Source organism: Coptis chinensis, chromosome 4, assembly GCF_015680905.1.
Source record: "Coptis chinensis isolate HL-2020 chromosome 4, ASM1568090v1, whole genome shotgun sequence".
NCBI classification, from domain to species: Eukaryota; Viridiplantae; Streptophyta; class Magnoliopsida; order Ranunculales; family Ranunculaceae; genus Coptis; species Coptis chinensis.
Window position 1 is genome coordinate 104,734,603 of NC_141459.1, and position 270,125 is coordinate 105,004,727.

General features: G+C 37.6%; 20 protein-coding genes, 5 long non-coding RNA genes and 3 pseudogenes across 51 annotated transcripts; 11 read left to right on the forward strand and 17 right to left on the reverse strand.

The window, feature by feature from the left end:
- Window positions 1-461: 461 nt before the first annotated feature.
- On the reverse strand, window positions 462-5,202 carry LOC147506553 (putative disease resistance protein RGA1). Its single transcript, XM_086605790.1, has 6 exons — window positions 3,702-5,202; window positions 2,005-3,641; window positions 1,806-1,918; window positions 1,359-1,457; window positions 905-1,273; window positions 462-741 (listed from the first exon to the last, which is right to left on the reverse strand). The coding sequence occupies exons 1-2, from the start codon at window positions 4,997-4,999 to the stop codon at window positions 2,204-2,206; spliced, it is 2,736 nt and encodes a 911-aa protein (XP_086461916.1). The 5' UTR covers window positions 5,000-5,202; the 3' UTR covers window positions 462-741; window positions 905-1,273; window positions 1,359-1,457; window positions 1,806-1,918; window positions 2,005-2,203.
- A 7,907-nt stretch (window positions 5,203-13,109) lies between these two features.
- LOC147506554 (putative glutathione S-transferase) lies at window positions 13,110-42,051 on the forward strand (annotated as a pseudogene).
- Window positions 23,868-39,684, reverse strand: LOC147506555 (uncharacterized). Of its 6 annotated transcripts, XR_015193819.1 has the most exons (7): window positions 39,601-39,684; window positions 38,537-38,594; window positions 37,450-37,541; window positions 26,274-26,406; window positions 25,206-25,304; window positions 24,132-24,275; window positions 23,868-23,934 (listed from the first exon to the last, which is right to left on the reverse strand). It is a non-coding gene; the product is annotated as an uncharacterized LOC147506555 (long non-coding RNA). The 6 variants fall into 6 exon arrangements; XR_015193823.1 differs by lacking the exon at window positions 26,274-26,406 and having other exon boundaries at window positions 39,601-39,683; XR_015193820.1 differs by lacking the exons at window positions 38,537-38,594; window positions 39,601-39,684 and adding an exon at window positions 37,631-38,373.
- Window positions 42,052-47,322: 5,271 nt separating the features above from the next.
- Window positions 47,323-50,816, forward strand: LOC147506556 (glutathione transferase GST 23-like). Its single transcript, XM_086558655.1, has 2 exons — window positions 47,323-49,646; window positions 50,242-50,816. Exons 1-2 carry the CDS (start codon window positions 49,338-49,340, stop codon window positions 50,602-50,604), a joined length of 672 nt encoding a protein of 223 aa, XP_086414781.1. The 5' UTR covers window positions 47,323-49,337; the 3' UTR covers window positions 50,605-50,816.
- On the reverse strand, window positions 49,309-58,570 carry LOC147506557 (uncharacterized). Of its 2 annotated transcripts, XR_015193813.1 has the most exons (3): window positions 58,343-58,570; window positions 51,294-51,375; window positions 49,309-51,213 (listed from the first exon to the last, which is right to left on the reverse strand). It is a non-coding gene; the product is annotated as an uncharacterized LOC147506557 (long non-coding RNA). The 2 variants fall into 2 exon arrangements; XR_015193812.1 differs by lacking the exon at window positions 58,343-58,570 and having other exon boundaries at window positions 51,294-52,348.
- LOC147506558 (putative disease resistance protein RGA3) lies at window positions 52,430-58,293 on the reverse strand. Its single transcript, XM_086603714.1, has 3 exons — window positions 55,045-58,293; window positions 53,267-54,898; window positions 52,430-53,171 (listed from the first exon to the last, which is right to left on the reverse strand). The coding sequence occupies exons 1-2, from the start codon at window positions 56,186-56,188 to the stop codon at window positions 53,379-53,381; spliced, it is 2,664 nt and encodes an 887-aa protein (XP_086459840.1). The 5' UTR covers window positions 56,189-58,293; the 3' UTR covers window positions 52,430-53,171; window positions 53,267-53,378.
- Window positions 58,571-73,837: 15,267 nt separating the features above from the next.
- Window positions 73,838-88,679, reverse strand: LOC147506559 (peptidyl-prolyl cis-trans isomerase FKBP62-like). Of its 6 annotated transcripts, none has more exons than XM_086558650.1 (21): window positions 85,285-88,660; window positions 85,104-85,176; window positions 84,841-85,016; window positions 84,633-84,755; window positions 84,403-84,549; window positions 84,207-84,316; window positions 83,475-83,630; window positions 82,776-82,836; window positions 81,776-81,844; window positions 81,486-81,665; window positions 79,705-79,763; window positions 78,405-78,516; window positions 78,117-78,266; window positions 77,063-77,137; window positions 76,926-76,996; window positions 76,759-76,844; window positions 76,562-76,678; window positions 75,881-75,938; window positions 75,456-75,800; window positions 74,798-75,291; window positions 73,838-74,277 (listed from the first exon to the last, which is right to left on the reverse strand). In XM_086558650.1, exons 2-8 carry the CDS (start codon window positions 85,111-85,113, stop codon window positions 82,821-82,823), a joined length of 738 nt encoding a protein of 245 aa, XP_086414776.1. In that variant the 5' UTR covers window positions 85,114-85,176; window positions 85,285-88,660; the 3' UTR covers window positions 73,838-74,277; window positions 74,798-75,291; window positions 75,456-75,800; window positions 75,881-75,938; window positions 76,562-76,678; window positions 76,759-76,844; window positions 76,926-76,996; window positions 77,063-77,137; window positions 78,117-78,266; window positions 78,405-78,516; window positions 79,705-79,763; window positions 81,486-81,665; window positions 81,776-81,844; window positions 82,776-82,820. The 6 variants fall into 6 exon arrangements, with proteins under 6 accessions (XP_086414776.1, XP_086414778.1, XP_086414780.1 ...); XM_086558652.1 differs by having other exon boundaries at window positions 73,838-74,295; XM_086558654.1 differs by lacking the exons at window positions 73,838-74,277; window positions 74,798-75,291; window positions 75,456-75,800; ... (3 more) ...; window positions 76,926-76,996; window positions 77,063-77,137 and having other exon boundaries at window positions 77,927-78,266; window positions 79,714-79,763; window positions 83,490-83,630; window positions 85,285-88,667.
- LOC147506560 (uncharacterized) lies at window positions 88,345-90,844 on the forward strand. 4 transcript variants are annotated; one of them, XR_015193816.1, is made up of 3 exons: window positions 88,345-88,483; window positions 89,340-89,461; window positions 90,207-90,844. It is a non-coding gene; the product is annotated as an uncharacterized LOC147506560 (long non-coding RNA). The 4 variants fall into 4 exon arrangements; XR_015193815.1 differs by having other exon boundaries at window positions 89,375-89,461; XR_015193817.1 differs by having other exon boundaries at window positions 88,364-88,483; window positions 89,162-89,461.
- Window positions 90,845-92,088: 1,244 nt separating this feature from the next.
- Window positions 92,089-94,305, forward strand: LOC147506561 (putative glutathione S-transferase; annotated as a pseudogene). Its single transcript, XR_015193811.1, has 2 exons — window positions 92,089-92,472; window positions 93,082-94,305. The product of XR_015193811.1 is annotated as a putative glutathione S-transferase (transcript).
- Window positions 94,306-97,539: 3,234 nt separating this feature from the next.
- Window positions 97,540-101,374, reverse strand: LOC147506562 (uncharacterized). Its single transcript, XM_086605791.1, has 9 exons — window positions 101,348-101,374; window positions 100,906-101,015; window positions 100,445-100,514; window positions 100,094-100,300; window positions 99,728-99,939; window positions 99,562-99,635; window positions 99,357-99,431; window positions 98,406-98,432; window positions 97,540-97,805 (listed from the first exon to the last, which is right to left on the reverse strand). Exons 1-9 carry the CDS (start codon window positions 101,372-101,374, stop codon window positions 97,729-97,731), a joined length of 879 nt encoding a protein of 292 aa, XP_086461917.1. The 3' UTR covers window positions 97,540-97,728.
- Window positions 101,375-106,252: 4,878 nt separating this feature from the next.
- On the reverse strand, window positions 106,253-110,029 carry LOC147506563 (putative disease resistance protein RGA3). The gene is made up of 7 exons (XM_086605792.1): window positions 109,778-110,029; window positions 107,137-109,746; window positions 106,970-107,043; window positions 106,823-106,893; window positions 106,651-106,736; window positions 106,480-106,569; window positions 106,253-106,392 (listed from the first exon to the last, which is right to left on the reverse strand). The coding sequence occupies exons 1-2, from the start codon at window positions 110,024-110,026 to the stop codon at window positions 107,248-107,250; spliced, it is 2,748 nt and encodes a 915-aa protein (XP_086461918.1). The 5' UTR covers window positions 110,027-110,029; the 3' UTR covers window positions 106,253-106,392; window positions 106,480-106,569; window positions 106,651-106,736; window positions 106,823-106,893; window positions 106,970-107,043; window positions 107,137-107,247.
- Window positions 110,030-110,265: 236 nt separating this feature from the next.
- On the forward strand, window positions 110,266-127,546 carry LOC147506564 (glutathione reductase, cytosolic-like). Of its 4 annotated transcripts, XM_086558659.1 has the most exons (10): window positions 110,266-110,406; window positions 110,587-110,653; window positions 110,821-110,902; window positions 122,994-123,067; window positions 123,268-123,375; window positions 123,473-123,537; window positions 124,369-124,482; window positions 125,180-125,279; window positions 126,362-126,415; window positions 127,144-127,546. In XM_086558659.1, the coding sequence occupies exons 5-10, from the start codon at window positions 123,355-123,357 to the stop codon at window positions 127,237-127,239; spliced, it is 450 nt and encodes a 149-aa protein (XP_086414785.1). In that variant the 5' UTR covers window positions 110,266-110,406; window positions 110,587-110,653; window positions 110,821-110,902; window positions 122,994-123,067; window positions 123,268-123,354; the 3' UTR covers window positions 127,240-127,546. The 4 variants fall into 4 exon arrangements, with proteins under 4 accessions (XP_086414785.1, XP_086414787.1, XP_086414784.1 ...); XM_086558661.1 differs by lacking the exon at window positions 110,266-110,406 and having other exon boundaries at window positions 110,518-110,653; window positions 123,272-123,375; XM_086558658.1 differs by lacking the exon at window positions 110,266-110,406 and having other exon boundaries at window positions 110,519-110,653.
- Window positions 113,375-113,837, forward strand: LOC147506565 (uncharacterized). The gene is made up of 3 exons (XR_015220829.1): window positions 113,375-113,475; window positions 113,547-113,670; window positions 113,769-113,837. It is a non-coding gene; the product is annotated as an uncharacterized LOC147506565 (long non-coding RNA).
- On the reverse strand, window positions 116,992-122,164 carry LOC147506566 (uncharacterized). The gene is made up of 9 exons (XR_015220831.1): window positions 122,011-122,164; window positions 121,867-121,931; window positions 121,514-121,721; window positions 121,288-121,426; window positions 120,177-121,182; window positions 119,967-120,022; window positions 119,328-119,508; window positions 118,157-118,302; window positions 116,992-117,398 (listed from the first exon to the last, which is right to left on the reverse strand). It is a non-coding gene; the product is annotated as an uncharacterized LOC147506566 (long non-coding RNA).
- Window positions 127,547-143,508: 15,962 nt separating the features above from the next.
- On the reverse strand, window positions 143,509-148,596 carry LOC147506567 (peptidyl-prolyl cis-trans isomerase FKBP65-like). The gene is made up of 15 exons (XM_086558648.1): window positions 148,436-148,596; window positions 147,848-147,900; window positions 147,674-147,729; window positions 145,994-146,041; window positions 145,819-145,866; window positions 145,587-145,667; window positions 145,427-145,496; window positions 145,192-145,346; window positions 144,960-145,049; window positions 144,697-144,872; window positions 144,491-144,613; window positions 144,261-144,407; window positions 144,048-144,175; window positions 143,827-143,952; window positions 143,509-143,735 (listed from the first exon to the last, which is right to left on the reverse strand). The coding sequence occupies exons 1-12, from the start codon at window positions 148,502-148,504 to the stop codon at window positions 144,354-144,356; spliced, it is 1,023 nt and encodes a 340-aa protein (XP_086414774.1). The 5' UTR covers window positions 148,505-148,596; the 3' UTR covers window positions 143,509-143,735; window positions 143,827-143,952; window positions 144,048-144,175; window positions 144,261-144,353.
- Window positions 148,597-153,990: 5,394 nt separating this feature from the next.
- On the forward strand, window positions 153,991-155,305 carry LOC147506568 (putative glutathione S-transferase; annotated as a pseudogene). Its single transcript, XR_015193825.1, has 2 exons — window positions 153,991-154,424; window positions 154,796-155,305. The product of XR_015193825.1 is annotated as a putative glutathione S-transferase (transcript).
- A 3,935-nt stretch (window positions 155,306-159,240) lies between these two features.
- LOC147506569 (monothiol glutaredoxin-S10-like) lies at window positions 159,241-162,375 on the reverse strand. Its single transcript, XM_086558663.1, has 5 exons — window positions 161,379-162,375; window positions 161,211-161,284; window positions 161,050-161,124; window positions 160,105-160,131; window positions 159,241-159,505 (listed from the first exon to the last, which is right to left on the reverse strand). The coding sequence occupies exons 1-5, from the start codon at window positions 161,660-161,662 to the stop codon at window positions 159,429-159,431; spliced, it is 537 nt and encodes a 178-aa protein (XP_086414789.1). The 5' UTR covers window positions 161,663-162,375; the 3' UTR covers window positions 159,241-159,428.
- Window positions 162,376-162,836: 461 nt separating this feature from the next.
- On the forward strand, window positions 162,837-164,862 carry LOC147506570 (protein FAR1-RELATED SEQUENCE 5-like). Its single transcript, XM_086558662.1, has 2 exons — window positions 162,837-163,012; window positions 163,205-164,862. The coding sequence occupies exon 2, from the start codon at window positions 163,207-163,209 to the stop codon at window positions 164,839-164,841; it is 1,635 nt and encodes a 544-aa protein (XP_086414788.1). The 5' UTR covers window positions 162,837-163,012; window positions 163,205-163,206; the 3' UTR covers window positions 164,842-164,862.
- A 2,065-nt stretch (window positions 164,863-166,927) lies between these two features.
- Window positions 166,928-169,689, reverse strand: LOC147506571 (frataxin, mitochondrial-like). The gene is made up of 5 exons (XM_086604270.1): window positions 169,330-169,689; window positions 169,177-169,249; window positions 168,722-168,769; window positions 168,539-168,633; window positions 166,928-167,206 (listed from the first exon to the last, which is right to left on the reverse strand). Exons 1-5 carry the CDS (start codon window positions 169,548-169,550, stop codon window positions 167,077-167,079), a joined length of 567 nt encoding a protein of 188 aa, XP_086460396.1. The 5' UTR covers window positions 169,551-169,689; the 3' UTR covers window positions 166,928-167,076.
- A 3,635-nt stretch (window positions 169,690-173,324) lies between these two features.
- Window positions 173,325-175,244, reverse strand: LOC147506572 (photosystem I reaction center subunit IV A, chloroplastic-like). The gene is made up of 3 exons (XM_086558664.1): window positions 174,761-175,244; window positions 174,033-174,098; window positions 173,325-173,543 (listed from the first exon to the last, which is right to left on the reverse strand). The coding sequence occupies exons 1-3, from the start codon at window positions 175,001-175,003 to the stop codon at window positions 173,439-173,441; spliced, it is 414 nt and encodes a 137-aa protein (XP_086414790.1). The 5' UTR covers window positions 175,004-175,244; the 3' UTR covers window positions 173,325-173,438.
- Window positions 175,245-175,634: 390 nt separating this feature from the next.
- Window positions 175,635-177,109, forward strand: LOC147506573 (uncharacterized). Its single transcript, XM_086604271.1, has 3 exons — window positions 175,635-175,917; window positions 176,202-176,327; window positions 176,694-177,109. The coding sequence occupies exons 1-3, from the start codon at window positions 175,807-175,809 to the stop codon at window positions 176,907-176,909; spliced, it is 453 nt and encodes a 150-aa protein (XP_086460397.1). The 5' UTR covers window positions 175,635-175,806; the 3' UTR covers window positions 176,910-177,109.
- Window positions 177,110-178,257: 1,148 nt separating this feature from the next.
- Window positions 178,258-185,641, reverse strand: LOC147506574 (26S proteasome non-ATPase regulatory subunit 1 homolog A-like). The gene is made up of 14 exons (XM_086558665.1): window positions 185,425-185,641; window positions 184,740-184,803; window positions 183,847-183,952; window positions 183,648-183,747; window positions 183,396-183,564; window positions 182,553-182,690; window positions 182,126-182,478; window positions 181,873-182,008; window positions 181,513-181,761; window positions 181,174-181,394; window positions 180,820-181,078; window positions 180,159-180,391; window positions 179,530-180,052; window positions 178,258-178,996 (listed from the first exon to the last, which is right to left on the reverse strand). Exons 1-14 carry the CDS (start codon window positions 185,568-185,570, stop codon window positions 178,673-178,675), a joined length of 3,021 nt encoding a protein of 1,006 aa, XP_086414791.1. The 5' UTR covers window positions 185,571-185,641; the 3' UTR covers window positions 178,258-178,672.
- A 5,656-nt stretch (window positions 185,642-191,297) lies between these two features.
- LOC147506575 (uncharacterized) lies at window positions 191,298-202,918 on the reverse strand. 8 transcript variants are annotated; one of them, XR_015193830.1, is made up of 4 exons: window positions 201,742-202,918; window positions 201,326-201,419; window positions 192,591-193,797; window positions 191,739-191,785 (listed from the first exon to the last, which is right to left on the reverse strand). XR_015193830.1 is itself a non-coding variant. In XM_086558668.1 (3 exons), the coding sequence occupies exons 1-2, from the start codon at window positions 202,781-202,783 to the stop codon at window positions 201,361-201,363; spliced, it is 1,101 nt and encodes a 366-aa protein (XP_086414794.1). In that variant the 5' UTR covers window positions 202,784-202,918; the 3' UTR covers window positions 192,591-192,692; window positions 201,326-201,360. The 8 variants fall into 8 exon arrangements, 3 of the variants coding, with proteins under 3 accessions (XP_086414794.1, XP_086414792.1, XP_086414793.1); XR_015193831.1 differs by lacking the exons at window positions 192,591-193,797; window positions 201,326-201,419; window positions 201,742-202,918 and adding exons at window positions 191,298-191,447; window positions 191,900-192,384 and having other exon boundaries at window positions 191,717-191,785; XR_015193827.1 differs by having other exon boundaries at window positions 201,326-202,918.
- LOC147506576 (uncharacterized) lies at window positions 198,725-201,608 on the forward strand (the record flags this gene model as incomplete). Its single annotated transcript, XM_086558669.1, has 3 exons — window positions 198,725-198,889; window positions 200,378-200,429; window positions 200,557-201,608. Coding segments are annotated over 3 exons (417 nt in total), but the record flags the coding sequence as incomplete, so codon positions are not given.
- A 2,428-nt stretch (window positions 202,919-205,346) lies between the features above and the next one.
- Window positions 205,347-208,388, reverse strand: LOC147506577 (uncharacterized). Its single transcript, XM_086558671.1, has 4 exons — window positions 208,357-208,388; window positions 208,212-208,246; window positions 207,344-207,488; window positions 205,347-205,938 (listed from the first exon to the last, which is right to left on the reverse strand). Exons 3-4 carry the CDS (start codon window positions 207,461-207,463, stop codon window positions 205,624-205,626), a joined length of 435 nt encoding a protein of 144 aa, XP_086414797.1. The 5' UTR covers window positions 207,464-207,488; window positions 208,212-208,246; window positions 208,357-208,388; the 3' UTR covers window positions 205,347-205,623.
- A 493-nt stretch (window positions 208,389-208,881) lies between these two features.
- Window positions 208,882-210,472, forward strand: LOC147506578 (protein STRICTOSIDINE SYNTHASE-LIKE 10-like). Its single transcript, XM_086558670.1, has 3 exons — window positions 208,882-208,948; window positions 209,019-209,337; window positions 209,687-210,472. Exons 2-3 carry the CDS (start codon window positions 209,078-209,080, stop codon window positions 210,423-210,425), a joined length of 999 nt encoding a protein of 332 aa, XP_086414796.1. The 5' UTR covers window positions 208,882-208,948; window positions 209,019-209,077; the 3' UTR covers window positions 210,426-210,472.
- Window positions 209,737-212,494, reverse strand: LOC147506579 (Pentatricopeptide repeat (PPR) superfamily protein). The gene is given in 3 exon segments (XM_086605793.1): window positions 209,737-211,682; window positions 211,685-212,243; window positions 212,376-212,494. Coding segments are annotated over 3 exon segments (1,128 nt in total). The 3' UTR covers window positions 209,737-211,232.
- A 157-nt stretch (window positions 212,495-212,651) lies between these two features.
- On the reverse strand, window positions 212,652-219,001 carry LOC147506580 (RNI-like superfamily protein). Its single transcript, XM_086558672.1, has 5 exons — window positions 218,647-219,001; window positions 218,404-218,573; window positions 218,176-218,253; window positions 214,220-214,364; window positions 212,652-213,246 (listed from the first exon to the last, which is right to left on the reverse strand). Exons 1-5 carry the CDS (start codon window positions 218,884-218,886, stop codon window positions 212,827-212,829), a joined length of 1,053 nt encoding a protein of 350 aa, XP_086414798.1. The 5' UTR covers window positions 218,887-219,001; the 3' UTR covers window positions 212,652-212,826.
- Window positions 219,002-270,125: the final 51,124 nt, after the last annotated feature.

A 270,125-nucleotide genomic window follows, 5' to 3' on the forward strand; every position in this document is an offset into this window, starting at 1 on the left:
ACAACATGCGAGTCAATCAAGATCATATCTCAAAGACAAAGCAGATGCTTTAAGATATAAAAAACCATTAATTAAGGTCGAAAAAAATCCATATAACACCTAAATAATATATAACATTAAATATCAAAAAATTGAAAATACGAAAGCTCAACTAGAGTCGACCCCAATACAATCCTACACTGATAACTAACAGAGGTAGATTGCTTTTTATATCTTAATACAACATGCAAGTCACTGAAGATTATATCTCAAAGAGTGAAAGAGGCTACAAATGACTTTGGATATCAAACACACTTCCAAACCACTAATCAAATTAGACAAAATCCATCCAACGTCTAGATGGTATAATCACATTTATAATCACTCATTCTAATATCACATTATCTAACATCAAAACTTATACAATATTTTTTCCCATAAATAAATCACACTTAAACAAACAAAGGGGTATAACCGTATAACTTATTATACACTGTTAGGAGAACCTTTTCTCCCTTCTTCATTGTCTTTACAGCTTTCGATAGTGTTGGGCAGAAATAACCTGGTTGCAAAGGCAGAACATGCAGATTCTGTTAGAGAAGTCGCAACAAAGATGAGCAACTAGTATTAACCCACTGCTCTGACTACTACCTCTAGAAATATTGGAGGCAGTTGAATCTGCCAACACTGAATCCATGAGATGACTTGAAGAAGGAACAGCAAGCGGAAATGGTGGATCACGAGCTGATGGAGTGTCAACTCCTGCACTAGGGGAACAGTGATTAAAGCTTAGACATTAAAGAAATGGTTAATAAATCCATAATGCAGTAAATTGTTAAAATAAAGTTCTGTATGGATAAACTTATTCAGAATGAATAATTACAGTGTAATATTAAGTATGTACTTGAGCTGAAACATTCCGTACCATGGTCCAAGCTAGTCGATCGCAAAGGCTTGTCAGATATATCCAAACCTCTCAGCATGCTTTCAATAGCACTAACTTCTTGTTTACTTGCATGCAGCCCACTTTCAAGACCTCTCTCAGTACCTTTTCCTAAAGATTTTGCTTGCGATAAAACAAGACCAGAAGAGAGAGGGCAGAGTTGCACTCCTGTCTTCTTTTTTTTCGATAATAAGTTGCACTCCTGTCTATTGCAACAATTGCAGAAGTTCTGTACCCAGGTACATTAGAAGTAGGTGTTTGGGATGGAGTACGCAATGATTGCACCCTTCTATCATGAAGTGAAGGAGAAGCATATCTCCTGTGGACACCACCTTCTTCTTCATTTATAACCTATACGGAAATGCATCACATCAATGCAAGCACTAAGTTTTCATATCATCACTAAGGGATCCCATGAATAGATGGAAACAAATACCCTTTGAATGACAGGATCAAAAGATGAGAATAGACGCCTGGAACGTTCTGGCCAAGTTTTTGTACACATCCGATAACAAGTTCTCGCAGTTGATCGCACCTGCAAAGTTTCATTTCCCACTAGGTTTATATTAACTGACAAACTAAAATATCTACTTTCCCTAGTAAGTAATTGCCACAAATAAATTATTCATCGGCATCTTTTCTACTGTAATTCAAAATTTTAAATGTGTAATTAAGTCAATAGCTAAATGCAAAGGAAGCAAAAAACAAACTATAAACCGAAAACACTTGTCTTTACTTATTTTACGAACGTGTTAAAAAAACAATCATCAGGATCTTTATTTCTAACTAGCTTATACGGAGAAAACGTGTTAAAAAATGACCCACATGCAAAAGTAAAAAAAAAATGAATGAAAAGCTTTATGACGACAAACTTGTAAAGAACCTGAAATCAAGAATTTGTCCAAGAAAAGGTGAAGTTACTGGAATGAACATCTGAGCACATGCCTAAAAATCTCCCAGAAGCTCTTTCGATAATAAGCACAACAGATGGCAAGCCTACAGAGATAAAAGATAAAAAAGTTTATTATTAATTGAAAAAGTAAATAATTAATGAATACTGAAATGAAGAAAAAGGGAAGGACCTCTTCTTCTCGTTCAATTGGGCTTCTGTAAAACACCAAATCTTCTTCATGTTTTCGTTCAATTGTGTAATGAAAAATGAAAAATTTAATTTTCTGCCAGAAGAACTAACTCAGTTTCTGCTTCTTTTAATATCTTTGCGGTTAATGAGGATGAATGTGGGTTAATATGCTCCGGTCCTCCTCTCTGCTAAGTTCTCTCCTAGTAATAATAAGGCAGCCCTGGATGGTTAATGAGGATCTTGGGAATGTGGGTTAATATGCTCCAGTCCTCCTCTCTGCTAATTCCTCTCCTAGTAAAAATAGGGCAGCCCTGGATGTACAATTCGCGTAGCATGGTGAGTGGTTTCAACTCCTCTGGCTTGAAATCAAGGAAATCGCATCCAAAAAAAGTCAATTTTTGAAGTGACGTGAGTTGGTTTAATCCTTGGGGGAGAGAGGAATGCGGAAGAGAATCGATAAAAAGAGACTTGAGGTTGTTGTTGTGGGTGAGGGACATTAACGATTTTGAAAGAACACCTACATCTTCCCGTAACACCAGAGTTTCAAGACGAGGAGGAAAAAGGTAGTGCGGTTCCACCTTCAAATTTGGGCAATTACGAAGGTACAAGCATGTAATATTGGACATCATCCTCATCCAAGTAGGGAGCGTGGAGCCAACATAGTTTCGTATTTCCAATCGTTCCAAGCTTTCTTTATGTGGTTCCAGATTTTCAAGAACACCTTCCATCCTTGGTATCTCCTCTTCGCTGCTGACGTGTCCAATATCTGGCTCTGAATCTTCAAAATTCAACACCAAGTCTGAAATATTTTCCTTTTTATGCAATTGTGCCTCTTTAACCTCATTCCCACTTTTTACGTTCCTTAACCCCGTAATAGATAGGCTTCCTTTTAGAAAATTGAGATTTCCTAGTTCTCCAATCACAGACCCTTTGCTGCTTCCATCACTCACAACAAACTTACTTAATGTTCGAAGCTGACTCAATCTCTCAATGCCTCCTCTAGGATAACACTTTAAATAGTAAGTGTATTTAACTTCCAAATGTCTTAGGTTAGAAAGCTCTCCAATTCCTTCTGGCAGTTTGCAAAGACTTCTACAACGGTTAAGCTTAAGTGTTTGCAAATTAACTAGACTTCTCACTGTCTCAGGCAATTCCTTCAGTCTTGTATTGCTAGACAAATCAAGGTACCGAAGATGTAATAATCTATTCACTTCACTTGGAAGTCCTTCAAGGGCAGATTCCCCCAGTGTATAGTATGCATGACTCAAGTCTAAGGTCCTAAGACATGTCAACTTGTGTAATGCAAAAGGTACCGACTTGGATGTTTTTCCTACCAATAGCGTGCGTAACTTCTTCGCTTCATAGATAGATGGATTCTCTTCATCATCAACTGCCAAATGACGAATCTTGTGACTGCTAATTTTCTCATTATTCACCAAAACAGAGAAATCAGTTTTTGTGAGGAACTCGGCAAAGTCATGTATGAGATCATGCATCTTGCATTCAACAATGTTTCCATCATCGTCTTTCTTAAAATCTTGGAAGAATGAACGCATCGCCAGAGCATCAAAATACTCGACACCAACCCTCTCTAGCTCTCTTGCTCCAAGAGCCGAGATAACCTTGAGCCATCCATAGCTTCACCAACCCGATCCTTCTCCATGTTGTGGTCTTTTTCGGAAAGATTGCCGCGATTACATAAAGCATCGTTTCAAAACTGACGGCAAAGCGTGATAGCTCAATAGAAGAGCAGGTAAAAAACCTTTCTCTTGTGTTTCCCAAACGTCACTTTTTAATACATCTGTCCAATCTTCTTTTGCTCGTTTACATTGCATTAGACTTGCTAATGTCTTGACAGCTAGTGGAACACCTTTGCATTTCTTTGTGATTTCTTGTCCAATTCCCTTCAATCTTTCCTGCTCTTGTTGTGTTCTTCCCCAAAAAGCTATATGTCTAAATAAGTCCAAACAGCCATCGTCGGATAACTGTGCAAGCCTGTGTATATAAATTGAACCGATCGTTGTCGCAACTGCCTCGTTACGTGTGGTGATGATGATTTTGCTTCCTCGCTCACCACCATTGAGAGATAGCTTCAATGACTCCCAAAGACCGGAATCTCCAGTCCAAACATCATCTAGCACGAGCAAAAACCGCTTTCCCTTTACTGAGTTGCACAAATGCTGATGTAAAAGTTCCCACCCAACCACATCTTCTGGTAGCTTCTCTCTAGTAGCTTGTGCAATGATTTCTCTAGCAACCCTTTCACGATCAAAAGGATCAGAACCACAAACCCATATTTTTGGCTTAAAGGTGGTCGTGATAGTTTCTTCGTTATACACTAGCTGCGCAAGAGTTGTCTTACCGAACCCGCCAGTTCCAACTATTGACAAGATAGGGATACGGACCTGAGTTTCTTGTTGACTAGTCTCACATAGCAGCATGCTAAGTATCTCTTGTTTGTCAAGATTCCGACCGAATACCTCTGATACATCCACAATAGAGCTAGTGAATTGTGGAGGTTGTTGAGGTTCTGCGTGACTATGACTCGGAAGGAGGTGTAGTTGGTCCTTGTTGGTGAGAGCAACCTCAGCAAGTCTTTCTCTTATAATCCTATGAGCAATATCATAGCGTGCACCACCATGTTTAAAGCAAGCACACGGAGATAACAAGTAGGAACACATCTTGTTAGCAACGTGAGAGCCATCAGCAGTAAATCCCTCTATTCGTGAGATGAGAATCCGTGTGTTCCATTCGTCCAATACATCATCTGCATCATACATCACATCTTTGAGATCTTCCAACCAAATCTTTACTGCATTTTCATGTATTTCCTTCTTTTCAGCATCTTCAAGTACCGCTCTGATCAGAGTGAGTTTAGTCTCCAATTTTTTTACTTCTTTACGAACGCCAACCACTAACCGCACCTCATGTTCAAGTTCTTTTCCAATGACTGAGGCCAACTGGTCTATGACAGTAGAAACTATTGCTTCAGCCATTTTTGTTTTTCTTTTTTGAATCAAGGAGATACAAAATGCTTAGGGAAGGAAGACGAAATCAAGGAGAGATATAATGGAGCTCGAATGAAATATTGATGTTAGGTTGTGGAAAAGTGGATATTTTTTGTTGTGGAGGAACCGAATATTTAAAGCCAAATGAATTATTCATTTCCCTCTTCACAAGCACTAATGACTTCAACTTCACTTCAACTTATAAATAACTAACACCTCTTAAACCCACCACAACCTCAACTTTTCTCTTCTCATGATCCGAAACTTAGATCCTTTTGACCGACGTTTCCTTCAAAAAGGTACTTCAAAGTATATATTCCATTCATTTCCTCAATTTTGCATAACCCCTTTTGATAAATGACTAAAAATGTATTCTTTTCTTGTTAATAGAGAAAATAGATGATTCCCACACTTGAAAGTCACATGCGAATTCATGGAGGATAAACTTTGGTTATTGAACACCATGTCTATTCATTTGAAGAAATGGAACGTTTATTGATGTGCATGGTAACCAATTTCAAGTTGTTGGGGAGCACTTTGCAATTTGCTAATCATAGGTCTTGTAAGGTGAGAGACATAGATGAATCTTCTTGTTTGTTGTGTGGATCCTTGCCTCCATTAATAGGATCCACGCGATTGTCAAAGTAGGATTCGTGTCATTAACTCCAATACTCTACCATATGATGAGATGGCACAAATAGGACTCACCGTGTAGAGGTTTTTTTGTCATCCAGATGAAGATAGATTTCTTCCTTGTACGGATTGGGCACTTTGCACATATATACTAATGCTTGTTCTTTCATGTCTATCAAAAGTATATTTGTTATCATCAACCGAAACTGTTAAAATTAATGCACTTAGCATCTAGAATTCTCCATATTGTTCTACATATAGTAAGAACATATGAGAAATATCTAGTACTTGTAAATACTAGAAATATCTACTTGACTAAAGTAAGAAATATCTAGTGGACAACTCTAGAAACAAGTAGATAAGACTCAAGCAAGAAGTTACTAGACTCTTGCTAAAGTCGGTGGTGTGAGCCTATAAATAGTCATGCCCACTCTCACTTTTGTAATCAAGCCAATTAGCTTCAAGTATTCAATAAAACTCTACTTTGTTAAAATTCTCCTCTCTACCCATTCTTTTTCACATACTAACATTGGTATGAGCCATAGTTGGTCGTTGGATTCACTATCAACCACTCATTTTTCAACTTCCAAAACACTATTTTTAAAAGATCCATAATGTCAACCTTCGGTCCTAACCAATCATCTATTCAAGTTCCAATTTTCAATGGTGAAAACTATGATTTTTGGAACATCAAAATAAAAACTCTATTCTTGTCTCAAGACTTGTGGGACATGGTCGATAGCGGTTTTACTATTCCACAAGATGTTGCCGCATTGACTGTTGACTGAACAACAAACTCAATTAAAAAGAAAATAAGCAAAAGGATGCAAAGGCTCTTTACATCATCCAACAAGCAGTTAGGGGATACTATATTTCCGCTTGAATTATGGGTCTTTGCTTGGGAACGCGAAGGAGGCATGGAACACTTTGAAGGAGGAGTTCCAAGGCAATGCTAAGGTGAGAACAGTCAAACTTCAAACTTTAAGAAGAGATTTAGAAAATATAAAGATGAAAGATTAAGACCATTAAAGATTACTACTCCAAACCGAAGGAGATAGTAAATCAAATGCGAGCATATGGTGAAAATATAACCCCACAAGGTCGTTAAGTAGAAAATATTAATCGGGCTTCTTTCGATAAATATGATCCCATAGTGACTGCCATAGAAGAGTCAAAAGATATAACGACTGCAATGCGTGATTAAGAACTTATGGGTTCTCTAGAAGTCTATGAACAAAGATTGAGTAAAGGCGTGAAGAAAGCTCGGTTGAAAGCGCAATCAAAGCTCAATTTAAGGTCTCGAGATCTAAAGAAGAGCATAAAAATCGTGGAGAAAAAAATAAATAAAAGGAGATTTAAAGGAGAAGAGAAATTACTCACCTTGTGGCATCCGCAACAAGAGAAGCCACCTAGAAAAGATTGTTGGTATCGTGGCAAACCACAAACCTGCAAAAAAAAGTAAAAAGTTTGGCCATGTTGAAGAAGATTGTCGCCCAAGAAAAAGATTATTCGCGTGAATTATTCGAGGAGATGTTGAGAAGGACGAGCAACTCTTTTATGCTTGCCAAGCTGCTATGGAAGAAAAGAATGACACATGGTATGTCGACAGTTTGCAATTGCAAAGAATCATATGATTTGGGAACAAGACCATCTTCCCCAAAGCATAGACACGTCAATAAAATCTCAAGTCAAATTGGGAAATGGGCACACTCGTGCGGGCTAAAGGAAAAAGGTACGATCTCTATCCAAACTAAAAAGGGAACTAAATATATAAGTGACGCCTTACTAGTTCCCGGCTTGGAGCATAATTTGCTAAGTGTCGGTCAAATGATCGAAAATGGTTATGCTCTAAATTTTGATAGAGATTCATCGTTATTTATGATAAGAAAGACAAAAATCAGGTAATTGCCAAAGTAAAGATGGAAAATAGAAATTTTCCCTTGCGATGGCAATACATCAACACTGACCATGAAAGCGTCCCGAAGATTCATGGCTATGGCATAAAAGGTTTGGCCACTTCAACTTTCATGCCTTAAAGATTCTCCATCGGAAAAAATATGATGAGAGATCCGCCTAGCATAAAAAGAGATCAATGGTGTATGTGAAGGTCGTTCTACGAAAAACAACATCGGCAACCCTTCCAATCTGAAAGGCATGGAGAAAAAAAGGAGTCTTGGGAGCTCGTACATACAGATGTCTGCATGTACCGATGAGGACTCCATCCTTCCGACCAATGCGGTATTTCATCCTCTTTATTGATGACTATACAAGAATGACATGGGTGTATTTTCTACACCAAAAGTCGGTATTTGATGTATTTAAGAAATTCAAAAACTATGTAGAAAAACAAAGTGGCCACTATATCAAGGTGCTTTCGTTCCTTATAGAGGTAAGGAATATACCTCTAAAGAATTTGACAAATTCTGTCAAGAAGAAGGAGTTGAGCATCAACTGACGGTAGGCTATGCTCCAGAACAAAATGGAGTTTCCGAAAGGAAGAACAGAACCATCATGGAGATGGCCAGAACAATGCTATATGAAAAGGGTCTGCCAAAAACATTACAAAGCTGAAGCGTTACAACTGCGTGTTTTACTTAACTGAGACAGGGTGCCCAACAAAGGCACTTCAAGACAAGACCCCCGGAAGCACGGAATAAGAAGAAACCTTCCCGACATCTCGAGTTTTGGATGCATATGGATGCATATTCTATATTCCACATATTCAAAAGCCGCATAAGCTAGAAGAAAAGACAACAAGGGGTATCTTTATGGGATATAGTACTTTCGGTCCTAAAGGCTATCGAAGTCTACAATCTTAAGACTAAGAAGATCATCATTAGTCGAGATGTCGAAGTTTCACGAGGCATTTATGGAACTTTTGATGAAGACAAGGTGGAAAAAGGGACTATTGTAGTTCCTGAAGTACATCAAAAGACTCCAGGACAAATACAAGTAGAAGATACTGAGGAAAGCACGCCACCTACATCATCAGAAGAAGACTCTTCATCAAGTGAAGATGATTCTTCTCCAGAAAAACAGCCAAGGAAGAAGTTAAAGTTAATTAAAGATATATATGAGACATGTAACTTCACTGCTTTACCAGAAAGCTTTGAAGTTGCTTCAAGACAAAAGGCTTGGAAGGTAGCTATGCAAGAAGAAATAAACACAATTGAGAAGAATAAGACATGGGAACTTGTAGAGCGTCCCCAAAATAGAGATGTGATTGGTGTTAAATGGGTCTACAAGACCAAATTTAATACCGACGGCTCAATTCAGAAACACAAAGCTAGGCTTGTGGCTAAAGGCTACTCTCAACAGCCAGGCATCGACTACAATGAAACTTTTGCACCAAAGGCAAGGCTCGACACAATAAGAAAACCATTGTAGCAATAGGCGCTCAAAAAAGTTGGAAAAAATCTATCAACTCGGCGTCAAGCTTTCCGCTTTTTCTAAATGGAGAACTACAAGAAGAAATCTTTGTGGAGCAACCACAAGGATTCATCGAGCGAGGTCATGAAGATAAAGTTCTAAGATTAAGAAAAGCCTTGTACGGGCTTAAACAAGCACCTCGGCAATGGTATAGTCGCATAGACAAGTACTTCATGGATTCTGGATTCAGGAGGAGTAAGAGTGAGCCAACACTCTACATCAAGACTCAAGGTAACTCTCACACTCTCATTGTTTCTCTATATGTAGATGATCTTATCTACACTGGGAATGATGAGAAAATACTTCAAGATTTCAAAATAGATATGATGAAGACATTTGAGATGACCGACCTTGGGTTAATGCACTATTTTCTTGGCCTTGAAGTAAGTCAAGAAGAAGAAGGAATATTCATATGCCAGAAGAAGTACACTGAGGATCTCTTAAAGAGGTTCAACATGTACGGGTGCAAGACTGTCGCTACTCCGCTTGTCACCAATGAGAAATTCAGAAAAGAAGATGGGTCCAAAGAAGATGGGTCCAAAAGGTAGTCTACTCTATCTTCTAACCAAATCTTTCTCATCATGTATGTCTACAAGTTCTTTATCAAGTTTTATCTTCAAGGAACCGACATCATGTATGCTACACCTTCTATCAAGGTTTAAAAACCCGTCTAAATACACAAGGGGGCGATTGATTCAATACTATATGGTTCAAAGGAACGCATACCCAAAGCTATATGGGTTCTTTTTGAATCCTCGCTCATACCCAAAGCTTGATGATATGAAAAGAACAAGGAGAGGCTATGCATTCTCTTTTCTCGAATGATTCTCATGGGCTTCTAAGAAACAAGATCATTCTTTTGTTCATCCGGCATATTCATATATAAAGCTAAAAAACAAGATATTCAAGCAATTTGGCTAAAGAAGAATTTTCAAGGACATGTCGCTTAAAAGAAGCTAAAGAAAAACCCCATAACAAGAATCTCTTCAAGGACATAACAAAAATCGCGGCATCCCTCACGTAACACGGTACTATAGCAATAGCAAAAATCCATTCATTCTCATCAATGCTGCAAGACACATTGCTATCAAGTATCACTTCATTTCGTGAAGCATCGACCAAAAGGAAAGATCGAGCTCAAGTATTGCAAGACATGAGCAAATTGCGGATATCTTCACGCAAGGCATTAGCAAGACCAAAATTTGAGATAACTCGTTTCTACTTGAGTAACACCAAAGTGCATTAAGGAGGAGTGTTAAAATTAATGCACTTAGCATCTAGAATTCTCCATATTGTTCTACATATAGTAAGAACATATGAGAAATATCTAGTACTTGTAAATACTAGAAATATCTACTTGACTAAAGTAAGAAATATCTAGTGGACAACTCTAGAAACAAGTAGATAAGACTCAAGCAAGAAGTTACTAGACTCTTGCTAAAGTCGGATGTGTGAGCTATAAATAGCCATGCCCTCCCACTCACTTTTGTAATCAAGCCAATTAGCTTCAAGTATTCAATAAAACTCTACTTTGTTAAAATTCTCCTCTCTACCCATTCTCTTTCACATACTAACAGAAACCCTCCCTTTACCATCCCGACTGCAATGCATCGTTTTATCATCATTTAGTTTTGGGTTATTACCAAATGTTTTACGACATTAATACTTCTGAAGAGGCCCTCTAGTTCATCTGAATTCTAATAGAAAGAGCAAATGCACCTTCCTTCAGTTACTTGTGTTAACCAAAAGTTACCGATCTATTTTAATTTTTCTTGTTCTTCAAAGTTAGAACATCTTTAAATCACCAATCTATTTTAATGTTTTTTTTAGGGAGATAGCATCCTAATAAAGAAACTATACCTGTCACTTGTGTTACGGAAGAGTATGATGGAAAGTATACCAGTCACTTGACCAGAATTTACCAAAAATTGACCATTTTGACCAGGTTTTATGGGCTTGAATATGATCTTTTTAAGCTCCAAATGGGTTTCTTTTAGATTTGATAGAAATGTCTTGTTTTCAATTAGCATATTCATCTTGTTTTCATGCTAAAATGCAGATTTTTCTGAAATGCCGATTTTGGTTAATTTCTAGTTCTCATATATTGTTGGACTCTTTTTAACAACTGGTGAGAAACGAGACAAAGCGACAAAAGATTGTCTAGAGATGCTGAGAGCCATAGAAGAACACGGTGGCCTTGGAGAGAAGAAATTTTTGGGAGGTGATGAGATTGGCCTAGTAGACTTGGTCATGAGATTTTTAGCTCAATGGTTTGGAGTGATAGAGGAAGTAGTAGGGGTAAAGGTTATGAACCCCAAGAGTTTCCATGTTTGAAGACCTGGATAAAGAATTTCAAGGAAGTTCCAGTCATCACAGAAAACCTACCAGATCATGAGGAAATGGTACCCATGTTCAAATGGCGAAGAGAGGTGCTGATGGCAAAGGCATCCGCATGATATACTTGTGTCCTTTATGTGCACCAATCCTTATTAGCGTCCCACGATATACTTGTGTCCAATGTGTGTGCCATGTTGATTGTGTACCACTAATAACCACAGTTCATTGAAGTTTGCTCAAGTTTTAATAAAGTTGAGCTTGTCTTTGAAATGAACTTTGCTCAAGTTTTAATAAAGTTGAGCTTGTCTTCAAAATTGAAGTTTGCTCAAATTTTAATAAAGTTGAGCTTGTCTTTGAAATGAACTTTGCTTAAGTTTTAATAAAGTTGAGCTTGTCTTTGAAGTCGGAACATCTTTAAATCACTAATCCATTTTAAACATTTTTTAGGGAGAGCATCCTAAAGAAATTATACCTTTTTTTTTATATATAGTTAAAGAAAATTATACCAGTCGCTTGTGTTCTCTGTCTATTGAATTCTTTGTTTTTGTTGGTAAAACTAAAAGTACACTAGTGAATTGATCACTCAAATCTCCCTAATTCAACTTTTAAGGATAGGCAACTACTACTATTGGAACAGTTACACATTTGCTTAACGGTAGGAATCAGGATTCAGGACAAGGGCCACCGACTGCTGCATTGGGGAAGAAGGGAGTCTTTCTTTATAGCACCCTTTTGTTGTAATCAAGCCTACTCCAAAGACAATTCTCCATTTTCATTGGGAATCCACAAGGATAACCCCACAATATTTGGGAGTAAAACTATCGAAATGAGTCTCACATGGCTTTAAAATAACGAATTGGCATGATGCAATTTCGTAGGATAGCCTAGTAGCATCAAGCTCTCTTATTAAAAGAATTTCTCTAGCTATATAGTCTCATCGTCCTAAATTTCTAATGGAAATTAAATGTGCAAGACTGAAATTGCTGTGAGAAACAAATCCCTTTCGGTGTTGCATTCTCCAACCTTGGTTTAGGACATCCCTGGCGGCACGCATTTTTAGCAACTTGATCACACACGTTCAGGAAAATTAAAAATCAAATTATTCGTACTTTATCTCTGTCCATAAAAATGTTTCATAAAAAGGCTGGTTTAGAACTTTAGATGCAAGAAAGAAAGTTAAAAGGTACCAAATTATATATTATCGCAGCACATTTTGTTTTGGAAGCATATATCCACAAGGGAAGCCATATACTTGCAACATAAATTGTTGAAATGAATCGACAAGGCCTTTTAAATCACTGTTTACACTGTACAATTTTATAAAAAAGAATTTCTTTGTGAGATCTCTTTCTTTGTAGCATCTCTCCAATTGAATACTTGTGTAGAATCTTTTATTGATGACATCACGCCTTGCATATTTGCAAGGTTTGCATCAAGAATAGTTTAGACGCAGGGGAGATGTACCTAATTCAACTTCTTTGAAAATGGTTTGTTGATGGCTTGATGCAGATACCAGGGATACTTGGTGCCCAAGCTAAAAACATTTGTTTTTATCACCAATTGAAAAAAGGACATTCGCACAGACAGTGGTTCCATAACCATTGACTATGGAGTCTTAATGCCTAAGGCTGAAACTTTATCGGGATCAATCACCATAACCAGCATAAATGGACATCTGCACTGAGACCATCTCATCAACATGGAAGAAGTTAAGCTATTCGGAACATGGCCTAGTCCTTTTAGTTACACAGTGAAGTGGGCATTAACTAAAGAGTACAGATTACACATACATAAATGAGGATGTTACCAACAAGAGTGCCTTGCTCTTGAAGTATAACCCAGTTTATCAGAAAGTTCCAATTCTTGTTCATGGTGGAAAAGCAATTGCAGAGTCTGTTGTTATACTTGAATACATTCATGAGACATGACCAGAAAATCCACTGCTGCAAAAAGATCCCTGTGAGAGATCTGTAGCTCGGTTTTGGGTGAAGTACTTCGAGGATAAGGTAGTGCTATTTGTTGGGGTTTATATCAATACCAATCGATTTCCCCACTACACAGTTAACTTGTATTTGAACACAATTCCACTCCAGACAAATTCTAAATATCAACTACAACTTATGCTAATATGCCCAACTCGCTAAACAACTATTAACAACATATAATAATGTAAAGCAGAATTAAACGCATACCACAACACAAAGATATACCGTGGTTTGGCCAATGGTGCCTACTTCCACAAGAGCTAGCCTTTATAAAGTGGTAAAGAAGATTACAATCTCTCATTTCAGTCTCTCACCTTATTAGATCATTCTTATCTCTTTACAGGGTTGTCTCTCTAAATGTTATCTCTCAATCTTGATAGCTTTCAAGATTGGGTTTTCTCTGACTTTTGTACTGCCTCTCGTGTGTTTGGTTTTGCCAAAAAACCCAAACATATAGTGTAAAACTTCAGCGTTCATAAAAAATAGAATCCCCGCCAAAATAGGCATGGGGCGGGCCTGGGCCTTGGCCCAAGTCGAAGCGGCTGTCGCTACTGAGAGTTCCCGAAGTCGACCAGGCATGGGCACGGGGAGCACCTTGGGCAAGACCAAGTCGAGCGCGCGCGCGCTCAGGCTTCTCCATGCAGGCCGAAATCCTTTTCTCCTCATGTGAGGGATAACTCCAACAATCTCCCCTTCCCAAACAGTGAGGGGGGCTACCTCCATGAAATTTCCAAATCAACAGGAGGAGTGTGCTGCCATTCTGGTAATAGCACAACAAACATCAAACTTACCTTTCGGTAAGACTTTGGTTATCATATCCGACCCATTTTTGTTGGTATGGATCTTCTCGATATACAAATGCTTGTCTTTGAGTACTTCTCTAATCCAATGATAATGCACATGTATGTGCTTGAATCTAGAATGAAAACTCGGATTCTTGCTCAAATGGATGGCTCGATCCGTCACATAGAACTACAAATTGTTTTACGCTTTATCCCTAGTTAGTGAAAAACCTCTTCATCCATAGCAACTCTTTGCAACACTTTCGATGGGCTGCAATATACTTTCGAACTACGTGGTGGAGAGGGCAACACACTTTTGCAACTTTGATTTCCAAGAAACTGCTCCCCCTGCAAAAGTAACCAGATAACCGTAGGTGGACTTCATCGAGTTAACATTACATGCCATGTCTGCATCAGTGTAGCCTTCAAGTAAGGGCTTACTTCCACCAAAGCACAAACACGATTTGGAAGTGCTCTTGAGATATCTCAATATGCACTTAACACCTTCCCAATGATTTTTCCCCAGATTTGACAGAAAACAGCTTACAACGCCCACGGTGAAAGCAATATCCGATCTTGGACACACCATTGCATACATTAAACTGCCCACTGTGGATGCATAAAGAATCTTTTCCATCTGACTCTGCTCATGCTCACCCTTTGGACACATCTCTTTGGTCATGCGGAACTGGCGACCAAGCGGAACAACCGGATCGGGTTTCCCGGCTTGATCCATGTTGAATCTCTTCAACACCTTCTCAATGTAGCTTTTTTGAGAAAGTCACAACTTCCCACTCTTTCTATCACGATCGATCCGCATCCCAAGTATCTGCTTTGCTTAACCCAAATCTTTCATCACAAAGGACTTACTCAAGTCTTTCTTCAGCTTGGATATCTTGTTGATGTTTGGGCCAACTATCAACATATCATCCACATACAGCAATAACACTATGAAATCCCCATCTGGAAATCTCTTAACAAATACACAATGATCGGAAGTAGACTTCTTGTATCCTTACTTCACCATAAAGGAATCAAACTTTATGTACCACTGCCTCGGTGCCTGCTTCAACCCATACAAGCTCTTTATCAGCTTGCATATTAGGTGCTCATTGTCTTTTACCTCAAACCCCTCTGGCTGGTCCATGTAGACATCTTCTTCAAGGTCTCCATGAAGAAAAGTTGTCTTAACATCTAGCTGCTCAACCTCTAGGTTCATACTTGCGGTCATACCCAATACCACCCGGATAGAAGTTATCTTCACTACAGGAGAGAAAATCTCATCAAAGTCAATCCCTTTTCTTTGACCGATTCCCTTCACAACAAGGCGAGCTTTGTGCCTTGGGTGAGGATTATTCTCCTCATGCTTGATTTTCTATATCTACTTATTCTTGAGAATTTTTCGTCCTTGCAGTTTCTCAACTAACTCATAAGTGTGATTCTTATGCAAAGAATCCATCTCATCATGAATGGCTTTCAACCACTTTTCTTTGTTTGTACATTCAAGTGCCTCTTGATAGTATATAGGTTCTCCACCATCAAATAGTAAAACATATATATTTGGTGGATACCTGGTTGAAGCTTGTCTCTCTCTGTTTGACCTCCTTGCCCCATCTACTGGCGCCTCAGGAGGATGCACTTTTGCTTGCTCTGGTGGTAGTTCATGCATGCATCTCATTTGCATCTTCTATACCAATAGGTTCTATCATATCATGAGTAATGAGATTCTCATCATGAGCTTTAAACTCATGGTTCTCTGCATTCTCAATGCTTTATGCACATTCCACAGTAGGAACTTCTGGTTCTGAATCAACAAGATCATTGGTAAAAGTCTGTAGCTTTTCACCCTCCGCAAAGTCTGATATGGTTTGGTCTTTCAGGAACCCAACATCTCGACTTCGGATTACCTTCTTGTTAATCGGATCATAAAGTTTGTAACCAAACTTTTCATCTCCATAACCCAGAAAAATGCACTGCTTGGCTTTGTCATCAAGCTTGGATCTCTCATCATCCGAAATATGCACAAATGCCCTGCACCCAAATACTCTCAAGTATCCATAATCAACATCTCTGCCTGACCATACTCTCTATGGATAATCACTATTCAGAGGCTTTGACGGTGATAGGTTGATCACATGCATGGCTGTACGCATTGCTTCTACCCAGTAGGTTCTAGGTAGCTTAGAGTGAGATAACATGCATCTCATCCGATCCTCTCTACAATGGTACGGTTCATTCTCTCTGCTATTCCATTATGTTGCGGTGTCTTGGGAACGGTCTGCTCATGACGAATCCAATGACTCTGGCAATACTCTTCAAATGGTCCAATGTACTCACCCCCATTATCTAAGCGAATACACTTCAACAACTCTCCAGTCTCTCTTTCCACCATGTTGTGGAATTTCTCAAACACGCCAAGTACTTCATCCTTGGTCTTCAAACTATAGGCCCATATCTTTCTTGACGCATCATCAATGAAGGTCATGAAGTATGAAGCTCTCCCATGGGACTTCACTTTTATAGGACCACATAAGTATGTGTGCACTAGTTCAAGGACATTGTCCTTTCTGTGAGACGGGAATCTTTGGAAAGACACCCTGTGTTGCTTTCATACCAAACAGTGAGTACATCTATTTAAATGTGTACATTTAATGTCTGGCAAGGCCTTTTGCTTAGCAAGAACTTTCACCCCTTTTATGCCCATGTTCCACAGTCTCTTGTTCCACAGTTCGAAAGAAGCTTCTTCTTCTACCGCATTCACTTCTACTTTACACAAACTAGCCTGTGTTTTGTAAAGAAAGCAAGTTTTCTTTCCTCTGGCTGCTACAATGGAACCTCTGCTCAGTTTCCATACCCCATTACCAAACAAGTTTACAAAGCCATCGTCATCTAACTTCCCAGCCGAAATTAGGCTTAGCCGAATGTCAGGGACATGTCTTATATCCTTGAGTGTCAAGGTGTAGTCGACATTGGTTTCTACATGAACATCACCAATGCCTATAATCTTCAAGACGCCACTGTTATCCATCTTCACTTCACCATTTTCACCACCACTGTAGGTAGTGAAGAATTCCCTGTGCGGTGTGACGTGATAGGATGCTCATGTATCTATCACCCACTCTGTATCCTGACATGAGGTACTAAGACAGCACACACCACAATCTGACACGATTCCCACTAGGTCGTCGACTAGTGCGATAGTATCTTTGCCCGTGTTTCCGTTCCTCTGCACCATGTCTTCATGTACACAGTTATTCTTCTCATCCCTCTTCAGTGTTCTGCACTTATATCTGAAGTGGCCCTTGGTGGCACAATAGTAACATTACTTCTCTGCCTTAGGAGTTCTAGCTTCACCCCTAGATTTACTTCTGTCATCACCTCTAGAACGAGATGGTTTTCTATATCTACCTCTCCCCCATTTCTCTGTGACAAGGATCTCTAAGCAAGGGGAGATTTCTTTTGAACTCCTTCTAGTCTTCTCATTCAACAAAGACGTGGTAGCCATCTCCATGGTAACAATTCCATGCTTGGCTGCTCCATGTAGAGAGACTGCTAATGTCTCCCAACTTTCGAGTATAGAGCCTAATAGAAACAAAGCCTCAACTTCGTCTCCCAAACTAATCTTCATCAAATGCATCTGATTGATGATATTCTGTACTTCGTTAAGATGCTCAGACATTGAAGAACCTTCTTGGTACTTTGTGTCGGCAAACTTCTTAACAACCAGCACTTTGTTTCCACCTGACTTCCTCTCATAAAGGTCTTCGAGTTTCTTCCACAAGCCAAAAGTTGTAGTCTCTTGGGATACATATATGGTGAAAGACATTGTCGTCAATCCACTATCGAATGTACCCAATTGTTTTTCTGTCAAGCTTGTTCCATTCAGTCGCAGCAACCGCTTCTGGTTTTTCTCCTCCATTCTCAATGGGTTGTGCCAAGTCCTTGCAGTAAAGCAAACCTTCCATCTTAGCTTTCCAAATTGTGTAGTTCTTCCTATTCAGACTTGTCATGTGAGTGTTCATGGAATGGTTCATTTCTACAAGTTATTTAAACTCGAATCTTCTCTCAGAAATTTTGTCAAACACCTTCCGACCAAGATTTGGATAACCGTACCCTAGACTAATCTAACAAAGGCTCTGATACCACTTGTTGGGATTTATACCAATACCAATCAATTCCCCCACTACACAGATAACTTGTATTTGAAAACAATTCCACTCCAGACAAATTTTAAATATCAACTACAACTTATGCTAACATGCCCAACACAAAGATATACCGTGGTTCGGCCAATGGTGCCTACTTCCACAAGAGCTAATCCTTTATAAAGTGGTAAGGAAGATTACAATCTCTCTTTTCAATCTCTCACCTTACTAGATCACTCTTATCTCTTTACAGGGTTGTCTCTCTGTAAAGGTTATCTCTCAATCTTGATAGCTTTCAAGATTGGGTTTTCTCTGACTTTTGTGCTGCCTCTCGTGTGTTTGGTTTTGCCAAAAAACCCAAACATATAGTGCAAAACTCGTGGTTCATAAAAATAGGCATGGCGCTGGTCGCTACCAGAGTTCCGAAGTCGACCAAGGCATGGGGGAGGGCGCTAGCAGGCAAGACTAAGTCGAAGCGCTTCGAGGGCTTCTCCATGCAGGCCAAAATCCTTTTCTCCTCATGTGAGGGATAACTCTAACACTATTTGTTGTTCAGACTTGTTTTTTTTTTTTTGGCAAATTACACAACCTATCTGCTTTTATAATTGGTCTTCAAGATAGCTTATATTGTTTCTAACTATCAGATCATAAATTTAATTACTAAGAGCATCTTTAGGAGTGATACTTTTCTAGCATCAAACACTAAATTTCCAACAATTTGGTGTTTTTTCATCTTTAGGAGAGTCACATGTTGATGAAAACACAAAAAACAACACCAAACCAAACACCAAATCGGCCAAAATTTGGTTCCAACTTTGGTGATGTATCAAATCTCTCACGCGGTTTTGGAAACACCGCATGGGCTTAAGCTGTTAAGTGGCCTTCTATGGCGCTGTTTTACCAACACCGCCTGGGCTTGGGCTTCTATTGGCGCGGTTTTGCCAACACCACGTGCGTTTTTTCTAAAAATTAGGAATTGTGCATAGAAGTTAAGAAATTAAGAATTGTGCAATTGAAGAAATTAAGAATTGTGATCCAAAATCTAAGAAATTAAATAAATTAAGAATTGTGCAATCCAAAATCTATGATTATGATCCAATATCCAAAATGATCCAAAACCTATCATATTACATAAAATTTATTTAGCTGTCTTCTTACGCCCCTTACCACTCGATACCTCTCCTCTCTCTATTTGGATGTTCCGAAATTGCTCCTCTAAGTTCCTAACCTGAGAACCAAGATCTTCTCTGTCTGCACGAAGGTTAACTACATCAGCCTGAAGTTTCTCATATCCCTGATGTTGTTGTGTGTACACCTGCTGAATATCCTCATACGCTTTTCATGTCTCGTCATACGCACGTTGGGATTGCTGATATGTTTGAGAATATGCCTCCTCTCTTTCTTGGCTATAATGATACACGGTAGTCCTCATCCCATCAAACATACAAATCTGGTTCTCATATCTTTCCCGAACCTCAGCCTAAAAATCCAAGAAAATACATTGTGGGTACATATTATATATATAATGAATAAGAAAAATAAAATAATTAAACTCACCGTGGTATACTGATCAATCTGCGGCTCTAACTCATGGCAACGGGCACGAGGTACCTAAGGAATAGAAATGAAAGTAGCATCCCCATCAAGTCCACACACGGCAAACATCTGAGGATTACTGGCAGACACATGAGTTGGATGATATGCATTCAGAGGTTGTGGGTTGTAAACAGGCTGTGGCGGATGAGGAATACGTAGCTCACGTCTCATCCCTTCTTGGCTCAAAAACTCGAAGTTGCTAGCCCGACCAACAGGGGGCAACAACGGACCCATGGAGACACGGTTCCACCATTTATAATACCAATTAGCAGTCTGCTCAACAACAAAAGAAGACGCATCTAGCCAAGGACCACAACTAGCATGAACTTCATGAACTTGAGTTCTACTCCACGACTTAGCATCACTAACATCTGGTATGGGAGTACATGAAACTCCATAACGTCCAGTCATCTGTCTCCAACATTTGTTGCCACGGTACCAAACCTTATAGTCACGTGCGGCAAAAACAACTCTGTGACGTGACAATACACAAGCATGCTGCACAACTGGATCGTCAAAGGCAGTAGACAAATGCCAAGGTCTCCACTCAATAGATGATAGTGATCTAATATCAATCTGAGCATGAGCCATACATACATTATTTCTAATCTGCCCCCTGTTATGAGTCAAATGAGGCCCTGACCAACTAGCAAATCTAGGGCGAGTATCAGCAATCATGTCTATGTTAGGACAAAGACAACGAAAGTACTCATAAAACCAAATCTCTAAAGTCCTGTGAATCCTGCAATCTGAGGACTTCTACTTCCGAATGTTTGTGAAGATTTATCTAACGCCGATATCAATGTGGCATATACTGAGCTACCAAGGTCATAATCACTCATATTATGCAAATCAGAAACATAAGCAATATCAAAGTTGTACAATAGAATGACCATTTGGAAACAAAACATGCCCAATAAAAAACATCAAAAAAGCCCTAACATACACATCAGCACCCTCACTACCAGGTAGAATAGTCAAAGCTAACTCCGCTCGTGTATCAGGATCCAAGAAGGGTTCCATATATGCAGTCTTAATATAAGATATCTTAATACTAGAAGAATCATAAGCATCCGCATCCAAGCGAGAAAAACTCATAAGCATACTACCAATATTCTCATAATTTGTATTAAAAGGTATCGATTGGCCTATACCGATACTCAACCTAGAAATCATAGGGAAATCTAGTGGTGTGAACCCTAACTCCGCACAAGAAAAATGAAATGTATGAGTTGTATTCCACCATCTTTCTACTAAAGCTATGACCACTGCCCAATCAACCTTCTCATAATCTACATCAACCAAAAGGCCCAAAGGTGTACACAGAATACTATCTCTAATATGTATAAACTTATTCAAACTCTTAATAACCTTCCACCACTCGATAGTCAATAATTTGCTGATATTATGAAAAAAAAATAATGCATATAAGATAAATAATTAATTGGTCTAACTCAACTAATTAATACATAATATTCAAAATATTTAATCAAAACTAATTAATTACCTGAAAATTAGCCACAACACTCGACACGTGTTTTGTATCACGTGTAGAAGACACAACTTGCATATCAAGTGCTTCATCGGGATTAAATTGCCAATCGAAATCGTTCATTTGATACTCAAGTACATAGGGATGTCTATCAGTCGACGCGACATCCTCGGTTTCTTCTCCCCCACCGTCTTGTACTTCCTCGGGTTCTTGTACCTCTCCCCCATCGCCAATGTCGTTTGTGTACTGCCAATACACATCGTCATCATCGTCATCACCGTCGAAAGGTTGAAAATGATCCATATAAAATTTCAAGAGTTTAGGTAGGTTGTTGTTTTTTTACTAAGGAGAGGGTTTATAATTGAAAGAAAAGTTAAAAGTGATTGAACTGCGCGGTTTTGGTCATCTTTATATAGATATAGCACGCAGTGTTGAGAACACCGCGCGGTTTTTGGAAAACCGCGTGGGCTTGGGCCTATCACATGGGCTTTAGTGGCGCGGTGTTGGGAAAACTATGTAGGCTATATGGCGCGGTTTATCCAAAACCGCATCATTTGATGTCGAAAATTTGATGTTGTTCCTAAAGATGGTTGGGGTTTTTGGTTTGGTGTTTGGTTTGGTTAAAAAATTTGGTGTTTTTTTTTGTTTCACTCCTAAAGATGCTCTAAGCAATGGTTTGACGTAAAGTTGCAAAAAGTAAAATTCGGATGACTTCTCCAAATTGTGGAGAGTTTCATTTAGTCTTGTTAAATCCAGTAAACAGATATTACCATATACTGGTTAATAATGGATGACTTCATAAGATTTAGGGTTAACTAGTTAGGGGTGGAACTCGGGCGGATTGAGTCGGGTTGAGGCATAGCCTGAACTCAAATCGAGTTTCAAATGCTTCAACCCGAGCCCGGGACCAAGCCCTAGTCGGTCCTTAAATTTTCAGCCTAAGCCCTAGCCCGACCAATTTGGGTTGGGTCAGGTTAGGTCGGGTTGGTCAAACTTCTCTGGTTTCTTTTGGAATTATGAGATAAAAAACACTAAAATTAAAATCTTCTAATAAAATCAAAGAGCTTTGATTGTTTGAAAGAGAAACTAACCTTGTTGATTATATTATTCTCTCTAAAATAGAGATTCTCAACCTTATTTTTTACAAAAATAGAATGATTGAAAGAGAAAATAGTCCAGAGGACCACACTACACCAAAAGAGGCGTTTACCAACAGTTATAACTGTTACTTATATTTTTACTAACGCTTATATTCGTTAGCTCTGGGGTGTTACAGTCACTTAAGCAAAAATTACTAACGGATATATCCGTTACTAAAATTAATTTTACTAACGAATATATCCGTTACTATAAATATTTGTAACAGATAAATGTCAATCAAATTGGTCATTTATAACGGATATAAATGTGAGTAAAGTTTGGCGGGCTGTAGTTACTAACGGATGCATTTGTTACATTTCTAATAATTAGCGGGAAAAATGATTTGGTATGTCACGGATATATCCATTACTAAATTGTAAACCTGGAAAAAAAAATTAATTTTTGGGATCAAATTGTTTCCACCCCCGCACTTATAGTTCTAGCCCCGTGATCCGATTATTCCATCTTACATAATATATCACACTCCACAACAACAAAAAGAATAACAAGAAAAACCAACCAATTAAACTTTATAGAAACAAATCCACCAATCCAAATCCCAATTTACATAGAAACAAAGCCCCAATCCACCCAAATCCCAATTTACATAAACATAAAAACTAAAGCTAAAGAAGTTTTCCTACTTCCTTCCTTGATTCATTTCAACGACATATATAAACAAACATAAACGAAAGCAAAGTCACGTTTCATAATCTAGCCTTTCAACATTCCTCCATATTATCTTCAAGTAAAGAGAATGATTTGTTTAAGTAGGAAATGAAGCGAGAGCACATTTAAAAGGCTCCACAGGTTCGCAAAAAAACAACAACCTCTGCACAAAGGATAGCTTTTGGCCTCAAAAAGCATTTAAGAGAGAAATCGAAAAAATGGCAACAAGCAACAACCTCTCAATAGGCAATACAATTTGGGTAAATGCCAAAGCAAAAACTGTTTTAAGACCACTTACCTACCCTTGAGCAATCATTTTTGTAAGAGTAAGAAAACTTCTGCATCATATCTAAAAGCCTCGCATATTGTCACCATTATACTCCAACTTAACCCATGAGTACTTGCATTGTAGTTTCTGAAAAGAACCCAACACAAAACCAACCCCTAACAATCACAACACAACCAAAATACTAGTCCGTTACAACATAATAGGCATATAGGTTCTAGTTGTATAGTTTCAATACATAATGGTATTCTTGCTAATCTCAAACATGTAGAAGGAGCTAGGTGAATAAATAGCAACAAAAGGAGGGATTAGTAATAAGATGGCAGGAGAGAATATAACAAATACCTTCCCCTACTACAGGTGCATGCTCTCTCTAGACGGACATCACAAACATCACTTCACAGGAGGTAAAGGATTGCAACCCACACTCTGCATAGACCAGTCCAACAAAATCTTTAAATCAGAAAACTTCAAATTTCTATCGGGTTTTATGCTTATAGTTCAAGGTGTATTTTGTGTGTGCCCATTCGAAAAAACTTCGGTACAAATAAATACAGACCAATTTTTAAGCCACTTTTTAGCGGACATATCTATATCGAAGGTAAATGTGAAAGTCTGTGAAATACCTTGCTATATTAACCACATTCAAGAGAGGAAAGGAAGGATTATTTGACGGTGCAAATGTCAGTATGTCTGAACTAGAACTGGGTGAGAGCAACGGTTCAAGCCAATGGCGTCCTCATATCCTTGCAACATCAAGCGGAAGCCACCTAAGTACACAAATTTCATTAGTTATCAGAAAAGAAAAAGGGGAATAGCCGTTATGAAAACGGCATACGAAGCTCTTGGATGCATTTGCTAGTCACTTCTGGTGAATATAAAAGAAATGACAGAGTTAACTAATGTGAAGATGGTCCAAAGAAGCAAGAACAAGATACTATGTACAAGAAGTTGCATGCAACAGTATACAATATCTGCATAAGCTAAGAAAATATATTAAACAAACCCCAAGAGCAAGTTCAGTAGGGTATCGATTTCTAACGAACCCAAGAACTACACATTTGTCTTTTGCAAACCAAAACATATTTAAGGCTATCTGACCACTTAATTAAGAAACCTAAATACCCTTGAGTAATCATTCTGTAAGTGTAAGGAAATTTATGTGTCATATCTAAAGCCTTGGCATATTGTCCCTATTGTACTCCAACCCATGAGTACTATCATTATATTAGCACCAAAGATTAATTCAATATTAAAATATCCAATTCAGCTCCAACAAGAGAATCCTTTTTCTACAACAAACTACCCACTTCCATTCAGGAACCCCATATTTAATATAACTAAGCTTGCAAATGATAAGATATTAAGTAGAGAACTTCCAAATACCTCTATCAAGTTTTAACTTCCAAAGAAGAAGGCATGTACAACCAATATAACTTGAGTGAAAATAAACAACCAACCTCACACTAGAATTCACGAGATCTCTAATTTCTAATTCGACTTACTAAGTAATTTACTTTGAAGGTGCATTAATACACTACGAGGGAAATCCACACTAGCTCCTTTGTGACTCACCACTTACTAAGAAACGAAACACTAAGATGCAAAAGAAAGATGGGCGCATTTAAATGCATAAGAAATACACATACACAAGGTTGACTCTACAATGACATTAAGCTATATGGAAACATATATGTTACCTTAATAGAATATGTGAGATATGAAACCTCCATTACTATGAGAAAGATGGCAGAAATTATGTCTTGTGACCAATCTTGTCCATTTTCTTCGACCAAACTCTGTAGAGCAAACGAAACATTCATGGAGTAAGGATTTCAAACACTAACAACTGACACAATAACATGCAAATAAATCGAACCGAAAGCCGATGAATTAGTACATGCCTAAACTCAACACTAAGGCTCAACAAAGTGGAGGATAGTCGGTTAGTCACCCTTGAAGTCTAAAATTTGCGCCCAACTAACCACTCACTCAAAAGGGAAAGGGAAATAATTTAAAGGCTGTGATTGTATCTTTACCATGGAGACGTCGGGAAATTGAAAAAACATCGGTAATTTAATTAGTGTCTATATGGCAAGAAGTGATCCAATATGGGAAGAAAATAAAATGAAGCCATATATGATGGAGGTATATAGAGTAGGCAATTGTTAGAGGCATAGAATAACAAAGAGGTTCTATTCACAGGGAAGATAAAGACATCTTTCAATAAAAAAAAAAGATAAAAATAGAACAAAATAACGGGACAAACCTGTCATTCTAATAATTTTTGAGGTTATTCATATTCCCAAATTCTATATATGTATGTCCTAAACTATGCTCAAACCAAGCCTCCGATCATAAAATTTTACTCTTAATGCAATTTTAAAAGGAATTGCCGATTAAAACATACTTTGAATACAATAATATACACCAATATATAGATCATAAAAATTATCAACTCGGATATTACTCTTTGAAACAAGTGTTACTCTGCCTATGATCTGGTTGAGTTATCGAGTCAATGTCACATCTAATCCCCATTTTAGTTGCTACTAATCCAGGCAATGAAGGACCATAACTTGCATCGAGGATTTCCACGAAACCGATTTTCTTGAACCTTTGTTTTATGACACCTCACAAAAACCTTATTTGAGAGTTCCCAAATCTCTTGGGAAACTTTTGAGATGCAACTACCAAGTTAAAATTAGAAGAAATTGGATTATGAAGTTTCAAGACTATCAAGTGTACCATGTCAATATAGACATTACCTACTATGTCCTAACTCACACCACCTAGTAACCTCCTTCAAACTTGGAGTCACTATATCAGCCATTGAGAGATGGCGAAAAGCTCCTCCTTGCAATACAGGTCTACAATGTTAGACTGTGAGCCCTGCACAACCTGAAAATGCACAAAAATGCTACTCATGTAGTTAATTTCTTGAAACAACACCTCTAGTTGTATTAAATGGATGGGTAAAGCAGTGGATCAGCTCTTTGCAGTCATGTTGACCCACTGGAAAGTAGAAAATAAAGCCACTTAATTGTTTAATAAGGGGTATATTCATTAGGATATTCATGGTGCCTTAGAGTCTTAGGTGCATATATAACATATAAACTGTCCAACATGGGGAAGACCAGCCAACACATGTTCAATTTATAGCCACAAAAGTATAAAATAAAATCAACCATCAAATGTTTATTAAGGGCGTATTCCTTGAGACTCTCATAACCTCGTAACATATAAACAGATTATCTTTGTCATGATTATAATGTTCTAATAATTCTCTTCACTGTTTTTATCTTTGTCATGATTATAATGTTCTAATAATTCTCTTCATTGTTTTTCCCTAACCGGAATATCACAAAAAAACCTCATTCATTTTGTTAAGGAAACAAAGTCATTAAAGTCTAATATACACATGATACATCAAAATAGCACAAAGAAGCTCTAACCCCAGCTGTTAAACCAATAAAGATTTAACTTTTTACGTCAAAGTTAGACTTAGTCGCAACAGGGAAACTATTGCAAAACCAGTAGACAAACACCCTTCAATAAGTAAACACTACAAATATGAGATAAAGGAAAAAGGAAAGGAATTTATAATCGAAAACACATGATAGTTTACTAAAAGTCTTCTCTCAATAATTTAAAAATCACTTGGAGAAAAATCACTCTTTAAAAAACCTTGGAACAAAAAATAAGAAATTAAACCACCGTATTACCAAATTTGAAGAACACGGATAGAAAAGAGAAACGAGAGGGAGCTTACCTAATCTATGCTTTGCAAATTGGGAATAGCCTTTAAGAATGCTTCTCCATGCCTAACAAGATGCGCCAACCTCCTGCTGAACTAGTTGCTCGATCGAGATCCGATTCTAATTCTGTGAAATCGAGATCGACGGATTTCCATTTCGGTCAATTAAGAGAGAGTTTACCAGGGAGCGATGAAATTCATTGTTCTAACTGTTAGCTAGGGTTTACAATGAGAGAGAGAGAATCAAAAGGGGGAGATGGGTGCCTACCCAAAAATTGCCCGCTTCTTTCTTGTAACTCCCGTATTTTTAAATACGTATTTTTTTGTATTTATTAATTATTTATTTATTTATTTTCAAAATTCGTCGGATTGGACTCGGGATACGTGGGCCTGGTTTTGGGCCCGAGTCGGTGTTGGGCTTGGGTTTCGGACCCAAGTATATAAACACATTTTTCTAGAGAATAGGGTTCATAAAGAATAAAATATATTAAAAATGGAGGTAGAGATGAAAAGCTGGATTTCTGGAGGGTGGAGCGCGACGGCTCGGACTCGGAGAAATTCATAGGAGCTGTTCATGCAGGTGAGTAGCTATTTTGCTATTTCACCGGGTTTTTCGTGTATCGGAGTATACCGACTAAGGTTTCAGCCTATTAATACTGTTCATTATACTGTTGTGTTGGACTTCGTGACATTTGTATTATTAAACTTTGTTATATTTCGGATTTTGTCATTTAAGTGTCGAAACTGTGTTAAAATTGGGTAAACTGTCGAAGCTTGGACAGAGCATCAATGGCGTCGCCCAAAACAGTATCGAAATCGTGTTTTTGACTTGTTGAACTTTCTGTATTTGTTGTTGGAGTTTGGTGGTGGACTGATGAGGGTCGAGTGGGGGCAGTGGAGCTTGGAGGCGTTAATGGCGCCAGTGTTTAGGTTGTGTTTTTGGTTTAAATTTGGTTGTTGTGTTTTGTGGTGATGTGGTGTGAGAATGGATGAGTGGGGGTTTGAGGGAGTACGGTGGTTGGGCTGTTGGGAGCCTTGAACAGCGCCAATGGCTTAACGTCCCATTACCGTGGTTCTTGGAGGTTTTGTTTTGATCGTTGTTTAAAATTGTTTAAACCGCTTTTTGTTGTAGGTGGGTTGGTTGAGTGATGTTTGGTGGTAGTGGGGATGGTTGGGGGTTGTCGATTGAAGCTCGAAGCTCCATCAATGGCGGCGACTAGATCCGCATCTAGTTTTGGCGATGTTGGATCTAAGGATTTGTGATTTTCGGTTTCATTAAAGTTGTATGGGTTGTTGAAATGAGTAAAACCGCGGGGTCAAAATGGGTGGTTGTGTAGAAGGTGTGGTGGCCGGATTTTTGGTGGTGGTGGAGGAGAAGAACTGCTGGAGGAAGGAGATGACCGGCTGGGCTTGGGCCTGGGTCGGTCTCTCTTGGGCTTAGTTAGTTTAAGTGGTTGGGCCGAAATGTTTTAGTGGCTTGGCCGAAATTTCGATGGAGGAACTCCGAAATTTCAGTTTTAGTTTTATGTGGGCCGAAATCTAATTTAAGTGGTTGGGCCCTTTTCTATTTGTTTTGAAATCTTTGGGCCGGAACTTGGTTATTTTGTTTGGGCCCTTTTTCCTATTAGTTGTTTAGGGGCCGGAACTTGGTTATTTTGTTTGGGCCCGATCTTATTTTGTTTTGCTTGGGCCGGTCCATATTAGTTTAAACTGTTTTGGACCCGTTTAATTAAGTTTTGTTTGGGCCTTCTCCCATTTGTTTTGGGGCCGGTTTAAGTTTAAGTTTTTGGACCGAACCACTTAACTGTTTTGGGCCAGTTTCTAATATTGCTTGGGGCAAGTCCATTGGACTCAAAATAGATCTATATGGGTCTTCCAATGTTTAGACTTTCGGGTTCTAAGGTTTGGGCTTGGCCAGTTGGGTCCGAACCGTTACCTTGGTCATGAGCCCATGAGCCATGCACCATTGACCTTAGCCATGAACCATGGCTATGACCATGAACCTGTCGAACATGGAAACGACAGTTTGACTTTGACGATGACAGTTTGACTTTGACCATGACCTGTTGACTTTGACCATGGCATGTTGACTTTGACCAGGCCATATTGACGTTGACTTTGACCATGACCTTTTGACTTTGACCGTTGACCTTTGACTGTGGAATGTTGATTTTTCCAGTTTTTCACATATTTGATTTATATGGACAAATATAGTAATAAAATATTTTCGATATTGTATAACTTGGTTTGTCATTATCTAATTTAGATTTCACCCACGATTTCTACAAACAAAGAGACTAGTATTTGGAAGATAAAACATATTATATTTTGGATTCGGATCTAGGGGATCCGAACCGTTTGATTGAATGGATAATCTTTTTCTTATTCGGACTCATTATCCCCGTTGAAATGGGTTTGGATCGATCGGTCGATTTTCAAACGCTTTATTTCATATATTATATGGACATATGTAGTAATAAAATGGACATATGTAGTAATAAAATGCTTTGTGGAAGCTTGTATATATTTGGTTGTCATTATCTAAGAAAGATTTGACATTGATGTTGTGTATTTTTGACACGTGACGATATTGAGAGGTTAGGAGACATTATATTCCTAATACGCTATAATAAAGATGTATGCGATACGTGGAAGCATTGTGACATGATATAATATGCTGGGATAGTTATATTAATGCAATATCTTAGAGAAATGTATATACACTCCATTATTTTATATGTGAGATGCTAATATAGTATTGGTAATATTTGCCCACGGAGTGTGGTGTAGTCTGAATAATATATTGGCACGTGAAAGAATGAAAGTGGTTATGAGATATAATTGAGATGTTTCTAAATATTATGGCTTAGTGCAATAAGGTAATTGACCTGCACGTGATATAGTGGAATGTTTATGAGTCATCAACGTATGACACCTGAATAAATTACATAACGAAAATCCTAGAACCTGACTACCACAACTCATGTGATTGGCCCCTTCCGGGCGTTTCATTAATCTGAATGGCCTTCGGGCGGTGACCCCTCCGCGTAATTCTAATAGTGGTTTGATTATTCCGTAAGAAATATTGAACGAGACACGCGATATTTTATGCCGAATAGTGGCATTACTTATATAATGGCTTCCGTGTGAGGATTTACACGGTGTCGCGGCATCCCGCCATTTCGTGGTGGTTACGCACGGAGTGGTACATTATATAAGGGGAGGCATGTGGATGTACATGTTCGGCGTTGGGTAGCGATTGTGGTAGCCAGGGAAACTAGGTAAGACATAGATACGACGTGATTTTAGGGACACACAAAGAAAGCTTTAATAATCTAATTATGGTAATATGTTGGTTAGTAGTTTAGTTAGAACCTAAGGCGCCTCGCGGAGGAACTAAATGCCTTATTTCTTATGCGTATGGTTTGTTGTGTGGTTAGTTGTTGGAAGTTAAGGCGCCTCAGTGGAGGAACTACCTGCCTTAATTATTATACTTAAAGATATTGTATTAGTCGTTGAAAGTCAAGGCACCTCGGTAGAGGAACTAACTGCCGTATGGATTGTGTATATATATGTATAATTATATGTTGTATTTTAGGGCTACTCACACCAAGATTTTTATAATCTCCGACCCGATTTGCATGTTTGCTTATCGGTGTGTTCATTGAACATAGTTGATAAGTTTTGATAGGTTTAGTGTTGAAGAAGAGTGGTTCTTTACTTGTGTTTTCGCGTTAGCGTTGCATCTCGTGATTTGTTTTGTTTTCCCTTGAGGTGATATAGAATTTCGGTATACAATGTTTTTGGTATTTTCATTTGTAAATTTTATTAAAGAGTTATTGAAAGGAGAGTTGTAACCTAATCTTATTTGTGAATCTTTGTCATGAAGAAGAATTTTGTTTAAGTTAAAATTTTTATTGGTTTTTATTATCTGCATATTTAAACTGTTTATGGGTTTTTGAGAGTTGAGAGTGCGTCACACCTCGGAGATCGAAGAGTCGGGGACAAATAATGTTTTTCCGACTCATTCGAAATTCAGTGTGTGTGATTTGGGTATCGAGCATTTGGTTAGCTTAGACTAGAGTGAGTCTAGGTGATTCTCGGATCGTGGTTTATGGGTAGTGTTTAAGAAGTTTTATTTTCAAAACTATTTCCGCTAGTTGTTTTATTTTTACAAAATGAAATGAGATATAAAAAAAAAAGAGAGTCAATATTTTTTTCTTGATTTGTTTGTACGTGTAATGTGTATATTTATATTAGTTACTCTTGTGGAGTGCATATGAAATGCTTTTATTTTTTCCTTATCATTTGAGGAGTGGGTATTTGTGTAATATGTTAATTATTAATGGATTTGATCAAAATGATGTGTGTTGTTATAATATTGTTTGATTGTTGGTGTTCATTTTCACATGGATTATGGATTAAGTACGACAATATGTCTGTGAACTTTGTATTTGAGTATTATGATAATTCAAGAAACAATAAGATATTTTGATCTATATTGAATGAGTTGTATTATCTGATGGCTTTGTGACGTACTGAGTAAAGAACTAATTGCCTCGGTGTGGGAGGAACTATCTCACTTCACTTTCATTAATTTTTAATGGATGAATAGTATTTTAAAGTATAAGAGATTAATCTGTTAGATGTGATTAATTATAAATAGAGGAAAATATATATATATATATATATATATATATATATATATATATATATATATATATATATATATATATATATAATAATAATAATAATAATAAAATATACATGTATTCGTTTTTGAGATGTGTATACTTGCATATACACGCGTATATTCTTTTTGAGATGTGTATACTTGCGTATACACATTTTTTATATTATTATATATAGGTGAACTATTACCATGCGTATATGATTGATTAATATGGTTAAATTAGTTTCACATGATTTTAGCATATTCAAGTATTTATTCTTACTTGTTTTGTTTCAGTCTATATGATTTTGATACATGAATATGAAAAAAAAAAAAAATTTATTTTTTTTGAATACGTGCTATATTTGATCCAGTTGCAAGCATGAATTAGGATTCAAGGGTGGTTTTAAAATTTAAATTTTCTGAGAGCATGACTAAAATAAATATAAAGTTTTATTATAGTATCAATGACATGAGATATGATATATTTATCTGGTATTTAAGTGACAGTAATAATTTGTTTTAATATAGACAGTTAAACTGTAATAGGTTTTGTAATGACATGAGGACCTATAGTATAGAATTAATTAAAATAATTAATACCAATGTTATCTTGTTTAAGTTTAATCAACGTGCATTCTTGTATAGGTTCTAAGTTAATAATCAACGTTTTTCCGTATAGCTTTACTTCCGAATCTCGGGACGAGATTCTTTTGAGATGTGTATAGTCAGATCAGTAACCTCCGTATTTTTTAAATAATGTATTTTTTTATTTATTAATTAATTATTTATTTATTTTCAAAATTCATTCGATTGGACTCGGGGATACGTGGGCCCGGTTTTGGGCCGAAGTCGGTGTTGGGCTTGGGTTTTGGACCAAGTATATAAACACATTTTTCTAGAGAATATGGTTCATAAAGAATAAAATATATTAAAAATGGAGGTAGAGATGAAAAGCCGGATTTCCGGAGGGTGGAGCCCACGGCTCTGGACCGGACGAGAAATTAGAGGAGTCGCCATCATGCAGGTGAGTAGCTATTTTGCTATTTCACCGGGTTTTTCGATGTATCGAGAAGTATACCGACTAAGGTTTCAACCTATTAATAATACCGCTCATTATAATCGTTTGTGTTGGACTTCGTGACATTTGTATTATTAAACTTTGTTATTTTTCGGATTTTGTCATTTAACCTGTCAAACCGTGTTAAAATTGGGTAAACCGTCGAAGCTTGACAAAGCATCAATGGCGTCGCCAAAACAATATCGAAATTGTGTTTTTGACTTGTTGAACTTTCGTATTTGTTGTTGGAGTTTGGTGGTGGACCCATGAGGGTCGAAAGAGGCGATGGAGCTTGGAGGCGTTAATGGCCGGTGTTTGAAATGTGTTTTTGGTTTAAATTTGGTTGTTGTGTTTTGTGGTGATGTGGTGTGAGAATGGATGAGTGGGGTTTGAGGAGTACGGTGGTTGGGCTGTTGGGAGCCTTGAACAAAGGCCAATGCCCGAACGTCCATTACCGTATTCGGAGGTTTTGTTTTGATGCGTTGTTTAAAATTGTTTAAACTGTTTTGTTGCGGTGGGTTGGTTGAGTGATGTTTGGTGGTAGTGGGGATGGTTGGGGGGTTGTCGATTGAAGCTCGAAGCTCCATCAATGGCGGCGGTACTAGATCCAGATCTAGTTTTGGCGATGTTGGATCTAAGGATTTGTGATTTTCGGTTTCATTAAAGTTGTATGGGTTGTTGAAATGAGTAAAACCGCGGGGTCAAAATGGGTGGTTGTGTAGAAGGTGTGGTGGCCGGATGTTTGGTGGTGGTGGAGGAGGAGAACTGCTGGAGGAAGGAGATGACCGGCTGGGCTTGGGCCTGGGTCGGTCTCTCTTGGGCTTAGTTAGTTTAAGTGGTTGGGCCGAAATGTTTTAGTGGCTTGGCCGAAATTTCGATGGAGGAACTCCGAAATTTCAGTTTTAGTTTTATGTGGGCCGAAATCTAATTTAAGTGGTTGGGCCCTTTTCTATTTGTTTTGAAATCTTTGGGCCGGAACTTGGTTATTTTGTTTGGGCCCGATCTTATTTTGTTTTGCTTGGGCCGGTCCATATTAATTGAAACTGTTTTGGACCCGTTTAATTAAGTTTTGTTTGGGCCTTCTCCCATTTGTTTTGGGGCCGGTTTCAGTTTAAGTTTTTGGACCGAACCACTTAACTGTTTTGGGCCAGTTTCTAATATTGCTTGGGGCAAGTCCATTGGACTCAAAATAGATCTATATGGGTCTTCCAATGTTTAGACTTTCAGGTTCTAAGGTTTGGGCTTGGCCAGTTGGGTCCGAACCGTTACCTTGGTCATGAGCCCATGAGCCATGCACCATTGACCTTAGCCATGAACCATGGCTATGACCATGAACCTGTCGAACATGGAAACGACAGTTTGACTTTGACGATGACAGTTTGACTTTGACCATGACCTGTTGACTTTGACCATGGCATGTTGACTTTGACTTTGACCAGGCCATATTGACGTTGACTTTGACCATGACCTTTTGACTTTGACCGTTGACCTTTGACTGTGGAATGTTGATTTTTCCAGTTTTTCACATATTTGATTTATATGGACAAATATAGTAATAAAATATTGTCGATATTGTATAACTTGGTTTGTCATTATCTAATTTAGATTTGACGTGAGTAGTGTGTAAAGCATATATATATTGGGCTTTGATTGTGGATATATAGGGCTGGAAATGGAGTGGGTTCGGGTCGGATCAGACTATATCTATGCCCAGATCCATTTTTTCAATACAAAACCAGATCCGGATCCATGACCCGAATGGATCCAAAATGGCATACCATATCCGAACCATTTATGTAAATGGGTTAATCGGATCCGAATTCGACCGACCAATTGCAAACCACAAGTTCTCAATCACCCACGTGTCTACAAACAAGAGAGACCTATTATTATTTGGAAGATATATTAACAAAATTTTATATTTTGGATTCGGATCTAGGAGGATCCGAACCGTTTAGAGTAAAACCATATTTGAATCCGAATTAAAAATGGATAATCCATATCCGACCCATTTGCTTATTCGGACTCATTATTAAGGTCCAAACCCGTTGAAATGGGTTTGGATCAGGTCAGATTCGGGTCAAAACCCGCACCATTTCCAGCCCTAATTGTGGACTTTTGACTGTCTAACTTTGCTACGTTTTATGTTGTATATTATATGGACATATGTAGTAATAAAATGCTGTGGAAGCTTGTATATATTTGGTTGTCATTATCTAAGAAAGATTTGACATTGATGTTGTGTATTTTTTGACACGTGACGATATTGAGAGGTTAGGAGACATTATATTCCTAATACGCTATAATAAAGATGTATGCGATACGTGGAAGCATTGTGACATGATATAATATGCTGGGATAGTTATATTAATGCAATATCTTGGAGAAATGTATATACACTCCATTATTTTATATGTGAGATGCTAATATAGTATTGGTGAATATTTGCCCACGGGAGTGTGGTGTAGTGCAATAATATATTGGCACGTGAAAGAATGAAAGTGGTTATGAGATATAATTGAGATGTTTCTAAATATTATGGCTTAGTGCAATAAGGTAATTGACCTGCACGTAATATAGTGGAATGTTTATGAGTCATCAACGTATGACACCTGAATAAATTACATAACGAAAATCCTAGAACCTGACTACCACAACTCATGTGATTGGCCCTTCTAGCGTTTCAGTTAATTTGAATGGCCTTCGGGCGGCCCTTCTGGCGTTTCAGTTAATCTGAATGGCCTTCGGGCGGCCCTCCTGGCGTAGCCGAATAGTGGCTTGATTATTCCGTTCGCAAATATTGGAACGAGACACGCGATATTTTATGCCGAATAGTGGCATTACTTATATAATGGCTTCCGTGTGAGGATTTACCTGGTGTGCGGCATCCCGCTCAGGGTGGTTCGTTACGCACGGAGTGGTACATTATATAAGGGGAGGCATGTGGATGTACATGTTCGGCGTTGGGTAGCGATTGTGGTAGCCAGGGAAACTAGGTAAGACATAAATACGACGTGATTTTAGGGACACACAAAGAAAGCCTTAATAATCTAATTATGGTAATATGTTGGTTAGTAGTTTAGTTAGAACCTAAGGCGCCTCGCGGAGGAACTAAATGCCTTATTTCTTATGCGTATGGTTTGTTGTGTGGTTAGTTGTTGGAAGTTAAGGCGCCTCAGTGGAAGAACTACCTGCCTTAATTATTATACTTAAAGATATTGTATTAGTCGTTGAAAGTCAAGGCGCCTCGGTAGAGGAACTAACTGCCGTATGGATTGTGTATATATATGTATAATTATATGTTGTATTTTAGGGCTACTCACACCAGCATTTTTTATAATACTGACCCGATTTGCATGTTTGCTTATCGGGTGTGTTCATTCAATGAACATAGTTGATAAGTTTTGATAGGTTTAGTGTTGAAGAAGAGTGGTTGCTGCTTGTGGTTTGCGTTAGCGTTGCATCTCAGGATTTGTTTTGTTTTCCCTTGAGGTGATATAGAATTTCAGTCTATACAATGTTTTTGGTATTTTCATTTGTAAATTTTATTAAAGAGTTACTAAAAGGAGAGTTGTAACCTAATCTTATTTGTGAATCTTTGTCATGAAGAAGAATTTTGTTTAAGTTAAAATTTTTATTGGTTTTTATTATCCGCATATTTAAACTGTTTATGGGTTTTTGAGAGTTGAGAGTGCGTCACACCTCGGAGATCGAAGAGTCGGGGACAAATAATGTTTTTTCCGAATTCTGTCGAAATTCGGGGTGTGACATTTCTTTTCTTTCCTTTTCGCTATTTCTTTAATTGGTTTATTACTTTACTCACGGATACAAACGTTATACAATACCGCACTAACCGTGACCAAGTTAATCAAAATTATTAAAATTATTATTTGCGATATTTTCTAACGATTGTTTTATTTACTAACGGATATTTCCGTGATAAAGCTGGTAACATATATAACCGTTACTGATGTAAAATTAGCACTGTTAGAAAATGGTAGTTTTGGTGTAGTGTACTCAAGGAAACTTGAAACTAAACCTTGCAACCAAATTAAGTAATGGTAGCAATACCTTGCTAAGAATGGTAGCAATATCATAAAGCTGACTACTCACTTAAAGTTATCTTCCCATTATATTTGTAATCTCACCATACAAGATACATGCCCACCTCTAAACAACATGCTACATCTAAACACTACTACAAAACCATGTTGTTAAGCACAAAAATTTCAAGAAAATGGTTAGAATGCTAAGAATTACACGCTAGTCCAACTAAAGGTGACAAAACATCGAAAAAAAAAAAAAAAAAAAAAAAAAAAAAAAAAGGATCCCTAATGGTTCTATCATGGACTTTACATTAGGTAAAGCTCACATTCTAATATCTATAAATTATGAAATACAGACACAATTGGTTATTAATATAGACAAACGAAAAAATGAAGGGAAGAAATTTACCTTAACAGAACATAAGATATAAATCTCTATGATTTGACAAAGATGGGCAGAAACTATTTTCTTGTCACTACTTTCTCAAATTTCTTCAAAACCTATCCAAAAGAGAGAACATTCAAACACGGTCAATGTAAAAATGCAACTAAGTCGAAACAAAATGGAACACATGAAACCAAAAACTAACAATATATAGTAAGGCCAACGAGAAGTGTGGTAAGATCTGCTGGTAAAAGGAAAAGAGCAACATGTATTAGATATAAGTACTAAAAGCCTTTTATATAAAAGGACTAAACGTATCCAATTGCCCCTTCCCTATAATTTATCCTTAATTAATGAAAGGGGAACCAAGTGTCATATCAGTGACATCTGAAATTGGTAAAAGATGCTAACAAGACCTATTCTTGTGTCCAACTCTAACAACCAGTTGTTTAGATTCATCCAGAAGCCCACAAACATATAAGATAGTTGCTTTAGAAAATATTATTCATTATTTATTTAAGTTTACTCCACGGTGCCCTTCCCTATAATTTATCCTTAATTAATGAAAGAGGAACCAAGTGTCATATCAGTGACATCTGAAATTAGTAAAAGATACTAACAATACCTATTCTTGTGTCCAAATCTAACAACCAGTTGTTGCCCCTATGTTTAGATTCATCCAGAAGCTCACAAACATATAAGATAGTTGCTTTAGAAAATATTATTCATTATTTATTCAAGTTTACTCCATGGTGAACTTAAATATAGCAAGCACGACACAAATGAAGGAATAAACAGCATATATCCACAATGATAAACCTAAATATAACAGTAATAACTTAAGTCAAAACTAAGTTGCAAGAGAGGCAAACTTCGGCTTAGGTCATTTCACTTGTTAAGGTTAGCCTTTTCAAATATATAAGTGAAGGAGAATGCTCAGTGACTAAGATTAAAGATCTCCACTTCATCAGATATAAGATTTATCCATAGGTATCACATCCCCCTCGGTAACATAAGTTTCCGGCTAAGTAAGAACTTTTCTTAATTTGCCAACCATATAAAAAAAAAGCAACAACAACCCTAACAAATCCATATAGAAATAGACACACACCTGGCAGCCGAGAACCCCAAAAAACTTGGATAGTCTTCTCATGATATTTTTACAATACCTGCAGGATCACAATGATTCTCTCACAATTGGTTCATAAATTGTGTATTTGAACAAAGACAACAATATATAAGAAACGTAAAATGACTACTTAACAATTAAATATACTTCTCCTTCAATCAAAATCGAAGACACCTTTAACTAGCTAACTGAATTTTAATTATCTACCAATATAAATGTCCCCATCAGGGCCATCACAACTAATTGGGTTTCCAATAAAACTACAAGAAAAACAAAATGAAGGAAAACTAGAATTGATACCGCAGGGCACAAACGGTTTCTTGACAATATAAGCAACTCTTTAAATGCACTCTTAACCTCCACAATTTAACAAGTCGACAACGATTATCCCTAGAAGAATCAAATAAATAGTCCTCATTTATACTACAACCTCAATCAGTAAAACATGAAGAAACATTCTTTTAGAACACAATAACAACTCCTGTTGTAAGCAACTCACTATTTCCTCCATTCATCTAAGGCACAAGGAAATTAAGGAGGGAAAAAAGTAGAAGATAAATCTACAATGGGTGAAATTAAATTATCAATACAGGCTATAACCAAAGTACTGGTTAATCAGAATGGCAACTCTGAGAGAAATAGCTAAAAGCGAAGCAACCCAAGTCAGTATCTCAGTTATCCCATGTACCCTTTCTTTAAATGGGTGACTACAAGAACCCATAATTAAAACTGTATAAGTTCCCATGGAAAACACGGAGTAAGAACATACCTAGAAAGACAACTCTAGCCAATCGAGAAAGCAAAGCAAGGGCAGGAATTTTCCATCAACCATTATCTTTTAAATCACTAAATTCCAAGCATAAAATACATATAGTTCCTTAAACCAGAGTAAACACAGGTACAAGCAAACATAAATTTTTCAAACACAGATATCCTTGATTTACAATTTTGAATAGCTATAACCATAATGGACAGCATACAAAAGGATGAAAGATACAAACAGAGACAGCTAGGTACTGAACGGTTAAACGACATGAACATTGTACCTTTGGAGGTTGCATCTCAAGGGATAAAGCACCACCACAATATTGCAGTACAGGTGAGTTACTAGAATTAATTGCTCAAGCTTGCTTTGCAGCTCTATGATCCATCCACACAATGATATTTCTCCGCATCATCACCACTCCAAGAAACTCAGAATGAGAGCCATCAAAGATCCACAAAATGATTGCAACCAAACGAAGTTGAACAATTTGAAGTGAAAAGAAACCGTAGATATTACGAAAAATAAATTTGTATTGAGTTGAGTTGAGAGAGAGACAGAGAGAGAGAAAGGAGCGAGAACGGTCGGGCTTTACCAGGTTTGTCTCCATCTTTTGAGTTCTCCCGAACCCTAACAACAGGAGAAGGAGAAAGAGAGCTACTGAACTTTTTTTTTTTCTGGGCCGACCGAATCGAAAGTTTGAAACACGATATTCCATTATCTTTTATATTTCGATATTTCATTGTTAGTGTTAGTTACGGAAGTAATTGTCACTTAAGGCCCTAAACAATTGTTAGCAAATAATTTAAGTTTTTTGTCCGATATTTAGTAACAAATATAGTAATAGGTTACAGATACAACCGTTAGTAAGCTTGTAACAGAAATATCCGTTACTGTTGTAAAATTCTGGATGTTACAAAATGCCTGTTATGGTGTAGTGCCAATTTGGGGAAAAAGTAACTCTAGAGGACACTATTTTTTGTGAGTAACTCACAAGGACAAATTTTGGGGAAAAGTAACTCACGAACCCACTATTTCAAAATTAGGAACCTTCAAGGACAAAATAAGTTGGCCCGGCCCTTTTACTTTTTTTTAAATGCCAGTTATATCCTTCCGTGAAAATAACCCTCAAGGACAAATGTCCCGGATTTAAAATAAATATTTTCCAATTTTACTCTTTCTGTCATTTTACTATGAACAATGAGTGTTCATACCTTCTGCTGGTGTGTATGAACAATGATTGTTCATATCCAAATAGGTGAATGTACCTTATACAATATATTGATGTATGAACATTGAATGTTCATACCAAAAGGACTATGAACATTCAATGTTCATACCCAAGGGACTATGAACATCGAATGTTCATACCCAAAGGACTATGAACATTCAAAGTTCATACCCAATCAATGTTCATACCCAAGGGACTATGAACATCGAATGTTCATACCCAAAGGACTGTAAATATTCAATGTTCATACCCAATCAATGTTCATACCCAAGGGACTATGAACATCGAATGTTCATACCCAAAGGACTATGAACATTCAATGTTCATACCCAATCAATGTTCATACCCAAAGAACTATGAACATCGAATGTTCATACCCAATCAATGTTCATACCCAAAGACTATGGACATTGAATGTTCATGTATGGACATTGAATGTTCATACCCAAAGGATTATGAACATTGAATGTTCATACCCAATCAATGTTCATACCCAAGGACTATGAACATTCAATGTTCATACTAAATACACCGGGTCGTTTCGTCTGGGGCGGGCCATTAATTATTTCACGTCAGGGGTATACTTGACATTTCATCTACCCGATCCGTTTTTTATTTCGCATCAAGAGTATACTTGACCTTTCATCTACCCGGTCCTTGTGAGTTACGAAAAAAAAAGGTGTCCTTGAGAGTTACTTTTTCGGCAGTTTTGTCCTTGAGAGTCACTCCCTGTTGAAAGATATACGTACATATGCACACGAGCTCGGGTTTTCAGTTTTTGATATTCTAACCCGAGCCCAACCCAAAATCGAGTCGGATTTTGATTTTACAAAACCAAGCCCGGACCACGGATCTGACATGTTAGCCAAAGACCAACAAAAGTCGAGTTTTAATCCATCAGGGGCTTGGGCTAACACGACCCAAGTTCCACTACTACTTAAGATTTATATAGTAAACTAGTAGCAATTATGATAATAGTAATATAATTAACTAGATCAACTTCATATTCATCTTATTTTGGTTTTTATAACTCTTCCATTGCAGAATTATTTGTCACGACTGAAGAGAAACGAGATAAAGCAGCATAAGATTGTCTGGAGATATTGAGAACCATAGAAGAACACGGTGGTCTTGGAGAGAAGAAATTTTTCGGAGGCGATGAGATTGGCCTAGCAGACTTGGTCTTGGGATTTTTAGCACAATGGGTTGGAGTGATAGAGGAAGTAGTAACAGTAAAGATTATGGAACCCCAACAGTTTCCACATTTGCAGGCATGGATAAAGAATTTCAAGGAAGTTCCAGTCATAAAAGAAAATCACTCATGAGGACATGCTACCCGTGTTCAAATGGCAAAGGGAGGCGATGATGGCAATGGTATCCGCATGATATATACTTGTGTCCTCTATGTGCACCAATCCCCAGGGAGATGCTATTAGCATCCCACGACACTTGTGTCCAATGTGTGCTTTCGTTGTTCTTCGTATGTTTGTTGTGTTCACTATTCACTGCTATATATTGCGCTAAATGTAACCACAAATAACAACTGTTCTCTATAGAAGTTGCGCTACATGTAACCATAAAATTGAGCTTGCCTTTCGAACACCTTTAAACCACTAATCCATTTTAGTAAATCATTTGTGGGAGACAGGCAGATAGTATCCTAAAGAAGCTATATTATTAGGTGTCTAATTGTCTATGCCAGCCATGACCTCCTGCCATGACTGGAGAAGCAATAAAAGATTGTTTGGAGATGCTAAGATTGTGGGCATTGAACAGAAGAAATTGTTCGGAGGTGATGAGATTGGGCTAGTGGACTTGGACTTGGACTTGGGAGTTTTAGCTCATTAGATTGGAGTGATAGAGGAGTGAAAGATTATGGAACCGCTTACTTCAAATGCGAAGGGAGAAAATCATACAAATGGCATCCGCATGAATGCATGATACTTGTTTTCTAATTCATATACGTGCACATAGGGAGATGCTACTAGCATCCTTATGAATCATATTGTCCTATGAGTTGCTCCTATTGTCAGTTTACTTGTTACTCTCCACATAATTGCTACTGCACTTCATAGTCACAAAAATCTCCGATTTTTTTAAAAAAACGTAAAAAGTTTCCAAATTGACTGGTTACCAAATTTCTAAATGAATAAACATTAAAAACGGTAAAAGTCTCCTAATTCTCGATGTTTACCAATTTTTAGCAATTTTTTCCGATTTTTAGCAAATTTCTAATATTTTTCCGCTTTCTATTCATTTATTTTAATATTTTATTTTCTGAAATGCAAATATTTGTAGGATATAACAAGACTTTACATATATATTTGCAAATTTTGAATTTGACATGCTCGAAGTAACCCTGATATGATGTACAATCACACACTGCATGCTATTTTATATTTTAATTATTTATAACTTTTCCGATTTTTTAAATGAATTTATACGAATTAACGATTTCATCCTTGCCGAATTAACAATGAATTATGAATTTGTGACTATGCTGCACTTCATGCAGTGGGCAAGATGTGTTTCGACAATTAGTACTATGAATAAGTGAATAAGCACGGAGTCCACGATTCATTGTGAAGTTGTTAATCATTTATAAGAACCGAATGTGTACTATCTATTGTGGCTAGTACAAACTCTGATCTCATTAGTAAAGTTGATTCTAGAAAAATCCCTATAAATCATTACTCCCTTTGGGTCGAATCATTTGTGTGGTTTAGTCAACCCGCAACCACCAGACAATCATCCCAATGTAAGTAGACATGTAATGCTTTCGATAAATACCTAAAGGAGGTAAACTAGCTAGTCACTAAACTCTCCCTAATTGAACTTTAAACATGTACAACTGCTACAATTATGGAGATCGATTGAGGGCCAGAAATGTCACAGATAAGTGATTGAAAATATATAAACTAAGTTACAAGGTCACAATGTGGAATCAGGACGAAGCCTTCAACTCCATGCCCTCTTCAAATGATGGGTGTTAAGCATTCACTCTAACTAAGGTAAGATGTAAGAACTTACGTACTGCTGCACTAAGGGACGTACATATGCGCCCCTTCTTGTAAAGTCTTGAATTATTATTAAGGGTATTTTTGTAAATTTCATATTAAATCTAGGGTCGTTTATGTAAATTGGTCATCGGGTTTATATTTCAAATGTACGTAACTTAAGGAAACTTAACTCCGACTCCTAAGCCCCGTTAGATAAGCAAATCTTATACGAAAATTTGACCAAAAATGTCGGTTAGCGGTTTTCTGCGTTCGAAGCTGGCACGAGTTAACAGCTTACACGCATGAGTGAGTTATTGTTATAGCCGGTGGTGAGATAGAATATAGAAGATTAAATGTAGCGGGATGGGCCGGAAAAATAATTACGACGCGACATCAAATGAGTTAGTGGTTAGGAGGAGTATTAGGACCTTAAGCTCAATTGGAATATATTGGGCTTGGGCCTAAATATATCGGCCCAAATATAACGAAAATCGCGAAACAGGAAAAACCAAAAAAATCGGCCCAAACCAAAATCGCCCAATTTCTTTTCTTCTTCCCCCAATTTCGCCAATACTGAAAACCTAAGAGAGAGAAAACTCCCTTCTCCCAAATTCAACCGATTCAACCCAAAATTCAAACACCCAATCCTTAGTAGCACTCAAATCAAGTGTGAAGCTTCGAAAATTCTTGGAGTTGCGTCGGGTTTTTCGCGAAAGGTTAGTGAATTTCGCCTACAGTAAATAGTTTGAACTCGATTTCATTCTATTTGGTTGTATTGATGAAGGATATTGAACGGGGTGTGTGATAATTCGACAGTAGCTATTTGGAGAGGTGATGGCTTAACGAAATCAACCGAGAAGAAAGCTAAATGAAGCATTCTTACTGATTTGGTAAGAGATTTTGATATTCTCTAGTTCTATACTCTGTTTGATGAAGTTATTATGGTTGGAGTGTTGAAATTTGGATGGGATTGTGATGTATTGGAAAAAAAAATAATAATAATTGAAATTGGTTGTTGAATGTCGGCAGTAGTTTGTTTGGAGAAGATTGAGTTGAGCGATATCGGTGGAGCAGCTAGCTAGGGAGCTGTTCTTACTGACTCGGTAAGAATTATCTATATTCACTTTATTTTAGAGAAGTTATGTTAGTTTAAACTTGTTTAGGATTTGATTGAGTAATGCACGATTGATAAAGAACACGACAGTAATCGTTGTTAGATTTAATATGAATCGAAGGGCGTAGGATTGGTTGTAGTTGAAATTTGGACTTGGAATTGGGATGTGATAGGATTGGCGTCGATATGAGGGCCTGCCATGGCCCGAAATAGCCGTAGAGACCGTCAGAGTAACAGTGCCAGAAATGGCATGTAGCTCTGTTAACGGTAGTTAGATGAAAATTTATCCGAAACCCAATTCTTAACGTCGAGATTTCTTCTCGGCTTACACTAGTTAAGAATTCCTCATTGTTCGATCAATTCTAACAACCGACGTATATGTATATGCTGTTATAGGAGTGAATTCGAGTTGATTCGGTTAAGCGGGCTCGATTTGGTTAAGTGGGCTTGAGGAGAAGGAGCTTGCTAAGGTAGGAACCTACATACCAATATATGGTCTGCTTATTTTCATGCATGATTTGAATTGTTTAAATTGGAAATAGATAGTTGCGTATCAACCATGCATGTATATATGATATTCATGTTTTGCACTGTATTTCCTCGCTATAAACTATATTTATAGATAGCTTTAAATGTGAAATGGGTTTTGTAAAATCGGGGGCGGGGATTTGTTTTCTTGGTTAAAAGAGTAAAACCGGTTTTGGGAAGGGTTCTCGTCTCTTGTTTCAGAATGAGGCGAGAGATAGATTTTATAATCTTGGGTAAGGATTACCCGGTTGTTTGTAAATATGTATGAGGTTCGGATTGTCCCCTGATAGAGTTTACGTTGTTATTTACGATGATTAGCGTTTAGGAATCATCGGTTGTCATTTACTATGACTGGTCCGTTTGGGAGTCATAGGTTGTATGTGATCGATGGGGGAAATCTAGGAACTCACACATACAGGACCAACAGTTTTAAAAGAAAAATTAAATATGTATCTATAGTATTTGGAAAACAATCGGTAATACGAGTATATATATAGATATTACTATGCTTATCACGAGGGGATTTAGAAAAGGAATTGTGAATTCCTATAAAGAAGGAACTGTTGTCGCAATTCCGGAGACGGCAGTTCGCTCTAGGATTCCAACTGTGGTGTACACCTTTCGAGGTGGTGGGCCACCTTTAAAGGGATGCATCACTGGATGTAGTCCGGGAATTCCTTTTCTACTTTTCTAGATAACCATGCTTGTACGTGTCACGCTGTATGGTGATTAGCTTGTGTGGGGTTACATGCTAACTCGATAAGGTTTAGACGCGAGGAGTGAGAGTTTAGTCCACTCCTGGATGTGTGTCAGGATCCTGAGCAGCCTGCAGTCGTCGAACGGTTGACCACCGTAAGTTAGGTGACAACCCGTATGGGAGTCGTGGGTCCACGGGGGCCCACCGAGCCCTAAAAGCTTTGGGGATTTTGTGTGTGCAACACAACAACGACATTTCAGCTCCTCGCCGGTAAAATCGGGGAAAACAACGGTGCATGGTTCACACCGGAAAGTATTGAACCGAGATTGCCTGGTGGATCATTTGAGTACCCGTCGTTACCCTCACCATTCTAATAGGATCGTGCCCCAATAGTTGTATGATGATTGTGAAAAACTATATTTTGTATATCAATGAAGCATGTTGAGATGATTTCTGCTAGTTAGTGATGTATATATATAGTCACGATATTTGAATACTTTTATGAAAACCCTGCATGTTTTAAATGTTTTCTATAAGTAACTATTTATTGGCTATGTGTGTTTCTACTGGGCATAGTTGTTTGCTCATCCTACTTACCATTTCAGACGAGCCAGTTGCGGAGGAGGTTTTTCCTAACCCTAGTGATGACGGTTATGGTGATTTGGGAGGATTTTCTTATGCTTGACGAGGACAGAGTCAAGTTCATACTTTTGGTTATATAGAGATAGTCTAGTCATTTTGGTTGTATATATATAGAGCTCCGCTCATTTTGATGTATTTATTTGATGTATTGAAGTGTAGTTCATCATAAACATTTTGGGATATGTATATGGGCATCACAGTGGTGTATAGGGTGAAGATTTTGTATATATATGGTTGTTGGAAGGGTATTATGAAATGTCCAGGTTTATGACAGGTTTTAGGGTTTACGAATGTCGATTAAACAAAGGAAACTCTGCCGAAATTTCGGTAAAATTGGGATGGGTGTCAGCCTCGAGATTCACTCCTAGCCCTCGGGATGTGTGTTGGGTCTCGGGGCGTGACACTTCTCTTGTAATCTAGCCTAAAAGAAGTGAAGAAATAAACAATTGTTCTTACGGACTTGATAACAGGAATCGCTGGTTAGGAAAAGTGCAGTTCAATACAAAAGATAGAATATTCAGGGACAGACTTACAGGTAGGGTTGGTCATCAAGCTACCCGAGTCGGGTTTTACTATACTCGAGCTCAACTCACATGTAGAAGCTCGACTCGAACTCGCCTTCGAGCTTAATATTGAAGCTCAAGCTCAACTCGTCTAGTTCTACTAATAGCTCGAGCTTGACTCATTTTACACTTCAAACTCAAGCTCAGGTTCGAACTCGGGTTTAGTTATGCTCGTTTGAACTCGAACTCGGAAAAAATGTATATATATAAAATATTAAAACTAGTATAAAATGTAAATTATAGTTGGATATAAAGTATAAAATGGCGTATAAATTATAAATTATATACTACGTATGGGCTTTTAAAACGACTAGCTCGCGAGTAGCTCGAACTACTCGCTATCTATAATGAGCTTTAAATTAAGCTCAAGCTCAACTCATACTTTTGTGCGGACGAATTTGAGTCGAGCCGAGCTCAAGTTACTCATGAACAGCTCGACTCGATGACCAGCCATACTTACAGGCAGACCCCTACCTGTAGCATCAAACTGCAAAGACTTACAGGCCTCCAATCCCTAAGAGTATCATCATGAAAGAAGGTTCCTGACTACAAAGCAACAAGGTTTGTAGTCACCCACAAAGCAATCATGTAATAAACCCACTGGGGTCCACGCAACAAAGATAAAAGCACCACATAAACAACTATCACTCTCCAAGCAAAAGTCGATCCCTTAGGAAATGCAGGATGGTCTTTTCTTTGGTGCTTCTATGCTTTTTCGAAGTCAGAGAAGAAACTCCAACCCATAACAAGCATATGAGAATCCAATAATGTCATCGAAAATCTCCTTACAGTATCTATCAACGGGTTTTTTATTATATTTGGCCTTGGAACTTGCTTCATTATACCTACGCAGGGCTTATTTGACCAGGTGACCGCTCCCTAACCATTGAAGAGAGCATTCAAAGATGCTCTCTTCGGACTTACTTCACCAAATCGCTCTCTAACATTGGAGAGTGCTATTTAGAGCTAGCTGCTCTCTTCGGCTTACTCACTGTAGTAAAATCCCCAGTAGCCGGGGACTTCTCTCCCGAGAGGGGTCTTTCTCGTTCTCAAGTAAAACCTCTATTCGGCCTCACAAAGTTGTGGGCTGTTGGCAGCAGGGATTATTAGCACTATGCATATTAACATCTTGCTGAATCAAATCCATACCTACATCCTATTGTTGTAAAGATCAAGGTACAATCTCTATCTCAGGCCTCTGGTGTGCCACACATCTTCTAGGAAAACTCCTCCTATTGCTCTTTGTCAGAAATCTAAAAGGCCTCCTCACCTCATCCATAATATAGCTGGCTCTCCAATTCCACCAACTGTGGTATTTCAAGAATCTGTTTGCTTTCTTTGGGCACCCATCTTTCTCTGTTGGGCACTTTGCTTCAAACTGAGTGCCCAAATGTGCTACTATTCTTGCAAGAACTTGCAATGCAAGGGCATTCAATCCCCACCTGCCTCTATCCAAATTCACTTTCACAGAAGTATGAAATATATACTCGAAGTCCACTTCCATGCAAGCATTTGCGAAAGAAAGTCTCCCTTTCATAGCTGTGGCTTCATCTAGGCAGGTTGGATTACCCAGTAAGCTAGTAACATGGCTAATCCCCTTCTCTGCCCAAAGCTACTTTGAAAAATCAAGCTTCATCCATATTGGTATCCATTTAATCTTTTCTCTTATGCTGTTCAACCACTTCAGACCACGGACGTATTACAAAAAGTCAAAAACTCTTGCAGCAATAGGTTCGACCATTTTCCAAAACCATTTGTATATCCTCATCGTTGATAAACATGACGTAGAAAGATCCTTATCTGCACTTCCCTTGGTTTTCCATTGCTTTTGGAGCACATTTATCACAAAAGGGTAAGGTAATATTCATTCGACGAAAAATATGACCAATTTTATAAAGGAATTGCTTTGTACTTTTGTAGCAATGTAGCATCTCTCCAATTGAATACTTTTGTTAATTTTTGGAGAATCTTTTATTGATGTCAGCAATGACATCGTACAAGAAGGTTCGCATCACAAATAGTAGTTTATACGCAGGGGAGATGCACCTAGTTCAACTTCTTTGAAAATGGTTTCTTGATGCAGATGCCAATTAATAAATGGACATTTGCACAGAGAGTGGTTCCATAACCATTGACTATGGAGTCTTAATGCCTAAGGCAGAGACTTCATCTGATTACTATAACTTTTATGAATGGACATCTGCACTGAGACTACACTTTCGTAAGACCATAACCATCTCTTCAAAATGGAAGAAGTGACGCTATTCGGAAGAGAGCCTAGTCCTTTTACTTACAGAGTGATATGGGCATTAAAATTGAAGGGTATAGATTACACATACATAAATGAGGATTTTACAAACAAGAGTGCCTTGCTTTTGAAGTATAACCCAGTTTATCAGAAAGTTCCAGTTCTTGTTCATGGTGGAAAAGCAATTGCAGAGTCTGTTGTTATACTTGAATACATTGATGAGACATGGCCAGAAAATCCACTGCTGCCAAAAGATTCCTATGAGAGATCTGTCGCTCGATTTTGGGCCAAGTACTTCGAGGATAAGGTAATACTGTTGATCGTTGATTTTTTTTTTTTTTTTTTTTTTTGAAAATTACAACCATTCTACTAATCAAATTGGTCTTCTAAATATTTAGATCATCCATTTAATTACTAGTACTAGTAAGTAATAGCTTGACGTCCAACGTCCAAGGCAGTTAATTAAATACACCCAACAAGATAGCCTGACTGGTAAGGAAGGGTGTTGGTGTGTCCCCGACTGGCCTGGGTGGTGGCCTCTAGGCTGGGACTGGTTCCAACCACTCCATAACACACACATCCCCTCAGTGGTCAGCGACGCTGCTGCCATGAACCCAAACAAAAAAAACAAACAAACAAACAGTTAATTAAATTGTGAAAAATCCAAATCTTATAAAGATTTATCGAAATTATGGAAAGTTTAGTCAACTGATTAAATCCAGTTAATAGTTGATGCAATATGCAGATACACGAGTTCACTTAACGACTTTTTAATTTACGTCGATACAATAAATTAGTAGCAATGATCGTACAACTAGACTGTCATTTGTGAGAGGGAGAATGTAAAGAACTACTCCCTTCTGCAACTTCTTACTCATCTTATTAATTATTTTGGTTTTTAGAACTCTTCCATTGCTGAATTATTTGTCACGACTGGAGAGAATCGAGATAAAGCAGCAAAAGATTGTTTGGAGATGCTGAAAACTATAGAAGAACACGGTGGTCTTGGAGAGAAGATATTTTTCGGAGGTGATAAGATTGGCCTAGCAGACTTAGTCTTCGGATTTTTAGCACAATGGTTTGGAGTGATAGAGGAAGTAGTAGGAGTAAAGATTATGGAACCCCAAGAGTTTCCACGTTTGCAGGCATGGATAAAGAATTTCAAGGAAGTTCCAGTCATCAAAGAAAACCTACCTGATCATGAAACAATAGTACCCATGTTCAAATGGCGAAGAGAGATGCTGATGGCAATGACATCCGCATGAGATATACTTGGGGTCCTTCATGTGCACCAATTCGGAGGGAGATGCTATTAACCTCCCACGATAATTGTGTCCAATGTGTGCTTTCATTTTTACTTTTTCCGTTATGCTCCAGTTTACTGCTATATAATGCGTGTTATAGCCTACATTGTACAGTGAGCAGGACACCATGTTGATTTTTATTGTATTGCTAATAATTACAATAGTTTTTTAGATTTCCACTCCCAGCAACTTTGTCAATTAGACTTCCACCCCTAATTATTTTATTATTAGACTTCCACCCCCAATTTCACAGCATGACCAAATCAGCCCGCTTTGACGTGATGTCATCCGATTAGTGCATGTGCAATGTCAATTCTACCCCTATAGTTTTTTAGATTTCCACCCCTAGCAACTTTGCCAATTAGACTTCCACCCTCAGTTCTTCCATTATTAGACTTCCACCCCCAACAACTTTGCCAATTAGACTTCCACCCTCAGTTCTTCCATTATTAGACTTCCACCCCCAATTTCACAGTCACAGTCTTCCATGAAACCAATTCAAGAGTTATAAGAAGTGTGACAGTTGGTGGCACAGCGCCTTCAGCACTCGACCCATCTCCCCAAAGCCATCTAAAAGTACAAAAATGCAATGTAAGTGACAGGTTCCACAATCTGTACAAGTCAGTGATTTCCATTTCAAGCAAACTTACACTGTGGCTTTCACTGTCAGGAGAACCTTTTCTCCCTTCTTCATTGTCTTTACAGCTTTCAAGAGTGCTGGGCAGAAATAACCTGGTTACAAAGGCAAAACATGCAGATCCTGTTAGAGAAGTTGCAACAAAGATAACCAACTAGTATTCACCCTAAAGTAAGGTACAAAACTCCCACCATCACCAATGGTAAACTCCATCCAATGGCAGAGCCGGGGGCCTAGGGTACACCATGGCGTACCCTCACTTTTTAGAAAAAAAATATATATACTTTCCTCAATACCCAAAAAACTTATGCGAAACTTGCAAGTTTTAACTTAAACTTTCTTCTGTACAACATTCCATCAATTTTTATGTATAAATGTATGTTAGAAAATCTAGATAAACAATTACCCATTTATATTTGTTCCATAACCCATAACTCATTAGATTCATCTCTACCCAAAAACACATCATCTCAAACCCAAATTTCACAGTAGATTACCTCATAAATTCATGTGGTTTATCCATAGAATCAGCTATCAAAACTTCCAAAAAAAACGTACTAAAAAAAATCACAACTAAACCTGACGCAGCCTCTCTCTCTCTCTCAAACCTATGGTCTCACTAATGTCCACATCTTAAAGACCATTGACAATCACCTCTTAGTATTCTTTTCTAATCATGATAAAATTCTAGAATCCAAGCTGAAGTTTTTCAGCAACCTCAGCATTACTGGACTCAATCTTGGAAAATTTATCTCGTCCAACGAATTGTCTTGTCAAGGAGTTTAGAGAAACAAATTATTCCTTTGGTCAATTTTCCTTAGGAGTCTACTTCACACAAATGAAAGCATTGCCTACATGCTCAAGAAGGGGAGTTGGCTGCTCCATGAGGCAGAAGCGAGAATGGGACAGAACATAGCAAGCCTAAGAAAACACCATGGTGTACCGGCCAGAATCAAATATATTATAGTTCACAATGATTAGATTCTTTATTTCTTTTTTAATACACTTATTTATTACTACCTTTTTATATGATTTTATATTATTAGTTAAAAAAAATGAGTTTTTTTTTTTTTTTGTATGCTTGCTGTCGGGGTTGGCTCACCCTCACTCAATTTCCTGGCTCCACCACTGACTCCATAGTCCATCCCTTTAGATTTAAAACCACTGTACCATCCTCAAGCTGAGCTTCATATTTAATTGCAAAATGGACAAAAGAGAAGCAGGAAACATAACCAAGCACTTCCATCTCACGAAAATCAACTAAATGATGCAATATGCAGGTCAATAACAAACCAAACAAATACCCTTTGAATGACGAGTTTTTGTAAACATCCCATAACAAGTTCTTGCAGTTGATCGCACCTGCAAAGTTTCATTTCCCACTAGGTTTATATTAACTGACAAACTACAACATCTACTTTTCCCAGTAAATAATTGCCACAAATAAATTATTCATCAACATCTTTTCTACCGTAAACGTAAAAGAAGATGTAATAGTAATTTTTAAATACATAATTAAGTCAATAGCTAAACACCAAGGAAGCAAAAAACAACCAACTATAGACAAAAACACTTGTCTTTACTTATTTTACGTAGGTAAAGCTTCACTAACTGATGAATTCACCTTAAATTATCAGGATCTTTATTTCTAACTAACTTCTACTAAGAAAACGTGTTAAAAAATGACCCACATGCAAAAGTAAAAAAATAAATGAATGAAAGGCTTTATGACGACAAACTTGAAAAGAACTTGAAAGCAAGATGACAATGTCAGCAGAAATAGTAGCAGAATTTGTCCAAGAAAAGGTGAAGTTACTAGAATGAACATTTGAGCACATGCCTAAAAATCTCCCAGAAGCTCCTTCGATAATAAGCACAACAGATGGCAAGCCTACAGAGAGAAACCCAACCAAAGATAAAAAGGTTTATTATTAATTGAAAAAATAAATAATTAATGAATACTAAAATGAAGAAAAAGGGAAGGACCTCTTCTTCTCGTTCAATTGGACTTCTGTAAAACACGAAATCTTCTTCATGTTTTCATTCAATTGTGTAATGAAAAATGAAAAATGAATTTTCCGCCAGATGAACTAATAAGTCAGTTTCTGCTTTTAATATCTTCACCATCAATGAGGATGTTGGGAATGTGGGTTAAGATGCTCCAGTCCTCCTCTCGATAATAATAGGGTAGTTGTCTCCAGTTGTAGATTTGCAATTCGCGAGGGCAGTTGTAGATTTGCAATTCGCGAAGCATGGTGAGTGGTTTCAACTCCTCTGGCTTGAAATCAAGGTATTTGCATGAATAAAAACTCAATTGTTGAAGTGATGTGAGTTGGTTTAATCCTTGGGGGAGAGAGAAATGCGGAAGAGAATAGATAAAAAGAGACTTGAGGTTGTTGTTGTGGGTGAGGGACATTAACGATTTTGAAAGAACACCTACATCGTACAATAATACCAGACTTTCAAGCCGAGGAGGAAAAAGGTAGTGCGGTTCCACCTTCAAATTTGGGCAATAATAAAGGCGCAAGTATGTAATATTGGACATCATCCAAGTAGAAGGGAGCGTGGAGCCAACATAGTGTTCTATTTCCAATCGTTCCAAGGTTTCTTTATCTGGTTCCAGATTTTCAAGAACACCTTCCATCCTTCGTATGTACTCTTCACTGCTGACGTGTCTAATATCTCGTGGATATACCTCATCTCCGAAATTCAACAGTAATGCTGAAATGTTTTTCTTTTTCTGCAATTCTGCCTGCTTGGCCTCATTCACACTTTTTACATGTCTTAACCCCGTAATAGATAGGCTTCCTTTTAGAAAATTGAGATTTCCTAGTTCCCCAATCACAGACCCTTTGCTGCTTCCATCACTCACAACAAACTTACTTAATGTTCGAAGCTGCCTCAATCTCTCAATGCCTCCTCGCGGATAATACTTTAGAGAAGAAGTGAGTTCAACTTCCAGATGTCTTAGGTTAGAAAGTTCCACAAATCCTTCTGGCAGTTTGCAAAGATTAAGACAACGGTTAAGCTTCAATGTTTGCAAATTAACTAGACTTCTTAGTGTCTCAGGCAATTCCTTCAATCTTGTATTTGACAAATCAAGGTACCGAAGATGTAATAATCTACTCACTTCACTTGGAAGTACTTCCAGGACAGAAGTTCGTGCACTCAAGTCTAAGGTCCTAAGACATGTCAACTGGTGTAATGCAGAAGGTACCGACCTGGGTGGTATTCCTACCAATAGCGTGCGTAACTTCTTCGCTTCATAGATAGATGGATTCTCTACATCACCAACTGTCAAATGACGAATCTTGTGACTGCTAATTTTCTCATTATTCACCAAAACAGAGCAATCAGTTTTTGTGAGGAACCCGGCAAAGTCATGTACGAGATCATGCATCTTGCATTCAACAATGTTTCCATCATCGTCTTTCTTAAAATCTTGGAAGAATGAACGCATCGTCAGAGCATCAAAATACTCTACACCAACCCTCTCTAGCTCTCTTGCTCCATCAGAGCCGAGATAACCTTGAGCCATCCATAGCTTCACCAACTGGTCCTTCTTCATGTTGTGGTCTTTCGGAAAGATTGCATTAAGATAAAAGCATTGTTTCAAAACTGGACGGCAAAGCGTGATAGCTCAACAAAAGAGCGGTAAAAACCCTTTTTCTTGTGTTTTCCAAACGCCACTTTTTAATACATCCGTCCAATCTTCTTTTGCTGCTCGTTTGAATCGCATTAGACTTGCTAATGTCTTGACAAACTAGTGGAACACCTTTGCATTTCTTTGCAATTTCTTGTCCAATTCCCTTCAATCTTTCCCCGCTCTTGTTGTGTTCTTCCCCAAAAGCTATATGTCCGAATAAGTCCCAACAGCCATCGTCGGACAACCGCAAGCCCTTGTGTATATAAATTGAACCGATCATTGTTGCAATCGCCTTCGTTACGTGTGGTGACGATGATTTTGCTTCCTCGCTCACCACCATTGAGAGATAGCTTCAATGGCTCCCAAAGACCGGAATCTTCAGTCCAAACATCATCTAGCACGAGCAAAAACCGCTTTCCCTTTACTGAGTTGCACAAATGCTGATGTAAAAGATCCCACCCAACTACATTTTCTGGTAGCTTCTCTCTAGTAGCGTGTGCAATGATTTCTCTGGCAATCCTTTCACGATCAAAAGGTTCAGAAACGCAAACCCATATTTTCAGCTCAAAAGTGGTTGCTATAGTTCCTTCGTTATACACTAGCTGCGCAAGAGTTGTCTTACCGAACCCGCCAGTTCCAACTATTGACAAGATAGGGATATGGACCTGAGTTTCTTGTTGACTAGTCTCACATAGCAGCATGCTAAGTATCTGTTGTTTGTCAAGATCCCGACCGAATACCTCTGATACATCCACAACAGAGCTAGTGAATTGTGGAGGTTGTTGAGGTTCCGCGTGACTATGACTCGGAAGGAGGTGTAGTTGGTCCTTGTTGGTGAGAGCAACCTCAGCAAGTCTTTCTCTTATGTCCTTAATCCTATGAGCAATATCATAGCGTGCACCACCATGTTTCAAGCAAGCACACGGAGATAACAAGTAGGAACACATCTTGTTGGCAACGTGAGAGCCGTCAGCAATAAATCCCTCTATTCGTGAGATGAGAATCCGTGTGTTCCATTCGTCCAATACATCATCTGCATCATACATCACATCTTTGAGATCTTCCAACCAAATCTTTACTGCATTTTCATGTATTTCCTTCTTTTCAGCATCTTCAAGCACCGCTTTGATCAGAGTGAGCTTAGGCTCCAGTTTTTTTACTTCTTTACGAACGCCAACCACTAACCGCACCTCCTGTTCAAGTTCTTTTCCAATGACTGAGGCCAACTGGTCTATGACAGCAGAAACTATTGCTTCAGCCATATTTCTTTTTCTTTTTTGAATCAAGGAGATACAAAAAGCTTAGGGAAGGAAGACGAAATCAAGGAGAGATACAATGGGGCTCGAATGAATTATTGATGTTAGGTTGTGGAAAAGTGGATATTTTTTGTTGTGGAGGAACCGAATGTTTAAAGCCAAATGAATTATTCATTTCTCTCTTCACAAGCAATAATGACTTCAACTCCACTTGAACTTATAAACAACTAACACCTCTTAAACCCCACAACCTCAACTTTTCACAAGAACAGAATCTCATTCCCTTCTTCTCATGATCCGAAACTTCGCAGTATCCCTTGCACTGACGTTTCCTTCGCTAAAAGGTACTTCAAAGTATATATTCCATTCCTTTCCTCAATTTTGCATAACCCCTTTTGATAAATGATTAAAAATGTATTCTTTTCTTGTTAATAGAGAAAATAGATGAATCCCACACTTAAAAGTCACATGCGAATTCATGGAGGACAAACTTTGTCTTACTTACTGTTTTCTGTTTGCTTAAAGTGTTAATAGTAGTTAGATAATGCCCGTAGTATTGTCTTTTTTATACATGGTTCCTAATGCTAATAAGAAATTAAATATGATGCTACAAAGAATCTAAGAGAATAAAACCGATCTCTTAAAACATGGAGGTGTCGCCTTGAGGCAGTCTAATATTCACTACTAATTCTCCATCTATTATTAAGAATGCAATAAAGGGTAGTAATCTTAAAAAATATGTCGGCTGTATGTCTGTAATAGTTTTCTATATTGTTTATCAAGAATGCAATATAGACTGATGCCTCCAACTTTTAATAGGCCTACATTACAGCATGTGAGCACGCGATTGAGTAATGAACTATGAACTTACAAATCAAGAGTAAGAACATGTTTCTAAATTACATATCATGTAACTTAATTGGCACAAGTTTACTTGGCAGAAATGTATACACCCAAAAATTCAGCACTTGCATGGAAATTGATGAATGACTTGTGCAGCCACTGTAAGAGAAGGTTCAGAGAAGAGGAATTGCTCTAGTTTCTAGGTGTTGCGTGCAAAAAGAAATCTGAAAGCCTACATCATATACTCTGGTCATGTCCTTTTGCTAAACAGCTATGGAGGTGGACAACAAGTAGGTTCAAGAAGAGATACAACATTCAGAACTTTCAGAGTGCCATGGGGGCAATACAAAATAGGAGTACAATACTGAAGAAGTTATGGCAGGCTACTATTATTGGAGGCATGGTGAGCTTATGGCTGCATAGGAACAAGGTGCACTTTGAAGACTGTAACAACATCCTAAATTTCTGTCAGAGCTATGTGAGAAGGCAACTAATATGTGCAGGACATCTGTCAAAAGACTACATGAGGATACAAGACATTGAGGTACTAAAATCTGGGGTGTGAAAGCTTGTTTTAGATTCATTACCTTCCTATTGACAGCCATCATCAAAAGTTGAGAATCAGGTTCAATAACAACCTGGAAGTGCAATTGGTGGACAATATTTAAACCTCCAAGTAACAGAGTTGTACAAGAACATGGCAGAGAAAATTGATCAGAAACAAGGTGGCGTGCAGCGTGCTTGTGCAATATAAGCAGTGAAAGAAAAGAGACATAAAAAGACATGAGGGATGAGAAGAGATCCTAATAAATGTGCTTCTTAAGGGGTTGTGCAGGCTTAGGAGGGATGATAAGGCCAAACAGTAAGGTACTCTGATCCTTGCGTCGTTCTTGCCGAAGACCTTGGGAGGCTATTCAGGGCCCGTAGGGATGATAAAACCAAGAAGTAACTGGCGCTGTGATCCTCATAACACGTTTGATTCAATCACAGTAACTAAGCATAAAACCTAAGATTGTGGATCAAGATGTACAGAAATAAAGAGGGAAACGATATAAATACCACAATTTCCCAGGATGCATTTGAGCCATGTATGCACCAGTATCAACAATGCACAGTTTTAGTTTAAACTTTAAATTGCGTGTACATCACAGTACATTTGTACTGCTCATAGCATATTTATGATCAAAGTATCAAAAAATAAGGGATTATGATGAGAAGATCAATGTACAATTTTTGATAATGACAAAAATAAAAACAAAAATACACTTAAGTAAACATGAGTACGTGAGTTGAACAAGATGTTTCAAAACAACTTACCTTCCTCACTCCAATCATCTTCATTTTGATCTTTCTATCTGAGACACTAAGTGACCGCAAGCACACTTGATAATTCCGGAGCAATTTCAAGCAAAAATGGATTAACCAATTAAATCGGGAAGAAAAAGGATAGGATATACACAGCAGTATCGGTTCAAAGGTTGTTGTACCTTCAAGCTGGTATGCCTTGTTTATAGGAATGTTGCCGTAAAAACGATAGCACACACTATCAGGTAGGTCGTCTGCAATTATTCTATTAGCAAGAAATTTACTATAAGTATAGGAAAGCTTGTATTATTATTAGGAAGCGCCAGTCTGAGCAGATGGAGAGAATTATAATCTTTCCCAACCAACATTGTAACCTTTCCTGATAGTTGATATGCTTTTACTTGACCAGGAAACAAAAATAAATTAAAAAGAGAGGATATTTCCTAGGGCGAAAAGCAGTACATCAACCATAGAAACCTTGCCTAGTAAAAGCCATAATCATCCGTTTTCTTGCTTCTTCCTCATCAGCATAAACTTGTTGGGAAGGTAGATGCAATCAAAGGCAAAGATAATTAATCAGTAAGTAAAATTATTCATTTCTTCGTAATTAGAACAATTCCATTTAGAAATAAATGAATGATTATAATCATAACATAATTATTAACCTTCCGTGACATAATATTCAAGGATTTCATCTTCTGTAGGATCGCTTTCAAGTGGTTTCATACGATTACCTCAATTTCGTTCTGGAAGTGGACTACACTTCCATTTTGGCTTGTTGGACTAGTTGTTGTTGTTGAAGAAGATCTAGGAAACTCATCAGTGGGGGGAAGAAAAAATAGCGAAACCAGACTTGGTAGACTTGAAAAACTAAGAGATCATTGTTAAGGTTCAGGTCGCCATCGCCATGTTTGTAAAAAATGATTAGAGAAAGGGAGAGAAAAAAAAAAGAAAAAGAAAAACGCAAACCTTATCTTTAAAACTACGCTGGTGTCCTTACTTGATGTGTTTGGTATAGACCGTTTTGTTATCTTAAACGGGGTAAATTTGGAAAGAAAAAAAGGACCGAAAATAAAGGATGCTCGATCCATTCCATATATTTTAGCGATGAGAAAAAAAGAATCAGTGGAAAAAGAGAAAAACACGGGATGATGAAGCCCAAGTAGTAACAGAGCTTCCATAATCCTTACATCATTTTTATCACGGACCTTGGGGATGAAAAGTTTAAGTAGTAATAATAATAATAGAGCTAGCCTCATAGCATTGGATCAATCAACATCGGGAAGAGGGATGGAGAAGAGAAAGATACAGTGGCAACTCGTGTTTGGGTCTCAAATGAAATAACCTTAGTTTGCATATTACGATCTTTGTATGTCTTAGTGCACTTGTGATTCATATAGTCCACTGAATTCAGTATACCAAAGAAATAAATCAAATATAGAATAGACATGGCAAATGGTGTAGTGTAGTTCTTAATGCATGCCAAATTGGTTTTTGCTCATTTGTATCTCTTTTATAGTAATACACCTTGGTAAAATGCATCAGCTGACCGATCAGTTACTTTTTTTTTTTTTTTTTTTTTTTTTTTTTTTGGTAAACACACTCCATATATATATATATATATATATATATATATATATATATATATATATATATATATATATATATATATATATATATTTAGATCATCCTGCAATATCAAGCTGCAATAACCTGAATATTACATGTAGTTAGATCATCCTACAAATGCCTTTGTAACAAAATGGGTACAATATTTTTTCCCATAAATAAATCACACTTAAACAAACAAAGGGGTATAACTTATTATACACTGTTAGGAGAACCTTTTCTCCCTTCTTCATTGTCTTTACAGCTTTCGATAGTGCTGGGCAGAAATAACCTAGTTGCAAAGGCAGAACATGCAGATTCTGTTAAAGAAGTCACAACAAAGATGAGCAACTAGTATTAACCCTAAAGTAAGGTACAAAACTCCCACCATCACCAACGGTAAATCATACCCCTTCAGATTTGGAACTGTAAAGGGGCGTTTTGGTATTTTCTTTACATACAAAGTGAGAAATGAAGAACGGATTAGAATATGGTTAAGACCAAGTTCGTCGAGGAGCGAACTGCCTACGTATCTTCTCTGGATTCTGGGGGAAGAGAAGAATCAGGTCTGGCGTAGTTCATATGGAGAGTATTTATAGGTGATCCAAGTGAATCCTCACCTAACATGTATAAAGAACAACATAAATGTAGGGTCAAGATTGTGGAGGCTCGTGAGAACTGTGTTTATAGGTCTGCTGTAATGATGGGGATTAGTAGCCTGGCTTAGTAGCTTGCGGCAGTGGTCAGTAGCTGGCGGCAATGATCTGCGTACATGTAGATTCCCTCATGATTGCTTCTAGAAGATAAGATGAGTCACACTGTAGATCAGTTTGTATGATGACACGAACTGTTTTAGAGCGATCTCCTAGCATGTTGATGCGAGCTGGTGACATAGGTTGGCAAGGTGTATCAGAGATCGGTGCAGTATTTCCACCATGCTAAGCACGTGCCTGATATTCCTAAAGGAGAATATCACTCCCTTTACAGCCCCTCTGGAGGTCGCTACCTCATTGAAGCGAAGTTCTTTGAGAGAACACATTAGCGCGTGTGGAGCATGGCAGAAGAGAGAAGCTGGTGGAAGTGGAAATACCCAGCGAACTGTGGGGATCGCTTCGTGTTATCTGGTGATCTGATGGGCGAAACATCTGACACGTGGACAACACGTGAGCGGATCTGAGCAGTTGCAGAGAAAACGTGGCCTCCCCATTTTTTGGGATTTGAAAAGACAAGATCGACAACTTGTTGGAAGTCGTGTGCGGCTAGGGCTAGAGTGCCATCATAACGCCTTGGGAACTGGAGGGGCGGTTATACAAAAATGACGTTGGCTCTCTGAAACACCATGTTGTTGCTTCGCTTTGCAGAAAACCTCACTACACCCAGTTTTTTCAGGTTAGTTTTCTGCCATTGTTGATCTTCTGCTCTTTGCTACGTTCTTGCTCTTAGATATTAAGTTGTTAGGTCGTTCGTTTAGCTGCTTGTGGCTAAAATTGTGAGAGACAAAAGAGAAATGTCTGACTCAGACGATACACGATCTAATGAAGTTTGCGAAGTTTCTCTTTGTTGGGATGACACGGAGGAAGAGTCGGTTTGTGGGGTGAGCGAGGGTGGTGATGAAGATGATGAAGTTGAGGAGGCTGAAAGTGGGGAAGATGAGGCCCGATCTGCGTCTGTGGTTGCTGAAGTTAGCACTTCAGGTCGCAGTGAGAGGTCGTTGTCTAGCGGGCTGCCTCCTAGGGCTGTAGACAGCAGACACGTTTTGAGGGCGTTCCCCTATTTGAGGGAAACATATAGGATAACTGTAAACGGTCTGGAGATCCATGAGCCCGACCAGGATGCTTGGGTCTATAGTGATAGGTACACCCCACCGAACTATGGGATTATAATCTGTGAGCGGCAGCTGAGGGCGTACATGACGATACCGTTCTCTAAGCTGGTTTGTGAGTTCTTGAACCGCTGTGGCAAAGCACCTGTTCAGTTTGTGGGTAACACGTGGCGGTTGTTCAAGGTGTTCGACCTGTTGAACGCTAGCGGTGAATATCGGATAGAGGTCGCTGATATTATTGAGCATTTCTCAGTAAAGCGATCTCGGGCACTTAACTTTAGCTTGCAAACTCGAGCTAAGCTGTCGAGCGTTCTAGATGGTGTGAGTAACGAGTCTTGGGATAAAAGACCATTGCTGCTTGTTGGAAACTACTGTGCGAGGGGGTTTAGTGTGGAAAATAAAATATGCAACTTTACTGGTGGGTACCAGTACACTATCTGAGAATTATGATCTTGCGTTGGTTGATTTTGTACTGATATTACTATTTCGTTGTCTGTGCAGATATTGCTCTAGAAAGGGAGACGAGCCGAGAGGTGATTGAGAAGTTCTCTAGGTTGACACGAGCTGAGAAACAGGCGACGCTTCCGGAAGTTGTGCATTTCTTTAGGGAACGGGGAGGACCCGCGATTAGAGAGAAGAGGGAAGTGCAAAAGAAAAAGGGTGTGGGGTAAGGTGAGTGGAAAATCATCGAGGAAGCCTATGATGGAAAAGCGTAAGAGTGATTTGGTGATGAGGGAAGATAAGAACCGAGGCCGCGGCTTTGTGGGTGAGCGACCGTTGAGGTGTGCCGCGTCTGGGTTTGAGTTAGGAAGGGTCAAGAGGACGCCCGCTCGACTTGGATGACGCCTCTTTTGAAATCCCCGAGCGAAAGTAAACACCAACGAGGAAGGGTAGCAATCCGGAGTCTCGACCTGCCAAGGTTGTGAGGGTAGTTGAGACCGCGCTGGGGGGCGGTGCTGGAGTTGGTGGTGAAGGGAGAACCGGGGGGAGGGTTGATCATAGTTCGAGGGAGAGGTCGATGCCCGACTTCAGCGTGCTGGGTGAGGAGACCACGGAGGTCGCTCTGACCAAGGTTGCTAGAGATACTTTCGGAAAGATGAAGGGGAAGGCTGTTATGAAAGAGACTGGCAAAGGTCACTCCAGTGGTGGGAAAGACGAGCTAGAGCACAATCTGATGTATGTGGATGACGTGTCTAGCAAAAAACGCTATGTGAAGAGGTCGGACTATAGCTACAAATCCGCACCTATCGCTGCTTGTTTGCTGGAGGGAATGACGCTAGATGGTGATAGGAAGAACTTGGATTCGAAGGAGCTTGAGTCAAATCTGAGGGGGATGGATAAGGTGTTGTGCCTGGTGAGTAGCTCTTGTGCTATGAATTGTCTGCTTTATTGTGCTTTATGTTATTGCTTGATGCTAACGTGATATAATCGTCGGCGAAGTTGTCGCACCTGATTCTTTGGTACCGTAAATTGAAGACGGACGCCTGCCCGGATGAAGCTAGAAAAGGCTGAGGTCGAAGTTCTTTGAGGGACGAGCTCCGACTCTTCGGAAGTGGCGCTGATCCCGAGAAGAAAAGAGCTGGATGCTTTGAGGATCGAATCGACGACGCCGACGCCGAGAAGACGTCACCGCCAATGAGTCGGTCGAATGAGGCATGAAGTGGACAACCTGAAGAACAAGGTAGCTACCGCGAACGCTTATGCTGAAAGGTGTAAAACTACCGCATTGCTAGTGAAAGACGTCTATCTTACTATCCGTGCTGAGATAGAGGAGCTGGAGAAAAAATATTATGATCTGCAAGAGGAACAAGAACGTGGGGATCTGGGCGATCGTGGGGGCGAGCCACTCGAAGATGCTAGTACTGTTCCCGAAGTCGCGGCTTCCTTCGCTTCATCAAAAAGGTGGTTGAGCAACCTCCGGTTTCGAAATACCCTAGACAGACCGCGGATCGATGCAAATGCGTAGCGACTTTCGTGACCCGAGCTCTTCTCAAGTTTTGGATGTTATATTCACTGAAAGCTTTGACCACGTTGTTTAAAGATGGTCTTTTGAATTTGTGTTTGTATGTGGCCTTTGGCCTTGAAACAATAGAGCTGGTTTCCCGGGGTAACCTGGGCAGTTCGTTTTTCTTTATGTTTGTGACAATGATGAACTACTTGGCTTCCGTGAATGTCCCCAAGTAGTGATGACTGGTGGCTAACTGAGCTGGATTTCCTGAGTAGACTCAGCAGCTCGGTTAGTCGGCGAATTGTGGCTTAACTGTGGTCATCAGTTCACTCATTTGCTTGTATGGAAAGCATGATGCTTACTTCGTTCAATTAGTTGTGCGTATTATATGTCTGATTGCATTTTGTAAACGTGTGACTGTTGTTACGACTTGTTGTGAGAGTGATACAGTCTAAACGACCTGGGAATTTGTTAACCTGTCTTGCTTGTTGTTCGGTTTAAGCGTTGTAGGTTGCACATATTTTGAGGACGTATGGAGCATTCTATAATCTGTAGTTACTTGAGTTACAGTGCGTGCTTAGCACGTGTAGAAATATGAGCGGTCGGGAGATATGAAATGATGGCTGCCAGGTGGCCTGCCGTTTGGCGTCTTAATGCCATTATAACTTGCCTTGGGAAGAGACGTTACTTGGGCATAAAAAGAACTATTTCGAGAATCTGAAGAGTATTTGCTCGTCTCTTTCTTCACGTTGCTCTGCTTTCTTAGACAGCCGTTGGCTTCGCCTCTTCCCCATCATCTCGTGCACGCGTGTTTTTGTTGCTTGGCTCTTTGTTTGTCCTAGTAAACTTTGTTTGTGTAGCAGCTTGCTAATGATTGGCTGTGTTTGTAGATTTTAAAATGGCTAGACGTCGTGAAAAGACTGCTAGTGGTAGTGAGGGGGCGAGGGAAACTTCTCCCCTAGTGATGGAGGAGATGGAATTCCGACCTCATTGAACCATGGTAAGCGTAAAGCTGATGATTCTGATGCTAGGAAAGGCAAGCGTGCGAAGGTGGAGGGAGGTGGGCGACCTGGGGGGGTCGCGTTCAGGTCTCCGAGTCGTGGAGGAGGCGACGATCTGTGGCAAGATCGCCATGCTATGTCTGGCAGCTCGTCCCCACGTCGTGGTGATGTGGGGCGTGACTTCTTCTACCTCGGGAAGACAGGGAAGAAGCGCATGGTGAAGCGTTCTGATTGTAGTTTCCATTCAACTCTATAGCGAAATTTGCCTTTTGGAGGGGATAATGTTAGACGATGATAAAGACGAGCTGGATAGTGAAAGTATGGAAACGACCCTGAAGACCTCCGACGCAACCTGTTGTTTGGTGAGTTTTCTAGTTGTATCTTTTTGTTGCGACATGAATGAGGACTGTTAATAGTAACGTTCTCTGTGCAGTTTTTGGCGGGGTACGATAGGTTGAAGCGAACTGTTCAGCGTTCTGGTAGTAGCGATGGTGGCATGGCTGAGCTGGCTAGGATGGGTGCTGCTTGGGAAGTCGATAAGAAGAAGTTGACATCCCTAAGGAACAAGCATCATGAGACACCGAAGAGAAGATCTTTGAGTGAACTTCGATCTTTGGACTCGCGAAGCGGTAGCATCCGTGGATCGAGTATGTCAAGCGTCAAAGAAGAGGTGGCTCGCGAAAAGCGCAAAAGAGTATGATCGAACTTGTGAAGATCATGATGTCTTTGCGGAGGAGTTGTACATGGAGCTACTGGAGAAGCAGGACCAGGAAGCTGAAGAAACCGCCGCCCTTGTTGTTGCCCGTCATGCAAGTCATCTCCCCTCTACCAGTGTCGCTCCAAGGGATAAGCATGTTGTTGCGGATGAAGGACGATGATTTTCTGGACTTCTCTCTGTAAGCGTTGAAAAAGATTGTTTTGTTTGAATGTGTTGTTATTTTGCCTCTCTGTAAGAGAGTTAACAATAGAGCTGGTTTCTCAGGCTTGCTTGAGCAGTTCGCCTTTTGGTACAGATACTTAACGAGCTGGTTTCCATGAAAGTGGCAGCTCGATGTTTTGCAACACTTGTAAGAACTACCGATCTGGATTTCCTGGGTAAACCCAGCAGATCGGTGAATGCGCGAACTAGTTTTCGGGCTTTGGGCCGGCAGTTCTATTGATGAATATGTATGGAATGCATTTTTCTGCTTATGCTTGATTGCTTGTAGCTAGTGTTTCGTTTATGATGCTTGTGGTGTATAGTGACTATGGAGCCTGAGATTTAGTTTAAGAAAACATTTTGCTCGCTAAGTATTGCTCAAGAGAGCAATCTCACTGAGCTAATCCTAAAAGTATAGGTCCTCAACTAGTGATAATTAGGGAGGCTATGAAGCCTGTTAGCTCAATAGAGCGTCTTGCTCGCGGAGAGCGTATTTAGCTTACGAAAGCGTATAGCTCACTGAGAGTGTTTTTAGCCTCTGAAGGCGTACTGCTCACTGAGAGCGTATTTAGCCTCTGAAGGCGTACTGCTCACTGAGAGCGTATTTAGCCTCTGAAGGTGTATTGCTCACTGAGAGCGTTTTACTCGTGGAGAGCGTATCTAGCCTCTGAAGGTGTACTGCTCACTAAGAGCATTCTTACGGAGTTGATCCTAGAAGTATAGGTCCTCAACTTAGTGAGATTTGGAGAGGCTATGAGCCTATAAGCTCCTGAGAACGATTCGCTTTCGCGTAGATTTATGTTTAGCCTCGAAGAGCTTGCTGAGAGCGTGTTTAGCCTCTGAAGGCGCATCGCTCATCGAGAACGTTCTCACAGAGTTGATCCTAGAAGTATAGGTCCTCAACTTAGTGAGATTTGGAGAGGCTATGAGCCAGTAAGCTCATGAGAGCGTTCTGCTTGCGGAAAGCGTATTTAGCCTCTGAAGGCGTGCACGGCCACCGAGAGCATATTTAGCCTCCTCGGCGCATCGCTTCATCGAGAGCATTCTCACAGAGTTGATCCTAGAAGTATAGGTCCTCAACTTAGTGAGATTTGGAGAAGTTATGAGCCTATAAGCTCATGAAAGCGTTCTGCTCGCGAAGAGCGTATTTAGCCTCTGAAGGCGTACTGCTCGCTGAGAGCGTATTTAGCCTCTGAAGGCGTACTACTCACTGAGAACGTTCTCACGGAGCTGATCCTAGAAGTATAGGTCCTCAACTTAGTGAGATTTGGAGAGGCTATGAGCCTGTAAGCTCATGAGATCGTTCTGCTCGCGGAGAGCATATTTAGCCTTTGTTGGCGTACTGCTTACTGAGAGCGTTGGATGCTATGGGAGTGCTGGAAGTGCGCCTGTACTGGTGGTGCACTTGGTGCAAGTGCGGTTTATTCGTAGATGCAATTAAACAGAGTGTTTGACAATACAAATATAATTAAACTACCTTAATTGACAAGGACTAAAAAACATGAATTGTACAAGACTGCATCTTTATTGATAAAATCTCTTTAACAAATAAGTGTTCCAGGGGCATGGTAGTGGTTTCCCTTCTTGCGTCTTGATCCAGTAAGCCCCGTTGCCAACAACTCAGTCTACTATGTATGGTCCTTCCCATGTTGGTGCTAGTTTGGAGTCATCCTGAGTCTTTTTTAGAACTAGATCACTAGGTTGAAAGGATCGAGGATGTACTCGTTTGTTGTAGGACCTCTTTAGAATATGTTGATACGATGCCACTCGATAGGCTGCCGGTCGCGGGCTCCCTCCAAAGAAATCGACTTCACGAGGCGATCGGAGTCGTTAAGTTCGTCCGATTCGACGAGTTCTGATCGAGTCATAGTGACTGTCAGCTCGGTGGGAATGACAACTTCGGTGCCATAGCATAGGGAGAATGGTGACTCGCCAGTACTGGAGCGAGTTGTGGTGCGATGAGCCCACAGAATGTTCTCTAGCTGGTTTGGCCATTGGCTTTTGTTCTTTTCAATCTTTTTCTTCAAGTTTTCTAAGATTGCTTTGTTGCTGGCCTCTGCTTGGCCATTGCTCTGAGCGTACTGGGGAGTGGAGAATGCATGAACTATCTTCCACTTGGCTAGAAAATCTTTGACTGTTTTGCCCTTGAACTGGGAACCATTGTTCATCACCAGGGTGTGTGGCAAACCAAATCTAGTGATAATGTGAGTCCAGATAAAGTTTCTGACATATGACTCTTTGACATGTGCTAACGGAATTGTTTCGACCCACTTAGTGAAATAATCGGTTGTAGCTAAGACGAAGCGGAAACCGGTACTTTTCTGTGGGATGAATGGTCCCATGATGTCCATTCCCCACATTTGAAATGGCCAAGGGCTCGCAATGCTAATCAACTCGCGAGCTGGTTGGATGATGTTATTGCCGAAGGTTTGGCATTTAATGCACTTAAGGACATATGTTTTGGCGTCGATCTGCATGCGAGGCCAAAAGTATCCTTGGGAGATCGCTTTGTGGGCTAAAGAGCACCCTCCAGCGTGGTTGCCACACTCTCCTTCATAAATTTCTGCAAAAATTAACTGACCCTATTCTGGGCTTATGCACCTCAAAAGAGGTCCGCCCGCGGATTTGCGGAATAACTTGTTATTAACCAGGCAATAATGGCGAGCCAGATATGGGACTTGTCTGGCTTTGGCACGCTCTTCTAGGAGTGCATCATGCTGGATGTACTCTATGATGGGTTGCATCCACGTCTGACTCATCTGAGCCTCAGAGAGTGGGCATAGGTTGCTGATTTCTAAAACGTAGTCCCTTTGGTAAGCAGGTCGGTCAACTACTTCAATCAGTAGTTATCTCAGGGCGCAGTTCGGTGTTTGAGTAGCTAGGTAAGCTAAATTGTCTGCATGACGGTTCTTATCACGCAGAAAGTGGTGTATGGTGGCTCTCTTAAAAGACGGAAGTAACTAATTAACAACTTGAAGGTATCTAGAGAGGTTACCTTCATGGGTAGTGTACTCTTTAGCAATCTGGCGAACGACCAGTTGCAAGTCACTAAAGACCTGCAAATCTTGTACACCAAGTTGTAACGCCATTCTGAGTCCCATGATTAATGCCTCGTACTCCTCCTCATTGTTTGAGGTCGCAAAGTCGATGCGAACTGATTTCTCCACCATTACTCCATCTGGCGACACTAAGACAACTCCTATTCCACTCCCTCCGGGGTTGCTAGAGCCATCCACAAAGAGAGACCAGACTGTCTTGTCATTTTTCTTTGAGGGTAAGATGTCGGCTTCAGGTTCCCAATGTAGGTCGTCGATTGGGAAGTCGGCGAGGAAATCGGCGACGACCTGTCCTTTCTGCGAGGTGCATGGGACGAACTCGATGTGGTGTTCCCCGAGTTCTTCAGCCCATACTGCCATGCGAGTTGTCTTGTTCTCTTTATGAAGTATTTTCTTCAATGAGAGGTCGGTGAGTACTTTGATTGGGTGCGCTTGGAAATAAGGCCTAAACTTCCTTGCAGAGTATAATAAGGCGAGTCTACTCTTTCGATGTAAGAGTAGTTCTTTTCGGCTGGAGTCAGCGTCTTACTTGTGAAGTAGATAGGTTTCTCTGAGTTGTTATCATCTTTGAAGAGAACCGAACTAATAGCGAAGTCTAATATTGCGAGATAAAGCCCCAACGTTTCTCCATCTGTTGGTTTAGCTAGGATAGGAGGGGTTGTGAGATACTCTTTGGGGGTGGAGAACGCTTGGTGACATTGATCGTTCCATGAGAACTGCTCGCCTTTTTTAAGAAGTTGTAAGAACGGTCGGCACTTGTCTGATGCTCTGGATATGAATTGGTTGAGTGCAGCGACCATGCCTGACAGTTTCTATATCTGCTTCTTTGTCTGCGGGTCGAGCATATCCAAGAACGCCCTGATTTGGTTTCGGTTAGCTTTGATTCCACGCTGTGAGACTTGATAGCCCAGAAATTTCGCAGAGGACGCTCCAAAAAGGCATTTTTCTGGATTCATTCGATTCAGTCGCGGTAACTTGAGAACGCTTGTTCAAGGTGAGTGAGATGGTCACCTGCTTTCTTGCTCTTAATGACCATGTCATCAATATAGACTTCCATGGTATCCCCTAACATGTCCTGGAACATGTTAGTTACCAGTCGTTGATACGTCACTCCGGCGTTCTTGAGGCCGAACGGGATGACGTTGTAGCAATAAATGCCCTACTCTGTAATAAAGGACGTTTTCTCTTGATCTTCCTCAGCAAGTGGTATTTGGTTGTACCCACTGTATGCATCCATGAAGGAGAGGAGCTTGTGGCCACAGGCCTGGTCCACAAGTCGGTCGATTCTAGGTAAGGGAAAATTGTCTTTGGGTGTTTCTTGGTTGACATTGGTGAAGTCAACACAAAGGCGAACCATGCCATTCTTCTTTGGAATTGTCACTATGTTAGCGATCCAATCGGGGGTAGTCGACCTTTCGGATGAAACCGACTTGCTTGAGCTTGTTAACCTCGTCATTGATTGTTTTTTGAAACCGTAATGATAGTCTCCTAGGTCGCTGTCGAACTAGTCGAGCATTAAGATTAATATTTAATCTATGGCATGCAATGCTAGGATCTATACTTGGCACATCAATATACGACCAAGCGAAAACATCTTTATTCATGGATAAAAAGTTTACAAACTGGGCTTTGAGTGTGGGGTCGAGGTTAGCCCCTACATAGACGAACTTATGATCATCGTCTGTTCCTAAGTTCACTTTCTGCCTTTCTTCGGCTTGGATTGTGGCAAGTGGTGGGTGAACGTCCTGTGGGGGACTGCTCTCTGTAGTAGTTTTGTCGGTCTGATGAGTAATGGGAGTTGCTGCAGGAACCGGAGCTTCTTCTGTGGTTACGACAACAGGGTTGGAAATGACTTCTGTGGTCATAACAACAGAGGCTGGAGTGTTTGTCTGAAGCTGTATTGGTTGTATGGGATCTGGTAGGGCGACCTCTGGGGTCTGAATAGTTGGAGCACTTATTGCGGGAGCAACCTCGGGGGTCCTGACAAGTGAAGCAATAACTGCTTTAGCGACCTTTGGAGTCTGAACAGATGGATAGACCTTCTTGCTGGAGCCCCCAGCGTTCTGATTTGGTGCGTTGCCTCTAACCTCAGTGACCAGGTCTTTGGCCATCGTGTAGTTGATGGGCTCGTTTCTTATGCTAACAGGAGACTCGGCAGTTTTATTCGCTGAGAGGATCTGATTACAATGATAGGCCTCGAGTTGGTTGCTTTGAAGCTCCATCATGCCCCTAAGGCCTAGGAAACGAAGGACTTGGTGCAGTGTAGACGGTATGACCTGCATTTCATGGATCCAACGCTGTCCTAGGATGGTGTTGTAAGACGACTTGATATCTAAGACGCTGAAATACGTATTGAAGCTGACTTTATCCTCGCGTGATCTCACTGAAACTGGGAGTATAATATCACCGATTGGGTCGGCTCTGGAGCCATTTAACCCATAAAGAGGAGCAATTGGATCTATGAAGACTGACTTGGGGAAGTTCATCTCCTGTACTGTGTGGTAGAACAAAATGTCACATGAGCTACCAGGGAGACAAACTTTGTTAAGGTCGGTCTTTACCGCGAAAGTGATGTCTCCGGTCTTTACGCGAAAAATTGAACCCGGCGGGCGCCGCTTTGCTGAGGAGAAATGGTAAACTTCTTGAAGGGCACCCACGCCTTCTTTTTCTCTCTAACTAAACTAACCGAATCGTCAAGGAAAGTGATCATATGAATAGTTCTTTCACCGTCGCGATCGATGAGTGCGCGGCCGCGTGGCGAACGGTCTCGATGATGTCCTCCTCTGCGAGATCAAGTCCGATCGTTGTGGCGATCAAAGGCGGGTGGAGTTTAGCGCGCGACCGCGAGCCATCGGTTTATGGCACGATCGCCATCGCATATGTTGGTGTAACGCTTGATGTGTCCAAATTGATGAGGTCTTGAAGGTAATGCTTTATCCCCCAAAGATGCATCGGTCTCATGACATTTTGCTTTCGGTGAAAGGCTTAATACGGCTTGTCGTCGATTTGCTTTGTTGCCGCATTATCGTCGGTAGTATGCAACTTGCTTTGATCTTTTCCAAAGATGTAACGGGAGATCGTGTGAGGACAAATAACTCCGCGATCATTGTTCATCCGGTTTTCTCGATTTCCGTTCGAAATTGCGCTACTTCTTCTTCGGTAGGCCACGGCCCTCGGTCCTTCTTGTAGCTTAATGTACTTTGTCCACACGAGCATTATAGCCTGGATAGCCGCCTCGGGGTGAGTCGCGGTTGTTATGACGCCGACAAAGCGCTGGAGAATGCCAAGGTGGCAAATGATTCTTTCAGGCTAGCTTCCATGCATAGTAGTTTTGCTTTGAATCGGCCTAGAAACTCCCGAATGGTTTCGTCTTCGCCCAGTGAGAGTTGGAACAGCGAATCGAGATCAGCTTTCTTACGTCGGTTGTGGACGTACTGACTAGCGAACAAGTCGGTGAGTTGCTCGAAGGTCTTTATTGAGTCAGACTCAAGTGAAAAGAACCAATCGAGTGCGCCATCTTTGAGACTAGCGGGAAACAAACGACAGTGAAGATGGTCAAACTCAGGCGCGCTGTAAAGTGCCAAGCTTTGAATGTAGCAGGCTACGTGCTGCCCAGGACATGCGCTGCCATCATACATCAGAAAACGTGGTTGTATGAAATCTGGAAGAGAAGCTCGCCTTTCAAGATGCCGGCAAAACCGAGACGCGTGATATGTCTTTAGCATTTTTTAGACGATCTGGGTGGCGTATTTCTTGACAGCGCTTTGATCGATTCGTTGTGACAATTCGTTAATCTGTTGATTAACCTCATTGATGTCGTCTTCTGCTAGGAGAGGAGGTGGAGTCTGAGTGTCGACTTGCGTGCGAAGTAAAACGTTCTCCTGCCTGAGCAGGGTGATTTCTCATTCATCGTTCCTAGCTGACCAGCTAAACTCTGGATTTGAGCTTCGAGGCTTGCCATGCTTCGTGGGCTTGAGAATTTTGGTTTCTGGATTTAGGATTTGTTAGGTGGTTTCTCAAGAAATCGATACCACAGACGGCGCCAATGGGGCGTTTTGGTATTTCCTTTACATACAAAGTGAGAGATGAAGAACGGATTAGAATATGGTTAAGACTGAGTTCGTCGAGGAGCGAACTACCTACGTATCTTCTCTGGATTCTGAGGGGAGAGAAGAATCAGGTCTGGCGTAGTTCATATGGAGAGTATTTATAGGTGATCCAAGTGAATCCTCACCCAACACGTGTAAAGAACAACACAAATGTAGGGTCAAGATTGTGGAGGCGTGTGAGAACTGTGTTTATAGGTCTACTGTAATGATGGGGATTAGTAGCCTGGCTTAGTAGCTTGCGGCAGTGGTCAATAGCTGGCGGTAGTGATTTGTGTACGTGTAGATTCCCTCATGATTGCTTCTAGAAGATAAGATGAGTCACGCTGTAGATCGGTCTGTATGATGACACGAACTGTTCTAGAGCAATCTAAGTAAAAGCGTGTTGATCGAAATGCGACATAGGTCGGCGAGGTGTATCAGAGATCGGTGCGGTATTTCCACCATGCTGAGCACGTGCCTGATATTCCTAAAGGAGAATATCACTCCCTTACAGAAACCACTGTACCATCCTCAAGCTTAGCTTCATATTTAAGTGCAAAATGGACAAAAGAGAAGCAGGAAACATAACCAAGCAATTCCATCTCACCAAAATCAGCTAAATGATGTAATATGCTGGTCAATAACATACCAAACACTTCATCGAGATAAAACTGATAGCATTAGCATATGGAGTATATAAAATAAAACTGATAGCATTAGCATTAGCATAAGAGTAAACTAAATTTTGTCTTCGGAACAAATGAACAATGATTAAACCGATAGCATTAGCATATGGAGTATATAAAATTATAAATGGATCGGTTTGGCCAAAAGCATTGCTGGACCATGGGGGAATGGGGGCATGCTAGTAGTAGTCCAAGTCCCAACCACCAAAAGGGCATACAGTTTAGACTTTAAAACAATTCTGGATATAGATATAGTAAGAACCAAAGAATCAGAATTAGTGCTATAACTAATTGATTCAGGAGCACATATATCTTACAACATCATTTTGTGGCACCGAATTTTGTGCAACTACAAAAGCGCCTTTGCAAAACAATGAGAAAGATCAATCAGATATTTCATACCTTGAGCCATATAATTGGATCGAACAAATAAAGTGAAAGCTTAAGTACACAGAAATTGTATGTATCCATTTCATACCAAGATACTCTAGGCTGTCAGCCACGAGTTATAACTTCTAAAACTACACTGAAGGATAAATGCTAACAAACTACACTTTGCACTGTGCTTAGTCACGAGAATCGTCCAAAATTAAACGAATCCATACATATTCAGCTACAAATACAAAAAAAAAAAAAAAAAAACATCAATCAAATTGATAAATGAACGTAAAAAATGAGGTGCCTTTTTCTCCATGGCCAAATGAGAGGCAAGAAAATATTCACCACTCCATTATAAACATTGGTTTCTAGGAAGAAAAATGAAGGCACTTTCATTAGATCCCCTGCAACCAGGCCGCGCCTATGGTGGTGATGTCTGACCTGCATTATAAATATTGGCTGTCAAATTTTTCATTAGTTCCAAATCAAAGTTCTAAGTTGCAGGCAAAAATTATAGGGTGGATTGAACAACTAAATTTTATGACAATACCAACATTTATTTTCAAAAATATACCAACTCTATATGTGAATCTTGTCCTATGAAGACTAAAGAGCTACAAAATGTCAGAAGTAACTCCTATAGTAAGAGCTCGAAAATCACGCAAGATGAAAGTAACTCCTATAGTAAGAGCATCAAATTTCATTAAACAAAATGCAAGCTCCAAATATAGAACGACAAATTGGTAATAAAAAATACGACCACAAGTGAATGAATCTTTCCTGTTATCCCCTCGTCATCGCATATGAAGATCCAAATCACAGTAAAGAAAATGCACCAAACTAAAAGAAATCGAAACATAAACCTCTGTAAAGAAGTGAATATTTACGAACAAAGAGCAAACTTTAGAGCATTATGAAATGGCTAAGAGTTCAAAAGTTGATATTTGGGATTGTTTGTCACCTGTCTTCGAGAGATGAAGTCATCGTACAAGAACTAAGCAGTTTCTGCTTTTAATATCTTTGTAATCAATGACAATGTTGGGAATGTGGGTTAAGATGCTCCAGTCCTCTCTGCTATGTTCCCTGATAATATGGCAATGGTAGAATTCCAATGAGCGAAGCATGGCGAAATTGAGGATAAATTTGTTTTGTGAGTCCCTGAGACAAGGATCTTTATAAGGTGTCTAGATACTGCCTATCCATGTGTGTTCAAATAATGGCTGTTGATCCTCATATCAGTATTTTCTTCAATGTGACTCCCATCATGCAGTCTCTCAAAAGTTCTCTTGGCAGTATAAGATGAAAAAGGCTCAGTTGATATTAACCCACTGCTCTGACTACTACCTCTAGAAATATTGGAGGCAGTTGAATCTGCCAACACTGAATCCATGAGATGACTTGAAGAAGGAACAGCAAGCGGAAATGGTGGATCACGAGCTGATGGAGTGTCAACTCCTGCACTAGGGGAACAGTGATTAAAGCTTAGACATTAAGGAAATGGTTCATAAATCCATAATGCAGTAAATTGTTAAAAAAAAAGTTCTATATGGATAAACTTAATCTGAGTGAATAATTACAGTGTAATATTAAATATGTAGTTGAGCTGAAACATTCCGTACCAAGGTCCAAGCTAGTCGATCGCAAAGGTTTGTCAGATTTATCCAAACCTCTCGGCATGCTTTCAATAGCACTAATTTTTTGTTTACTTGCATGCAGCACACTTCCAAGACTTCTCTCAGTACTTTTTCCTAAAGATTTTGCTTGCGATAAAACAAGACCAGAAGAGAGAGGTGTTCCTGAGGGCATAGTTGCACTCCTGTCATTGCAACAATTGCAGAAGTTCCATACCCAGGTACATTAGAACTAGGTGTTTGGGATGGAGTACGCAATGATTGCACCCCTTTATCACGAAGTGAAGGAGAAGCATATCTCCTGTGGACACCACCTTCTTCTTCATTTATAACCTATACGGAAATGCATCACATCAAACACTGAGTTTTCTTATCATTAACAAGGGATCCCATGAATAGATGGAAACAAATACCCTTTGAATGACGGATTTTTGTAAACATCCGATAACAAGTTCACGCAGTTGATCGCACCTGCAAAGTTTCATTTCCCCACTAGGTTTATATTAACTGACAAACTACAACATCCACTTTCCCCAGTAAGTAATTGCCACAAATAAATTATTCATCAGCATCTTTTCTACCGTAAACGTAAAAGATGTAATGGTAATTTTTAAATACATAATTAAGTCAATAGCTAAACACCAAGGAAGCAAAAAACAACCAACTATAAACCAAAAACACTTGTCTTTACTTATTTTACGTAGGTAAAGCTTCACGAACTGATGAATTCACCTTAAATCATCAGGATCTTTATTTCTAACTAACTTCTCCAGAGAAAACGTGTTAAAAAAAACCCACGTGCAAAAGTAAAAAAAAAATGAATGAAAAGCTTTAAGACCAAAATTTAAAGGTGTTAACAAACTTGGTTCTCTTAACCAAAGTCGTGTACATAAATGTGTGAACACTCATTTCCGTAAAACGTGGATTTAGGACATAGAAGGATATATAAAATCCTATTCAACTGCATGTACATTCATCTCCCCCAAAAACTTTACATAAGATTTTACTAGACCCGACACCATGATAGTCTTAGTTAGAATTCACAATTTTGATATAAAATTGTAGTCACAACCCATCAACCAAAAAAATAATACCTCACTAATTGCGCTGCTACACAACACTTTATTAGATCTTCATAAAGATCTGCCGCTCATTGTATTTCTGATGCATCTGCCCAGTACTCAAGTATCAGAAGTGCATAGTCACAACACCTGCAGCATAAAATGTAATTATTTATTAATTAAAAAAAAATAAAACCTTCCACCTTAAACAAGAAGCACGATAAATATACCTAGCACGGAGTACTGCATTGCGGTCATTTTCAGCAGAATCAGCAATTCGAGGGAGCACACGCGCAACTTTGCAGTTACGCAACATCTGAAATATGAATATTATTTTATCAAAAATAGCATATAGATTAAAAGAAAATAGAAAATTATAGAAGCAGTTTAGTAGTACCGTCTTTATGCAGTTGTCTCTGCAGATTCAGCAATCACAAGTACAGTTATGACGACAAACTTGAAAAGAACCTAAAAGCAAGATGACAATGTCAGCAGAAATAGTAGCAGAACTTGTCCAAGAAAAGGTGAACTTACTGGAATGAACATCTGAGCACATGCCTCAAAATCTCCCAGAAGCTCCTTCGATAATAAGCACAACAGATGGAAAGCCTACAGAGAGAATCCCAACCAAAGATAAAAAGGTTTATTAATTGAAAAAAATAATAATTAATGAATACTGAAATGAAGAAAAAGGGAAGGACCTCTTCTTCTCGTTCAATTGGGGTTCTGTAAAACACGAAATCTTCTTCTTGAGATTGTGTAATGAAAAATGAAGATGTTGGGAATGAATTTTCCGCCAGAAGAATGTGGGTTAAGATGTCAGTCAATTTCAATGTTGGGACTGCGATGTTCGAAAATCAGTGTGGGAAGAAAGGAGACATTACCACTTCAGAAATCTGGTGTTAAATTGGCATAATATTATTATGAACGTTGATGGGGGTAATGTTAAAGGGGTGTGAGTTTCTCTTCTTTGCTTTTGTTTCTCTGTATTTGTATCTGTCATACTGTGACAAACTCACTCACTGTATGTATCTCTTTGTGCCTTTGCACTACTTTTTAATAAAGATTACTTATCCACAAATAAAGACTTGGTGGTTTGAGCATACAGTACATGGATTCAGATGAGAATTCGTTGATTTGCTGTCAGACCAGTATGTGCTCTTAGTCATTCGGCAAACACCTTGGTATAAGGCATCAGCTGACCGATCAATTAAGAGCTAAACACTTTATGCTGGAGACAATCAATTTATACATCCAGTCGTATATATTAGAAAAAATGCTAAAACTCAAGCAAATATAGATGTCTAGTGAACTTTACCGCCAACTCACACCATCATCTTCTTGTTAGCTACGTTAGTTTAGTAGAATTGTGCTGGTATATACTAGGTGCTCAATGCAGAAGTAATTGCCATTTAATTTGTGGTACATAGATTCAAGAATAGCTATTAGATGTGCACTATACAAAACCCACAAAAAGAAGTAGAGAACCCTGCTGACTTAATTGAATTGAATAACTTTAATTTTTCAGAAACGAACTGAAGTGCAATGAATCTTCATCAGTATACTAGTACAACAGATTGTTCAATACCTTTGCTTCATAAACGGTAGTTACTCATCATGAGTTACTGCACTCTTTTTGTCACACGCACAAGATATTGGATCGTAGAGACAGATGTGTAGATCTCCCTGGACCTTTAGGTGGTGAAAATGGCTTTTATACAAGTCCCAAAACTCTTCACTGCCAAAGGAAACAACAATAAAGTCTATCAGTGAGGATTTTAATACAAAAAGTTTTGATGGATGTCAAGCAGAATTAATAACACAAAAAAACCAAGGCTCGGAATTTTTTTAAATCTATAGAGTTCCATAGCTATACCTGACTTGCGGAAGAGTAAGCAATGAATAGCCTTTTGCATCTGTGCATGTCCATCACAATCACTGATAGCCTCGAAAGCCCCAAAGCATCCACGTCAATTAACTTTTTAATCCTGGCCATAAGATTTAACACTAAGTCACATATTACAAGATGGAGGTGTACTCTAGAAGAACCAAAATTTGGAGTCGATTTTGTTGACATATAAATCACTCATTCACTTGCTCAATCACTCATTCACTTGTCATAGCCAATCTGAGACCCCTACTTATGGTTTCCTTAATCTATTTAAAACAATTAGATAATTAACTTAATTTATTTCGCTAATTTGTACTTTGATTAAGATCTTTTCACTGATTACTTCGGTACCATCAGTTAGCCTACACCAAACAACAGAAACAAATGTGACATTACTGAATTTTATCACTTCTAATGGAAAGCCCTATTGCCATCAAGATCTGATAATAGATTGATCTAGGAAAGATTTCCTTTTGTAAGTAAAATTTATTAATTAGGATGTAACAAGGATACAAATGTGAGAGAGAATCTCACTAACATGGTGCAAACCGACATCCCAAGTCCTAGTGCCCGTTCTAAAGAACTCCTTAATTAAGGCTACGCCCCTATGACAACCCATGTACAGCTCCCAACCAACTACATTCCGAATGTTAGACAAGATATTCCAATTTTCAAGCCCATCACTAGCAAATAAGTCATCACTAGCGAATAGGCTTTGGCAGTTTTGGTGATGTCATCTAGATAGTATTGTTAAGATGAAAGGTCACACAACTTTCTTAAAGTTGAAATAGTCATGCTACTTATCACAACTAATCACAACTAGCCAAAAAGTACACTCCAAAAGGGTTCAAGTTTTTCCCCGTACGTTTTCTTTATTTATCAAGTCCAAATTTTCCAATACACAAGTTGGTTTTTAATTAAAGAGTGCATGCACAACTAGCAACAAGATCACTCCTCAAGCATTGAAGTTTCCCTTTTCTATCAAAGTCTACAATTCTCAATATGTAAGTTGGTTCTAAAAATAAAAGCATTGACAAAGGGCCACCTCATACTTACGCACGTGTTTATTAGTAAATAACTTTCTATCCAACTCTACAATCATCAATATGTAAGTTGGTTCTTGAAAAAAAAAAGTGTTGTAAAAGAGCCACATCGTACTTACAATGATGTTTATTAATTAATTGTCTTCTCAACACTATCCTGCTAAAAATTTAGTGCTTAAGGGAAATGTTCCTTTTAAGGTTTGAGCCAAGGGCTACAATTGCAGAAATAGTCAAAAGCTTACATTCCTTACCTGCTTGGCGTACCACTAGCAATATTTACACGGCTCTTAAGCATGGAGACCTACATCAACCAAAAAAAGAATAAGGTTTCATAAATATTACTGATCCAAGATAAGTACATTTTGCACCAAAAGAAAAAAGGCAAGGAGGGTGATCTGGTATCTAAGTTGCAGAATTAGACGTTAACAAAGATAACAACATAGTACAGGAGTTTTCCATTCAATTACATGCTTCAAGTACATACACTAAACGAATATGTTATTCAGTGAGATGCATGACCTATGTACCAGAATATACAAGGGATGGTAGACAATGCCACCTGGAGCAAACAATTTTCAACATACAGATAAAAGTATTACAACTTGCGAACTTATTCAATGTGCCTGAATTTTCGGTCCACCGTACATGAGAGAAAACATGAAATGACAAACTGACCGTTAAGCCTCCATAGCAAAAGGACATTCTGGATCCTTCTGCTACAAGGTGGAGCTTATTTGTGGAGATAAAGCAGCTTGTTAAGTTATGTTGAGTTCTTTCCAACTTAAAAGTTATCAAAGATAAAAAGTAGCATAGCTGATTAATAATAGACACGAGGTCATGCATTTCTTCCTGAGAATGTGAAGGCGCGAGTTCGTATAACCAAAATATTACAAAGAGTCAACATTGATGTAATAAATACTATAGTAGTGAATGATGAGATACGGCTGAAATGTCTTCTGATAAATGACTACAAATAGCATAAAGGAAAATAAGTGATAGTAAAAATGCAAGAAATGCTGACTTAACTTCCCTTGAAATGGTTTTCAGTTGAATGGTGTGATACACTGATATCACGGGAATGTGTTTTAATTACAAATGCAAATCATCTATACCAAAGTGTATGGATCCGAAACCTCGTCATTTGACAATATGTTTTCCATATTTTCTAAAACTGAGCGATTTCCCATGTATCTGGGATGCACCAACTGTCATCTGCTTATGCAGCCTGTATTTCGTTGGAATAGGAAGGTTTCAAGTCCTCCACTCTGGTATAGACGAATGCTCTTTTTGAGTATTGACTACAAATTATCTTTGATAAACTAAAAGGATGTAAATGAAATACAATTTATCGAAAAATATTAATATATTTAGTTATTAACATACAATGACTACATTAGACAATTATTGTGATAAAAAGAATAAATCAAAATCGATTTTTTGTAACCAATTTAATTTGACAAAAAAAACAAAAAAGGTAACAAATATGCTCTTTCTCATAGATAAAGTACCTAAAGTATGTAAAAGATTAGGGGTAAAGTTGAAAAGTTAAAAGTGAGATGACTTATATTCCAGTTTGTCTTTTCTTGAAGTGAATGTCAAAAGTACCCTTCATTAAGTGGCTTTCACTTTAAGTTTAAGGGTAAAGTTGTCACTTCAGTTTTTTGATCTTAGGTTATTTAGTTTCTAGCTAAAATGACAGAGGAGCCAAAAATACACTTCACTAAAACTCGTCTACATTTTAAAGATACTCCTGAATAGGATACCATCCACCTCAAGTTTGTGGGAGTTCTTACGACAGAACCAACTGAGCATGTGTGAGTGTGTCTGTAAGCGTGTATATTTTGTACGTACTGTCTGGAACCAAAGTCCCACCACAAAAACATGATATGCTAATAGCAAGGGCAGAACCACCTAGCAGATTTTATAAATAGATAAATGACACAGCAAAATAATGTCTGAAAGCAAAGCAACAAACGAAGAAGAGGGAACAAAGAAACTAATAGTAAAGTTGCAACAAATTTACCTCCAGTGAGAGAGATTTCACGTGTAAGGTTTTTATTCTTCGGACTGCTCTTTTTGTGGCTAAGACTTGCAAACTTCATCTCCCCTGGCAAAAACTGACCTGCAGCCCCATTTGAAGATCGAATCTTCGGTTCAATTTTTTCCAATCTAGCATTGATATCTTTGACTTGAAGTTCAAAATCTGAACAGAATTAATAACACCACAGGCAGGGTATAATAAAGTTTATTCTCATATGAAAGGACAATCCTATTCTTATAACCAGCAGAAGCAAGTTAAACAGTGATAATCACCATCGATGAGGGAAGATGGTGACGCTGCAACTCTTCTCGAAATTGAGATCCAACTTGTGCATACATTTCCTGAAGAGCAAAAAAAAACAAATGGTCAAATAAAATATGCCCACAAACCCAGTTTTATAGTATTTAGAACATGCAACCTTTCAATCAATAAGAGATGTTAAGTCCATACACATCTAGAGAACTTAGAGAACAACTTTGTAACTTTACTTATGTAAATTTAAACTTAATTAAAAGACAAAGAAAGGACACAAAGGCTGTCTGGCGTCATCTTATAATGAGATAGTCAAACACATAAAGGGTAGGACGCAGGAAAAAACAAAATGTAAGTTACTCTACGCTCATTGCACTTTGCTGGCGAATCCACAAACCAACTGCTTGAACGTAATTGAAATTAGTAGGTACAAGATTCCCTTGGTTGCCAAGGGCCATGCTCAGGCTTGAGTAACATTCCGGATCAAATAACTTTTATCCTATTAGAAATACAGTAGTTTTTTTTATTCTTGGGTTGAACATAAGTAGTTTGTTCTTAATATTCTTGTCATGCACTGGATGTAAGTCATAACTAATAACTTCAGAGTTGAAAGTATTGGAGATTGCCGACATGACTCTCATATGTAGGATGCTTTGTCCTGCTTTGTCCTGCTTTGTATCTTCTACATTGTATCTCCTGCTTTGTATCTCCCTCTCTCTATAATTTTATAAGATACACAACGAATGTCAAGGGAACCTACGGATAAAACATAAAAAAAAGAGGTATAGAAAACAATACAATCAAGCAAAGTCCTCATCAGATTACTACCTCGCCTAGGATTTACTAGTAATTTGATAGTTTTAGTCTTTTAGATCAAAATTAAAAAAATATACATAATGAGAAAAATGGGCACGAGATACTTCAACTCAACAGGGATGAGTAGATCTTATTAGTACAGTTCAAAATAACTAATCACTACAGTAATCTAGTTCTTCAAACAACCGTTTCCTCATCACTCACCTCGATAAAAAGTACTGCTGCTTCTCTTACACTGATTTGAGTCATTCAGCATCTGCAAAATCTGATAATACAAAAAAACTATATAAACATAGATACACAAATGTAATAAGCATTTAAAATTCATTTTTGCAGACAATATGAATGAGCTTCATGCCTCTCCTCATCGGTATTTTACGCGACATTGATTCAAGAAGCAAAAATTACTAAGGGATCAGTTGTTGGTTGGGTCGAGACAAATCTTCGTGACCAATTCCCTTCCAACTTGTCAATCTGGGATGGTGTGTTCATTTCATGTACGAAAAGAAAAACACTTTATTTGCAGGGTTATTTTACTATTTTCATTCATTTGAAACAGGTTTTAACAGTGGTAGAGAATCCAGGGAGAATCTTTAAAACGGCCATCAGATTTAATCACCTATTTCCTCCACCGTCACAGATGATAATACTGTTTCTGATAATACCATAGAAAAATATATCATAGTCCAGAGATTCACCTACTATTCCCCATTCTAAAACCCACTCCTTTGGAAATAATATACAAGCCCACCAATCCATATTGTCCTACATCGGTGAGTGAGAAAAAATGTATATCTAGTAACTTTATAAAGCCACTAATTATAATGATGCCCATGATAACCTCGAGCAGACAGGTGACAGTAGTTTATCAAAAGTTTGATACAAAATCGAGAAGTTAATTACAGGAGGAAGTATAACTCCCTGAAGGGGAAGCTCTGTAGAAGCAAATAGACCGATTGCCGACGTGACAATCCGTGCAAACTCTTCGCGGACTCTCCAACTTTTGTGCATCCAGGCATAATATCCGGCTCTTTCATCAACAATTGTTGGTGAAGAAACCTATATCATAAAATGTACTTTAGTCCCAACTTTAACATTTCCATTTCAAGTTTTCAACGTATACAAATGCATCACAATTTTATCATCTAAGGATAAACAAAAGTAAAGATACTATATTCATTTTCCTCTCTTGAACTCTCAAACAAACTGTGCTTGACAATCAACACCATAAATCATTTCCCCCCTTTTCCAAGTGATTTCACAATAAATAAGACTGAAAGCACATGTTCAAAACAACAACATTATTTCCACAACGTCTAGTGAGTGAGTAAACAAAATCATCAGATTACACACAAAATGGACATGGCACTTCTAGTGAGTGAGTAAACAAGAATGAAACAATTCCATGGTCAACTATTCTATTTAAACATTTAAACAGATTGGCATCCGACCCACAGTCGCAATGATTTGAGGACAATAATGATTTTGAAAGAACACCTACATCGTAGAATAATTCCAGACTTTCAAGGCTGAGGAGGAAACAGGTAGTGTGGTTGGGCATCTAAATTGTTAAGTGATAGAAAGACATTGGACATCAATGAGTTAGCCGGTACAATAAAAAGGCACAATACATACCTGTTGTTGGGATCAATTTCCAACGCAGTAAGGTCCAAATCGGCCAGCTGAATGTAACCTTGGGCTCGTCTATAGAGTGCCTTAACATTCGTACTCTCAAGTTCTAGCACCTACAAAATTATTATTGCAACATTAATCCTCAGGCCCCTTGGTTTGATGTGATTTGAGTTGTAGGTATAAGTTAATCCGCAGTTACCTTTGAGCAAAGCTTCTCTGCTTGTTTGTAGTCCTTTAGCTTCAGCTTGCAAGCTGCATTATTCAGATTGCAGCTTACCTTCAGAACCTTGGACTGTTTCTTTTCCTCTTCACTGAAGTTGGTGTCATATTCAATAAATTTTCCAGCCTGATTACAAGGAGATTTTCATGCAGTTGCAATAAAATGAAATCATCTCTAAAATTATTCGATCCTACTAAAAACTTTCTTACCTTTTCATATATTTTTGAAGCCTTAGCATATTTTCCAGCTTTGAATGCTACATTTCCTTCCTTTTTCTTCTTACCAGCAGCTTCAATTTTTTCAGGTGTGTTCATGTCCCACGATTCTCTCTCCTAATGATAGAAAAGGAAAATTGTAAACTCACTCGTACCAAGCAAAATGCAAGATCCATACAAAGAGAAATCACACTGAAGATACCTTGACAAAGGATTCAAGCTCAACTTCATAGTATAATGTGGAATTTGGGGGAACAACAGCCATTTCTTGCTTGGATTCAGATGAACCGAAACCATATTCTGGAGCAATAGTCGACTCTGCAACCTCCCCTTTCTTCATTGTCATGACAGCTCTATCAAGTCCATCAATAACTTGCTCTGCAAAATGTAAAGACTACACTTCAGTATCAAGTTTAATCATGATAACAAAGAAAGCATGCCAAATCCAGCGACGTGAAAAATTACCTTCATCCATCTTGAACTCAAATGGCCCCTCAGCAATCACAGGTACAGTTATGACGACAAGCTTGAAAAGAACCTGAAAGCAAGATGACAATGTCAGCAGAAATAGAGAGAGAAAAAGGTTTATTATTAATTGAAAAAATAAATAATTAATGAATACTGAAATGAAGAAAAAGGGAAGGACCTCTTCTTCTCGTTCAATTGGGCTTCTGTAAAACACCAAATCTTCTTCATGTTTTCGTTCAATTGTGTAATCAAAAATGAAAAATGAACTTTCCGCCAGAAGAACTAACTCAATTTCTGCCCCTTTTAATACCTATCCCTTCAATTTCAATGGTGGGATAGATGCTCCAGTCCTCCTCTCTGGTACGATCAGAGCAACCGCGGATGTACAATTTGCGAAGCATAGTGAGTGGTTTCAACTCCTCTGGCTTGAAATCAAAGAATTCGCAGTAATAAAATCTCAATTTTTGAAGTGACGTGAGTTGGTTTAATCCTTGGGGGAGAGAAGAATGCCAAGAACCCCAGATTGTAAGAGATTTAAGGTTGTTGTTGTGGGTGAGGGACATTAACGATTTTGAAAGAACGCCTAAATCGTACCTTAATTTCAGAGTTTCAAGCCGAGGAGGAAAAAGGTAGTGCGGTTCCACCTTCAAATTTGGGCAATTATAAAGGCGCAAGTATGACATCATCATCATCTAAGTAGGGAGTGTGGAACCAACATAGTTCCAGATTTGCAATCGTTCCAAGCTTTCTTTATGTGGTTCCAGATTTTCAAGAACACCTTCCATCTTTCGTATCTCCTCTTCGCTGCTGACGTTGCTGACGTGTCCAAAATTCAATTCCAAGTGTGAAATGTTGTTCTTTTTATGTAATTCTGCCAGTTTGGCCTCATTCACACTTTTTACCTGCCCTAACCCCGATATATATAGCTCTCCTTTTAGAAAATTGAGATTTCCTAAATCCCCAATCATTGACCCTTTGCTACTTACATCACTCACAACAAACTTACTTAATGTTCGAAGCTCACTCAATCTCTCAATACCTCCTCGCGGATAATAAATTAGATTAGGAGTGCCTTGAACTTCCAGATGTCTTAGGTTAGAAAGTTCTCCAATTCTTTCTGGAAGTCTGCAAAGACTTCTACAGGAGTTAAGCTTCAGTGTTTGCAAATTAACTAGACTTCTCACTGTCTCAGGCAATTCCTTCAGATATGACTTAGAGAAATCAAGGTACCGAAGATGTAATAATCTATTCACTTCAATTGGAAGTACTTCAAGGCCAGATTTCCATGTATAGTATTTATGACTCAAGTCTAAGGTTCTAAGACATGTCAACTGGTGTAATGCAGAAGGTACCTACTTGGGCGATTTGGCTACCAGCGTGCGTAACTTTTTCGCTTCATAGATAGATGGATTCTCTACATCATTAACTGTCAAATGACGAATCTTACAACTGCTAATTTTCTCATTATTCACCAAAACAGAGCAATCAGTTTTTGTGAGGAACTCGGCAAAGTCATGTACGAGATCATGCATCTTGCATTCAACAATGTTTCCATCATCGTCTTTCTTAAAATCTTGGAAGAATGAACGCATCGCCAGAGCATCAAAATACTCTACACCAACCCTCTCTAGCTCTCTTGCTCCATCAGAACCGAGATAACCTTGAGCCATCCATAGCTTCACCAACTGATCCTTCTCCATCCATGTTGTGGTCTTTTCGGAAAGATTGCCGCGATTACATAAAGCATCGTTTCAAAACGACGACAAAGCGTGATAGCTCAACGAAGAGCGGTAAAAACCTTTTTCTTGTGTTTCCCAAACGTCACTTTTAATACATCCGTCCAATCTTCTTTTGCTCGTTTGAATCGCATTAGACTTGCTAATGTCTTGACAAACTAGTGGAACACCTTTGCATTTCTTTGCGATTTCTTGTCCAATTCCTTCAATCTTTCCCCGCTTTTGTTGTGTTCTTTCCCAAAAGCTATATGTCCGAATAAGTCCCAACAGCCATCGTCGACAAACCGTGCAAGCCTGTGTATATAAATTGAACCGATCATTGTCGCAGAATCGGCCTCGTTACGTGTGGTGACGATGATTTTGTTTCCTCGCTCACAACCATTGAGAGATAGCTTCAATGGCTCCCAAAGACCGGAATCTTCAAATCCAAACATCATCTAGCACAAGCAAAACCGCTTTCCCTTTATTGAGTTGCACCAATACCGATGTAAAAGTTCCCACCCGACCACATTTGGTGGCTTGCCTCGATAGCTTGTTCAATGATTTCTCTTGCAACCCTTTCAAGATCAAAAGGTTCGTGAGACACAAACTCATATTTTCAGCTCGTAGGTGGATGCTATAGTTCCTTCATTATACACTAGTTTTGCGCCAAGAGTTGTCTTACCGAACCCGCCCGAGTTCAACTATCGACAAGATAGTTGTTGAGCTGAGTTTCTTGTTGACTAGTCTCACATAGCACCGCTTAGTATACTTTGTTTGTCAAGATCCTCGACCGAATACCTCGATACATCCACAACGAGAGCTAGTGAATTGTAGAGGTTGTTGAGGTTCTCATGTGACTATGACTCGGAAGGAGGTGTAGTTGGTCCTTGTTGGTGAGAGCAACCTCGGCAAGTCTTTCTCTTATGTCCTTAATCCTATGAGCAATATCATAGCGTGCACCACCATGTTTCAAGCAAGCACACGGAGATAACAAGTAGGAGCACATCTTGTTGGCAACATGAGAGTCGCCAGATAAATCCCTCTATTAGGTGAGATGAGAATATGTGTGTTCCATTAAGTCCAATACATCATCTGCATCATACATCACATCTTTGAGATCTTCCAACCAAATCTTTACTGCATTTTCATGTATTTCCTTCTTTTCAGCATCTTCAAGCACCGCTTTGATCAGAGTGAGCTTAGTCTCCAGTTTTTTTACTTCTTTACGAACGCCAACCACTAACCGCACCTCTTGTTCAAGTTCTTTTCGAATGATTGAGGCCAACTGGTCTACGACAGCAGAAACTATTGCTTCAACCATTTTTCTTTTTCTTTTTTGAATCAAGGAGATACAAAAAGCTAAGGGAAGGAATACGAAATCAAGGAGAGATACGATGGAGCTCGAATGAATTATTGATGTTAGGTTGTGGAAAAGTGGATATTTTTTGTTGTGGAGGAACCGAATATTTAAAGCCAAATGAATTATTCATTTCTCTCTTGACAAGCAATAATGACTTCAACTTCACTTCAACTTATAAACAACTAACACCTCTTAAACCCCACAACCTCAACTTTTCACAAGAACAAAATCTCATTCCCTTCTTCTCATGATCCGAAACTTCCCAGTATCCCTTGCACTGACGTTTCCTTCGCTGAAAGGTACTTCAAAGTATATATTCCATTCCTTTCCTAAATTTTGCATAACCCCTTTTGATAAATGACTAAAAATGTATTCTTTTCTTGTTAATAGAGAAAATAGATGAATCCCACACTTAAAAAGTCACATGCGAATTCATGGAGGATAAACTTTGGTTTTATATATAATTTTTGGGATATATATATCCTTTGACTGCCATGACCTGCACATTGTCACATAACATATTGTCATTTATACAATTATACATGGTTCCTCGTGCTAATAAGAAATTATATATGATGCTACAAAGATGTCGCCTTGACGCAGTCTAATATTCACTAGTAATTCTCCATCTATTATTGGGAACGCAATAAATGGTCGTCTTCAATGTGAATAGAAGCAATCTTAGAATAGTGTTAGAAATCCTACACCATGCGTGTACTTAGATAGAGCTATGTTATAACGGACACCATAGTTGGCTTAAGTGCTGGATTTGGTGTTTCGCTGCTGAGTCACATGGATAGAGATATCAAATTGCCTGCAGTTTTTGCCGATCCGGTTAATTGTTGTAGTAAATTGTCTGTTAAGGCCATTCTCTTACCTTTGTCTATATTTCCATACATATCTGATATTGTTGCGCAAGTTCTTAGTTCATGCCAAGTATTTTGCCTAAATCCTGGTTATCTGTTTATGAATGTTAGGCGTTAACGCTAGTCACAGCAATCATTGTTCCCAAAGTCGGTTACATTTTGTTGGACAGGACTTACACATATACACTTTTGAGCTACGGCTTACCCTGGCCCTCTAAGGATTTGAATCTCGTTCTTTGATTTCATTTGTCCTACTGAATGCTTTATCACCTTACTAATCTGTCTTTAGTTTGGTTATTGAACACCATGTCTATTCATGTGAAGAAATGGAACGTTTATTGATGTGCATGGTAACCAATTTCAAGTTGTTGGGGAGCACTTTGCAATTTGCTAATCATAGGTCTTGTAAAGGTGAGAGACATAGATGAATCTTCTTGTTTGTTGTGTGGATCCTTGCCTCAATAGGATCCACAGTGTCAAAGTAGGATTCGTGTCATTAACTCCAATACTCTGTTACCATATGATGAGATGGCACAAATAGGACTCACCGTGAGGTTTTTGCTGTCATCCAAGATGAAGATAGATTTCTTCCTTGTACGGATTGAGCACTTTGCACATATATACTAAATGCTTGTTCTTTATGTCTACCAAAAGTATATTTGTTATCATCAACCGAAACCCTCCCTTTACCATCCCGACTGCAATGCATCATTTTATCATCATTTAGTTTTGGGTTATTACCAAATGTTTTACGACATTAATACTTCTGAAGAGGCCCTCTAGTTCATCTGAATTCTAATAGAAAGAGCAAATGCACCTTGCTTCAGTTACTTGTGTTAACCAAAACTTACCAATCTATTTTAATTTTTCTTGTTCTTCGAAGTTAGAACATCTTTAAATCACCAATCTATTTTAATATTTTTTTTAGGGAGATAGCATCCTAATAAAGAAACTATACCAGTCACTTGTGTTACAGAAGGGTATGATGGAAAGTATACCAGTCACTTGACCAGAATTGACCAAAAATTGACCATTTTGACCAGGTTTTATGGGCTTGAATATGATCTTTTTAAGCTTCAAATGGGTTTCTTTTAGACTTGATAGAAATGTCTTGTTTTCAATAGCATATTCATCTTGTTTTCATGCTAAAATGCAGATTTTTCTGAAATGCCGATTTTGGTTAATTTCTAGTTCTCATACATTGTTGGACTCTTTTTAACAACTAGTGAGAAACGAGACAAAGTGACAAAAGATTGTCTAGAGATGCTGAGAGCCATAGAAGAACACGGTGGCCTTGGAGAGAATTTTTTTTTCGGAGGTGATGAGATTGGCCTAGTAGACTTGGTCATGAGATTTTTAGCTCAATGGTTTGGAGTGATAGAGGAAGTAGTATGGGTAAAGGTTATGGAACCCCAAGAGTTTCCATGTTTGAAGACATGGATAAAGAATTTCAAGGAAGTTCCAGTCATCACAGAAAACCTACCAGATCATGAGGAAATGGTACCCATGTTCAAATGGCGAAGAGAGGTGCTGATGGCAAAGGCATCCGCATGATATACTTGTGTCCTTTATGTGCACCAATCCTTATTAGCGTCCCACGATATACTTGTGTCCAATGTGTGTGCCATGTTGATTTTGTACCACTAACAACCACAGTTCATTGAAGTTTGCTCAAGTTTTAATAAAGTTGAGCTTGTCTTTGAAATGAACTTTGGTCAAGTTTTAATAAAGTTGAGCTTGTCTTCAAAATTGAAGTTTGCTCAAATTTTAATAAAGTTGAGCTTGTCTTTGAAATGAACTTTGCTTAAGTTTTAATAAAGTTGAGCTTGTCTTCGAAGGCGGAACAACTTTAAATCACTAATCCATTTTAAACATTTTTTAGGGATAGCATCCTAAAGAAATTATACTTAAAATTATACCAGTCGCTTGTGTTCTCTGTCTATTTAATTCTTTGTTTTTGTTGGTAAAACTAAAAGTACCTAGTGAATTGATCACTCAAATCTCCCTAATTCAACTTTTAAGGATAGGCAACTACTACTATTGGAACAGTTATACATTTGCTTAGCGGTAGGAATCAGGATTCAGGACAAGGGCCACCGACTGCTGCATTGGGGAAGAAGGGAGTCTTTCTTTATAACACCCTTTTGTTATAACCAAGCCTACAAGCAAATAACAAACTCCAAAGACAATTCTCCATTTTCATTGGGAATCCACAAGGATAACCCCACAATATTTGGGAGTAAACTATCGAAATGAGTCTCACATGGCTTTAAAATAACGAATTGACATGATGCAATTTCGTAGGATAGCCTAGTAGCATCACGCTCTCTTATTAAAAGAATTTCTCTAGCTATATGGTCTCATCGTCCTAAATTCCTAATGGAAATTAAATGTGCAAGACTGAAATTGCTGTGAGAACTGAGAAACAAATCCCTTTTGGTGTTGCATTCTCCAACCTTGGTTTAAGACATCCCTCGCGGCAAGCATTTTTAGCAACTTGATCACACACGTTCAGGAAAACTAAAAATCAAATTATTCGTTAACCTGACACTACTTTACCTCTGTCCATAAAAATGTTTCAGAAAAAGGCTGGTTTAGATGCAAGAAAGAAAGTTAAAAGGTACCAAATCACATATCGCAGAACATTTTGTTTTGGAAGCCATATACTTGCAACATAAATTGTTGAAATGAATCGACAAGGCCTTTTAAATCACTGTTTACACTGTACAATTTTATAAAAAAAGAATTTCTTTGTAAGATCTCTTTCTTTGTAGCATCTCTCCAATTGAATACTTGTGTAGAATCTTTTATTGATGACATCACGCCTTGCATATTTGCAAGGTTTGCATCAAGAATAGTTTAGACGCAGGGGAGATGTACCTAATTCAACTTCTTTGAAAATGGTTTGTTGATGGCTTGATGCAGATACCAGGGATACTTGGTGCCCAAGCTAAAAACATTTGTTTTTATCACCAGTTGAAAAAAGGACATTCGCACAGACAGTGGTTCCATAACCATTGACTATGGAGTCCTAATGCCTAAGGCTGAAACTTTATCGGGATCGATCACCATAACCAGCATAAATGGACATCTGCACTGAGACCATCTCATCAACATGGAAGAAGTTAAGCTATTCGGAACATGGCCTAGTCCTTTTAGTTACACAGTGAAGTGGGCATTAACTAAAGAGTACAGATTACACATACATAAATGAGGATGTTACCAACAAGAGTGCCTTGCTCTTGAAGTATAACCCAGTTTATCAGAAAGTTCCAATTCTTGTTCATGGTAGAAAAGCAATAGCAGAGTCTGTTGTTATACTTGAATACATTAATGAGACATGACCAGAAAATCCACTGCTGCAAAAAGATCCCTATGAGAGATCTGTAGCTCGGTTTTGGGCGAAGTACTTCGAGGATAAGGTAGTGCTATTCGTTGTTCAAACCTTTTATTTTTTGGCAAATTACCCAACCAATCTGCTTTTACAATTGGTCTTCAAGATAGCTTGTATCGTTTCTAACTATCAGATCATAAATTAAATTACTAAGCAATAGCTTGACGTCAAGTTGCAAAAAGTAAAATTCTGATGACTTCTCCAAATTGTGGAGAGTTTCATTTAGTCTTGTTAAATCCAGTAAACAGCTATTACCATATACTGGTTAATACTGGGTGACTTCATAAGATTTAGGGTTAACTAGTATTAAACCCCCGCCCCGTGACTATTGTTTTGTGTGTATTTGGGGGGGGGGGGTCCTAATTGGCTCATATAGTGGGGGGTAGTACTAGTTAATCCTAAGATTTATATAGTAAACTAGTAGCAATTATGATAATAGTAATATAATTGACTAGATTCTCTCCAGTCGGGGGGGGGTGGGGCCTAATTTCCCATCTTGGGGGGAACCTAATTGGCTCATCTAGTGGGAGGTAGTACTAGTTAATCCTAAGATTTATATAGTAAACTAGTAGCAATTATGATAATAGTAATATAATTGACTAGATCAACCTCATATTCATCTTATTTTGGTTTTTAGAACTCTTCCATTGCTGAATTATTTGTCACGACTGGAGAGAATCGAGATAAAGCAGCAAAAGATTGTCTGGAGATGCTGAGAACCATAGAAGAACACAGTGGTCTTGGAGAGAAGAAATTTTTCGGAGGCGATGAGATTGGCCTAGCAGACTTGGTCTTGGGATTTTTAGCACAATGGTTTGGAGTGATAGAGGAAGTAGTAGCAGTAAAGATTATGGAACCCCAACAGTTTCCACGTTTGCAGGCATGGATAAAGAATTTCAAGGAAGTTCCCATCATAAAAGAAAATCTACTCATGAGGACATGCTACCCGTGTTCAAATGGCGAAGGGAGCCGATGATGGCAATGGCATCCGCATGATATATACTTGTGTCCTCTATGTGCACCAATCCCCAGGGAGATGCGATTAGCATCCCATGACACTTGTGTCCAATGTGTGCTTTCGTTGTTCGTCGTACGTTTGTTGCGTTCACTCTTCACTGCTATATATTGCACTAAATGTAACCGCAAATAACAACTGTTCTCTATAGAAGTTGCGCTACATGTAACCATAAAATTGAGCTTGCCTTTCGAACACCTTTAAACCACTAATCCATTTTAGTAAATCATTTGTGGGAGACAGGCAGATAGCATCCTAAAGAAACTATATTATTAGGTGTCTAATTGTCTATGCCAGCCATGACCTCCTGCCATGACTGGAGAGGCAATAAAAGATTGTTTGGAGATGCTGAGATTGTGGGCATTGAACAGAAGAAATTGTTCGGAGGTGATGAGATTGGGCTAGTGGACTTGGTCTTGGGAGTTTTAGCTCATTGGAATGGAGTGATAGAGGAGTGAAAGATTATGGAACCCCAACAGTTTCCACTTTTGCATGCATGGATAAAGAATTTCAAGGAAGTTCCGGTCATCAAAGAAAATCTACCCGATCTTGATAAAATGCTACCCTGCTACCCGCTTACTTCAAATGTGAAGGGAGAAAATCATACAAATGGCATCCGCATGATACTTATTTTCTAATTCCTATACGTGCACATAGGGAGATGCTACTAGCATCCTTATGAATCATATTGTCCTATGAGTTGCTCCTATTGTCAGTTTACTTGTTACTCTCCACTTAACTGTTACTGCACTTCATGCAGTGGGCAAGACGTATTTTGACAATTAGTACTATGAATAAGTGAATAAGCATGGAGTCCACGATTCATTGTGAAGTTGTTAATCATTTATAAGAACCGAATGTGTGCTATCTATTGCAGCTAGTACAAACTCTGATCTCATTAGTAAGTTGTTTCTGGAAAAATCCCTATAAATCATTACTCCCTTTGGGTCGAATCATTTGTGTGGCTTAGTCAACCCGCAACCACCAGACAATCATCCCATTGTAAGTAGACATGTAATGCTTTCAATAAATACCTAATGGAGGCAGACTAGCCAATCACTGAACTGTCCCTAATTGAACTTTAAACGTGTACAACTGCTACAATTACAGAGATCGATTGGGGGCCAGAAATGTCACAGATAAGTGATCGAAAATATATAAACTAAGTTACAAGGTCACAATGTGGAATCAGGACGAAGCCTTCGACTCCATGCCCTCTAAAAATGATGGGTGTTAAGCATTCACTCTGACTAAGGTAAGATGTAAGAACTTACTGCTGCACTAAGGGACATATGCGCCTCTTCTCTTGTAATCTAGCCTAAAAGAAGTGAAGAAATAAACAACTGTTCTTACAAACTTGATAACAGGAATAGCTGGTTAGGAAAAGTACAGTTCAGTACAAAAGATAGAATATTCAGGGACAGACTTACAGGCAGACCCCTACCTGTAGCATCAAACTGCAAAGACTTACAGGCCTCCAATCTCTAAGAGTATCATCATGAAAGAAGGTTCCTGACTACAAAGCAACAAGGTTTGTAGTTACCCACAAAGCAATCATGTAATAAACCCACTCGGGTCCACGCAACAAAGAGAAACGCACCACATAAACAACTATCACTCGCCAAGCAAAAGTCGATCCCTTAGGAAATGCAGGATGGTCTTTCCTTAGGTGCTTCTGTGCTTTTTCAAAGTCATAGAAGAAACTCCAACATACACAACATACATATGAGAATCCAATAATGTCATCGAAAATCTCCTTACAGTATCTATCAATATATTTTGCCTTGGAACTTGCTTCATTATACCCACGCAGGGCTTATTTGACCAAGTGACCGCTCCCTAACCATTGAAGAGAGCACTTTCAAAGATGCTCTCTTCGAACTTACTTCACCAGGTAAGCGCTCTCTAACATTGGAGAATGCTATTTAGAGCTAGCTGCTCTCTTCGGCTTACTCACTGTAGCAAAATCCTCAGTAGCCAGGCAATATATAACCATAGAGGGGGACTTCTCTCCCGAGAGGGGTCTTTCTCATTCTCAAGTAAAACCTCTATTCGGCCTCACAAAGTTGTAGGCTGTTGGCAGCTGGGATTATTAGCACTATGCATATTAACATCTTGCTGAATCAAATCCATACCTACATCCTATTGTTGTAAAGAGCAAGGTACAATCTCTATCTCAGGTCTCTGGTGTGCCACACATCTTCTAGGAAAACTCCTCCTATTGCTCTTTGTCAGAAATCTAAAAGGCCTCCTCACCTCATCCCTAATATAGCTGGCTCTCCAATTCCACCAACTGTGGTATTTCAAGAATCTGTTTGCTTTCTTTGGGGACCCATCTTTCTCTGTTGGGCACTTTGCTTCAAACTGAGTGCCCAAATGTGCTACTATTCTTGCAAGAACTTGCAATGCAAGGGCATTCAATCCCCACCTGCCTCTATCCAAATTCACTTACACAGAAGTATGAAATATATACTCGGAGTCCACTTCAATGCAAGCATTTGCAAAAGAAAGTCTCCCTTTCATAGCTGTGGCTTCATCTAGGCAGGTTGGATTACCCAGTAAGCTAGTAACATGGCTAATCCCCTTCTCTGCCCAAAGCTACTTTGAAAAATCAAGCTTCATCCATATTGGTATCCATTTAATCTTTTCTCTTATGCTGTTCAACCTCTTCAGACCACGGACATATCACAAAAAGTCAAAAACTCTTGCAGCAATAAAGGTTCGACCATTTTCCAAAACCATTTGTATATCCTCATCGTTGATAAACATGACGTAGAACGATCCTTATCTGCACTTCCCTTGGTTTTCCATTGCTTTTGGAGCACATTTATCACAAAAGGGTAAGGTAATATTCATTCGGCGAAAAATACGACCAACTAATATCTCCAGTCGATAACTCCTTGTTCTATTATATCCAAGGGGATATCAGCATTCAGCAACACCACCAACTATGATAAGCTTAAGTTTTGACAGAGTAAGGCACAAGGTAGCAATTTTTTTCAATTGAAGCCAGGAACAAGAAGTTTATTTGAATCACTTTAAGTAGGGTCGGAGAAAACTAATGGCACGTTCTCTTGCTATACGAAAACTAGGGTTCAAATCATTTCTTCCTTCCAAAATCTCTACCATCTTATCCAATATCCCTATGTCAGGTGGATCTGTATTCCCTCCTACCTCCATCATCTCGCCACCGGAGAGTCAACAACAGATACTCGTCGACAGTGGCGGTCAAACCTTGCTGAAGATGGGAGAGTTCCATCCTCTCATATCGCCTCCTAAAGATAGTTATTCCCAGCAATTTATGTCTGGGCAACCTCCTCCAGATTCTAAGCATGCAATACCAATGGGAAGGATTCGAAGGAAAAGTTACACACGGAAAAAGTTCAAGAACATCAATCTTCTCAATGAGAGAAAAATCAAGGTTTCAAGATATAATGAAGCTGCGACAGTCTTCATGGAAGGGTAGCTCAGTCTAGAAGATCTCTATTTCATAATTTAAAAATACTACTCTAACTCCTACTTATCTAATTTCTGAGCACATTTGTTTTCCAATTTTAACTTACTGATACGTTCACAATGCACTGGTGTCTACTTCGATAATGTGGGCTTGAATTTGCTACATGCAGCACTATGAACCACCATTTAGGGTGAAGTTGCTAAGCATTATGATTAGCTTTGATGTCTCTCTACTGAAATTGGTACAATTTTCAGTGTCATTATTAGCAAAATTGAGCTTCTTCCTCGGCAAAATCCATAAATCACTAATCTATAAGGATTATATAACAATTATTTCCTATAAACAATTGTCCCACAAGAACGGTAAACTACAGTTTTCTATAAAAACATAAAGAATGTAGTTGGTGTCTAGTGGCCGTGGCTAAAATTCGAGACCTTGGTGTCAATTTACTCCAAGGTTTTGTTGTCGATTTCCACCTTTCTTCTAAGGGTATAGGGGTTAAATCAATTGAAGATGTCCTAAACCAAAATAATATACAAAAATGTAGGTCATTTGATCAAGGAAGTCTCCTAAACCAATTTTTGGCACAAGGTCAGGTACTTAACTATTTATGATGAGACAAATGATGAAACACCAACTTCAATTAGAATTTGTATAGTATAAAATTTTGTCCCTCAAAACTAATTGCACAATATCATTGTAACATATACACAAGCATTAAAATGCAACTTGAATATTGTAAATGGAATTAATGGAATTTGTTGCCAAGATTATGTAAAACTGACATTTTTATAGCTATATCTCCATGGTGGCTAGCTCTGGGTACTTTTGTCGCTCACATCAGATAGTAAAGATTCAAGCTCTCCTTTTCGATGTAACTTCACTGTATCTGTTTCAAAACAATCTATGTCAGAATGTAACCCCACATTCTACTAACTGAAACTAGGTGCTTCAATAAGAGTTGCTATAATGTACATTTTCATGAGTCGAACTGCTAAGATTATATAATAAGTTGTTTTCATTTTGACGATTATAAACTGGATTTCTTTTGGATCTCCAACACGGAGCATAGGCATATGCAGATTGCAGTCTTGAAAATGATTGTAGAAGCAGCAGAAAGCCAGCTTCTGATCGTACACAAGGACTGCAATTTATACATGTCTGTTGTCTACACTTGTGAAGAGGAATGTGTAACGTGCCATAAGATGAAACTCCAAAAATAAATAAACAAGTAAATAAATAAAATAAATAATAACACTATATAGTTTCAGAATAGCTAAGGGGACCATTGCTAGCGACCATTTTTAATAACCAATTTCGAAGTAAGTGGCTTCTAAACTGCATATTGAAAGATTGAATTAACTCATGTACATTGCAAGTTAAGTTTACCAGTTATAAAACTATTGTCTGTCCAAACTAAAGGTTTGAGTGTTTCATATGTAAACCATACCACTAATTAAAAAGAAGAAGAGATTTATAGATGAAGTACCTGTGCAGCCACCTACGTGCTTTCCTCCTGGACAAGAAGAAAATAAAAAGTCTGAAAACAAAACGTAAGTCAAAGGTAAAGAAACACAATTAATTTAAATGTCATATTATATGCTATTATCTGATTTTCCTAGTTTGTATAACAATGTAAATATATTTTCACAAGTATAATCTATAAAAGGTTTTCTTCTATAAACTTCGTACTATGATAATAAGTCCCAAAACACTGGGGAATCTTATTGAATTGTATACTTGTATATTAGTAATGGAGAGCCATGTTAGGAGAAAAATAGAAAGTCAGAGAGGAGTAATCCAAATTAGGATTTGCAAAATTAGTCATTTACAACAAAGTAAACTTATTTTCGATAAGGATCACAAAGTAAACTTGAATAAAAGCAGAAACTGTTTCATAATAGTTAAGATGGAACTTGTTTAACAACAAAGGAGATAGTTCCTAGCAACAAAAAAATGTTTCATTTAGTTCTTCTCTCATAAGAATAGAGAAACAAATCTCCTTTATCAATAAGCATGTTCTCTAGACGCATGTGCCCCTTTAAGAAGGTATCTACTATTTAGTCACATTCGTTTGCATCTCGTCTGAGGCACAAACCTGGCCTCACAGTGATAACTGTTCAAAATAAATTATGTAATTCAACAAGTCGATACAAATAAAACAGAAAAGTTAATCTCTTTACTCAAAAGCACCTTCGAGTTGGATGCAGATATTACAGTGGAGACAGGTTTTTAACACTGTCACCCAATTTTACTCTTACAACCGTACACTTCATTGGACACGAGTTTTAAACCGAGTTCATGACTTACTAATAAAAAGGGGTTGATTACAAACTTATCTCACCACCACTTTTAAATCCCAAATGATAAGGATATTTCATAGCATAATTATAAACGACTTGGCAGATCTATAAAACATCTTAAAAATCTAAAAACTCACCAATGAAGACATTTGGTACAGTATGTTGCCCTGTAAGTCTCTCCAGCACCTTCTGAAGTTGTGGTCCTTGGGGACCTAAAAAACAAACAAAAGACTCATTATTAATTTATCCATCACAAGTACATTTCTCTTTCAACAAAAAAAAAATGACAGTATAAAAACATGCTAATTAGAATATGCATAAAAAGAGAAGAAAAAGTTTTACCCATTTGATCCAATTCAACAACATGAGGCTGCACACCAAGTCTCTTAAACAAAGACTTCACTTCAGATGAATACCTACAACAACAACAACAACAACAAAGATTCAAACTTCACCAAAAAAAAAAACTATAGAATAAAACAAAGCAATTAAAAAAAGAAAAACTTACGAACACCAAGTCTTGGAGTAAATAACAACATGATTATCAGATAAAGTCTCCTTCACATTCTCTTCTAAACGTGACCCAAATGAAGAAGAAGAAGAAGAAGAAGAAGAAGAAGAAGGGTTTTGACTGGATTGTGTTTTAGAGCGAGAGAAAAGAGAAATCACACTAAAGATACCTTGAGTGAGTTTAAAATATATCCTAGTCCAGAGATTCACCTACTATTCCCCATTCTAAAACCCACTCCTTTGGAAATAATATACAAGGCCACCAATCCATATTGTCCTACATCGGTGAGTGAGAAAAAATGTATATCTTGTAACTTTATAAAGCCACTAATTATAATGATGCCCATGATAACCTCGAGCTGACAGGTGACAGTAGTTTATCAAAAGTTTGATACAAAATCGAGAAGTTACTTATAGGAGGAAGTATAACTCCCTGAAGGGGAAGCTCTGTAGAAGCAAATAGACCGATTGCCGACGTGACAATCCGTGCAAACTCTTCACACACTCTCCAACTTTTGTGCATCCAGGCATAAGATCCGGCTCTTTCAACAATAATTGTTGGTGAAGAAACCTATATCATAAAATGTACTTTAGTCCCAACTTTAACATTTCCATTTCAAGTTTTCAATGTATACAAATGCATCACAATTTTATCATCTAAGGATAAACAAAAGTAAAGATACTATATTCATTTTCCTCTCTTGAACTCTCAAACAAACTGTGCTTGGCAATCATCACCATAAATCATTTCCCCCCTTTTCCAGGTGATTTCACAATAAATAAGACTGAAAGCACATGTTCAAAACAACAACATTATTTCCACAACGTCTAGTGAGTGAGTAAACAAAATCATCAGATTACACACAAAATGGACATGGCATTTCTAGTGAGTGAGTAAACAAGATTGAAACAATTCCATGGTCAACTATTCTATTTAAACATTTAAACAGATTGGCATCCAATCCACAGTCGCAATGACTTGAAGAGACTTGAGGTTGTTGTTGTGGGTGAGGGACAATAATGATTTTGAAAGAACACCTACATCGTAGAATAATTCCAGACTTTCAAGGCTGAGGAGGAAACAGGTAGTGTGGTTGGGCATCTAAATTGTTAAGTGATAGAGAGACATTGGACATCAATGAGTTAGCCGGTACAATAAAAAGGCACAATACATACCTGTTGTTGGGATCAATTTCCAACGCAACAAGGTCCAAATCGGCCAGCTGAATGTAACCTTGGGCTCGTCTATAGAGTGCCTTAACATTCGTACTCTCAAGTTCTAGCACCTACAAAATTATTATCGCAACATTAATCCTCAGGCCCCTTGGTTTGATGTGATTTGAGTTGTAGGTGTCAAAGACTCAAGAATATTGTGAATCGGTATTCTCCTTGAGATACCTATGTCCCTTTTTATAGAATAGCAAATGATATTTACAAGATATTACAATATATCTTCTAGGATATTTACAAGATATTCTCTAGGTTATTTTGGAATGGAATACAAACAAATCTAGAGAATCTAGGGATATGCTGGCCGGTGTGCTATATTAAGAAGAACCCCCTTTGATACCCTCCCTCAAATTGATGTTGGTGAGTCAACAAGCATCAATTTGCTAACAAGGAACTGATGTCGTTGTCTTGTCATTGCCTTAGTAAAAATATCAGCGACCTGATGTTCGGTAGGAATGTGAGGCAGAGTAATAACCTTTGCTTCATAGGCATCGCGGATATAATGACAATCAACCTCTATATGTTTTGTTCTCTCATGAAACACTGGATTTGCAGCAATCTGTATAGCACTAGTATTATCGCCATGGAGGGGAGTTGGGTTGGTTTGAGGAAAACCTAACTCAGAGAGAATCCCACGAAGCCAGACCACTTCTGAGCAGAGGACTGACATGGCCCGATATTCAGCTTCAGTAGATGATTTTGACACACAATCTTGCTTCTTACATTTCCATGAAATAAGCGAATCACCAAAAAAACGCACCATCCAGTTGTAGATCGCCGAGAATCTGGACATCCTGCCCAATCAGCATCACTGTATGATACTAGATTGAGTGCTTTGCCATGTGGAAAAAATAATCCCCGATGGGGAGTCCCCAAAAGATACCGTACAATCCGACGAACAGCTACCATGTGAAGATGTCGTGGTGAAGCCATAAACCTGCTAACAGTATGAACTGCATAAGAAATGTCAGGTCTAGTAATAGTGAGATAAATTAGACTCCCTACTAATTGTCGATATAAGGTAGGATCATCAAGAAGGTCACCCTCATCCTTTCTTAATTTTACATTCACTTCAAGAGGAATATCAACTGAAGTGGTGTCTTCCAGCCGTGCAAGGTGGACCAGATCTTGTGTATACTTGTGTTGATTAAGAAACAACCCATGTGGTTGAGAGCGAATCTCTAAACCAAGAAAATAAGTGAGTGCTCCAAGATCTTTCATCTGAAATACTGTATGTAAATGTTGTTGCAGCTTCGTAATAAGTGTCACATTTGAACCCGAGATGATAATATCATCCACATACACCAATAGAAAGACCATGCCATCTTTACTCTTGTGAAAAAATAAGGATGCATCATATTGACTTTGGGTAAATGAAAACCCGAGTAGTGTGCTGCGAAACTTTTCAAACCATGCCCTGGGAGCCTGCTTAAGACCATACAAAGAACGTTTCAGCTTACAAACGGAGTTAGGGGTAGGAAGTGTCATACCAGAAGGAAGTTTCATGTAAATCTCTTCCTTAAGATCCCCATGCAAGAAAGCATTCTTAACATCCATTTGGTGTAACTGCCAAGAATGTGAGGCAGCCAAGGCAAGAAGAACCCGAATTGTAGTCATCTTGGCAACAGGGGCAAATGTCTCATCATAATCTATGCCATACTCTTGTCGGTTGCCCAGGGCTACTAATCGAGCTTTGTAATGTTCCAAAGAACCATCAAAGCGAAGCTTAACAGAAAACACCCACTTACTACCAATAGGATTCACCAAGGAAGGACAAGGTACTATATCCCACGTTTGATTTTGCTCAAGTGCATCGAGTTCAGCCTGCATGGCCTGTTGCCAACATTCATGTGCCCGCGGCTGTTTATAAGAATTAGGAATGGAAATAGAGGAGAGAGTGGCAGTCATGGAAATATGTGAGGAAAAACCATACCAATCAGGAGAATGAGAAACTCGGGTAGATCGTCTAGGAACAACTGCCAGAGAGGGTGCCGGATCAATCGTCACAGGAGAATCAGGAGGGTCCAGAGAAAGAGTAACCAAGGGGCGAGAGCGTCTAGTATAAACTAGACCTGGCTGAAATCGATTTGTAAGTTTAGCAGGGGTGGAAAAATCAGGAAGAATAGAATATATAGAAGGCGCAGGATCCGCATGAGAGAGAAAAAAACTTTTGATTTTCAAAGAAAACATGTCGTGAAATGCGTAAACGATGAGCGTCAGGATCATAACATAAAAAACCTTTCTGATGAGAACTATAACCAAGAAATGCACATTTCACAGATTGAGCAGAAAGCTTAGTTCTTTCATGCGGGGGAAGATGAACAAAACAAACACAACCAAATGTATGCAGATTAGAATAACAAGGATGATTCCCAAATAAACGAAAATATGGTGAAACATTATCAAGCACGAGAGTAGGCCCCTATTTATGAGATAAAAAAGAATAGATAAAGTTTCACACCAAAAACGAGGAGGAACAGAGGATTCTAGAAGTAAAACCGAACCATGTCAAGAAGATGTCTGTTTACGTTCACCCACTCCATTTTGTTGTGGGAGTAGCTGACAAGACCGTTGAAAAGAATGCCTCGTTCTTGAAGAAAGTGTTGAAACTCATTTGACGATATTAGCCTCTGAATCGGATCGAAGACTCTTGATAGAGGAATTGAATTGATTGTTAATGAGTGCAAGATAATTTTTAAAGATTGAAAAACCTCGCTTTTAGCACGCAAGAAATAAATCCAAGTAAACCTACTATAGTCATCAATGAAGGTTACAAAATATTTGTATTGTGCATAAGAGATGACAGGAAATATCCCCCATACATCACTATGCACAATATCAAAGGGCTAAGAAGCATGTGAACCCAGATTGAGAAAAGGTAGACTTTTGCTCTTAGCTAGTTTACAAGAAGAATAATCAAAAGACAACGAATCAAGGGAAACAGAGTTTTTATTGTATAGAAAACCGTTTGAAACAATGTATGAAGAAGTACAGGATTAGGATGGCCTAGGCGCCGATGCCAATCCTCAGGACGCAAATTAGAACTAGTACAAAAAGAAGACCATGCAGAAATGAAAGAACTAGATTGGGGATGTATGACCAATGGAAACAGTCGCCCCTCCTTAGGACCCTTCACAATTGTCTTCTGTGACATTTGATCCTGCACCACACAACCAGACGAAGAAAAAATCACATTACAATTATTATCAACAAAGTCGACCAACGAAATCAGATTAAGTAGATAATTTGGGAGAAACCAAGACATTTTTTATAATGGGAGAAATGTCACCCACAGCAGTAATAGGTAGAGAGCTACCATTTGCCGTGTGAATTTTAAGAGGACCAACATAGGATTTGAGATTCTGAAGAGAAGTTGAATTATTTGTCATATGATTGGAAGCCCCGAAATCGAGATACCAAGGTTGAGAGGATGATTTTTGTTACCCGAGAGAAGCCTAAAGCCGAGAGTGCGAAACAATTTGGTGTAACATATCCCGAGAGAGGTGAGGATGTGGCGGCATGAGCATGAACAATAGGAGCGGGGAACGAGAATTAGCAACCGCCCTTGAATAAGCGAGACCCTTCCTTCTTGGTGGCCGGATCCGACACTCACTGATGATGTGACCAGACTCCTTACAATAGTTGCAAAACTTCTTAGTGCAATTTTTGGCTATGTGGCCAAAATCCTTACAGCTGAAGCATTGAGTAGTGGCTGGATCCCATCTCTTGGATCGATGTTGAGCACTATAGGCGACCTGAGGAGTGACAGCAGCCTGCTGTTCCATAGAGGCCCGAGTGAGTAGTCTCTGTTCTTCACGAAATAAATCCCCCAAACACACAACCAAAGAAGGAACGGGATCTCTGTTCATTAACTGAGACCTCACAGGTTCAAATTCTGACCTAAGTTTCATAAGAAACTGATCCCTTTTGCTAATCTCATGTACTTGTTGAACAATATCCAACCCATTAGTAGGAAGAGTCGCAGAAATAATATCTGAATATTCTGCCCACAAATTGGAAAAACCAGAATAAAATTCTTCAATGGACAACGCACCTTGAGAGTAGTTACCCATTTCAAATTCAAAATTTGAAACCGGTAGGCGTATTAGGCCCGATGGTAGATGGTCTTCAAGTAAGTCCACATTGCATGAGCCGCCTTTGTAGAGCGCGAGGTTCGGGGAGAATCACGGGTTCCACAGATCCAAGGATCCAAGACATAATTTTGGCATCTTTGGTATCCCAAGAAGTGAATTTGGCCGGTTCTTTCACAGCATCAGGGGCAGCAGTAGTGCCATCCAGATGGCCAAGGAGCTCCTTTCCCTTTACAAATAACGCGAATTGAAAGGTCCAGGCAGAATAGTTCTTCCCAGTGAGCCAAATGCAAATAAAATCATTTTTCTCACAAGACATATTGAGAAAATACAATAACGCCAAGAAAACAAAACCCCTAGACTGTCGTGAAAGGCTCAACCACAATGCCAAGAAAACGAAACCACGCAACGCTAAGAAAACGAAAACAAGAAAAAATGCCTTTTTTTTTTTTTTTTTTTTTAAAAACAAGGGCTCCGATACCATGTCAAAGACTCGAGAATATTGTGAATCGGTATTCTCCTTGAGATACCTATGTCCCTTTTTATAGAATAGCAAATGATATTTACAAGATATTACAATATATCTTCTAAGATATTTACAAGATATTCTCTAGGTTATTTTGGAATGGAATACAAACAAATCTAGAGAATCTAGGGATATGTTGGCCGGTGTGCTATATTAAGAAGAACCCCCTTTGATAGTAGGTATAAGTTAATCCGCAGTTACCTTTGAGCAAAGCTTCTCTGCTTGTTTGTAGTCCTTTAGCTTCAGCTTGCAAGCTGCATTATTCAGATTGCAGCTTACCTTCAGAACCTTGGACTGTTTCTTTTCCTCTTCACTGAAGTTGGTGTCATATTCAAATAAATTTTCCAGCCAGATTACAAGGAGATTTTCATGCAGTTGCAATAAAATGAAATCATCACTAAAATTATTCGATCCTACTAAAAACTTTCTTACCTTTTCATATCTTTTTGAAGCCTTAGCATATTTTCCAGCTTTCAATGCTACATTTCCTTCCTTTTTCTTCTTACCGGCGGCTTCAATTTTTTCAGGTGTGTTCATGTCCCACGATTCTCTCTCCTAATGATAGAAAAGGAAAATTTTAAACTCACTCGTACCAAGCAAAATGCAAGATCCATACAAAGAGAAATCACACTGAAGATACCTTGACAAAGGATTCAAGCTCAACTTCATAGTATAATGTGGAATTTGGGGGAACAACAACCATTTCTTGCTTGGATTCAGATGAACCGAAACCATATTCTGGAGCAATAGTCGACTCTGCAACCTCCCTTTTCTTCATTGTCATGACAGCTCTATCAAGTCCATCAATAACTTGCTCTGCAAAATGTAAAGACTACACTTCAGTATCAAGTTTAATCATGATAACAAAGAAAGCATGCCAAATCCAGCGACATGAAAAATTACCTCCATCCGTCTTGAACTCAAATATCTCATCATCGTCATGACCCTTCTTCAGAAACACAGTTCCATCTTGCAACTTCTAAATAAGTTTCACTGTCAGACAAATGAGATAATATTATGCACACTACAACGCATCCCATTCCACTAAAAACTCTAATACGATGATAAATATACCTAGCACAGAGTACTGCATTGCAGTCATTTTTAGCACAATCAGCAATTCGAGGGAGCACACGCACAACTTTGCAGTTACGCAACATCTGAAATATGAATATTATTTTTATCAAAAGTAGCATATATATAGATTAAAAGAAAATAGAAAATTATAGAAGCAGTTTAGTAGTACCGTCTTTATGCAGTTGTCTCTGCAGATTCAGCAATCACAAGTACAGTTATGACAACAAACTTGAAAAGAACCTGAAAGCAAGATGACAATGTCAGCAGAAATAGTAGCAGATAGAGAGAGAATTTGTCCAAGAAAAGGTAAACTTACTGGAATGAACATCTCAACACATGCCTAAAAATCTCCCAGAAGCTCCTTCGATAATAAGCACAACAGATGGCAACCTACAGAGAGAAACCCAACCAAAGATAAAAAGGTTTATTAATTGAAAAAAATAAATAATTAATGAATACTGAAATGAAGAAAAAGGGAAGGACCTCTCTTCTTCTCGTTCAATTGGGCTTCTGTAAAACACCAAATCTTCTTCATGTTTTCGTTCAATTGTGTAATGAAAAATGAAAAATGAATTTTCCGCCAGAAGAACTAACTCAGTTTCTGCTTTTAATATCTTTGTCATCAATTTCAATGTTGGGAATGTCGGTTAAGATGCTCCAGTCCTCCTCTCTGCTACGTTCAGTCATAATAGGGCAGTGGAAGATGTCCAATTTGCGAAGCATGATGAGTGGTTTCAACTCCTCTGGCTTGAAATCAAGGTATTTGCAGGAATTAAAAATCAATTGTTGAAGTGATGTGAGTTGGTTTAATCCTTGGGGGAGAGAGGAATGCGGAAAAGACGAGATTGAAAGAGACTTGAGGCTGTTGTTGTTGTGGGTGAGGGACATTAACGATTTTGAAAGAACACCTACATCTTCCAATAATTCCAGACTTTCAAGCCGAGGAGGAAAAAGGTATTGCGGTTCCACCTTCAAATTTGGGCAACACATAAGGAGCAAATATGTAATATTGGACATCATCCAAGTAGGGAGCGTAGAGCCAACATAGTTTTGTATTTCCAATCGTTCCAAGCTTTCTTTATGTGGTTCCAGATTTTCAAGAACACCTTCCATCCTTCGTATCTCCTCTTCGCTGCTGACATGTCCAATATCTGGCTCATATTCTTTATATCCAAAATTCAACAGCAAGGCTGAAATGTTTTTCTTTTTCTGCAATTCTGCCTGCTTGGCCTCATTCACACTTTTTACATGCCTTAACCCCCTAATATCTAGCCTTCCTTGTAGAAAATTGAGATTTCCTAGTTCCCCAATCACTGACCACTCATCATTCACAACAAACTTACTTAATGTTCGAAGCTGACTCAATCGCTTAATGCCTCCTCTAGAATAATACTTTAGAGAGCGAGTGTTTTCAACTTCCAGATGTCTTAGGTTAGAAAGTTCTCCAATTACTTCTGGCAGTTTGCAAAGATAATAACAACGGTTAAGCTTCAATGTTTGCAAATTAACTAGACTTCTCACTGTCTCAGGCAATTCCTTCAGTCTTGTATTCGACAAATCAAGGTACCGAAGATGTAATAATCTATTCACTTCACTTGGAAGTCCTTCAAGGGCAGACCCCAGTGTATAGTATGGATGACTCAAGTCTAAGGTCCTAAGACATGTCAACTGGTGTAATGCAGAAGGTACCGACTTGGATGCTTTTCCTACCAATGTGCGTAACTTTTTCGCCTCATAAATAGATGGATTCTCTATATCATCAACTGTCAAATGACAAATCTTGTGACTGCTAATTTTCTCATTATTCACCAAAACAGAGCAATCAGCTTTTGTGAGGAACTCAGCAAAGTCATGTACGAGATCATGCATCTTGCATTCAACAATGTTTCCATCATCGTCTTTCTTAAAATCTTGGAAGAATGAACGCATCGCCAGAGCATCAAAATACTCTATACCAACCCTCTCTAGCTCTCTTGCTCCATCAGAGCCGAGATAACCTTGAGCCATCCATAGCTTCACCAACTTGTCCTTCTCTATGTTATAGTCTTTCGGAAAGATTGCACAGTACATAAAACATCGTTTCAAAACTGATGGCAAAACGTGATAGCTCAATAAAAGAGCAGGTAAGAAACTATTTTCTTGTGTTATCCAAATGTCACTTTCTAATACACCCATCCAATCTTCTTTTGCTTGTTTGAATCGCAATAGACTTGCTAATGTCTTGACAGCTAGTGGAACACCTTTGCATTTCTTCGAGAGTTCTTGTCCAATTCCCTTCAACCTTTCCTGCTCTTGTTGTGTTTTTCCCCAAAAAGCTATTTGCCTAAATATGTGCCAACAGTCATCATCTGACAATTGTCCAAGCCTGTATATATATGAGCCAATCATCTTCGCAACTCCCTCGTTACGTGTGGTGACGATGATTTTGCTTCGTCGCTCACCACCATCCAGAGATAGCTTCAATAGCTCCCAAAGATTGGAATCTTCAGTCCAAACATCATCTAGCACGAGCAAAAACCGCTTTCCCTTTATTGAGTTGCACAAAAATTGATGCAGACGTTCCCACCCAACTACATTTTCTAGTAGCTTCTCTCTAGTAGCTTGTGCAATGATTTCTCTGGCAATTCTTTCAAGATCAAAAAGTTGAGAAACACAAACCCATATTTTCAGCTCAAAAGTGGTCGCTATAGTTCCTTCGTTATACACTAGCTTCGCAAGAGTTGTCTTACCGGACCCGCCAGTTCCAACTATTGACAAGATAGGTGTTGGAACCTGAGTTTCTTGTTGACTAGTCTCACATAGCAGCCTGCTTAGTATACTTTGTTTGTCAAGATCCCGACCGAATATCTCTGGTTCATCCACAACAGAGCTAGTGAATTGTGGAGGTTGTTGAGGTTCCGCGTGACTATGACTGGGAAGGAGGTGTAGTTGGTCCTTGTTGGTGAGAGCAACCTCAGCAAGTCTTTCTCTTATGTCCTTAATCCTATGAGCAATATCATAAATAAGTGCACCACCATGTTTCAAGCAAGCACACGGAGATAACAAGTAGGAACACATCTTGTTGGCAACGTGAGAGCGTCGTGATAAATCCCTCTATTCGGTGAGATGAGAATCCGTGTGTTTCCATTAAGTCCAATACATCATCAGCATCATACATCACATCTTTGAGATCTTCCAACCAAATCTTTACTGCATTTTCATGTATTTCCTTCTTTTCAGCATCTTCAAGCACCGCTTTGATCAGAGTGAGCTTAGTGTAGAGTTTTTTTACTTCTTTACGAACCCCCACAACCAACCGCACCTCCTGTTCAACTTCATTTAGAATGACTGAGGCCAACTGGTCCATGACAGCAGAAACTATTGCTTCAGCCATGTTTCTTCTTTTTTTGCAATCAACAAAGAAGAGAAGAATTATCCCGTAGATTTTAGAGTGTGAAGACTAATGGGAAAAGGAAGACTAATCAAGGAGAGTTTTTTAAGTCAATTCCACAACCAAATGAATTATGGACAGCAAAAGTTGGTTTTATCTCTCTTTTTCGTTACGTCCTGCTCTGCTCTGCTCCAGATGTTAAGCCAAATGAATTATTGATGGTTAGGTTGCAAGTTGCAACATGCATGTGGGGACTTCGAATGCTTTTTGTTGTGGAGGAATCCAATGGCTTTTGTTTTGGAGGAATCAAATGTTTTCGCCAATATCTCATTCCCTTCTTCTCATAAGCCAAAATTTCGCCAATATCCTACGCGTAATTCGAAGTATATTACTTTCTCTCTTCAATTTGGCATAACCCCTTTTGATAAATTACTAAAAATGTATTTTTTTTTTCTTGTTAATAGAGAAAATAGATGATTCCCACACTTAAAAGTCACATGCGAATTCATTATATATAATTTTTGGGATATATATATCTTATTTACTGTTTTCTGTTTGCTTAGATAATGCCCGTAGTTGCCAAAAAAGTGCAGAGGTATCAAGTTGCACCCTGGGGCTACTTTGAAGGAGGTATTTATATTTGGTTGTTAATGACATATGGTCATTGCTTATTACTTTGTTGTTTTCTTTCTAGCTCCTGCTTTACTTATCAAAATGCTCCTGTCAATAATTGCTTAGACCTTTTTTTATTTTCGTGAAACTTGTCTTTTGATGCTAATATTTAATTATTTTTTTAGTTAACTAAAACAGAAGAAGGTATCAAAGTAATTACGGATCAAGGGCAAGAACTGATGGCTGATGTTGTACTGTTTGCCACAGGTAATTTTCTGCTCAATTGTAAACGTATTGAATTTTATCTAATGAATATTCATCTGACCTAGTTCTGTGAACTTTTTATGTATTTGTTTGGGTAACAATATCCTTTATCAAAGTGTATTAAAAATATGTTATCAATATGCATCTTTTAAGAAGGTATACTTACCATAGTACAAAATATCGCGATATATCGCGATATATCGTGATATATATCGAGAAATTAGATATGGGCATCGGAATATCGCGATATGTAATTGGATAAATACAAATGCAAATATCGACGATATATGTGGATCTATCGCGAAATTTCGACGATACAGTGGGTATATCGTGATTTGAAAGAAAGGGTTGAGTTGATTGCAAACTGACGGCGAGAACAGTATCTTCCTACCCTCTCCCACGCCCTACTCCTACCCTCTCCCACGCGCTTGCCAAAATAATTGCAAACGAATTCAGCACCATCACTAGCTGCTCTTGTTTTTTCATTTTTCCGTTCATGGGAGTGGAGAGTAGACTCTTTATGAAAATTATTTTTCATCATGAAAGAAATTGATCATAACCCATCTCAGATTCACAGGTTTGCTATCTCAATTCCAATTTATTCTGTTTGTATGTATATCTATGCTTCACAAACTATTTGGAATTCTTGGGATCCAACTTGTATAGTTGTGTACTTTTAAAGTGCATAAAATGTAGTACCCCATCGTCCAGACAAGACTGTTCATTTGTTTACTAGATCGGAATATGCACTAGCTTAGCAAAGTCAGCCAACTAGAGCATAAGTACTTTTGGGTTTATTTTCAGAAGTGTGGAAACGATCTCAATCTTTTCTTCTTCTATTTTTTCTGTTTTAAGTTTTTTGTGGTGTGAAAACTCTGTTTACATTGATGAGAAGTATATGTAATTAGATATTTGTAATTGAGTATATGGGGTACCTTTTCCCAGAAGGACTTGGAAGCGATGTATAGTTGAGAACAGTGACACCACAAATGTGCTGTTAATGCGGTTGTGGATATTGTTCACAGTGAAGTTTCATAACTCTTTTGTGATATTTATTTCACTTTTTCTCATCAAGCACGGGCCAACTAGGCTTGTGGATTCCATTAATTCAGTTCAGCCAAATGGTAATTTGTTTGTTACCATTCTTGAGACTTTCTGGATACCTACTCTTAGGCTGAGTTGAAGTTGACTTCGGTTGCTTCAACCAAACTTATTTGTGAGTCCCACTTCTCTTGGATGCTTCAGCTGCAACTATTTGTGGCCGAATGCTGGATAGTATTGTCACACTTCTTTCCAGACGAGAACAAGAAAGAGTTGTTGAGGAGCCAGAAATGCCGGATATAGGGGAGGCTGTGGGGTATACTGCCACTTTTGTCCCGCTTCACAATGCTGGAAAAAAAAAAGATGAGGATCCTGTTAAGGAAATTAAAGATCCAAAAGAGTTCTTGGTGAAATCATCGCAAGACTTGCATGCACATCTCTGGGAGGTATCCGACAATCATCCAAGAGTATCTTGACCCGACTAATCAAGCGGGCGTTGATCCAAATTTTTCCAAGTACAATTGCTCCATTGTTTAAGTAAGAGACTCTATCCCGACATTTATTCTTTGTTATGACTATGCGTAGTATTTCACTGGCTTACGGTTCACTCATTGAATATTTCAGTACTTTTGTTTTGCTACTTTTACTACACTCAAACTATTACAATGGATTAGGTCCGTTTTAGGTTCATTCAATGCATTTAACGCGTCCTCTGTTTCTTTACTAGATGGGTCTGTCCTCTTCCTAGGCTTGGAAGTTATCCATATGAATCAGAAGAAATATGCAACTTTCTTTGACAAGTCATCTTTAGTTAGCAGTAGTAGTAAGGGTGTAGGGGTGAGCCTAGAGCTTGAGAAAAGGCTAAAGGCATTTTTGGACCTGCTTAGTTTACTTTAGGTGTGTCAATCACGCCATCTACTATCCGAAAGCGGACTTACGAGAGCGATTAGATGCAAGGAGGGAGCGACCTAAGGTATGTGACATACACTTAGTCTAGAATAGATACACTTAGTCTAGAATGGTGTAATGCCAAATTTGTGAATCTGAAAAATATTTTAATTTCTTTATGTTGGGTAATATTAGATGCCCCTATGGTGCACCAACCAAAGATCACATGAAATATAACGTTGTTTTGGTAGTAGGTATGGGAATTGGTGCTACCCCAAAGATCACCATTGTGAAGAAGACACATGAAGGGGGCTAATACAACTACCAATTTACGGTTTACGTAAGTCTTCAATATTTCAACTCCTATCAAAGCTCTTATGCTTATTGGATATTTTAGAAGTGTGATTTGATAATACTAATAACTGAGAAGCAATCAAGTTCTACAATAATCTGGCCGATTCTGTAAATCTTGATGGAAGTCCCTTGTATTGCTAAACAGTGTTCAATGTGAACTTAAAACAAGCCGCTGTTCGATTGCCATCCCGTGGGGATGATGGCCATTTTGGGTTACATTGCGTGGTGTTGCCTCGGTTGCCTTGATCAAGAAAGGTCATCAACCGATCACTTTTGTGCGGACAATCATGCAGGTAACTTCCTATGCAAGTATTTATTTACTTTAGCAAACAAACATGTCTAGATCAGTTCCTTCCAACTGTAGGTTACTAGGCGTATTGAAGTCTGGGTCTATGAAGGAAGTTAAACTTGAAGTCTCAATAATCGATAACTGATAAAAAGCGAGTCTACTGGAACTAAATACTTATAAGCAATGAGTTTAAAGTCAGGTACAACACAACGATGTTTTTTGCTTCACCTTGTGTTTCATGACTTTCACCCCTATATTTAACATAATTACACTCAACAAACTTTCTATATTTGGCAGTCAATTGGTTTCATTGGACCTGGACTGACACTGCTTTGCTTAAATTATGTGAAGACACCTGCCTAGGCAAAACGTGCTTTTATACCGACCACGAAGTTTTAGCTCATTCAACCAGCCGTTTTTCTCCTCAAAGATGCAAGTAAGTTATCATCTTCATCTACTTAGTTTTGTACAACACGGTATTCGACCGTGTAATGTGTTCTTGACCACGCCCACTTTCGACTTCCTTGATACACCTTGCATTTTACTTAATTATCATAAAGTTGGTGTGTTTTTTTTGAGACAAATGGCTTGAAGTCCCATTACTAGCTACTATTATATGTTGGCTTTCTTATTATCGGGATATAGCTCCTCGGTGTGTTGGATTTCTTCATTGTCACGCATTTATTTAAACATTCCACCAAACTTTATACTTTAGAACATGCATGCTTACAATTGTAGGATAATATACTAAAACAAATTTTGCAATTCTTGGGTCGTTCTCATGGCAAATGAATCACAAATATCTGGTTGGTACATTTGTTGCAATATGGTTAGATTCAATTAATGCCTTCTTTGCTATGTTGCTTGTTAGCCTTTTGTTTTGTCATTATGTCTTTTGATTCATTGTTTAAACTTTAATTTGGCTTGGCATTTTGACCCTTGCAATATATATATAAATATCTTTGGAAGCATTGATGTTAAAAGAGTATCTTGATTTAAGGAAGAACAAAAAGAAAGGAGTTGACGTTAAAGAGTGGTGAGTATGAAGGAAATAAAGTTGTCGGTTTTTATTTGTTACTTTGATTGAATTAGTACTATTTTTTTTTTGGTTTTCCCATTCTTGACACTCCTCGGTTCATTAAAAGAGGTTGTCTGAGTGAATTTATGATCACTTGCTTTGTTTACCACCTACCAACTCGGCTTTCAAGGGAATTCTTGTCATCAATCAATATCTCTTACTTTGTTTTATAGATCTTATGGGAAAAACTCCTCCATCTCGAACTGAATTGAAAAGAGAAAAAAATAAGTAACAAGAGAGCTTAAAAGCCTATCATAAGAGAGAGGATGAGAGACTAAGAGAGAGGGTGAGAGCTTAAAATAAGTAACAAGAGAGCTTAAGTTGTTTTGTAAGAATTTATTATTTCTTTATTGTCTTTAATAATAAATCCACATTAGAATGCATCTATTTGTTAGAAATGATGATGTTGATTAGCGTTCAGGGGTGAAATACCGATCTTGGGTAAGAGATCGGTTTTGGGGAGCTACAACCTATTACGCGTATTTTATAGTTTCTTAACGTTTTGTTTTTATGAATCTAACTTACACAAATTTTACTTACTATTGATTCTCTCTATTTTCTTAATTTCGTTTTGGTGCCATTAGTCTGGTTGCAGGTGTCGATGACTTTTATGATTGCTAGAGGAAGGACAATATGAGAGATCAAAATGTTTCGTTTTAGAGCTATTAGGACTTATTCTATCTATGTATTTTGTTTACAAAAGACTTAATGAGTTTACTGATTGTTATTGTATTTTTGGTTATTATCTCATTGTTGAATACAATGTAATCAAAGTTAAGACTTGCGACTTACGAATGAATTATGGAGTATGTTTGGTTTAAGTGTTTTCTTTCTCGCTATTGTACTCAAGTGTATGTTTAAGTTTTTAGTGGGATGGATAGGTTGTGTATAATATGTGGGATATATGTATGCTAGAAGCAGGTGGCAGGAACGATTGGAGCTAGAATATTTAATTATTTTTTTTTCCAGATGTTTCCAAATTTAGCAACGGTTGAGTATCCGTTACTAATGGAATCATAAGTAACAGTTACGTATCCGTTAGAAATGAAAATTGCTAACACTTTTATTTGTTGGAAATGAATTAAGAACGAAATTAATAACCGTTACTAATAATTTACTAACGGTTGATAAGTGTTGTTGAAATTAATTTTAGTAACATTTGTTAACCGTTGGTAAATTTGCTAATACTTTATAACCGTTACTAATATTTGTCACGCTTTTGTGTCGACGGAAAATAACCGTTACTAATATTTTTAGTAACGGATATACATCTGTTACAAATAAGCTGTTATGGTGTAGTGTTTATGGCAGTGATGGGGAGAATACTAGTGGGAGCATGGTTTTGGCAGGTGATGTAATTGAACACGTCTTATTGACAACTGATGAAGTGGATTGGAGTTGTGTTGGTCGTCTCCTGAAGACGTTAGAGTGTTGGATAGACTCTATAGGCGAAGCATCTATGGACATTAGGGTTGCAGGTCTTCACGCTCTCATCATGGATTCAATCACAACAGAAGATCTAATAGATTCGCTATATGATTGAACGCTCAGTGCAAGTGCAACAAGTATTGTAATATGTAAAAAAAAAATTCAAGATTCATTGTTAAAGAATGAAAAGTCAATGTAATATGTAGGAATTAAGGTGTATTTTTAGTATTAGAGAGTAATTTATATTAAAAGTATGATCGTGAGGGAATAATATATTTATATATATTATGCACGCGTCCAACACGAATCGAAAAAACTCATGGAAGATCGTTATAACATAACACCTTGCCTAGAACGCGGGTGATAACCTCCGGGACTCATGATAGATCGTTACAACATAACACCTCGTCGAGCGAGGTGACAACTGCACATGCACGCAACGGGCGAGAACGCTCAACGTAGCTGTGTTAGTTAAAGTCGAAGCATCAGTCGCGCTTATAAATACACTGTCTAAAAGCTCATTTATTCTCATCAAGACAAGGACTTGAGCTGACAGAGGAAAGGGGGGGAATAATGTCTGACTTGATTCAAGTTCATCACAAAATCTTGATATGTAGGCAGCTCGTCCCAAAGCGAGCTCAGTCAAAACTCGACCCATCACAATCTTCTCCATTATTTACACTTGTAAGGACGGATCAAATTCAACCTTTATAACTAGCCATTGAGCCGGCCCATGGCCGGGATTGTTGCATAGTATGTTTTAAAGGTTCGGCTTTACTTGTGTTTTGGGCTTATGGTTACGCTTAGTAATTTAGATGTTTTTGGTTTTGGACTTTTGCTTATTTTCGTGTCCTTATCTTTGCTGGTGGGTTTGCTACATGAAATTTGGATTTTTCACTACTCATAAACTTGCCAAGATATTTAGGTCAATACCAACTCAACTTGCAACTTAAGAATTAGTAATAACAATGCACTTGCAACATGGAAATTAGATGGTATTTGCATGATATTGAATTCAATCGGGAATAGAAAATGAAGGTCGTAGAAATCAAGCGTAAATATCCATGTGAAAAAGTGAAAGGCAAACTTTTCCAAAACATACAAATCTTGTAACCCATCCACTAACTGAAAACTATGTCATAGTCATAACCATCACCAGAACTGACCACGAAGTTTTGCTATATATTTTTTGTAATTTGTACATTCCTTGAATATATATTCATGTGTTGTACCAAAATTGTCATCTAGCAACTACACATCGTGGCTTCCAAAGATTCTCGATAACCATGAGGATGCATTTGTAGACACGATTTATTGTTCTATACAAGATAGCCATCCTTGAATGAACCCGATGTACATTGTTTGACTTTTTGTATGATCGATGTAGTAATCCCAAATTACGTTATACTCATCTTGTAATCCTGCAAATAAATTCTAATTGAAATGAGACATTGGCACAACTTCTACTGCACTTATAGGATATACCTCATGATTTGTGAAGATTACACGATTATGATGTGTAACATTATATATAGTTTTTAATAGCAAAGTATTGAACAAAATATTAGCAAAATTCACAAAAAGAATGAGATCAAACCAAAGCACATGTAGGTAAATTAGCAATATTTTAGCTCTCAATCAATTAGACACGAATCATGATGATGGTGTTCCAAAAGAAATAATAAAGAAGTATGTACATATTGTAGATTCTATACATACGGCTATAGTAAAGTTGCATGATGTCATGTTTCCCGGAAAAAGACCACTTTCGGTACTTTGGAAAAATAGATCTGAGTAAATCTTAACGATAAACATGTAACCTAAAGAGGATTCAAAATGTGCAAGAACACATCTATGTGATGATATACTTCTATTATCCTCCCTCATTTGCTTATTTTAAGACATTATCTAGTAAATGTTGTTGTTGTATTTACACAAATACATAACGTTGGCAGTAATTGATCCCAAAAACAAATACATAATTCTAGATTCTAGAATTATTTTGAAATATGGCTTCGTAAAGGTTTTAATCTTCCACCACCAAATTTAGTAAATCCTGTTAACAACATTAGAGCACCTAATGTGATGAAGTTGGTTAACAGGGGCAAACAACATAAACATTTTAACAACTAATCTAAGTAAAGAGAGAACACCTATCTTCAACAACAACGAAGGATACCCGAACGATGTTATTAGAATCTGAATCGTGTCTAAGCTAGATTGTAGCACTCCCGCGACATAAACTTTGCAGCTATCGGATGATACACCCATTAGAGAATGCACGACCTATAAATTGGGCACACAACTGAACTCAAGGTACGTAGCCTGAAAAGCGGACATCACATCGAAGATATAAGTTAAGTGGTGAAAATAGAAACATAATTATGCTTATTGCAGGCTGAATGACATGGCACATGTTAGGCATATATCATTACGTGTTAATCTGACCTTGAGAATATGTTTAATAAGCCTATTGTATCACCATGACTACTCTATTGATCTTGAAAAATCTAAAAACCGTCTCATGTAGCTTAGTGTAGCTCGATATTACTGATGCAGTAAGAATTTATTGTACCCATCCAAATGCAAGCACACACGGGTTAAATATAATAATAACATAATTCTTATTAAAAGTATTGTATGGTAACAATAATAAAATGCATTAGCATAAAATCACATATTCATGGTCATGTTTAATTCTTTAGAATAGTATCATTGTATGCACCATCTCAATACTTGACATTCTATTAGAACTTGCAATGCTATCGCCATCTCATAGTAAACAACCCTGTAGTAATTATAAATTTGAAATCGGGCTTAGCAAATGTACCTTTCTAGAACATGATCGTATCGTTTAAGAAGCGCAATTTATGATCATCTTTGTTCTTAAGTATAGCTCGGCATTGCCAAAAATAAGAGGCTTGGTATCTTCTTTTCTCTTTTATTTTTTGGTATTCTTTTTGTAACCAAACCTATGCTAACCACAGGGTAAAAGTATCTGAAAAAATCCATTCAATGTGCCTCACCTTAAATTACTAAAGGATTTTTCCCCTAATAGACCCACTTTTTCCCCATAGACCCATTTTCAAAGAGAATTTTGACATAGGTAGGGCATTTGTGTGTGTGTGTGTGTGTGGAGGGGGAATATTTTCCTTTATAATTTCATTTCTTGAAGAGCCTCTATAAGAAGTGCTTTACTTACCTTTGACATATTCCTTCTTAAAATCAAACACATCCTCAAGTTGAAGCCCAACAGCCTCACATCTCCATTGTTCAAAGTTTACAGATAAAAGATTGACAACAAAACCTAAAAGCATATTATGGGGTAAATAATCAATAAACTATATTACCTTAACAACTTTGCATGCTCGTCAGCCAGCTTTTTGTCTCAAAGGTTTCTTTTGCTTCGAAAAAGAGATCCCGAGCCTTCTCAATAAGTTTAATGCGTGGGCCATGAAGTGGAGATCCCTTACTTGCCATGGGATTTTTTCCTAGCTCCCACGATTCTCTCCACAAGAGAAAAGCCACATCCTATAAAAGCATATACTCTTCAGATTGTAATTATCAATTTTCTCGAGAGAAACAAATTTTATAACAATAATATTGATAAAAGTTATCCCAAAGTATCTCATCCTACTGCTTTGTATTCTCTGTTGTATAATATATATCTATATTTACCGTGAAAAAAACGTTACTCCCAAAGTATCAAAGCAATATCACCTAAAACTTTCAACAAATGCACATCTTGTTGTTCTGGATAAGTTATGCATCTTGGTAGAATCATAAATTGATACTGGTTCAGATAATGAGAAGTTCATGGAGTACAAAATGGAAAGAAATCAGGAACAAAGTCAGGTTATGTGTTTCGTATGATACCTCCAACCTACTAACTTTATGCATAACTACTTGGCTTTGCAAATGTGTATTTGAGACAATTACTCAAGGCAAAACTGATTTTTACACATTACATACTACACAACTAAACTTACTTGAAGCATACTGTTGTGAAAAATAATCTTTGAGAAAATTCGTTAGCTTATAACACCTGAAAAGATTCAAGATAAATGATATTAGAATAAAAAAAAAAACTCACGTTATCGCCACGCGCATTCGGAAGCTAATGCATATCTCCAAAGAACTGCAACATCAAAAGAAAATCGGGGCCAATACAACTAAAATTCAAAAGGAAAGCAAAGTACCTTGCATATTCTATCTTCTTCCATGAGTTTGCCCTCTAAAAGGAGAAGGTAGACCTTGCCAAAGTGAGTTTTTCTGTGGTCAAAGCTTTTCTGTTTTGGGTAGATGTTACATGTGTCATTGGTTTGCTTACTATGATTTGCGGGATGAGGATGGCTTGGTTCTCAAATCTTGCTTGGATGGATCTCATTGTGAAACAGAGAGGCTCTATTTATGCACCGGTTTGTGATATCTTCCTTGTTTGGGAGCCATGTACAATGTAAACTCCTATACTCCATCTCTCTCTAAAGCACGAGCTCATTTTGTAATGATGACGTTTATACCATAAATGGAAAACCAAATGTCGGTGACCTGACTTTAATGTGCATGTTGTCACGTGTTCCCCTAATTGCTAGTATCTCCTCTATTAAATGTTTGATCTCAGATGTTTATTTTCCCTTCTGAAAGTGCCTTCATTTTGGTCAAAGAAAGTGCCTTGATTAGGTACTTAGGTGTCAAGTTTGATACTTGGTTACAACTTAAACTTCTTTGATATATAATATTTTGTTCATATCCCTGTAAAAATTATTGTCATCACTGAAAATGTTATATGCACAATTGTTTCATATATTTTATCCTACCATTTACCTTTTGTATCTACCTTTTTATAACACACACTAAAAGTAAAATAGTAACATCAAGAGCTCGAGGTGAGCTAAAAGCAAAAGGAGAAAGTAAAAATCCATTTAAGGTGACGACATAGGACTGATTTACCACAAAGGCTATTGCCAACTTCACTTAACCATGATGACGACCGTGGAGAAGCGGGAGGTGTTGGGGCTATTAGGCGTACTCCCCTTCCATTGAGTTCTCAACATGAATCCACAACTTGTCTTCCACCATGCACTTCTCTATCCAAATTTTAACACCAAAGAAACCTCTCACCGTCCTTCTAAATAAGCTATCATGCCTTTTGAGACAATCCAACTCCTTATTACTGCCAACAATATTATAGAGCAACAACACGTGCTACAGCCGCCAACAATATTATAGAGGCGACAACACGTGTTACGGCTACTCAATAGGCCAATGCATTAAATGCATCATATAACGGATAATAAATAACTCATTCACTTACCCATCCCGGGAACAATAAGCTGGGTGCCCTTTAGGCCTTGTAGTAGGCTGCGAGACCTTCGGACTCTTTGTTCAAAAGACAATTTGTGTCCACCACCATGTACCACATCCTATTTCTCTCTCTAAATGACTGGTTCTGCATAACGTAAGCAAACAATTCAAGCTTTGTATATAGCATAATAAACATAAAGACATACCAACTCATGTATGGAAATTGACTTACAAAGATTATATGGAGCGATGATCTCAACCTGTTTGGTCATTATTGATGAGATGTTTGCTTCTAGTAGCCTTAAGACACGAAGCTTCCGATATGCTCGCTCATGGTGTTGACAAACGAGGTTGAAATGGTACCCTTCCTCCTCTCTTCTTTTGCTCAAAATTACATCTGCTTCTGTCGTAATCGACTTCCGGATAGAGGTTTCTTCAATCTAGAATCACTTTCGGGAGTATCGGTTAATCGATTCTCCTTTGTCGAAAATGCCGACATGCCGTTCTCTTCTTGAAGCTTAAGTTTAAGTGTTAAACTCACCCAAGTCGTGAACTAAAGATGAATCAAAATGAATCCCATGTTACCTTAGTCTCCTCGGCATCTATATGACATTTAATTGTTTTCACATTCCCACTTCCAAAGTATGTGCCTAGAACAAACATTAAAATGACATTATATATATTAAAAAAATAAAATTTATTTACTTTTAAAGTAAATATGAGAAGAACTTGAATTAATTGATCTAGCAACTGGATTTTGAACAATGACAGAGGCCCGGTACTTTCCTTTTCACTAATATCTCCAACAAAGAATCCATCTCATTTGCTCTTGAGAGAGTTGGCGAGGTTTAAAGCTTTCAAGCTTAGTTTTTAAAGCGACATCCGAGCGAAGGCGAGGTTGAACTACAAATAGTTTGGGAGGTTTTTCCGGGTCTTTGTTGTAGATAAAATTTGGGTTGTGGGTCGATTAAACCGCTTCTTTCTTAAAATCAACGGTGAGTTCTTCAATCTTGGTGGTTGAGAACTTCGTGGGATTTTAGTCTTTCGGTGTTTTTATTTTGGGGACTATTAGAAGGGTTTTGTTGTTTTAGGATTCAAAGCTTAAACTTTGAAGGGTCGAAGGGTTTTTGTTTTAGAATCAATTTTTTGTGGTTTTATGACTCGTAGTTCTATCACGAATCGTTTTTAAAGTGGCGTCTAATTGTTTTATGTATTTTGAAAGCATCTGTACAATCTCGAGAAAATCTTACGGCTGAATTACCTGGGATTGAGGACTTAAATGTAATAATCGATGAATATGTCCTAGATAGTAATTAAAATGCGTCCTTAAGTGAAAATATTGCTGATGTGGCCTCCTGAAATCACATATGAGCATTTTCGCCCACTGTGCAATAATGGTTTTAGATGACCACATTCAAAGAAAATATAGATATTTGTCGATATTTGTAGATATTTATCGATATTTGTTGATATATCGCGATATATCCACGATATTTGCAGTCAGAAATACCCACACATAGTCTGTGGATATTTGTCGATATTTGTCGATATATCTCGATATATCCACGATATTTACAGATGCCCAAATGTAATATATCCCCACACAGGGGGATATATCCACGATACATATCCATAAATCAGAGGTCGATATTTTGCCATATCCCGATATTTTGTACTATGATACTTACAGTGTCTTATTTCTCTGGTTGCAGGTCGCGCACCTAATACATAGAGGCTGAACCTGCAATCTGCTGGTGTGGAGCTTGATAGAAGTGGAGCAATAAAGGTTTGTACTTTTTCATCATTTCTGCTGTATATTTGCCAAAATCTTCTATCTGTACCTATGCAAAAGGATTTTTTGTAAATGGTTCCTGCATTTACTCTGTTCCATAGGTAACATGTGGAATTTGTAGATTATTACTTTGAGTGGTGGTTACTTCAGCACGTGGGTATACAGTGTTTTTTTATGTGGTTTTGTTCTTTCAGGTAGATGAGTTTTCTCGTACCAATATTCCGAGCATATGGGCAGTTGGTGATGTTACTAATAGGATAAACCTTAGTCCTGTAGCCCTAATGGAGGGGTCCTGTTTCTCGGTATGGATCCTATAAAGGTTCTGTTTTACCTTCAGAAGGAATAAAGAATGTCATATCATATCAATCCAAATTTCTGATTCTTTTGTATTGCCTACAGAAAACTGTCTTTGGTGGCCAACCTAGTAAACCGGACTACCGTGATGTACCTTGTGCTGTGTTCTGGTAATGGTTTTATCTGTAAGATGTGTAACAGCTTTCTACTTGTAGGTTGTTTTTAGATAATTACATTTCTTGTTTCAACTTTCAACTTCTATATTCGTCATCATCATAATATGTGTTACTTCCATTATGGCTTTACAAGCATAAATTCTTTTCCGCAGATAAACTCTATTGAGCTGTATCTTGGGTTAAGGCTTGTGTCTTCACACTTTATCATTCTACTTCCACTTATGCATACTCAGCACTTGGCTCTAATGTAACCATATCACTTGGTAGATATAGAATAGTTGGTCCGTTATACATAGATAAGAGTGTTGGATCCACAATATGTTGTGATGTGGGAGGAAGTTATAACTTTTTGGAGAGAGAATGAACAGAAAAAATGCGCATGGTCTATACAATAAGATAATAGACCAAATAGGTATTGTTATGTTGACGACACTTTAGATCAAATTTCACTCGGCAGAAAGAAACCATTCCAGAACTTGATATATAGTTTCAACTATACCAAGCAAAAATATAAAAATCAAAATACAATTGGAATATTGATACTGCTTCAGTGTCTGTAGAGACATTGATACATCCTGGCAGAAACATGATCCGAGAAATGGTGCTGTTACACTGGCCATTTCTACGTAGAGATTACGTTTTCTTTTGGACTGGCTCCCAACAATTCTGATTAGTTTCAAATTTCTTTGGTCTCTATTATTATTTACCACTTGGATAGCATTATGATTGTTCATTGTTTAGGGTAGCATCCATTGTTTTGCTGTATCCATTTGTTATTAGAATTTAGCTATGATACTAATTCTTCATACTTCTATTACTTGGCAGCATCCCACCTCTTTCTGTCGTGGGCCTCATTGAAGAACAAGCTGTGGAGCAAGCGAAGGGTGACATTTTGATATTTACTTCAACATTCAATCCAATGAAGAATACTATCTCGGGGTAAGTATTTAGCTACAAAACACATCTTTCACTAGGTAGTCAAGACAATTGAAAAATTAAAATTACTTGGATACAAATAAGTTGCTCTGACTGATCCATGTGTTTATTCAGATTTCAAAACGAATGTGAGTGTAGATGTTGGTTTAATAAATGTATATTAGCAGGTATGCTTGATGTGCACATGGCATACCATCTGGTAATAATGCAAAGTCAACATAAGTGGTGGTTTACTATTGATAGTGCAAAGCCATCACGCCATAATATGCAAAGTGTTATATAATGATATATAACAGAATTCGTTTTATTACCCGAGCTTTGAGGATAAAGTTGGCCCTTGCAAAAAGAACTATCAACCTTCAACCCTTTGAGCGAAATGCAGCAAAAGAAAGAAAATTAATGGGCAGTCTCTAGTCTCTACCCCATAGGAAGTTAAAAATCACAGGACATATTTGTCACGTTCCCCAAACAGATGACTTCTCCTGACAGATACCTAATATCATCACAGCTCATTGCTTATTCACTACTAAGTTTTTACTAACAGTACTAGTGTACTATTCACTTTTTTTCTTTGGGCTTTTGACTTGTTTCTTGCTGACAATGTTAGACTTCATCTGCATTACTCCTAACAAAACATACAATGCCTTTGATGTCCAAATCAATGTTAATTTAGCATTTGTTTCTCATCGTGTGCTTCCAGACGACAAGAGAAGACAATGATGAAACTTATTGTTAATGCGGAGACAGACAAAGTTCTGGGCGCATCCATGTGTGGGGAGGACGCAGCTGAAATTAAGCAGGTATATGCCTATACGTTAAAACAAAGTTGTTTCATTGTTAGTTACCATGCATCCTGCTGATTTTTTGTGACTAACTATTCTTTATTGGATTTATAGACTTGTCATGACTCATGAGTTAGTATTGTTTCTTTAAACTGGGATGTTGAACTGTTAAATCTTTATGTGATTTTAACTGTTCCATAAATTTTTTGACATAACCACTCTCAAAAAAGAGAATTGTACATTATAGAACCACCTCACAAATGAAATAAAGAGAGATCATGTGTGAGTGACTGCATGAAACACTTCTAACCCCTGATGACCCACTGACGGCATTTAGAGAAATCATATAACAAATCAATACAATTTTGTTACGCTCTTATAGAAAATACTTAGATGAACAGTTTTGCTGTCTGTGTGATGTTGTCCTGTTGTAGTTTCTGATTGTTCTCTTATTACTTATTAATTTATGAAACACTGCCATTTTAACTGTAAAGGAATCATATGCTGGTAAGTTTAATCAGGGTATCCGACTGATAAACGTATTATTTTTTTTTTGGAAAAATCTTACCAAGATCTTTGTAACTTTCATTCGACTGGGCCCTGAGGTCTTGAGATCAACTTCCACTTTCACCTGGGAGCGAGTTTAAGGCTTACGGGTTAAGGGTATGTAAATTGTAAATGACTAAACTCAGAGAACTTCTATCAATTAGAAAAAGACATCTACTATCAATTAGAAAAAGACATCTACAAAGTGGCCAGTATTACATAGTAACTTATTCATTTACTTTAATATATCTTAAATGTCCCTTTTTTTAATCGACGCGAGTTTAACCTAACAATCAAACTTCATAAACAAGAGTTGTGCATGTGCACCCCACTAGTGATTTTAGCAGTTATAATTAGTCTGCAGTTGAGGAGGAAGCTTGCTACAAAAGTATTTTGTCGCTTTGACGATTGACAATTTTGAACTAGACAGGAAACTAACGCTGGTTAGAGTATTATGTAACTATTTAAAGCCTTTGTGAAGTCTAAATTAATACTCTCTTACTTTCTCAGTCTCTCTTTCTGAACTTGAAAATTTTGTTGTGGCGATCTCTCAGGGCATAGCTATTGCTCTGAAATGTGGAGCCACCAAAGCTCAATTTGACAGCACGGTAAGCTCAAATTTTCTCTTCATCTTTTAGGTTGACTTGGAACATCTCAGATGCAATTTACCTGCCATAGTTTTCTTTGCCATCTCAAGGGACCTATATACTGTTTTTCATTAGTAGTACTTCCAATCATTGTTAAATTAGTTTAGGGGTGGTATTCACTCACTTAATAGCATTGTATTCAAATATAAAGTATGTGGAGATGAGCAAAATAAAGTGTGTTCTATGGCACATTTATAGGTCATAGGTGTACATTATGTTGTCACATTATATGTTAATTCTGTTAGGATCCCCCTAGTTAGCAATCTGCTTTGCAAATAGTGGTAAATTATTTGATTTCGTGCTATCTTAACAGGTACTGTTCTTGAATTTTTTGTTAAAAGAACACTTTTATGCTACGACAATGATAATTTAATTTTTCATTTTCTGTATTTGGTTCAAGGCACTGGGATCGGCTGGTCCGGCTGCACATAACTTCATACACTTGGACTGTTTTACGCCAAACTTTTCGAATTTGATAGAAAATATCAACACCTCTGGCACTTTGTAGAGTGTGTGGTGTGCAGTAGGAACACATTAATTTTGTGCCTACCAAGGAGCTATGACACTGAATTCCTTTCGTCCTATATAACTGCCTTTTCTGTTTGTGCGAAGGACAAAAGTACTATTGCAGTCCAGTTTGAATACAAAATTTTCGTACTCTTTTGATTGAATGTGTTTTATGTCTGCAGGTTGGTATCCACCCTTCTGCAGCTGAAGAGTTTGTCACGATGCAAACAGTGACAAGATGCATCCCTGCTGGTAGTAAGCCAAAAACGAATCTTTGAAATAGCAGGGAAGAAACAGTCTTCAGTTGTATCTGTCTCGAATACAGGAAAATAAATTGCCTTTTAAAGAAAAATCACCTCTGAATGCAGATTTTGGTCATTACAGAAACATGAAGGGAATGATCTGATTGAAATTCACTAATATTGTATATTTTCCCGTTTCTTGTAACTATTTCCTGTTTGACACACTGAATATTCAAACTGTTCATTGTTTCTTATATTCTGCTATGAAGTGGATCTTATATCAAATAGAATATGATTTTGGGTTCCAGATTATGAATTGGAATGTATTTTCGTCTTTAACAAATTTTGTAATTGAAATCCCAAATTTACTAACGAATAGTGGTAATTAGTAATTACAACTATTAACTGATTGACTACCAGAAGTCCAGAATGCTGTGAGACAAGGCCATAAGGCTCGTTGTAACACGCAATTAAAACATTGATGTGAGTTCAGAATTGCAGAGTTTGTTGTTCTTCACTTCTTCATGATCTGCTTGAACTAAACAGACCTCAAAATGTAGCACCCATGACCCATGTTACTTACTTTCTTAGACAAGACAACTGCAATATCCCTCCCTCTATGACAAACTGTACATTGAATACTTTTAGAGTGCTGTATTGGGCGCCACTGAGATTAGATCGGGCAGCCTCCAGCCCAGCCCAAACAACAAAGTCCAAACAAGAAAGCCCAGTACACCCCCCACCAAATCGCAAACCGGAAAAACCTGTTTTTTCGGTCATCTCTCTCGGTCATCTCTCTGCCAAAACCCTTCGGCAAATTATCGCCAAACCTAACCAAAAAAAATCAAAATCCGAATTGAAGCAATCCAATTGAACCTTCGACTATGAGGAAGGGTTTGTTCTAGTAGCAAGAAAGCCGTGTTTATCGCCAACAGCTTCCCCTTCATCAAACTCAAGTTTATCGCCAACAGCTTGCCCTTGATTTGCGTTTCAATCTTCTTCATCCTGATTCAGGTATCTTGTTCTCTGATTTAGCATGATATTAAAGATACAAATCAAATATTGTGTTTTTTTTGTTTTGGTAAAGGATCGAATATTGTGTTTTTACTTTTAACGAATGCGCAGAAGGCCATAATCCTCGATAGTAGTTGATCGACTTGCTCTGATGATATCTTTCTTATGGTATAATAACCAAATAACGGAAATAATGGAGTTGTTTCTCACAATTCTGATCAGTAGTCCATGATGTATGAATTCGTAACAATGGTAAACACCCCGATCGTCTGTTTACAAAAGAGCTGTCTCTGTGAATCTATTAGCAGCCATGGATGATCTTTGTATACATTTTTATCGTTTACTAAGTATGTTTCAACTTTCATGGCATTGGTGGAAGATGGATGGAAATCACTTTTCTTTCTCTCATAATTAGAACATGGTTATAAGAGTGACTTCAATTATCTTGTAATTGTGATTGGAAGGCAGTAGCCATTGCCTTTGGCTCTGCTTTCCTTTTCTCATCGGGAATAGCTTTATGTACATAAGCATCCGGTCGAAAGGCAGTTCAATTCTGAATATATATGCATTATCTTACATACAATTGATCGGTCTTGTTTCTTATTGATAACCTGCTTGTCAGTCGCGTAATGATATTTAAACTTCTTGTATGGTGTGTGTTTCAATCGTGTTAGCCATTCAAAGAAAAGATTTGAGTATTTGAGTCACCGATGATGGTAGAGATTTGGCCCCTCCGCGATGTAGTTCACAACTAGTCTCTACCAAGATAGGAACATTGTGGAAGGGTGTCATCATCCCAGTAATCAGATTCCGCCGTAAGGTTGATCAATTCACTATACACCGTGTTTTTATGTGTAAATATTAGGCTACCGTTCGTAGTAGACAATGGCTAGCATCCGCCCATCTGTTGTGGTGCCGCTTTGAAATCTATCGGACGATATTAGAAACCGAAATCAATTGCATAGTCTATACATTCTCGTTAAAAGTAAAGAGTTGAGTCGCCATTCCGCATACGAATTTAACCTTGTACCATAACTCAATCCCTAATTCCACGCCAAAATCATGCACTGTGGTTTATAGATAATGGTACAAACTATTCCTAAAGTCAATAGAGATCATAGGTTTTATGTTTTCGAAAGTATCTATAGTAGTTGATCCAGTTTTTCCTCTTGGTCGAGATAAAGTTTGAGTTGGAGAAGACATTCCACTTCCACTATCTATTGAAGACGTTGGGGAAAGAAAAACGGAGTCGACTTCGCGATTCTTCGATCGTCTAGATTTTGGTGAGTAATCAAAAAAACCGAGTACTAGTGTCTTTCTTCATGTTTAGTACTTTTGTTCAAAACTATTAAGAATCGCGTTTTGTTTGGGTTTTGAGGAGAAGAGAGAAAGACTTTGTTGGGTTTAACAGCTTAGAAATAGTGAGAAAAATAAGGAGATGAAACTAACTTATTCAAAATGAAGAAATAGTTTGTTATGTTTGGAGATTTTGTGGATATTTTGTTTTGTTGGAAGGTGTTGTGATGAATAACAACACTTGTAATTTAGCGGCAAATTAAACACTTGACCGGCCGCCGTACAAGAGTGTTTTTGTGAGTTTGTTATGATAGAGGTTAAAACCTTTGCGGCATTTTCTCAAGGCAAAATGTCTAAGCATAAGCGTAGTATAATATGGTATGTACCAAACTTTCAAGATGTCAATTGAGAAAATAAACACTTATTACATATATTGATTATTTAATAAGAACTTCAATCAATCACCTATCAAAGAATTAGATAGAAAACAACTCCACTCGTGATTTAGTGTTAAGCACGTAGACAAATGGCAATAGTAAGTGAATCTGATACGTATCTTTGGCCATGTCAATATTTTCTTTTTTAAACTTTCTAAGCCGGCAATCGCAAGATGACGCGAGGTCCATAAGGCTGTAGAGAAAGTTGTGTACAAAGATCGACTTGGTCAACTTCACTAATTATTCAAAATCAAAACCTTAGAAACATAATTATTCAATTTAAGAGGTCCGAGATTGTTGTGGTTCACTTGAGTATCGCTTGTAGAGATTAATGGTAAAAGAAAATAGTAAGTGTATTATGAAGTGTTCAAGCTTGGTGGAAAGTGTGTAATAGCTTCGCGTTTTGGTTGTTAATATAATTATTATGATAGCTTCACTATTTGAAGAAATAACTATTTGTAAATTTGTACAAACAACCAATAAGATAAATTAAAAGGCTTGCCTTCATATCGAGATGATGTAAGCCGTTGAAGGGCATTTCCTTGAAGCCTTAATGGAGATTCATAAGCTTTGCCTTCATGAAGTCATGGTGTAAGCCTCCACCGCCTTCTAAATAGTTGTGCATTCAATTAAATTTCGATGATACTTGATGGTACTTTCGGTTTTCGAGAGGTATTAACTATTAACTCACCTATTAAGGAACGGTTTTACAACCGCAATTATGTAACTGGTTCTCTGGTTATGCATCCTTGTACACGGACACGCACCTTAGTTTCAATTCTTGATTGTGTGACATCTAAACTCTCCGCAACCGGTTTCTACTTTCGGCGGATCGCTTTGCGTGAAAGACAGTTTGCACAGGGGTTGAGACTTAGGAGTTTGGGACATGGGGTTGGCAATGCTAGGCTTCGAATGCAAGTCTCGCTCAAATGTGAGGTCCTAGCCCGCCCCAAACAAAGAATAACAACTTTGTATGGATTCAAATCCTTTTACCAACCTTAATAGTTGAAATGGAAAACTACCCTCAAAACCACAAATGAAGTAAAAACAAAGAAAGGTTATATTCATCCGATTTGCGATTTCGGATGTCCGATTTGTTTTCCTAAATCACGGTGTTGGACATCGAACTTGATTTTGTTACAATTCTTGGAAAATGACTTGTTTTTTTCTTTTTGAGTTTTCTTTTTCCGGTAATCAAGGATCACAATAAACTCGTTTGTTAAAAATACAAATTCATTCAATTGTAAATTAGTTTTCTCAAGCAATGTAAATTCGGATCTCATTGGAATCTAATTTTTGGTGCATTCTCGATTTAAGATTGGCCCCAAGCTAAATATTTTTTGTGGTATGGTTAGAACTTAGAAGAGGGTGACAATGTGTCATAGCATCAAGGTGCAATCACTTTGTTATTATCTGAGGGCTTTCTCTTTTGAGGATCAATACATTAGGGTTATGTATCATAGATCAAAGACTACTTTTCGGATAGATGATTTGTAATTTCCGAAAATACAAATTGATTCTTTCTTTTTTTCCCGGTTATTTTGTCGAAGATGATTTAGTGGTTGGTAATGTTTTTAAATGTATCGTTTTTTCTATGTAAAGAAACCTTTTCTTTGATCATGAATGATGAATATGAAGTTACTACTTGGGAAAGCTACTTTGATCATGAATGATGAATGATGTTATAAGAGAAGATACTTTTACCATTTTATGATTAGTGTTTTAAGTACATTCATTTACTCACCCTTTCATAATGCTTATGTTCTTGAGTCTTGGCTAAATGAGTAATGACCTTGATCACATGCGGCTTTTTACTTAGTACTTGCTTAAGTGCGGATACTGAGGGAACAAAACCGGCGGTAAAGCATTATAGGTGAGAAGCTTTCTTTGGTTTTCAAACTTACCCAATGTATGTTATCAAGGTGGTTTTGGGTGGTTTCCCCCATGCTGCTTGTGGGGCGAGTCAAGTTCATTTTGTTAATAGAGAGTCCAGTTATTTTGTTGTAATACTTGATGTACATAAATGGCCGGTTCATCTAAAAACAAATTTGTATATATATACATTTTGCAATCGCCGTGTAAAAGTTAGGTTATATGTACATATGGTTGTTGGAAGGATGTTATTATTGATTTCCGTGTTATGGCGAGGTTAAGTATACTCTAAAATGTTGACCAAACAAAGGAAACTCGCCCAAAATTCGATAGAATTTGGATAAGCGTAACACCTCATTCTATTTCTTCATATATACTTGGAGTTATCATAGCAAGCTTATAAGTCTATTAGTTTTACGACTGAGATGATCTCTTTTTTTCTAGTGGTTTTCTTTGTACATTGTTTATTTAAATATGGTTTACTAATACTTGTTTTATTTTTCTTTGTAGCGATGGGTCCTCGATCAAAGAATGTGAAGAATGTAGCGAAAACTACATTAAAGGGTGTTAAGAAATTGTTTGGTGGCGGCGTTCCTCTAGCGGTGATGCAATTGGAAGAAAAAAGACATGGCAGACGGCTTAATCGGCATCGGTAGCGAGGGACCATTTGGAAAAAGAGGTTCTTGAGGTTCCTGAGGTTGATTCGTTTAGTGAAGATAGTGTAGATAGTGATACTAATGTAGGTTTAGATGTAGGTTTAGACAAAGGGAAGAGTATAGTAGAAGAGGAGAGTGAGGAGGAGAGAGCGAGGAGGAGGATGATGGCGGGATGATGATGTTGAAGAATATGTGGTAGAAGGCGTTACCACCGGAAGAAGCACCTCCCGGTATTGGATTTCGTAAGAAAATCCAATGATGATTTGGAGTTTCAAAGAGGTGTGTATGGGGAGGCCCGTATGAGTCGAGTTGTTGTATGACTATCGGTGCATAATAATTTCGCGATGTTTGGGAGAGAAGAGGGTAATATTTTGTTTTTCTTGTGTACTTTGATTTTTCTTTTTATAAAATCTTTTGTTTTACGCTCATATATATCTAATGCACCTTTCGGTTGTTTGAAGGATCGCGAAATTGAAGTGTGTTTCACACTTAGCGAAGTTATCCCAATGGAATTTCAAAATGAATGTGAAAGGTCTCCGAGATTTGCCGCGGCGGTTGAGAAGGATCGGGTTGTTTGATCTCGTGGAAGGTTATCACGAGCATATGGATCCACCATTGATCTCGGCGTTTGTGGAGAGATGGCATCCTTACCAACACCTTCCATATGCCAGTTAGGGAGATGATTTGTGACTTTGGACGATGTTGTCCAAATCAGTGGAGTCACATTTTAGGGAAGAGCGGTCTGAGGGACAGATGAAATTGAACTTACAACAATCGATAAATCTCTTTACATCTTGATGCAGGGCTCCTATTGATTTGATTAGTATGAGATGGAAGCTAGCGAGGTTCACTTCAAAAAGTAAGGCTAGAATTCATCCGAAAGCATTTTGCGAACAAGATTCATGATAGCCCTATATGTAATGACTCTGAATGTGGTAGAAAGGCCTCGAGTTTCCGGGATGTTCAACGGACCGTTAGAGCTTTTATTACGTTTTTCTTTGGGTTACGTTTTTCTTGACAAGTCCGGACCGGAGTGCCTATATGTTATCCGAGGCCGTTGTTGAAATTCAAATGAGATAGAAGAGTATGCATGGGGTGCAGCAATTTTGGCGTTTTTTATATAGAGGTCTCGGCCGCCACCACGTATGTCGAATGTGAAAGGAGTTACGGTTATATGACTCTTCTTCTACGTAAAACTTGAGTATTTTAGAGTTTATTTTTTTAATGTTAATTTTATTACTCTATCAATATGTTAACTATTTGTGTATATCTAGGCATGGATCTATGAAGTATTTTCCTAAGATTCGTGATGTTCCAAACTTCAACTATATCTCGTCTCGGTACCGTGCTCATAGACATCCCATCCGCGCTCCACACTATTACGACACAACGTGCATTCGCGATTTTATCGGCGATAATTGATGATTTGAATGAGTTCAATGTAAGTATTAAATTCAATGACAATTTGGTATTTAAGTTTGTTTATATTTATTTTTAGTAATTGATCATTAGAGTTGTTAATGACACATTTGATTTTGTTTCAGGTTGTTTGGCATCCCTACAAAATATCGAGATACAAACCCGATCGATGACATTGCATTTTTTGAGGATTTGCTATGTTTTTTCAACATTGTCGAGCTTTTCTGTCCGCAGAGGGTGGTCGTCGGTTAGGTCACTTGCAACTTGTACCTAAAGATCCTCCAATGCCAAATTGGAGAACAAGAACTAATGGCGGGGCCGCGGTATGAGGTGATTTGGACCAATATTGGGCCACTTTACTTGAGTCGTGGCGGGAATCCGTGATTCAACTCGCAAACCGAGGACCTATTTCGCCTTATCCATGGGAGTGTCATCAAAACTACATGACTTGGTATCGCGAGGAATTCTCATGTAGTTTTGGTGAACCCCGAGCTTCTTCCGATTCATTCCTCCCGGAGACAACGCTTAACCGTTCACCGATTGTAAAGTATTGTGATTTTTAATTGAGTTTTCTCTAACCGTGATTTTTTGCATTCGATTGGTAATTTATCTTGATTTTTCTTTTTTTCGGCGAGCGGCGTCATCGATGAAACCGGTCGTTTGCTAGAGAGGTCTGCAATTGGTCGGAATGATATGCCGAGGAAGCAAGGTCCTCCTTCAACAGCGCATAACTTGACTAGGTGCAATTACATTGGTGGGCTTATAGTTGATTTGTTTCGGTTTAGGGTTTGTAGAATGTGTTTGTAACTTTGTAGTTTAGTTTGATGGATGTAATTCATACATTGATGGATATGATGTTTGCATGAATGTTTGAATGGAATTTAATGTTTAGGGTTTAGGGTTTAATGTTTGAATGTAATTTGTTTTTTTTAGGGTTTAATGTATGAATGGAATTTTATGTATGGATGAATGTTTGATATCCGATGAATATGGAATTTGATATATGGAATTTTATGTATTGATGTATGGTTTAATGTTTGAATGTTTGATATCGATGAAAAGTGGAATTTGATGAATATGAAAGTGTTGTAAAACAAAACCGAATTTTGAAATTTTTTCTTCCAAACGACCCGCCCACATCGTTTGGCATAAAGGCCAAACGACCTCGCGGATCGTTTTCCTTTATACCAAAAAATACCACGCGGCGATCGGGTCGCTTTAAATCTCAAACGACCCATGCACATCGTTTGGTCTAAAGGCCAAACGACATGACCACATCGTTTGGTCTAAAGGCCAAACGAAATGACCACATCGTTTGGTCTAAAGACCAAACGATCCGGGCCGGGTCGTTTTTGTATTAAAGCCAAACGACTTCACCGTAATAGTTTCGGTCATTATTGACAACATCTTAACGTTATTTCAAATCATTCGATTAGGTTCGAATCAACTAGTCGATCACTTTCGATTGCCATCCTAATCAACTTAGTCGATCATTCGATTTCAAAATCACTTTCGATTGACGTCCGAATCAACTTAGTCGATCGCTCTATTTCCAAATCACTTTCGATTGCCGTCCGAATCAACTTAATCGATCACTTTGATTTCCAAATCAAATCAAATAAAACCCCTAACATTATTTCCAAATAACAATAAAATAAAATAAAATTACATTTGTTTTCCAAATTACATCAAAATATCAAATTACATCAATATATCACTTAGTCGATAAATTTCGATTTCAAAATTTGCCGTCCGAATCAACTTAGTCGATTACTCGATTTCCAAATCAAATCAAATAAAAGCCCTAACATTGATAACATAAAAATCAAATCAAATTACACTTGTTCCAAATTACATCAAAATATCATATCGACAACATACAAACAACTTAGTCGATAACATGTAATGTTGGGTCTTCAACGAGCTCATTTTCCCATATTAAATTGGGAATGTTCAATGCCATAAATTGCAATTGCCTTACTGTCAATGCCAAATTCCAACTTTCAAAGAATATCATATCGAAACTCTAAGCCATTGGCGATTCTTCGAGGAACCGACAATCTTCAACAAGTTCAACATTGACAAAATGATTTCCACCAACATGTCGCTACCCAACACTTGGGTCACTCTCTCGGATTTGCTTGGGTTCTCAAATGGCATGAGAAGGAAGCACTGACGAGCTCCTAAATGCATAAGGACAACATTAAATCTTGAAGCAAATAAGTATCCAAAGAAAAGGCATGCTCATCCACTTATTTAAGGGTGCGTAACCTTCTTCATGTAGGATTTCCTTCATCGAATAAAAACCTCACTTTGATTGTACAAAGTACATAAAGGGGAGGTTGTCGATAAGCTCTTCGTCTGACTCCTTCTCATCTGTGGCCATTCTTCTTGACTTCTTCCTAATGCAATCTGAGAAAGCTCTATAACCGCTTGTTGCCATCGCCAAATGGGGTCATGGACTCTAACAATGTATTTATGCATTTCTTGGGGAATATCCAACCCGTAATCCTTAGGACCCCCTCGTCTTTCCAAAGTCTAAGCCATCTCACATTTTAGGTGGTGTGACCGTTTTGAAGAAGCTTATTTCGTGGTGTGGTTGTTTTTGGTGTTTTGGGAGAAGGTTTATTTCTTGGTGTGGTTGTTTTTGGTGTTTTTGGAGAAGGCTTATTTGTTGGTGTGGTGTGGATGTTTTGGGTTGGTAGTTTTGGAGAAGACTTCTTTCTTGGTGTAGTGTGGGTGTTTTGGGTGGGCGTAGTGTTTGGTTGTGACGAGACCCACTCTTCATGGTCACGTTGAGAATGTTCAAAATGAGATGGATCTCGCTTTGAAGAGTTATCATCTCCAGTTTGAAGCTTTTACTGGCTGCGGCTACCTTCGGCCGACCTTTGGTTTTGCTTCCCAAGGCGGTACTAGCCATGTACTTTCGGTGCGGCAATCTCCATAAGCTTCCTAATCATAACCTCTCATCTTCTTCAAAACCATTGCAAACCTATTCATGAACAAGTCCATCGAAGGTGCAACATCGGGACCAACACCCACCGACACATTGGGAGAAGCGGATAAATGTTTTCCAAAAGGGGTCGATAGCGGACAAAGGGGATGGACCGCTCTTGCTCTTCAAACTCAATTAATTAATGAGCACATGGCGGGTCCATGACTTCGTCGCGCAAATAGCACCAACACCTTATCTCTCCATCTTTAACACGCTTTTACGCGGGTATCTATTTCTTCAAATAACAAGTCTAAACACTTTCGTGAGACAAGGCCTCGAAGTTCCGCGAAACAAAGGAATCCGGTGGTGGTCTTTGAAGTTACAATCATACTTCTCCGAAGGTAGCTCTAATCTCGGACATCCGGATCTCTAGAATCGGGTGGATTAAGCTAAACATACTCAAAAATCATGACGGTTTGCATTTCCTAGTACACGCTTCACGAAAGCATGAGACCGCTTCAACTCTATTGGTCGTTGTACTCCCAAAGTGAATGTGTTGGTCGGTCCAACAACATACTGAATCGATCCCCGTGAGGAAACCAAGTCTCTCGCAAAATAACAAACAAAATTAGATTACTCAACCCCGTAATATTTTTCCAAAGCATCCCATCTACTGAAAATAACCTGCGCTTCGATTTGACTACGGTGTTCCACTTAAAAACCGGCCTTCTACAAGTTCTGTAGTTGGAAAAATATCGTAACATTTTGAAAGGACGACGTAGCGATATGCCATCTACATAGATGCTTGTGTAATTAGGAAAAAACTCATCGGCACTCATCGGGGCTAAGTCCCCGCCGGATTAACGATTACATGATGGGCTTATGTCACCAAGCAAACCACTAAAATGATGCGGGGCCCACTCATAGTCATTTGTTGTCTCGGATCCGAGCGACACGACACACGATGAAAGATTTCCACGCGTTGAAGTCACCCCTACAAACCGGCGAAAAGGCCACCGATACGGTTAGTTTTGTAGGTAGCGTCTAACATGAAAAACCGTTGGAAAAGTCCGAGCCAACTTAACACCTTCCGGATGGGCCCATAACAATCCGTTATCTCCTCGGTATTCTCATCCCGTCTCCGACTCCTCAAAATAATGTTCTTTTGCTAACAACTCACGCAATCTACGTAATTGTGTGAGACCGTTCATATCCATTTCCTCACCTTACGCCTTGCGGTGTAGACTTAGGATATACTAGAGATGTTATCATGATACCTATTCTTGATGGAATCCAATATTTGTTTAGGTTTTATTCCACACTTACTCATCTCGACAAATACTTTCGAACTCGAACGGTTAGTCGAGTAGCAAATGCATGTCCTTCAAGGGGTCTTCGCCAATGGATGGTTGTGAACACCATTAAGAATCGACAATTTTCCAACTATCGGCAAAGATCGCCGCGTTGGAAAATACCTTTTAACTTAAATGGACATCCCGATTTCTTGGTTCCCGACCTTCTCTTATTAGCCTTCTCTTAGCCTTCCTTCTTGTGTGACCGATACACACCGACTTTCGCAGAAGCCAAATTCAATCTTGCTACTTTCGGTTTCCTTTGGCACACTCCGACTTTTCAATGACCACAACAACATTAACTTGTCTTCCTCTAGCGGTTGCTTAATCGATTGCCTCGCCACGTGTATGAAAGACCTAAACACATAAAACAACAACTATTATTAATACACTAATAAAAATATATTTAGAAAATTTAAAAAAAATGAAATCAATGCCTACTCAATCATACCTCTTACGTAGTAAAAAATTACATTTGTATCACTTAAAATCGGTTGACAATCCACATCATTCGAGTTTGCGAAGATCGGTTCCCGGATAGCGGCAAAAAGAATTCTACATATAGAAGAATAAAACAAGAGTCTCAAACAATGCATTTAGTTTCAAACGACCCACCATGTAGTTTCATCAAGAGTCCAACGACGGCCATGTAGTTCCGTAGTAGTGTAATGAAACGACACGGCTATGTAGTTCTATAGTGTAATGAAACGACCCGACCATGTCGTTCAGAGTGTTCTCAAACTACACCACCATGTCGTTCAGTAGTGTTCTCAAACTACACCGCCATGTCGTTCGTAGTGTTCTCAAACTACACAGGCCCATGTCGTTTGATAGTGTTCTCAAACGACCGACCATGTCGTTTGGGCTCGGGTTTGCATTCATTCATTTTGCATCCATTCATTCATTCATTCAATCAATCAAGTGTTTTGTATTCATTTTAATCAAGTGTTACCTCATTATTTAGGTTTTGCATTTTGTCGTCGACGATTTCCGAATTTCATTTGCTCGACTTGTCGATCTTCAAATTCTTCACCTTGACCTTCAACATTTTGTTCCACTTCTTCACTTTCAACATATCTTCTATTTTCTCCTTCTCTAATTTGTTGTTCTCTAATTTGTTGTTGTACATCAAACATTACCTCAAATACTTCTTCTTCATCTTCATGTTCCATTTAGAGAAAGTTGAGTGTGTAGAGAAACTTGAGTATGTAGAGAAACTTGAGTATGTAGAGAAACTTGAGTATTCTATGTAAACCCTAAACTCTAAACTGAGTGAATGAGTATTCTATATATATTTGAAATTTTGATATATTTCGAATAATTGAGTGAAATATATTTGTAAACCCCCCAAACTAGTTTATTATTTACAATTGAATAAAAAAAATGGAAAATAACAAGTTTAGATATAAAACAGATTATTATTTTAGATTTGGATAATTTAGTGAAATATGTTTGAAATTAAATTTTTTTTTATGTCGGTACGAAATTTGTAAACCCTAAACCCTAAACCCAAACCCCAAACCCCAAACCCCCAAACTAGATTATGATTCAAAATTTGAAAAAGAAAATAAAAAATAATAAGTTTATAAATAAAACAAATTATTATTTTGAATAATTAAGTAAAATTTGTTAGCACGAAATTTGTAAACAACTCTAAACCCTAAACCCTAAATCTCAACCTAGTGTATGATTCACAATTTTAAAAATAAAATAAAAAATAACAAATTTAGATATAAAACAAATTATTATTTCAAATAATTAAGTGAAATATGTTGGTACGAAATTTCTAAACCTTGAACTCTGAACTCTAAACCCCAAACTAGTTTATGATTCACAATTGAAAAAATAATAATAATAACAAGTTTAGATATAAAACAAATTATTATTTTAGATTTTATAGCATGTTTGATTACATGTTTTAACTTGGTTATAAAGATACTATGTCATAACAGATAAAGAGTGTAGAGTGCATGTAGTTTTATTGATGTAATTGTGTTGTTTCTAACCCAATTTTTAAATCGGTTCAATTTTTCTAATTCAATTGAAATCGTTTGAGTGCATTTGGAATCGTTTGAGTCGTGTCCACGTCGTTTGAGTGTACACTCAAACACGCGACCAAGTCGTTGAGTGTAAACTCAAATTACATGTCCAAGTCGTTTGAGTGTACACTTTCGGGCGACATGACCATGTCGTTTGAGTGTTACTTTGAGTTTGAGTTACACTCAAACTAGATGGCCAAGTCGTTTGAGTGTATACTCAAGCGATATGAACAAGTCGTTTGAGTGTTACTCACACTAACACTTGAAACTACTGCTGGCCATGTGGTTTGAGTGTACACTCAAACTACGCGATCATGTAGTTTGAGTGTACACTCAAACGACATGACCGTGTAGTTTTGAGTGTTAGTGTGAGTAACACTGAAACTACGCCGCCATGTAGTTTGAGTGTACTCAAACGACTTGGTCATGTAGTTTGAGTGCACACTCAAACGACATGGCCGCGTAGTTCAGTGTACACTCAAACTACATGGCCGCGTAGTTTGAGTGTACACTCAAACGACATGGCCGCGTAGTTTCAGTGTACACTCAAACTACATGGCGGCGTAGTTTCGGTGTTAGTGTAACACTTCAAACGACTTCGTCATGTCGATGCGAGTGTATACACTCAAACGACTTGGCGAAGTCGTTTCGTTTTCACTTAAACGACATGGTCATGTCGCGTTTTATTTACACTCAAACGACACGCACCATGCCGTTTGTGTAAACGAAAATGACTTCGCCAAGTCGTTTGAGTGTCTGCATCATGGTCGGCGTGATGCTTGTCGTTTGAAACGTAAATCGAACCGACGGGAGGTTCGTTTTGGCAATACCGGTTTGAATTGGTTCTTTGGGCTTGGGCTTTATGGCAAATTTGTAATATGGCAAATTTGTAAAATTTCTTTTTTTTTTAGGGGTTGCCCAATCCAATTTGATGAGTGCCCAATGGAATCACCTACTTTTATCATCTTTTGACCGTCTATTAATTAGTTTTAATGAGACAAACTTGTAGCACATTTCCCTTCCATTCCCTAAGATGAGAGTGACTCCCGTACGTGATACTCCCCCAGGTTTCCTACCCTTTTGGTTGCACCAGTGGAGATGACCAAATAAAACTAACCCATTTATGCCAACGCAAACGTATAAATCCAAGGTGCAAGGAAATTGACCAAATTATTTTCGAGTACATTTGTCACCACTCACCGCTCAATTTGCTATCCTTATATAAGCACATTTCATTGAGCCAGCGTTTTTCTTAAAACAATAACTAGGATAAAATGACGAGGTCCTAAACCCTGGCTTTAATGGGACTAACTTTTTCCGTAACCAGGGTTAACCCATTGAGGCCCGCTTCTACCTAAACTCTATATATGTAGTATGTCGCCTAACACAATCTTCATGGTTTGCATGTTGAAAAGTTCAGTTTTACATTTGATGATCTGAACCACCACCAATATTTCTGGTAAAACTTTGATTTGTTTTTTCGTCTTTTTGGAGCTTGAGTTTCCATGTCTATGGTCTTTGCGTCAGATAGTAGTCGGTGTTTTCACCACCACAACAATTTCCAATCAAAGTTGGAATGCATGGTTGGGTTGGGTCATCTGTGCACAGGGAGTATATTTTGCCCTTGTTCCTCCTGTCCAGCATATGTTTTGGTTTCTATTGCTCGACATTATACCATGGACTGTGAAGCTTATGAAGTTATTATGTGCAGTTTACACGGAGATTTTATTCAACGCCCAATGTAAACATACCACACTACCATCTTCGGGGCTTTGGTAATCCATCAACAGAAAGAATCAAAGGAAAATGAAGTAAGATGGAAACACCACGGAAAAGAAAGAAAAATAAGAGTGGTCTACTTTTTCCATAGTTTTTAAGGCGTTTGTTTATCTATGGAAAAGAAATAGGCTTTTCCATATGAAAACAAAATCATAGCAATGGAAAAGGTTTTGTGTCCTTAGCTAACTCCTGAAAATTTTGTGAAAAGGAAAAGAAATAGATAGCTGGGACTTACTACTAAAGACACCCAACAATACAATTATTCCTTTCCATAAAAACTGCAAAACAAATATGATTATTCATTTCCCCCAGTTTTACTTTTCTTTATCCAGGTTTTACCAAACACATACTATTTAAAATTATTTTCTTTCCATTCCATTCCATAATGGACCACCCGTTTTATTTCTTTTTCTTTCCCTAAGTTAAAATTTAACAAACACACCCTAAGTGACACATACTATTTAAAATTATTTTCTTTCCATTCCATTCCATAATGGACCACCCGTTTTATTTCTTTTCCTTTCCATGAGTTAAAATTTAACAAACACACCCTAAGTGACACAATCAATCCCATATCTACCAAAAAAACGGGGAATTAGTCCCTACCGCTCTGATTACTCACGAGTGTCCATACATTCGGTATGCACATTAGTTTCAATGCCAACCAAGGCCCAAAATATCGATATCGATCAATATATCGGTGTACCCAAAAACCGATATATATCGGAAATATCGGATATATCGGACATATAATATCGGAAATATATCGAAAATATATTAGAAATATTGGATTTATATTAAAAAATAGTCAAAAAGTCAACCGATATATATCGTAAATATCGGATATATCAATTATATCGGCGATATAAAGTTTTATATCGGAAATTCCGATATATATCGGAAAAAAAGAGGTTCTATATTCGGTGGATATATGTCGGAAATATCGATGTCGGTGTACCAAAATACCGATATATATCGGCGATATATCGGATATATCGGCGATATTTTGGTCCATGATGCCAACTACGCAACCTGCCCTGGACTGGAAGTCACAAGCATTCTGACTGTAACTGTGATCCCTCAAAAATCTTGGCGACTTATTAGAAAATGTTCCACATCAGGCAGCTGTCTTATGAAGTTATGATTTGTGCCTTTCAGACTAATTACTTGAGCACTGAAAGAGAATCTGAGAATGCAAACCATTTTTGAGCAGTTCAAATTCTGAGGTATCACCCGGTCATTCATACTTCCTCAAGAATCATCTAACGGGCTTCACCATGGCACAAATTTCACATCGGTTGCAATACGTATAAACCTAGCAAATGAAATCTGGTTTCAAAGGGAAAAAACCAAGCAGAAAACACACTAAATTTCAAGACACCGCCCCTAGAACAGAGGGGAGCTAATAAAGCTAAGAAAATACGTAGTATCCTTTCATCAATAATTAGAAATACGTATCAGAAATATGTAACGAGAAAATATCCTTTTCATCAATAATCATAAATACGTAACGAAAATATCCTTTTATCAATAATCAGAAGAGTTTTACAAAGACTCTAGACTTAAGACCGTAACCCTACCACTACAAAGATTAAGAAATGTTGCAGCTCTAACTACTAAGACGTCAACCAGACACACAACCCAGCAAACCGAAGACATCAATTGAACTGAACACAGTCGTCCATCACACCTCACTGTCAATGCTTGAGCTCTGCAGCCTACGCTGCTGCTTTCTGCAAATAGATAATATTCGTCAGGAGAACAGTCAACTTAAACCAAAGAAAAGTGGCCCTCACAATTTTTTTTTAAAGGTCAGCAACTTACATTAGTATCAAGTGTTTCTAATTTGCTCATCTTGGCAAATATGTTGCCATAAAACTGAGTGCCTTCTTATTGAACTCCTTCATTTTTCCTTCAAGACTTTATAGTTTATACTCCAGCTTTACGTCCCTGATTCCACAAAGATTCCACTCCAACATACCTTTAGTTAAGAGACATTGGACATCAATGAATTAGCCGATACAATAAAAAGGCACAATACATACCTGTTGTTGGGATCAATTTCCAACGCCTTCTTAATATCGATCTCAGCAAGGTCCAAATCAGCCTGCCGAATGTAAGCTTGGGCTCGTCTATAGAGGGCCTAAACAATCGTACTCTCAAGTTCTAGCACCTACAAATTATTATCGCAACACTAATCCTCAGGCCCCTTGGCTTGATGTGATTTCAGTTGTATGTAGAAATTAATCCACAGTTACCTTTGTGCAAAGCTTCTCTGCTTGTTTGTAGTCTTTTAGCTTCAGCTTGCATGCTGCATTATTCAGATTGCAGCTTACCTTCAGAACCTTGGACTATTTCTTTTCCTCATCACTGAAGTTGGTGTCATATTCAATAAATTTTCCAGCCTGATTACAAGGAGATTTTCCGTCAGTTGCAATAAAATGAAATCATCTCTAAAATTATTCGATCCTACTAAAAACTCTCTTACCTCTTCATATCTTTTTGAAGCCTTAGCATATTTTCCAGCTTTGAATGCTACACTTCCTTCCTCTTTCTTCTTACCAGCGGCTTCAATTATCTCAGGTGTGTTCATGTCCCACGATTTTCTCTCCTAATGATAGAAAAGGAAAATTCTAAACTCACTCATACCAAGCACAATGCAAGAGACTTACAAAGAGAAATCACTGAAGATACCTTGACAAAGGATTCAAACTCAACTTCATAGTACAATGTTGAATTCGGGGGAACAACAGCCAATTCTTGCTTGGATTCAGATGAACCAAAACCATATTCTGGAGCACTAGTCAACTCTGCAACCTCCCCTTTCTTCATTGTCATGACAGCTCTATCAAGTCCATCAGTAACTTGCTCTGTAAATTGTACAGACTACACTTCAGTATCAAGTTTATTCATGATAACAAAGAAAGCATGCCAAATCCACCGACATGAAAACTTACCGTCATCCATCTTGAACTCAAATAGCTCAACATCGTCATGACCCGTCTTCAGAAACACAGTTCCATCTTGCAACTTCCCAATAAGTTTCACTGTCAGACAAATGAGATAATATTATGCACACTACCACGAATCCCATTCCACTAAGAACTCTTATAATTTATTACTATAACATAAAACAAATCAATACTCTTTATTATCCACTGTTACTTCATTTGGACGCTCATAATTCACCTTTAGCCATTGTTCCTTTATTTGGACGCTCATAACCTTCTCCATCTTTGATGATCTTCTTTATAACCTTCCTGTCATTAGTTATTTCAGTCGCAGTCTTCCACGAAACCAATTCAAGAGTTATAAGGCTGGCCGACCCATCTCCCCAAAGCCATCTGAATGTACAGAAATGCAATGTAAGTGACAGGTTCCACAATCTGTACAAATCAGTGATTTCCGTTTCAAGCAAACTTACACTGTTAGGAGAACCTTTTCTCCCTTCTTCATTGTCTTTACAACTTTCGATAGTACTGGGCAGAAATAACCTGGTTGCAAAGGCAGAACATGCATATCCTCTTAGAGAAGTTGCAACAAAGATAACCAACTACTATTCACCCTAAAGTAAGGTACCAAACTCCCATCAACACCAACGGTAAATTCCACCCCTTTAGATTCAGAAACCATTGTACCATCCTCAAGCTGAGCTTCATATTTAACTGCAAAATGGACAAAAGAGAAGCAGGAAACATAACCAAGCAATTTCATCTCACTAAAATCAACTAAATGATGCAATATGCAGGTCAATAACATACAAAACACTTCATCAAGGTCCTTTGGATTCTTCCACTTCTCTCCTGCAGTAAGTACCTTCTTGAAAATTTCTCCATCCCTGCAAATGTCCTTGAGACCTTGACACTAGACCAGGAAAGCAAACATCAAACTGAAGTGTCACATTGGGAGGAATTGTTGTAGAGGAGCCAGTTTCACCATAAGCCAACTGGGGGGGGGGGGGGGGGTTGTATTGTAAATAAAGAGTTTTCACCCTTCTTCATGGTCTTGATACCCTGGTCCCATCCCTTGATCACTTGCCCTGCCATGGGTACCACAAGAATCCACAATTATAGTGGAATTACAGCTAGGCTTCTGATACTCGGAATGCTCGAAATCATAATTGCAATCAACAAAATTCATAATACGATACCATAACAAAGTCTAGAAAGTAACAAAATATCAACCTTCCACTATACTTTCAAAATGAAACACAAGCACAACGCGCATCTTTACTTAGGTAGAAACTTTAAATCCATTTCAAAATCAACAATTTTCTTCCATAGGCACGAAATGCTAGAAAGGAATATCACAGACCAGTACCAGATATACGTTTGTTCGCACGATAAACAATCGTCCTCAAACATATTTATTTACAGTTGCCATAGAAAATATAACGCAAATGACCACTATGGTTATCTTATAATATTCGGACGATTTGGGCACCAGAGCGTCTCACATTTGCAAGACTGGATGTCTAAACCAGTAAGTGACGAGCAATTAAACCGTTCTATGAAGATGGACAGTAATACAGCCACACACCTCCCACGCCCAAAATAGAACTGGTTAAAGAGTCCAGCTATTCAATGATTTCAATCTTGGCTCATTCTTGGTGTGTTCAAATTCAGCACATGTTAAAATATGAGCCGATTCTACACATATTTTAAGGCTCCTTAGAAAATTAACCGAGCTTGAACACAATGAAGCTCAACTAGGTTCTAATTCATTACCATCCTACAGTGGATCAAGTCAAGTTCGGCTCGCTCGAGCTCGTACATATTGCAAGATGAGTACGTCAAGCCTGACCACATCTTCGGGCTTATTTAGAAAGAAATAAACGAGCCGAGCGTGACCATGTTGAAGCTCAACTTGTTTGACTGTAAGACGAGCCTGTCCCTAGGCAAAAGAGTGACAGACTATACCAAAATAGTGAAGTAGTCTCCATTTTCTAAGAAAAAGCTTCTTACAAAAAAATGAGGGCAATCAAAGTGTTTACATTTCTAAAAATGAACAAGGAATGTCCCAGTCCTAAGATCAGAGTACACATGTGGAGAGATACGGAACGCAATCTAGTGATTAGCATAAAAATGCACAACATTCAATTAATTCCACTGACTTGTTAAAAGGAATATAAACAGCGGCAGCAACGGCATAACAGAAGAGGTATTAAACCTTCTAACAACACTTTATTAGTTTATTAATAACAACATGCGAGTCAATCAAGATCATATCTCAAAGACAAAGCAGATGCTTTAAGATATAAAAAACCATTAATTAAGTTCGAAAAAAATCCTTATAACACCTAAATAATATATAACATTAAATATCAAAAAATTGAAAATACGAAAGCTCGACTAGAGTCGACCCCAATACAATCCTACAGTGATAACTAACAGAGGTAGATTGCTTTTTATATCTTAATACAACATGCAAGTCACTGAAGATTATATCTCAAAAAGACTACAAATGACTTCGGATATCAAACACACTTCCAAACCACTAATCAAATTAGACAAAATCCATCCAACATCTAGATGGTATATAATCACATTTATAATCACTCATTCTAATATCACATTATCTAACATCAAAACTTATACAATATTTTTTCCCATAAATAAATCACACTTAAACAAACAAAGGGGTATAACTTATTATACACTGTGAGGAGAACCTTTTCTCCCTTCTTCATTGTCTTTACAGCTTTCGATAGTGCTGGGCAGAAATAATCTGGTTGCAAAGGCAGAACATGCAGATTCTGTTAGAGAAGTCACAACAAAGATGAGCAACTAGTATTAACCCTAAAGTAAGGTACAAAACTCCCACCATCACCAACGGTAAACCACACCCCTTCAGATTTGGAAACCACTGTACCATCCTCAAGCTGAGCTTCATATTTAACTGCAAAATGGACAAAAGAGAAACAGGAAACATAACCAAGCAATTCCATCTCACCAAAATCAGCTAAATGATGTAATATGCTGGTCAATAACATACCAAACACTTCATCGAGATAAAACTGATAACATTAGCATATGGAGTATATAAAATAAAATTGATAGCATTAGCATTAGCATAAGAGTAAACTAAATTTTGTCTTTGGAACAAATGAACAATGATTAAACCGATAGCATTAGCATATGGAGTATATAAAATTATAAATGGATCGGTTTGGCCAAAAGCCTTGCTGGACCATGGGGGAATGGGGCATGCTAGTAGTAGTCCCAAGTCCCAACCACCAAAAGGGCATACAGTTTAGACTTTAAAACAATTCTGGATATAGATATAGTAAGAACCAAAGAATCAGAATTAGTGCTATAACTAATTGATTCAGGAGCACATATATCTTACAACATCATTTTGTGGCACCGAATTTTGTGCAACTACACAAGCGCCTTTGTAAAACAATGAGAAAGATCAATCAGATAATTCAAACCTTGAGCCATATAATTGGATCGAACAAATAAAGTGAAAGCTTAAGTACACAGAAATTGTATGTAACCATTTCAAACCAAGATACAGAGATAAAAGATAAAAAGGTTTATTATTTATTGAAAAAATAAATATAATTAATGAATACTGAAATGAAGAAAAAGGGAAGGACCTCTTCTTCTCGTTCAATTGGGCTTCTGTAAAACACCAAATCTTCTTCATGTTTTCGTTCAATTGTGTAATCAAAAATGAAAAATTAATTTTCCGCCAGAAGAACTAACTCAGTTTCTGGCCCTTTTAATATCTTCGCCATCAATTTCAATGTTGGGAATGTGGGTTAAGATGCTCCAGTCCTCCTCTCTGGTACGATCAGAGCAGCCGTAGATTTCCAATTTGCGAAGCATGGTGATAATGAAACTATAAAAGAACAAAGGAAAAAATGAATTGAGTTGCTTGAACATTTACTTGCCCTTTATTTTTATTTTATGCATTTGTTAACCACACGTGTGATTGGGAAAAAAGTAAAAAAAGTAAACTAATCATAAAATAAGTAATAGTATACACCCAAAACAAATAAAATTGTATTATATGCACTATATATATGGGCCTAACAAATAAAGTTGGATCAATTTGAGGTGTCATCCAATGTGGGATTTAGACATTTAGTCATAGTTAAGTATTTCAAAAACCATAGGCCACAATAATTACGACATATTCTAATTAAATTTATAAATTTTATAATTTCTAATTTTAACGGAATAATGAGATTCAGTTAAAACAAACGTTGGCTTAAATAAGTTATATAACTATTGATTTAGTTAAAGTGGACATTGGGATTAAATAAATTATATACCAAACCAAACCAAAATAAATTACATGTGGAAAATTAAATTATACAAAAAATAACATCACAAAATATATAATAACAAATGAAAAAAAAATAACGAATATTTTAAAATATATATAATACTGCATGAAACTAACGTCAAAGAACAATTAACGAGAAACAGAAAACTAGATGCAAATGCATCGAACTAACCTCAAATAATATTTAACGGGAAATCGAAAATTAGATGTACATGCAAGCATTAAACTAATCTTGAAAATTAATTAATGGACAATCGAAATATTGATACAACTGCATTAAACTAACCTCAAAGAATAATTAACAGGAAATCAAAACTTTGATGTAAATACATCGAACTAACACAAAAAAATAATTGTCGGAAAATCGGAAACTGAATGCAAATGCATTGAACTAACCCTCAAAGATTAAATTACGGGAAATCAGAAACTGGATGAAATTGTATTGAACTAACAAAAAAAACTATAAATTGGAAACAAGATGCAAATGCGTGAAACTAATCTTTAAAAATAATTAACGGGAAATCGAAAACTGGATGCAAATTCATTGAACTAACCTCAAACAATAATTAACGAGAAATAATAAACTATATGTAAATACAACCTCATCGAATAATAAACGAGAAATCGAAAAGTGGATGCAAATGTATTAAACTAATCTAAAAAAATGATTAACGGAAAATCAGAAACTGGATGCAAATGCATTTAACTAAACTTGAAGAATAATTAGTAGGAAATTGAAATTGATGCAAAATGCATTAAACTAACTCAAAAGAATAATTAACAAGAAATCGAAAACTGATGAATCAGATTGAACTAACCTCAAAAAATAAATAACAGAAAATCAGAAACTGGATGCAAATGCATTAAACTAACCTCAAAATATAGTTGTGTTATATGTTGTGGGAATGTCTCGATAAGTATAGTTTTGCATTTAAAACGGTATTTATCTTATTTTTTTTAGTATAATTGGGAACACCTTGCTATTCAAGTAACTTCAATATGAACTTCGTCTTATTAGACAATCTCACAAAACTTCAATCAAACTTCTATTATTAAATAACAAATGAAGTTGAAGGGTTTTATCAATGAGTTATTTTTTTTTAATAGAGAGTACGTGGGGTTTTCATATTATAAGAAATTTGGATGAGTTTAATATAATATTTGTATATAATAGTTATGCATATATAGTTGCATATATTTTTTAGAATAATTAATATAACAGGACCCGTTCGTAGATAATCTTTGAAGATCCCACATAGTGAGTCAGGTATATAATTTAAAGAATAATTAACGGGAAAACGGAAACTGGATAATTTTTGATGATCCCATATAACAAATCAAGCATAATTTATTTTTATGTCATGTTTGCAAGGACACTACAGATGAATAAGTAGAAAGTTGGTATTACACACCACATTGGATAATTAAAACGAAATCAAAAACTGGATTCAAATACATTGAATTGAGCTAAAAGAGTAATTAACGGGAAATCAGAAATTTTATGCAAATGCAATACATTAAACTCAAAAAGTAATTAACTAGAAATCGGAAACTGGATGCAACTCCATTAAACTAACATAAAAGAATAACTAATAATAGGAAACTATAAATTGGATACAAATTCTTGAAAAATATTTAACGAGAAATCGGAAACGGTATGCAAAAATACATTAAACAAACCTCAAATAATAATTAACGGTGAATCAGAAACTGGATGCAAATGCATTGAACTAACCTAAAAATATAATTAGCAGAAAATCAAAAACCAAATGCAACTACATTGAACTAACCTCATATAATAATTAACGGGAAATCAGAAATTAGATGCAAATGCATTGAAATAATCTCAAAGAATAGTTAACGGGAAATTAGAAACCGGATGAAATTGCATCAAACGCATAAATAATCAAAAATTATAAACTAGATGCAGATATATTGAACTAACTTCAAAGAGTTATTAATGAGAAATCGAAAACTGAATACAAATGCAATTAACTAATCTAAATACTAATTAACGAATATAAAAACATCAAAAAATATATACAAATGCACTGAACTAACCTCAATAAATAATTAACGGAAAATCATAAATTTGATGCAACTGCACTAAACAAACCTTAAAAAATAATTAACAGAAAATCAAAAACTTGCTGCAAATGCATCAAACTAACTTAAAAAAACAATTAACGGGAAATCGAAAATTGAACCTCAAAGAATAATTAACGGAAAATCGAAAACTAGATGCAACTTCATTAAACTAAAATAATATATTAACTAATAGGCCGAGAAATTAGAAATTGGATGCAATATCCTTGATGAATATTTAACAGAAAATCAGAAATTATATGCAAATGCATTGAAATAACCTCAAAAAATAGTTAACTAAAAATCAGAAACCAGGTGTAACTGCATTGAACTACCCTCAAAGCATAAATAACCGGAAATTGGATGCTAGATGCGAACTAAATTCAAAAAATAATTAACGGGAAATTAGAACTGGATGCAGATGTATTAAACTAACCTCAAATAGTAATTAACGGAAAATTGAAACCTTGATGCAAATGCAGTTAACTAATCTCAAAGAGTAATTAACGAAACATTGAAAACTAGATGGAACTGCACTGAATTAACCTTAATGACTAACGGAAAATCGTAAACTTGGTGCAACTGCACTGAACTAACCTCAAAAAATAATTAACGGAAAATTAGAAACTTGATACAATTACATTGAATTAACCTCAAAGAATAATTAATGGGAAATTGGAAACTAGATCCAACTACGTTGAACTAGCCTTAAAGAATAATTAACGTAAAATTGGAAACTTGATGCAAATGCATTGAACTAACCTCGAAACATAATTGTATTATATATAGGGAGAATATAATATCTTGACAAGTATAAATTTGCATTTTAAGTAGTGTTTATTATAATTATTTTATTATGATTGGGAATGCCTTGCTATTTAAGTAGTTTCAATATCATCTTCGCCACATTGGGCATTCTCACAAAATTTCAATCAAACTTCTATTAATAAACATAACAACAAAAATAGATTGATGGGTTTCACCAAGGTTTGGTGCTTTCTTTTGATAGAGAGTAGTGCAAGAAATTTGAATAAGTGATTAATATAATTTTCATATCTCATAGCTATAAATAGTTGCTAATATTTTTTAGAATAATTTAATATAACGACACCCATTCGTAGGACGGATTCGAAAGCTAGTGATATACTTGTGTTCTTTATCTGTACCAATCCTTATTAGCGTCCCACGATATACTTGTGTCCAATGTGTGTGCCATGTTGATTTTGTACCACTAATAACCACAGTTCATTGAAGTTTGCTCAAGTTTTAATAAAGTTGAGCTTGTCTTTGAAATGAACTTTGCTCAAGTTTTAATAAAGTTGAGCTTGTCTTCAAAATTGAAGTTTGCTCAAATTTTAATAAAGTTGAGCTTGTCTTTGAAATGAACTTTGCTTAAGTTTTAATAAAGTTGAGCTTGTCTTTGAAGGCGGAACAACTTTAAATCACTAATCCATTTTAAACATTTTTAAGGGAGAGCATCCTAAAGAAATTATACTTTTTTTTTTTTATATAGTTAAAGAAAATTATACCAGTCGCTTGTGTTCTCTGTCTATTTAATTCTTTGTTTTTGTTGGTAAAACTAAAAGTACACTAGTGAATTGATCACTCAAATCTCCCTAATTCAACATTTAAGGATAGGCAACTGCTACTGTTGGAACAGTTATACATTTGCTTAACGGTAGGAATCAGGATTCAGGATAAGGCCCACCGACTGCTGCATTGGGGAAGAAGGGAGTCTTTCTTTATAACACCCTTTTGTTGTAATCAAGCCTAGAAGCAAATAACAAACTCCAAAGACAATTCTCCATTTTCATTGGGAATCCACAAGAATAACCCCACAATATTTGGGAGTAAACTATCGAAATGAGTCTCACATGGCTTTAAAATAACGAATTGACATGATGCAATTTCGTAGGATAGCCTAGTAGCATCACGCTCTCTTATTAAAAGAATTTCTCTAGCTATATGGTCTCATCGTCCTAAATTCCTAATGGAAATTAAATGTGCAAGACTGAAATTGCTGTGAGAACTGAGAAACAAATCCCTTTTGGTGTTGCATTCTCCAACCTTGGTTTAAGACATCCCTCGCGGCACGCATTTTTAGCAACTTGATCACACACGTTCAGGAAAACTAAAAATCAAATTATTCGTTAACCTGACACTACTTTACCTCTGTCCATAAAAATGTTTCAGAAAAAGGCTGGTTTAGATGCAAGGTACCAAATCACATATCGCAGTACATTTTGTTTTGGAAGCCATATACTTGCAACATAAATTGTTGAAATGAATCGACAAGGCCTTTTAAATCACTGTTTACACTACAATTTTATAAAAAGGAATTTCTTTGTGAGATCTCTTTCTTTGTAGCATCTCTCCAATTGAATACTTTTATAGAATCTTTTATTGATGTCAGCAATGACATCACGCCTTGCATATTTGCAAGAATGTTTGCATCAAGAATAGTTTAGACGCAGGGGAAATGTACCTAGTTCAACTTCTTTGAAAATGGTTTGTTGATGGCTTGATGCAGATACCAGGGATACTTGGTGTCCAAGCCGAAAACATTTGTTTTTATCACCATTTAAAAAAAGGACATTCGCACAGACAGTGGTTCCATAACCATTGACTATGGAGACTTAATGCCTAAGGCTGGAACTTTATCTGATCACCATAACCAGCATAAATGGACATCTGCGCTGAGACTACTTTCATAAGACCATAACCATCTCATCAACATGGAAGAAGTTAAGCTATTCGGAACATGGCCTAGTCCTTTAGTTACAGAGTGAAGTGGGCATTAACTAAAGGGTACAGATTACACATAAATAAATGAGGATGTTACCAACAAGAGTGCCTTGCTCTTGAAGTATAACCCAGTTTATCAGAAAGTTCCAATTCTTGTTCATGGTAGAAAAGCAATAGCAGAGTCTGTTGTTATACTTGAATACATTGATGAGACATGACCAGAAAATCCACTGCTGCAAAAAGATCCCTATGAGAGATCTGTAGCTCGGTTTTGGGCAAAGTACTTCGAGGATAAGGTAGTGCTATTCGTTGTTCAAACCTTCTATTTTTTGGCAAATTACCCAACCAATCTGCTTTTACAATTGGTCTTCAAGATAGCTTGTATCGTTTCTAACTATCAGATCATAAATTAAATTACTAAGCAATAGCTTGACGTCAAGTTGCAAAAAGTAAAATTCTGATGACTTCTCCAAATTGTGGAGAGTTTCATTTAGTCTTGTTAAATCCAGTAAACAGCTATTACCATATACTGGTTAATACTGGGTGACTTCATAAGATTTAGGGTACTAGTTAACCCTAAGATTTATATAGTAAACTAGTAGCAATTATGATAATAGTAATATAATTAACTAGATCAACCTCATATTCATCTTATTTTGGTTTTTAGAACTCTTCCATTGCTGAATTATTTGTCACGACTGGAGAGAATCGAGATAAAGCAGCAAAAGATTGTCTGGAGATGCTGAGAACCATAGAAGAACACGGTGGTCTTGGAGAGAAGAAATTTTTCGGAGGCGATGAGATTGGCCTAGCAGACTTGGTCTTGGGATTTTTAGCACAATGGTTTGGAGTGATAGAGGAAGTAGTAGCAGTAAAGATTATGGAACCCCAACAGTTTCCACGTTTGCAGGCATGGATAAAGAATTTCAAGGAAGTTCCCATCATAAAAGAAAATCTACTCATGAGGACATGCTACCCGTGTTCAAATGGCGAAGGGAGCCGATGATGGCAATGGCATCCGCCTGATATATACTTGTGTCCTCTATGTGCACCAATCCCCAGGGAGATGCGATTAGCATCCCATGACACTTGTGTCCAATGTGTGCTTTCGTTGTTCGTCATACGTTTGTTGCGTTCACTCTTCACTGCTATATATTGCACTAAATGTAACCGCAAATAACAACTGTTCTCTATAGAAGTTGCGCTACATGTAACCATAAAATTGAGCTTGCCTTTCGAACACCTTTAAACAACTAATCCATTTTAGTAAATCATTTGTGGGAGACAGGCAGATAGCATCCTAAAGAAACTATATTATTAGGTGTCTAATTGTCTATGCCAGCCATGACCTCCTGCCATGACTGGAGAGGCAATAAAAGATTGTTTGGAGATGCTGAGATTGTGGACATTGAACAGAAGAAATTGTTCGGAGGTGATGAGATTGGGCAAGTGGACTTGGTCTTGGGAGTTTTAGCTCATTGGAATGGAGTGATAGAGGAGTGAAAGATTATGGAACCCCAACAGTTTCCACTTTTGCATGCATGGATAAAGAATTTCAAGGAAGTTCCGGTCATCAAAGAAAATCTACCCGATCTTGATAAAATGCTACCCTGCTACCCGCTTACTTCAAATGCGAATGGAGAAAATCATACAAATGGCATCCGCATGATACTTGTTTTCTAATTCCTATACGTGCACATAGGGAGATGCTACTAGCATCCTTATGAATCATATTGTCCTGAGTTGCTCCTATTGTCAGTTTACTTGTTACTCTCCACTTAACTGTTACTGCACTTCATGCAGTGGGCAAGACGTGTTTTGACAATTAGTACTATGAATAAGTGAATAAGCATGGAGTCCACGATTCATTGTGAAGTTGTTAATCATTTATAAGAACCGAATGTGTACTATCTATTGTAGCTAGTACAAACTCTGATCTCATTAGTAAGTTGTTTCTGGAAAAATCCCTATAAATCATTACTCCCTTTGGGTCGAATCATTTGTGTGGTTTAGTCAACCCGCAAGTTCCGCAACCACCAGACAATCATCCCAATGTAAGTAGACATGTAATGCTTTCGATAAATACCTAAAGGAGGTAGACTATTTAATCACTGAACTCTCCCTAATTGAACTTTAAACGTGTACAACTGCTACAATTACGGAGATCGATTGAGGTCCAGAAATGTCACAGATAAGTGATTGAATATATATAAACTAAGTTACAAGGTCACTACGTGGAATCAGGACGAAGCCTTCGACTCCATGCCCTCTAAAAATGATGGGTGTTAAGCATTCACTCTGACTAAGGTAAGATGTAAGAACTTACTGCTGCACTAAGGGACATATGCGCCCCCTTCTCTTGTAATCTAGCCTAAAAGAAGTAAAGAAATAAACAACTGTTCTTACAGACTTGATAACAGGAATCGCTGGTTAGGAAAAGTACAGTTCAGTACAAAAGATAGAATATTCAGGGACAGACTTACAGGCAGACCCCTACCTGTAGCATCAAACTGCAAAGACTTACAGGCCTCCAATCCCTAAGAGTATCATCATGAAAGAAGGTTCCCGACTACAAAGCAACAAGGTTTGTAGTTACCCACAAAGCAATCATGTAATAAACCCACTCGGGTCCACGCAACAAAGAGAAAAGCACCACATAAACAACTATCACTCGCCAAGCAAAAGTCGATCCCTTAGGAAATGCAGGATGGTCTTTCCTTTGGTGCTTCTGTGCTTTTTCAAAGTCATAGAAGAAACTCCAACATACACAACAAACATATGAGAATCCAATAATGTCATCGAAACTCTCCTTACAGTATCTATCAATATATTTGGCCTTGCAACTTGCTTCATTATACCTACGCAGGGCTTATTTGACCAGGTGACCGCTCCCTAGCACTTTCAAAGATGCTCTCTTCAGATTTACTTCACCAGGTAAGCGCTCTCTAACATTGCAGAGTGCTATTTAGAGCTAGCTGCTCTCTTTGGCTTACTCACTGTAGTAAAATCCTCAGTAGCCGGGCAATATATAACCATAGAGGGGGACTTCTCACCCGAGAGGGGTCTTTCTCATTCTCAAGTAAAACCTCTATTCGGCCTCACAAAGTTGTAGGCTGTTGGCAGCAGGGATTATTAGCACTATGCATATTAACATCTTGCTGAATCAAATCCATACCTACATCCTATTGTTGTAAAGAGCAAGGTACAATCTCTATCTCAGGCCTCTGGTGTGCCACAAATCTTCTAGGAAAACTCCTCCTATTGCTCTTTCTCAGAAATCTAAAAGGCCTCCTCACCTCATCCCTAATATAGCTGGCTCTCCAACTCCACCAACTGTGGTATTTCAAGAATCTGTTTGCTTTCTTTGGGCACCCATCTTTCTTTGTTGGGCACTTTGCTTCAAACTGAGTGCCCAAATGTTCTACTATTCTTGCAAGAACTTGCAATGCAAGGGCATTCAATCCCCACCTGCCTCTATCCAAATGCACTTTCACAAAAGTATGAAATATATACTCGATGTCCACTTCAATGCAAGCATTCGCGAAAGAAAGTCTCCCTTTCATAGTTGTGGCTTCATCTAGGCAGGTTGGATTACCCAGTAAGCTAGTAATATGGCTAATCCCCTTCTCTGCCCAAAGCTACCTTGAAAAATCAAGCTTAATCCATATTGGTATCCATTTAATCTTTTCTCTTATGCTGTTCAACCTCTTCAGACCACGGATGTATCACAAAAAGTCAAAAACTCTTGCAGCAATAAAGGTTCGACCATTTTCCAAAACCATTTGTATATCCTCATCGTTGATAAACATGACGTAGAACGATCCTTATCTGCACTTCCCTTGGTTTTCCATTGCTTTTGGAGCACATTTATCACAAAAGGGTAAGGTAATTTTCATTCGACGAAAAATACAACCAACTAATATCTCCAGTCGATTACTCCTTGTTCCATGATATCCAAGGGGATATCAGCATTCAGCAACACCACCAACTATGATAAGCTCAAGTTTTGACAGAGTAAGGCACAAGGTAGCAATTTTTTTCATTTGAAGCCAGGAACAAGAAGTTTATTTGAATCAATTTAAGTAGGGTCGGAGAAAACTAGTGGGCACGTTCTCTTGCTATACGAAAACTAGGGTTCAAATCATTTCTTCCTTCCACTTGATCTCTACCATCTTATCCAATATCCCTATGTCAGGTGGATCTGTATTCCCTCCTACCTCCATCATCTCGCCACCGGAGAGTCAACAACAGATTCTCGTCGACAGTGGCGGTCAAACCTTGCTGAATATGGGAGAGTTCCATCCTCTCATATCGCCTCCTAAAGATAGTTATTCCCAGCAATTTATGTCTCGGCAACCTCCAGATTCTAAGCATGCAATACCAATGGGAAGGATTCGAAGGAAAAGTTACACACAGAAAAAGTTCAAGAACATCAATCTTCTCAATGAGAGAAAAATCAAGGTTTCAAGATATAATGAAGCTGCAACAGTCTTCATGGAAGGGTAGTTCAGTCTAGAAGACCTCTATTTCGTAATTTAAAAATACTACTCTAACTCCTACTTATCTTATTTCTGAGCACATTTGTTTTCCAATTTTAACTTACTGATACATTCACAATGCACTGGTGTCTACTTCGATAATGTGGGCTGGAATTTGCTACATGCAGCACTATGAACCACATTTAGGGTGAAGTTGCTAAGCATTATGATTAGCTTTGATGTCTCTCTACTGAAATTGGTACAATTTTCAGTGTCATTATTAGCAAAATTGAGCTTCTTCCTTGGCAAAATCCACAAATCACTAATCTATATTATATAACAATTCTTTCCTATAGACAATTGTCCCACAAGAAAGGGAAACTACGGTTTTCTTTAAAAACATAAAGAATGTAGTTGGTGTCTAGTGGTCCACTGGCTAAAATTCAAGACCTTGGTGTCAACTTACTCCAAGGTCTTGTTGTCGATTTCCACCTTTCTTTTAAGGCTAAAATCAATTGAAGTTGTCCTAAACCAAAATGATATACAAAAATGTAGGCCATTTGATCAAGGAAGTCTCCTAAACCAAATTTTGGCACAAGGTCAGGTACTTAACTATTTATGATGAGACAAATGATGAAAAACCAACTTCAATTAGAATTTGTATGGTATAAAATTTTGTCCCTCAAAACTAATTGCACAATATCATTGTAACATATACACAAGCATTAATAATGCAACTTGAATATTGTAAATGGAATTAATGGAATTTGTTGCCAAGATTATGAAAAACTGACATTTTTTATAGTTATATCTCCATGGTAGCTAGCTCTGGGTACTTCTGTCGCTCACATCAGATAGTAAAGATTCAAGCTCTCCTTTTCGATGTAACTTCACCGTATCTGTTTCAAAACAATCTATGTCAGAATGTAACCCCACATTCTACTAACTGAAACTAGGTGCTTCAGTAAGAGTTGCTATAATGTACATTTTCATGAGTCAAACTGCTAAGATTATATAATAAGTTGTTTTCATTTTGATGATTATAAACTGGATTTCTTTTGGATCTCCAACACAGAGCATAGACATATGCAGATTGCAGTCTTGAAAATGATTATAGAAGCAGCAGAAAGCCAGCTTCTGATCGTACACAAGGACTGCAATTTATACATGTCTGTTGTCTACACTTGTAAAGAGGAATGTGTAACGTGCCATACGATGATACTCCAAAAATAAATAAACAAGTAAATAAAAAAAAATAATAATAACACTATATAGTTTCAGAATAGCTAAGGGGACCATTGCAAGCGACCATTTTTAATAACCAATTTCAAAGTAAGTGACTTCTAAACTGCATATTGAAAGATTGAATTAACTCAGTACATTGCAAGTTAAGTTTACCAGTTATAAAACTATTGTCTGTCCAAACTAAAGGTTTGAGTGTTTCATATGTAAACCATACCACAAATCAAAAAGAAGAAGAGACTTATAGATGAAGTACCTGTGCAGCCACCTATGTGCTTTCCTCCTGGACAAGAAGAAAATAAAAAGTCTGAGCAAAATGTAAGTCAAAGGTAAAGAAACACAATTAATTTAAATGTCATATTATATGCTATTATCTGATTTTCCTAGTTTGTATAACAATGTAAATATATTTTCACAAATATAATCAATAAAAGGTTTTCTTCTATAAACTTCGTACTATGATAATAAGTCCCAAAACACTGGAGAATCTTATTGAATTGTATACTTGTATATTAGTAATGGAGAGCCATGTTAGGAGAAAAATAGTTAGAGAGGAGTAATCCAAATTAGGAATTGCAAAATTAATCATTTACAACAAAGTAAACTTATTTTTGATAAGGATAACAAAGTAAACTTGGATAAAAGCAGAAACTGTTTCATAATAGTTAAGATGGAACTTGTTTAACAACAAAGGAGATAGTTCCTAGCAACAAAAAAATGTTTCATTTAGTTCTTCTCTCATAAGAATAGAGAAACAAATCTCCTTTATCAATAAGCATGTTCTCTAGACACATGTGCCCCTTTAAGAAGGTATCTACTATTTAGGGTCACATTCGTTTGCACCTCGTCTGAGGCACAAACCTGGCCTCACGGTGATAACTGTTCAAAATAAATTATGTAATTCAACAAGTCGATACAAACAACAGAAAAGTTAATCTCTTTACTCAAAGGCACCTTCGAGTTGGATGCGGATATTACAGTGGAGACAGGTTTTTAACACTGTCACCCAATTTTACTCTTACAACCGTACACTTCATTGGATACGAGTTTTAAACCGAGTTCGTGACTTACTAATAAAGAAGGGTTGATTACAAACTTATCTCACCACCACTTTTAAATCCCAAATGATAAGGATATTTCATAGCATAATTATAAACGACTCGGCAAATCTATAAAACATCTTAAAAATCTAAAAACTCACCAATGAAGACATTTGGTACAGTATGCTGGCCTGTAAGTCTCTCCAGCACCTTCTGAAGTTGTGGTCCTTGGGGACCTAAAAAACAAACAAAATACTCATTATCAATTTATCCATCACAAGTACATTTCTCTTTCAACAACATGAGGCTGAACAAGTTTTACCCATTTGATCCAATTCAACAACATGAGGCTGAACACCAAGTTTCTTAAACAAAGACTTCACTTCAGATGAATACCTACAACAACAACAACAACAACAAAGATTCAATCTTTACCAAAAAAAAAAACTATAGAATAAAACAAAGCAATTAAAAAAAAAAAAAAACTTACGAACACCAAGTCTTGGAGTAAATAACAACATGATTATCAGATAAAGTCTTCTTCACATTCTCTTCTAAACGTGACCCAAATGAAGAAGAGGAAGTAGTCATTGACCGAATTGAAGTAACTCTGTTATTTCTTCCTACATTATTCATCAAGGTTTTGGGTTTAAGGGAAGTGAAAGTGTGGAAGTGAATGAAAGAAAATGAAGAAGAAGAAGAATGGGTTTTGACTGGATTGTGTTTTAGAGTGAGAGAAGTTAATTTAGTGAAATGAAGTGATGCTTCTGCCATTGATTCTGCAAAGTTTTGGAACGTCCTGTTTTTTCAGCTTCTGCTCTACGTGAGAAGAATTGGGTTTACATTTCGGCGTATCGGCTGGAATTGTGAAATTTCGCGATAGTTTGGAGATTTTTAAAGAATCATGAGGCTTTTGAGGGACCACGTAACTCCCTAATCGAATGCCGGTCGTTTCGGCATTAAAAATATACAGTTGTGTATCTCGTATACAAGTTAGTGACATCTGGTTAGAATGAATGATTCCCAGACGTTAAGCATTCCTTGCCACCTTCTTGGCCTCCTTTGAAGAAATTGCAAATCTTCTTTTAGATTTCCCCTGTTGACTTTCTTATTCTTTTTAGCTTTATCTTATCTTCTTTTCCTTCTCTTTCTCGTTTGCAACCTTGATCTCAGAGCGAGTCCAATGGAGAGCTGCCAAAATGAGCTGTTAAAGGGCGCCACATAAACTAAATAGCAAGATAATCAAATTTGAAAATCGTTTCAATGGAGGGATGAAGATGAGGTGCTAAAAGAATGCCATCCTTCCATTAGTTGCCCAAACTTAAGTTGAATATTTTTTGAATTTACGGACGACAGAAATTGTGACATCCGTCTTCCGAAACTTGTTATAGCCACTGCTAAAGAAAAAGTTTTAATTTTGGCTGGATTTATGGCTATTTCCAAATTTAAGAGTCTTTTAACAGTGCTATTGAAAACACATTTTGGTGTTGGGGTGTTATATTTGTCTTTAACAGCACATATAGCCTCCGAACTTGCTCTCACATCACTTGTCATTAGTACAGAAGTCCAAATGTAAAAACTTAGATCCACACTTCTTACAATTATAGTTTTGAGACTTTTTGTCGTTAAGTTATCTTTGCGGGTCTTATCGGTTTGATATTATGCTTCCCCATTTGGACTGTGTAAGAACAGTCATTAACATGTTGAACACGGTTTCTAACAATTTTGATGAAATTGACAATCCTATGCTGACTTTCAACTTTAGTGGGGCATCTCATCAAATGACTTTATATATTCGATCCAATAATTCTAGGGAGACAGGGAATGAAGCCCGTTTTAGTGAGTGGATGATGTGGCTATACTCTCTCACCCGAATACTTACAACAATAGTAACAAAGGCTACAAATGCTAAAAAGAGAGGGAAAGTTGGAAACTAAAGAAGAAGTGGGAAAAAGTGGAAACTTAAACGTCTCTTCTTCTATTCTCTGTACTTTCGTCCATGCTCAAATTTCTCATCTTTTCTCTTTTTCTAAGCGATTCATCACTGGGATTTCAAACTTTCAGAGATTCCAGACACTGATAAATCAAAACTAGTTAATTTCAACCATATCAATCATAATTTAGGTATTTGATTGTATTCTTAACTAAGTTTTTATTTTGCATGTATACTTATAATTCATTGAGGCTTACAAACTCATTTTGATCTGTTAAATCCTTCGTATATACATGTATTAAACCATATTTTCAAAATGTTATAAATCAAATTGATATTGTATCACTTGACACATTTAGTAATCATTCAATTTCATCTTGCAGAAATGGAAAATGAGTTACCTGGTATTACTGACGAGTACGGTGTCGAAAAGGATATGGCGGATGTAGCTGAATTTCAAGAGTGTGTGGAAAATGAAAAAGTTGATGAAGTTGAAGAAGTTCTAGGAGATCCAGAACTAGGAATGGAGTTCGGCACTATTGATGAGTATATGGAACATTTTACTAGATATGGTAATCAAAAGGGATTTCCAGTGAAAATAAGATCTACAGAAAAGGGACAAGATGGGGCGGTTAAGTTTGTGATTTTTGCATGCGCTCGGTCGGGAATTTCAAAATGCAAGTCAAGGAATTCTTTCAAATTACATCCTGTTAGCAAAACTAGATGTAAGGCTAAGATTAGAGCTGCTATATGTTCAGATGGAAAGTTGCGGGTAACGACTCTAACGTTGGATCATAATCATGAATTGAGTCCTGGAAAATCGAGATTTTACAAGAGGAATCGGAAGATGAGCAATTATGTGAAAAGGAAACTTATATATAATGATAAGGCGAGCATCAATACAAGCAAAATCTTTGGTTCTTTTTTGTATGAAGCTGGTGAGAATGAGAACCTGGAATTTATCAAAAAAGATTCCTATAATTATGTCGACCAATATAGGCGCCTAACACTTGGTGGTGGGGATGCTATGGCACTTCAACACTACTTCCAGAAAATGCAAGCTAATAATGCAATTTTTTTTTATTTGATAGATATGGATGATGATGGGAGGTTAAGAAATGTTTTTTGGGTAGATGCAAGGAGCAGGGCAACTTATGAGGAGTTTGGGGATGCCGTTACCTTTGACACAACTTACTTGACTAACAAGTATGATATGCCTTTTGCTCCGTTTGTTGGTGTTAATCATCACGGCCGGTCAACACTTTTCGGGTGTGGGTTGATATCGAATGAAAATGAGAAGACATTTATTTGGCTTTTTGAGACTTGGCTTGCATGTGTGAATGGTCACACTCCCACTGCTATAATCACTGACCAAGACAAAGCAATGAAGAAAGCTATTGAAATCGTCTTTCCCAACACACGTCACAGGTGGTGCTTATGGCACATTATGAAGAAGTTACCCATGAAATTAAGTGGTTGCACTCAGTATGAGTCTATCAAGTATGCAATGCAAAAAGCAGTTTATGACTCTTTGACTTGTGAAGAATTTGATGGACGGTGGAATAGTTTCATCAAAGAATTTAACCTTGAAGAGAATAAGTGGTTGAGTGGGTTGTATAGTGGAAAAAGTCATTGGGTTCCGATATTTTTACGAAATACCTTTTGGGCGGGAATGTCCTTGACTCAAAGAAGTGAAAGTATGAATACCTTTTTTGATGGTTATGTTAATTCAAAGACAAGCTTAAAGAAATTTGTTGAACAATATGAGAACGCACTACGGAGTAAGGTGCAAAAGGAGAATGAAGAGGATTTCAATTCTTTTGATCGTTGGATTCCATGCATTACTGATTATCCATTCGAGAAACAAGTTCAAGATGCTTACACTACAGCAAAATTCAAGGAGTTTCAAGATGAGGTGAAAGGTCAACTTTACTGTGTTATTTCTTCCGTTAAAGAGGAATGTGGCTTTCAGGTATACGATGTTGCGCAAAACATGTTTGTAGGGACAAAGACTCATTGAGCCACTTTTAGAGTTTGTTTCAGAGAGAATGATTCTGACATTAAGTGCAATTGTCAATTATTTGAGTTTAGGGGAATCTTATGTAAGCATGTCATTACTGTCTTGGTCCATAAACAAATTTATACTTTACCAGATAAATATATATATTATCCGTAGGTGGAGGAAGGATGTGAAGAGGTATCATAAAAAGATTAAAATTATATATTCTGATTGGGAGCTAAACCCTGAAAACGGGCGCTTTGATAGAATGTGTAATGCCTTTTTTGAAGCGGCAGACTTGGCAGCTGAAAATGAAGGTAAGACAGAAATGGTTTTCCGTTGGATTAAGGGGTTGCTTAACGAACTAAAGATAAGTGATGAAATTGATGAAGGCAGTCATGCTAGTACACCTGAAATTCGTACACAAGTACATAGTGGTGGTAGAAATCCTTTGGCAGTAGAAAGCAACAAAATTCTTAGTCCTTTAGTTGTCCATCGTAAGGGTCGTCCATGCAGTAAACGGTTTGAATCTATGATTGAAAAAGTTGTTAGAAAGGAAAAAGAGAAATAGAAGAAGGCAGAAAAGAGATTAGAAGAGAAGGGTACAAAAAAGAAAGAGCTGGGGATGAAGAGGGATACTGGAACGAACATGGATACCATTAATTTGGAAAATGTTAGTTTTTTTAATTTAAAGAAATGTCAATGTTTAGTTTGTATTGGTCATACCTAGTGTCACTTTCTGTTTTCATTGTGTAGGCTTCTCAAAGTAGCTACGCCATACACGGTTCAAAAAAATACAGGACACATGATTCGTTCAATCTCAATATGCCGGTTTGTGTGATTTACTTCATTTTATCCTTTTAGTTGGTAGTGCATGTTAGGCTACATGTTATTTTTGTTTTCTAATCTACTTTTTAGAATTTTGTATGGCCTGCACTTTTCTCTGCCTGAGCACACTTCCAACCAATTCCCATGCCTTTCTAACATTTTAATTTGGAAAGATTTCTTGTTATGAAGTTATCTACAGGGTGTAACTCTTCTTTATCTTTGTGTTATGACTGTTATCATACCCCTTGACTTCTTTCTACTGTTTCAAAAAATAGTTTATCAATCTCAAAAACCTTGGAGTATCTCTTTTTGATATTGTAAACTATTTTAAGGTATATTTTCTTGGATTTAACATATAACAACCTTCGACATTGCCTTGTTTGTAGGTACCAAATGTTCTAGGCAGTGTTTCGCAGGAACCAAATGTACTAGGCATCCCTAATGGCACCAATTTTATGGGACTCGACGCTAGTAGAAGCTTCTCTTCAATGGCACAAATGGCATGGGCTTCCTAAATGTACCGAACACCCCAGGTAGCTCCAATTCCCAGAGACTCGATGCTAGACTAAACTTCTCCAATGGCACAAATGGCATGGGCTTCCTAAATGTACCAGGCACCCCGAGTAGTTCCAATTACCAGGGACTCGATACTAGAAGAAGCTTCTCCAATGGCAGAAATGGCATGGGCTTCTCAAATGCCGTCAGCTTTGAGTGGGCAGATTACTACCCATTTTTGAGAGGCTAAGGATTTAATCCCGAAAAATAAGCAATTAGACATGTTGTAGCTTATGTTTTGACGCTTTGTCCTTTTTTGTTCCAGTGTCAGCCATTTTTCTAGACTGCTAGTATTATAAAAAAAATTATGGGCTGCAAGATATGTATCAGATGAACAAGTTGTGTTACAATGTTATATTTGAACAGGCTCTGTTATCTTTCTCCTATATTAGATGCTTTAGTCCAAATTATAGGTGGAATGCTGTCAAATTTTTATAATAGTCTTCTTCCTTAAATTATATCACACAGCAAAAACCAGTATGAGTAGGCTATAGAGAAAATAGTTGGCATAACAATTCCGTCAATTCGACAAATTTACTCGAACTCTTTGCGTCTTTGCACACTTTTTTTGGAATCAAAAAATCAAATGTGAAGTAATTCGATGGAGTTTGCAACAACAGGAGGCATAGCTTGAAAGTGTGCAACAAGGGACACATGGCTGATTACGGTATCATCTGAGAATTGTTTTGAGCTAATTAATAAAGTAAAAAAAATCACTGACAAATCGCACCAACATGATGATTATTATTAGGATACAATGTGAAAGTTGTTCCATTTATACATCCAAAACTATTAAGGACTGCTTAAAATATATATTCCAAGAAAAACACATCATCCATGCCAATACATTTATGTTTTAGTTTCTACAACAATTTAAGAAAGACTGATGGGTTCACCACACAACTGCTCCACTTCACTCTCTAAAAACCACAATAAATTTGCTTTAGTATGCCTATATACCCAAGCTCGACTACTTTTATCCCAATCGAACCTTGACGGACCACTGCAAGAAGAATAATGATCAAGAAACTTACTATAATGAAAAAAAAGAAAAATAACTAGAAACGATTCAGTTCATAGCTAGAGATGGAGGGCATAGTATATAATGAAAGAGTTATCAACCATTCAACCTTTTTGGCTTATTCCCTATTGCAATGCATTTGATTTAAAAGAATAGCATAAAACTAAATATTTGCTACAAGTTGAACTAAACAATCATTCTGAAGGCTTGATCATATCTTATTAGCTATATTGCATGGACACACCATATTTAAAAATAATCCATGTCGGATATATATCCACGTGTCTGTGTCAGACACATACGACACAATGTACGTGTCTCTAGTTTGTGAAAATTTTGTCAAAACCTCCTTAATCCCCTTCGAGAATGATTTCTATTTTACTGACATGGAGCTACACCTCAACTAAACAGAAGAAAACTTTAGATGAGGCGTCATACAGTGACAGAAAAAAAGGTCCAAATATGTCAGTAGGCATGTTTCCTTTAGTGATTCGAATTACCAAAACCAATGTATTGTATACTCACGGTAAATTACTGATAAAAGACGAGAAGATTATATCCATGAAAAGCAGTCAATTCTAAAAGTTCTAGTGTCTCAGCAATCATGAGTTGGTTTGGCTAAATTTCTATATGGCCCTAGAAACCATTCTTTAAGATATTTAGTACAATGTTGAGCACCATTGTCTCCGTGTCATTGATGCATAGCAAAATCACAAATTGACTTAATGCCTTCTACAAGATGGAAGACATAATTTGACAGATGTGTAAGATCTCATGGGATTTTAGAACGTGAAATGAAGTATACCCCCAAACGACAATGAAATATAACCATGACTAACAATTTAGTTAAGACAAACAATCAATCCTAGCACTTAACTTGTAACGGAAGTAAAGACGAGTAAAATCTTCACGGGGATCATACACTTGCTAGGAGAGAAGTGCATCTGTCTTTGGGCTTTAAGGAAGGCATGCTTCCTGAAACTTATTTTGGTTGACCCTTTGTTTTAACTTTTAAGGTAGAGTAAGTACTAGAGCTACATGGCCTTTGGTGGAAAAAATAAAAAGGCCGTTGAGTGGTGGAGACACAAGCTTCTTTCCTTTTCAAGGTAGGATTATCCCCTCCCCGACCCCTTCAATCAAATACTAATAGAATTCTTTAAAGCAATATGGCATCTACAAAAGGCCTCATAAACGTCTTAAGGAGGTTGAACTGTGAAGCTTCCATAAGGAATTTTCTCTAGGTCTAGAAAAGGAAAAATGAAAAATTTCCAGTGTGTAAAGCATTCTGTAACACATAAATTGCATATTTAATACCTCACAGGGGACGATAACCAGAGCTGTCTATTTGGCGTTTGCTTGTTCAACACAAAGGTGCCCAAGTTCCCAAGCTTGAGAGTTAAGACTTGGTTCTGGCAACAAACACACAAAGTTAGCTTAAAATCAATGCTTTATATTTACACTTTAAAGCAATTGCAATCCAAAAACAATTGTCCTCACTCCATAATCTATGTCGAAACTATCAACTTGACTGCAATCACCATATTCCTGAACAAAATTTCAACAAAACAACAAAGAAAAAATAAATAAATGAACAAAAAAGCACAAAGTTGTATATCACAATATTAAGGGGATTGATACAGATGAAAATTTTGTAAATTTCCTTATATGAACTATGAATAATTCAATCTAACAACAACCCCCAGAGTATGTTGATATAAATTTCACACAAAGCGGTGTCCTTACAGAATCTAGTTTTATTTTACAAACAACAATTGGTGATTTCGATTAGTCTGCAAAGTTAATTTTCTCTTTCAGAGAAATATGTTTAGTAGGCGAAAAATTGATAAATTTCACAAACTCTGTTTTCAAGATAAATAAATACAAGTTAAAAACATACTTTATGTTTTATTAAGCAATTAATAAAGAGACCATAAATTTCGTAAAATATCTACCTCAAATTTTTCTTGAAGATCATGGATTGTAGAATCAGCTAACTTATGGTACTCATCCTCCTCCAAAAGAGACCTACAATTCCACCATAAACCCTTTTAGAGTCATAACAAATTCAAAGAAAATAAACACTGATTGAGATAAGTATTACGCACTGATAATCAATTGATGCAGATACTTGAGCTTCATCAAGATTTAGAGGATGAGAACAAAAAGACACTCTAAAAGTGATTGTAGGAGAAAAGAAAGAATGTTGAGACGCTTTGAGTGGTTTTAGAAGAGATTGTGAAGAAGAAGATATCAAATAAGATAGTACGGATGTAGATTTCAGTATTGTTATCTTGCTCAACAGACATCTTGAAGAAGATAAAAACATCTTGCTCAACAGACACTTTGAGTGTTTGTTTTTCGTTGAATTTCTCTATTATATTTGAGTTTCTGCTTTTGTAAGTACTCACGTGAGAGAGTATAGCCACGTCAGCCAGTCACTAAAACGGGCTTCATTCCCTGTCTCCCTAGAATTATTGTATTTGATCTAGTTCACATCTTCATCTTGCTTTGTTTGGAACTTGGAAGAAATGATGACTAGTAGCCTTTTTGAGTATGTCAACAATATTTACATCTAGACCGACGTGACCACTTAAACTAAACCCTAATATTAATGACCAATACTTCTTTATACATATATACTCTCTAAGGGCATCTCCAATGGAGAGTGTAAACAGTATAAAGTATAAATTTTACACTCTAAGTGCCAAAAAACTCATTCCAATGGGAATTGTATATAGTAGGTAATAAGTTATTAGTTAATAGATGGGGTGGGGAATTCCTTATCCGGCTATTAGTTAATAAAAAATCCCGGACGTCACTTATAATAACGTATGTGTAACTTAAAAACTTGGACGTTTGAAGTTTTATTTTTCTGTTTGCAACAGTCTAAGTCCGTCGTTAGTGAATTATAACTATTGCAAAACACAAACGTTGTTTTGAATCACATATGAAAAAAAGATGTCATTGTTTGTTTTAAGCCTTTGCGACAGGCCAATCCTGTCATGTTTCATTATTTTGAATGGGCTGTGACAGTTTAAGTCCATTGTTATCTCTTTTTACACATTTGCCTCCGCCTACCATTGGAAAAGCCACAAGTAGTAAATATATATTTTATGTATTTGGGAGTTAGATAAAATGTATAATCTTAATGGGGCCTATGTGGAGGTAGATTTTTACACTCTCCATTAGAGATGTCCTAACAAAAATAACTAATTTTTTTCTCTATTAATTGACATCAATACGACGAGCAATGGTCGAAGATAATATTTTCGTTCAACTTAACGAGTATGTTCAATGTGGATGACGCAGATCCGAGATTAATTACTGGAGACATTATCACAAAATGTGTTTGTGCAAAGATACTCTTTCGAAATATGGACATATATTTAAAGGGGAGGGATACAGCCACAGGCACTGTAGCCACATTCTAGCAACAGTCTATCCCAGCTCTCCATCTGTTTTAATCTAATGGTCATGATGAAAAGTGTAATCGCCAGTTTTCACTTAGAAATAAAAGGAGGGTATTTTCGGAAAGCAAAATTTACCAAAGCCCAAAACCCATTTTCTCTCCAAATCAGTTCGACCTTCTTCTCTCCAAAATTTGGTTCGATCAATTTCTCTAAACCCTTCTTTCACCAAAACGTCGATCAATTTCTCTAAATGCATCTTGTTTTCCGTAAATGTTAATGTTCAAGCACTCAATCTCCAAGTAATCGCACTTTGAAGAAAGCTCCAATCTTGATGGAATTCATGTCACGGAAACACAGAAACATCCAAATTGCTAACAAAGATGTAATTGGTATGCAGTATACTAAATTACTAATGATTGAAAATGTACCCAATACTATGTAATTCATATATGCAGTATTCAAGAGAACTGTTTGCATGGCCCTTTGAAACATTGAGTTTTGACCTTGCCTTTATGGAAAACAGTATTATGGTGCAATGTCACAAATTCCCAAACGTTGAATTGAAATATCTAGATGGCTTCTCCAAATATTTAGTGGATACTTCTCTTTGTTCTTGGAAAAATTCTTAGTATTCTGATGCGGCGCAAAAATTTGAGGCTCTGTAGAGTTTTAGGCTGTGCACATTCATGGAGTGACAAATATTTGCATAGTACCAACTACCAACCAGTGCCTTAAGTTTTTGTTTACCACATCATGCATGATTTTGATTCAGTGAATGTTTTATGATGTTAAGGTGACGATTGTATCTCTATAGAGAGAGGAGTCGACGTTTCAGTGAAGAAGGGTTTAGAGAAATTGATCGAACCAAATTTTGGAGAGAAGAAGGTCGAACTGATTTGGAGAGAAAATGGGTTTTGGGCTTTGGTAAATTTTGCTTTCCGAAAATACCCTCCTTTTATTTCTAAGTGAAAACTGGCGATTACACTTTTCATCATGACCATTAGATTAAAACAGATGGAGAGCTGGGATAGACTGTTGCTAGAATGTGGCTACAGTGCCTGTGGCTGTATCCCTCCCCATATTTAAATATTAAAATCTATACAATTCAACTTCTCTAACTAACAAAAAATAAATAAGTGCCTTGAATGTGGTTTTGACTAGTTAATTTGGAGATTGAAAAATTGTCAAATGTAAATGGTAAATAAATAAATAAAGTAAAATAATCTTTTTTTCTTCTCTCGTTCATTTTTTTTATGGCAGCATGTCATTAAGCAAACAACCATCATACTATAGAGCAAACATTTAACATTTTTTTTTAATCTTTAAAGTTTTTTTTTTTTTTTTTTTTTTTTTTCACGTCTTCTAGATTATTTGGATGTGTTCAAAAATAATTGCATAGAAATCAATTTGATGTATTTGGTCTGTTCTTGAAATCAAAAATGTTTTTTGTCTTATTATATTAGGATTCATTTTCTCACATTATCATGAAAGCAATTTTATTATTAGTGAACTTTTATTCTTTTTTTTTTGTTGAAATTGAATGGAATGTGAGATATGATCATAACATAAAACATAATATTTATTGTTAAGTTGACTTTTGATTAAGTAAGACAAATGAGTTACAATGTCCAATTGGGCCATCTTTTTGTGACAAGTATACCAACCGTGCTTCACATCGGTTAAGTCTTTAAACCTGACCCTGACCCTCAAGATGGATAAGCATCCAGACTTATTTGGATTCTAATTTGCAATAAGTGGTATAAAAACGTTGGAGGACTAATTATATAACTTCAGAGATATAAAAGATATATAACTTCAGTGATATAAAAGAGGCTCTTCTAAGTATTATTATTTTTAAATGGAGAATAATTATAAAATTTCAGTGATCGAAGGGGTTCTTTTCTAAATCTTTAACTAATTTAAAAATCATGATCCTGAGCTACAGTCCTGTAACAGTACTATAATATTTTGTGATTTGTGACTTTTGGTCACACTTTTTAGGACTGTTTTGCCATATTATTTTTCTATATTTATGATATTGCCCTCATTGTCTTAATCATTTGATTTGTAGATAAAAACAACATGTGCGTCATCACATGCATCATACTAGTCAATAATAAAGGGGGAGCTTGTTCACATTTCAGTGAGAGGGTGCTTCTAAATTGGATAAATAGGGAATTCAAAAATTGCCTATTCGAGCGGGAGGCAGGACGTATAGTGTAGCTGTGTAGGGAAGTATATTGGATGATATTGATTTTTGGGCCTCCATGGTGACATGTGTAGATGGAACCCGAAGGCTCGAGTCCTTGATGGTTTGAGGGCCCATCTGGCGACACTCCCTTATAGTTGTGACTTGTGACTACGTTCTCATTCTAGCCTTCTGTACGTCCATAATAAAAATTCCATATCCCCAGCATCTTCGTCATTGGAAAAGTGTGTTGTTCTAAACTTCTCATGCATTTTGTTGTATGTCCATATGATTCGAAGCCACTTGACTACTAGATAGCATGAATAAGTTAGTTGAAGAAAATTCATTCAACACTACCCAGTCTCAGAACACGCACATTGCACACACATTTAGTAGCAGTTCCATTCTTTCTTTGGCTGGAAGCAATCTCTTTTTATATTAACCACATTGTTCCACTTCCAAGTAGATAGTTGATGTTGACAAGTACGTGTGCTTGGCGCAATTAAGATAAAATACAAATAGGATAGATTAGAAGAAATCATACAGAAAAGTATAATACATAATCCAGAAATAATACACTACAACTGAAAATGGGATTCATGAGCATCCCTCCAAATCAGTTCACTTCTTGAATCTCGTCCAATGCGTAGTTGTTAGTAGATACATTTGCGTAATTCACTTTGTTGAACCTAACAACAACTGGATAGCGTGAACTTGGATCCTGTTCAAAGTAGTTTAATTAACATCATTCACAATAGAATATAGCTAAAAGTTCAAGATCAACAAGTGAAGCCCATCTTAGATATATGCTATTTGGGCGGTTGAATAAGAGCAAGATTTGAGACTTGAGAAAGAGTGATCTAATTCCTAGGTTTGCCCTAGGAATCAAGGGTGGAAACGGGCAGCTGGCGACCAGACCTTGATAATTTACACTAAGTAATTGGCTAGATGTCTAGATCCTATGAAGAATGTCAGAAACTATAAAAACAATTGCACCAAAAATATAACCACTGCTCCCTAAATTAACTTAAATTCCTGATTCTGTTCCTGATAGGAATGTGTATAACTTGAACCTGGTTTCACATTTCAAGTTTATAGGAACAATTTACACAGACTTCACTAAGAATTTGCCTAGACATCCTCAATAAGTACAGAACACTTTTTGTGTGTAGTCAAGAATGTAACTTGCAATTCATAAATGAGAACTAACCTGATCAACTACAACAACAGATCCTATGCCATTGAACCAGTAGGATTCCTTCCTAAGGATCTTCACCTGTGAATAAAAGAAGTTCCCAAAATTCACCATAACAAACAATGATATAATCACAAACATTTTTTTCTTCTTTTCTTTACTGGCATGAAGCTATGTTCAAATTGAGCTTGAAAAGACTAGTGAAGTAACAAATAATGTCTGAACATTCTTCTCATCCTTTTTCGATCAATTGTCAAGTTATCAAAGTCTTCATTTGTGATCCTCCTAATGTCAGTCACTCACTCACTGTATAATTTATTTGGTCCAGTTGATTCGATTCAGTGAGATTTTGATTGAGTTGAACAATCCTAGGAGGCTAGGATTTTGTTTTTAAATTTTCACAGCATCAACTAAGCATGTCTAAACCTGGCCGAGCTCATAAACCTAGCTAGAATGCATTGCCCATTTGCCCATAGATCCGACCAGGTCTATGTCTATTATATTATCATACAGATACATTAGTAATAACATATATGCTGTTCAAGGAGATTGGCCACATTAAAATTATTTTGTGCGTGCTCGTAACGAAACGACCATGTAATGCATCCATCCGCAAAAGGAGTTGAACATTTGATATTATTGAATAGTTTGTTTTTAAGAAGTTAATCTCTGTTTAAATATGTGTTATGCACTTATACTAACTCTTAAGTAATATGGTTGTAAGTGGTTGAGTGTGTGGATACCTTGGCGCCTCTCTTGGGACCAACTGGAGGAGGCTTTGCGGCTTTAGCATCCTTGGGAGCAACTGAGGCTGCTGGTGCCGCTGCCGCTGCCTCCTCTGATGCACGTACAACTAGCCTTGAATTGTTGAACTTAGTAGGAGAAAAGACTAAGTTTATCCTGGATGAAGAGGTGGTAGTGTTCGTGTTGAGATTGGATGTCATAACAAATCCTGAGGCTGCAGAGGCCATGTTACAGGTAGCCATGGCTACTTCTTTCTTTCTATTTCTCTGTCCAAATAAACCAACTGAAAAGTTTGTCTTAGATCGAATAGGAAAAAATTCAATTCTTGTACTTCGATTTAGAGGCCATGGACATATGAAATCTTTATCTTAATTTTAGTTGAATTATCTACACCTCACACCATCTATCAAGGTGGCAATAATCATTTTGCACCACTAAGATGTTGCCACATGAGCATCTTATCCAACTTCCTTGGATAACCTCATCCCTGGCGTAAAGTAAAATGTGTTTTATTAGATTGATAACATGGTTGGGACTTGGGAAATACCCCTGCATAATTGAGAAAATGATGTATTTGCCAATTGCCATTGGTACAGTACTTCCTGTCTGAGATATTTTTATTACTGCAGCTCACATTTCAAAGATGATTAGGATCAAAGACATGCGAGAATTACAAGTCCATTACTCACTAGTTTTCGATGCGTAAATAATGCTCCGACTCTCCCTTCATTTTATTGAAAACTTTATCCAATTCCAACAAATGCTTAAATGGCATATGTCACTTTGTGCAAAAAGTTCTGGTTTGAAATTGGATTACTATAAGACCGGATCATCACTAAATAAACTAAACTGCTACAAAACAACTATGAAACTGGTTCACTCATATCTTTAAGACATTTTACATCCACAACGTTGGAGAGATAGTTGCCTAAGAACGTGCATTTGATGAGTTCCAAACCTTCACTATATATACAGAATACAACCTTCATTGTATACACATTCATAGTGCAACAGAGAAATTTTGAATTTCAATAGAGAGAAAAATATGGCAAGCTTGACACTAAAAATGACCACCATAACCAACTTCCGTCAATTTGGAGCAAGAAATGCTTGGATGCCTAAGTCTTTTGTCACTGCTGCACCAAGACCACTGCAAGTGCGTATTATAGAGTCAAAGTTTTGTTCATTAAGTATCTGATAGTGAAGTTTGTAAGTTTTGTTTTAGGAAATGGAAATAAAAAGTTGTAGTCTTCTAAAAGAATGTCATGGTGCAACTCTTTAAGGGATGCTCCGTTGCACTGGACTAATTTAAATGATAAATATGGGCGCAAGCTGCTTTAGAGAAAATTGAATTGCTGTGTGTTAGTTACACATGGTTATATGTTCATACCTTGAACATTTTTTGTATCTGCATTTTTAACTTTTTGGATTCTTTTACAGGTAAATGCACAACAGGAGGCATCTTCAGCATGCAACAATGCCGCTCAGTCAGTGAAACAAGGTGCCAAAGAAATAGGGAACAAAGCTGACCAAGTGAAAAATAAGGCAGCCTCTGGTGCCGAAGAGGTAACTAGCTACCAGATAATTAAATTGGTCTTTTACAATAAACTGAAAACTTCAAAACTTTTGATCCCAACTTCTTGTAGTATTTGAACAGACATGATTCACTAAGGATACTTAATTCTTATCAAAATTATAATGACTATATAATCGCACAATCAGATATCTTAAGTCAATCCTCAGCTCACCGCGTGGAACCATTGGCCTAGTCTTACTTCTCAGAAGTCCTTGGTTTAACTCTTCCTGGGGTTACCCGATGCACGTGATTTGGAGGCTATCGCGTGCATTCATGGTAATTAGGAAAGACATTGTACTAGGAACAATACAATTTATCTTAGGATGGACTAATCCTTTTCATTCATGATTGTCCAGATGGCCGAAAAGACTAAGGAAGCAGCAAAAAAAGTACCTGAGGATACACAAGAAATAGGTGAGAAAGCAATGAAAACAGCACAAGATGCATGGGGCTCCGCCAAAGAGACTACTCAAAAAATCAAGGATACAGTGGTTGGGAAAGCAGAACAAACTGCTGAAACAATCAAAAAAAGCGCAGATACCGTTAAGCGCAGCATGAACACCAAGAACTAAGTGATCCCATGGATAAACAGGACAATGTCATGCTCTTCCGCTGACCTCGATCCAGTTTTTGCACCTATAAAAATATGTACTTAAATCATTTTTTCCCTCTATTCACGACATTTTTTATTTGTCAAATGTAAATAAGAGGGATCTGTAAGTAATTAGTATTCCCTCTTCTTAATTTCAATAAAATGCTTATTAGTTTAAAATGTCTTGTGGTTGTGTATTACTAGTGAACATTAATAAGGTCGAGACACCAACATTTTTGTATACCCCAAAACCAGTACACTTCAGTGGGTGATATATATTAGTTATTTAACGCCATGATTGCAGATGATCTTTCTTTAGAATGTTACAATTATGTTCATATATCCTAACATGATATACTTCTACCAATGTGACATTGTACATTATCGTATAACTTCTCGTCTTCTACCATTCTTATACACTCAGTTGTTTAGTTGTTGAGCTGAAGCATTGCAACATCCGAGTACACAACCCAAAACTTCAGACCCAAACCCCTCTCTGCCTTTGGTGATTTTCACTTCGATTCCTCCACGAGTCCACCACTAAAAAAAGGTTACACTTTTTAATTTGGTGGATATTTCTTGGCTGTACTAAAAAAACATTCCGCTTGAAACTTTCGTGATTGCAAATTGCAATGAACATGCAACAGGTGAATTTACTGGTGCTTTTTATGCAACGTCATTTCTTAGCTATACTCTGGGATGGGTAGTTAAACTCGGGGTGCTGGAATCGCCACATATAGACCGAATGCTAAGCACCCACACCATAATCCGGACACCGAAAGTTTAGCACCCATGCCTGTCTGGTCAAATTAGGAAAGGAGGGAGTTACATTTTTCGAAAAATCTTTGGAGGATATAGTTTCAAGATTTTTAGACGCTTGTATTACGTTTGTGGTTGTCCCCATCCGTGCCCCCTTCCCGAGTCTCCATCTTTGTTCCTCAATCCTCATTATGGCATACAAGACCGACCACCGTAAAAAACTAGCACTGAAGTTTGTGGGCTGGGCCAAACCAGTTTAGCTTCGGTTCAAAACTTATGCCCGTTCTACATTTTTTAATAAAAATTTTTCAGTAGTTTTAACTTAATATGTTAAACCAGCTTAGCTTCGGTTCAAGTTCTACATTTTGCAGTATTAACATTGCCTAATTCCCTACTTTGATGTTTTGTGTGAAAATTCATTTTGGACTGACAATTTTGCTTTTAAACGTTGACAGTCTCATTACAGTTTTGGATTAACTTCATACATAAGCTCCTTCCCAAGGAACCATATGGGCATTAGGACAGTTAAAACTCAAGAAGCATACCACTTTAAAGAAAACGAAAAAGAGTAAGACTAAGAAGAGCCATGTTAATACTGCAACAACAATCTCAGTATCCAAAAAAGGTAAACAAACAAATGCAAGTTTTCTTTAGAAGCAATAACACATCACTTACAGAAGCTTTCTCCATCCATCCTCGTTTTTCTACCCGAGTTAAAGGTAAGACAAAGACCAGATGTTCATAATTTACCCCCTCGCTTCTCTTACACATTCGTAAGCTACCCCACACCTCTTTGAAAGAGGACATACAAGAAGGCCGTAGCAATGCCACAGAATTTTTGTTACTGCCAGGGAAGTCTGGATAAGAAGGGCCAACCACTTCTGACATCAAACAGTATTTGGAGCACTTGGATGAACACCTTCAAACAAAGGAAAAACCGAAATTGTCTTTTGCACCCAACATCAGGACTTTGATAAAATTAAATTATGCGGCATATTCAAATGGTTGAGGAGGCTGTGGCTCTTCGTCAACAGTCATGGCAGATGCTTGCCCTTGTTGACCAGTTGTTGAAGCTGTTGCAGGCGATGCCATTGACGAGGGTGTGTCTGTCAGAGAGAGCACCTCTGGTTCATTGGGTCGCAAATCCTTTAAAAGAACGAATCCAGATGGTGCTAACTTCACCGGCGTGTATCTACTGTCCTCGAGAAACTTGATGAATTTTTCTTGAGCTGGTACCACTCTGGCTGGGTTAATTAATATCTCAAATGAAGGTTCAGACTCAGGCTTCTTTTCAGCTGGGTTATCAACCTGAAAATATAATTAAAAAGTCAGCTCAACAACATGCTTGAAGATTCATTCGCCGCTAAAAAGGTACCATCAATGACTTGAAACATCTACACAAGTTGCACAATTAAGACTCAAGGAGAATGGTCATTTGCTGCAAGCACAAGTATGATGCATGCAAAAGAGAACATCGGCACAACTTCAGAGTGGATATTCATTTCCTTATATCGGTACTATAATCTCTCACCAATGATCTCGTACATAGGGACGCAATAATACTACTTGTAACTAAAACACAGACCGTTAAATTGAGAAACATGGAAAGTGCTGAATCAATGCTTCGATTTTTTTTGTAATACTAAAACAACCAAGATTACACGCTAAACCTAAACAAGGGTAAGAACACTGAAGAATAATTGAGAGGGATGACAGATGTATATCACTAAATCATGCAATTCTTAAGACACTGTAAAGGGAATGATGGTCGCCTGTGATATGCCTAAGTTTTCACATCTCAAAACTGTCGTATAGCAAAGAAAGGAAGATGTATTCAATACCTGCATTGCGTCCCCATCCTTTTCAGCAATTGATTTCCCTTTTCCAGAATTTTGAGCAACAGAAGGAGATTCCTCGTTGGAGAGCTTCTCAGCAGCTGCCTTCTGGTCTGCCTCTTTCTTATTAGCTCGTGCTTTGGCTTTAGCCGAGGTAGATAATACGGCACTTTGAATTCTTGCTGCAGATATCGCTTGTGGTGGTGTGATTGGACGAGGGTACTCAAAGAGAGAGGGTTTGGCATGCGACAAGAACTCAAACCGAGGGACTTTCAGGTCATAGTTGAGACCAATCAAAGCAGTGGGTGAGAATGCCAGACTACTAAAATAGATCAGAGGATACCAATACCAGAATTGGGTAAATACTGCCAACCCGACCACTGCAGTGACCTTATCATGCTTTGTCTTAGATAGCAGCTTAATAGTCACATTCCTTCCACCAGCATCAAGTATCCCAGTAGCTAATATTGCTCCCATCTTGCTCATGGTATCCTCATGCTTATCAAGTATTATTTTCTCCAGTTGCCGCCTAAAATGAGATATGGAAAAATAAGATAGGAAAATGGTGACGGAAGATGTCAAAATGAGATATGGAAATAATGCTGAGGTCCAAGACTCCAAGGCCAAAAAAGTACCTGAAATTTCCAACTCGAGGATCAGCAGCTTCACTGGTCTGAACCATTACCATAGCCATTGCCATAAGAGCCCCTTGACGAACAAAATCAACGACATCTGATGTCAGAGGCTCTAGCAATGATATTGCTTCACTAAGACCCGTACCAGCACAAGAGATGCCAACTGCGAAGGCAGCCCCATATCGTACATGTGGATTATAAGACTCAGAGAGAAGGGACACAATGCGAGGAGTCTGTACACCAAAGAAACGGTTAGATATTGCCAGTTGTGTTCATGAACATGCTAACTTCCACAATCGTTGTACAAATGATGATTGTTTCAATACAACCTTGAATGGGTAAAAAGCATGCTGGTTATTGCTCACTCCACTCAACCTACACTTATTTTGCTCACTTTTTTACTCTTTATTCTATCATTTTAACCCAAATTAAGTTTGTTGGTTACTAGATAATGAAGTATAATTTGCACACTGGTTGTACACATGATGACTGATTCTACACATATATAGAACACGGGACCAAACAAGCATGCTGGTTATTTCTCACTGCAGCGAACCTACTCTTGTGTTTCTTTATTCCCCAAAAGAGAAAGAGGGAAGCATCAAATACTAATCGTTCAAAGGCATATAACTGAAAATGACAAGGAAAAACAAGTACCAACCTGCTCAGGATTGGAATACAAGACAAACCCCAGGGCTAGCACAGCAGTCCTCCTGACATCATCACTTACATCAGATACAGCAAAATGCAGTAACTGGCGTATGGCCTTGTTGTTTGCAGTTCCCCGATATGCCAAAGCAATTGCATACATACCACCATATCGTAGGATAGGATCTTGATCACGGGTCATTTGCTCAATCAATGTGTCTGCCTCTTCTTCCCTACCGTATACAGTAAGGGCAATGCCAAGTGCTAATCCCCTGCAGTAGCATACAATAACAAGGTAAAACGTGGTGGTCAGGCAGGTGGGAAACGTGAAACCTAGCACTCTAAACTATGAATGCTCTAACTTTACCTGATAATCTTTTCATGCTGAGTTTCGTGTGCATAAGCAAGCATCTCATTTGCTCTCTCACTAGCACTACCCACCATCAGCAAGCCCATACTAATGCCTGCAGCTTCACCAGCTACAGCACTATCAGTATAAAGCACCGTTTTCACATCATCATAAATCTCTTCATCTGCTGTTCCTAAGGCGGCCAAACCAAGTCCTAAGCATGCACCATGCTGGATAACCTACATACACAGCACAGCATATCAGCTTTTAAGAATGGCATGGCTAAGATATCCATGAAAATTGCAAGAGACTATATAAACTGTAAAAGGAAGTATGTAATAAAACTTCAGAAAATACCTCAACATTTGTACTGCGCAAGCTGTCACGTAAAAACTGTTTGATGCCCTCACCATGATTAGCGTGAATCAAACCTAGAGCATAAAGGGCACCACCTTCTGAATATGGGCTTCCACCGCCAGCAGCGCCACTCTGGGGAAGGTAAGGTGCCATCAATGACCTCCCTTGCTGCAGATGACCTCTATGAATAACACCTAACCCAGCAGTGGCGCTGAACTTAGCCCAATTGGTAGCCCTGCTTAACCAATCCTGAGAACCAACACAGCATAATGGAACAAGTAAATAAGCAATGAACATGAATTGTTTACATTAAACTGAAAAAAACCAATTAAGAAGACAATGAGCAGGAAATTTAGTCACCAGATTTTCCCTCAAAAACGTATCAACCGTTGTTCCAGCATGCATCATTGCATTGGCATAAATAGTTGCACTATGGCATACACTATTTCTCATCTCCACTGACTGCTTTATTGTCTTCAATATGAGCAGATCCGATCTAAGGGGGAAAAAAAATCAAAATCAACATTCAAGGAAATCCTTCAAGACTCCAAGAGAATCTCAACTCATTATTTTATGATTTGACATCATAGCAGTATACAATTTATTTCTTCACCTGTTATGGCTATATAGGAACTGTAAAGTCAACTGAATTGATGTTTCTCCAGACAAGATCCCTTTAACTTTTGCTAACTTTTCGGAATATGTAATTTCAGCAGGGTCCAGCACATTGCCAACAGGAGTTTGAGCTTCATCAGTCATGCTAACATCTTCAGATGGAGGTGTAACATCACTTCCTACATTTTCATCCTGATTTTGTGTGGCATCTGGTTCACTAGATCCATGTTGTGTGACCTCTGAAGGTTGGGGTTTGGGATCAGGAAGCAGATCTCTCACACTTAAAAGGAATGCTTGGCGTTCATTTTCCCCCAAATCAAACGCTATCTGGAAAGCTAGTAATGCATCATCCTACATCAACAAAAACCACCGTAAGTATTGCAATCAACTCAAAAACATGGGAGTGGTGGATGAGAGAGAAAAACCTTATTTGCAGAACGCAAAAGTTTTTGCAGAATGCTTGCGACACCTTCGGCATCATCAAGGTCCATTAGACACTGGCAAATGCTCAGGTAATCTGGAGATGCCAACTTATTATATATTTTTACTAGAAGAAGTACAACCTGTACATAGGAAGGCAATGGAACATATTGACTATTAGTATCAGCTCCTTGAAAAAATAAACTCTGAAGAGATTACCCTAATTGTATTTAACTATTTATTGAAGAGAAGAAAAAAATGCAAATGCAACTAGAATAAGTGACTAACAAGATAAATTAAGTGGTTCGCAAACTAAGTTTCTCATTGTACAGGACCCACATCCCAGGCTTTCCTTTAACTGTAGAAAATGGCTTACCCAAAAGCTACAGCTACAGTTCGACTCCCAACAACTTTCTCATAGAATTATCAAGATCAGGGATATCAAGTAACAATACATCGACTACTCTGACAACATCTCACTAACTATGAATATGTCTACATGTTGTGAAAGATGCATTGTGGAACTAATTATGATTATTTCCAGCATATACAGTTTACCTATTGACCATCACTTCAAAAGGATAAGAAACTAAAAATCTGCATTTGAGATCACAATTAAGAGATAAGATGTAGCCATATAAATGTGAAAATGTAGTCCATTTAAGCACCTGGATAATGTCCAACAAGTTCTCTAAGTAGTATGTACAAGTTTATGGAGGGATTATTCACCATTGTATTAAAGCACTGGACTATACATGCAATTGGTCAAAACATTAGCCAGGGCATTTATGCATAAATTCCAAGTTTGATATAGCTGATCGAGAAGATTGGTGATTGGAAGACCTTACCTCACGCCGATATTCCCTAAGACTAACATAGGAATGAGATGTGGCGAGGCAGTAAGAAAGTGTTGCTTGAATGTTATCACTTTTCATGACAGCTTCCTCCAACTTGTCCAATCTCCGGCAATCGAGAGAAGTTCCTATTGCTTGTTGAAATTTACCATCCAAAATACACCTAAACAGACAATTTTAAAACTGAGCTCGAGAATGTCTAATTTGATAGATTTAATACATATACAAAAAAGTAGGAAAACATACTTATCCAGCAATCTTTCTACAATTGCCTCCAATCTTGGATCCACCTCTCTTTTTAGCTCCTTGTTGGACTTTATAGCAGCATACTCATCGATGGCTTTCGCTGAAAGTTTCATGAAAGTTACATAAGAAATTAGCAAAAAGCCAAAAACGAAGAATGCTGAGACTTGAGAACATAGTCTAGAGAAATTACAAGACTTACCCAAGAGAGAAGTAACATATTCAGAGTCTTCTGAAACATCAAAAAGCGGTCCCGCACCCAATGCATATGACAATGAATCGTTTAGCTCACAAAGGTAGTAGAAAACCTGCAAAAACATGAGCAAAATCAATAATAAGCAAAGATAAATATCAACCCAAGGATACATATCTCAAGCCCCTCCAAAAATGTTAAAAACTACTTACTAGCTCTACATATTTTGCCTCACATATGGGTTCAGAAAGCTACTAACTAAAGCTACAAGAATAAAGGTGCCAGTGATTCTTAAAACTAGTCCAGTTTCTAGCTTAGGTCTCGTGGACAAAAAAAAAATTAGCAAATTTTTAACACGCATCATATAAAAACAACTATTAAAAACATGTAGAGGCCTATTAAAAAAATTATTCCCATAAAAACAACTATTAAACAGATTAAATAAAACAGATAAAATACTGATTTCTCATTTAACTTGTTTCCACGAGGCCTACTTACAAGTTCTACATATTTTTCCTCGCATATAGGTTCAGAAAGCTACTAACTAAAGGTATGAGAATAAAGGTACCAGTGATTTCTAAAACTAGTCCAGTTTCTAGCTTAGGTCTCGTGGACAGCAAAAAAATTAGCAAATTTTTAACTCATCATAAGAAAAATTCTTCACACAGAAACAACTATTAAACAGATTAAATAAAACAAATAAAATACTGATTTCTCATTTAACTTATTTCCACGAGGCCTTAAATCTAAATTGTGTATAAGCATACATGATGTCTCAAGCAGTTGTGTTGACTGTATACTAAAGTTTTGAGGCTATCATAAATCAAAATTTGACAAACCTACAAGAGATCTTCATTAAACAACGAACAAGAATTTAAGGGAGGAAAACAAAAGAGGCAAACCTTGGATACAACCAGTGCAGCCAGCTGCCTTTTTTCAAACAATTCATCCTCATACAAACTTTCTCTGCAAAATATAAACAAATGTAGAAAACATAAACTTTCACTTCCATATAACAAAATCCCAGCACAGAGTGAACTATAGGATACTATCTACCGATCTCTTCACAAAATAAAAGAACATTACATCTGCATAAACAGCAACTACTCACTATATCTTTTCAGTAAAGGACTAAAATGACTATATTCAGTTTCATCAATTCATCTAAAGGAAAATCCGCAAATACATTAAACAATTACTTCTGCACAAACCAAGGGAACTGGACATTCACAAGATGGAACCACATCAGAAGATTTCTAGCTCCATTAAGTTAAAAATTTAACAAGTTCTTAAGTTTGCACAACCTTAAGTAAAAGTACAAACAACAATACAATTCAAGTTGTTGAATTGCATTACTGTTTATATCAATCGAGCATGCTCAACCTATATCGCCCCATACTCTAAGCTGTACATCAAACACAACCCACCCATCCATACATAATAAAGTTGCCCTATTGCCCCACACACACACATCTCCCTTAGCTGAATAAACTAATATAATAACAACTAGATCTCAATTAATAATAAAACACTGAAAAGATACAAAATTTAAGTTGGAAAATAGAAGAATGATAATATAAAACTTACATTACTGGTACGCTTGTGGAGATCTCGTGCCAGAAATTAGCAACACGGTCATTGAGACAAGTAAGTGCATGAGACTTTAAAACTGGGTGTTCTTCATTAAGCATAGCTAATAAACTACTTGCTGAACTGACCATTGCAGTCGCCATGATTGAAAACTGTGTGTGATAGGGTTTTGAGGTTGGGACTAGAAATTTTATAAAATAGAGGAAGAGGAATTTGATCTGGTTTATAACTTTGGTTTTCTTGCTGGAAAAGGGACTATTTTTTCTTATTGGGCTTTTTTTTATTAGAACACGAAATTGGAAAGTCCATGGGCCTTTTTATTGTTTGGAAGCCCAGAGTTAACACTTATTCAGTGCCCCGTAACAGTCTTTGGGCCTGTAAACTTTTTCCATGCGTGTTTTTTTGTAGTCTTTACACTTGTCGCCCAATATATTGCCTCGAGATATGGACTCCAAAATATAATAAATTGTGGGAGTTTAAATAAAAACACATTCATAATTAATGACCCTAAGTTACAACTATTAAGAAAACTAGCCTCTTTGTACGTGTCTCCGCCACGTTAACAATCTCCGATTTTATTTTATTTTTCATTAAGTTATGGACGTGAAACTACCATTTCACTCCTGTAAAAAGACAAAATAAAAAAAATAAAACAAAAAATGGCATGAACTGTAATATTTGTGTTTGGCAAGGGGTAAAATCGGAAAAAAAAAATTAATGGCGTGATGAATTTTCTTTATAGGAGTTAGATAAAGTCCATAATTTAAATCATTTCCTTTAAGACACTAATTAAATAGATTTAATTTAGAAAACAAATAAGGTCAACCATAAGAGCATCTCTAGGTGGTGGTAGCATACTCTTCAAATTTGAAGAATGCTACCACATAATTTGCTATCAAATTTCGACCAACTCTAGGTGGTCGCAAATTCGTGGTCGCAAAATTCATTGGGGACCCACTCAACAAAATTTGGCGCCCGCCAGCACCATTGTCGCCGTGACGTTGATATCTTGGCGCCAGCAAGACTAATGTCAAGCGTCTTTGCGTTTTATTTAATATGTCGTACGACAAATGGACTTTTGTCATTTTACAAATTTTTTCAACTCACCACTCTAGTTAGTAGGAAAAAATGAGTTCAAATTTAATCCGCCTATAATAACCAAACACGATCACGATGGAGTGTGATAAAAAAACTAATGTCGCGTCTTTGGCTTTTATTTAATATGTCGCTACGAACTTTTTGTCATTTTACAAATTTTTTTCAACTCGGTCACTCTAGTTAGTAGGAAAAAAATGAGTTCCGCGACGATTTAATCCGTCTATAATAACCAAACACGATGGAGTGGTGGAGATGAGGAAGAAGAAAATAGTGCATACGCTTGGGATAATCCCAAAAAGATGATGATGAACCAACCACTTTCGAGTTGGAAATCAAGGAGCCGAGGTCGACGATCCATTCTTTGCTTCAATATCGCCAAAGTCGATTTTGAATTTTTTAGAAGGCTATTGATTTCAGCCATCTTAGGCAAGAGATTTCATGATAGGCATGTCTCAAGAGTTGTTCTTGAACAACGTATGTATTTTAATTTCATAAATTAGTAGTAATAGTAGTTAATTTTAGTAGTTCAATACGATATTTTTATTTTTTTTTTTTAATTTTAGTTTCATTTTGCATAATCGAGATGTGTTATGTATCGGTTCGTGCACTCCACGCGCTTTTAGGACGGGTGGGATGATATTAAGAAAGTCGGTGCACTTGACCATGTTAGAGATGCAATTTTAGCTTAATTCCTTTGCTCATCTAGTTGACATCCCTTATAATAAGACCGACATTCTCGGGGAGTTATTAATGGTTTAGTTGAGAGATGGTGGGATAGTACACATACTTTTCACTTCCCTCGTGGAGAGTTAGGTTTCACTCCATTAGATTTTTGCATGATATCGGGTTTGAGTATAGGATTAGGTAATCCGTTGAGATGTAGCACTGAATTCCAAAGTTGTGCCCAAATGATGACTTTCTTCCCTTGTCTGACCGAGGAGTCATATGACAAGGACAGAATTTCTGGTATCAAGGTGCATACATTACACCGTTGACTACTGATTCAGATTGCGCTTTTGATAGATTATTTGTCACTTGATTCCGATGATGGTCAAACACATGTTGATGAGTATGTAAGAGCTTTCTGTATGTATTTGATGGGTGTCTTCTTTTTTCCTTCTGGTCATTCCACGATTAATTTGGGATATCTAGCTAACTTTGAGCACTTGCATGAGTTGAAGCGATATTGATTTTGGTGGAGCCATATCATTTGTTGCATGTTGTTTAGATAGGCAGCCCTCGACATACCGGTGTTGTCAATAGTCCCCGTGATGGGAGGGTTTGTCATTCTCTTTAGAGGTATGGTTTTATGAGTATTTTCGTTGCCAAATCCTATCCTCACCCCACCGATGAGAGGCCTAGGGCTCGGGGCTTGGCACGGACCTTGTCGGCCAGCGTCGACTAGTGAGATCACTCATAACATAACTAACCCGTGAAGCTTAGCACACGTGCTTCTATTGTTTGGAGGCCTTGAGGACATCCAGGTACATCGGGCGAATGAAGATATGCATTGTTCATTTCTTATAGGAGGATGGTATTCACTTGTGGGAGGATATGGAGTGGTATTTAGGGGATAGATGTTACGCATGATACTTTGGTATCCCTCCCGATCCGCCTACCCATGTATCGAGGCTAAGGACATGACCTTAGAGCAAGTCATCGAGTAACATGCATTGGACTTGGCTACGAGCTTCCTACTAGTTACATTGCAGACTTATGAGCAAAGATACTACCGTTATTGGTTCATGGTGTCTATTGGTCATTTGCTCCCACCGTAGGGTCGGCAACATTCATACGTTAGCAATTTGGGTGTCGGGCGGAATTCCAGATTGGCCACCCGTCATAAAGGACCTGTGCACACATTTGTTCCAAAGACTAGATCCCCTCAAGTGGCCTTGGGTTTTCAGTTTGAGCGTCCGAGTGGCGACGATTTACCGTTCCATTTCTTCTATTGATGCCACTCAATTAATGTTTAGAGCCCCGACCTTGGACATCTATCTCTCGTAATTATTTTTATTGGTTTTGTTTTATTATTTTGGTTTATTATGAAAATGTCAAAAATTATTAATGAATAATTATTTCGTTGACTCTACGCATGAGATATGAGACAAGCATTGTGTAAATGATGGCTTTGCGCCCCTCGGTATTCGATGTTGAAGAGAGACTTCTTTCCCAGGCTCATGTGGATTATGACGATTTGCAACGCCATATTGATGAGTTACTGTGCCCGATTGATCGCACAAGGGTGAGTTCATCACAGCATGGACAGACGGAGAGTTCAGCACAAGGACAGTCGAGGAGGAGTTCACGGCAGAGGAGGCGTATGTAGGATAGTCTAGGAGGTTGTTGTATAACGATTATTATTATGTTGTGTGATATGTTGTGTGGTTATTATTATGTTGTGTGATTTAGAATTTACTTCATTTGATTTAGCAAATGAATTACAATTTTTATTAATAGAACGACAACTAATACATGATTGCAAACACATAAAATAAAAATAAATAAATAAAAGATAACTATTACATATCACCCTTATTACATACTACTAGAGTTACTCTAATTATATAATAAATAAATAAAAGATTACAACAATCAATGTCGGTCACCCATAATGCTCCATAGATGCTCGACAAGGTCGCTTTTAAGTCTATCATGCATAGTCTTTGATTGAACTCGTAGAGTCCCTTCAATGTAGTGTTCCCTTAGGGTGGAATCTGTGGTTGTCATTCGGATCGTGAATGTACCTCCTCATTTCATAATTTTTATTCTTAGCTCCGATTACCATATTGTGCAATATGATACATGCTCTCATAACAGCATCCATTGTCTCCACATGCCATAATTTGCAAGCTTTTGCCAAAATACTAAATTTAGCTTGCAAAACCCCAAAAGCTCTTTCATATCTTTTCTTGCAAACTTCTTGCATCGTTCGCGAACCACTTTCGCCTTAAGAGCATTAGGGTTTGAAATTGTTTGTATAAATGCCGCGATAGTCGGGATAGATACCATCACCTAAATAATAACCCATATTATAGTTATGCTTTGATTTACATCAAAAGAAATAGGTGGAGAAGTACCATTGATCACGTCGCTCAAATACCGGGCGAAGTTGTCCAACACGCTTGATGTCATTGTGTGATCCCGCATCCCAAAGAAAGAATGCCATATCCACAGTCTTCGGTTGCAAAACCGAGAATAACGGATGGTTTTCCGAATCGACCAAAGCACCTTGCCATCCAAATTGGACAATTATGCCATTCCCAATGCATACAATCAATGCTTCCCAACATACCCGCCATCCACATGTGGCGTAATGTGCAAGCAAGCGCTCAGATCTGCAATATTTGGCCTTCGCAAGTAGATCAACCGCAAATTTGATAATTGCATCACGTAAATGCCTCAACGCCGGTTTCCACTTTGCTCGAAATGTATAATTGATCGTCAAGTTGATCGGACAATCGCGCCATAACCAAGAATACGCGAAAGTAAACCGGAGGATCTATACCAGTTTACCAAAGATTGTTAACTTTAAGGCTGAAAAACTTAAAATGAAGTCCTAATATCGTTGAAGATGTGAATAAATAAAGATTTTTCATACTATTAAGCGCCGCTTTGAAATCCTCTTCGGAAAGACAGACGATCGACGGCGTAATTGTTCTTCAAGATTTCCAAAGTCGAGCATATTTTCTATGTTTAATTTTTTCGACCTTTCTTTGAACCACCATGTGGTGCCTTCGAGCATGTACTTGTGCTTGTGCAAGTTGTTCATATAAGGGGCATGAAACAAATTCTTCATCAAGACTATCTACCGAAAAGTTCTTGGAGGAGATGAAGAAGAAGAAGACGAAAATGAAGAAGATGAAGATGAAGACCCGTATCTCATATACTTTATGATCCATTTTTTCAAATGTGTTTTGTTTGTTAAGGATTGATGTAAAATAGTTGAGTTGTTTGAATACAAATGTTTGAGTTGAGTGTGTGTAAAATGAAGAAAGAGATGAGTGTAGATATAGAAGGTAGAAATCAGCCGTTTTTGCCCGTTGAGCACGCGACATTAGGAGTGGCGCGCCACTACTACAATCGCGACAGCTTATAATGGCGGCCGCTGGTTGTGGTCAAAATCAATAAAGAGTTATCATTAGTAATGGCCACATTACTATTGTCGTCGCATCCGCATCCAAATTGCCAAATTTGATGCACCAAATTACAACCTAGAGTTGGAATTCCGAGAAATTCCGACGCATTTCTTCAAATTTGAAGAATGCGACCACGGATACGTCCACCTAGAGATGCTCTAACCATGCATGGGACAGAAACTATACAATTTTTCCTTAATAGTTTGCAAATAGATCTTAATAGCTAACATATTCACTTGTTATCTGGATCTGTTAAGATAAGGGGACACTTTACATCTTGAAGAATTGATCGAGCTTTGGGAAAATGAGGACAGTTTATCAATTGCCTATATTCATTCTGTGCTTGCTTGGCTTGGCTAACTAGAATGAAGAATTCTGCACTAAAATTCAAGCACGAGTAAATGAGTAAGGTAGCACGCAAGAGTAACTAAGATAAAATATGTTTAAGAAAGTATGCACTGGCTAGCAACTTTCATGCATTGTAAATTATCATCATTTTTATGGAGAATTTAAGGTTGCCCTAGCTATGGAAAACACAAACTAGCATCTCATAGAATCTTGATCTGAATACGAGAAAATTTCGTCAAAATTAGTAGCCGATATAATTAAAACTAGTTCCACTAAACAAAAGAAGCACAACAACGGTTGCTTAAACAACAAAACGGGGAAGTCTCTAAAAAGTATTCATCATAACCGAACTCGGTAGGAAGACAGGACCACCAAACATATCAACAACATTTGCTCAGTGGTCACCAGGCAGTGTTTTGATGATATCAGAATCACCTGTTAAGGAAAATACATAGTGAGTATACATTAATTTTTTTTTATTGGCAGAGTATACAATATTGAAGGTATGATACTGATATTAAAAGCGTTCACAGAAATGATAGAATCAACAATTTCAACATGAATAGAACATGATAACAAACCTGGATCAATAATTTTTTTTATTGGCAGAGTATACAATATTGAAGGTATGATACTGATATTAAAAGCATCCACAGAAATGATAGAATCAAGAATTTCAACATGAATAGAACATGATAACAAACCTGGATCAATAATGCTACGGCATGAAACTCGGAAATATTTCCCGCATGCTGTCCCCAAATCAACGTTGTCTGAAACAAAGGAAATGATAATTACTTCTCCAGGAAAAGAAAAAAGAAAGTTAAGAGAAAACACATTCTTCAACACAGAAAAGTTTTTGTGGATAAAACTTCTACTGCAACGACCTTTGTTATGCCAACAAGCTGTGATATCTTCTAACAAGAAATGATTCCAGAATGATAAAAATTTGTGAAAAACCAATCCCAATTACTTCCATTTTATCAATGAAAATCAAGTCATCCCCATAAATTTTAGAATTACATCTTTTACAAGTACTGCACCGCAGTAGCAAAATGGAACAAGTCCATTAAACCCACACACTTAGGCTACACGTGGAAAATTCAATCCTAAATATGCAACAAAATACATCAATGCCACCCCTCAAATATTTCACTTCTGAAAGTGTAAACAAACACAGAACCACATCAGAGTTTACAAGGAACCTTTTACTAGAGGAAAATACATTGGAAAAGAAACAGATATGGTTAATCAATACAGTTGGACAGATATACTCTCATCTTTTACTTTTATTTATATGGTCTGTAATACACCCTATTAGACATCCTCTCGCACAACCACACATCAAAAAATCACATCTTAGACACCTCTAACTAACCTATAGCTTATGTGGCGTGTGCACTGGCGGAGCCAGGAATCCCTTCCACATTGGGCACTGGGCATCTAGGGCTAAATCCATTTTGTTTTCCGCAACCCATGAAATAGAATTAGAAAAATACCGCCTCACTAGGAGTTAATAGAAATCGATCACAGGGTCAATAAATAATATTTCAACCTTGAGAAGAAGTATACACTTACTTCCATTGAAATGATGAACGCCAACCTTAGCGAGCATAGCATAGTACTCGATCCCAGATTTCCTCAAAGGTGGGCAATTGTTTGAAATAATAATAAGCTTACCTACATGAAAAGCAGCTTTAAAAAATGAACACTTGGAAATAAATAAAAGAGTAGCAAATATACCTTTGGAGCTTCTGAGTGAATCTAAAACAGTTTTGTAACCATGAGTGTATTTCCCACTCTTCATAACAAGAGCAAGCCTGTTATTGATACTCTCATGAGTCTTCTCTATTCATAAATAATAATCTGAACTAAAATAATTCTCTATAAGGTCGTATACGAGAAGTGATCGTATTTGGATAATGGATGGCAATATCCTCTGGATTTTAAAACCATTTAGGCAGTCATTATTCAGAAGAACAAATGATGGTACCTTGAATCACAATGCCTCTTGCTATGTGTTCTTCCAAGGGGTTGTCATTGAGTGGATAGAAGTATAGAACCCTTGCCTGCGCCGAGTTAAGTAGAAAGCACATAAGCAAGCGACATCAGCTTTGAAATACAAAACGGTGCACATTCTGAAGCAAGCCCGTCAATTTCAGCAGATATGGCACGGGGTTCATTTACTACATGAAGGCAGGCTGCCCCTTTAAAATAGTATTCTTATCCATTCTTATAAACATGAGGAGCACACCTCAGCTAGTGAGACTCATGCCCAGACAATCCTTTGGGCGAGCTGTTAATGGTCTAAAAATATAATCTAATATAGTCTAGTCTGGGTTCTGGTGTTATACATACAGTCAAATAATAATAGAACACGCACACATCAAATCAAAATAATTTTGTGAATTTATCATCATTTGATTCATTTCTCCAGCCTAGCACTCACCTAATTCACCCGCTGTGATTCTCTGAACAATATTCGTTATAATTTATCATCTATACAACTCTGGAAGTAGAGATCATAGAGACTGGCAAGTGGCTACCATGTCAGAAATGCAGAACTCCAAGCTTTGGTTCTTATTCCAAGTGCAGAACCCAGCTTTTGTTTAACATGTTCAGCATCTACAGGTTGTGCTAGACAGCCTTCTTTGAGAGTTTGAGTCAATCCACCAGAAAGATGGTAAGGAAAGGATCACACACGCGTATCACCGGTCCAAAACTCTGTGCGGAACTTAATTCTGCCCATTTCCAAGGTTGCACATAACGCCATTTTGAACATATACTAAAGAAGAAAAAAAATGAAATTATGGGAGCTGACTTGTAGAACAAAATCTAGAGAAACAACAAGTGCATCAGAAAACCAATTTGGCTTGTAGCCAAAAAAATCAAACATCAAGTTGACAAGAGGAGACAAGGTGCTCCTGACACGGACAACAATTCCTCCCTCTGAGTGGTGGCTTTTCCACTCTTTTAACTTCTTCATAAGCAATACCAAAATTGAATTAACCTCAACATGTCAAATTTCTTGATTAGAGTATGGTTGATTTGAATGTAGGGTCTAAAGGGTAAGCTTGATTAGAGTAATTCTTGTTTCACTATGAAAATCTAAAAAACAGGAAGGAAAATCTCCTTACACTCAATCTAGTCAGGTAGCTTCACTACACAGACACAGCACAAAAGCAAACACATTCACAGAGTCACTTCATGTTTCACTTACGTACAAAATGACACGCTCAAGAATCTCTCATTAACCATCATGTATATCTAAACCAGTAAACCCAGAGATCATGTTATTTCTAAATCATCAAATAAAACTAAATTTGAAAGAAAAACATGATAACTGATATTGATAGCTTATAAGCTACTGTGAAATAACAGTCTCAGAACAATAGCCAGACAATTCCATTCAGAAATAGCGGAGGAAGGTTACTCACACACATGGGCAGAGCTACATTGGGCCCAGGATATTTAGGACATCAAACATGCATGTGTTACCTCAAATAAGCTTTTGGAAGCAACAACATAACGGTCACTGCATACGGTGGGGTAGATCCAAAGTTCTTTCTTTTTCGATAACTAAAACTTTATTCAAAGGTAGATCCAAAGTTAGAGATAACTATGTTATATTTTGTTTCTTTTTTCAAAATCTACCATCAGCCCATGGATCAAAATCCCAAAGAGAAAATTCACTATCTGGGATACCCAAATTCAGATTGGGATTTTGACAATTTTTTTAGTAGTTTTTAGCAAATTTACATGGACCGTTCAATATAATTAGCACATTTGGAAATACAGTTCAACTGGTAAAATCCAAAAACTTTGTTGCATTCTTGAACTTTCAATTGAAATTTTGATCCATTCTCAGATCACCTCAACTTCCCCTGGATCAGAATCTTGGCTCCGCCCCTGCTCACACACTCATTTTCGTTAACATGGAGGATAGAGAAAAGAATGGTTTAGCTGTATTGGTTCCAGTCATTTTTTCTATGTTGCATGGACATGCCATATTTCGAAAATAATCCGTGTTGGATAAGTATCCACATGTCCGTGTCGGACACATATAAGACACATTTTATGTGATATGCCATAATTTTTTATATGCCGCCATGTCAGACACTTCGTATCCGACAGTGTCAATGTAACTTAGCATTTTTTGCTTCTCTTCTTTCTAGGCTTCTAGCTTGCGCTTATCCATTTACATCTAAGTGGTGTGATTGCAGGACTATGCAAGATTAATGGTTTAAAGCTTCAGACAGTGCGCCAGCTCAGCTTTTCAGATACCACTGCCTTTTACTTCTGCACAGAAGTTTAATCTCACCGAATTGCGCTATAGACTATAGTAGTGATTTCATAACCTTATCAATAATGAGAAATTTTACTCGTAAAAGAAGAAACTAAAATGCAAAATGTAGGTTAAAGAAAGCTACTCACATAGAGTATAATAAAAATAAGGCACTTTACCTGCTTGAACACGGGAACCACAATAGATATTTCTAAATGGACATAAAAGGTGGCAGTTTCATTTGTCTTTCAAACTGGGTGAAGCGTTATAAGTATGGATAGAAGAAGGAAGATGAAGACAGCTGAACTTTGATTCTTGTATTAAAGCCTGCATCAAGAAGCAAAGCCATATTAAAATACCTCAATAATTGAATGATCACATTAGAAAAACTGAAGCGACTCGAATAATTTGTCACAGTGATTTACCTATCTCATGTTTCTCTTCCTGTCAATAGCCATTGTACTCGCCATCTACGGCTCCCAAAGAACAGTCACTGAATCCAACTACTTTAACGTGTTCAACCATTTTATATACTGCCATTCCCACAATATTGGGCGGCATTATACGTTAATCATAAATAGTAGTAGGAGGGATCCAAAGCTTCAACTCTTCTAGTAGTGAGCCTGCTTTTGAAGGTCTCAAAGTTCATCCAAACTTTGGGATCAATTTCACATTGGATAACAACAAATTTATGGCAACAAGAATTCTTGGCTCACAATTTGCCTTCTAGCATGTACTAACATATCTGAACCACCAGAGAATTATACTCAGACTGAGGGAAACAAGGATCCTTACTCTTTTTCAGTAACTTGGAGTTTACAGAAAAAGAGCGGTTTCCCCTGTCTTCTATTCTTGACAATTTGTTTCTCTTCCTTCTACCTTGTTCTTAATCCTTTACATCCCAGAATTGAAGGACAATGGCATTCTGGGCTTTCTGGTTATGACTAATGGATTGGAGCTTCAGACATCACATTTGTTCAGGTACTGCATTTTAACTTCTACCTCTGATGTACAATCTCACTAAATTGCCCTATACTACTGATTTCATGACCTTATCTTACCAGCAATGAGAGATTTCACAAATAGAAGAGGAAACTAGATACAAAATATAGGTCAAGAATAGCTTCGCACATAAATGTGAACTGAGATCAAATTCACGTTGATTCCATCAGTGGTAGAAACTGATAAAACTGAATTCAAAGTTCATTCTCTATCTGATTCCTCTGACGTATCAACATTTGCCAAACCACCCTTGTAAGCTATCAACAACTCCTCAGCATTGTCTCTATACTTAGAAATATACTTATCCAAGAACTCATCTTCAGACAACTGTATAACATTTACGAAACTTGTATTCCTCTTTAATAGTTTCTTCGACTTGAGAATTTCAAGAACAAAGTATCGAGGTATTACTCTCTTCTCCATACTATACATCAACAATCTCGGCATACGAAGTAACACATCTCTTTCAAACCCAATACCCTTCAAGAAGAATTCAAGTCCAAGTCTCAACTTCTCTACCGAAACTCTGGGCATACCCAGCGCTTTCCTAAACATCCCCACATATTCCTCTTTGAAACACCTCAAGTTTATTTCTAATAGTTTCAGAACTCATACAACTAAGTGTGAAAAGACCATGAACAAACATCCTTGACTTGAAGAAAATCCCATTCTCTCCACCTCGCGAAAAAGATCACAAAGCTTCGATTCTTCCAAAACTAACAAAATAGGCCTAGACTTACAATCATGGAGAGTTGAGAACCAACTATACCATATTTCTCTAATAAACCTATATTAACCAACAAACTAGACTTTGGATATTTATAAAGAATCCACTTACACTTACCTATGATCCAAATCAACGCTTTCCGATCACCTGACAGTATTTTCAATAAAATCTCAGTATTGGGTATCAATTTCCTCTCCAAACTCTGTGTAAAAAGTGTGGCATTCTTCGAAAGAAAGAGACCCAAGTCAGAATCTCTAAGACCCAAGTTTTCTTGGAAAAATTTAAGTTTGGGTATAAGTGTTTTGTTGATTTTAGCAAAGAGAATTTGAGGTGTGGTTTTAACAGTGTTTTCAATATGGGCATCTGAGAAGCCATGTTGTTCAAGTAGAGTAACTACGGTTTCGATCTTGTCGGGGTTTTTTGCCCACCAGAAACGTTTTGATGCTGAAAGAGCACGTGGTTCGGAGAAGTTGAAGTTTTTTATTAAGTAATTTGCTAGAAAGTGGGAGGTTCTGGTAGGAGAAGAAGAAGAGGAAGTGGAGAATGTGGAAATGAGGAGTTTAGTGAAGTTCATTGAAGGGAAGAAGAAGGAAGAAGATTGAGGTTTACAGGGTTTTGCAGGTGCCGTGTCCTAATTTCTAAAGTTTGAGCCAGACATAAACGAGTTGAGCCCTAGGTCAAGCCTCAATAGCTCGGCTGCCCAAAACTGCTCGACACATTCAAACATAATGTCTATAACCAAGACGGATGGAAGCACCAACTCACCAAGAATCACAGGGGTTCATTTTGGTTACATATTTATCAAACAAAAATATCTAGCCCAAATGTTCAACCTAACTTTTATGGAAGGTCAAATTTGATAAGGTATATATATATATATATATATATATATATATAAACAAGGCAACTTCCTAGTATATTCATGAGACCAATTAACCAAAACCAAAACCAAAATTGAGGTTTTTTCCTCTGCAACAATGTATTGTATCACCCAATGGTTGCCTCGTTCTTATCATATTTTGTTATGGTGATCTATCCTCATCAATTGATTAATTAAAAAAAACACAGTGGAATTTTTCCTATCAAGATGAAAATTACCTAGGGTTTTGAATGTCTTTCTTTGAGAAAGCATTAAACCTTATCCAACTGTCTTGATATCCGGATGTACTCACTATACACCAAGGATAATCAGTGTCTACAGTCGCTCCAACACAAAACAAATTGAAGAGACTAGTTGAGAAATGATATCGTCTTATGGAGGAAGCTTATGATGTAACACTGCCAATAGTCCTTGTAGTTTAGCTTTACATGCCCAGTAAACCTTTTGGATTATGTTACTAGACAACACAGCATTCAATTCATTACAACTTAGCAAAATTGCCAGATTTATTCCATTGACCAAGAAGGAACAATAAACAAAATGGCCTTTTATAGAAAATGTTTTATTTTACTAATTTTCTTGGAAAATATAGTAAAAGCCCAAATCTTGAATAGAAATTATTTGGAACGTAGCCTAAATGGTCCTTCACTTACCAAAAGAAGCGGACACTACAAAGAGAGTGAGCTCTCTGGTCAAAATTTGAGCACTACGGAAATGTTACCTGCAATCAATATGCAGCTTCAAACCCAACTTCAAAATCTTCACTTCAAACCAATACCAATATCACCAACTTCAAATTCAAACTATAAAATCTCCACTCTCAACAACGACCGTCCAATCTCAAACACCTTCATTTCTCATCTCTTTCAATTCAATCCAACGGTCCTCTTCTCACCACGTCCGGTGGATCTCCACCGCCTTCTCTCTCTCAATGGAACCTCACTAATCGTCATATTACATTGTTGAATGCCGTTGCTTGCATGGTAACTCTCTCTCTTGAGTCTCTTCTTCTTTTCATTTCATTGGTTTAATGAGAATTTTGAAGATATTTTATTCAATTTGAATAAAAGCCCATTTTTTTATGTGTAATGTAACAAATGACATAACAATTGATCACAATTGGTACTTTAGGGTATACACTAGGTATATGTGCTTGTGTTTTTTTGTCTGAATAAGTTGAAAATGTAAAACAAAAGTAATTGTACAACGAGGTGACGCTTTAGCCTAAGTATTAGCATACAAAAGCCTAGGAAACTCTTGTGTACGTTTGGTGAGGCTCCTACCATTTATTAATCCACAAGGGATTGCCAGCCACCCGGTTCTCTTCCCTCTGAATGTGAGAGATATGGATGCATTGAGCTTTGTTAAATCATTCAGTCCATCGGGTTTTCAGTTACCAAGTCGTGGCATTTTATCTGAATGCTGTCACAACAGCAGTAGCATCCGATTCAATCCCGATATAGTGAATTCACTATTTATAGCAGTTTCAGCACTTTCCAAAACAGCTACATATTCGGTCCAAGAGTTTGTAGCAATTCCTAAACTTTTTCCCATAACTAGCTTAAAGTTAACGATCTCCTTCCTCCATAGGTATGCAGACTTCATAACAGCTCACTATTGTTCTCTTCATTTCTCCATTATTGCCAGACCAGAGAAAATTCCTTATGGATCCTTCTGCTTCTTCAATTAGACTTTGTGGCCATTTGTAATCAGCAAGATTGTGAACAGGTATACTAACTAAGACAACTTTGTTTAGTATATTTCTCCACAAAGGTAGAGCAGGCTACATACCCTTCCAAGATGACATATTCTATCTAATATTGTCAAGAAGACCGCCAACACCAGCCCTGGTAACCTTGCCTTCAAAGAGAAGTACACCTAGGTACTTTAGAGAGAGGTACCCTCTTTTAACACCCAACTCAAGTGATATTGCTCTTCTTCAACCCGTAGTTATGCCACCCATAAGTAGCTTGCCTTTTGTTTATGAGTTGACCAGCACCTTCTTGGTAGTTTTGCAAGAGTTTGGTTAACTGTTTCAGTTCTCTTATGTGGCCATTTGTGAAGATAAGGATATCGTCAGAACTTAGAAAATAACAAGAGGGACTAGCAATACCTTTAGTGATCAGCATAGGCTTTATAAGGTTTCTGATTGCAAGTGACTGATACCTCCACTAAGGACTTCTTCTGCAAGAGCAAAGAGTAGCGGAGAGATGGGATCACCTTGTTATATAGGTGCTTCTAGTTGTTGTTGTTGTTGTTGTTGTTGTTGTTGTTTTAAGTTTATAAATTCTCACAAACAAATGGAGATTGTGTATTATTGGTATCGCTAATAACGTATATGGAGATTGTATATTATTGCTAATGCTAATAACGTATAATGCAAAGTACTTGAGAATAAAGCTATGCCGTATGTAATTGAAGGGAACTGATTTCCTAATGACAATTTACAGTTTATGATTATTTGTGTATAGGCAGCGATTTCAACTTCGTGGTTATTTTTCTCGGCTATTCCAGCTCTTCTGGTTAGGAATCTTGGATGACGTCTTCTGCAGTGTTTTGAAAACCTGTTTATGAGGTACTACCTTATATACGTTCTATTACGTTGTTTACTTCTACTCATTATGTGCATCTTCGTTTGTTCATATGTAAACTTTTAGAAAAGCAGCCCTTTCACTAGAAAAACTAATGGATGTTATGAGAGAAGAGCTTCCCAACACAATGGCTGCAGTTCGGTTATCTGAAATGGAGATCAGTGACCTAACAATGGAGCTTAGTGATCTGGGGTTAGTTCAGGAATCAATAGTTGAAATCTTTTTTAAACTATATCTGATGCAAACTATTCAATATTAGGTAAGGATTCAGTACTCTCATTTCCTTAAAGTTGTTTCATAAATGAATCCATAGAGAACTTAAATGTGTCAGCTTAAAACGAAGATATATACGCCCATAGATGAATAAAAAATAAATAAGTAAAGAAAAAATGAAGCAGGCATTAAAAACAGATGTCTTTATCAATTTCATCAACACTGGTCATCTTGTTAAACAAACATTACATTAGAAGTTCCAGTTGTACTTACACAAGATATGAAATCAACATATCATACATGTCTGAGTTTTCCTAATCTTAAAACGGGTAGAATTCTTTAGTTCAGGTTTAGAACATGGCACAAGATCAATTCCACCCACCATTAAGTAATAAAGTGCTTCTCATTCCTTAAATTACTAAAATAGTAGCTACTCTCATATTATCAAATCTCACGACTCATAATAACAATAGATTTTGATTCCGTAATGAACTACAAGAATATTTATTGATTAGATTTCATCAGGCAAACAAAATGTTACATCCATATACATAATTCTCAGGCTTAAGAGGTAAAAAGTAACTAATCTGAACAAAATATACTAGAAAAACTAACCGTTAACTGAGGCCAGACGTGTACAAAGCCAGTAACTAGAAGCATTGAGCGGCATACCATCTTTGTCCAAGACGAAAATGTGTCACCATATCACCTTCAAAGATCATATGATGAGTCTTTGGCAAATCTTAAGATAAAGGAGATTTATTTTTGCACACTTTGCTGCTCTATCATAAACTGTTTAAATTTCTTAGCTTGTTCTCTCATGCTTGCATAAATCTTTTCGTTGTCCTCACGTATTTGCTTGGGCAAAAACACCTCTAAATAGTCAAAATATTCACCCAAAGTCATTTTCTCCAGGTCTAATTTTGGCATCAATTTCCTATTGACATCAGGAATACTTTTTAATTCATCAAAAGTTTTACCCTTCTTCTGAGCCTCAGATTCAAAAGCTGGAGCACATTGAGAAGACTCACCTTGTAAATCCTTGGGACTTTTCGACTCCTTGTCATCACCAAGTATCTGCATACCCAAAACAGCAACTGAATCAGACTTCAAACCTTCATTTTTTGATACAATAACCTTTCTTGGACGCCCTCGCCGACCTCTATTCTCAACAACAGAACCCACATTGTCTGACTCATCAATCTTTGACTTCCCACGAACCTTCTGATTTTTAGAAAGAGAAACTAAACTAGATTCGGGAACACATTGTTCCTTTGCCGCTCGACGCGTATGATATCTCCTTAAAACCCCTCTTTCAACCGCAATTTCCTCCCCAACTACACTAGAATCTCGAATCTTTTCCTTCTCATCTACTCTAGCACTTGCACCCGCCGCCCCAGGTTTTGTACCTTGCTTCGACTGCCCAACCCCTCCTTCCAAATCAACTTTCTCTACATCCCCAACATCACCAACACTAGAATCGGGTTTCTGAGCTTCTTTACCACTCGTACCAGCCACCCCTCGTCGAGTATTTTGCTTAAAATGACCAACCCCACTTTCCAAATCAACATTCGCAACATCAGCAACACTAGAATCCGGTTTCTGAGCTTTTTTACCACCCGCCCCACGTCTAGTATTTCTCTTAACATCATTTACCAAATCAATTTTCTCTACACCCCCAACAACAACAGCAACACTAGAATCCAGCTTCTGGGCCGCCCCACGTCTTGTATTTTTCTTCACTCCCCCATCAATAGAAACCTTAATAGAAGTACACTCCCCAATTTTAATGAAATCCCCATTTGTAATACCAAATTCTTTACCCCCTTCAATCTGATTACCATTTACCAAAGTGCCATTTGAAGTATGAAGATCACGTATAACCCAAATACCACTCTTAAACTCGATTACAAGGTGTTTTGAGGATATACCTGCGTCTTTAATAGTAAAGTTGTTACCTTTAACTACTCTACCGATTCGAATTGTGGACCCGGGTTTTCTTTCTAGGGTTTCTCCTTGTTTTGGTCCTTTTTCTACTAATAATCTCAATATTGTTTGTTGTTGATGCTCCATTAAGCTAGATTTTTTAAGAAATGAGATGAATCATAAAATGAAATGAAGAAGAAGAAGAAAAATTTTTTTTTTTGTGGTAATATTTAACGGAAATATTTTTTGAATTTGTTCACGCGCGTTTTCTTTTGCCAATTTTTATTTCTTTCTTTCTTCCTTTTTTAAACAAGTTGAAGAAATGCCGAAATTGAGCGGGTTGGGTCGGGTTGAGTTCTAACTAGAGCCCAACCCATCTTTCAATAACTTCAACCCGTGCGTCGGATTTTGGATTACCAACCTAAGTCCAAGCCCAAGTGGATACATATCAACCCAAGCCCTACTTGGGGCGTTTTTTTATAATTCAGTAAAATGTTGTTAGCATGGAGTTTACAAGAAATTTGTCTATATCTTTCTCAAAATCAATGATATTCATAGGGGTGTGCATAAAACTGCTAGACCCGACAGAACCGACCGACCCGACCCGTTACTACACAGTTCGGTTATCCATTTAAAACAGTTCGGATCGGTTTGAAATATTGCAAAACCGACAAAATCGGTTCGGTGCTCGGTTTAAATCTGTAATAACCGGTTAACCGATTCAACCCGCTAACCAGCTATATATTAATAGATTAGATTGGTAAATGTAAAAGCCATATCAAATATGATAATGAAGTTATTTTGTCTCTCCATATCTATGTTTCTCTCCTTCTCTGTTTCAATTTCTTTCTTCAAATTCGAGTAGATCCCTTTAGGGGTTGTTTGTTTTTGAATTCAAAAAACAATTATTCGAGCTCTTAAACTTAAGTTTTAAGCATTTAGGCTAATTGTTTGGGTTCAAAACTTGTTTGTTTTTTTTATAAAGTAGTTTAAGCATTCGTGGTTTTTAGTATTGAAAGATTCAAAGACCAAAAATTTCTTTCGTGAATTAAAATTCTTTCTAATACTTGAAACAAGAAAGTCCTTTATTGCCTTTTCTTAAGAACCCAATCTTAAGAACCCATCTACTTTCCTACCTTGACTTTTATGGCTTCAAAATAAGTTTCTTCAAAATTTGATGTTTGGCGGCCACGGGTTTTTCATTTTTGGGTGAATGATATCCACTTTGTTAAAAATAAAATTACATATATATATTCTTGAAAATAAACAATATATGAAAATAAACCGCATCAAAAGTAGCCTTGATTAAAATATATTTGTGAAAGCATATTTTAAATAAATTTATTTATCATTTATTTTTTCGATAATCCATCTCTTCTCCTCAAATATAATATATATTTTGTTTAACAAGAAATCAAGTTAGTGTTTAAAATAGATAGCATGAGTAAAATTGTCCTAATGATTTATATTCTTGAATGAATCTTGGAGTTGAGCTGTTATTCTAACGTAAAAACAAACATGTTTTTAGAATTCAAAGAATCAAGATTTAGCATTCGGAGGATGAGCCATTCAAAGATTCAAAGATTCAAAGATTCATAGGCTCGGAAAAACAAACGACCCTTAATCGCCTCTCATTAAAATCGTATGGATATCAATCTCTTCTCCAACCCGATAATAACTTGGTCTTCTCCAACTTAATCTCTATTCCATTCTTTAGATCTATTTCAATCGTGACTTCTTATTCAAAATATTGTCTTAGATTCACATGTCTATATTGATAAGTTTTGTTTTGATACTTGTTTCTTTTTGGTTACCAGATTTCAAATGGAGTTTGTAAATTTAATTCGTTGTTTTTTCAATTGTCAAGAAGAAGGCTTAATCATTTTACTGAATCACTTTCAATTCATTGATTTTGCTTCAATTAGATTTTCAGATTCAGTTTCTTAATTGGTTAGATTTGCCAATTGTTTTTTTCTTGTTGAGCTCAATATCTGGTTTTGGTTTTGGTAATTGAAGGAGTGATGATTGTATGAAGGAGACATTATTGGTTTGATTATTCTGATTATATCTTCAAGTTCAAACAGATCTCAAAATCACTTTCAGTTCGAAAATTTATTGGAAGTGTTTTGATTATTGAAATCAAGTGGGTCCATTTCTCATTGACAAATTAACTCAATATAATTAGTATTTTATTTCGATTTGGGCTACCACGAGGATATCCCTATAGGGATGAGTGTTTCAAGACCGTTGGATCTCGCGAAAATCAAAAACAAAAAAGAAGAGAGAGAATATGGGTTTGTTTTTTATTTTCGGACCGTTAGATCTCGGATCCAACGGTCTCGGCTGGCGTTCCTATAGGGATATCCTCGTGGTAGACGAACTCATTTATTTCTTTATGAAATCATGTGGTGGCCCTTTCCCAACTAAATACAAATGAATGCACGTGGGGCGTAAAGTAAACACACTTTGTATTCTCGAAAAAAAAAGGGTACTTGTTACTGGTTACTGACGACCCCAATTTGTGTTGGGCGGACTCCCACCAAAAAAACGATTATTACAAGTTTGCCATTAGTTTCAAAAAATCTAAAAAAAAAACAATTATTACAAATATGTCATTGGTCCAAAAAAAAAATGAATTCGAAACTCCAAACTTAAACGACCCGGCTAGGTTGTTTGGACTAAGTCCCAAACGGCTACTTAACGTCGAATCTCAGTCTAAAGAACTGCAGTTTCTTCTTTTCATTACACACCAAATTGACTTAAGGTTTATAATACAACACTACTGAAAATATGAGACAAAAAGAGAGCTAGATCGTGGCTTAAGGTTTATAATACAACACATATGAAGTAATTATTGAATGATTAATGTACAGACAAATCCCATGATCAGGTCCGACCTTGTAAAAGCTTGTCTTGTCTTGAGGCAAGAGCGATCGCTTTGCTTCAGACGCTTCATCAATTCTTTCTCCGCCGACGATGATGTTGCCTCACATTTTTTTGCTCTTTTTTTGCAGCCTCTCATCTCTCTCTACAAATGCAAGCCTCCTGAATCTCTCGGCCTTCGGCAATTCAGTAGGACTTGAAACAGGTAAAGGTACAACCCTCGGGACAAACCCCGAAACCGCCCATGTCTTGGGGTCAATGTCCTTGACAAAAGGGTCATCCAATGCTATATCAGCTATTGCTTCAGTAGGAATTTGGACTTGTACCCCTCTGAAGCTGAATGGTGATGGATTTGGATTCAGTACTATGCGGGGACTATCAGCTACCAAGCTCAGCCACGAATTACCATCTATATTTGGCTGAAAAAAAGGCAAAAAGAGGAGGAAAAGATGAATTCTTTCGAAAGATACTTTAAATGGGAAGAACGGGAGAAAACTGTTAGCTGTAAACTGTATAGGGCGCAAATGCTGCTATTACCCGAAAAATCATTCAGAATAGAAATGGCAGATATATAGGATGAAAAGCTACAGATCAATCTCATTTACACATTACAGGACACCTACCCAATAAAAAAAAATGGTTATGTTTAGTATCTATGCAGTCAAAGGCTTGCCTAGGCCCATCACTAGGTCTAGGCTCGTTCCTAGTGCCGCTAGTCCTTGAGGCTCGCCTCCAGTGCCTACTCTGTTAACTGCACACTTACGAAGGATTACAAACTAAATAGAACAGCAATTATAGCTGCTCCTCGAGATGAATAAGGGGGCTATGGAATTTGGGATGGGTTCAGTTTTGTAAACGTTTACTTGCTTCCGCAGATATGGGGACGATCGGTTGTATAATGGTTTACTTGCTGCCATGGACTCTCTCTCTTTAAAAAAAACAAAATATATTAACGTCATCAAAATGAAAGACGCAAACTGAAACCCCTCTTTTAAGGCACTATGGGAGTTAACCCCAATACACTAACATTAATTAAGAAGAAGATCTTCCAACCAATATGCAAGATGCTTAAATCTCAACCATCTCTAGTATTGCATGAATGCATGACGCCCAGACCCACACGTAAAATTTAGTGCTACAAATAGTTTGCTCTAGGCTTCAACAGACATGGGCTCACAGGTTGTACTAGGTATATCTAGGGTGTGTTTGTTATGATGGAAAGGAAAGGAAATACTATGGAAATGAAAGGAAAATAAGAGTGGTCCACCTTTTCCATAGTTTTTAAGGCGTTTGTTTACCAATGGAAAGGAAATAGGCTTTTCCATATGGAAACAAATGGAAAAGGTTTTGTGTCTTTAGCTAACCCCTGAAATTTTTGTGGAAAGGAAAGGAAATAGATAAATAGAAACTTACTACTAATACACTCCACTCAACAATACAATTATTCCTTTCCATAGCTTTTGCAAACAAACATGATTATTCCTTTCCCTAGTTTTTACTTTCCTTTCCCTAGTTTACCAAACACATACCATTTAAAATTATTTCCATTCCATTCCATTTCATTCCATTCCATAGTGGACCACCCATTTTATTTCATTTCCTTTCCATGAGTTAAAATTTAACAAACACACACACAATATTTGTTTTATCTTGGAGAGGTCCTCCCTCACTAAAATAGGAACAGCTACCCTAATTTCCTCCCTTTGATGTACTTGCATCCTTTAATTACAACAACAACAGCAGCAACAACAACTACAACATCAACAATAACAACAACAACAACAAAAAAAAAAAATTGTTTCACAGTTCATACAAGAGCAATACCCATAAAAGCCAACGCAGGGACACTGCACCTTTCGCTATCTCCTTGCTATCAAGTTCCTCCCAAGATTCTCTTGTCACATTCACAAATTTTGGCTTCAAGATACCCAAGCATCTTCGCATTGCAGTACCACTCCTTTGGCACCCTCTACAAAATGTTACTACACTCTTAGTCTGTTATCAAGTTTTTGTCAACAAGAAATTAAGAAAGTGCAAAAGAATAGTACTAGTAGGACGAGATGGCCTACCATTGCCATCTCTCAGTAGAACTTCACCACTCTTGGCAAAACATAATGGCCTCGGATTTCGTTTATTGTAAAGCAAATGAGATGAGCAGGAATCACTGACGGACATCTTAATTGTTCTTTCCATGGCAAATGGCTTAACCCACGAATCACTTAAACCATAATTCTTCATCACCCATATGTCGAGATCAATACCATATGTTTTGCAAAGCACACAAAGTTCTCCTCCTAAAACCCCCACAGTCATAAAATCATACTCATCCATAGGACTAGAAAACTCTCGAAATACTTTTTCCTTGATACTAAAAGAGATGAGAGTTTCGCGGTATTTATTTTTGGATTTTGCTATCCAGTGAATAGCACCATTTAGAAACATTCCTGATTCTTTTCGAACCACAACTTCATATCGGATATTTGAAATTTTCTCACATGAACGATCATTCATTCAGCAAATAAACGCCGACTTTTGAGTTATATATACACACAGGAATTGACAAAATGCACCAATTTATAAATTAGCAACTTCAAATTGATCCTTAAAATGGAAAAAAAAAGAAAAAAAAACATAATCAAATAGATTTATGAAATCAATTGATGCTTTGGCGATATTAGATTAGATTCCATACCTGACATATCGATTGTAACTGGCACCACCCAAAGCCTATGATAGAGAGAAAAACAGTGAGAGACAGACAGAGAGGATAGAGAGAGAAGAAAGTGATACCGTTTAAGACTTTAAGCTAATCAACAACTGATACCGTAGGACTTAACGTTTAAGACTTTAAGACAGAGGATATAGAGGCAACCACGATAACGTTTAAGACTTTAAGCTAATCAACAACTGATACCGTAGGAAGACTTTAAACTAATCAACAACTGATACAGTAGGACTTTAACGTTTAAGACTTTAAGCTAATCAACAACTGATACCGTAGGACTTTAACGTTTAAGACTTTAAGACTTTAAGAATCAACCACGATAACGTTTAAGACTTTAAGCTAATCAACAACTGATACCGTAGGAAGACTTTAAGCTAATCAACAACTGATACCTAGGACTTTAACGTTTAAGACTTTAAGCTAATCAACAACTGATACCGTAGGACTTTAACGTTTAAGACTTTAAGACTTTAAGAATCAACCACGATAACGTTTAAGACTTTAAGCTAATCAACAACTGATACCTAGGACTTTAACGTTTAAGACTTTAAGCTAATCAACAACTGATACCGTAGGACTTTAACGTTTAAGACTTTAAGACTTTAAGAATCAACCACGATAACGTTTAAGACTTTAAGCTAATCAACAACTGATACCGTAGGAAGAAAACAGAGTCACAGTTTGAGTTGAACTCATAAATCTATGTTTAAGTCAACTCATGAAACCTCTGTTTAAGTTGAACAACTCATACCGATAATGAAAACAGAGTCACAGTTTGATTCATAAATATTATAAATAAGAAACCACACTGTGAAGTATGGCATTCTAAAACCATGGCAAAATTCTATTCAATAATAAATCTCTCCTTTATGTTGTTATTCTTCACCTCTTTTTTATTATCTCCAATCTTCACAGTTTCTTATTCTACATACCCTGAATACCAACCCATCCCATTACCACCTAGAGTTACTGGACCAGAAAGTTTTGCTTTTGATTGCTATAGAAAAGGTCCGTATGTTGGCGTCTCTGATGGCCGGATTTTTAAATGGCAAGGAGGTGGTTGGAGCGAGTTCGCGCACACTGCCCCATACAGGTACGACTACGTTTATCATTGATTTTCCATGCATTACTACCATGCTTCAAATATCTTTATTTTCCCTCTGGTAAAAAATTATTAAGCTTAATGTATTCATGTTGTTTTGCAATTTCCAATACGAATTGTATTTCTACCCAAATAATTAACGTTAAAGACCCTAATCTTTTATACTTTTCCAAAAATTTGATAGAATTTTCATTGCTATATGAACAGAGCACGTATTATATAAATTGTATAATACATTGTCGTATCATTGTATAATACATTGTTGTATCGGGCCTTGATGAGACAATTAAGAATTTGTTGCATATAGGTATTAATGGTGACTTGTTTTGGTTGTAATCAGGAGAAGGGACGTGTGTGATGGCTCTACTAATCCCAGTCTTGAATCCATATGTGGGAGGCCACTGGGTTTGCAATTCAACAACGCAACATGCGAACTTTATATAGCAGACGCTTATTTTGGGCTTATGAGTGTTGGAAAGAATGGTGGGGCGGCGACCCAACTTGCTTCTAGCGCTGAAGGTGTGCCATTTAAATTCACTAATAATATGGATATTCACTCAGATAGCGGCATAGTATATTTTACCGATAGCAGCACCCGATTTTCAAGAAGGGAACACTTGCGTGTAAGCTCAAGCGGCGGCGATCGAAGACTGATGAAGTATGATCCCCGCGGACAAGTGACCGTGTTGCAGAGAGGTCTAAAGTTTGCCAATGGAGTTGCATTAAGCAGGGATTATACATTCGTACTCGTCGCTGAAACTGGTGCGCGTCGAGTTTTAAGGTATTGGCTTGAAGGTCCAAGAGCCAATACGATTGAATTGTTTACTCAACTTCCAGGTGTACCTGATAACATTAAGAGAAATGCTAGGGGCGACTTTTGGGTAGCTCTCAATGATGGACAATCGACACCATCATATACTGATAAAACTATAGGAGTTCGAGTTAATGAGCAAGGTACACATTTGGAGTCACTGCATGGTAATGGCTACACAGAATCTGTTAGCGAAATTAATGAATACAATGGTATTTTCTCGGTAGGATCCGTGGTTACGCCCTACCTTACCATTTTCTCACGTTAGATTATGTAATTAATGAATACAATGGATTTTGGAGATTTTGCTGGTTACTCTTACTTAATTTGGGAATAGTGCTCAACTTTTTTTTAGTACAAAAGTGTTGTTCTGATTATTCTATGGCATTCTGGTGTAGGTGATGTTTGGGTAGTTTTAACAAACCTTGCAGTCTTTTGAAACTGGCCAGTTAAAAATAGATTTCCTCAACGCCATTTGAGAAATAGAGAGCAATAGAGAAGTAGAGAACCTGGCATCTGTACAAACTATAGCCAAGAACCTGGTTCTCATATTCCCCACAAAGATTACGAAGAGTCTCAAGGACATGCAAGTTACATCTTAAGTTACATCTTTTTCAATTCTATAACAGCTGTAGTGTACTATATTACATGTAAAATACCGAACATTGGCGTAGTAGAATGATCAGGACAGTAGTATCGCTGTCAGCATTACAATGACAATGATTACAAAGGATTTCTGACAAAAAATCTATTTGACATAAGGAAGGCACGTAGGAGCCAGCAATCAGAAAAAGTGGTTGTCCATTAGCAGATACCTCCAGGTTCATATTCCATCAACGGGTACCTATCAATCATCAGACTCAGGCTAGCTCGTTGGATTCTAAACCTCTTTCCTACATCTTCTCCGTCACATGCCTTGCTACATCTACAGATGCCTCCATGCAAAGACCATGAAGAACAGAATTCAATGTTATTAGATTGGGTCTCTTCCATTCCTTTATCAATTGATCATAAATTTGAAGTCCATTCTCAACCTTCCCTTCCTTACATCACTTATTTATCAGAATACTATATGTCACTGTATCAGGGACAACCCCTCGGGTAAACATACTAGCCAACAATTGCTTTGTTCCTTCCATGTCCCCACTTTTGCACAGACAATCAACGAGAATATTGTGTGAGAATGTGTCTTCGATGAGATTCTGTTTCCTAATCTGATTATAGCATTTAAGAGCTTCCCAAATCCATCTATTACGCAATTATAAGTTACTAAATTGACTTTAATGACTTCATTTGATATTACCCCTATTTTCTTCAACACCTCAAGACCAAACTCGACATAGCCCATCTTACAAGCCCCATCAATAATCATATTAAAACTAACAACATTTGGTCGAATACCCGTCTTAAACATCTTATACAATACAGACAACGCTTCTCTCAGCCTGGATTCCCTACAAAGAGCATAAATAACTAAGTTAAGAGTATACACATTTTCATTAACGTATCCACTTGAGATTACTTCCCCCTATACATGTTCCAAAACCTGCTATTCTCATTCACTTTCAAAAGATGACTCAGAAAGTTGTTCAAAGCATGAATTGTAACACAAATACCTTTACCTCAGAGTGTCTTTATTACTCCATATGCGTCCTCAGTCGCACCCATTTGCGTGCAAGCTCTAACCAATGCATCAAAAACACTAGGACATGATTGAAAAGAGTCTACGTTAACAAACAATGCCTCCACAAGCTCCAAAGAGCTTACACCCTTTTCTTGCATCAAGTGTTTCATCATACACAAAGCATCATCAAATCTCCTTGCATTAACCAATACATGAACTAAAGTACAATATGACTCTAAACTATGTGAACACTTGTTCTTCTCTCCAATCCAGTTAAAGAAGTCCAAAGCTAACTGTGGACAGCTTTCAAACTCGTGAATCACTCGACATTCTAATGAAGTCGTCAAACTGGAAGAAATACCCTCTAAGAATCTCCATTTTCTTTGTCTTACGTTGATACATATTGCTCTAAAAACAATGTCTTCACTGCTTGGACTTAAAAACCGGTTCCCAACATGAAAGCTTCTTGTTGAAATCCGTAAAATACACGTGGAATCACAGAATATAGTTCATAACAGTTTGATTATTAAAGTGATGGCAATGATGCAGATATTTCAGCCTGGTAGAAATTCTTACGATATTTACAGTGTTCACAACTCCACATAACTAGCATGCAGACATTTCAGCTCTGAAGTATGGACATATTTATCTGTAGAAAACCAGAGGAGTCCACATTTAATCTGGCATCGATTCTTTGTAGTTTGTTGCCACATGGCAGTGTATTATTCGGCTGAACCTGTATCAAAATCCTCTCTTTGGAGGATGCAGATTGGGAAAGAATTGACAATCCTATAGGGCTAAAACCATAATCAGAACAACATAACGATGGGAATGATGGTAAAAAAAAATTCAACTACTTAACGTAGAATCTCAGTCTAAAGAACTGCAGTTTCTTCTTTTCATCACACACCAAATTGGCTTAAGGTTTATAATACAACACTACTGAAAATATGAGACAAAAAGAGAGCTAGATCGTGGCTTAAGGTTTATAATACAACACATATGAAGTAATTATTGAATATTAATGTACAGACAAATCCCATGATCAGGTCCGACCTTGTAGAAGCTTGCCTTGTCTTGAGGCAAGAGCGACTGCCTTTGCTTCTGTACTGCTCATCACCAATTCTCTCTCCGCTCGACGACGATGTTGCCTCACATTTTTTGCTCTTTTTGGCGCCAGCCTCTCATCTCTCTCTACAAATGCAAGCCTGAATCTCTCGGCCTTTGGCAATTCAGTAGGACTTGAAACAGGTAAAGGTACAACCCTCGGGACAAACCCCGAAACCGCCCATGTCTTGGGGTCAATGTCCTTGACAAAAGGGTCATCCAATGCTATATCAGCTATTGCTTCAGTAGGAACTTGGACTTGTACCCCTCTAAAGCTGAATGGTGATGGATTTGGATTCAGTACTATGCGGGGACTATCAGCTGCCAAGCTCAGCCACGAATTACCATCTATATTTGGCTGAAAAAAAGGCAAAAAGAGGAGGAAAAGATGAATTATTTCGAAAGATACTTTAGATGGGAAGAACGGAGAAAACTGTTAGCTGTAAGCTGTATAGGACGCAAATGCTGCTATTACCCGAAAAATCATTCAGAATAGAAATGGCAGATATATAGGATGAAAAGCTACAGATCAATCTCATTTACACATTACAGGACACCTACCCAATAAAAAAAATGGTTATGTTTAGTATCTATGCAGTCAAAGGCTTGCCTAGGCCCATCACTAGGTCTAGGCTCGTGCCTAGTGCCGCTAGTCCTTGAGGCTCGCCTCCAGCGCCTGCTCTGTTAACTGCACACTTACGAAGGATTACATACTAACCAGAACAGCAATTATAGCTGCTCCTCGAGATGAATAAGGGGGCTATGGAATTTGGGATGGGTTCAGTTTTGTAAACATTTACTTGCTTCCGCAGATATGGGGACGATCGGTTGTATAATGGTTTACTTGCTGCCATGGACTCTCACTCTCTTCAAAAAAAAACAAAATTCATTAACGTCATCAAAATGAAAGACGCAAACTGAAACCCCTCTTTTAAGGCACTATGGGAGTTAACCCCAATACACCAACATTAATTAAGAAGAAGATCTTCCAACCAATATGCAAGATGCTTAAATCTCAACCATCTCTAGTATTGCATGAATGCATGCTCTCAGACCCACACGTAAAATTTACTGCTACAAATAGTTTGCTCTAGGCTTCAACAGACATGGGCACACAGGTTGTACTAGGTATATCTAGTATTTGTTTTATCTTGGAGAGGTCCACCCTCACTAAAATAGGAACAGCTACCCTAATTTCCTCCCTTTGTTGTACTTGCATCCTTTAATTACAACAACAACAGAAGCAACAACAACAACAACATCAACAATAACAACAACAACAACAACAACAAAAAAAAAAAATTGTTTCACAGTTCATACAAGAGCAATACCCATAAAAGCCAACGCAGGGACACTGCACCTTTCGCTATCTCCTTGCTATCAAGTTCCTCCCAAGATTCTCTTGTCACATTCACAAATTTTGGCTTCAAGATACCCAAGCATCTTCGCATTGCAGTACCACTCCTTTGGCACCCTCTACAAAATGTTACTACACTCTTAGTCTGTTATCAAGTTTTTGTCAACAAGAAATTAAGAAAGTGCAAAAGAAAGGGAAAACATGCCAAAATAAATATGGGAAGTTGCTGATTAAAACCAAAAAAAAATAAAAATCAATCTATACAGATAAGATTAGTCATTTCCTCATTCGTTAACAAAATTTCTTCTCCTGTGGCTCTCTCTGACCTAATAGTCATAGTCATCCTACCTAGCTCTCAGAGTGTCTGCCCAATCCCCAGATCCCATGATGCAGGACAAAGAAATAATTGTTTAAAAAACAATATGAAAAATAGAAATAGAAACAAGATAAAAATAGGTGGTCTCAAACTTTATATTCTCCCAGTCACAAACTAGGTGAACAGGTACATGCAAAAAAAGAAATTAAGTTCACCTTGAATAAGGATTGATTGCGCAAATAAAAATATAGAAGGATTGATTGTCAATAGAGTGTAATTCTATGCTTGTGAACTCTTCTTCCATATGTTAACCTGGCAACATGCGTGATAACCAACCAAAAAGTAAGACCAGGTAGGCATTCTCCACTACATCAAGACCGCTCAATGTGAATAAAGATGCAGCCATGCAGGAGCATGATGCCATGCTGATGTCAGCATCAGACCATGGGACGTCATGATGATGGCCCAGATGATCCCAGCCTAACCATGATTGTCAAACCATCTTATTTAGTTATTTGTATAATAAAGCAAGGCCCAAAATTTCAATATCGGTTAATATATCGGTGTACCCAAAAACCGAGATATATCGGATATATCGGATATCTCGGTTTTTTTGGTGACCAGTCCAAAGTTTCTAAAATATCGGATATCTCGCCGATATATCTCGGATATTTCGGAAATTTCAATATTAAGTTATTAACAATTGGTCAAAAAGTCAACTGATATATATCGATTATCTCGGAAATATCGATTATCTCGGCGATATAAACTTTCATATATCTCGGAAAAAAAGGGGTTCAATATTCGGTGGATATATATCGAAAATATCGATATCGGTGTACCAATTTACCGAGATATATCGGCGAGATATCGGATATCTCGGCGATATTTTGGGCCATGTAATAAAGTAATAATTAGTAGTTCGATCTACTTCATTGGTTGCATATTAGTTTTAGAAATAGGCTATTATGAGTTTGTTACTATTCTGGTTTTCTGTTGTATTTACAAGTAGTACTATTTAAAGAGGTGTACAACCTCTTATGGAATTAGTTCTTTATGTTTTTGAGATTAGAGTTCTTAGTTCATCTCTTGGACAGTTAATAAGTTTTGGCCTTTTGGGTATTTATTTCAATTAACTAAATCAACTATCTTCATTGCCCTTGCTTCCGAAAATACATCAATAGCCATCTATTTTCTCTCACTGCATTGAACATATTACAAGTACTGTGATGAGACAAACTTCATTACAATGTAACAAACTTATTGGTAGGTTCCTTCTCGGTGGAATTACAATGCATAGTAAAGAGTAATGAGTGAAGAAAATTCTAGACCGAAGTATGTGAGTGTAAGAGGCCATATCATCGATCAGGCTATTTGCGTCTAGTGGCACTAGCATAGGGCTTGATGTTGAAGCATGAACCTTAAATTTTTGATATGGAAGACAGTTCAACTTCAAAAATAAAAACAAACCTTAAGTTGTTTTTGGCTTTTTTTAAATGATGCACAATTGAGGCTTGCGTATTAAATTTGGGTATCCAACTCAAAACCAATTGGAGATGAATGGAGGTCCCCGGAGTTATATATATTTATGTGAGGCTTTAAGCCATCCCATGAGAGACTAAACAAGTCAGCACACCCCCTCACTTGTGGAGTTACTTGACCCTAACATGTTACACGTGGATAACATATTTGGATGACATGGAGCAAATGGGCGCTTTGGGCCAACAAGGCAACAACAATGACCCGCTCCAATACTATTTTGATTTTATTTTCTTGGATTGCCAAGCCTGTTTTTTAAATGAGATCAATAACTCATTGATGCTGGCGGGGTTCCATCTCCAAACCTTTTGGTATTATCACTCAAATGTTTTACCAACTTTGCTAGTTGCCACCTACATCTGCTCCGATACCATATTAAATTTTGGCATCCAACTCAAAACCGATTGGCAAATGAGTGGAGACCTTAAGGCCTATACATTTTTATGCAAGACCTTAAACGTCCCATGTGGGACTAAACATCTCAACAGAGGCCTAACGCATCGAGGCTTTATGCATCTTTTCAAAAGATTGCCCGTTTTGTCATGTTCGCTTTTCATTGTGATAATCAAGCTGCTATTGGGAATGCATCTGATTAAGTAGTCCATGAGAAGGATAAGCATACTGAGGTTGATATTAACTTCCGTCAGAAGAAGTTGCAGTCTTGCATTATAGCCCCTCAGGAGATGTCCCTTAGAACTCTTACAAAGTCAAGTAAATCTAACATTTCATATTCTCTCTTATTTTTATCTTTTTTTTCAGTCTCTCTATTTGTCGAAACAAAATTCCTATTCAGTATTCACAGCCTTAGTGCACCAACCAAATTGACCCACCCCATGCTTCAATCACATCCTTCCACCACACCCTTTGATCTTGACAACACCGTCTGACCATCATTTACCCGACAAAATTTGATTCATTACCCTCAGGTATGAAACGCCCATCTTCCTTTAATCTTTAATGCGCCACCACCATATCTCACGCAACAAGTTGAAATGGTCTTTAACCTATAAGAAAGGTCCCTTGAGTAAACTAAAGGAACTTCTCTGCACCTTATTTGCAACACTAAGAAGGATGGTGAACGAAGGATATGATTGATCAAATATTTGTCTAATAACTCTACAAAAATGAGTCTCTGCCCTTGCACACATATTTTCTTCTCCACCTGCCAACTGTTCTCGAAGAGTTCAGATATAGGATCCCAGTCTGCCTTGTTCTTAAAACGACACGCCCAGCAATAAAGCCGAATAACGACAAGGAGACCTCCCCACAATGTCGGATGGAGACCACGAATCACTTTTAAAACTGCTTATAGACATGACTTGGTCATATTTAATTTCATCGCTCCTACTACTTACAACCACAACAAGATAAGTTTGATAGATACAACTTGTCCAAAGATGTCCTACATTTTCATGTTAAATCAGATTATTAACTTCCTCTCTTGCATCCTTTAGTATGTGTTTTGTTCAGCCTGAGTTGGTAAAACAACTCCTAACGACCCTGAATACGAGGCTTGTGTAAGGCAACTGATTGTACAGTTCGTATCAATTCAGAGTCTTTTGAAAAAAAATTAGCTTCAAACAAAAGTTCAGTGGTATTCCAATCAAGTACATTAACATTTTACATTTGTTCCTCTTTCGGTATGAGAATGAATATGTTGGGCGTTGCAATGGTGGCTGCTCGTTTCTATAATTTTTAGTTTTCACCGTAAGTTGCCTCAACCTTTCGCTTGCTAGGTTTTTTATGATACTTTTACCTCTGCTAACATTGTTAAAGTAATCAGAACAAAGAACTACCTTCAAATATTAGTTGAAGTACAACAAAACAAGGCAAAAAGTCTAAACTCCATCAATGTAGATGAACTTCTCAGACATAAACGATGGTTTCGATTTACCGGGCCATTTAAAAAGGGTTAGATATAAATGCAAAGCCGAGCACTAGAAATCCACGACGGTCATGATATGATTTCAAAATTCCTACAAGAATCTTCCTAGTTCCCATGTAAATGTAAGTCACATACTTGTGCCTTTTAAGAAACAACTCATAACTCTGAAATTTTAAAAGAGAGAGCATACCCACATCTCAATGTCTCTAAGGAACGGCAATTGTTCAGAAGCTCCGATACACCAACTGCACTAATTTCCCTACAGCGGCTGCACAAAAAACAAAACTGTAATGTTTGAAAATTCAAAGCAACTGATAATTTGGTACAAAAGCAGGCGGATAGTAGAAAAAAATGTTGTAAGATGCCACGAAAGCATTACAATTGAAATAACATTCATATTCACTCTCAAAAGTCATACCTTATATCAACAGCTCGGAGAGATTCAAACATCTCAGCCACTATGGTCAGGCCAAAATCAGAAACATCAGACCCAGAAATATCTAGAACTTCCCAGGAACTATCTGCTAACGAAATGAGCACGTCATCATTCAATAACTTTCTTCTTCTAGCAATTGCCATCATAGCCATCTGTTAAACATGAAGACCAACTCAACATCTTTGATGATATATATTACGATAAAAAAAAACATTCTTTTGATACCTTAATGTCTGGTGGAAAGCTGTCCATGATGACGCTCAAGTTGTCAATTATATCCTCAAAGTGTTTCCCAAGAACGCCAAGACATAAACTGACTAGACTTCTATGATTAGTTTTAGCATTTGAAGCAGTTGAGTGTTGATAAAGAGCCTTTTCTAGAGATGATCCTGTATTGAGATTGAGATTCTGTAATGAAGATGCCAATGGGAAAGTGGCAGGACAAGAAAAGCCATTCTTTTCCATCTGAGACACTGAAAAATAAATGAGCCAGAATAGCCGAGCGACTTAGAGCCTGAATATCAATCAGAATTTATTCATAATTAATCACCCTATAATTGTGCTAAGTTCCAACTATTAAATAGACAGTAATTAAATAGATTTAGTTTATGAAATAATTAAGGTAAACTATAACCATGGGATAGAAACTATGTAATTTTTCCTTAATAGCTTCCAAATTAGATATTTTGTGTGCTGAAAACGCTTTACAAAATGTCCCACATAAATTTTTGAATCCGAATATATTTTTATTGAAAATAAACAGAAATACGTTAGTGACCAACGATTATGATGTATAAGTACTTGGAAACTAAGGGATCAAATTGAGATGACTTATTCACTTTGTGGGCTGAATACAAAATGTCTCACATAAATTTTCTAATCAGAATATATTTTTATATAAAATAAACCGAAATACGTTAATAAAGCAGCGGAGGAGTTTGTGGTTTAGGATATTAATCCGTAATTTTCAAATAGAATTTTCTTAAACTCGATCTAGCTTGTATAATAGTTTTCTTATATTTATGGTGATTTAGCGGTAAATCATCACCGCTCGGCTTAAGTACTAATGTGTACAAATCACTAAAATATCTATTAAATCACTCAAACAAATTAATTGTTTTCATACCCTCAAATATTCAAATAATACACTATTTCCACTTAAAAATATTTATCATGTAAACATGTTCTACGATGAATTGATGAATAAAAAAAATTATCTTTCAAGAAAATGCGTTCACCTATTTATAATACTTCCCCAAGTATTTTCTCTTTTTCTATGTGATTGTTTGTATATATGCAAAATATACTTATTCAATTCCAACATGAATAATAGAGAATATCACGTTGTTCTATGTCTTTCGTCAAAGTGTTAACGTAAATTTTTTTTTTGAGGGGGGGGGGGGGTAAAATGAGTAATGGTCATTAATTTTTATATTTGAACAATCTAATAATCAAATTGATAGAAGAAGAGTATGCCTTTCAAATAACATTTTTTTTTCCAAACTAACACACGTCTTAATTTACAATAAAATGCTCAAATATTCCACCTTTTTTCTTATTTTTTATAGTAAATTTATCTATTCTCAATGTTTATGCAAGCACATTGCAAAACAAAGTTCGGATGAATAAATAGTACTACAAAGTTCTTCCAATATTGCACTAATGTTGAAAGGGTTAAGTTTGATGGTATCAATAAAGTGTCACAAAAATAAGTATAACAATAATTAACACATACACTATTCCACTCTTTTTGGACCAAAGAATTAGGGTCATGTTATTGACAGACCCTATTTTGTGTTAGGCAGACCCCAACCCAATTTGGGGTATGTATTTATGTTGGGCGCAATAGAGAGTTTTGGACAAATGCAAACCCCATGACCAAACCCGAGATAACCACCTACCCTTCGTCTCCGCGAATTGATGTCAATCGCTTTTAAGTAAACAGAGAAGATTCGAATACTACCTATATATAATCTAAACCACCGAAATTGAATCACAACCCTCTCTCTCCATATCTCTATATAAAGTTCAAACTGATAACTATTAAGTGTGTACTACAGTTGTTCCATAGTATCATCCTTAAAACTCAAAAATCACTTTTAAGTTTCTACGAAGTTTCTTCCAGGAATGAAGCTACTTGATACCAATAATTGCTGCATACAATCACCATTCATTTGTCAAAAAACCTCAGACATAAAGGTGTTTTTTAAAGAACATGCCACTGTAGTAGTTGAATATTCCGTTTAATAAAAAAAGGAGACCTTTGTCTATGGAATTCATTCCCCATCTAGAGTGGAGATTGTCCGAAGGTACGATTCCGATCCTTGATTCGACGAGTTTGATATTTTCTTTCGAGGGTTGAGGACAAGAGAAGAGTAGGGGCAATCAAAGCCAATGCCATGGGGAAAGGTGGCACAACCCGATTCAACAATAGAGGGAATAACACCCTATTCCAAGGAGGTGGGAAGGGCTTTCAACTCAGACTAATTCTTCTAGGTTTCAATTATTTTCCTCCAAAGAAGGGTTGGGTTTGTCTAGGATCACTCAACCTGGAAACAACCGTTTTTCTAAATAGAAATATGTTCCTTATGCAAACTGAGATCTTTTTTCCTGAGGTGGTTGGTTCGGGAGGGAATTCGATGAATATGAAGTAGCAAATACCAAAGGAGAATCCGCCGAAAAAGCAATATTCCTTTGAAATAAAGGGAACGAGTGGAGTATACGAAGCGAAAAAGGGAAGGTGGGAGGGTAATTGTCAGAGTTTCAAACGGCCTAGCCATGCCGTGTATATTGGTCTCGAATGACACCATGAGGTCGTTCCAATGTGCAAGGTTTCAAACGGTCTAACCATGCCGTGTATATTGGTCTCGAACGACACCACGAGGCCGTTCCAATGTGCAAGGTTTCAAACGGTCTAGCCATGCTATGTATATTGGTCTCGAACGACACCAAGAAGTTGTTTGAAGCATCCATATTTAAAACACTTGTTTTTCAAATACACGTACAAAAATTGATCAAAATTACATTAAATGAAAAATGCAAACAAAAAATTGATTTCATTACATGGGATAATTATTACATTGACCCTTAATTTCATTACTTCAGCCAATATTTAAAATATTTTTAATATATATATATATATATATATATATATATATATATATATATATATATATATATATATATATATATATATATATATATATATATATTGTGTTATTTTTATATAGTGGAGGTTGCAACCCGTGTTAGTTTTTTTTTTGGTATTTGTTATTGACAAACCCCATATTGTGTTGGGCATACTCCAACAAAAAAAATTATTACAAGTGTGCCATTGGTCCCAAAAAATCCAAAAAAATCCAAATATTACAAGTGTGTCATTGGTCCCAAAAAATTGAATTCGAAAACCCCGAGTTTAAACGACCCGGCTAAGCCGTTCATTGTGCAAACCCAACGATGTGGCCACACCATTTGGACTGAGTCCCCAACGATGTGGCCACATCGTTTGAGACTTAGTCCAAATGGTGTGGCCACATCGTTTGAGATTTGAACTTTGAAAAATCCCAAACGTTATGTTTTTGGCGTTTGAGACTTAGTCCAAAACGTGGTGTGGCCAAGACCGAAAAGCGAACTTTAAAAAATATAAAGTTATGTTTTTGGCGTTTGAGAATCTTAAACGAAATGGTGTACCACACCGTCAAGAGGCCAAAAAACAGAACTTTATATTTTTTTCAAAGTTCAAATCCCAAACAGTGTGGCCACACCGTTTGGACTAAGTCTCTAACGATATGGCCACACCGTTTGGACTAAGTCCCCAATGATGTGGCCACAAGTTGGATAGATTTAATGCATCATCCACTTTGGGATTTAGACATTTAGTCATCGTTAAAGATTTCAAAAACCACAGTAATTATGACATATTCCAATTAAAATTTTGAATTAATTTTTTTTTTTTCAACACTATAATGTAATTTCTAATTTTATAATATATATATATATATACCAAACCAAAACAAATTACAGTGGAAAAATAAATTATATAAAAAATAACATCACAAAACATATAATAGAAAATTTTGCATTCATTCTAATGAAAGCTCACATGTATAAAAAAAATTAAAAAATAAAAAAATAATGGCAAACCAATAATGACAAATATTTTAAAATATATATAATACTATATGAAACTAAGCTCAAAGAACAATTAATGGGAAACCGAAAACTGGATGCAAATGCATCGAACTAACCTCAAATAATATTTAACGGAAAATTGGAAACTTGATGCAAATGAAAACATTAAACTAATCTTAAAAAGTAATTAATGGGAAATCAGACTATGGATACAACTGCATTAAACTAACTTCAAAGAATAATTAACGGAAAATCAAAACTTTGATGCAAATACATCGAATTAACATAAAAAAATAATTGTTGGGAAATCGAAAACTGGTTGGAAATGCATTAAACTAACCCTCAATGATTAAATTAATGGGAAATCAGAAACTGAATACAACTGCATTGAACTAACATAAAAGAAAAATTAACTATAAATTGGGAACAAGATGCAAATGCGTAGAACTAATTTTAAATAATAATTAATTGGAAATCGGAAACCGGATGCAACTGCATTGAACTAATCTCAAAAAATAAACTGGATGCAAATGTATTGAACTAACCTCAAGAAATTATTAATGGAAAATCGAAAACTGGATGCAAATTCATTGAACTAACCTCAAACGATAATAACGGGAAATCGGAAACTAAATGCAAATGCAACCTTATCGAATAATAAGCGAGAAATAAAAAACTGGATGCAAATGCATTAAAATAATCTCAATGAATAATTAACGGAAAATTAGAAATTGGATGCAAATTCATTGAACTGACCTCAAAGAACAATTAATACGAAATTTGATGCAAATGTATTGAACTAACCTCAAAAAATAAATAACGGGAAATCGAAAACTAAATGCAACTGTATTGAACTAACATCAAAAAATAAATAATGGAATTGAAAATCAGAAACTGGATGCAAATGCATTAAACCAACATTTTTTTTTGCTCGGTAAGTGTAAATTGAATTAAGGAAAGAAACGAAATAAAAGAACTGTACATGAATGGTGGAACCTACATGCTATACGATGTAGGTTCAAGATATTCTAAAATAGCAACCATATAGAACCTCCCATTCATATAGCCATGGGGGTCTACCATTTGATACAAAAGCCTCATTCTAAGCTAAGAAAGATCCAAATTTTGCCGCCTGGTCTGCGACTAGTTAGCCTCTCTCCAGTTGTGCTACACATTCAAGTTTTGTACCTTTGTCGTACAAATTTTTCATCTACATAGGAGTTGCCAAGGGATGCCCCATGAGTTAAAAGCTGTGACAGCTGCTGCCAAATCTGATTCCACCCAGAGATTGCTTCATCCTTTTGAAAGGGCAAGCTCCACACTCTCCAATATAACCATGCACTCGGCTATATAGTTGTCTGCAATTCCGATACCCCTTGCTCAAGAGTAAGACAAAATCACTATGAACATTTATAAAGAATCCACCCAACCTAGCTAGACCTGGGTTCCCTCTAGAAGCTCCCCATCTATGTTGACCTTAATTTGATCACCAATTGAAGAAATCATTAAACTAACCTCAAAACATAGTTGTGTTATATGTTATAGGAATGTCTCGATAAGTATAGTTTTGCATTTAAAATAGTGTTTATCTTATCTCTTTTCATATGATTGGGAACGCTTTGCTATTCAAGTAACTTTAATATGAATTTGGACTTATTAGGCAATTTCACAAAACTTTAATCAAACTTCTATTATTAAACAACAAAATGAAGTTGAAGGATTTTATCAAGAGTGAGTTTTTTTTTTTTAATGGATAGTGGGGTTTTCACGTTATAAGAAATTTGGATGAGTGATAAATATAATATTTATATATAATAGTTATGCATATATAGTTGCAAATATTTTTCAGAATAATTAATATAACATCACACATTCATAGATAATCTTTGAAAATCCCACATAGTGAGTCATGTATAATTTAAAGAATAATTAACTGGAAATCGAACTAGATATTTTTTTATGATCCCACATAGTAAAATCAAACATAATTTATTTTTATGTCCTGTTTGAAGTTGATATTACACACCACATTAGATAATTAAAAGGAAATCAGAAAGTGGATTCAAATACATTGAACTGAGCTCAAAGAGTAATTAAAATGAAATCGGAAACTTTATGTAAATACAATAAACCAGACTCAAAAAGTAATTAACTAAAAATCAGAAACTGGATGTAACTGCATTAAACTAACGTCAGAAAATAACAACAATAAATTAGAAATTGGATGCAAATCTTTGAAAAATATTTAATCGGCAATTGGAAACTATATGCAAATACATCAAACAAACTTCAAATAATAATTAACGGGAAATCGAAAACTGGATGCAAATGCATTGAACTAATCTAAAAAAATAATTAATAGAAAATCAAAAATCGAATGCAACTGCGTTGAACTAACCTCATAGAATAATTGGCGGAAAATCAGAAACTAGATGCAAATGCATTGAAATAACCTCAAAGAATAATTATCAAAAAATCAGAAACCGGATGTAATTGCATCGAACTAACCTCAAAGCATAAATAATCAAAAACTAGATGCATATATATATATATATATATATATATATATATTATGATATATATTTGAACTAACCTCAAAGAGTTATTAACGGAAAAATCATAAATGCAATGAACTAATCTCAAAGACTAATTAACAAAACATTGAAAAATGAATGCAACTTTAGTTCCTCCACCCGTCTTTAACTAATCTCAATAAATAATTAACAAGAAAACATAAATTTGATGCAACTACATTGAACTAACCTCAAAAAATAATTAACAGGAAATCGGAAACTTGATATTGAACTAACCTCAAAGAACAATTAACTAGAAATCGAAAATTGGATGCAACTACATTGAGCTAACCTCAAAGAATAATTAATGTGTAAATCGAAAACGGATGCAATTGCATAAAACTAAAATCGAGATTAACTAATGGTAAATCAGAAATTGGATGCAATATCTTGAAGAATATTTAACAGAAATCAAAAACTTGATAAAATGCATTGAAATAACCTCAAAGAATAGTTAACTAGAAATTAGAAATCGGATGTAATGGGGTCATTTCTCCAGAACTAACTTCAAAGCATAAATAACCGTAAATTTGAAACTAGATGCAAATGCATTGAACATCGAACTAACCTCTAAAAATAATTAACTGGAAATCAAAAACTGGATGCAGATGTATTGAACTAATATGAAAGAGTAATTAATGAGAAATTGGAACCTAGATGGAAATACAATGAACTAATCTTAAAAAACTAATTAAAGAAACATAAAAATGGATGCAACTACACTAAATTAACCTTAATGAATAACTAACGAAATTATAAATTTGATGCAAATGCTGCATTGAATTAACCTCAAAGAATAATTAATGGGAATCGAAAACTTGATCTCGCATTGAACTAACATCAAAGAAAGAATAATTAATGGGAAATCGAAACTAGATGCAATAATTACATTGAACTAACCTCGATGAATAATTAAAAAACAAAAATCGGAAACTTAATGCAAATGCATTGAACTAACCTCGAAACATAATTGTATTATTTGTAGGGGAATATAATGTCTCAACAAGTATAGTTTTGCATTTTAAATAGTATTTATCATAATTCTTTTATTATGATTGAGAGTGTCTTACTATTCAAATAGTTTCAATATCATCTTACACATTGAGCATTCTCATAAAACTTCAATCAAACTTCAATTGTTAAACCTAACAGTTTAAAAGAAAAAATTGTCAATATGTTTTATCAAGGTTTGGTGTTTTTTTATTGAGATTTTCTAGTAGTGCAAAACCTTTTTGAATGAGTGATTAATATAATTATCATATATAGCTATGAGATATATATGATAATTATATTAATCACTCATTCAAAAATTCTTGCACCACTCTCAAATAAAAAGAAAACACCAAACTTTGATAAAACCTATTGACTTGATTTTAGTTGTTTAGGTTTAATAATTGAAGTTTTATGAGAATGTTCAATGTGGCGAAGATGATATTGAAACTACTTGAATAAAAGACACTCAATCATAATAAAAAAAGAATTATGATAAACACTATTTAAAATGCAAAACTATACTTTGTTGACATTATATTCCCCCATAAAAATAATACAATTATGTTTTTGAGAGGTTAGTTCAATGCATTTGCATCAAGTTTCCGGTTTTTCTGTTAATTATTCATTAAGGTTAGTTCAATGTAGTTATTGCATCTAGTTTTTTATTTCCCCATTAATTATTCTTTTGAGGTTAGTTCAATGCAAATATATAAGTTTTCGATTTTCTGTTAATTATTCTTTTAGGTTAATTCAATGCAGTTGCATCAAGTTTATGATTTCTCGTTAGTTATTCATTAAGGTTAATTTAGTGCAGTTGCATCCAGTTTTTGATATTTCGCTAATTAGTTTTTTAGATTACTTAATTGCATTTCCATCCAGGTTCCAATTTCTCATTAATTTCTCTTTCAGATTAGTTCGTGAGAGTGTGAAGCAATATTAATAGAGAATTATCAAATATGAACATGAAATCAAGAGTGGAATAATGGATTAGTCGCAGATCAAGAAAAACATAACCAACACAAAAGAGGTAAGGTGACATTGGGTCACCTTGTCTCAGTCCTTTACTCTCTGCAAAGTATCCTTGGGGAGAGCCATTGACAAGGATATAGTATGAAGGGGTTGTATAACACATAGTAATCCACTTGATGAAAGGATCGGGGAATCTATACCTCTTTAAAATCTTCTCCATAGTATCCCAGTTAACAGAGTCATAGGCTTTCTGAACATCTATCTTAATGGAACACATGTGAGGTCCATGGGCTCTATTGTATCCTCTGATAAGTTCACAACAGATTGGAACAAATTGGAGACTATTAGAGTTTATAACAAATTGGAGACTATCGTAATTAGTATTAGAGTTTACAATAAATTGGAGACTATGTGAAGCCTTGAAAAATATATGCTTTTGCAGATGATGTATTATTATTTTGCAAAGGAGATGCAAGATCAGTAGAAGGAGTAAAGGAGGTGTTAAACACTTTCTCCAAGCTTACAGGCTTGAAACTCAATGTTAACAAGACCACCATGCTTACTGGTAGTATCTCTGACTATGGAAGAAAAGATTTGGCAGGCATTATAGGAGTTTCTCTGGTTAAACCCCCTGTAAAATACTTGGGACTCCCTCTTATAGCATCTAGATTGGGAATGAAGGATTGCCTACCTTTGATAGAGATGTACTCTTCAAGAATAACAAATTGGAAGAATAGGATGCTCACATTTGCCGGGAGAGTGCAACCGATTCATCAAGATACTTCAATCTTTCCTCAGTTATTGGGGCAAGACTTTTATGCTACCAAAAGGGGCTTTGAGTAAGATCTCTAAAGTCACAAACAAGTTCTTGTGGTCAGACCCTTCCATGGATAAGAAACTCCATAAAGCAAGTCATGAAACACTAAGATACAACAGATTGGAGGGTAGACTAAACATCATAGATGCAAAGGTATGGAATGAAGCAACTATTTGCAGGCCCATTTTCAAAATTGCCAGCAAGGAAGACTCTCTATGGTCAAAGTGGATTTGGGAGTATCAGTTGAGAGGAAAACACTTTTGGACTCTCAAAGTACCTACTGATTGCTCATGGGTTTGGAGGGCTATCCTTACATACAGGAAAAAGGCTATTATAATTATTTTATTATAATTGGAAATTATATTAATCACTTGTTTAAATTTCTTGCACCACTCTCTATCGAACGAAAGCACCAAATCTTGGTAAAACCCATCGATTTATTTTGGTTGTTAAGTTTAATAATATAAGTTTGATTGAAATTTTGTGAGAATGCTCAATGTGGCAAAGATGATATTGAAGCTACTTAAATAGCAAGACATTTCCAATCATAATAAAATAATTATAATAAACACTACTTAAAATGCAAAACTATACTTGTCGAGATATTATATTCTCCCTATATATAATACAACTATGTTTGGAGGTTAGTGATAAGCACCCAAAACTGTAATATTAAACCCCGAGAGACATAACATTTTGGTCGATTATGTGTTTAATAATCATGTAATAATTATATTTTCGTACTTTTGTAGGATTCCGCAATTAAAATAAATATAGTGATAAAACATGCATCGAAGTACAGGAATACGAGAATATTTGAAGTTTGCCACTCAACCCCCGTGAAGCCCAACAAAGCCTGATTAGAGCCGAAGTTTCCAAAAGAACAAAACCAGTGCAGAGCGGGTCCACATATAAAGAAGCAGCAAACTTCCGAAGCTCAAATCGGATAAATCTAGATGCCGACGTTGGCTAGTGAAGCTGTCAAGTACAGGAATACGGGAATATTTGAAGTTTCCCACTCAACCCCCGTGAAGCCCAACAAAGCCTGACTAGAGCCGAAGTTTCCAAAAAGAACAAAACCAGTGCAGAGCGGGTCCACATATAAAGAAGCAGCAAACTTCCGAAGCTCAAATCGGATAAATTTAGATGTCGACGTTAGCTAGTGAAGCTGCCAAGTACAGGAATACGGGAATATTTGGAGTTTCCCACTCAACCCCCGTGAAGTGACCAGCCTCTTTTTGTGTGTGAGATGTGGTATGGTCGTTGAACAAAAGAGAAGCGTATCAAAACCTAATTATCCCTCAATAAGTAAAGGATGAGTAGGGTATCGTTCCACTTTTAAGTGTATGTTATGTGAAGGACAGGACTGGAAAGGGGGTTTGAGGGATTAAAAACTATTATTATAGATATTGTAGATTCTAATGTTAAACTAAACTAAACTAAACTAACTAACTAAACTTATACTAAAACTAAGAATTGGAAATAGGGAGAGAATATGAGAGAGATATATTCAAGAGATTCAAATCCACCAATGCTTTTGATTCAATGATCTTTTGCTTCATGTTGTTCTCCCAAGTAGACTACAATCGGGCAATCGAAATAGAGTGCCGATGCCTTTTGGGTGAAACATCGTTAAACAATTAACTTTACTTAAGGTTGTTCCTATGTTCATGTTAATAGTATCTTCTTTCCTTTTATGTGAGCTTGGGCAGCTATTCAATGAATCACCATCTAAGGCAAACACAAGGAATACTTCTCTTACTCTAAAACACTACACAATTAGAAGAAAAGTAGAGAATAATAGTATAATATTCAATTACAATAAATAAAACTCTATTCTAGCATTATATTCAATTGCAATAAATAAAAGCATATTACTAGCAAATATTCAATTGCAATAAATAAAACCCTAAACTAGCATGATATTCAATTGTAATAAATAAAAACCTTAATCTATACTTCCATCCCCCGGTGTGGGCAATGGAACTAATAACTAAAAACATAAAGAACTAACCTGATTGAAGAACACCATAAACCATAAGAATTATTAAACCTTAAGCACCGACTTCATCTCCTCCCTTGAAGGAGAAGATTAGCCTTCCATATAGAAGGAAAAACACGAAGAACAAGAAGAAGAAGAGTTGAAGAACATAAGACTAGAAAGACTAATTTATTAAGACTCAGCTAGTTAAAACCGATATTTTATTATTAATCTCTCTCTGCCTCAAGTTCTGGAGACAAGAATATAAGTGAATTGGCCCATTACATGAGGCACTTAGGTCCTCTATTTATAGGGGTTACAATAAGCTCTAGAAGCATTCCAAACCGTCATTTGTTTCCTAATACAAATAGACTTCTTTCAGAGTCCAACTTCGTCTCCAAAACTTAGAAGGAATTGGCTACAGTGTCGATTCATGCGTCTGGACTCATTATCCATGCGTCTCAGACTCAATCAATGCATCTGGACTCACGATCTATCGTCCCGACGAAAGCATTGAGTCCACTTCATGATCCATGAGTCTCAGACTCAGAAGTCTATTTTCCCTCTTTTGCTCCATCCTTCTATCCTCTTTTGCGGGCTTTGTCCAAGCAACGAATCCTTTGGCCTTGGGCTTCTAAATAGGCTTTAAAATAGGTCCAAGTCACATCTTTAATAGCTCCAATTCCTTGGCCTTCTCCATGATTGTCCACGGGCTTCCCATGTGATCCTTAATGCTCCGAATTGCTCCGTTTTACCACATTTTCTTTAATATTCTACAAAACTGTCTTTTTCACCTGTAGAATCTTAAAACATAACTTATAAACACTATTAGTCCACTAAGATGGTTGAACAAGAGGCATAATCGAGGGTTAAATAGCACTTTTTGAGCACTTATCACAACTCCCAACTAGCCTTTTGCTAGTCTCTTAGTAAAAAAAGATAAAAAAAAATAGATAAGTGATCAAAATCATATCCTAATAACAAAAATAAAATCCTAACTCACTTTCGCAGGCATCGCGATTGCATTTACCATATCCAACAAGGCTTTAAACCTTTAAGTTCCCCAAAAAGGACGAGTTATAGTCTCGTGAGGGTTTTCAGGTGATATACCCACAAAATCAATCAATAGCATGTTCAAGAATGATGATATTTTTCAGAGAGGGAAATTCCTTACCCACTTAGTGCTTACTCCAACAGACGGTCTCCATTGCTAACTACATTGCTGCAAAGACTCATAGATTATGATGGGAGATAGTAAAAATTGACAAAATTCTCAATCAAGGTTTATGTGTGTACTTAGTCAATCTCCTATACTCTCCTATCCAAAAATGGAATCCCTAGTTTACCTTTTAGATAGATAATCTCGACTTTCAATCCTCACCGGTCATACTCTCGAGGAAAAGAATCTCTAATAAGATGGTCTACTATTTTACCTCATGTATGTGGGGAAAAGAATAATGCATCTGAACATCCCATATACTACCTTAAAAAATGACTTCGAATAAAAGTAGTCTCATGGAAAGAATGTAAATCACATATGAAGTGTCGGGTCCTTCACTTTAGCATCCTCTCACCTATTCTAGACTTTGTACCATCTTGTAGTGATAAGCCATGGGGTCAGAATCAACTTGGGTATTGGTTTATGAAGGAAGGGTAAAAAGGATTCTAAGGTTGTTTCTGAAAAACACTAAGGGTTTTGCTTCGTTCTTTGGAAGATTTCTTTAAATTCTGTATTACAGAGAAAATTCTTCCTTTCTTTTAGCTTTTCCATCCATTCCTTTTTTCAACTTTTTTTTTTTTTTTAAGACTTCAGGTATATCCTTGATTAGTACCGGATATGCTTGTTTTCTACTAGCTTCTTTCACTTTGAACAAAATGATGGACTTCATTGTATCTCTCTCGATATTTCCTTGTAATCTTCCTTTTGTGGTCTTTCTTCCTCTTTGTGCCCCCTCGTATTCTCGAAAACATATGGGTATGGCTGATAAAGATTTTGGCTATACTCCTTTGTCCGAGTTGGGTGACGGGTAAAGGGTTTTATGAAAAAGAAAATGGCTTATTGTAAGGCTCAAAGGGTTTTAACATGATGGTCCTACTAGGTGGGATAAAGGCTGAATGGGTTCACTACTTGACTTATCAGTATGATACTCTGTTTCGAATAGACTACAAGACCTAATGGCTATCTCCCCAGTTGATGTCACTTCGTGATTAACCAAATCAACAAATAATGAGACTATATTACAACGACATAAAGAACTGAAAGATGTTGAGTCACTAAGACTCGGATTTTTCATAAGAACTCTCCAAAGAATGGGTATAAAGCTCAAGTCTTACGGGTTAAGTCTAAAAATTATACTTCTAGTTTACTAGGGGTTTAAATCTCTCTTCTAGCAAAAGTATACAAAACTGATCAAGTATTATGGTGGTGCCTTGATAAAGAATTCTATCAACAAGAACTATGTCCGAGCATAATAAATAGTCTAAGCGGTAATGAAATAAAAAATATCAACTATCTATCAAACTCAACACTAAGCAGTATAGAATATATATCCCAGGCTCATCATTAAAATTCATTTTTCTCATGCTGCTGATATAGAAACAAAAATATTTTTCTTTTTTTGAAAATTAATTTTCAAAATTCATTTCTCAAGTACACCCTCCCCCAACTTAACATATGCATTGTCCTCAATGTATAGAAATTAAGTAAATGAAATGAATGAGAAGAAGGGAAGATGTTACCATTGATGCCGAATTTTTAGGTCTTTTTACGTCAGATCCCCAAGACGTAATGTGAGTCTTTTAAAGTCAGATTCTCAAGACTTTATATCATGCATTATCAATTTGGAGTGAGGAGATCAGATTTTCTTACCCAAATCTGACGAATGTTTGGAGGACGAGGAGGTCTCACCTTGTGGGTTGTTAAAAATACTCCTTGATATGCTGGAAAGATTACTGGTGAAGTTGCTTCTCTACCTTGAACTATTTCGGGTCTGATGATTGTGTGATAGGCCTTGTGGTTCCCCTGTGTAGAAGGTTGACGAAAATCTCTCTTTCTAACAGACAATAGTATCTTATGTGCCCTTTACCACCACAGTTGATGATAATGGATGTCCGGGCTTCGACCACGGGTGGGCGTGGACCGGTTCACATACTTCTCTTGTTCGATAATGATGGTGTAGAAGAAGCTTCAACAAAGGATTCTCCTTATCAATATGGTTCACTTTCTCGCTTTAGAAGACTCATTTCAGTTCTAGATTACATTGTTTTTCAAAACTTTTTAAGCTGATTTTCTAGTAACCGATTTTTCTCAAGGTTTGTTGTTCATCCCGAAATGTAGAGTTCATCTTCTCAAGATATGATACTCTCTCACAATTTTCCATTATGCTCACTTAAATCCTGAATTTTCTGCATAGATTTTAAGAACATGGCTAGCAACGCCTCTGTGGTGGGGTTCTCAGGTTCATCACAGTTTTCTGTAGATTGAGCACTCTCAATTGTATCTTCGAATGGGAAGGATTCTTGTATCATGCTATCAAGGAAGTACACCTCTCCACCTTCGGTGTTATCACAATCCTTATGCAACAGGTGAAAGATATTTATGTCCATGGACATCTTACCAAAGTTGATCTTCATTTCACCGTTGTGACAATTTATCAAAGCTTTTGCGGTAGCGAGGAAAGGTCGACCTAGAATAATTGAATTTTATCAAAGACCTCCTTGGTGTCTATTACAATGAAATCCATTGGATAGTAGAAATCAGCTACTTGAACAAGAACATCCTCAACTATGCCTCAAGGAATCTTGGTAGAAGCGGTCGACTAACTTCAATTTGACTTGTGTAGGCTTTAGGTTTTCCAGCCCAACGCTTGGTACACATGATATGGCAAGAGATTAACACTAGCACCAAGGTCTAAGAGAGCATTACCTGAATTTTTCTCCTATCCCGCATGATATTGTAGGACTTCCCGGATCTTTGAGCTTGACCGGAGCTTCTTTGGGATAATAGATGTTGTTTGTCCAGCTAGAAATGCTCGCTTTGGAACATGAGTACTTCTCTTTATGTTGCATGCATCCTTCAAGAATTTGGCATATGATGGCAACTGCTTGATTGCTTTGAGAAAGGGGATATTGATGTTATCTTTCTCAAATGCCTCCTTCATCTCTAAAAATTGCTTGTCCTTTTTGCTTTGAGCAAAAAACATAGGAAAAGGTGCCTTCGGTACAAACACATCAGCATGTGTTTGCTCTTCTTTCTTTTTGGCATTCTTGCATATCTTGTCTTGGTCATCTTGACAAATGGAAGTGGAAAGGATTTCCCCCACTTTCTTTCGAACTTCATTTGAAATCTTGACTGATTGCTCTATAGCAATGTCATCATGAGAAGGTAAGTCAACCTTGTTGTTTATCTTCAATCCTGATCTGAGAGTAGTAACTGAGTTGACATGATCATGGAGGTGATCAGTACTAGAAGTTGTCCCAATGTGGCATACATCTTCACTCCTCAATATTGGTTCCAATAAGCTAGGTTGAGTGGCTTGTGTCTTTACAGACAAAGCAGTAGTGAGTTTGTCGACCTTAGCCTCTAGAGACTCCATTCTAGAACATTGACTTGCCGAGATTGTGGAGATTGAGTTGAGATCGCGTAAGAAGCTCTAAAAACACTTTCAAACTTCTAATTTTTCTGCGATAGCAAAGTAATAGCATTCTCCAGTTGACCGGTGTGGCATAATTTCTCCTAGGATCGGCACTAACTTCTCCACTTGTATTAGAATTCCCGAGTTAGAGTATAATTGTTGTTGAGGAACCAACCGCGGAAACTTGACTTGTGCGTGGAATATAACTTTGATCTTGAGAACACGGGGTCCAAATAAATCGCCTCCAATAATTGCCTTGAAAGTTATTACCACCTTGGTTGGGCCTTTGAAATGAGTTAATATTGTACTCTCCAACCGTGATGCATGTTGATAGTAACCGGGACATTCTAGAGTTGCATGGGAAGTGTCCGAACAAACTTCCGACAAAGACGGCTAGCTTGCATGATTGGGAGATATTTAGCTTGAGACTTGTTGATCTTGGAGGGATTCATGGAGAACCGGGTTGAATTTCTTACTCAAAGTTTCAATCTTTGGTGGCGGTGGCCGCCAATGAACTTCGGTTCTTGATCCGATTGTTCATGTGCTTGGTAACCAAATTGCTTTGGCTCCCCCTCCATGCTAGCGACATCCTCGTTGCTAGTAGTCCATTGTTGTGTTTCTTCAGCTAAATTCTCTAGAAAGTTGTAAGTTTCCTCTCCATCCATTGATGTAAACTTGCCTTTGTGCATTGACTGTATCATCTACTTGTTCATCATCGAGAGTCCTCGATAGAAAAAATGAGCCAGTGTGCTCTTTTCGTATCCATGATGTGGACATGAGACTAGCAGATTATTGAATTTCTCCCAGCTTTGATGATATTCTTCAGTCACCTTCCCTTTGAAATTGCTTGATGGCTTGTTGCATGGCATCATGTCTTACAAATTGGGTAGAACTTGTTCATAAACTTCGTTCTCAACTTCTCCCGTTATCTATTGAATTGATCGGTACCGCGGTTAACCATTCGAGAGGCTTTACCTTCGAGTGAGAGTGGAAAAAGAATCAACTTGATACTCTCATCTTTGATATTCTCGTTCTTGAAAGTTCTCGAGGATGATAGAAATTTGTTCATGTGAACATAAAATTTGAACATTATGCCTCAACCATTGAACTTTGGAAGCATAGAGATTATTGATTCTCTAAGCTCAAACCGGTTAGCTTCGTTTTGGAAAAACAATATTTGGGGTGGGTCAATGATTGGCGAATAGAAATCGCCGACTTCTTCCTCTGTTGTGGCTTGCATGGGTGGGATAGCTTCGAAATTATTTGGATTCATAACACCTCCATCATTGCTTGCGGCCATTGTTTCAATCTCGTCTAGTATTCTTGTGAGTCGGTTGTTAAACCTTGTCCACTGTTGTGTTCTTACCGGATGATGATATGGACGACGGGGTATACACTAGAAAATGCTATGCGAAAATGACGAAAAACTATCCTACTATGCTTGAATGCAATTAAACTAATATGCAACTATTCTAAATTATACTAATATGCAAAACTATTTTCCTTCAATTGGGTTGGGATTTGCAGCTAGTAACTTGCCCGTTGTCTAAAGTTGTCTCTTCTAGGGTTATGGTGAATCACTTGGATTGCTTAAGTACCACGTCCCACAGACGATAGTCTATTTGTCAAGATTCAGACAAGAAACACTAGAGTTTGATTTTTCGCTGTGTTGGCTTACAACTTCAATTGTTGAAAAGATCCTAAATGCAATTATACTAGAAAGCAATAAAACTAAACTATTTATGATGCAACTAAACTAATTAAGAATGAAATAAAAAGAATGAAAATTCGACTAACCTTGATGGTAGATCTTGTCTTCGAGATGTCCTTCAAGCTTCTTTCTTTCTTAAAAGGATGGATGATGCGGCTAAAATTACCTCAAGATCCAAAATTCTAATCTTGAAAGAGAACGTTAAACATAAACAACTTAAAACGCAAATGTTTTTTGACCTACCTTTTTTGTGTGTGAGATGGTACGGTCGTTGAACAAAAGAGAAGTATCAAAACCTAATTATCCCTCAATAAGTAAAGGATGAGTAGGGTATCGTTCCACTTTTAAGTGTATGTTATGTGAAGGACAGGACTGGAAAGGGGGTTTGAGAGATTAAAAACTATTATTATAGATATTGTAGATTCTAATGTTAAACTAAACTAAACTAAACTAACTAACTAAACTTATACTAAAACTAAGAATTGGAAATAGGGAGAGAATATGAGAGAGATAGATTCAAGAGATTCAAATCCACCAATGCTTTTGATTCAATGATCTTTTTCTTCATGTTGTTCTCCCAAGTAGACTACAATCGGGCAATCGAGCGAGTGCCGATGCCTTTTTGGGTGAAACATCGTTAAACAATTAACTCTACTTAAGGTTGTTCCTATGTTCATGTTAATAGTATCTTCTTTCCTTTTATGTGAGCTTGGGTAGCTATTCAATGAATCACCATCTAAGGCAAACACAAGGAATACTTCCCTTACTCTAAAACACCACACAATTAGAAGAAAAGTAGAGAATAATAGTATAATATTCAATTACAATAAATAAAACTCTATTCTAGCATTATATTCAATTGCAATAAATAAAAGCATATTACTAGCAAATATTCAATTGCAATAAATAAAACCCTAAACTAGCATGATATTCAATTGTAATAAATAAAAACCTTAATCTATACTTCCATCCCCTGGTGTGGGCAATGGAACTAATAACTAAAAACATAAAGAACTAACCTGATTGAAGAACACCATAAACTAGAAGAATCATTAAACCTTAAGCACCGACTTCATCTCCTCCCTTGAAGGAGAAGATTAGTCTTCCATATAGAAGGAAGAACACGAAGAAGAAGAGTTGAAGAACATAAGACTAGAAAGACTAATTTATTAAGACTCAGCTAGTTAAAACCGATATTTTATTATTAATCTCTCTCTGCCTCAAGTTCTGGAGACAAGAATATAAGTGAATTGGCCCATTACATGAGGCACTTAGGTCATCTATTTATAGGGGTTACAATGAGCTCTAGAAGCATTCCAAACCGTCATTTGTTTCCTAATACAAATAGACTTTTTCGAGTCCAACTTCGTCTCCAAAACCGAGAAGGAATTGGCTATAAGAATCGATTCATGCGTGCGGACTCATTATCCATGCGTCTCCCCACTCAATCAATGCATCCGGACTCACGATCTATCGTCCCGTGACGCGAGCATTGAGTCCGGACTCACGATCCATGAGTCTCGGACTTCGAAAGTCTATTTTCCCTCTTTTGCTCCATCCTTCTATCCTCTTTTTGCGGGCTTTGTCCAAGCAACGAATCCTTTGGCCTTGGGCTTCCAAATAGGCTTTAAAATAGGTCCAAGTCACATCTTTAATAACTCCATTCCTTGGCCTTCTCCATGATTGTCCACGGGCTTCCCATGTGATCCTTAATGTTTCCAGCTTGCTCCGCTTTACCCATTTTCTCTAATATTCTACAAAACCGTTTTTTCACCGTAGAATCTTTAAACATAACTTATAAAACTATTAGTCCACTAAGATGGTTGAACAAGAGGCATAATCGGGTTAAATAAAGACTTTTTGAGCACTTATCATGAAGCCCAACAAAGCCCTAGAGCGAAGTTTCCAAAAAGAACAAAACCGGTCGCGAGAAGCGGGTCCACATATAAAGAAGCGAAGAAACTTTCGAGCTCAAATCGATAAATCTAGATGCCGACGTTGGCTAGTGAAGCTGCCATAGCGACCCGGGCTTAATTTAACTTCAAATGAAGGACAAAAGTCGTAAAAAGCGCCCGAAATCGGACGCGACCCATCGACACACTAGGTGGATCCACTCTGCGGGCCCATAAGGCATGATGAGTCAGCATAGGCAGGTGGCAAAGGATGGTTTCAATTTGATACCACCCGGCAAGAGAGACACATACACTTGAGCAAACCAAAGGGGTTGAATTGACATGAGCTAAAAACAAAACTTTAAATCAGCAAAAAGACAAAAATTAAAACAGTTAAAACAAAGTTTTGTTTCGAACCATTCAATTAGCATAAAACCAAAATCTAAAACATTCACGGATAGCACTCCTGTCTCAGCCTATATATATGAGGGGGTCGCCTTCATTATTACCCCTTCAGCATATTAATGCTTTAGCTTCCGCCTAGTTAGATTTTTCCTTCAGTACTTACATTCTGCCATTTCCATTTCAGCAGCTTAAATACTATAAGTTATTTTACCCTTAATAACAGTCATTTCTTTTCTAGTTTAATTTCTGTCCTGCATTTATTTACTTAATGTATACAGCAAGTTTTATTTTTCCTTCTATGACCATGAGCTAATCCCCCCCTTAGGGGGAGGGTTATGATGCTCGTGTGAAAATCCGGATTGACTCGTTAATATTCTAGAATCACTACTTAGGAATTAGGCATAGAATTGACATCCGGTCCCAAAATGATCGACTGCATAAAAGTTGAATTTACGATGCTCCAGATATTAGTCTCGCGAAAAAAATGTCTGCCACGACTCTTGGTGTCGGGCGACTCTCCCCACCTCGTCCGGTGATGTGAAATCGAGCCAGGAGCTGAAATAATATACCATAGATGAGGTATTATTGAAACTCCTTATGCTAGTGAAATGCGACCTAGAGATGTGGGCATGCACTATGGATCAATACTCGACGTCGTCTCCTAAACGAGATTTAACTAGAGATGTAGTGATTTGGTAATAAAACCTGTTGAAAAATGATTCTTGCATGAGCATGATTAACTCTCCCCTGTTTCTCCACCTTTCTTTACCTACATAAAAATCACCGTAGTAATTTACATTAATTGCATTATCGTAAAATCTATTAAACCAATTAAAAACCTAAAAATCCTACTCACCAAAAGTTGTAATTCCAATTGTGAACCTATCCGAGCCCCAAGGTTTGGGCGATCCCTTTACTCGACCTATCCTACCAATCCCACGGAGTAAGGTAACTTGACTAAAACGCATTTACTATACGGACGACGTTGGACTTTCGACTTTGACTTGGGTCTTTGGACTTCGGACTTTGGACCGGGACCTCGGACTTAAGAAAATAAGTAACCAAAAACAATAAACGCGTGTATAAATGAGCATTTTATCAAATGGCCACGCAAGAAGGACTTCTCGACTTAACGTAATAACTGGAATACATCCATAAAACCCCCCTCCCCTACCTCCTCATCTTTTTTAATTTTCATTTACTTACAATACTAACGAGTTACGGAACAGTTTTTACCTTAACTTTTTCTACTAACAAATATCTCATGAACCAAGTTTGTTTATTTTCATTAGCACAGTCTAAGTACTCCAGTAGAATTTGAAGCACAAAGCGCACAAAAAGTTTCAAACGAGACTGAATTAGTAGCACGCTGAGATAACACGAGTATCAACACTGGTTTTCAAGCACATGCCACTTTCCTTTTTCATTACTCTTTTTGGGCTCTTTGGTCCCGTTTTACTAGTAAGCATAAGCTCGGGAGTAGTCGATCGCTATACGAGGAATCGCGGGGCCCGGGGTTTCAAACTCTTAAACTCCTCAAACTTTGTCGAGGATATATTTGCTATAACCTGTTTTACCTCAGATATTTGTATGTTGGCATAAGAACTCCGCATGTAAATGTAGTTCGTCATTACATATTCACGTAACACAATTAATATATATGATTCAATATATTTTTGATATATCGCGTGAGTGTCAAACCACCGCTTTAGAATATTTTTGTATGTGTATGTTACATCAATTCACGCGACGCTGTATTCAATTGCATGAGTTCGTTCTCGACATTCCCTAGCTCCATTATAACTTACATATAGTTGCACGATAGGTAATATAGATTTGCATGAGTAGACTTTCAAAACTATTATATGTTAGTTAGTTTCTATTTTGGCATCTATCGTTTTAATTGCATATTTAAGTAATCACGCTCCATAATACATTAATACGTAAAATAAAAAAAAAAAAAAAAATATAATAAAAATAAAAAAAAAAAAAAATAAAAAAATATAAAAAAATCATAGTAATTAAAAATTTCATCTAAATCATCTTAATAACACCGTATAATACACCATCATAAATCATCATCCTATTCCATCGATTGCCTAGGAAACTTGAAAAAATTGAGGTTGCCTAATTAAGGAACGTCTTGGCAACGAACAACCTCCCTCGATTCTCTCAAAGACACCGGCTTTTGAATATTCACACGCTATCCTAGCTTCCCCGCCGAAAGTTAGCAATGCTCGAGGACGGCTTCAACTCCCTCCTTCCTAAATTCTAAAACCTTACCATTATTCGTTCCTTATGAGCCTTAAATTAAAATTTATATTTGTATGAGACTGTCACGGTAAACATAAGAATTAGAACTTACATATCATCGTCGGAAATACAAGAAACAACTGTTTATGTTATCTCCTAGACATAGTCCTCCTCCAGAAATCAACCTCGTCAAACATCTCCGTTGCCATTATCTCCTTTAATTATGGGTCGAGGAAAATCTCCACATCGAAAACCCCTTTCGGTTCTATACTACCTTCACGGGAAGGACTGCGTCTGCATTAAACTTCGATGCGATTGTAGGTGATTTTTGTATTCCGCCAAACATTTTTGGTTTGTTACCTTTTACCATGGGTTAGACCATGAAAACCGTACAATCATCTTCGTCCGGATGCAACAAGTAGTCACCACTTTCCGCCCATCCGACCGTTACCAACGAACAAGTCTTGCTTAGGTTGTTTCCTTCACCTTAGGCGATAAAGCTTCGCTTTGGCTTCGCCCGACAAAGCGCCCAATCCATTGACACATGGGCTAAACTTGTTCAAGCATTTATGATAAAGTTTTATACTCGTAAGAAAACTAAAATGCTTCAAAAGATTCAATTCTTTCACCGGCACCCCTGAATCCTTTTCGAGGCGTGAGCAGATTTATCGATCTACTTCTCGAATGTCCCCATCATCAACTCGACACCGTTGTATTAGTCCATTCATTCTTTAATGGTCTCTCTGACCATCAAAAGGAAACATTAGATATCATGAACGGCGGTTGTTTCATGGACAAGGGCGCTTGAAGCATACACTTTCTTGAGAAACAGGCCTCACGAAGCACCTATTGGGGAAACACTGATTCTTCTAGATCTTCTAAAGATACTCCTACCAAAGTTACGTCTATGTTTGAGGTCAAACCCGATCCGGAATTAAAAACTCTAATCGAGTCCCTAAACAAAAGGTCGATGCTCTTTTCGGTACAAGTAAATGAACAAAACCCAAACAGTCATGGTGCCAACGACTTCCCCATGCTCTCTTTGTTTAAGTCCCGAAAGCACGCCGATTCTTATTGTCCTTTGGTATCACGAGTGTCCTCCCCCAACCTTCAAGAGGCTTGTGCTTTCAACATCCCTAATGCACCTTGGCGACAACATCCAATTTAGCTTGGGCACCCCGTCCAACAACAAGCTCCTTCAGTGGCAACAACGTTCCTCAGTCGACCACCCACGAACTACAATTCCTATCATCAAGGAAATCCTCCACAATTCCACAAGGGCAAAGTAATTTTCCCAACAACGCAAATATAGGGTACCAAAAACAACCGCGAACCTTGTTCCCCCGCTAATCAGGATATGGCTACCAAAATCAACCCGAATAATAACCGTGAACTAGTTCCCTGCTACTCTTTTGGTAATCAATCCCGGCAAAAAGGCCGAAACCTTCCCGACATACATGAATCAACGTAATCAAATCCTAGCTTCTATCCAATGTCTCTTGTTTGTTAGCTCAGATAAAAAGTCAAAAGTGCGTGTTCCCCGCCAAGCGGTTCAAACCCCTAAGCCACAAACACCGCCTTTTGAACTCAATAATGCACCGGGACCTAGTAATCAAGCCGGGGTGAGGTAAATGCCATTACCACTCTTTCGTTCGGCGAACCATCGACAATAATATCGTTATGCGGACGAAGAATCGACCGGAAGTCACGACCGACGCCCTTCCAACTCCTACCTCGCAACTATAACGGACGAAGTTGTACCTTCAAAATCTACACCTCGATCCTGGGGAAAGACGCCACCGATCCAGATATCGATTCCATCCAAAAGCTCCATTCCCCGCCGTTTGGTAAAGAACAAACATGATGAACATTTTGATGCGATCCGTGAAACCTTCAAAAATTTGACCATAAACTTACCTTTCTTAGATCGCGGTAAAGCATTTGCCCGAAGCATGCCAAGTTTTTGAAGGACATGTGCACCACCAAACGACGTCTGCGAATGTACCCCTCAACAAAGCGTTCCTCACCGAAGCGGTTTCCGACATTACCACCACCAATGGTGTGGTAAAGACAAGACCCGTGTCGACCAATCCGCATGCGTTGCCAAGCGACAAATATCGCCATCTGCACTTTTTGAACTGGGTGCCGGTGTTAACCTACTTTCCTACTACTTATTTAGCGGTTAGGTCTTCATGAATTAAAACCTACCAATATGACTCTCAGAATTCGCTGGATCGATCCATCAAGTACCCAAAGGCATAGTAGAGAGCGTTATAGTAAAGGTCCAAGATTTTACTACCCGGTGGATTTTGTCATTCTAGATAATGAAGTAGCTGTGACTCCATCCCTATCATCTTGGGGCGCCCTTTTCTTGCAAATCGCTAACGCCTCATAAATTGTCGGACGGGTTCAATGACATTGTCTTTTCGAGAACCTTTTCGTCGAACTCAACGCGTGTTCAAATTAATGAAACAGTTTCGATCCTATAATGGAGGGCGAGATTAGCTTGGTTGATAGTCCGGAACATGATTATTTCACAAACTCTTTTCCCCGCACGAGATACACTAATTTCTTTCTTTTGATAATCCGAGTTTGGCGATGACTCGTCACATCGGGGATGTCCATGCATTATTAGAGTCGGGGTGCCACTATTTGACCCTAATGCTTTGGTGCAAACCGATTGAAGAACCGGATTCACTCTTTTCCATTGAAGAGATGATCCCTCACGAATCCTTGATCCCCAATCCTCCAACTCCGGTTAAAACCTCTACCCTCCGGATTTGAAATGCGATGCATCTCGATCTCGATGGTAGTCACCCTATAATAATTTTTGCTCACTTGACTCTGACGAAGAGGCACATTTGATTCATGTCATTCGTGAACACCGCCCGCTTATCGGATGGTCCTTAGATGATATCAAGGAATAGACCCCTAGCATATGCGACGATCATTATACATCTTGATGATGGCACAAAGACATCGGCGAGAACCACAACGCCGCTTTAATCCCGCCATGAAGGAAGTAGTGAGAGAGAAAGTTTTACGTTTACTTGATGCGGTATCATATACCCTATCTCGGATAGTAACCGGGTTAGTCCTATCCACGTTGTTCCCAAAAAGTCCGGCATTCAAGTTATGCCGAATGAAAATGGTGAGTGCATCTCCACTCGCATTCCTTTGAAATGGAGAATTTGCATCGACTATCGCCAAACTCAATGCCGTAACAGGTATGACTATAGGAGATGTCATCACAATAACTCTTTGAGCAGTTCTACAAAAATCACGGAATGATCGTCGAAAATGGAAATTTCAGCGTTCCGCGCTACCGAAGGCGGCAGCGTCGGCAGCTCTTGTGTAAATCGCGATTCTGATGTTATGTAGCGGTCGCTTAGTATGAGGGCGTCGTGTATGAGAAGCCGGTCGGCGCTCGACAAAATGTCAAAAAAAGTAAAAACATGCGCCGCTCGACAAAGCCTTGGCCGTCGTAAAGCCAAAACCCGAGTTTAGATGAAAAGAAAGTAAAACTTGGAGTGGATGGTGCGGGATGATGGTGGAATGTATTTGTGGTTTGTTAGTGTAGAAAGAAGGGAGTTTAAATAGGTTATGAGCTTCCAAAGCGAATGGGAAGTTCCCTATTTGTTTGAAGGCAATTTCGAATAGGAAAATTCCCCGAAAACGCGGAAACAAGCCATTTTTCATGATTTCCTAAAATCACGGTATCTTTCATCTTTGGATTTAGAATAGTAACTTCTAAACTCCCTAGATTTCATGCTACCACCACACAAGTCATAGATTTTGCCGATGTCGCCAAATTATCAACCTTTCCTCCAAGACAACGTAACATATATATGATCATATAACGACTTATGCTTTGGTCTAAATATTTCTACCCTGACCAAATTAGGAAGGTGGGATAAATGATAAAACAAGCGGTACTCGAAAATAACCCATTATATTAAAAATAAAATAAAATATAAATCCAAACAACATTAAATAAACACATTACTATTTAAATTTAACTCTTGAATTAAAATCCTTCTAATAAAACGAAATTATGAAATAAATAAATGAACTCAGGGGTGAACACCTAGTTTTGTGATGATGATGGACCTTGAGATGGAGATTGGCTTGAACCCTGTCTCGCTTTGGCGACGGCGCTCATGCTGTCCGGACTCGGTGAAACAGAGTCCTCCACGGCATCGCGTCGTAGCATCTCTACTTTCGGAACAAAGCGTTGGGCTTCCATCGATCACCAAGTCTTGCATCTTGGGTTTGTTGTTCAAAGTGGATAGTCTCTATGTTATACAAGATATCGTCCGGAACCCGCCGAGCATTTCAAATCTCCTCACGAAGGTTCCCTTGCTTCTTTTTGAACTACTATCCGTCTATTTGGGATATCACCACAAATATCATAAGCGCACTGCGCGGTTTAAACACTTGCATCGTTCTACATTAAATTACACTTCTCTGTGCATCTTCATCCCTCCATGTCATATCTTCCCTTTCATCCTCCGATTCATCCATTTTTTCTTGGACAACGGCCAAGTCTCTTGGATGCAATCCATTATAGATACTTGCATTAGAATGCAATTTGATCTTAATAGGAGCAGATCTTGCGACAGCTCTAAAGGAGAGAGCATGATCTTAGTGATCACACGGGGGAAGAGGCTAAACTCTTCCCCATTCCTCGAATCACATTAAACATTAAATCAAGGATGCAAAAATTATACTTCTTTGTTTGCAAAATCCGGAGAACGTCTCACTTGCCGACATTGCGGTCGATATCATTGACTTTGTCTTTCCCGAGATCGTTCTGCCAATCGAGCTACAGCCGGTTGATTGGTTCTGATGGTGGTCGGCGGACGAATGGGATGTCGGATTGTATTCACCCTCCACGCGGTATCCTTCATCAAAGCGGGAACTCCGGTATCGGGGGTTCCCGAATTATCGTTACTAGGTTGCTTTCAAAGCGTAATTCCCTAACGATTCATTAACAACCGGCGTTACTTCTCTCCGCGTTCCTCCTAACTTTATGAAAATCCTATCCCTTTCCAATTCTGGCTTTTATAAAACGTTCTACCAAATCATAGTGATAGAACTCCTCGTTAGGGAAAATTATCACATCCGTTCAATATGTCGATCTCTTGAACATCTCCAGCGTCATAAAATGGCCTTGGCTATCGGAAGCAAACGGCGTTTTCGGCAAAATTCTAATGTCATAACGCCATTGAAATTTCTTAGACTACTAATGGTTTGTAGACTGTGGGGAGGCGAGTTTGAAGAAAACTACTAAAAAGCGGCGTTGGTGGTGGTGGTGGAAACCGTAATTGGTGGGTGTTTTTGAAGTTGGGTTGGTGTTGATGATTGTTTAGAAGATTTAAGGTGGATTTGATTTCCTTGTTGTAGGTGTAGTTAGGTTTTCTTCCCTCTCTATATTTATTTATTATTATTATTATTTTTTGGTTTCCAAAACTTGTAACCGGCGGTTTGGGATTGAAGTGGAAACACTTATATGTCGTGTGGGTTGGGAAGGAAGGAGGCGCTAACGCAGCGTCGCGGTTTGGAGCCCAACCCGGTTTGAATTGCGAAATTTTCCGATTTTTCGCAAATTTCAAACTCAATTTTCAAGCCGTTAACGGCCCGATTTTGGCGAATGAGTTATGGAAATGATCAGAGAATTTCCAATCCAATGATCCATAAAACACTCAATTCCAAACCATGGGTTACGATATAAGAGGGTGGAAAGAACGCCTCCGGCGCGTGTGTGGCGTAAGTTATCGCGACGAAGGAAATCTAAGTTTAGATTACGTCAACCCAATTGAACTAATGGGCCTAAACAAAACCAATGGAAAGTTCGAAAGCAATCGATGGAAAGATCGACTGCCACCCCAAAACAAATTTTTAAACACAAAATTTGTTTACAACGTCGGTCGTTTAAAGTCGATTCCCAAGACTTGTTGGATTGCTATTTCTATGATTTTAAGAATTTTAATTTTATTTTAATTTGTTTATTATTATAAAACACGAAAAACAATAAATACATAATTCACTCCATAGAGAACATGACTCCAAAACCCGGAAAAAACATGCAAAAAGTGGAAAACGTGAATTATGTGAGCTGTGGACTTAGGATCCGTTACTTACACCACACACTCCATAGGGAGGGCCGGTTACCTGAATGGTGCACTTATCGGTATATGGAAATGAAAGTAAGTACACCAAATGTCAAGGGTCAGTCCTCATAGACGAGGGTCCTATAAAAGGACTTCCTACATCGAGGGGAGACGAAGTTCATGAAAATGTTTTAACCGATTGACCATTAACTTGAAAGGTACTGTTGTCATTTGGATTTACCAAGGTAATTGCCCGTAAGGGTGACTTGATAACTAGAAAGGGCCAGACCAACGGGTTTTAGTTTGCCCGGAAAACATGTAGGCGGGAGTTGTAAAGCAAAACCTTTTGACCGACCACAAACTCTTTTTCCAAAGATATGCTTATCATGAACACATTTCATGTTAGCTTTATAATCCTTCAGCGATAATCGCGAATCGCCACGGATTCTTCAAAGCTCATTCAATTGCAACTTGCGTTTGACACCTGCCTCATCAATATTGAAGTTAAGGTTTTTATAGCCCACGAGCCGCGATTGCTCCCAATTCAACGAACCAAATGACATGGTTTCCCAAATACAAGTCTAAAGGGAGACATACCTATAGGAGTTTGAAAGCGGTTCTATCGCCCATAAGGCATCCGATGAGCGGCTTTGACCGATCTTTTCCTATCGGGGTTCTGAGTTGTTTCTAAAATCTTTTTTGATTTCCTATTAGAAACTTCTACTTGTCCGCTAGTTTGTGGATGATAAGGAGTTGCTACTTTGTGTGTAACTCCATACTTTTTCACTAGGGATGCAACAACTCTGTTGTAAAATGTGTTCCACCATCACTAATGATGGCTTTAGGAATGTCAAGTGACGAGAAAATATATTCTTTAATAAAAAATACAACGGTCTTATGGTCATTTGCTTTCGCAAGCTAGGGCCTTTATCCATTTTGACCACGTAGTCCACGACAACTAGAATATAAATGAAACCGTGGGAAACCGGGGAAAGGACCCATGAAATCAATGCCCCAAGCGTCGAAAATTTCTAACGATCAAGATTGGATTTAATGACATCATATTACGTTTAAGTAATTAAGCCCAAGTTGTTGGCAACGTATACACGCCTTCTGATGCACTCTGGGCATCCTTAAAAAGGGTAGGCCAATAAAATCCACATTGTAGAACTTTTGGCTGTTTTTCATCCCACTAAAATGTCCACCACACTCTTTGTCATGGCGGAACAATAGAACTTCATTATATTCCCACCGGGAATACAACGACGAATAATCTGATCCGCACAATATACTTAAAAGGTAGGGCTCATCTCAAAGGTATAACTTAACTCGGCCAAAACTTTTTATGTTCATTCCTTGACCAATTATAAGGCATAACATCAGCCACTAGATAATTTACAATGTCAGCATACCATGGTGCTTGAAAAATGGCATCTGGATGCTCATCAAGAAAAGAGTCCCAGTATGGACTCGAGAATCGATCCCGATCGCCGCTTTGTGAGTCTAGATAAGTGGGTCGGCAACTACGTTTTCGACCCTCTTTTATCCTTTATTTCTAATGTGAACTCTTGCAGGGAGAAGGATCCATCGGATTAATCTACGCTTAGCATCCTTCTTTGCAAGAAGGTACTTAAGAGTCTGCATGGTCCGTGTAAACTAAAGTTTTAGAACCAACCAAATAAGGACAAAACTTATCTAAAGCATAAAATGGCGGCTAAGAATTCTTTTTCTGTAGTTGAATAATTTCGCTGAATTGAGCATCGTTTAATGTTTTACTAGCATAATAAATGGCCAGTGGACTTATTATATAGTTTTTGTCCCAAAGATCGCACCAAGCTGCATAATCACTAGCATCACACATGAGTTGAAAGGTTTAGACCAATGGGGAGGCTGTATAATTGGTGCGAGAGGTTAGGGTGGCTTTTAAAGTTTCAAAAGCCTGCTTACAGTTAAAATTAAAATCAAAGATTGCATCTTTCAAAAGCAGATTAGTTAAAGGCCTAGCTATTTTTTTTGAAGTCTTTAATAAATCGCCTATAAAAACCTGCATGGCCTAGAAAGGCTCTAATATCATGGACAGTCCGTGGTTTAGGTAAATTAAGCTATCTTATCTAGTTTGGCCTTATCTACTTGATGCCATCACTAGATACAATGTGACCTAGTACTATGCCCTTTTTCACCATGAAATGACACTTTTCCCGGTTTAAAAACGAGGCTCTTTCTTCACACCTTGTCAAAACCTTAGGCGGGTTAGACAAACGATGCGTGAAGGAGTCTCCATAGATAGAAAAATCATCCATGAAAACTTCCATAAAAGCTCTACCATGTCACTAAATATATGAAGCATACACATTTGGAAGGTTCGGGAGCATTACAAAGGCAAAAGGCATTACGTTTATAGGCATAACGTTCGAAAGGGACATGTGAAGGTAGTCTTTTCTTGGTCATCAATATCAATAATAATCTGAAAATAGCACGAGTAGCCATCCGTAAAACAATAAAAGCATGACCAGCTAGGCGTTCGAGCATTTGATCTATAAAGGGTAAAGAAAAGTGATCCTTTAGTGTCATAGCATTTAAACGTCATGTCAATCTGAGATCCTCCATTTCATAAGACCTTGTGTGACAACATAGTCACCTTTTCCGTTCTTAACCATGGTAACTCCTGATTTTTTAGGAACTACATGAATGGGGCTTACCCATTCGCTATCAAAGATGGGGTATATGATACCCGCGATCGAATGTCGTCGTAAGACTTCTTCCCTAACCACCTCTTTCATGGCGGGGTTCAAACGACCGAGGTTCAAGAAGTCTTGGCGTTATCCTCAAATGGATCACGATGAGTGCAAACATTAGGGTCAATTTCCTTAATGTCAGCTAGGGACCAACCAATCGCAGACCGATGTTCCCTAATCACCCGGATTAAACTTGTCTCTTCATTCTTAGATAACTTGAAGATATAATTATCGGATGACTACCATCCGGATCGAGTTGAATATATTTTAACTCACGGGGAAGGGGTTTAAGACAGGGGGTGGGGAGGAAAATCAATAGATGTTTAAAATCCGGGTCCTCATTTTGCATAATGAATACTTGCTTAGGTAGCAAGTCTTCATACTCAATATGGAGCAACCCGAAGTCTACAATTGGTGTGGACTCAAGGATGGTGTTGACTTCCTCTAAGTAGGAGTCATTTACAAAATCGACTTTCAAAAGAAAGGAATTTGTACATATTGTTTCGGAAACGTGTTGTTAAAATAATCTTGAGCTAAGCTCGATCATGCTAACCTCCCCATCTATAGGCGAATCATTAATCGTTTCATTATTTTAAAACATTTACCTCAACTGTGAGATGGCCAAAAGATAAGGACATCTTACCATCGCGGCAATTAATAAGTCGTTGGTAGTTGCTAAAAAGGGGCTCTAAGATGATCGGTACATAGTCATTAGCGGCTTCGTATCGAGGATAACAAAATCCAGCGGGATAGTAGAAATCCCGAACCTTAACAAACCGCGTTTTCCACTACACCCTTAGGATACTTAATAGACATGTCCGCTAATTGCAACGCGTTATTTTTTGTAGGTTGCATTTCACTGTAGACCTATTTGTTTATACAAGTAATCACGGGAGTAAGTTAACACTTCGCCCCAGGTCTAATAAAGCGGTCGTCGTGTGGGAATCTCCTAAGGTGCATTTTACGATAGGGACGACCGGGGTCCTTGTACTTAACAATTCCTTTATTTTGGATAAAGTTGGGAATTGTTCAGTTAAAAGCGTCTTTAGGTATGTTGGTCTTACCCTAGTAGTGCACAACTCTTTAGAAACTTAAGCGTGATTAGGTAGCTTTTAATAGCTTGAGAAAAGGAAGGTTTATCGTTAGATTTTTTGAAAACGCGTTCCTAATCTCCTCAAAGTTGGTATCCCCGGTTTAGCATGGCTAATTTTTGAAGGAATGGTGGTTTAATTTCTATATTTAGCGTATGGCTCAACTTGATGTGTAACCTTGGCTTTACGTTTCTTAGGTTGTGGTTTAACTAGTACCTCTACATTGGTAGGTTCTTGAGTTTCTATTTCGATTATCTAGTTCGATATCCGGTGTAGGAGATCTTGATGGGGTAACTATAGGCATAGTTACTTTGTTATCAACCACCTTTCTAGGCGGGGAGTGGTGATGGCATTCGGTCACCTACTATTGTCGTTTTCGGTACTAGTATTACCGTTTACCTCAAAAGCTGTGTTTGTTGTTTTAGGGTTTGGTATAAACATCCCGGAAACCGTCTTTTGGTTGGGCTTTCTCTTGGGCTATCATTGTATGCCCCGATTTATGGATTATAATATCTGTTGGTTTGATTGAGTCATTGATTGGAAAAGTTGTTGGGTAACCTTGTATAAAGGCGTCGATCTGGTCCGGTTGTGTAGGTGTAGTAGTCACGTGGTGCGACCGAACTATCTCACGTTGATTATTTATGGGTGGGTTTTGATAGTTACTATTGTTAATCGAACGATACCTCTATTAGTATTATAACTATTATAATTATTCTCGACCTTGTGCTACACCTTGTCGGGTTAGTTTAGCTTGGTTGTTATAATTATTATAATTTCCACGACCTTGTCCCTGGCCTTGCCTAGGTGGAGCTTGATTATAGTTGTTTGTTTGCCTAACATTTTGGTTATTAAACCACGGAGTTGTAACTTGTTGATTGTTTAAGCCAACTAAAGTTGGGATGTTGTCTCCATGGGGCATTAGGAATAGGATAGTTATTAATGGAGCAAACATTATCTTGCTCTAATTGTTGTTGTTCATAGGCTGAGAGGACAATAGGAGTCGGGGTGCTTTCGGGGACTCAAACAGAAATTACATGGGTTGGAGTTGATATTCATGACGGGGACATGCTTTTGTTGAATAGAAATAGCCTCTACTTTTTTAGTTAGAGATTCGATTAAATTTTTAAGTTTTGGGTCGGGTTTCATCTCAAACATACCGTGCCTTTAATCATGAAGAAGAACTAGCGAGGGGGGATATCATCACTCCCAATTGTTATTGCGTTTAGTTTGTTCTTCTAAAAATTTATAAGCCTCCGAGGCTCCTTTACTTAGGAAACTACCCCCATTCATTATGTCAAGGACTTCTTTATGGTGATGTTGAAGTCCTTTGAAAAAGGCACGAACTAACGTGTCTTTTGCTAGGTTATGGTGTGGACACTCTATTAGCAGATCGGTGAAATGATTCCAAGCCTCAGAAAATGATTCATGAGGGTTCTGTCGGAAGAAATGAATCTTGGAAAGCATTTCATCCGTCTTTAGGGGTGGGTAAAAATGTTCCATAAATAGCTGAACAAGTTTAGCCCACGAGTCCACAGAGTTAGGGCTACGCCAGGCGCTTAACCAAGGCAGCGCCTTTATCGGCTAAGGTGAAGGGGAAATACCCTCGGTTTAATTTGTTCCGCTTTCAACCGTAGGATGATGGAATGTTGTAAGGACTTGTTCAATCCGGAGCGTGTGTTGGTAAGGTTTTCATGGCCTAAACCATGGAAAACGGGTAACAAATTAAATATGTTTGGGGATTCAAAATCCCCAATCGGTCTAACTAGAAACGATGCAAGATTTAGGGCTATCGCCAAAGCTTTGTAGAAGTCGGAGAGGAGTCTCTCTTTCACCCATTATGTTAGGTATGGTTGGTGGAATAGTAGTTAGAGGTGTTATGATTGATATACTTGATATGTTTGTTTGTTGGCCGGTTAATTACGTTCGGTGTTTTCTCCCACCGGACCTTAATCTCATGCAAGTCTAAGTCTAAACACGAAAACAACCCAAACAATCTTGATATATTAGTATGAACCTCTAACGGAGATCAGGGTATGGAAGAAAGGAATACCTGAAAAGCGTCCTTGCTTAAGCTTATGAATAGCGTTTTGTTTACTGGCGTGTTGATGTAAATAACAAGTTAGAACACCGAAAAACTTAAAAAATCGAAGTTGAAACAAACACGTAGAAATCCGCAAAATTTTGCTTAGGCGCGAAGCTCGGGAGAGAAGCGTCGCGCTCCTAGTCCAAAGACGTGGAGCGGGTTGCTTAGTTAGTAAGAGGGCTGGTCGCTCGAAGTCCAGTAAGTGAGGGGCGGGTCACGGAGAAGAGGGCGGGTCAGCTCAAAGTCCAGACTATAGAGCGGTAGCGCTCAGGTAATTTTTCCCGAATTTTTTTTTTTTCAAATTTGAAAACGAATAACCCGCGGTATGAATCAAACAAGGGTGGGTGGGTTTAATGGGACTTAACAATGACTAATTCTACTATGAAAACAATGCTAAAGTGCAACTAAGATGGCAGCGGCGCCATTTGATAAAAGTAAAATAAATAGTCTACCTACGAAATGAACGATGAAATCAAAACGTAAGTAAACTAAAACTATCTTATTATGCTTATATTTATCAAAGTTTCTCTACTCTCAAGTCTATGAGATATAGTGGAGTAGAAAGTTTGCTCCACTCCTAGTGCTCTAGCATGGAATGTTTTCTAATCTAATTAGTCGGTCTTAAGTCAATGAGAGCTTTACGAAGGTGATATACTACGATACTTACTGAATTTGATTACTTGAATTTAACTACAAATGCTATGGAAATATGATTGTGCTTGAATCTAGATAAAGGATTAGAGGGGAATTGAATCCACCTCGAATCCAACTTAATAGCCTAACATAGATTCTTGTATCTCGATTCTTACGTTCTTACGGCAAGAAATTTGAGTTCTAATCCCTAGTGTTCATGACACTTCTACCGAGTACTAACTAGCATGTGAGGTCAGTCCGCCCATTCTCATGGCCGAATCCGACCTTCTAGATTTGAATAGATTCTACAATGTTTCTACACTATACCACTAAGTTTTCATCAAGGCTTCATCAACCCCTCTAATGGAGGTTTTAGCCTTGAGTCATCAAACCATCATTTCCCATTTCATTATAACTACACATCATATTAAAATTATAACTTAACTAAATTAACTAACAATGGTTCAATCTATTTAAACTACGGAATGATAATCAACAAGAATTAAAAATCAGATCTATAAATTGAAATAACACAATTCGAAATTGAGAAAACAACTATTTTATTTATCTAATCAATCAAGAACAATGATTCAAAGACTTAATCTAAAACAAGAATTGAAAATGGAACTAAAGCTTAATTTAATTAATGAAAACAGATCTAGAATTATCTATAATATTTTAGGTCTAACTAGCTACCATTAAAAAAGAGCTAAACTTTGGTTTTTATACTTTCAGATCCAAAAATCGTGCATGGGCTTGGAGCCATGTTTTGGGCCAGAGAATCAGGCCCAAAACCCAATTCTTCGATCCAAAAAAGGCCTCTTCAGCTGCAGTTGGCTTCCACAGACTTTTCGTCTACTTATGCTCCTTTGATTGGGTCAAGGCTTAAACCATTGGAAAGCTCTTTCCGAGCCGGTCGTTTTGACATAAGGTAGGCCCAATTTCGAGGTATGAGTCCAAAGATCGGCTTTGGAAGTTCTCACGACTTATGTCTTTGTTTCAGCCCGTGTCGACTTTTCAAAGATTTGACCGGGCTTTAGGAAGGCTTTCTCTTCTTGAATCTTGGCCTTTAATCACGGAACTCCTTAGTAACCGACATTTTCTCCTTTATCTCACTAAAGTAGCACATTTCTGCACATAATGGACTTTGAAGCCTGAAATGCATAAAAACACGTAATCAATGTTAACTCTTAATTATTACTCACATAATTGGTCCAAAAGTATGACTGTTAAAGGGTTAAAACTACAGTTTTGGGCTCTTATCAATTTCCTGTTAATTATATTTTGAGGTTAGTTCAATACATTTGCATCCAGTTTCTGATTCATCGTTAATTATTATTTGAGATTTGTTTGATGCATTTTTGCATACTGTTTCTGATTTACTGTTAAATATTTTTCAAGTATTTGCATCCAATTTCTAATTTCCCATTAGTTATTTTCTGACGTTAGTTTAATACAGTTGCATCCAGTTTCCGATTTCTAATTAATTACTTTTTGAGTTTAGTTTATTGCATTTGCATAAAGTTTTCGATTTCCCGTTAATTACTCTTTGAGCTTAGTTCAATGTATTTAAATCCAGCTTTCGATTTCCTTTTAATTATCCAATGTTGTGTGTAATACCAACTTTCTACTTATCCATCTGTAGTGTCCTTGCAAACATGACATAAAAATAAATTATGCTTGATTTACTATATTGGATCATCAAAGATTATCCAGTTCCCGATTTTCTATTAATTATTCTTTAAATTATATACCTGACTCACTATGTGGGATCTTCAAAGATTATCTACGAACGGGTCCTGTCATATTAATTATTCTAAAAAATATATTCAAATATATATGCATAACTATTATATACAGATATTATATTGCTCACTCATCCAAATTTCTTATAACATGAAAACCTCACGTACTCTCTATTAAAAAAAAATAATTCACCATTTTTTCCCTTCAACTTCATTTGTTGTTTAATAATAAAAAATAATAAACACTATTTTAAATGCAAAACTATACTTATCGAGACATTCCCACAACATATAACACAACTATATTTTGAGGTTAGTTCAATGCATTTGCATCCAATTTCTGATTTTCTGTTATTTATTTTTTGAGGTTAGTTCAATGCAGTTGCATCCAGTTTCCGATTTATTGTTAATTTTTATTTGCAGTTAGTTTAATGTATTTGCATCCAATTTTCAATTTTCTGTTAATTATTCTTCAAGCTCAGTTCAATGCATTTGCATCCAATTTCCGATTTTCAATTAATCATTTTTTTAGATTAGTTTAATACATTTGCATCCAGTTTCTGATTTCTTGTTTATTATTCGATGAGGTTGCATTTGCATCTAGTTTCTAATTTCCTGTTAATTATTGTTTGAGATTAGTTCAATAAATTTGCATCCAGTTTCCGATTTTCCATTAATTATTTCTTGAGGTTAGTTCAATGCATTTGTATCCAATTTAGTTTTTGAAATTAGTTTAGTGTAGTTGAATCCAGTTTCCGATTTTCCGTTAATTATTTTTAAATATTAGTTTCACGCATTTGCATCCTGTTTCTAATTTATAGTTATTTCTTTTAGGTTAGTTCAATACAGTTGCATCCAGTTTCTAATTTTTCGTTAATTTAATCTCTGAGGGTTAGTTCAATGTATTTGCATCCAGTTCCCGATTTTCTAATAATTATTTTTTGGTGTTAGTTCAATGTATTTGCATCCAAGTTTTGATTTCCCGTTAAATATTCTTTGAGGTTAGTTTAATGCAGTTGTATCAATAATCTGATTGTCCATTAATTAATTTTTAAGATTAGTTTAATGCTTGCATGTGCATCCAATTTCTGATTTCCTGTTAAATATTATTTGAAATTAGTTCGATGCATTTGTATATAGTTTTATGTTTCTCATTAATTGTTATTTGACGTTAGTTTCATGCAGTACTATATATATTTGAAAATATTTGTTATTATTGTTTTTTTTTTAAATTTGCTATTATATATTTTGTGATGTTATTTTTTGTATAATTTAATTTTTCACATGTAATTTGTTTTGGTTTGGTTTGGTATATAATTTATTTAAGCCCAACGTCCATTTTAACTAAATCAATTGTTATATAATCTATTTAAGCCAACGTCCGTTTTAACTGAATCTCGTTACTCTACTAAAATTAGGAATTATAAAATTCATAAATTTAATTAGAATATGTTGTAATTATTGTGACATGTGGTTTTTGAAATCCTTAACTATGACTGAATGTCTAAATCCCACAGTGGATGACACCTCAAATTGATCCAACTTTATTTGTTAGGCCCATATATATAGTGCATACAATACAATTTTGTTTGTTTTGGGTGTACACTATTTTATTTTATGATTAGTTTACTTTTTTTCCTTTTTTCTCAGTTACATGTGTGGTTAACAAATGCATAAAGTAAATGTTCAAGCAACTCAATTCATTTTTTCTTTTGTTATTTCATAGTTTCATTATTATTTTCTAGAAAGAAACTTTGTTATGTTAAACTTCATATGAGATTAGTGTGGAAGCTATTCTTTGTGGCATAAGGGTTTTAAGAAAATCGTTTTTGGTTGAAAATATTGTTTTTTGCAATTTAGTTATTTTTATTTTTATCATTTTTTTCCGTAATTAACTATATTGTTTAGGAAAAGTTGGAGACTCTGTGAAACTCTAGATGGGATTTAGAAAAAACTAAAGTCTGTGTGAGTGCTCCAAAAAATAAATTGGTGAGGGTATAACTATAATATATATCTAAGGATTTGGAATTTCTATTTTTTCGTAATTAGTATTAGTGTTTACAAAAAGTTGGAGACTCTATGAAACCTTGAAAAATATAGCCAAGAGGGTATAGCTATAATATATATCTGAGTGCTCCAAAAAATAGATTGGTGAGGGTATAACTATAATATATATCTAAAGATTTGAAATTTCTATTTTTTCGTAATTAGTATTAGTGTTTACAAAAAATTTATTATGATTGGGAATGTCTTGCTATTTAAGTAGCTTCAATATCATCTTCGCCACATTGGACATTCTCACAAAATTTCAATCAAACTTCTATTATTAAACATAACAACAAAAATAAATCGATGAGTTTTACCAAGGTTTGGTGCTTTCTTTTGATAGAGAGTGGCGCAAGAAATTTTGAACAAGTGATTAATATAATTTCTATATCTCATAGCTATGAATAGTTACTAATATTTGTTAGAATAATTTAATATAACGGCACCCATTCGTCGGACGGGTTCAAAAGCTAGTATACTATTATAATAGAATTATCTTTATTCCATAGTTCTCCCTTTCTGCAATGCCTATGATATGAATAGACACCAATTTTTATATTAGTGCTCCATTCCATTTTATCTAAGCGGGCAATAGGAGGTTCTACCGTTCTAGGTTTCTTGCCATAGATTGACAAAATTTAAAACAAATAACATATTTCGGACCAATCTATAATCAAAAGTGGTCTTAAGTCTTAAAGTCTCCACCGACTTTGTCTTGACTCTTGACTTGGGAGTCGAGGATCGGTTTTGATTTCTTGAACTGCTTTTGTGTTTGAATTCTTGATTTTGAAGAAATGCCAATAAGAAAAAAAATGAGTGAAGAAGAGAGTAAGAAGAAAAATGCTACCAGCAGGAGCACCTATCCCGTAGAGGCGAGGATCTCGATTACTCTTTTTCCGTAGAGTATTCAGTCCACAGGTCCCTTATCAACTTCCCACTATTGATGTTCGAGTATGTTGCGGTTTCTAAGAAAGATAAGAAGAAAATGGTATGTTTGGTGTGGGAAAGGGAAATGGGAAAGTAAGGAAGGTTGTTTGGTGTGTGATGCTAGATATTGTCTTAATTGTGTTCTTAGAGCTATGTTTTAATATATTGGTAAGAGTTCAAGAGTGTTGTCCGCGATTACTTTCGATCCCTTGGAAGCCAAGCAAATAATGAAAGGCGAGAAAAGAATGCTTTCGACAAATTAGCTTCGACGAGCAGGTGTTTGTCAACGACATGTACTTACGCCCGTGAAATTTCTAAATTGCTTCATGTTCACCACTTCCTCGGAAATTGAAGCCCGGTAGATATTGGTATGAAAAGGATTCCGGTCTTTGGGGAAAGGAGGGGAGAAACCGAAAAAGATTTATTAATTCAAATTTCACTTTCACCGGAAAGCTTAGCCGGAATACAAAAGTCTACATTAATGGCCGAGAAATCACAAAAATTGAATTGATATAATTTGATACAAGTATGTTTCAAATAGCGGTCAAGCCTAAAAACGCACTCATCGAGATTCAGTGCAGCGGTCAAGTTATAACTATACCAGTATTCATGAGTACCCATAATAGTATTTTGTTAACATTAACAGTGATATTGATAGTAGTAGCCAAGAAGTGCACATCAAGTCAGTGTTATTGTTTTCAATTTATATTATGACAGCCATAACAGCGAATAGAGTGAGTAGTAGCTAAGCAGCGCGCCACTAAACCGGTGTTATGATTTCAGTTTGTGACTGTGGTACACCTTCAGTATTCAGATTAGGTCATTGCCTACACCAACAGTTTCACCTCCAGAAAGTCTCAACAGTTGTTCGAGTTCTTTAACTAAAGACAGTTATATGCGAAATGGGGAGCACTATTCTTATTAACTTGGGTTGAAACCATGGCAAGGCTAGTCACTCGGGTTGAAACCATGGGTAGACAATTAGACAAATCCAGAGGATGCAGGCAGGTTTAGTAGAGAGATCCAAGATCGATGTAGACTAGAAAGCCAAAAGAAGATTTGGTTTTTCCGATAGTCCTTGTTCGTGGTGGCGGACTAACAAAGAGCTAAAATAGGTTGGCAAATAACCCGTTAGGCGGGTTATCTTGTCGGGGTGGGGAAAAAAATCGACCAACGATGACTTGTCTTGGACATCATAGAACTCACCCCATTGGTCCGGGAGAAGCGCCCGGTGGGGACCAAAAATTCCCAAGGCATAAATCCTGTTTTTCGCAGCTACTAGCCTAAGTCTACGGGGATAAGCCCTGCCTATGTTCATGAACGGGAGATCCATCTCCCACTTCTAAGTGCTGGTGTCATAAGCAAACACATTTTTCTGATAAAGAGAAGGTTCGTGTATCAATTGTACAAATTGAATATTCTGAGTATGCATACTATTCTATTAATTGAACTAGTAAACGGGCACGTGCCTTGCACGTGCTAGGAAAGAAAATTTAGGACGGAAAAAATCAAAAGAATGAACGCATGTAAATTAGTAACATATTACATTTGTTTGAATGGATATATTATGTATTATGGTTTAGATTAATACAGGTCAAAGTGTGACAGAAAACTTCAATAAGAAAAAACACTTCAATATGCTAGTTGTGTACCTGTGTTCTTTGTCTACTTTGATTTTTGCTGAGCTGCCATGTTGCGAATAAATATATTCGAAAAAGTATTTAATCTCCTGTAACTTAGTCAATATATAATTATTAGTGCATATACCACAAACTAATTTACCAAAACAATAGGTATTATGTTGATGAAGTTAACCTTTGTGCTGCTGGTTGTGTAATTATCTTGTCGAGCATCTATATGTGATTGAAGAACATTGTTGGATTCATATCAGTGTATTACCTGTAAGATATAAGAATATTATATCACAGTGTGCAAAATAATTGTTATTCTACATTAGAGAATAAAATAGCTAAAAAAAATGCAAGAAAAATAATATTTTTTTCATCATTGTCTTCAAAATGATCTAGCGAATCCATCGACTCTTTTTTTGCCGTTCTAAATATTTTGGTTGGTTTAAATAAGTAGGTAGCTTGACAGAAAGAAATTGTAGCTAGCTAACAAAAGTCATTTTCTATTTATTTATTTAGAAAACGATTACAATGAGAAACAATTAGAAAAAAGACATTGGACATTGTTAATATTTGTTCTATATATAGATCTATTAAGTCGGATATAATATGTGGAGTGAATTGAATGTGTAAGTAAAAATTTTCTGTAAGATGTCTATGTAGCAAGATTACCATTTAAAAACTTTCAATATAATGTAGATCTTATTTCATATGTATGGAGATCGAATGATTCAAATGATGGAGTGATGATTTTTTCAAATCATCTGTATGGAGGTGACAAAAGGAAGAAATTATGGATGCTAGTCGCATTGCTGAATTACATCTGTTTAACCATGTCGTTAGACGCACAATCCTTTGATCAATTTTTGCATTGGTTATTGGTCCCCATTCTGAAAATGCTATTATCACCCAACTCCACATGCAGTTCGTTGGCAAGTGTCGGGCTTCCACTTGATTAACATAATGCAATGAAATGTTGGTTCTTTGAGAGTCAAATTAAATGTCGTAAGTAGTTAGCAGCAAGTGCAGAGTGCATAGTGAAGAAGTTCAGAGGCATTAAAAGCGTTATCAATTGTGCACACTCACTATGCTATGTGTAGATGATTATAGAAACAATTTTTCAAGCGGCAACAACTTTGATTATAGAAACATCCATAATACAGATTGGTGTATTGGGAAAAAAATTTAGTGTTATACAAATGCACTTCAATATAGCTTATTAGCAAAATACAAATGTACTGCTCTTTTGTTTTCAGCCCTGGATTCTGGATCCTTGCAGTGATTAATAGATGTTGACATCATATCCTTTCTAAACTGAAAGCGAATCAAAACTGACGTCAGATCCTTATGGTGACCTTTTATTTTGCGTATTATAGTAGCTTTAATTAGCTTATTCCCACGGTGGTATTGCATAATACACGATGCAATTACCCCTTGTTTACGTCGAGATTTGATTGGTGTTGTATGTATTTCTTTGCATATGAATACGTTAACACTTTTTTGTTAGTAGTTAGCTCACTTAGAAAAAAAAAAAGTACCAACAGAATAATCCATTAATCTGCTAAAAGAATCTGGATTAAATAGAAAAACATCTAAGTTGTTGCGCACTATCACCCGGACCACCCATGATGGAACTTTGGCGATGCCGATCATGAGGAACTTCGAACTGGAATTTGGAAACTCTATCCTCGGTAAGATCTGTAGCAACTTCGTGTCCGATCATCACTATTGAATTCAGTCGCGGCGAAACAAAGGAAGTTGGCGAGGTAAAGCGGTGCCTATCCTTTCAATTTCAATAAATACGGATTGCCAAGACATACAAAAGCACACCAAACTGGATAAGGTCCTTAACATTGTAGAAAAGCTTCTCTGCTATGACAAATGTAAGATGACTTGGGAGTTCCAGCCACATGTAAACCCATTTAACTAATTTTGTAATCTTCACAACGAGAAAGGTAGGGGGAGAATTTTTGATTTCAGGTTAATTCCAATCAAAATATTTTAAGCTCTTATTTTCTTTATATTTATAATGATTTATCTTTATTGAGATAAGGAAACCTAATATGGAAGTACAGCTTACATAAAGTAAATATTCACTAACATATTTTTCAGCAGCTTCCCAATTGCTTTTGCTCCAGTTCGCAATGCACTTATTGTTTCTGTTGTAGCATTCGTGCTTTCCAGCATTATCATCTATAATTTAGAGCACAGAACAATATTCAAAAACCTTTCATCTTATTAAATACCTCCAAGCATTCCTAGAATCAACATGCTGTCGCATTGACTCTGCCTGACTCTAACGACGCAGCAGCAACATGCTCATTTTTGGAATCTTCAGTGACAGGGTTGGATATAAAATAATTTCATGACTTTGTTCATCTTCTGGAGAATGGATCATATCCTTCTTCACCAGCCTCCAAACTTGTGTTAACTGATTTTTTCTCAGAGGCATTCTTGAAGTTTTCGGCCCTATTTTTCTTTTTCATCTTTGCCTATCGCACAACCTTAAGGTCTTTTCCCTTTGCCTATCTAGAAGCTCTAGTTCCTGGAGTCTTGCCTCGATCCTCTCCATTTCTTCCCTATTCAGCTCGCTCTCTGCCACATTTGTGCTAACCAAAACAGTAGATAATAAATCCTGATAAAGTTTATCTATAATAATAGAATATGAAAATAATGTAGGACTATAAATTAAAAGATAACTAATTAAACACGACCTAAGAAGTAAAAAGGGCCGCTAATGTCATAAATAAGTAAGAAAATCAATTAAAAAGAAATACAAAAGGAGAAAATGGAAACATCCAACAATGAGTAAACTAAGATGTCTCCAAAACTAAAACTTTCTGTGTTGATCTCAACAAAAAAAAAGATTGGGAGATATTCATATGTCCAAAAGCGAGTGCAATAGGCAAAAACAAATGAGAAGATACTTAAAGAATGAGTTCCAAGTCTTAGAAGAATTTTGCAGCCATGGATAAATGACTCAAAGGATGGCAGCTTGCGACTCTCTGTTGAAAATCGGGTTCTACCTGCTATTATACCTTTGCTACAGTGACTGCAGTATATTATGCAGCCATGGATGAATGACTCAAGGATGGCAGCTTGCGACCCTCTGCAGAAAACGGGTTTTACCTGCTATTATACCTTTGCTACATTGAAGGCAACATTTATACTAAATTCAAATGAGTCAACGTGCGAGAAGGCTTTGTTATATGTATGTCAGAATGAAGTTCTAGTAGTTATACAACAAAAATGACCAACAATATAGTCTTGTATAGAGTTTGAGTATGTACTGATCTTTTAGACTGACACCAAAGACACGGAGCAGCATACTATGAGGTACTTCAGTTTCGAATAAGAATGGGTGTCCATCTTATATAGTAGATATTTACGGTAACTGGATTGTGTCCAAATTCTAAGAAAAGTGGAAGTGTCTGACATGCAGTTGACCCTCCTCCTATATCTGGGATTGGGACCAATAACGCAAGAATGTAACTTGCATTGGCAGAGTTAAAAATGTTTTAAGTTAGTTGTGGATACCCTCCCTTCAATAGTTGCAATCAGGAATGGGTTGGCCTTGTGATTGGTGTACAGTAATGGCAAAGCTTAGGTCGTTGGGAAATCGCTTTATAGTAAAAATAAAAGGTAAGCGTGCATCGGACTTTAAAAAAAAAACTAATCAGCACTTGTTAATACAAATAAAAAAAAAAAAACAGCCATTGGAACTTGCAACTGTGCGAGTATCCAAATTCTACTTAAAAAGTTTGAGTTGTTTTTTTTTGGAAACTAACCCTAATGTTTTCTATGAATGGGGATAGTCAGGGGATCATGCCTTAGACTCTCATCAATGTATTTCAACATTATATTGAACGGAGGATCATGGCTAAATAAGTTCAGCAAAAATATGTCTATATATATGTCATTAATTCAACTCTAAATCAGTTAAGAAACAACAGATTAGCAAAAGGTCCACATAAAGCAAACACCCCAGGTGGAGGCACATAAATCTTCCAGCGTAATATAGCTGCATAGTCTATTACTTGATACAATTTAACCCATGCTATAATGAATAATCATATCTTAATCAAGGCATCACGACAGGGGCACTCCTGTTTCTTAGACAATCTCAATTTTTTTTTCCCAGCTTGATTACCTTGATCCGGAGGATGTGCATTATATTAATCTTGGCAGTCCTTTAAATATTAGTTGCCATCCCTAGTTCAAGGATGATGAAATGAGGTTTCCCTCTATACTCCACATCCTGTTTCCATTTAATGGAGGATCGCTAGAACATAAGTAAACAAATAACTAAGCAATAACAAATGGAAGATCCAAAAGAAGTACAACAATGAGAGGAATTGAACATATTCAATATTGACCTTGGTGCTCTTGGTCAGTAAGTTGTAACACTTTCGGCTTCTTCCCAATCCTCTATTATATGTAATTGAGCAACATGCATTGTCAGATTGAGATGAATGCAAAGCCTGAAAAAATGTAGCCCATTATGTGCGAGAACAAAACTACATAATAAACAAACAAATTTATGATGAAACTGTAGAATACACCATATTAAAGTTACAAGATGAAATTAAACTCAACATTATACTGACGCTTAAATGCATATGAAGAAGTTGACAATCAATTAACACATTCTATAAAGGCTAAAATATATTGTATTAATCTGATTCGCTTTACGCATAACACAATCCTTGGTAAACTCAAATTTAGAATCCTTTCAAGCATTGATTCTACTCAGATACTTTTGTTCCGATCTCTATAATCACACGTTAATACTTCACTTATATTCACTATACATAACTCATTGTGAGAAAAAATATATCAAATACCCCTATTCATTCATTAGGAAGCAAATGGAAACAAAACCATAAACATCATAGATGTTACACAATCATTGTAAACCCTCATCATCGAATGCGTAGGAAATGACATAATCATTTCATAAATTAGTACATGATAAATAATGAAAAGGGCAAAAAAAAAACCTTAGGAAGCAAGAATTAGGAATCTCCATATTTTGATTAGGAAACATTATCAGCGTTCAACTGATCGTTGACTTATAAAAGTATCACTGTCGTTGGAGCAATAATTTCTTCATTACATATCATTTATGTGGGTCAATAAGAAATGCATTGGATAAAAATATCCCTAGATGATGATAATAGTTAAAAAGAAACTATATTATATAATCAATTAAAGGTTGGGAACCAAAACAAATACTATATGCCAGTTATTTGTTTTTATAAGGGCATAGAAGATCAGACCTTCTAATCTTGAAAGGAAAATTGGGGACTAAAACAATCCTAAAGTACTTGTTCCCACCATAAACTGCATGTAACAAAACACCTAACACATCTATGAAACCCGTCATTATCCTTTTGCGGCCTTGTGGATCAAGCGGTGTTCTTGCACGCCGTTTTGAGATTGTGATTATCTAAAAATTGCACAATCAATCAATTAATGTAAAAATGTAACAATGCATTAAAAACCAAGCCAAAATGCTTGTGAGAACTTGTAACCTACAATTATATGATTGCCAGGCACATCTAAAACTCGATTGCTTGTGTTTCTAGCCTGATGTAGAAATTTTGTCAAGTGCGTTTGTGTTTGATCTATGAGCAAGGGGATAATTTCCTCAAGGATGCTGATAATGTAAAATAGTAAATGACACATGACACCATTGGCTCCAAAATCTTGGTCCTTGTTATAACTCAAATGATATCTGCAAACACTGTTCACTCACAAATGTTATAACTCAAATGATATCTGCAAACACTGTTCACTCACTCTCCATCTAGGCAGTATTACCACTCCCTTTTTTCTCTCCTCTTCCGCTTCTCCCTCCTTTTTTTTTTCTTTCTCCCTCTTTCTCTCCCATCTCTTCTCTTTTTATATCCCTCCATCTCTCATCTCAACCTCCACTGTCCCTCTATCTCGCGGTCCCCCCTCACGACCGTGCAGCGTTGCCATCATCATCGATCGTCTTTGCGGCGCCTTGTGCGTTATGTTAAGTCCGGCCCCTTTTCCCCGTGATATTACGGGACGGCATCATGCCACTACAGATGCCCCCTCTCGAGTCCGCGATGGTATCTCAATCGGGGAGTCGAGAGTCCGCAACCTTCCTCCTTCCGACCGTGGTCTTCCCTCTTCCCCTCACAGCTGGGTTCATGAGTGTCCATGCAATTTTCACTTCTGCCCCCTCGTTTCTTGTGCCTCCACGTGTCTTTTGCTGGCTGGCTCTTTTCGGTGTCTCCTCGATTTCAGCACCCCTGCAGTTACCCTTTTGCCCCCACCTCTTATAAAAAGCCCGCTCGATTTCTTTTCTCTCTCTCACTCGCCTTTCTTTTGCCTTTCAGTTCCCCACCCCCTCTTCCTCCACCTTTCTTCTGTCTTCCAGCTCCGGTCGCTCGCTCGGTCGTCTTCTCCGGGTTCCTTGGCTGACATTCTTGCTCCGGTTGCTCTCTCTTTTCCTCAGGTTGGTCTCCTTTTCTCTCTAGCTCCCTTTAATTGCTATATTGCGCATTTCTCCTTTGTATTTGGAACTGTTCATCTCCACTTCCTTTTCTGCCTTGTTGTGGCTGTGCGTCTTCCACCTTGTCCCCGATGTCTGTTTCTAGATCCGCCACCTCCTCCTCCTCCCTACACCGTAGCCTTGCCTCCCTCCCTGACCAGATCGAGGCCCCATCTACCTCCGGGCAAGCTTTTGCCCTTCCGCCGCCACCACCACGTAGCCGTAGACCTAATCTTGAGGCCGTTAAAGCGGCTTACGGGTACCCAATGACGTCACCCTAGAGAGCCGTGCCCCGACTTAACTTATTTCCCACACTTGGTTCCCCACAAGCCAGGGTGTCTTGTGGCCACGGTAGGACAGATTGTCGCCGGCCTTCGATTGCCCCTCACCCGTCTTGATGTCAAGGTGTGTAATCACTTCAACATCCCACCCTGCCAAGGTATCGGCAATTTCTGGAGGGTCATGTATGCCGCGAACCACTACAACCGCTCCGAAGTACCCAGGATAACGGTTCGCGACATGACCGCTCATTTCTACCTCAAGAAGAGCACCAAGGAAGTCAGTGTGGGCTATCACTCCTTTTGCCTCCACCCTAGAAAACAACACTTTATCCTTCGTCACCTCCTCCGGACAAAATTGTGGCACCACTACCCTCTTTATATCTCAGGAAATTTCCTCTCCGCGGATCTTCCACCTGAATTGAATCTCAATCACCTGGTTTTCCTCCCCAGTGGTGAGTCCCACTCTTTATCTACCCCATTGAAGTAGATCTTTTGGTTTCTCATCTGACTTGTCGTTTATCTATTTTAGGTTGGCGACCCGACTCAAAGTCGCGGCCCTACGACAACATCTTTTCCACGACCTTCCAGAGGATTCGTGATATGGGTGCGCTTCGATGCGTGGATACTTGGATTGACCACCGCCACCGCTACTCCCCTATTGTCCGATCCTGAACTGGCATCCATAGGAAAATATAGCGCCCTATTTTTCCGTCCTCCTCCCCCTAAAGAAAGAAAGCCCCGTGTCACTCCCCCTCCCAAGAAAAAGCGCCATACCGCCAACTCCCCACCCAACCTCGTTTCAGCCATACCACTCATCACTCCGCGCCCCTACTCCATACCGCTCCCTGGAAACTTGGGAAGACCAATACTCCACATCTCATTCCCCCTCCACCACTTCTCCCCCTTCAAATATGGGCGCTAACAAACGCAAACTCTTCGACAGTGACTCAGATGAGGATGTTGTTGCCGTTGCCCCACCATCCACCGCTGCTCATTCTTCTCCTTCCCCAGCCTCCAAACGTCCACGGCCCTCCGTCCCTGGAGAAGGCCCCCCATCTAAGGCCGCGCCCCAACCTACCGCGCCTCCTCCAGTGGAACAGCGGCCCGGGAAGGAGGTGGCGCCCCGAACTGACAAGGAGGCCGATGAACCCATTCCTCCCTTTTGCCCTGCCTTCAAGCTCCGGAACCGCACTCTAAATATCAAGGACTCTGCTTTGAAAAACCCGGCCGTGGCTTCTTCCCTGTTCTATGGGTCCCACCTCCCCGAAGACATGGCATACGCCGAAGGTGGTTCCTTTGAGTCTCACCGGACTTCCTTCTTCTTTCGGTGGGAGAAGGTACCCCTCTCTTTGCATTGATATCCTTCTTCCCTCTCTCTCGAATATTCTAACTTTTGCTCCCTTCTTCAGATGAGTCTGGATATCTCCTTCATGATCCGCGGCCCGCTTTGGTGCCGGTGGCGCTGGATTGATGAACTTTGATAAGGAGGTGGCCCATCTCGAAGAGAAGAATGCGGCCGCGGACCTAGACAAGCTCAAGGCCCAAGATGAGCTCAGGACTGCAGATCGAGGCCGCCCACCTGGCTTATATGGACAAGGTCAATGACCGCCTGAGCAACCAGCGCGAGACCCTTCAAGAAAAGCATGCTGCCGCTCTGGACTCCCTTTCTCAGAAGCACCAAGAAGCTGTTGCGGCACTCCAAACGCAGCATGAGGCCGACATGGGCGAGCTCCGGGACATCTATCGGGCCCAAGCCGAGAAGAGGGTGGCCAAGAAGGTCAAGGAGGAGATTGACCGGCTTACCAAAGAAGGCCGCCTCCTTCACGGAAGCTTCGCATTTGCTCAATATCTGAAATCACCGCGTTGCCATGCGAGAGTCTACTGAAGGGAGAGGCGGTCCGAGTAATTACTCGCCGAGGCTATAGACATGGCCGCGGATCTAGTTATAGAAGAAGCGCCGGCCGGTGATCCTCGAAAAGCACCGTGTCTTGAAAATAGCTTGTTTACGCATGCAGCTGGAGCTTCTTTTGATGCTCCTTTGTCATACTCTTTATGCTACTTTTTACTGTATTTTCACCCCCACCAGTTGGGATGTTCATATTATGTTTTGCCCCCTTTTATTTTTATATCTGATTGTTTCTGTCAACCCTCTTGCTCGTGTATTTGATCCATTAATGACTAGCATCTATTAGTGTATTCACCCCCGTCGATTGGGAATGTTTGATTTGCCTGCCCCACGTCTAGATCGGGACTCCGCTACTCTCTCTATTTCCGGCAGGCTCTCTGCCCACGGCGCGCGGAAGCCTCTTCGCTCCCGTTTGCCCCTATCTCCCATGGGTCCGGGGCAACTCCTCTCACCCCGGCCTTGAGAGACCTCATCTTAGTGTGGCAACTCCTTTTTGCCCCCCTAAGGTTTGGACCTCTTGTCCTTGGGGGGCTCATCCCCCCCCTTCCCTTCACTCTGAGGGGCAATGAAAACTCAAACAATAATATTCACCTCAAAAGTGCTACGGTTTTATATATGTACAAATAGCTCATGCAGTTTTCAGTTTCTCTCATTACATTTACTCGTGAAATATTTTCAGCAACCTTACATTCCACGGCCTATCCACCGCTGTTCCCTCCAAGGTTTGTAACCTGTAGGTGCCGGTTCCCCCCCTCGACCACCCGCGTAAGGCCCTCTCCCACCGCCGGCCCCAACTTCCCCTCGCTTGCTCTTTTTTGGTCTTTGGGAGTCACTTTCGCCCGAAAGCACCTTGTCTCCCACCTCAAATCTCCTCACTCTTAGCTTCTTGTCGTACTGCCTTTGCAGGCGGCGGTGATACTCCTCCAATTTGATGCGCGCTGTGTCTCTCTTTTCCTCTGCTAGGTTCATGTCTCTAGCCAGAATGCCCCAGTTTGACCCATCCTCGACAGCCGCGGTCCTAGTGGTCGCCGCCACCGTCTCTGTTGGTATCACGGCCTCTACTCCATATGCTAATGCAAAAGGGGTTTCATCGGTGGATGTTCGTGGGGTTGTCCGATAGGCCCAAAGCACCCGACTGAGTTCATCGGCCCAGGATCCCTTCTTGCCCTCCAGCTTCCTCTTGAGATTGTTGAGTATGGTTTTGTTAGAGGACTCCGCCTGTCCGTTTCCCTCGGGGTTGTATGGGGCCGAGAATCCCTGTTTGATGTGATACGCTTGCAGAAAACTCCTAACCTTTGAACCCGTGAACTGGGTTCCATTATCCGCGATAATAGAATAGGGCAACCCAAAACGGCAAATGATATTTTCCCACAAGAACTTGATCACTTGCACCTCTTTCACCTGCTGTAACGGTACGACTTCAATCCACTTGGTAAAATAGTCAGTCGCGACCAATAAGAACCTCCGCTTTTACGCCATGGGCCATGTGGCCACTATGTCAAGGGCCCACATCGCGAATGGCCATGGGCTGACACACCTGCGTCTGGCGGCTCTGGCTGGGGCCCATATCAACCGAGAAAATCTCGACACTTCTCACATTTTTGGAGAATTCCACGTGTCTCTCTTCATGT

Coding starts and splice junctions, on each gene's coding strand:
- LOC147506553 (XM_086605790.1), bottom strand. CDS start 4,999: ATGGCTGAAGCAATAGTTTCTACTGTCATAGACCAGTTGGCCTCAGTC. Junction 3,642..3,701: donor GTTTTGAAACGATGCTTTAT/GTAATCGCGGCA, acceptor GGGTTGGTGAAG/CTATGGATGGCTCAAGGTTA.
- LOC147506556 (XM_086558655.1), top strand. CDS start 49,338: ATGGAAGAAGTGACGCTATTCGGAAGAGAGCCTAGTCCTTTTACTTAC. Junction 49,647..50,241: donor CCAAGTACTTCGAGGATAAG/GTAATACTGTTG, acceptor TTTGGTTTTTAG/AACTCTTCCATTGCTGAATT.
- LOC147506558 (XM_086603714.1), bottom strand. CDS start 56,188: ATGGCTGAAGCAATAGTTTCTGCTGTCATAGACCAGTTGGCCTCAGTC. Junction 54,899..55,044: donor AATGCAAAGGTGTTCCACTA/GTTTGTCAAGAC, acceptor TTTGCCGTCCAG/TTTTGAAACAATGCTTTTAT.
- LOC147506559 (XM_086558649.1), bottom strand. Junction 84,756..84,840: donor AGCTTGAATCCTTTGTCAAG/GTATCTTCAGTG, acceptor TTCTATCATTAG/GAGAGAGAATCGTGGGACAT. Junction 84,550..84,632: donor CTTCAAAAATATATGAAAAG/GTAAGAAAGTTT, acceptor CCTTGTAATCAG/GCTGGAAAATTTATTGAATA.
- LOC147506562 (XM_086605791.1), bottom strand. CDS start 101,374: ATGACAAGACAACGACATCAGTTCCTT. Junction 99,432..99,561: donor TGTTGAATTGGATCAAATGG/GTAAAACTTTTT, acceptor TTTGTTTTTTAG/GTCCCCAAGGACCACAACTT. Junction 98,433..99,356: donor TGTACCAAATGTCTTCATTG/GTGAGTTTTTAG, acceptor CTTCTTGTCCAG/GAGGAAAGCACGTAGGTGGC.
- LOC147506563 (XM_086605792.1), bottom strand. CDS start 110,026: ATGGCTGAAGCAATAGTTTCTGCTGTCATGGACCAGTTGGCCTCAGTC. Junction 109,747..109,777: donor ATGATGTATTGGACTTAATG/GAAACACACGGA, acceptor CTCACCGAATAG/AGGGATTTATCACGACGCTC.
- LOC147506564 (XM_086558659.1), top strand. CDS start 123,355: ATGGAGGGGTCCTGTTTCTCG. Junction 124,483..125,179: donor ATGAAGAATACTATCTCGGG/GTAAGTATTTAG, acceptor GTGTGCTTCCAG/ACGACAAGAGAAGACAATGA. Junction 125,280..126,361: donor ACGCAGCTGAAATTAAGCAG/GTATATGCCTAT, acceptor GCGATCTCTCAG/GGCATAGCTATTGCTCTGAA.
- LOC147506567 (XM_086558648.1), bottom strand. CDS start 148,504: ATGGTTACATACAATTTCTGTGTACTTAAGCTTTCACTTTATTTGTTC. Junction 147,901..148,435: donor ATCCAATTATATGGCTCAAG/GTTTGAATTATC, acceptor TCCATTTTGCAG/TTAAATATGAAGCTCAGCTT. Junction 144,614..144,696: donor AGTTTGAATCCTTTGTCAAG/GTATCTTCAGTG, acceptor TTCTATCATTAG/GAGAGAAAATCGTGGGACAT.
- LOC147506569 (XM_086558663.1), bottom strand. CDS start 161,662: ATGGCAGAAGCATCACTTCATTTCACTAAATTAACTTCTCTCACTCTA. Junction 161,285..161,378: donor TACTCCAAGACTTGGTGTTC/GTAAGTTTTTTT, acceptor TTGTTGTTGTAG/GTATTCATCTGAAGTGAAGT. Junction 159,506..160,104: donor GCACATAGGTGGCTGCACAG/GTACTTCATCTA, acceptor GTTTTGAAACAG/ATACGGTGAAGTTACATCGA.
- LOC147506570 (XM_086558662.1), top strand. CDS start 163,207: ATGGAAAATGAGTTACCTGGTATTACTGACGAGTACGGTGTCGAAAAG.
- LOC147506571 (XM_086604270.1), bottom strand. CDS start 169,550: ATGTTTTTATCTTCTTCAAGATGTCTGTTGAGCAAGATAACAATACTG. Junction 168,770..169,176: donor ATCTTCAAGAAAAATTTGAG/GTAGATATTTTA, acceptor AATTTTGTTCAG/GAATATGGTGATTGCAGTCA. Junction 168,634..168,721: donor GTTTCGACATAGATTATGGA/GTGAGGACAATT, acceptor GTTTGTTGCCAG/AACCAAGTCTTAACTCTCAA.
- LOC147506572 (XM_086558664.1), bottom strand. CDS start 175,003: ATGGCTACCTGTAACATGGCCTCTGCAGCCTCAGGATTTGTTATGACA. Junction 174,099..174,760: donor GTCCCAAGAGAGGCGCCAAG/GTATCCACACAC, acceptor TTTTATTCACAG/GTGAAGATCCTTAGGAAGGA. Junction 173,544..174,032: donor CTGTTGTTGTAGTTGATCAG/GTTAGTTCTCAT, acceptor TACTTTGAACAG/GATCCAAGTTCACGCTATCC.
- LOC147506573 (XM_086604271.1), top strand. CDS start 175,807: ATGGCAAGCTTGACACTAAAAATGACCACCATAACCAACTTCCGTCAA. Junction 175,918..176,201: donor CTGCACCAAGACCACTGCAA/GTGCGTATTATA, acceptor ATTCTTTTACAG/GTAAATGCACAACAGGAGGC. Junction 176,328..176,693: donor CAGCCTCTGGTGCCGAAGAG/GTAACTAGCTAC, acceptor ATGATTGTCCAG/ATGGCCGAAAAGACTAAGGA.
- LOC147506574 (XM_086558665.1), bottom strand. CDS start 185,570: ATGGCGACTGCAATGGTCAGTTCAGCAAGTAGTTTATTAGCTATGCTT. Junction 183,953..184,739: donor CTGCACTGGTTGTATCCAAG/GTTTGCCTCTTT, acceptor ATGTTTTTGCAG/GTTTTCTACTACCTTTGTGA. Junction 180,053..180,158: donor CCTCGAGTTGGAAATTTCAG/GTACTTTTTTGG, acceptor ATCTCATTTTAG/GCGGCAACTGGAGAAAATAA.
- LOC147506575 (XM_086558668.1), bottom strand. CDS start 202,783: ATGGAGCATCAACAACAAACAATATTGAGATTATTAGTAGAAAAAGGA. Junction 201,420..201,741: donor AAGTCCCAAGGATTTACAAG/GTGAGTCTTCTC, acceptor TGATCTTTGAAG/GTGATATGGTGACACATTTT.
- LOC147506577 (XM_086558671.1), bottom strand. CDS start 207,463: ATGCGAAGATGCTTGGGTATCTTGAAGCCAAAATTTGTGAATGTGACA. Junction 205,939..207,343: donor CCCTGCGTTGGCTTTTATGG/GTATTGCTCTTG, acceptor CCTTTTTTTCAG/CCAAATATAGATGGTAATTC.
- LOC147506578 (XM_086558670.1), top strand. CDS start 209,078: ATGGCAAAATTCTATTCAATAATAAATCTCTCCTTTATGTTGTTATTC. Junction 209,338..209,686: donor GCGCACACTGCCCCATACAG/GTACGACTACGT, acceptor GGTTGTAATCAG/GAGAAGGGACGTGTGTGATG.
- LOC147506580 (XM_086558672.1), bottom strand. CDS start 218,886: ATGGAAAAGAATGGCTTTTCTTGTCCTGCCACTTTCCCATTGGCATCT. Junction 218,574..218,646: donor GCTTTCCACCAGACATTAAG/GTATCAAAAGAA, acceptor CATGTTTAACAG/ATGGCTATGATGGCAATTGC. Junction 214,365..218,175: donor TTAGAGACATTGAGATGTGG/GTATGCTCTCTC, acceptor AACATTTTGTAG/AGGGTGCCAAAGGAGTGGTA.